Source organism: Myotis yumanensis, unplaced genomic scaffold, assembly GCF_028538775.1.
Source record: "Myotis yumanensis isolate MYYU_CA2020_CCGP unplaced genomic scaffold, mMyoYum1.0.hap1 SCAF_3, whole genome shotgun sequence".
Taxonomy (NCBI): domain Eukaryota; kingdom Metazoa; phylum Chordata; class Mammalia; order Chiroptera; family Vespertilionidae; genus Myotis; species Myotis yumanensis.
The window spans coordinates 207,023,079-207,299,668 of record NW_027223754.1 but is presented as its reverse complement, the minus strand read 5'-3'; the positions used below and the strand labels follow the sequence as shown (position 1 = coordinate 207,299,668).

The 276,590-nt window shown below is 56.1% G+C and overlaps 11 protein-coding genes across 28 annotated transcripts in view; 7 read left to right on the top strand and 4 right to left on the bottom strand.

The window, feature by feature from the left end:
* Positions 1-523, top strand: part of RAC2 (Rac family small GTPase 2) — a 12,755-nt gene extending 12,232 nt beyond the window's left edge. The window contains exon 7 of the mRNA XM_070411063.1: positions 435-523. The gene's annotated coding sequence lies outside the window, so the exon portion shown is untranslated. The remainder of the gene's footprint in view (positions 1-434) is intronic.
* Positions 524-11,047: 10,524 nt separating this feature from the next.
* Positions 11,048-18,535, top strand: SSTR3 (somatostatin receptor 3). Of its 4 annotated transcripts, none has more exons than XM_070411061.1 (3): positions 11,048-11,681; positions 11,900-12,038; positions 16,202-18,535. In XM_070411061.1, the coding sequence occupies exon 3, from the start codon at positions 16,237-16,239 to the stop codon at positions 17,509-17,511; it is 1,275 nt and encodes a 424-aa protein (XP_070267162.1). In that variant the 5' UTR covers positions 11,048-11,681; positions 11,900-12,038; positions 16,202-16,236; the 3' UTR covers positions 17,512-18,535. The 4 variants fall into 4 exon arrangements, with proteins under 4 accessions (XP_070267162.1, XP_070267160.1, XP_070267161.1 ...); XM_070411059.1 differs by having other exon boundaries at positions 11,875-12,038; XM_070411060.1 differs by having other exon boundaries at positions 11,875-12,042.
* Positions 18,536-28,450: 9,915 nt separating this feature from the next.
* C1QTNF6 (C1q and TNF related 6) lies at positions 28,451-34,200 on the top strand. The gene is given in 4 exon segments (XM_070407989.1): positions 28,451-28,582; positions 30,494-30,616; positions 30,618-30,753; positions 32,133-34,200. Coding segments are annotated over 3 exon segments (801 nt in total). The 5' UTR covers positions 28,451-28,582; positions 30,494-30,499; the 3' UTR covers positions 32,681-34,200.
* Positions 34,201-60,301: 26,101 nt separating this feature from the next.
* Positions 60,302-78,580, top strand: IL2RB (interleukin 2 receptor subunit beta). Of its 2 annotated transcripts, XM_070407987.1 has the most exons (10): positions 60,302-60,392; positions 63,001-63,121; positions 63,553-63,667; positions 64,396-64,474; positions 67,312-67,417; positions 68,769-68,917; positions 70,045-70,240; positions 70,763-70,859; positions 72,177-72,261; positions 75,478-78,580. In XM_070407987.1, exons 2-10 carry the CDS (start codon positions 63,034-63,036, stop codon positions 76,243-76,245), a joined length of 1,683 nt encoding a protein of 560 aa, XP_070264088.1. In that variant the 5' UTR covers positions 60,302-60,392; positions 63,001-63,033; the 3' UTR covers positions 76,246-78,580. The 2 variants fall into 2 exon arrangements, with proteins under 2 accessions (XP_070264088.1, XP_070264089.1); XM_070407988.1 differs by lacking the exon at positions 63,001-63,121.
* Positions 78,581-88,775: 10,195 nt separating this feature from the next.
* TMPRSS6 (transmembrane serine protease 6) lies at positions 88,776-122,394 on the top strand. Of its 2 annotated transcripts, none has more exons than XM_070407985.1 (18): positions 88,776-88,956; positions 92,346-92,542; positions 96,377-96,510; positions 97,625-97,692; positions 98,279-98,463; positions 98,678-98,719; positions 102,623-102,827; positions 105,586-105,722; positions 106,719-106,831; positions 107,144-107,253; positions 113,744-113,889; positions 114,267-114,365; positions 115,264-115,377; positions 116,631-116,747; positions 117,039-117,207; positions 118,943-119,214; positions 120,958-121,094; positions 121,647-122,394. In XM_070407985.1, the coding sequence occupies exons 2-18, from the start codon at positions 92,347-92,349 to the stop codon at positions 121,803-121,805; spliced, it is 2,403 nt and encodes an 800-aa protein (XP_070264086.1). In that variant the 5' UTR covers positions 88,776-88,956; position 92,346; the 3' UTR covers positions 121,806-122,394. The 2 variants fall into 2 exon arrangements, with proteins under 2 accessions (XP_070264086.1, XP_070264087.1); XM_070407986.1 differs by having other exon boundaries at positions 88,776-89,109.
* Positions 122,395-123,061: 667 nt separating this feature from the next.
* KCTD17 (potassium channel tetramerization domain containing 17) lies at positions 123,062-133,839 on the bottom strand. Of its 6 annotated transcripts, XM_070411053.1 has the most exons (8): positions 133,594-133,838; positions 132,422-132,530; positions 130,249-130,340; positions 128,986-129,081; positions 126,656-126,781; positions 125,351-125,444; positions 124,657-124,740; positions 123,062-123,785 (listed from the first exon to the last, which is right to left on the bottom strand). In XM_070411053.1, the coding sequence occupies exons 1-8, from the start codon at positions 133,801-133,803 to the stop codon at positions 123,448-123,450; spliced, it is 1,149 nt and encodes a 382-aa protein (XP_070267154.1). In that variant the 5' UTR covers positions 133,804-133,838; the 3' UTR covers positions 123,062-123,447. The 6 variants fall into 6 exon arrangements, 5 of the variants coding, with proteins under 5 accessions (XP_070267154.1, XP_070267156.1, XP_070267158.1 ...); XM_070411055.1 differs by lacking the exon at positions 124,657-124,740; XR_011470866.1 differs by lacking the exon at positions 125,351-125,444 and having other exon boundaries at positions 123,698-123,785; positions 133,594-133,839.
* Positions 133,840-142,164: 8,325 nt separating this feature from the next.
* MPST (mercaptopyruvate sulfurtransferase) lies at positions 142,165-152,236 on the bottom strand. Its single transcript, XM_070411052.1, has 3 exons — positions 152,149-152,236; positions 147,056-147,698; positions 142,165-142,761 (listed from the first exon to the last, which is right to left on the bottom strand). Exons 1-3 carry the CDS (start codon positions 152,182-152,184, stop codon positions 142,463-142,465), a joined length of 978 nt encoding a protein of 325 aa, XP_070267153.1. The 5' UTR covers positions 152,185-152,236; the 3' UTR covers positions 142,165-142,462.
* A 343-nt stretch (positions 152,237-152,579) lies between these two features.
* On the top strand, positions 152,580-159,215 carry TST (thiosulfate sulfurtransferase). Its single transcript, XM_070411051.1, has 3 exons — positions 152,580-152,616; positions 153,267-153,882; positions 158,758-159,215. Exons 2-3 carry the CDS (start codon positions 153,288-153,290, stop codon positions 159,054-159,056), a joined length of 894 nt encoding a protein of 297 aa, XP_070267152.1. The 5' UTR covers positions 152,580-152,616; positions 153,267-153,287; the 3' UTR covers positions 159,057-159,215.
* Positions 159,216-161,551: 2,336 nt separating this feature from the next.
* Positions 161,552-174,336, top strand: CIMIP4 (ciliary microtubule inner protein 4). 2 transcript variants are annotated; one of them, XM_070407983.1, is made up of 7 exons: positions 161,552-161,624; positions 161,697-161,785; positions 165,705-165,749; positions 167,204-167,649; positions 169,648-169,792; positions 173,873-173,983; positions 174,169-174,336. In XM_070407983.1, exons 3-7 carry the CDS (start codon positions 165,728-165,730, stop codon positions 174,258-174,260), a joined length of 816 nt encoding a protein of 271 aa, XP_070264084.1. In that variant the 5' UTR covers positions 161,552-161,624; positions 161,697-161,785; positions 165,705-165,727; the 3' UTR covers positions 174,261-174,336. The 2 variants fall into 2 exon arrangements, with proteins under 2 accessions (XP_070264084.1, XP_070264085.1); XM_070407984.1 differs by having other exon boundaries at positions 161,697-161,798.
* Positions 174,337-191,086: 16,750 nt separating this feature from the next.
* On the bottom strand, positions 191,087-229,101 carry CSF2RB (colony stimulating factor 2 receptor subunit beta). 7 transcript variants are annotated; one of them, XM_070411045.1, is made up of 16 exons: positions 220,579-220,650; positions 213,558-213,654; positions 210,722-210,900; positions 206,878-207,124; positions 205,098-205,221; positions 201,918-202,108; positions 200,048-200,199; positions 199,796-199,964; positions 199,158-199,293; positions 198,857-199,011; positions 198,151-198,287; positions 196,847-197,006; positions 196,256-196,346; positions 195,977-196,034; positions 195,105-195,208; positions 191,087-194,475 (listed from the first exon to the last, which is right to left on the bottom strand). In XM_070411045.1, exons 4-16 carry the CDS (start codon positions 206,951-206,953, stop codon positions 193,320-193,322), a joined length of 2,709 nt encoding a protein of 902 aa, XP_070267146.1. In that variant the 5' UTR covers positions 206,954-207,124; positions 210,722-210,900; positions 213,558-213,654; positions 220,579-220,650; the 3' UTR covers positions 191,087-193,319. The 7 variants fall into 7 exon arrangements, with proteins under 7 accessions (XP_070267146.1, XP_070267147.1, XP_070267148.1 ...); XM_070411046.1 differs by lacking the exon at positions 220,579-220,650 and adding an exon at positions 217,092-217,153 and having other exon boundaries at positions 210,722-210,759; positions 213,558-213,657; XM_070411047.1 differs by lacking the exon at positions 220,579-220,650 and adding an exon at positions 217,092-217,125 and having other exon boundaries at positions 210,722-210,759.
* A 10,426-nt stretch (positions 229,102-239,527) lies between these two features.
* Positions 239,528-257,109, bottom strand: NCF4 (neutrophil cytosolic factor 4). Its single transcript, XM_070407982.1, has 10 exons — positions 256,962-257,109; positions 251,534-251,618; positions 251,011-251,164; positions 248,725-248,795; positions 245,733-245,860; positions 244,677-244,734; positions 243,906-244,004; positions 241,576-241,706; positions 241,251-241,316; positions 239,528-239,834 (listed from the first exon to the last, which is right to left on the bottom strand). The coding sequence occupies exons 1-10, from the start codon at positions 256,991-256,993 to the stop codon at positions 239,639-239,641; spliced, it is 1,020 nt and encodes a 339-aa protein (XP_070264083.1). The 5' UTR covers positions 256,994-257,109; the 3' UTR covers positions 239,528-239,638.
* Between the last annotated feature and the right edge of the window lie 19,481 nt (positions 257,110-276,590).

Below are 276,590 nucleotides of genomic sequence, written 5' to 3'. Positions count from 1 at the left end.
CCATTTGCCTGAGCCAGTGCAGCTCAGTGAGCCGGGTTCCCAGAGGGAAGGCCCAAGGTATGAGAAGAGGCCAGGCACCCTGAGCCAAGGCCTGGGTGTCACTGAGCGCCCCCCTCTGCCCTCCCAGCAGGAGGCCGGGGAAGAGAAGGGTTAGAGACACCTCAGCCCCTGCCCGCCAGGGGAGCCCAGTCCAGCCAGGGAGAACCGACCCCCACATCTGGGGGGGAGGCAGGGAAGACAGAGCTGTGAGACGATTGGGGCAGAAGAAGCACGGGGAGGACCGGTGTGGGGGAAGAGCAGGGCGGGCCGTCCTGGCGGGCGGACAACCTTGACCAGAAGCTGGAAGGTGGGAATGAGCTGTGAGCCCGGGAAGCTGCGAGCTGGCTGTAGATCCCGCTTGTCCCCACATTCTCACCCTGCCTGTCTCCCTCCAGGTGTCCCAGTCTTCCCAGCAGATGGTTCCGACCCTCCAGTTCCCCCACCCAGAACCCGATGGCACCCCGGCTGGCCACGCTGTCCCCTTCCTGTGGCGCTTCCTAGCACGTGCTCAGAGCTTGGTTGATGGTCTTCTCTGTGCTGGAGGCCCCTGAGGGTCCGAAGGTGTGAATCCATAGGTGCTGTGTCCCGATCCCCGCATGCTCCTGCCTCCCCAGGGGCTGGAGGGGAGCCCCAGGACCCAATAAGCCCTCTCCCCCCCCACTGCATTACTGTGGAATGTCCCCGGCCACATACGGCAGTGTGTACCCATTTACCCCAGCCCTGCCCGACCCCTGAATCTCCTTTGGAAACTTTGGGCCAGATGGTTGCCGGTCACCACTTGTATGCCTCCAGGGACGGGCCTCTCACTCCCCTTGAGGCATCCACTCCAGTATTGCTGGTCTTGCTTGTTTGAAAGTTCTTCTGCTGCGCTCATATGAGTGTCTCAGGAGTGTGTCCCTCTGGTCTTAATGCTCCTTTTGGGACAACAGAAAACAATCAGATTTCCCAGAAGTCTGTGGGCGCTGCCCAGCCAGCCTGAAGTCGGGGTGCAGCTGGCTCCTGCCGCCCTCGTCTTTCTGCTCCACTCGGGATCCTGAGCTGCCTCAGACCCTGCTCGCCAGGACCTTTGCTATTGCAAACAGAAAACCCGATTCCACCTGCTTAAGTAGAAAATAAATTTACTGATTCCAGTTTGGAAATATCATGTCTTCAGGTGCAGCGTGATCGAGGGGGCTCAGATGGCGTTATTGGCGCTCACTTTCCTGGACCCCTTTGCCTGGCCTTCCGCTGTCTGGTTCATTCCCAGGAAGGCGACTCCCAGGGCTTCCTCCTTCCAGGTTCAAGTTCAGCAAAAAAGAGCAAGTGCTTGCCCCAGGCGAAGTTCCAATGAAGATGAACTCTGATTGGACCAGCTTAGGTCTTGGGTCCCATTTCAACCAGTCATATTTGGTAGGGAGCTGCTGGGCTCTGCTGGGCCGGGCCACACCCCCAGGGTGGAGGGGTGGGTCCCTACATGGAGACGGAGAGCCTTGCGGGGAATTTGGAAACATGGGTGTCAGGCAGCTGGAAACTCGCAGCCTCTCCTACTGGGGGTCACAGGAAGGTGTCCAAGGGCATAAAGAAGCAATGCCAGTCCCCGCAGGCACTAAGCAAAGGGGAGTTTCTTGAAAGGAGAGCTGGCGCTGTTGGAAGGATCGAGAAGTTCATCCATAAAGTGGGCAGTGCCCGGTATGGAGTCAGTCACCTTAGTCTTTGCCAAGTTACAAATGCCAGACTTCCCACTCCTGTGGACAATTACACATCTTTATCTAAACTTCCCCGACTCATTCAGCACAGTGAGCACTCACTCTGGGCCAGGTGCTGTTCTAGGTTTAGGGTGGGGTGCGGGGGCGGGGACAGGTCTAGTTTCGGGGATCCAGGAGTGCACAGGAGCTCCTGACCTAGTTAGCTGGCATCCAGAGAGGCTAACAGAAAGGAATAAAAAAAGAGGCAGAAAACTCCGCCCCTGACAGCTCAGAGTCCCCAAGTCCCAGCCCCGTGAACTGCTTTGAGTTTCTATTTTCTTCTCCCCAGAGCCCCAGCCACCCACGCTGTCCCCCAAGTCCTGACGTTCTAGGCAGGACCCTCTCACTCCCCTGCCTCCCCGAGCCTCGCCCTCTTGAAAGGAAGTGAGTGCAGGGGGAAACCCCCGCCTTCATGAGTTTCAGCTCAGACGAGTTTATGTTTTTAAAGTTCTCGTATGAAACAAAAATCTCACAGTAAAACCAACACTCGATGCAAACAGATGTGGTGGGTCGAGCCCCCACCCGGATCTTCAATGTTTCAAAGCCCGGAGGTGCCTCCTCTCCTGAGGCCAGAGTCTGACGGAGGGGCGGGGGTCTCCTTCTGCTTCCTGCTCTTCCTGGGGCCCCGGAGGCCTGGCCACACCCCAGCTCCCTCTCTCCTCCTGCACTCACACCTCCAAGGGCAGACTGGACTCTCACATCCGCAAAGCCACATCCCCCCCCAGCCTTTGCACAGCGGATCTGGTCCCCTTTCCTCGAACAATTTCCTCGGCTCCTCGAACTTCCCTGCATGCCTACCCCAGTGGACATGTCACTGCTTTATTCCAATGACGTCAGTAGAATTTATCTGTTCATTGTCGGTCTCATCTGGCACCTATTAGCTCACTTAACCCTCCTCCTCGCCTTCTGAGGTGGGGACTAGCAGCTCTTGTTCTACAGAGAAGGACATGGGTGCACAGGAGGGCACAGGAATTAGGGCTCAACTCATTAAGACACTGTTTCCCGCTCTCTGCCACGGCACCCTCCTCCTTGCTATCAGAATCCTAGTTCTGTGCAGAGCAGCAAGGTATCTAACCCCAGACAAAAATACTTGTTTTCCCAGCCTGCTTTGCAGCTGGGGTTCCAAGATCACACCGTTCTGGCCAACAAGACATAAGTGAAAGTCAGCTGGAGAGGTAGCATCTGTGATGTTTTTGTCCCCCCCCCCCCCCCCCCCCGCCCCCCAAATGCCCTTTGTTCTGCCCTCTTTCCTGCCTTGAACCCGGATGTGATGTCTGGAGCTGCAGCAGCCATCTTACAAACCTGAAGCCAGCAGCATGAACATACCCACTCACAGGCTAAGAATAGAGGAGCAGAATGAGAGAGAGAGAAAAAAGCCTGGATCCTCGACAACTTTGATGGGCAGCTGAACCAATGCCAACGACCGCTTTATTACGGCAACAAAATGAAAATGAAACCACCTGTTTGTTTCCTCGCCGCTGGCCAGGCCTACTGTTAGCTGGCGGCATTTGTAACTGAGGCCTCAGGGCTTCTAGCCCCTTGCTCTTCCCACTGTCTCAGGTGCCCAGCACTCACTGTTCATGGGGCGAGTCACTTGTTTTTGCTCTGCAAATTGGCTGAGGATGGCGGGAGGGGGCGGAGGGGGGGGGATGGGCCCTTTAGGTAGGAAAGAGAAACCTGTTTTGAAACAGGAAGAACTGCTGGTTGTGGGCAGAAGCTGTCAACACGGTGATGCTCACTCATTCGACAGCAACCACCCCCACCCCCAAGCACCAGCCACCCAGTCCCATGCGATCATTGCCTGGTGGGCAGGGAGCCCCGGCCAACAAGACTCCTTCACTTGGGGCTCTCCGTCACAGCCCGGCTTCTTCCAAAGCAGAGGCCCAGGGGTGCCTCTGGACCCTCTCACGCCCTCACCCCAGCATTCACTGTCACCAACTCTGGCCAGGTCTGCCTCCCCATGTCTGCTAAGCCCCGCTCCTTACCTGGCCCACTGCCAGCCCCTGCTCTGGGCCTTGCATCTCTTCCCTGGACCGTCGTTACAGCCTTTCATCAGCATCCCAGCCTCCACTGTCGACTTATACTCAGACCTCCACCTGGCAACCTGGGGGGTTTCCTCATTTACAAACATGATTTTGCTTCTCAGATGCCTTCAAAGATGCTTATACAGCACTGATTCATTCAATCAAGTAATCATTCAGCAAATAGTTATTGAGCTGTGTGCCAAACACAGGGTTTGAGGGCAGGTCAAGTGAGGGCCTGCTCTTAGGAGCTTAGAGCCCAGTGGGGAGCTGCCGAATCTTCAGAGAGCTCAGGAAATATCCCTTTTACTTGAATGGTTCACCTTGACCCTAGCAAGTACCTGGTAGATGCTGGATACACAGTAAGCCCAGCTTTCCAGCCATCAAGGCACCAGTCACGGCATGAGCCATCTTGGATGTACCAGCCCAGTTGAGTCCCCGGATGACTGTAGCCCCAGACAATATCATATGGAACAGAAGAGCCACCCCGCTGAGCCCAGCCAACCACAGAATCATGGGAGATGATGAAATGGTATACTGAAACAATTTTCAACCTTTAAAAAGTATTTTTATAGATTTTGAGAGGGGAAGGGAGAAGGAGAGAGAGATAAACATTGATGTGAGAGTGAAACATCAATCAGCTGCCTCCTGCATGCCTCCTGCATGCCTCCTACTGGGGATCAAGCCTACAACACAGTCACATGCCCAGATTGGCAAGCCTTCGGTGCACAGGACGATGTCCAACCAACTGGACGACATGGGCCAGGGACAATTCTCATTTTTTTTTCAACAATAATTTTTACCGACTTTTCAGAGGCCAAGTCCCTGCTATCTTTTTAAAAAATTTTTTATAAAAATTTATTTGAGCCAAAAATAAGATATGCCTCAAAGTAAAATCTCAACAGATTGAGAAAAATTGTCCCTGCTGTCCTTTCCTCTCATTGTTTACCTCTCCTCCCTCCCCTCTCCACTCTCCCATCACAAGAAATGCAAAGTATGTCTTTTTTTTTTTTTAAATCTTTATTGTTCAGATTATTACATTTGTTTCTCTTTTTTCCCCCCATAACTCCCCTCCTTCCAGCTCCCACCCCACCCTCCACCCTCACTCCCCACCCACTGAGTTCCTCCATAGGTGCATGATTTTTGTCCAGTCACTTCCCACATCTCCCACACCCCTTTTCCCCCAAGAATAGTCAGTCCATTCCCTTTCTATGTCCCTGATTCATTATAGTCACCAGTTCATTCTGTACATCAGGTTATTTATTCACTTGATTCTTAGATTCATTTGTTGATAGATGCATATTTGTTGTTCATAATTTGTATCTTTACCTTTTTCTTCTTCTTCCTCTTCTTAAAGGATACCTTTCAGCATTTCATATAATACTGGTCTTATCTGTGAAGCTCTTTATCTGACCTTCAATTCTGAATGATAGCTTTGCTGGATAAAGTAATCTTGGTTGTAGGTTCTTGGTATTCAGCACTTTGAATATTTCTTGCCATTCCCTTCTGGCCTGCAAAGTTTCTGTTGAGAAATCAGCTGACAGTCGTATGGGTATTCCCTTGTAGGTAATTGAGCCTCTTTCTCTTGCTGCTTTTAAGATTTTCTCTTTGTCTTTTGCTCTTGGCATTTTAATTATGATGTGTCTTGGTGTGGTCCTCTTTGGATTCCTTTTGTTTGGGGTTCTCTGCGCTTCTTGAACCTGTAAGTCCATTTCTTTCTCCAGGTGGGGGAAGTTTTCTGCCATTATTTCTTGAAATAGGTTTTCAATATCTTGCTGTCTCTCATCTTCTGGCACTCCAATGACTCTGCTATTAGTCCGCTTAAAGCTGTCCCAGAGGCTCCTTACACTATCTTCACACTTTCGGATTCTTTTTTCATTTTGCTTTTCCAATTGGGTGTTTTTTGTCGAATCTTTGTTTTGCTTCTTGTGCTCCTCTGGTCTGCTATTGGGTATAATATTCTTTATTTCAGTCCGTGTATGCTTACTTTCTAATTTCTTTATCGTAGCATCGAGGGTCTCATTAGTTTTCGTGAGGCTCTGCACAAATTTATGGCAAGCCCTCAAAATTGCGATTCTTAGCTCCATATCCTCCATTTCTGTCATGTTTTTTTGTCTCCGCATCTTTTATGCTTTCTTGGTGCACCCCCTTGTGGTCTCTGTGCGCAGTCTTGTTCTAGCCAAGCCTTAATTGTTGTAGTTAACACTAGAGGGATTTGACCACCAGGCCGACTGGCTGTGGAAATCAGCTGTGGGAAAACTTCAGTCCTCAGGGGAGGCGCTAGTCCAGCCTTTGCCTGAGGCGATCGGCAAATGGCTGTGCGCAGGGTTTGGGCGGGGCGGGCTCAACAGGGCGGGGGGAGGGAGCAGCTATGGCCGCTCTCAGTCCGTCCCCAGGGGCTCTGCCTCTCTGTCCCAGCAATCGCTGCAAACCTCGGAGGGGCCGTAGCCAGACAGTCCCGCTTCTCCCGTTTGAGTCTGGGTCCCTAGAGACTCGCCCGGATCTGTAGCCCAGAGTCTGAGACTCGCTCCTGATTGAAAACGACAATCGCGCCCTCAGCCGCCAGCCCGCTTTGTGCGCGCACCCTCACCACCGCACCGCCGTACCTTTAAATTTTCCACACTGCGCCTCCGCTGAGCATCGGAATGCTGTTGTTTTTGCTTCTAGTTGAAGAGACTCTCCTCAGCCAGCCTTCCCGTGGTTCTGGTTGATGTCCGCTCCGACTTTTAGTTGTATTTTTTTTTTTAATAGATATTAGCTGATTGCTTCTTTTTTTTTTTTTTAAATATATTTTATTGATTTTTTTACAGAGAGGAAGGGAGAGAGATAGAGAGTCAGAAACATCGATGAAGAGAAACATCGATCAGCTGCCTCCTGCACATCTCCTACTGGAGATGTGCCCGCAACCCAGGTACATGCCCTTGACCGGAATCGAACCTGGGACCCTTCAGTCCACAGGCCGACGCTCTATCCACTGAGCCAAACCGGTTTCGGCTAGTTGTATTTTTGAAGTGGTTGTCCACGGCGGCAGTCTCCGGTGTTTACCTATGCCGCCATCTTTGATTCCTATCTGCAAAGTATGTCTTTACCCTATCCTTCCACGCCTCTAGGGTCACCTGACTGCATCCAGGCCTTGTGGGCTATGGGAAGTAGGACAGGGTGGGCTCTGGGGAGGGAGGCAAAGGTCTAGGATGGTTCTAGAAGACGTCTGAAGGCCTCGAGGAAGGTGGAACGATGAGCAGCCATCTGTATAACCGGAAGCTCAAGTCAACTCAGTTCCCATGTACTAACCGTGTGCTCTGGGGCAGGAGCTGGAAGTGAAGAGCAGGGTGAGACCCGGCCTTCTGCTCCCCGGGGGTTCCGAGGCCAGTGGGAGGGACGGACGTGTAAATCAACACCCGGCCTGTGGTTGGGTTCACATACCACAGCCGCTCACTCTATACCGAAAGGAAGGGACTCAGGACTCAGGTGCCAGCGGAGAGAGATTTTTGTTTCCTGCACTTGGCTGAAGAGCAGCCACGACAAGGAGAACACAAAACAGAAACACAAACTCTCATCTTCAAAGAAAGCAGGAGACACCTGGGACCCCAACCCACAGCACAGGCAGGAGAGCAGGTGGAAGGGTGGTAAATGATTTAACAGCCCGGACAGGCAAGCCTAAATGCCCGCTGTTCCCTGGGGGCGGGGCGGGGCTGGAGGACGGGCGGAGCCTGAAGAGATGCAAACCAACTGGCCTGGCAGAACCCCAGGAGGCTCCCAAGAAGGGGCCCAGACACCACAGATGGCGAAGTCTGTTTCAGGAGCCGTTGGACTCCAGGGCTTCCCCTCTGCACTGTGCAGCCAGGCGACCATCCTTCTCTAAACCCGGGCGGGGAGATTCCAGCCAGAGACTTCTGGACCCAAGGCCACTGGCTACTGGCTACTGGGCATGTGGGGGTGAGACCCCAGGCTGCTTCCTGGGGGTGGAGGGTGGTAGATTTGATGGTGCTTAGCAGGTAATCTCACTCCCATCCCCCCCCCCGCCCCCCCCCCCCAGGCCGTGAGTGTAATTCCCACTCCACTGATGCAACCTGGCCCAGGTGACTTGCTTTTGGCCAATGGGTGGTTAGCATAGGCCTCACTAGGAGAGACCTGAGTGTGTTTTGCCCTTGAGCTTGCTCTTGTGCTGGCAAGAGAACATGCCTGGTAAGCCTGCTGCTCGGAGTGTGAAAGAAACGGCGGCTGTAGAGGGGGTTAAGTGATTCCATCCTTGAAGCACCCTATGCCGTAGCTTTGAAGATGAGGGACTGAGGCTCAGAGAGGTTAAGGCACAGATCCAAGATCACACAGCTAGGAAATGATGAAGCTGAGATTCAACCCCAGCAGGACCCCGCAGGGACTGATGAACCCCGGGACACCTTAGTGGGGACTCCAGTGACAAAGCCCCAGGAGGTGGGCTGGGAAGGTGTTTGGGCTCAACTTGGCTTATTGGAGAGGACAGACCCAGCATCTGCAGCTGAGGCCCCGCCCTGCTCTGTGGTTGGCTCTGGCCTAGGCTCTTTGTTGGGGAGGAAGTGGGGAGGAGCAGGTTCTGCCCTGGCTCTCAGGGTGGGAGGAGCCTGGGCCCCAGCTCCTGGGAAACCACCTGTCTGATGGTGGAGGCACACTTGTTGGACTTGGGGGAGCCCTTCAGTCTGAGGGAGAGACGTGGCCCTAGCTTGAGAGGGCCCGGGTGTGATGAAAAGACACATACAGCATCGTCCTATCTTGGGGAGGCAGGCCAGACAGCCCCTCCAGGTTACCACGGACATGAGGTGACAGGTCCAGGCCTCACACTCCAGGACCTCAATGCCAGGCAGGGCAGGGCCACCCCATGTCTCCCAGACACCCAGCGGCACCTGCTCCCCAGAGCTCACAGCTGCACTTCCTCCTTCTGCCCCTCCCGTCCCAGGGGAAGGGCTGGTCAGGGTCATTTCTGCCGCGAAGGCCGTGGGTGGGAGTGGGTGTTTGACTCAGGTCCCACCTGTCCCCAGCTGGGTGCTCGCGACTCCTCACCGCTCTCCGGCCTCCAGCAGCCGCTCAGCACAGTCTCCCTCCTCCTGCCACCCGGCCCACTCCCCCTCGACAGCTAGCTACCCTCTTGTCCTCCTTAAACAGGCAGCACATGCCTACTGGCCAGGCCAGTGCCAGGCCTGGGGACACAGTGCGGACCTCACAGTCTCCCCTTCCGAGCTCACAGCCCTGCACGGAGAACACTGCCCCACAGCTGAGTCTTGAGCTCAGATTAGTAGAGGCTTGTGGAGGGGGCGTGGCTCTGGGAAGTCTGGGGGCGGGGCTCTGGGAAGCCGGGGGTGTGGTTCTGGGCTGTCTGGGAGCGGGGCCTGGCTAACCCAGGGCCTGGAAGGCTCCTGGAGGAGGCCACCTGCAGGAGGACTTCCTTCACTTCACACAAGGGGTGGGGTGAGAGTGTCCCGCCACAGCTCGGAGACCTTGCCCTTCCCTCTGCCTGAAGGCTCTTCCCTGGACATTTGCTTAGTCTCTCTCACCTCTCCAGAAGCCCTCTGAGCTCTCCTGTCTAATGAATGAATGAGAGACTGGCCGACTTCATAAATGAATGAATAAGGCTGGAGGTGCCTGGAGCTCAGGCTGGGGGAGGGATCTGTAGATGAGAAGACCGGGGGAGGGGCGGGACAGGCGGCAAGATTGGGGTAGTATAAAGCCTGGTGGGCGATGAGAAGCCACGGAGGCCTTGGGCAGGGGAGGGGCAGTGCCGTGGAACCCCTCCCTCACCCCCAGAGCTGCCTCAGAGCCCACTTACTCCTCACCAACTTGTCTGGGCAGAAGAGTGAGGACTGCAGGAAGGTCTGTCCCTGGTCCTACTGTGTGCTGCAGCAGCCAGGATGGCACCCCTGGAAGAACCAGATTCCTGGCTCTCTGAGGGCCTACTACACACCAGCCTTACAATCAAGTGGGTCCAGCTCTGTCTTTAAGGAATGGGGCCCAGACAGTGCCTGGCACACAGTAGGTATTCAACAGCCTTTCTCCTGTTACCCCCTTGCCCTTCTGAGAAGGGGGCAGGCTGCTCGGTGGCAAGGTGCTCGAGAGCACACCTTTGGTGCGAGGCTTTGGCTTCTCCTGTGTGATCTAGGTAGACGGCTTCCCCTCTCTGAGCTTCAGCCTCCTTACCTGTAAACCGATGCACTAATGCTGCTTACCGTGGCGGGTGTGGTGGCGAGAGGTAGGATAACGGGCCTGAAGCAGCCCACGACTAATAAAAATTGCCGTCATTACTAACAGACCCTTAGCGTTTGTGATGCTCACGTTGAAAGAGGATCTTAGGACTGATCTAGTCTCACCTCCCCACGATCCCAATGAGGAAACTGAGGCCTGGAGACGGGACGACTCACTCATGGTCCCTGGCAAGTCAGCACAAGCTGGGCACGGTGTCCTGGGGCAGCCAAGCCTGTGCGCAGGCCCCGGGCAGAGCACCTGAGAGCCAGGGGCCAAGTCCGCCCCCGCCTGCTGCCGGGTCGCCTGCCAGCTAAGAATAGATTTCACCGTGACCACTGCCAACCGATTTGATGGTGGGAAATACTACCTTTGAATTTCAATTAAGCCAAATAGTATTTCCCCCCAAAGAATTCTGCTCTTCTCAGCGGTAGACCTGCATCACAAATCATCGTCCTTAATCATTACGATTAGATTTTGAGTTTTGTCAATGTACGAAGAGTGGACATTTGTTTTCGAAGCTTTGCGTTGCCTCCTGGGCCCCAGAGCCTGCAGCATTTATTCTGGCCCCTGTCCTCCCACACCTCGCCCTGCCCGGCCCTCCAGACTCAGCCAGGCTGGGGACTGACGATCCCCGCCTGGCCTTCCTCCGTGTCCCGTGTCCAGCCTGTGGCCGGGAACAGGACTCCCATTCCAATGCTCACCCCACGCTGTCAGCCCTCCCGGTGGCACTGCCACACCCACCTGGCCTCGGGACCCAGCGTCACCCTAGGGGCCATGTGCCCTGGTGGCCTGGGGTGGGGGCCCCTGGCCCCTGGCTCTCAGCCCCCAGCTTCCCTGTGTACCACCCTCTTCTCTCCACACCCTGCAGGAGCCAAGGCCAGCGTGGGTGGCTGAAATCTCCCCGGTAACAGGCCTCCCCCTCCTGCCAGCCTCCTCCCCTAACCTGCCGTCCCTCCTCCCTCACCCTGCACCTGCTCTCTGGCCCCTGGGCCCCTCCCCCCAGCCCTTCCCACACCCCCCCTCCTGCTCCCTCCTTCCCTGGCTCTCCATGTCACCATCTGTGGCACAATCCTTCTCTGTCACTCTCTCTGCCACCCCCTCCTTCCCCTTCCTCCTTCCCCGCTCTCTATCCCTGCCTCTCTCCGCATCTCTCCCTCTCTTCCCTTCTCTCGCTCTCTTTCCTCCTCCTTTTATTCTCCCTGTCCGCATTTCTCATCACTCCCCCTCATTCTGGCTTTCCACCCACTCACTGTCCTCTCTCTCTCTCCCTCTCTCTCCACCTCCGACCGGCCCCCCTTCCCTCTATCTCTCTTGGCTCCTATCGTCCCCTGCTCCCCATTTCTCTTCTTTCCTTGGAGGCTTCTCTCTCCATCCCCACCCCAGGCTCCTGCGTGCAGACCCCATCTGCGTCCCTGCCCTCCAGGACACGTCCCGGAGATGAGGGGGGACGCACCACGCACCAGTGGGAAGTCAGGGCTGGAGACCAGATGGAAGAGGCTCTGTGGGCAGACGTGGCCACCGCGGGCCTAGGAGGGGGCCCGAGCCGCAAGCAGTCTGGAAGGGGGCACTGTGCGGGGACCCCGGCTAAGGGGTGCTCTGGGGGCAGCTGGGGACTGTGCAAGGAGAAGGGACAACACAATGATAACCAGCTTGGCAGCAAGGAGGGGATCCCTCACCCCACGGGCAGGTAAGGAGGCTGGGGCTGGGGGGGGGTCCCCGAGGGTGGGGTCCTGGAGCTCCCCCTCTGCCCAGCATACATTTGGGAGGCTGGGGCTGGCGGCTGGAGAGGGTGGGAGGCCTAGGGGGCAAAGGGGCTTTCCTGTGAACTCTGGGTGGGCTGTGGGGTGGGGGGCCATTCATCTTGGAATTTTGCACCACAGCTCTCAGATCTGGGAATCACTGCAGGGCAGTGTCGGAGCTGGAAGCAGCCAGATGCATCGTGCTGCGTGGCCTCCTCCGCTCACCCGCTGGCTTCCCTGAGCCCCCTGTCTGTGCCGGGCACCGTGCTCTGCACGCTCCCGTGTAATCGCAGCCACCCCGGGAGGTGGGTACGCTTGTCTTCATTTAACAGGAGGAAACTGAGGCCCAGAGGAAGGAAGTGACTTGCCCAAGGTCACACAACTCGGGCATGTGGGGCATGTTCCTGGGGTCAGATGCCAGGCCTGGGGTGGGAGTGTTCAGTGGGCAGTGACCCGGGGCCTCCTGGGGGAAGGCCCGGGGCAGCAGAGGGCAAACAGAACACAGCTGGCCCGGGGCCAGCAGCCTGCATGGTCCGGGCTGGCCCAGTCCCTGCTTCCTTTAAGCCCGAGGCCACCAGGGCCAGGGGGTGCTGATGGTTTCTGAGTAGACAGAACTGAGTTTGAATTCTGACCTCCCGCTCACCAGCTGAGTGACCTTGTGCAACTTGCTGAACCTCTCTGAGCCTCAACTTCCTCTTCTCTGAACACCCTCCCCCGCGGGCCCTGGGAGGGTTTCATAATGTGAGTTCGAGGCCTCTGCCCAGGAGCAAGGCCCCACCTCGCTCAGAGCTCCACTCGCCGAGCGTCTTGGTCTAGTCCTGTCTTCTGATGTTCTGGGTGCTGTGCTAGGTGCGCAGGATCCCTGCACCCAAGAGCCAGCGCCCTAGAGGGGCAGGGGGTGGGGGACAGACAAATGCCGAACCGATGGGGCATCTGGAATCCCGCCGTCCTGAATTGTGTGGGGCTCAGGGCCGCCACCCGCCCTCTCTGGGCTTCCGTCCCCCTGAACAATCCTCTGAGGGGTCCACCCCCAGCTTTCAGGCAAATGGTGCCAAGATAAACCAGACAGGGAAGAGCCTCCTCCCGGGATGAACTGGATCATGCACAGGACTCCGGCTCCTTAAAGAAAAGGCGGCACCTAAATTGCAGGTCTGGCTGACGCCCCCGGAAAGCTGTTCTTTCCCTGCTTTTGGCGCCCTGGCCCCTTGAACTTGGCCAGGGGAGGTGGGTCCAGATTAAGGTGGAGGCAGGGCATCTCGTCAGGGGGCCGGGGCTCTGGGAGGAGCTGGGCCTAGTGGCTCCCCTGTATCCTGCCAGGACCCTGTGCGTTAGCACGTGTGCTGTGTGGGTGGGTGCACATGTGTGTGACCGGCGAGAGGGAGGCTGTCCTCAGAGCTCACCCCCAGGCCTCCCTGGGGGCATCTGTCACTGCAGCCTGGCAATCAGGTCTGCCCGGCTCACTGCTCCTCTCCTGGGAGCCCAGCACCCCTCCCTCTTCCATCGCTGGGCTGGACTGGCCGCCTGGCGGGGAGGCTGTAACGAGGATCTGCGACAGGGAGGCAAGGGGGATGGGTGGGTGACGCAGGGCTCCCGGAGGAGGCCAGGGCTCAGGTCCCAGATTCCACGGTCCTGGGTCTCAGGAGGGCTGGCTCGGGTACTTGGAACGCTAACATTCTCTGGTTCAAGGCCACGGATCTAAAAGCCCATGACCACAACTCAGTTCTAAGAATCTACAATTCTATTTCTAGGCCTCCAAGAGTCTAGGGATTTGGGTCTATGGTCCTACTAGTTCCAGGTCCTGAGGAGCCGAGAGAGCTCTGAACAGGCCGGTGGGAGAGCTGGAAGCCAGCTGGGCGGCCTGACCCACTGTGGCACCAGGCAAGTGCCTTCCCCGGGCCTGGCCTCAGTCTGCCAGCCTGTGAAGTGGGTCCTCCCAGCTCTGCCTCTTCACAGCTCTGTGACCAGAGTGTGTGGACTCACTTTGCTCCCGGTCTGCATGTTGGGAATGGCAGACACAATGCCTACCATGGGATGTAGCACGTCACCTGCTTAGCCGGGAACCTGGCAGTCGGGCTCAGTGACAAGGAGCTGGCCACACTGCTAGGACCCCATGAGCCACTGCCCAGAGCCCCTTCCTTAGAGATGCAGTCCCAGGCCCAGGGGAGCGATGAGGGCCTGGGGCGATGAGGACAGGGAGGGGGTGCTCTGAGCCCAGCCAGCCTGGGGTCCCCTCAGGGGGAGCCACGGCCAAGGGGTGCTTTGCCATTCTCGGCATCGCCCTGCCTGGCCCTCAGAACCCTCAGAAGCGCCAGATCATCAGGCAGGGCACCCAGGCGTGCTCACCCACCCAGCGATGCTTGCTCCAAGTTGGGGCACCTCCCCTTTCCCGGAGCTTTGCATCAGGAAAGGGGGTCCTGACAGGGCAATGCAAACCCCCAGTGTTGGATTGGCAGGAAGATATTGGATCGTGGAAGGGTCATTAGGAAGCAGGGGGAGGTCCAGGCCCAGAGGAGGCTGTAGCTTCCACCTGGTCTCTATCTGGGCCTCCTGGGAGCCAGGAAGTCCTGCTGAGGGAGGCTAGCAAATCCGGGGGTGGGGGCCTTTCCCGGGGGCCTGGGTCTCCATTCTCAGCAATGCATCCTCCCTCCACGTTAAGATCTGGACTTCCAGCCTCTGAAACTGTGAGAAGTAAAAACAACCAAATTTTGCCAAAACCGGTTTGGCTCAGTGGATAGAGCGTCGGCCTGCGGACTGAAGGGTCCCAGGTTCGATTCCGGTCAAGGGCATGTACCTGGGGTTGCGGGCACATCCCCAGTAGGAGATGTGCAGGAGGCAGCTGATCGATGTTTCTCTCTCATCGATGTTTCTAACTCTCTATCTCTCTCCCTTCCTCTCTGTAAAAAATCAATAAAATATATTTTAAAAAAAAAAACAACCAAATTTTACTGGAAGTCCCTCTGGTTCTCTGATTGGTTTGGATGGTGCCTCAAACAGGGATGCAGAGCTCAGGCTGGTGTGAACGGGACAGCTGGGAGACGGGAAAGGTTCAGAGCTGAGTGAGAGCGACTCCACACGTAAGGAGAGTCGAGTCCAGCAGGGGATCCAGGAGGAGTTCCAGCTCCTCATCACACATGGGAGGTGTGACAAGAAGGGTACTAACACAGTACGTGGGAATGCTGGTTCCCACCATGCTGAGGGACGTGCTCCTACTGATGCTTCAAAACCCATCCTGAAATGCCCTCGTCTCAGGGAGGCCTGGCTTGCCAAGGCTGGGGGAGGCAGCTGAGTGAGAGCGCGTTGGCGACCGCTGCTCTAGTGTGTTTTGAATTTCTCTACAAGCCTCCCTCTGGGGGAGAAGGGGCCCCAGAGAGCCCCCCTCCCCAGGTTCACAGCCAGTCATCCTGGGCAGGGTCTTTGCACGTGGGCTGGGGCAGGCAGAGAAGGTCCCCAAGGGCTCTGACTCCCAGGGGAGGGGTACTCCTGAGCCTGTGGTTCTTAATCTGATGAAAGCTCTGGGCATTCAAAGTTTTCGGGGTTCATGGATCCTCTGAAGTTCATCTGGAGACCCAAGTTCAAGGTTAAGGAACCGTGACATGCAGCAGTGTTTTCAAATGTGAGGGCTGAGCCCTGTTGGTGGGTGTCCCAGTCCATTTGCGCTCCTACAACAGACTACCATAGATTGGGGGACAGACGTATAAACAACCAAAATTTACTTCTCTCAGTTCCAGAGGCTGGAAGTCCAAGATCAGGGTGCTGGCAGATTGGGTGTCTGGTGAGGGCCTGCTTCCTGGTTCATAGATGGCCATCTTTTTGCTGTGTCCTCACCTGGTGGAAGGGGAAAGGGAAAGGGAGCCTCATAAGGGCACTAATCCCCTTCATGAGGGCTCCACCCTCATGACATAATCAGCTCCCAACACCATCACACTGGGGGTTAGGATTTATTGCTTTGGTGGGAGACACATTGTCTATAGCAGTGGGTGATCCACGCGGGGCTCCGCAGACTGGGACCATCTTATGTAGAAAGGGCAGGAGTTGCTTTATGAAACAATATGACTCCATTGGTTGCTATGTAAAATGTACTGGCATTGAAAATATGTGGAAAGCACCGGTGTAAAGGAAAGGGCCTATGTTGTCATCGGCTGATTGAATGATCCATTGATTCCTTATTGAACATTTGTGTAGCACTCGCCCTGTGCACAGGCGAGGGGACACAGGCCAGCGCTGGTCCCTGCCCTTTAGGGCCAGGCAAGCCAGCGCCCCTCACCACAGCTACGGTGGTGCAGGGAGGTCACTCTCTCTCTCTGAGACTCAGTCTCCTCCTCTGAGAAGTGGGGATACCTTGCTGGCCTGTGCAGTGATGAGCTGGTGCGTGTCACTCTGGCCGAGCACAAGTTCAGTGTGAGGAGGGAGGGGCAGCTGGGAGGAAGCCATCTTCCGCCATGACCTGGCTGTGTCCTCCCTCCTCCAGGCCGATAGCGGACTGCTGACCGCCCTCCCTCAGCCATGGACCCCCTTGGCTATCCTTCACCGGTGCCCGCCACCTCGGAACCTGAGAACGCCTCGGCCTGGCTCCTGGACGCCACCCTGGGAAACGTGTCCGTGGCCCCGAGCGCGGCCGGCCTGGCCGTCAGGGGCGTCCTCATCCCACTGGTCTACCTGGTGGTGTGCGTGGTGGGCCTGCTGGGCAACTCCCTGGTCATCTACGTGGTCCTGCGGCACACGGCCAGCCCGTCGGTCACCAACGTCTACATCCTCAACCTGGCGCTGGCCGACGAGCTCTTCATGCTGGGGCTGCCCTTCCTGGCCGCCCAGAACGCCCTGTCCTACTGGCCCTTCGGCTCCCTCATGTGCCGCCTGGTCATGGCTGTGGACGGCATCAACCAGTTCACCAGCATCTTCTGCCTCACGGTCATGAGCGTGGACCGCTACCTGGCGGTGGTGCACCCCACCCGCTCGGCCCGCTGGCGCACCGCCCCCGTGGCGCGCGCCGTCAGCGCGGCCGTCTGGGTGGCCTCGGCCGTGGTGGTGCTGCCCGTGGTGGTCTTCTCGGGGGTGCCCCGGGGCATGAGCACCTGCCACATGCAGTGGCCCGAGCCCGCGGCGGCCTGGCGCGCCGGCTTCATCATCTACACGGCCGCGCTGGGCTTCTTCGGGCCCCTCCTGGTCATCTGCCTCTGCTACCTGCTCATCGTGGTCAAGATGCGCTCGGCGGGACGGCGGGTGTGGGCGCCCTCGTGCCAGCGGCGGCGGCGCTCCGAGCGCAGGGTCACGCGCATGGTGGTGGCCGTGGTGGCGCTCTTCGTCCTCTGCTGGATGCCCTTCTACGTGCTCAATATCATCAACGTGGTGTGCCCGCTGCCCGAGGAGCCCGCCTTCTTCGGCCTCTACTTCCTGGTGGTGGCGCTGCCCTATGCCAACAGCTGCGCCAACCCCATCCTCTATGGCTTCCTCTCCTACCGCTTCAAGCAGGGCTTCCGCCGGGTCCTGCTTCGGCCTTCCCGCCGGGTGCGAAGCCAGGAGCCCCCAGCCGGACCTCCGGAGAAGACAGAGGAGGAGGAGGAGGAGGAGGACGAGGATGGAGAGGAGGGTGGGGAGAAGGGGGCCGGGAAGCAGGGGGAAGCGAAGGAGATGAATGGCAGGGTCAGCCAGATCACACAGCCGGGCACCAGCAGGCAGGCGCTGCCTCCCAGCTGTGTGCCCCACAAGGAGCAGCAGTCCCTGCCCCAGGAGCCTTCCGCGGGGGAGAGGCCGGGCGCCTTGCACATCAGCTGTCTGTAGGGCCGGTGGAGGGCCAGAGCGGCCCAAGCACAGAGCACAGGCCGTGGGTGCGCCTCGGGCCTGCCACCCCAGGTGCCAGGGGCCGGTGATGGGCTGTTCAGATCCCACTGCTGCTGAGACTCGCTGTGTGACCTCCGACAGGTCACTTGCCCTCTCTGGGCCTCGTGTTCTCCTCTGTGACTCAGGGATGGGAGTCATCGGTCTAGACAAGCGCTGCCGGATGAGAAGGCTGGAGGGACCTGACCGCTGGGCTGACCCTCCTGAGGGGGGCCCAGGTTAAGAGGAGGGGTGCAGACTGGCCATCCCCTTCGGAGACAGAGCATCCAGGTGGGTTGGCCTGAGTCTGGATCCTCAGAGGATAAACCAAGGCCTGGGTTTCCTGGGCTCAGAGTCAGGTTCATAGGAGAGGGGCTGGGGCCCAGGTTCACAGGGAGCTGGACCAGCACCCCCCCAGCCCCCCAGTAGAAGAAAATCTTGCCCCGTGGGGGGCGGGTGTGAGGCTGCTCAGGCCCACACCAGCTCTCCCCTGTTGCTGCAAGGCCTTGAGACAGCCCTTCTCTCTGGCTGCAGGCCTCACCTGCTGAGCAACCCAGTAACCTCCAGGCCCTCTTGCCAGACGGTCGGGCCAGGACTCCTGTGATCCTGGACTTGAGAAGAAGCAGATTTTCCAAGAAGCTCGTTAAGTCCAGCTGCAGGGTCCCTTGCTGCTTGGGCCCTCTGAGTCCCTGAGCCTAATTTTGTACTTGGAATTTTGTATCGCTTTTCTTAAAGAGGGACCCCACATGCATAAGCTTAGGCCACCCAAAGCCTAGCTCGGGCCCTGCTGAGGGCAGCCCACGAATCCCCAAAGCAGCTCACTTTGTGTTCGGAGCCTGGAGGGGGGAGTGGGGTGTCTCTGGGTCTGAGAGCTCACAGGAGAAGCAACCCTGTGCTTCCCCTCTCACTGACCAAGGCAGGGGCCCCACCAGGCAGACTGGCACGGAAGGGCAGAGGGTAAGACAGTGAGTGCTGAGAGGAGGAGGAGGATGAGGAGGAGGGGAGGGCAGGAGGGAGGAGGAGGAGGGAAGGAGGATAGATCTGTTCCATGACCTTGGAGCTGTCCTTGGCCCCTCTGGACTGAGCTCAGTTGCTGCATCAGTGAAACTGAGTTGCCTGGCTCAACAGTCCCAAGAAAGTGATGCCATCAGGTGGGAGAGCAAATGCTCTGAAAGGCACAGGGCCAGCCCCTTGAGGCCGCTCAGTGCTGGGAAGAGGGGCTGGTAGACCGGAGCAGGCCTCTCGCCCTCTGAATTCCCCGGGCTGCAGGCTGGAAAGGCCCAGGGAAGACAAGACAAGACAAAAAAGTGGGACCACAGGGCCCTCCCTGGTTTGGCTCAGTGGATAGAGTGTCGGCTCATGGGCGGAAGGGTCCTGGGTTCGATTCCTGTCAAGGGCACATACCTCCATCTGGCCCTGGTCAGGGCACATGCGGGAGGCAACCAGTCGATGTGTCTCTCTCATGTTGCTGTTTCTCTCTCTCCATCTCACCCCTCCCTTCCACTCTCTCTAAAAATCAATGGAAAAATATCCTCGGGTGAGGATTAGCCACAACAACAAAGGTGAGACGACAGGGAGAGACCACTGCCCAAGGCTGGCCTGGACCGGCCTGGACTCCCTCCCCCAGGTGACCCCTGAGAGCCACAGTGAGACCGGCCCCGGGGAGGGTGGTACCTCTGGCTAAATCCCCCAAACCCTCCACCTGCAGAGGCAAGGGGCCCTCAGGGAAAGCACACGGACCACAACTTGGGGGACCCACATCTTCAACTCACCTCAGATCCTGGCCAGCCGCGACCTCTCCGGGCCTCAGTTTCCCCATCATAAAATGGAGGTGGCTGTCCCAGCTTGCCTGCCTCCTTGGGTTTGGGGAGGACAATAAGTCACACCAGGTAAACTGCCACACACACTGTAAGGGGGGGGTGACCCCTTCTCCCTCACCTCTCTGTATCTGGGCCTTGGGGGTGAGGACACAACGAAGGTGGACTTGGGGGTCAGAGGCTCAGGGAGATGGGGCCTGGAGGAGTGTTTCACCACCTTAGGGGACCCAGGGGTCCAAGTGCAGAGGCCGCCCCACCTTCCTGATTCCTGGGGCAGGGAAGCCTGTTCTTCAAGGGTGGCTGGGAGGCCCCTTAGAGAAATTCTTTGCTGCTTCTGCCCCTAGCTCTCGCTCGTCAATAAAGATGGTGACACATGACAACAGCCATGACCAGGGTCGATTCCTTTGCCAGGTGCTGTGTGTCTAGATCAATGCGTGCGCGCGCGCATGTGTGTATGTGTGTGTGTGTGTGTGTGTGTGTGTGTGTGTCTAGATCGTGTGCATGTGTGTGTGGGTGTGTGTATGGGCGTCCATCTCTATCAGGATCCTCCCTGAATCCATCTCTCAGCTCTGTGTGCCCAGGCCTCCAGGGGACGTGGAAGATGCCTCTGATAAGCCTCAGCCTGTCATCTTACAGATCTTGATGCAAAAGCAGCAGTTATGCTTTCTTCCTGTATCCAAATCTCAAATCTCATGGAAGGAAGCTGATTGGTCCCAACTAGGGCACATGGTGGCCTCTTGGGCCAATAACCAAAGACAAGGTGACAGAGTGCCAGGTGTGATGATTGGCCAGGTGTGGGTCATGTGACCATCCTCCCAGCCAGAGAGAAGGTAGGACTCTGTGATGAACAGTCTGGCTGACCAATGGCATGGGAGTTGGGTGCGGGGACAGTCTACAATGGCAAAGGGAGGCTAGCCAGGAGTATCAATAGCAGGCTGGGTGGGGTGGTTGGGGGATATAAGCACAGTTCAGGTGCATAGTAGGTGCTCAGGACATCTCAGCTGTATCCGTGAGGGTCCAGGGCTGTGTGGGAGTGGTGCCCAGGCCAGGACTCTTCCCCCCTCACCCCCCACCCCCCACCCAACATGCTTAATCCCACAGCCCTGGAGCCTCCCCACTACACGTGTGTCACTGCCTGTGCACGCGTATGTGCATGTCTGTGTCAGGGTGTCCTGCTAGCCTTGCCACTCCAGGCAGGGACTGTTCCTGGTGCATCTGTGTTTCCAGGGCCTGGCAGCACCATGGGCCCGTCATGTGAGCATTTAGAATAAATGAATGAGGAAGGAGAATTCCATTTCACAGCTCCCAGGGGAAACTTTCACATGATGACGTTGGCCTCCTTGGGATTTGTACAACAGGGTGACCCTGAATAAAGGGGGAAGTGGGGGGCAGCGGGAGGAAAGAGCTTGTATGGGATTTGGGGCTGGAATCTGTGGGTTATGGGAGCTGCGAGGACTCCTGGGTGAGGGGAGGCTCTGGGGTTGTGAGGCTGAGCGCACAGCAAGGGTGGTGATGACTCGCCCTGCAGACATCCAACTTGCTCAAACCCAGCCCTTCCCTTGAACTTGTCTCTCAGAGGTGGTTGCCAGGCAACAGCCCATGGCCACCATGCTCTGGACCAGGACTTCATGCGTCAGCCTCAGCCTGACAGGCGAGGGGCTGGGGTCGTAGGCCCTGCAGTAGGGAAGGCCCCAGGGCCTCAGGCCCTCCTCACCTACAAGGGGGCGAGAGACAGAGGCCACTGTCCCTTGGGAAGGTGACAGCCTGGGCTCCGCAGGACTCCAGACACGGAAGAAAGCACTCTCAAAGTGTGAGAACCACAGCTGTGCTGTGAGTGGCTCCCCCTGGAGTTGTGCAAGGCCACGGTCCGGCCAAGGTCTCGGGGGCTCCCCTGTCACTGGCAGGCCCTGCTGAGGCTCACCGTGAGGCCACGGGAAGGCTGGGAGGGAAATGCACCCCCTCAAAGTCATGAGACCCAAAGTCAGGGGGCTGGGCCCTAGGCCCACTCTGCCACGAACCTATTGCGTGACTTCAGGCCATTCCCTTCTCCTCTCTGGGCATAGTTCCTTGAGTTCACACCGATTTTTACTGACACTGGGCTGGGGGTACAGTGGAGGAAAAGAGATCCTGTGCTTGTGCCCTTGGCACTCACCGGCGGCCACACAAGTCACTGTGTCACTATGCAGTGGGGAGGGCAGTGAAGTTTGTTCTGGGGGAGCAACATTGTGGGAGGGTCAGTGGTGGGGGCTGCACTGGGGGCAGAGGGCTGAGCATGAGTGTGCCAGGCAGAGGGACCTGCCTGTGCTAAGGCCTGGACACTGGGGGATGCAGGAATGAAAGGCAGAGGCAGGGTCCCAGTTCAGGGATAGAGATTGTGTCGGACAGGACCTCCTAGAACAGCGGTTCTCAACCTGTGGGTCGAGACCCCTTTGGCGGTCGAACGACCCTTTCACAGGGGTCGCCAAAGACCATCCTGCATATCAGATATTTACATGACGATTCATAACAGTAGCAACATTACAGTTATGAAGTAGCAACGAAAATAATTTTATGGTTGGGTCACAACATGAGGAACTGTATTTAAGGGGCCAGAAGGCTGAGAACCACTGTCCTAGAAGGATAATTCCTGTTGTGGGTTCAATTGGTGCTCCTGTCCCCGCAATTCATCTATTGAAGTTCTGACCTCCAGTTGGGCCCCTGCTCCAACATGACCGGTGTTCCTAAGGTTTGGACACAGGCCTTCGCACAGGGGACAAGCCGAGGCCCACCAAAGGTTGCCTGCAAGCCACTGGGAGCTGGGAGAGAGGCCTGGAACAGCCCCCAGAAAGGAGCGACCCTGCCTGACACCTTGACCTTGACCTCCAGCCTTCAGAACTGAGAGAAGAGAAATGACTGTTGCATTGTTACGGCAGCCCTAGCAAACTAATCGAATTCCCCACCTGCAAAGCAGAGACAACAGCACCCGCTCCTGGCTCTCAGGGGGACCGATGGACTAACTTGTGCATTCTTTCATTCAACAAGAGTTTATCGGGCAGCTGCCAAATAAACAAGCTGAAAGCAGAGAAATATAAGGCCTGTCTTTTGGGAACCAGGATCAGAGAGAAAGAGACAGCTCTTTTTTAAAATATATTTTTATTGATTCCGAGAGGAAGGCAGGGAGAGGAAGAGATAGAAATATCAATGATGAGAGAGAACGGTTGATCGGCTGCCAAAGAGACAATTGTCAATCCCTCCCACCCGCCTCACTCTGGAATTGCCTGGGTTTGAATCCCAGCTCATCCATTCACTGCCTGTTTGACCTTGAGCCCGTTCATGAAGCTTTCTGTGCCTCGGTTGCCTCTTCTCTGAGATGAGGATAAGAGCACATGTCGCTATTGTTAGGAGCTTTAAATGGGTTAATATTCACAAGCAGCTTCAAACAGTGCCTGGTGCATTGTAGCTGCTCTGTGTGTGTTAAATAAACGTGAGAAGTGCTTTAAGCAGAAGCAAGAACCCATGCATGGGTGGGGTGGACGTCTCCTCAGGAGGGGTATGGCCAGCTGAGTGTGAAGAGGGAACTGGAGTTTGTGCACAGGGAAGGAGGCGTGGGAGACAGTCAAGGTGCTGAGAACAGCTCTGATATCCATTTTATAGCTGAAGACAGTGAGGCCTGCATAGGCCAGGTGACTTGCCCAGTGGCAGCACCAGAGGTAGGAGCAAGAACCCTGTTTTCCTAGCCCCCAGTCCAGTGTCTATAGTTTTTTAAAACTACAATAATGAGGGCTGGGGTATCAGGAGTGATGTTGGGAGTGGAGAGAGCTCTGAAGCCACTGGTGCCAGCTCCTTGGTGGCCATTGGGCAGTGGCAGACAATGCTCTCAGGCATGACCGGCAGCCCAGGCCCCACAGGGCCTCAGTCGCCGCCTACAGGTCCAGCCCCTCCCCAGTAAGCCCTGCAGCCTTGGCAGGCCAGGGCCGTGTGCACACAGGGGCGAAGGACTGGCACACACTCATGTGTGTGTGCGCGAGCGTTGAGGGCCAGACCAGCCTTCACTTTTTCACGGGCTCAAAGAAAGTGCCTGAGCCACACTTGGCATTCTCCAGGGTCCCAGACACCTCAGGTCTTGGCGCAGGCCCCGGGGGACACAGCCTGTAGGCAGGCAGGAGCCCATGCCCTCCATGGCCATCTTGTTAAAGGGGGAAATGAGGCCTGCAGTGGGACATGGCCTCTTGGTGCTGCGCTCTGCTCTAATGACCAGGAAATATGTCAATATTTGCACATGGGAACTGCTGGTCCTGTCGCACTGGGTCAACATGCCCAGCGCCTGTTTGTTTTTTTTATTTGTGAGAGGAGGGTTGAATCTGAGCTCTGGCCTTCTGTCTGCTCTTCACACCGGGCAGGTCTCTCCTCTCCAGCCACAATAAATGGCAGCAATTACAAGAGGAACAAAGAAAACACAATGCCCATTACAGTGGCACGTGAGTTCTCAGCCACACAATCAGGTTCGAACTCCAGCGCTACTACTTCTTAGCTATGCGTGCCTTTGCGTTAGCCTGGGAACCTCTTGGAGCCTCAGTTTCCTCATCCATAAAGTGGGCTCCATACCCCCATCGCACAGAACTGTTGCAGGCCCCGCGGAGGCCAGCGCTGTGCTCTGTGGCCCGCAGGGGGCGCCAGGGACCTCCATCTCGCCTCTGGGGGCCCGACGCCGCTCGGCTCGGCCAGACTCGGTTTCATTCGTCCCCAATCGGATCCTTTCGGTCAGACTCGGCAATCTTCGGCCATCCTCGGCAACACTCGGCGATGCTGGGCTGTGCTCGGCCAGCTCGGCCCTGTTCGGGTCTGTTCGGCTCCTCTCCGCGCAGGACACAACAAAGGCCCCGCCCCAGCGCGGCGGTTCCGCCCTCACCCCTGCGCGTCCCGGTTCCCCCGTGCAGGCCCGGAGGCCGGAGCTGGGCCGCATCTCGGCGGTCTCGCCGGCGGTGTCCACGCAGCCGGGTCGGGCTTAGCTGAGCCCTGGAAGGTGCGGAGCGAGGCTGCGGCCAGCGGCGGTCTTTTCCCAGGACTGGAGGACGGAGTGGGCGGCGATGGAAGGGCCTGGGGTCGGGGAGTCACTCCCCTTAGTTCTGCCCAGGGAGCCGGCCATTTGCGTGGGGAGGGAGCCAGCTGCCGCACCTGTTTCCCTGAGCCTCAGTTTCCCCCTCTGACAATTAACAGGGTCCGGAGGGCCTGGGACGGCGTGGGCCTCTTGGGGACTCAGTTTCCTCCTCTGTAAAGTGGGGCAGTTCGCCCAATTCGGGTTAGCACCTGTGGAACCAGTCCTGGGTTGCAGAAAGCCCAGGATGGAGAAACTGAGCCCAGAGAGTGAAGTCACCCAGTTAGTCAAAGGCGGGGGCGAGGGAGCCTGCCGATGGGACAGGGAGGTTCCCATCGGGCCTCTGCCCGCCTTGCGGGAGTGGGTTTGGAAGAACAAGGGAGGGAATGGGCACCCCAGCCAGCCCTGCGCGTCTCAATGGGCTCTTCCTCCCCCTCTCCCTCCCCCCTCGCCCTCAGCTCCCTAAGAAGGTGATGGGCCGGGTGGGATGGGAGCATCCCTGGCCCGCAGGCGCAACCCGATCTCTCGGGTTTCCAGTTGGTGGCGCTCACGGCTTCCTTTGTTTAGTCTCTGAAGTGGTTCCTGCCCTTGAACAGTTGGATCAGTGACTGGCCAGTCCCCACGCCCCTGGCTGGCCCCAGGAATCATCTGGGTCTGGCTCACTTTTCTGACAGGCACACGGTTCCCAGGGCTTTGCAAGCACCTGTTCAGTGTCACTGTGTTATACCTTCTCCCAGCCCGTGGCTGGGGGTGGGTTCTGAGGGTCTGCCTCTGTGCTTCACTTTCTCATCTGTGCACATCAGGAGAATGGGCCCAGCCCCTCGTCACACTCAGAGTGTAACCGAGGAGCAGCCCCGAGGGGCGGCCAGGATAGCGTGCCCCCGGCGGGTGTCCCACCAGGCTGCTCAGGTGGCCTTGGCTCCCTCATGTCCCTCATGCCCAGAGACACCGAGGCTTGGAGGGAGGAAGGCATGCCCAAGGTCTCACACGGAGAAGGCAGGCGGTGGAGCTGAGACCCACCCAGGCTTGTCTGCCCCGGGGCTGCAGCTCTGTCTTCAAGCTGCCCGGCCTGCTGGGGGACTAAGGGATGGTGCACAAATGGAGGGGTTTCAGGCAAGCTGGGAGGAGAGCCAGACTCAGTTCAAGGGAGTGGAGGACAGATATTAAAGTGTAATATTTTGAGTCCTGCTCTCTAATCTGCACTGCCCCCAGCCAGCTGCCCTGCACCCAGGGGGACAGGGGGCTGTTTTCCGGGGCATTGATGTGACTGGGGGCCAAAGGACCTGGCCGAGAACCTGGCGCGTCAAGTGCCTTCCCAGGGCTCAGCCTCCTCACCTGTTAAGTGGGATGAGCAGCCGTCCCCGCAGAAGGGCGGTTGAGTGGGCACAGAGCACAGCGCTGGCCACATAAGAGGCCCTGACAAAACCATTCCTGTGTCCCCCTCCTGCTCCCTTCCCCCTTTCTCAGAGGCGAGGCTTTTTAAACCAAAACCCAGCTGTCTCCCCTTCCAGTGCTGCTGACTCAGCGCTTTTCCTGGCAGCAGCTGCGGGAGTGGGGAGGGTGGGAGGTGACTCCCTGGCTCCGTCCCTCTGCAGCCCTGGCTCTGTGCCCTGGGAGTGCTGCCGGGGGCAGGGCCACACGGAGGGCACAGCCAGTGTGGACCCGACCGGTTTCCCAGCAGCCATAGTCCTTTTGTCTGGGGCCCTGGGACCCCTAAATAGGCGTGGGGGGGCCCAGGTGGGCTTGGGAGGGAGAAGCAGCAGAGCTAGACGTTGGGAAAGTCTGGCTGTCGTCCCAGCTTGGACTCCTGCTGCTGTGTGACCTTGAGCTAGACCTGCCCTCCCTGGATCGCAGTGTCCCTGGGGAACATAAACGAATTGGATTAGATCATCTCTAAGCGTCCTTCAGGCCTGGACAGTCAGCTGTTGGTTATCTCCCAGAGAGGAAAACAGGCTCCGGTGAGAGCTGGTCGAGGCCACACAGCCCAGCGGTGTTCCGTCCTCCGCGCCTGGCTCACCTGCGAGTGGCGGTGGGTGGGTTTAGGGTCCCAAAGTCCAGACTTCAGTAAATCCCCCAAGATCTCTGCATGCCTGCGCCTCCTGAAGGTGATCATGTCACCCCTCTCCCGGCAAACCCTGAACGGCAGCCTTTGCCCACAGCCGTGCCCATGTGCCCTCGTGGGAACTCCAGTGGGATGGAGAGCACTTCCGCTCTGTAGGGTTGTGGTTCCTTTTCAGCAGCTGTGTGACCTGGGAGTCACATCAGCTCCTTTCCCAAGGCTGGGGCAGGGCTCCCTCAAATAATGGGTCTGAAGAGCCACTGGGTACCGAACGAAGCCCCTGCAAAGAAGAGGCCTGGACAGGCAGTAAGTACAGCACCAATGAAGAATGAGGTTGGCCGGCGTGGCTCAGTGGTTGAGCGTCGACCTGTGAACCAGGAGGTCACTGTTTGGTTCCCAGTCAGGGCACATGCCCAGGTCGTGGGCTCCATCCCCAGTATCTGGGACATGCAGGAAGCAGCCGATTGATGATTCTCTTTCATCATTGATGTTCTATCTCTCGCTCTCCCTTCCTTTCTGAAATCAATAAAAAACATTTTTTTAAAAAAATGTAGAATGTGAGGGTGCTGGGGAGTAAGGGACATGGACCCGCTCTGCACTGGGGTCTCTGGCTGCAGAGAATTGAGGCTGCAGCCTTTTTAAACCTCCCTCAGCCTAACCAGAAGGAAGCCGAGGCAGGACCCTGTGAACTGCTGGGGGGCATTTCCCCAGGGGCACTGGCTCGAGAAGACCAGGAGGATGAATCAATCATGGCAAAATTCTAGTTGGAGGAGGAGGAGGACTTTGGCACCCATTGGGATGGGGGTTTTGTCCGGCTGCCACCCTGATAGCCCAGCAGGTAATGCCTTCACTCAGCAAACCTCTCCTGTGCCTAGCAGGGAGGGGGCTGGCACTGGAGTTCTACAGACAGCTAGGGTGTCACCTATGAGTGGTGGTGGCACCAGAGTTGGAACTGAGGCTGCCGGGCTGGTGCCTGTGCCCTCTCCCCTTTTCAGCTTAAGCTGGGGGCCCCCAGTAGCAGGATTCCAGAGCTGCCTCCCCTCCCCAAGCAACTGGAGGGGCTCCTGACCCCCTCTCTCCCCACCGCAGTTTCTCTGCCAGCACATCAGGGGCCTCCGATTACCTCCTGGCTCGGACTTTTTGGGCCTCCGAATCCAACAAGACCCCACCAAAGAGTTAAGCAAAGGGAATCCAGAGCTCCCATTATCTGGGCAGAACCCAGCGGCTGGAGGGGAGGGAGCAGGGAGGAGGGGACGTGGGAAGCCAGCTCAGCCCTCTTCCTCCGCCCTCCCTCCCTCTCGCCCTGCCTCCATCCCTTACTCCCTCCCTCCTCGGCTTGGCCTGGGGGTCTGGGCCAGCAACCAGTTATTACTGCAGACATGGGCCAAGGAGCCAGAGGCTGACCCGAGGCCCGGGGTCTGTGAGCGCTGGGCGAGGCTGCGGGACGGAGGGTGAGTGATGGAGGTCCTGCATTTCCCACCCACGGCAGGGCCGCCCACCCCCAGAGGAGGCTGGGGTCAGAGCCTGGAATTCCTCTCCTCCCTCCTCCCTCGCTTCCTGGACACATCTCGGGCCCTGCACCATTCCTCTGACGCCCGCCAGGCCCTCCAGGCTCTCCCCTCCCCACCCCCTCCTGTGACTGAGGCCGTAGCCCCTGGTGAAGGGCTGCCCTCTGCTGCTCCTGGCTTGTGCCCACCCTGGTGGGCTGGGACGCACACCAAGTCTACTCTATGGGGCCTGGCCCTTCCCCCACCCCCAGGAGACCCCAGCTCCTGAGTGGAGGCAGCGGGGACCCCCTAGCCCCCCCCAGGGCACGGTCCCTCACACTCCCTGCCGGGCACCCTCCTCCATGGCCAGTCTGTGATCCGGGCTGTCACCATTGCTTTTGTTTAAGGCCACTTTGCTTCCTGCCGCCCAGGCCAGTTTGTGTCTCGGAGCCTTTGACTGCCATCTGGCTGGAGCCAGCAGATAGGTCCCCAAACGGGCCAGTCCCCTGGAGGAGCCCTGGTCTGCCCTGCCCTGTCCCGGGAAGAGGTCACGCCGGGCAGAAGAAGGAGCAGACTTTTTATTAAGAGTCTTTTGCAGGTCAGCCAACTTCGCTGCGCGTAAATCTCCCCAAACAACCCGGCGGCGGGGAGGTGGCCGTGCCATCTCCTTCTAAATGCCAAGGAGCAGGCACGCCAGCCGGTCCAGCCACTGGTCCCAGGTCTCCCAGCTTGTCAACGAGCCTGGGGTTTCACGTCTGACTCCAGGGCCTCACCGTGTCCCGTGAGGCCACATTCTGGCCAGGAAACAGGGGATTGTTGTTTTTCTCAAAACCACTGGGATGTGCATTTTACAAATAAAAGGTGAGGGTGAGCATCGTGGACAGAGAGGATGCTGATCTGTGTGGATTTGACCTGCCTTACAGAGCAGAACCAGGACACCGGGCCAGGGGGCCAGGGCTGGGGGCAGGAGCTGGGGAACGGACACCTCCAGGAGGGGGTGATGGCGGGGGAGGCTGCCCCGCATCCCCTCGCTTCTGCTGCTAGCCGGCCCTTGGGGCGGGGGGGGGGGGGGGGGGGGTGGGGGGGGGGGGGGCGGTGCTCAGGACAGGGCCTCTGCCCCTTTAAAACCTCGCTCTCACCGCAGTGCTCAGAGAGAGAGAGGGTGGCGTTTAAAACAATACCTACGGGTAGTAACCACAGAAAAATATTTTTGAATTGTACTAAATGTTAAAGGAGAACAAAAAGGAAATAAACAAAGAAACGCCAGAAGCGTAAAAACCAGCCTAGTTTCAAAAGCCGAGTTTCTGATGCTGCGATAACTCAGCACCAGCCCCCAAAGGCGGCGCCACCTCAAAGGCTCCTGCCCGGCTTCCTGCCCGCCCAGCCCCGGCCTCTCTCCCGCGCTGGTGTCCGGGCCATTTCCTGCCCCTCTCTAGGAACTCTGGATCCCTCTCTCTCGCCCGCCCGGGCCAAAGCAGGTCCTCACAAAGCCTGGACTTCTCGGAGCCTTTCAAGTTGCCAGGCTTCCTAGTCCTGCCCCTTCATTCCAATTGACCACCTTGGCAGCTTATTGGCAGGTCCACTGTGATTGACACAACCACTTTCCAATGATTTAACTCTTGCCCAAAGCTTCCCTGCAAGGATTCAGTGTAAGGTAGTGCAGGTGTTGACTGCACAGAGATGCCAGAGGAGGGGGGCTGGCACCAGCCCGTGCCACGGCGCCTAGTCTCTGTGGTGCCCTCTCTGCTGTGTCTAATGTGCCCCCCCCCCCCCCCCCCCCCCCCGCCCAGGAGCGCCCTGTCCCTTGCAGGAAGGCCCGTGCAGGCCAGCAGTGGCTGCAGCAGCGACTCCTCACTGCTCCACAGTAGAACCCCGTCCCCAGGCAGAACCCCGTGTGTTCTCTGATGGAAGTTGCTACCTGCCTGCTAGAACGAACGAACTTTCCTAGCTCCTTTGTCAGGACCTCGCGTTCATGCCCCAAACCATGGGCTCGGCCCCGAGTCCCCTCCCCTACAGAGTAAGCCTGCGGATCCTTTGCGTTTGTCCCAAGGGCCCTCTCACTTGTCAATGGCGAGAGAGCAAGCCAGAGGGGCGGGAGGAGGGTGGGGAGAGCATTTGACAGTCTCAGTGTTCTGGCCCAGGGGCAGCTGGGGCGCCTTCCTCACCCACCCCAGCTAAAGTCCCCCAGGAGCCGCCCCTGCTGGGCTGTGGCTATCTCTGGAGGGGCTTCCTCCTTCGGGGACCTTGCCTGGCAGCGCCTTCAGAGACGGGGATCCTTCCAGGACACTCAGCCTCCAGGCCCTGCCCTGGCCACAAGTCTCTGGGACCTTGGAGAACTGGCTTCTCTGCGTGGACCTCAGTGTTCTTGTCTGTTAAGTGGGGGCCCTGGCGTCCTTCCCCGAGTTATGTCCGGAACGCACTTGCTGTGGGAGGCAGCATGCATGCCGGGCACGGGCACAGCGGAGATGTGAAGTTAGATAGACTGTCTGTTCCTCCTCCCCCGCTCCAGGCCGCCATGGGGACAGCCGCCCTGGACCTCCTCTGGACAGTCCTCCTGCTCCCGCTTTTGGTGTTTGGGGTCCCCACCGAGGAGCACACCTCTGGGGAAGCCCTGGCCTCCGGTCCCCCCCGGGCGCTGCCGACGGTGCTGTGACTCTGAGGACCCCCTGGCCCCCACCTATGCTGCCGATGAGTCCGCAGCCTCTCCATCCTCCCTCCCGTACGTGTGGCCTGAGGTCAGGCCCTACATTAACATCACCATCCTGAAGGGTGAGTACCCGTACGTGGCTCAGGCTGGCCTGGCCTGGCCGGGGACATGGAGGGCATGGGGGGCGGTGGGGTCTCTTCCTGGGCCTGGGGAGGGGAGGTGGAGGAAACAGGAGAAACCAGGACAGACAGTTATTCCTGACCCTTTCGTTCACACATGAATTAAACACCTACTATGTGTCAGGACTCTTCTGAATTCTGGGGCTGGAGCATGAACAGATCAGAGATACCTACCACCATTGCACTTCCATTCTAGTGGGGGAGGCAGACAGCAATCAGCATACTACCCAAGTTAATGAGATACAATGTTTGATGGTGACAAATGTCATAGAGATGACAAGGTGGGGCAGGGTAAGGGGCATGGGGAGTGCAGGTCTGGGGGCAGCTTGCCTATCAAGCAGGATGGTCAGTTCTTACTGAGGGAGAAGCCACGTGTATCTGGGGAAGAGCATTCCAGGCAAAGCGAACAGCACGTTCAAAGGCCCTGGGGTGGGAGTGGGCCTGGGGTTTTAAGGCGCAGTGGCAAAGGGAAAGAACTGGGGCTGGAGATGAAGCAGGGCCCAGATCAGACTTGGCTTTCTCCTCTGAGTGAGATGGGGCGCAGGGGCAGGTTTGAGCGGAGGGAAGTAGTTGGGATCAGGTCCCTCAAGGCATAGGTGGCCACCTGCTTCTCGTGTTCAAGGTCAGCCTGGAACAAGAGCCGGGCAGAGGCATGTCTGCCTGGGGGTCAGGTGAGCTACTGCCAGACGCCCGGGCAGGTGGAGAGGGGCCAGGCAGTGCTAGGTGAACGGTCCTGCTTCGTGTTTGCGGAGTTTGCAGAGCACTTTCCCACGTGGCATTTGCTGAGGGCTCGCCTTTTCAACAGCCAAGACCCCAGCAAGGGCTGGGCACACAGTGGGGTAAAGCCAGCCAAGGGCTGCCTGGCTCCTACCAGGGGGGCTTCCCTGGGGTACTTTCCTTGGTTCCTTCTTTGGGTCAGAAGTGCAGAGTGCACCCTGCCACTTGCCCACCCATCCTGGAGCTTGGCTTCATGCAGTGTCCCCCTTCCCTGGTGGGGAGGGGGGCTGGGCCTGCCTTCCAGAGCCCTAGGGCGCGGGGATGGGCGGGTGTGGAGACAGACTGGAGGCGGAGCCCTGCTCTCCTGCTCCTGAGCTGTGCGACCCTGGGCGAGTCACTGAACCTCTCTGAGAGTGGAAATGGTCGGTATCTTCTCTAGAGGGACATTCAGGGAGGCCATGCCCGGCGGGCAGTAGGTGCTCCACAAATGCTGGTTCCTCTGGCCTCTCTTCTCCGGGCAGGAGCAGAGCCCTCCACAGTCAAGTGTAGGTGCCCCCTTCGTTTAGGCCCGGGGGCCTGCCCTGACTTCCCCCTTGTTCCCACAGGTGACAAAGGGGACCGGGGCCTGCTGGGCACACCGGGGAAGCTGGGCAAGGAGGGTCCCCGGGGAGAGCGAGGCCCCCAGGGCACCAAGGGTGACAAGGGGCAGGCGGGCAGCCCGGGCAGCCCGTGCCAGACTCGCTTCTCCGCCTTCTCCGTGGGCCGCAGAACGGCCCTGCACAGCAGCGAGGGCTTCCAGCCCCTGCCCTTCGACACGGTCTTCGTCAACCCGGACGGGCACTTCGACATGGCCGCCGGCCACTTCGTGGCCCCGTTGGGCGGCCTCTACTTCTTCAGCCTCAACGTGCACAGCTGGAACTTCAAGGAGACCTACGTGCACGTCATGCACAACGAGGAGGCGGCCGTCATCCTGTACGCGCAGCCCAGCGACCGCAGCATCATGCAGAGCCAGAGCGTGATGCTGGCCCTGGCGCCCGGCGACCGCGTCTGGGCGCGGCTCTTCAAGCGCGAACGGGAGAACGCCATCTACAGCGACGACGTGGACATCTACATCACCTTCAGCGGCCACCTCATCAAGCCCGAGGACGACTAGTGCCTCCAGCGGGGCGGCTCCCCAGCGGGGCGGGCCCACCCTCCGCGGGGCCTCAGTGTCCCCCTCTGCACAGTGGGCCCGCGGGGCCTGGCACTGCGGGTAGCCCTCCTCTTCCTTCCTTCCCTCCCTCCCAGGCTGTTCCTGCCGTCCCCTCTCTTGAACGTATTTTGAGAAGCCTTCTAACCTAAATAGTCTACAACCTGCCCAGCCTTTCAGACCAGCACTTCTCAAACTTGAACCTGCACAGGAATCGCCTGGAAACCGTTCGTGCTAAAACGCAGATTCGCTCAGGCAGGCGTGGAGTGGGCCCAGGACTCCGCATGTCCGGTCAGTTCATGGGCCACACTGCAGTAACCAGACTCTAGAACTTTCTTCCAAAACTTTCTGAACCCTCTGAACATTCTAGAATCATCACAACATCCTTAAACATTCTCACTTCTCTGGGCGGCCCCATCTTCCTCCCTCTCTCACTCTCGCCTGCACCCTCAACTTTGCAGCTGCTCGCTCTGTCATTCATCCAACCTCAGGAGAGTAACTCGGTGCGAGGCCCCGGGTAGGCTGGGGCGGGTCAGACGCAGACCCTGCGCTCGGTGGGCACGCAGCCCAGCCCGGGGGGGAAACAGAGGGTTCCGGGACCTGACCCAGAGAAACGCTGGTGCTCTTGTCACAGCAGTCTGGGCTCCGAGCACTCAGACACCGTGGCCCCTCATCACTGCGGTCCCCAAGGCTGGTGGGACAGGGCCCCCAAGATGGGGTGTTCCCGGCCTCCTCTCATTCCTGTCATCAAAGCAGCCCCCAGCCCCCTAGCTCCCCATACAGCTGTACGGGGACCTGCGAGGACTCCCGTCCTCCTCACAGCACCCTCCCTGTCCCCTCTGGGGCTCAGCCAGGACCGTGCTCAGCCCCCCCCCCCACCCCCCCGCCCCCCGTGCCTAGACACCTGGCCTTGGTTCTCCCGAGCTGTCTGTCCCCCGGTGCTGTCTGACCCTCCTTGTCCCCTCTTGCTGTCCCAGTGTCCCCACTCTCTGAGCGTTAAGGTGCTGAGACCCAGTCTCCCCTGGCCTGGTGCTGCCTTTGGAGATGCCAGGGCAGGGACACCAGGCTTTGGACCCTCAGCAGGTCTGAGGAACTGAAGCGGGTAACATTCAGGTCAGTCAGGGGGACCCTCCCTCCTCTGAGCCATGATGCCGAGAGAGGCCCAGGCCTCTCTCCTGGGAAGAATCAGACGCTAGTAAGGGACACCAGGCTTCCTGCCTCTTCTCCCCTCCCAGGTGGGGCAGCCTGGTGGCCCCCAGCCTTCCTCTCCCCCCCGTCCAGGTGGCCTGACCCTCTCCCCTGGGAGGCGGCCTCCAGTCTTGGTGCTTACGCAGACTCTGGGGGTGGTCTCTGGTGCTCACTTACAGCCAAGGGGCCACGTGGTGGCTGTGTGGCTGGGGATGGCAGCAGAGCCTGACTGTGCGCAGGCCCGGGCACAGCCACTCCCAGCCACCTGCCCCTCCCCCCTTGTCCAGTGTGATTAAAGGTGCGTGTCTTCTTGGCAGTTCAGCCTGGTTCTTTCTGCTCAACGCTCTTGGGAGACCCAGGGGACCCATATTCAGGGAGACTGAGGCTCCCCACCCGCAAAGAACCCAGCCCCTTGCTCACTCAGGCAGCCGGTCTGTTCTGAGGTTAGCGGGACCGCCTCAGAGTCTGCTGTGCGACACCCTGGCTGTGGCCTCGGGAGGTCCCACTCCCCTGAGCCTCAGTTTCCTTGTCTGTGAAATGGGGATGATGATAAGCTACCTCATGAGGCGCCATCAGGACTAGAAGAGAGGTTGCCTGGTGAGCGAGCACCGAGTTCATCCTCTGAACCACTCCTATTGAGCACCTATTGTATGTGGGGTGCCCCACTAGGCACAGAGGCTGCAGGGAGGAGCATGCCCAGCCCTTCCCTTGGAGAACACCGATGGAGTCTGTTCTGGTCAGTGCTGAATGAGCCCAGGCCCTCACCTGGGGGTTTGGTCTCGTGTTTTATGTTTAATACTAGAGGCCTGGTGCACAAAATTTGTGCACAGGGTGGGGGGGCAGTGGTCCCTCAGCCAGGCCTGCCCCCTCTTGCATTCCAGGAGCACTTGGGGGATGGGGAGCAGGCCTAAGCCAGCAATCAGACATCCTTAGCATTGCCACGAAAGCAGGAGAGGCTCCTGCCACTGCCACTGTGCTCGCCAGCTGTGAGCCCGGCTTGGCTTCTGATTGAGCGGCGTTCCCCGGTGGGAGCACACTGACCACCAGGGGACAGCTCCTGCGTGTGCGTCATAGTGACCAGTCGTTCAGTCATTTGGTCACTTAGGCCTTTATATATATAGATTGACGAGAGAGCTGTTGGGTGTTCGCTGGAGGAAACCACACATCACGAGGACAGTGGCTGACTTTCTACGCCAGAAAGTGGCTCCTCACGATGTATTTAAAGTCGTCCACGTGGACTCCTCTTGCCGAGCTGAGTGGGGCACCCTGCACTGTGTGGGTGGCTGTCGCTGTGTTTGGTGGCTTCTGGGCAGCATGCGGAAGAACATTCTATAAAGGATGAACCACCAAACTGCCCAGGACCGGCAGGCGGGGGGTGGTTTGCCGGTCGCCGAGGCAGCAAAGCTTCAGAAACTTCTTGCCGAGCAGGGGAATTGCAGTTTGTCCTGTGCAAACGAGGGCCAAAGGCCCTGGCATTTCCAAGCTCCGAGATGGGCTGTGTCACCCGATCCGATGCAAGCACTTCCTCCATCCCCAGATCAGAGGCGGTCCCTGGACTGTCTGTTCTGGACTGTCTGGTCCGGTTCCCCCCATGGGATCCCAGGTCCTGCCCTGGTGGCAGGGCCTCGATGGGTGTGCAGAGCCCCTAGTGCAGTGGTTCTCAACCTGTGGGTCGCGACCCCTTTGGCAGTCGAACGACCCTTTCACAGGGGTCGCCTAAGACCATCCTGCATATCAGATATTTACATGACGATTCATAACAGTAGCAACATTGCAGTTATGAAGTAGCAACGAAAATAATTTTATGGTTGAGTCACAACATGAGGAACTGTATTTAAAGGGCCAGAAGGTTGAGAACCGCTGCCCTAGAGCTTTGTGATGGAGATTCCCCCATAGGCAAGGTTTGGACGGGGCCTGGCAAGTGCCCTGGGAAACTGGACCTGCTCCCAGGTCTGTGGGGACGGCGTCCCCTGGGAGCTGCACTGCTTAGTCCTGCCGACTCCCGCGAGCTGGCGAATTGCCCGCATAACCACATCCCCACCCTGGCGCCATCCCTTCAATGACGCAAATGACATTCTTTCTCTGAAATGTTAGGCAACAAGAAAGGGAAGGCTGAGGAGGGCCGGCAGGAGAATGGGAGTCAGGGGACCTCGTCTTGCTGCCCCATAGTTAGCCCATTGGTCCTAATTGGGGTTCTGAAAACACAGTCATGAATACAGCCCCAAACACCCGCACGGCTTCCATGGGGCAAAAGAGAACACAGTTCAATCCGAGGCAACACATAGGCTGGTGATGGGTCCAGAGAGGCCAGACGAGTGGCCCTGCCCCCTCCACGCCTCGAGTCAACCGGCTTGGCCATTGCTTGGTTGGGTGGGCTGGGGCAAATGCAGAAACTGTGGAGGGGGCCAGAGGAGTCGGACAGTTATCTGAGTGGAAATGGGCAGAGCTGGTGTTGCGTCCTGGTGGCTGTGGCCGGGATGGGTGGGCTAGACCTGCCACGTGGGGATCCGGGAAAGAGAGGGGAATTCTGAAGAGGTTAGTCAGGGGAAGCTGCTTAGTGGAGGGGACACTTAAGCAGGGCCTTGGAGCCCTGGCTGGTTTGGCTCAGTGGATAGAGCGTCGGCCTGCGGGCTGAAGGGTCCCAGGTTCGATTCTGGTCAAGGGCACATGCCCAGGTTGCGGGCTCAATCCCCGGTGGGGGGCGTGCAGGAGGCAGCCGATCAATGATTCTCATCATTGATGTTTCTATCTCTCTCTCCCTCTCCCTTCCTCTCTGAAATCAGTAAAAATATATTTAAAAAATTAAGAAAAGAAAAGAAGGGCCTTGGAAGGTGAATGAGGGTTTGCAAGGCACACGTTATGGGGACAGGAAACGGGGGGGATGAATGACTGGAGGCGGGACCGTCTATGTTCCGGACAGTGGGAAAGACCATATGCTAGAGAAATGTTTGGGAAGGCGGGGTGGGGGAGGAGACGGGATTGGAGACTGGACAGGTAGGGGCCAGTGCGAAAGGCCCTAAATGTCAGGCTAAGTCTGGGCTTGACCTCCCAGGTGCTGGGGAGCAGCTGAGGGATCTGAGCAGCGCAGTCACTGGCTAGAGCTGGCGTCAGAGGCAGGTCACTGGTGGAGCATGGATTGCAGAGGGAGGGGCTGGAGGCAGTTAGGGGGCTGTGCCGTGGTCTAGGGGAGGACCCGGGACAATGCCTGGAAACGAGTGAATTGTGACCGTCATCGGGGGGAGAGGGCTGTGTAAAGGAGGCAGGAGGCTTCCTAGCAGAGGGGTGGGAAGAGGGAGGAGGCAGGGTCCCGCTCCGGCAAAGGGTCTACCGGGCGGTGCTGGTCCTCCGGGAGGGCAGGCCCGGGGCAGGAGGTGGGCTCGGATGGACTGGAGGCGTGGAGGGTGCTGGGTAACTTGTCTGGCCTCTCCGGACCCATCACTGTCCTTATCTGTTGCGTCAGACTTAAAATGTGTGCTCCTGTGCCCCCCTGACGCCTTTGGGGGGACTTGAGGCTCTATCTGTGACTGTATTTTCAGAACCCCAAGTTAGACCTACGGACTAACCCTGGGGCAGAAAACGTGAAATTACTGCGGGTTGTTCTGGAAAATATGAAGTACATGCGCCAGGGGCTTGAAACATGTTCAGAGAAGCTCAAATTTCAGCGTGTGGGCTCTGGAGCCAGCCCAGGGCCTTCTGATCCACACAGCTCCTGGCTCAGAACAGACATCACTTCCCGTGTGTGCGACCTGGGCTTGTCACTTCCTCCCTGCGAGGCTCGGTTTTGTCCAGAGCGGGGTGTCTAGTGCGTGCTTGGTGGTGGCACATGACGGGTGTGGGGTGAACGGCTCGCGCTGCGGCAGAGGAGCAGCGGGAAGCGAGATCAGGGTTGACATCATGCACCGCTCTCTTCGGCTCCCCTCCCCCTGCCAGCGCCGCGGGCTCCTCCCAGTAGCCACATGCTGCCACGTGTGCATCTGGAGGACGGGAAAACGTAGGCAGACATGCCACACGACCAGAAACAGATGGCAAGAACATTATGGGAGGGGCCAAGCAGGGAGAGCCGGGCCTGCGAGCCAGAGAGGAAGAAGGGATTTCCATGACACGAGTCAAGAGTGAGCAGGGCCAAGGCCCCATGGCTGGGCGCCCCTGGCCGGCACACCCAGCAGGTCGGGAGGCTGGGTGGCCAGGAAACACCGGGGGGTGGGGCAGGGGCAGGAGAGGGGGTGAAGTTGCAGCCTGGGGGTGGTGGTGTGGGCTGGAGGAGGTAGTAATTGGGGCCCAGGAAGAAGCGGGGGACCCTCTGCAGGGGAGCAGCAGGGTGAGGGCAGGGTTGCGGGCCCACCTTCAGCTGGCTGACGGCCTCTCAGCACTGGAGGTAATGAGTCGACGTCACAAACTCAGCCACACACGAACTAGAACTTGTCTTATGTCTCCACGGCTAAACTTAATTTCCATCAGGCACTTCCTTCCTGCCAAAGTCGAAGAAACGAGCTTTGGCCAGCTGGGGTGGCACTGCATGCTCTCAGGGCCGCTGCTGACTTTGTCCATGTCCCATCCCGTCTGCTCCAGGCTCCTGGCTCCGCCCACACGCCAGCCTCCGGGGCCCTCAGGCCTCGGGGGGCATCCAGGTCCTCTCTGCACAGGCGCTTACAGATTCTGTCCCTCATCCTCCTGGACACACCATGTGGCCATTTCTTCCGCGGGGTGTCAGCTGCCTCCCTGGGGTTTTGCCTGGGGAGAGAGGATGGCCCCTCAGGATCTCAGATGCCCTAAACCTGCTGGGGTCTTCTCTGCACCCTCTTTACCAGGCTCATCTGGGGTGCTCGGGCAGGGATCTGCAGCTCTACTGTGGCATTCCTTGCTTCCCTCTGCACCACCCCCAGGGCCATCTTGAGTGTCTGGGAAGAGGGGACTGTGTATGTACTCAGCACATCCTCTCCCAGAGCTTTGGCTGGGCACACAGGCTCTCTCTCTCTCTCCTAATATATTTTTATTGATTTCAGAGAGGAAGGGAGAGAGAGAGAGAGAGAGAGAGAGAGAGAGAGAGAGATGGAAGCATCAGAGATGACAGAGGATCATTGATTGGTTGCCTCCTGCACGCCCCCTACTGGGGATTGAACCACAACCCAGGCATGTGTCCCGAGTGGGAATCGAACCAATGACCTCCTGTTCATGGGTTGCCGTTCAACCACTGAGGCACCCTGGCTGGGCCAGGCTCTCTCTTCCTTATTTTGAAACTTAAAAACCTGGAGAAGACTCCCTTCCTCCCTCAGCCTTTTGCTACATATCCCTTCTGTGTTGCTTAGGATGCTTTTGGGCACAGGGAGCACATGTCCCAAGCAGCATGAAGGAAAGTGACCCTGCAGCCCACGGCAGGGCAGTTCCGGACCGGTCACTGTGGCCCAGCAGCGACGCTGAGGACCGGGTCTGCCTGGATCCCACCCGGCACACTAACTGCACCAGCCTGGCTCTCAGGGCAGCTGCCCTCGGGCCGCAGGTGGCAGCCACAGGATGGCTGCTGGGGTGCAGCCCCAGCAGGTCCAGGGGTCCCCAAAGGTGTGGACGGAGTCGGCGAAGAAGGAATGACACGAAGACAGCTTTCAGTTGATCAGCAGCCTAGTCAGGACCTCTAGCCAGGATCTCCAGCCAAAGTTCTGGTTAGGAACTCCAGCCAAGCTCTGGTTAGGATCTGATGAGGATCTGATGAGGATCTGATGTTTATTGTCTTGTTACATCCGTATTTATACCAGCCGATTTTAATCCTGTCAATTTCTATTACAAAGGTTAGGGCATTTCTTATCTCCATTCCAGGGAGTAAAGATTATGTAGCTTAACTACCCACCTGGCACTTAATTAAGGGGTTGTATCCCCTCCCTAACCTCAGGGAAAAATCCCCACCTGGGGAAACAACCTTTCTCAGAGAGGTGACCTTGGTTAAAACACATGGCGCTAAGGAGAGCAAACATATTAAGAACAATATGCTATATATGCCAGGTCCCTTGAAACATATGCTGTGCAGATGTTTCTTTCCTGCAGCGACTGTGTCAAGCAGCAAGGATGGACCGGCTTCCAGCAGATGGCGGCCCCGAGACTCTGTCCTGGCCCAGGAGTCACATCAGGCATGAGGAGGGCCAGCAAGAGAAGAATCAGATTCTTTTCCGCAGCAGCTTCTCCTCACTTTTCATTGGCCTGAACCGCTCACGTGACCACACCACCCATACCCCAACCTCTGGGAAGGAGAACAGGATTATGGGAAGCAAGGTTTACTCTTGAACCTCCGGGGTCTGGGCTGAACCTCCAAGCAAGGTGAGAGAGGTCACGGGGGGCGGGGTTAAGAGTGCAGCGGGCTCAGTTTGCATGGGAGTCCTTTGGCCTGCTAGCAGATGTGGCTGTCTGACTCAGCCACCCTATCTTGGTTCTAGGAAGCCTTCCCCAGCTTGAAGGGTGACGTTGGCACCCAGTCACAGGGCCCTGCCCATTGCTTCTGGGGGCCCAGGGGCTATAGCAGCACCCACGTCACCACCACCACCACCACCACCACCACCACCGGAGCCCTCGCCAACCCTCCCGGGCAGAGTTGAGCTTCCCCGTGTTCACCTGAGGCTGCTGGGCTCAGATCTAACTGGTCGCTGACCTCTCCCTGCCTCAGTTTCCTCACTTGGGAAAAGGGGACTGTTGTGAGAATGAAAGGAGTATATGTAAAAGAGTGGCACACAGTAGGCTCGCTATAAGTGTTACGTATTATTATAAGGCGGACAGTTAATTGTACTCATGTTGGAGGAAAACCGTGAAGTGCAGAGAAACTGGGTCATTTCCTTCTCGTGTCATGTGTCCATTCATTCACCGAGTACGGACTGACCATCTGTCACGGGCTCCGCACGGGGACGAAGCAGTGACAAAACGCCCACAGGGCCCTGCCCTCCTGTGGCCTGGAGTCTAGCGGGAAACACACGCTATGCAGATCATCCCACCTGGACTTCAGATCCGGGGGAGAGCGCTCAGGCATCCTGGGAGACGCTAATCTGGTAAATGGGGGTGGGGGCAGTCAGGGAAGGCCCCTCTGAGGAAGAGGTGGTTCCGCTGAGGCCCAGAGGGTGAATGGGGGAAACGGCACTGGGTGGAGGGATCAGCATAGGCAAAGGCCTGGACGTAGGGACCTGCCCAGCACTTCCCAGGAACTGAACGAAGGGCCAGGAGGCAGGAAGGAGCCAGGCTCGCAGGACCTGGGGTTTGGGGCCTAGCCCATGGGCAGCACCTGAAGGAGTTCCAGGTCTTTGGGTCAGAGGTCGGCCCAGGATCCAAACCCAGGCCTTTCTGATGAGCATCCGCACCTGAGCTGTTACGTCTCAGAGGACGGCTGGAGGCTGCTACGCCTCCTCAAGCTCTCCTGGTTGTTCTCGTGATAGGGCAGGGCTCTTACGGGAGTCTTTGGGGAGCTCGTGCCCTTGGACCTTGACACCCACAGCCACTGGGGTGCTGGAGCCACAGGCACCAGCAGGTGAGAGCCGATGGCTGCGTGCATCTGTCCCCAACTCCAGGTTCAGGAAGTTAGCTTGAAATTGGCCGCGGTGGCAGTATTTACACCATAGTAATTGGCCAATGTTACAATTTTAATTTTTATAAAACAAGGCTTTTATGAGAAAGTAAGCCCTCCCGTGATGAAAGGAGGTTCCCCAGTGCATTCACCCCCATCCTGAAAACCAGTCACAGGGGACTGGAGACCCCGGGGCCTCTCACTCATTGGGAAGCTTAGGTGGGGCGGGGCCTCCTGAAGGAGGTACTTTGGGTGTGGTCCCCAGGCTCAGTGACCTCCTCTTTCCCTGACACCCCCTCATCCAACCACCATCCCACACCCCACCCAGGGCGCATCTCTCTACGTTACCCTGCCCCCTGGTGGCCAGGGTGGTTGATGGCGCCAAGGGAGGCCCCAACTCCAGGGGAGCCAGCCTGAGTCCTGCTCCTGGGATTTGGGAAGCAGAACCACAATATCCGCAGACTGGGTGAATAGAGTCCTAGAATCTGGGGTGGTTAAGGGATGTGTGGGAGGCCTTCCCTGTATGCTCCAGCTAAGCAAGGCCTGGGTTGTTGTTTTGTCCACTGAATGTGTTTCATTGAACTGGGCCCACTCTATGTCTCTCTCTCTCTTTTAAAAATACAATATTTTTATAAATTTTAAAATTTTATTACATCTAATTCTTTTTTAAAAAATTCTTTATTGTTGAAAGTATTACATATGTCTCCTTTTCCCCCCATAGACCTATCCCCCTGCTCCCACCCCTAGCACAGGCCCTCACCCTGCTATTGTCTGTGTCCATTGGTTATGCTTATATGTATGCATACAAGTCCTTTGATTGATCTCTTATTCCCACCCTCCCCTACCTTCCCCCTGAGGTTGGACGGTCTGTTTGATGCTTCTACGTCTCTGGATCTATATTTGTTCATCAGTTTATGTTGTTCATTATATTCCACAAATGAGTGAGATCATGTGATACTTATCTTTCTCCGACCGGCTTATTTCACTTAGCATAATGCTCTCCAGGTCCATACATGCTGTTGCAAATGGTAAAAGTTCTTTCTCTTTTACAGCAGGGTAGTATTCCATTATGTAATGTACCACAGGTTTTTAACCCACTCATCTGCTGATGGGCACTTAAGCTGTTTAGCTGTTGTAAATTGTGCTGCTATGAACATAGGGGTGCATATATTCTTTCTTATTGGTGTTTCTGATTTCTTGGGATATATTCCTCAAAGTTATATATTTTTTAATTGATTTTAGAGAGGAAGGGAGAGGGAGAGAGGGATAGAAACCTCAATGATGAGAGAAAATAATTGATCGGCTGCCTCCTGCATGTCCCCTACTGGGGATCGAGCCCACAACCCAGGCTTGTTCCCTGACTGGGAATTGAACCGTGACCTCTTGGTACATCGGTCAATGCTCAATCACTGAGCCACACTGGCTGGGCCACTCTATATCTCATTATAACCACACTTCTAAAGACAGATTGCCTATATAGTTTGAAAATTTATTTTTTCTGTCTTGTTATTTAGATAAAACCCTAAAAGGGTTAGAATTAAATGGCTTGTATTTACTCTTACACTTGATACCAGGACTATTCGGAAAATGCGGCCACTGGTCATGGTACTGACATGCTCCCTTTGTTATAATCACTTGCATTTGTCCTGCCCCCAGGCTAAGAAGCTCCCTTGAATTAGGCAGATTTCAAGTTCCACACGTCCCCGAAACTCCCACAGTGCCCAGCACGGTGCTGCCAGCAGGAACTCAGTAAATCCCTGTGGCATTAATGAAAAAATGAATAGATATCTCCTCACCCTAATAATAAGGACTTCCTTCCTTCCTTCCTTCCTTCCTTCCTTCCTTCCTTCCTTCCTTCTTCCTTCCTTCCTTCCTTCCTTCCTTCCTTCCTTCCTTCCTTCCTTCCTTCCTTCCTTTGTTGAATCCATTCAATCTTCCATCCATCCATCCTTCCTTCCTTCCTTCCATCCATCCATCCATCCATCCTTCCACCTTTCCATCCATCCATCCATCCTTCCATCCATCCATCCATCCATCCTTCCTTCCATCCATCCATCCACCACCCATCCATCCTTCCATTCTTCCATCCATCCATCCATCCATCCATCCAATCATCCTTTCAGCAAATACAGTTTGAGCACCTACCCTGAGCCACACGTGGCTTTAGGTGCCAGAGATGCCATGGGACTCCAGGGACTTGACTTGTGTCCTCAAGGAGCCCAGTCCAGCCAGGAAGGCAGACACAAAGCAAATCTACTGCCAATGCCCAGCCAATTACAAGTGAGCAGGCGCTGGGGGAAAGGGCAGGCGCTTGCACTGAGCAGGCCCACGTGGGGTCTAGATGGGGCGGGGCTGACCGGAGAAGGCCTCTCTGAGAGAGTGACCACAGGCTGAGGTGGCAGCATAGGAGAGGGCCCAGGCCGGGGAGAGCCTAGAGCCTTTGAGACACTACCAGGCAGCCAGGGGCAGGGACGGCAGCCTGGGTCTCTCAGGGCGGGCAGGTGATGTCGTGTGATAAGTGCAGTAAGAACCCTGTGAGGGACATGCTATTAGGTGATTTTCAAGAGGCCAGTGGTTTGGGCCAAGGGCATGGCAATGGTACTTGGGAGGCAGCGTGATGGATGGATAAAGGGGAGGGAGGACAGAGAATGTGGGTCAGGGCTGGGGGTGCAGGACTGTGAGTCCTCAGCACTCCAGGGCAGTTGAGGCTGGAGGTAGGGGTGGATGCCATCACCAGAGCTAAGGGACCAGAGGGCTGGGGCCTGGGGCTGCCCCAAGAACCCTAGCGGTCAGGGCCAGGAGAAGGGGGTAAACCTGCACCTGCTAAAGGAAGATGAGGAACCACCTGTGTTAAGTTCCCTGCTTTGTCTGGATGTTAAGTGGGGTGAAGGGCTCTGGGAGGCTGGAGGCCAGGGTTCGAGCCTCACCCTGCTGTGTGACCTGAGGCTGACAGCTACACCCCTCTGATCTCAGACTCATTGTCTGTGCAGAGAAGGGACGGACTTGACCCAGATCCCTTGCAGGTCACTCGTCTTGCCTTTCTTTTTCCTTGGGCTCCCCTCATGCTTTCTTCCTGGAACCCAGGGTCCTACCTTCTTTCCCCTCTTGTCACCCGGGCCCCTGGGACTCCCAGGGAGGAAGGAGGTACTGTCCAGTTCGGGCGGCTCTCCTTGCCTTGGCCTCATCTCCCTCCCACAGAACAGGCTCTGTGTAGAGGCAGCGGAGAAGCAAGCACCGCCCTCTGCTGGCAGCTTCTGGACCCACATGTCACTGTGCCTTGTGGCGTTTTATTTAGCTCAAGTATTCTTAAGGCAATTGTTGAGCATCTTTTGCATGTAATATCCTGAGGCGGCTTGAAGGAGGTGAGCGGTGTGAAAGGGGGAAGGAATCCCGTATGTGGTGCTCAGAGCTCCACCGAATCAGCCGAACTTGTCCGTGTCCTGGTGTCCTCATCTGTACCGTGGAATCAGGGCATCGCGCCTGGAGTGCGTGTCAGCTCGCTCCCGGCCCAGACTCCATTTATAACACGCGCTCAATGCCGTCAGAGGAGTGGCCATCGGAGGGGCACACTGCTGTGTGTGGGGGCGCACCAGCCTTGGGGTTCCTCCAGGCAGGGAGGGGCCGGGTGCAGAGGGACCCTTCCAGTGCTGTCCCTGAAGAGCCGTGGAGGGTCCTCCAGGTGGGGAGACCCTGGCGGCATTTCCAGGAGCAGGGCTGCGAAGGCCCAGGGCCGTGGGGGCTCGCCCTTGGGCGTGTGAGGTGTCTCTCACTCCTCGGGTAGCAGCTGGGCTGCTGTAGCTCCGTGGCTCGGGTTTGCCGGAAGGAGCCACAGGGACAGGTGTGCTGGGACAAACACACCGCGTGGACACCAGAGCTGGGACGGCTCCTCCTCTGGGAGGGAATGTTAGGGAGTCTGGGCCCTGGGAGTGGGCATCGGATGAAGGTTGGACTCAGTGTATTTAAAGCTCCAGGCATCTGCTTAAGCCACACGGGCCTTTTATGTCTGTGTCCACCGCTGCCTCTGCCCCCTGGTGCAAGCTGGTCTGACCCTTGGCCTGTGTTAGCCGTTATGTGTGCTTCAAGGCCTGACTCAAAGCCTCCTCCTCCACGAAGCCTACTCTGATAGGCAGCTGCCCGGGGGTGTCTGGACACCTGACACAAGCTCTAGCTGTTGTTGCTGCACTTACCCTGCTCCCCATCTCCTCCACCAGGCCCTGGGCCCCTGAGGCTGGGGTGAGTCTGGGGCGGTTTTTTAGCCGCCATAACTCTCAGCCCAGAGCTGAGATGACACAGATACTTGACCAAAGCGCCATGCTGACCGCTACTGATGCCTGGGGAAGCGTGATTCACTCTCCCTGGAGAGGCGGGGCTCAAAGCCATGGTGGGAGGACAGAGAAGGTTCTGGAAGGCCAGAGCCTCATAGCCAGCAGTGCCTCCTGTCCTTCCAAACTCAGCAGCAGCCCAGCAGTTAGGAGCATGTCTCCTGGACCCCGGCGGTCTGGGTGCGAGTCCCAGCCCTGGCACTTACACCTGAGCGGCCTCAGGCAAGATACCTCAGCGCTCTGCACCTCAGTTTCTTCATCTGTAAAACGGGTACTAAGAGCACCTACTCAAAAGCATTGCTGCCAGGACTAAATGAGTAAACACGAGGCTTCCCAGCTGTCCTCGTGCGCACAGATCACCTGCTGATCGTGTTAAGATGCAAGTTCCGCAGCTGAGATACCACCCACCTGCCCAGCTCCCAGGGCCGCCGCTGCTGCTGGGCCTTCGCGTGGCATATCGGGAGTTTACACGTCTGTGGTGCTTAGCACAGGGCCTGGTGCGCAGCGAGGGCTGGGGAAGTGTTGCTAGCTGCCATCTCTTGGGGAAGACTATGGCTTCTAGAACTTCCTGCCTTCCCATCCTTCAGGGCGCATTGCTCTCTGGAGGCTTGGTGATGCTGTAGCGTCTGATGTCTGTGAGGTGGGCTGTCGGCACCTCCTCGGGGGTCTGTGTTCTGGGCCCCGTGGAGGGCAGGTGGAGGGCGATTTGGGGAGAGCTGAGAAGGAAACAGGAAGAGGGCTGGTGGCAAGGGGTGGCTCACAAGCCCCCTCATAGCAAGTGTCCGGACTTGCTATGGTGTGAGCTTCACAGCCTAAACCACACACCTCACAGCTCCCCCGCCCCCTCCGCTCTTGCCGCCCCCTGCTTCCTGCAGGAGGCACAGGTGACTTCAGCCAGGGTGCCTGCGGGCTTCTGGGCTGGAACCACAGGCCTGAACCACATCCTCCGGTCGAAATGCCCTGTCCCCCTCCAGCCGCCGTGCACTGGTCAGGCCTGCACCTCAGCTCGGCCTTTGCAAGCTCCCTCCTCCTGCACACCCCGCTGCATGCCCCCCTGCATACACACCCCCTGCACACACACCCCCTGCATACCCCCCTACACACACCCCCTGCATGCCCCCCTGCACACACCCCCTGCACACACACCCTGCATACCCCCCTACACACACACCCTGCGCACCCCCCTACACACACACCCTGCATACCCCCCTACACACACCCGCTGCACGCCCCCCTGCACACACTCCCTGCACACACACCCTGCATACCCCCCTGCACACCCCCTGCACACCCCCCTACACACACACCTTGCAAACCTCCCCTACACACACCCCCTGCACACACACACCCTGCATACCCCCCTACACACACCCCCTGCACGCCCCCCCTGCGCACCCCCCTGCACACCCCCCTACACACACCCCCTGCACGCCCCCCCTGCACACACACCCTGCACACACTCCCTGCACACACACCCTGCACACCCCCCTACACACACACCCTGCACACCCCCCTACACACACCCCCTGCACGCCCCCCCTGCACACACTCCCTGCACACACACCCTGCACACACACCCTGCACACCCCCCTACACACACACCCTGCACACCCCCCTACACACACCCCCTGCGCACCCCCCTACACACACCCCTACACACACCCCCTGCACACACCCCCTGCGCACCCCCCTACACACACACCCTGCATACCCCCCTGCACACACCCCCTGCACGCCCCCCCTGCACACACACCCTGCACACCCCCCTACACACACCCCCTGCACGCCCCCCCTGCACACACTCCCTGCACACACACCCTGCACACCCCCCTACACACACCCTGCATACCCCCCTACACACCCCCCCTGCACACACACCCTGCACACCCCCCTACACACACCCCCTGCACACACACCCTGCACACCCCCCTACACACACCCTGCATACCCCCCTACACACCCCCCTTGCACACACACCCTGCACACCCCCCTACACACACCCCCTGCACACACACCCTGCACACCCCCCTACACACACCCTGCATACCCCCCTACACACCCCCCCTGCACACACACCCTGCACACCCCCCCTACACACACCCCCTGCACACACACCCTGCATACCCCCTACACACCCCCCCTGCACACACCCCCTCTGCACACTGTGCCACGGTCTGTCTTCCACCTCCCAGGCCTGTTTGAGGGGCCCCACATGCGACTATGGGAATGGTCTGGGAGCACACATCGCCTCCTCCGTCAGGAGTGGCCTGGGCCTCAGGCAGGGGCACCGGGTGCGCCCCAGCTCCAGTTGGAGGTCATTTCCTGGAGCAGCTGGGCCCCGAGGAGTCAGCAGACCCAGTGTCCCTCCACTTCGCCCCACGGGAGTGACGCAGCGCCCCTGGGACGCTTCCCCCTGCTGCTTTCAGGTTGGCTCATGAGCTCCAGGAGGCCCGGGAAATCAAGGTCACTGGGTCAGGCCTCACGTTGGGGGTGGAGGTGAACTTCCCTCCTTCCCACTCAGGTGGCAGCCCTCCCTGCCTGGTTCTCTCCTGAACGGAGAGGGAGGGCCAGGCCTCCCCGTGCCAGGAGGGCTGAGGACAGCCCCCCTCCTTGAGGAAGGCGAGGTGCCCAGTTTGGTTCTTCTAATCAGAGGATGCTTTTCCTGGAGAACTTTCAGCATCATGGACCCAACCCCATCCTGCAGGGCTGGGGGGCCAGGTGCACAGGGGCGGCCTGGCACCTGGGGCTGTGGCCTCAGCCAGCCCGTGCCTGGGCCTCCAGACCTGGCCTCTGTTTCTAGTAGCAGCACCCATTTCTCTTTGGAGATCCCGTAAGAGGGGTGATCTTGGTCAAGCTTCAGTCAAAGCACCCCACCTTCTCCAGCCAGCAGGTGGGCGCCGGACCCCATCTCGGCCAATGAGACTGAATTCCGGAGGAAGACAGCAAGCAGCAGCTGGAGACTGGTGCCTGGGAGGGATCCTGGCAGCCAGGCCCTGGCAGCCGCTCTGGAGCCTGTGCCCTGAGGCCTGGTCTCCATCTGCCTCCAGAACCTGTGAACCAGGCCAGGTCCTAGCTACTTCCGTTTGGCTCAAGTTAGCCATAGCCTGTTCCGGGAGCCCCAGGACAGAGATTAATCACTGAAGGGAGGGGCATGCGGCCAGTGAGCTGGGGGGTGGGGGGTGGGGGGAACCACTGGGACCGAAACCCGGGTCTCCAGGCTTCTAGCCGGGCTCACGTCCCCCGGGAGGAGCCTCTGGCCCGGGAGGACCAGTGGGACTGAAACAAAGAAGGACCGAGGAGAAGAAATGAGTGTTCGCCTCTCTGGCCAGGTGTTGGGTGGGGGTGTTGGTGGTTGACTGTTGGGCAGAGTGTCAGGGAGCACCTAGGGCTGGGCAGGGGCTGGGTGGGAAGGGATCACCAGCCAGGCTCCCTGCAGGTTCACACAGGCCCTGCCCCTGCCCCTGCCCGGGACCCCTGGCCTGTGGTAGGAGCTCTGCACCAGGCATCGGGGAGGGGTCTGCCCTTCCCTCCCCAGGAGCCAGGATTCGGTAAGCAGACTGCAAGCTGACCCGGTTCAGACAAGCCCCGGTGGGTGTGCGGCTGTGCAGTGGGAGGACGCGCCCGGGCCGTGCCTAACTCACTCTGAAAGCGAAACCAGCCACCCACCGACACGAGGGCCTCGGCGAGGGCTGAGCTCTGGCAGCTTGTCTCTTGATGAACCAGCATCAGAGTGAAAGCCAGTCCTCAGTCTATTCCAGATCAGCCAGCCCGTGCCTGGGCCTCCAGACCTGGGGAGTCAGCCATTCAGCCTCGTCGCCAGCCAGGACGACACTCGGCCGTGACCCCCTTTACCGAGCACGCCCGGCAGCAGAAGGCGTCGTCTCGGATCCTCCTGTATTACCTGAGATCCGATGCTCACACCAGCGACAGGGCCCACGTGACTACCTTGTCCTGTTCCCAGGGCACCCACCGGGAGAAGGCGGTGGGGCAGGCACACTCTCTGGCCCCCCTCTCTGCCGTTCCCACCTCCCCATCACCCAGGCCGGGCCCCAGAGCTGAAGGGTAGGCTGGGGGCTGGCAACTAAAGATGACCTCAGGCTTTAATCTGGGTGTTCGGTGACTGTTGCTCCACTCTGGGCAAAGGCACCCGCGTCTGGTGGGAATTTCAACTGCAAACCGTAGCACCCGGCCTGACTGCTTTCACGAGGGAAGGAATTTACCCAGGATCCTCTGAAGTCGGGAAGCTCTGGCAGGCCTGGCACACCAGGCTCCGAGGGTGAGGGCCTGAGATGGGCTGTTCTGCCCCTGGTTCCCCCCCTACCCCGCCCCCCCAACCCTCCCCAGCCTCCTGGAATTCTTTGCCTCCTTGTCTGCATCGCTCCCTCGTTCCCAGGTCCGCAGCAGAGGCTTCTGATTGGGTGAGCCTGGCCACGTGCTCCCAGGGAGGCTGGGAAAGTCAAGGCTTTGCTTGTTGCTTGGGACACACAGAAGTAAAGAAGTAAACACCACACACACAGGAAAGGTTTGCGAAGCCGCCGTGCGACCACAGCGTGAGAGAACTATCCGGCCAGCAATGGAGAAGAAACACCCTGACCAGCGTCCTGCCTCCGCCCTGGCCCTCAGCTCGCCCCTCCCTCCGAAAGGGCTCCCTCCTTGCTACCGGGGGACCACGGGCCTAAGGTGGTGTTTTGCTGTGTGTTTACATGAAAATGTAAGGCCAGTATTTTCAGTGAGAGAATGACACACTTTTAAAAAATCTCGGCTTTCTGCTTTTCTTGAAAATTCAGGGTTTTCTGGGAGTATCGAGCCACTTCTCCAGTAGATGGAGTCTCCGGTGTGCCCGGTCCCCCTCCCCTCCCCCCGCCCGCCCACACTCCGATTCCTGCCCAGACTCACCCAAACCCTGACAGCCGTTGCTGTTGGGAGTCTGATTGTCCCCAGATGCCATTGGCCCTCGATGTCTTCACAGGGCAGTTGGGGTGGCCCTTGGGGGGTGCCCACAAACATCACGGGTCTTGGTGAAAGCATAGGAACAACGGCAAGGGAATCCTGCTTTAAAGGTGGTGGGGCACCCGTGTGAGCGCACAGGGCCACGGCTTCGGGCTGCAAATGCAGGCGCCAGGGGAATAGTGACGGGGCCCAGGCCGCCACGCTTCCCCAAGTGCGGCCAAAGGGGCTCTTCACGCCCGTCCCTGCCGCTGGCCGGCACATTCCGAAGCTTCCCCCTCGTGCTCAACTCCCCTCCCTCTGGCTCGCTTTGGCCCCTTCATCCCGGGGAGGAGACGTGGTCTTGGTGGCCTATTTCAGGATCTGCCAAAATACAGCTGCACCTCCTCTCAGGCCCACCGACTGAGACCCTTGGGTGGTGATGGGACTGACCTGCCCAGATGCCAAGAGTCAGGGCCCAAGGGGAGGTTCTATGGTCTCATTCTATGACGCAGGGCCAGACGGTACCCAGATCGGGCTCACCTGGCACCTACCCACTGCCTGAAGCTGGCATCGTCACTGATAAGGGGGCTCAGGGCCCCTGTTCTCTGGGGGTCCGTGGTCCCTGGCACTGAATTCAGGCTTCACTGGGGGTGTCATTATAGAGGGGGTGTGGGTTTCTGATCTCATTTACCTCTTTCCTCCAACTGAACACGAGGTAGGCCATGTGACAGCCAGACACAAGCACCACAGAGGGACATTTAAATGTTGTCTGATTTTAAAATAAAAATACAAAGAGAAAAACAGCAAGCAAGTCAGGTAGAGAGGAACTGCTCACAGACACTTGGCAAACATCACACGCCTCTCCTCGCTGTGACACCTCGACTGTTTCTGAGAAACATCACAGGTCTTGGTGAAACCTGCTGAAGAATAAAAAAGTTAAAAGATTCTTTTCTACCTGCTTCCCACAGGACGGGGGAAACGCGGCAGGCGCTGCAAAGGGTCTGGGAAGCCACCCTGATTGGCCCCCCAGAGGACCCTGGCTGGGCCGCGAGGACACGGGGACGGGGTTAGGTATCCGTGTGACTGTGGACAAAATGTTTCCCTCCCGGGCTGCCTGGGCCTCGGCCTGGTGACCCGGGGATGTTTTCAGGTTCCTTGGAGAGACTGCAGATGAGCAGGGGTGCTCGGAGGCCTGGTGTTTGGGGAGCCCCAAGGGCCCTCCGACTCCTACAAAGGGTCCTGCATTTTTAATTTTGATTTTGGTTCTCACTGTGTGTAGTCCCCTGAGGCACTGTGTTCCATGAGGCAAAGCTCACAGAGTACAGAGCTGGTTCAGGAGCGTCCATTCCACGCTGCCCCGGCCTCCAGCTCCCCTCCCTGGAGGAAAACCTCTCTCGAGGGAGTTCTTCCAGGGCTACTCAGGGCACACACATGCTAGTTCATGGACATGCTCCCATACACACCCTCACACATGCATGTTCACCCTCCACACGCACATACAGCACACATGCACCCACACCTTTGCAGACTCACATACCTAGACCCTCCCTCACACATGCATACACCCTCACACAAAAGCTCACCTTCACACCCATCACGCTCACACCTGCGTACTCAGACCTACTCACCCTTACACACATTGTACAAATGCACTGGGCACATCCACACACACAGTCAGTCTCACTCATGCACACACCCTCACAAACACCCCCACACTGCACAGCCCCTCACATTCACACCCTCACTCACACCCCCCTCATATTCATACCCTTCATGTTCACACCCCCACTCTCACACACCCTCACATCCACACCCTCACTCACACTCCCTCACGTTCACACCCTCACTCACATCCTCTCACGTTCACACCCTCACTCACATCCTCTCACATTCACACCCTCACTCACCTCCTCTCACGTTCACACCCTCACTCACAGCCCCTCACATTCACATCCTCACTCACACCCCCCTCATATTCATACCCTTCATGTTCACACCCCCACTCTCACACACCCTCACATCCACACCCTCACTCACACTCCCTCACGTTCACACCCTCACTCACATCCTCTCACGTTCACACCCTCACTCACATCCTCTCACATTCACACCCTCACTCACATCCTCTCACGTTCACACCCTCACTCACACCCCCTCAGTTCACACCCTCACTCACACCCCCTCACATTCACACCCCTTCACATTCACACCCCCCACTCTCATACACCCTCACATTCACACCCTCACTCACACACCCTCACTCTCACACACCCTCACATTCACACCCTCACTCACACACCCTCACTCTCACACACCCTCACATTCACATCCTCACTCACACCCTCACATTCACACTCTCACACCCCCTCACATTCACACCCTCACATTCACACCCTCACTCACACCCCTCACATTCACACCCTCACTCACACACCCCCTCACATTCACACCCTCACTCTCACACACCCTCAAATTCACACCCTCACTCACACACCCTCAAATTCACACCCTCACTCACACACCCTCACATTCACACCCTCACTCATACCCCCTCACACTCACACCTTCACTCACACCTGCCCCCTTTACTCCAGTAGGGAGTGGTGGTGGTGGTGCACCACACACTCTGTTCTGAACTTGGCTTTTGTCACTCCGCCATCCATGCCGGGTTGTTCCATGTCAGGAATGGAGAGCTGCCCCTCCTTTTGTTTTGTTTTTTATCACCACATGGATGATCCCTAATTTAATCTGCTTACCAGCTGTCCACCATGGATGCACATTTACTCATTTACTTACTTATTTTTTAAGGTCTAGACTTCTATTTTTTTATTTTTTAGTTAATCCTCACCTGAGGATATTTTTCCATTGATTTTTAGAGAGAGTGGAAAGGAGGGGGAGAGACAGAGAGAAGCATCGATATGAAAGAGACACATTGATTGGTTGCCTCCCACAGGCACCCTGGCCAGGGCTGGGGATCAAGCTGCAACCGGTAAGTGCCCTTGACTAGAATTGAACCCGGGACCCCTTCAGTCCATGGGTTGATGCTCTATCCACTGAGCCACACCGGCCAGGGCCAGGGATGCACATTTAGCTGCCGCCAGTCTTGCTGCTGTGTGAATTCCTGCACACACACTCCCTACACCGGCATGTGTTTCTCGCAGGTGGGTCTGCGTCGTGGTACAGGATCTCAGGCGTGTGCTGAGATGTCGATTGAGGCTGTCAAACTGCCTCGCTGAGCGGTGGCTCCACCGAGTGCACTCCAGCAAGGTGGCAAACCAGCCCACACTTCAAGTACATTATTCCCAGTGCTGTTTCGGCTTTTTCTGGAAACCTTAGAAGGCAGCAATTGGTGTTTTTAAAACCTGCAATACCTGACTATCTAGTCAGGGACCCTGACCTCTTTTCCCTTACGTTGTCAAACAGAAAAATGACAGCAGCCAACATAACAATACCGTCTGGTGTGAATGAATCCAAATTATACCTATTTCTTTGTTAGATAAACAAAAAAGGCACTTGTTGGTGTGCCACGGAATTTTAGTAGCTAGTTTACATGTGCCACGAGATGAAAAGGGTTGAAAACCGCTGCTTTTGAGTATAAGAGCTTTGGGGCCTTCGATTCTTTCTCTTTTCCTTTATTCCTTCCACCCCTGCATGTTGGCACCCTCTGTCCGTCGGAATTTTCTAGGCGCCGGATGCATCGCGCACGTCCTGCTCTCAGGAACTAGCGTAGACACGTGCACAGCAGGTCATGGGGAGATGCCATGCCAGGTGTGTGCGTGAGTCCCACCTGTCTGGGGGGCCGATCCGGGAAGGACTGGTTCTTGTTCATTCTCACCAGAGGATTTTCTTGCCATTGATTTGTAGAGAGAGTGGGAGGGAGAGGGAGACAGAGAAAGAAGCATTAGTGTGAGAGAGACACACCGATTGGTTGTCCCCTGTATGTGCCCCAACGAGGGCCCCGTCCTGCAACCTAAGTACCTGCCCTTGACCAGAATCGAACCCTGAACCTTTCCGTCCACAGGCAGGTGCTCTATCCACTTAGCCAAACCAGCTAGGGTGGAAGGATTGGTTTAAAGTGGGGGGTGAGTTAGCCTGGGAAGAGTGGGGTGGGAAGGAGGTGACCAACTTTGTTCTGGTTTTAGCGCTGGAAGTCCTGTGTCCCTGAAACCCGGTTGGACCCTGGGAGAGCGGACAGCTGGTCCGGAGCCGTCCTGGCAGGGAACTGGCTTTCTACGCGAGCAGCGTGGTTTGCATGACACACGAGATGCTTGGGGTGCTGATGTGGGAGAGGCCGATGAACCAGCCGCTCAGGGAGGAACACGGAAGAACACGGAAGAACACGGGTATTCAGGGCTGCAGCCTGGGAGGCCGGCGTGGAGGTGGCTCCTCCGCAAAGTGGAGATGGTGAGGGTGATGGCCCGGGGTGGGGGTGAGGGAGAGGAAGGGCCACAGAGGACGGCCACCGTCTGGCTTGGGGACTGGGGGGTGGAGTGTCCAATGAAGAGTGGGTGGCGCCTGGCTGGTGTGGCTCAGTGGTTGAGCTTTGACCTATGAATCAGGTTGGATGCCAAATCCTGTGTGGTGTGGCCACCTGGCCAGGGCGGGAGCTGTATCTGGTGCAGCGAAGCCTGGCTCTGTGCAGGTGGGGTCCCTCAGCTGAGGACTCAGCCACCTGCTGGCTTTCGAGAAGGCAGGTCATTGCCTGGGAGGGTGGAGTGCAAGGCGGGAGGGTGCGTGTGAGAGCGCCTGCTGGGTGAGACGCTGCCATCCAGGCTGAGCAGGGGGAGGGGCGGTGGCCCGGGAGACGCTGGGGGTCTTTGCAACAGCAGAGGATAGCGGTCCCTCTGAGCCTGTCTCCCTGGCTGTGCACTAGACTCCTGGCGAGGCCCATTTCCCAGCCTCCCTTGTAGCTGGGCGCTCATGTGGCCCGGGTAGCTAATGGGAGGTAAGAAGGGTTAGGGGGGACTTCGGGGAAGGGGCCTTCAGAGGCTGAGGCACGCCTCTCTCTGCTCCTTCCTCCACCTTCCAGCTGCACAAATGCAAGTGTGAGGGATGGGGCTTGAGCAGCCTCCTGGTCTAGGAAGAAGGAGAGGAGGTTGATTGATGATGCTTTCACCGAGAGACAGATTTAGCTCAGCGTCCCCATGACATCATAAAGGCCCTCCAGCCCTGGACTGCCTGCCTCTGGGCTTCTCTTATGTACGAGAGAAAGTAACTCCTCTCTGATTGTAGGCCACTTTATCTTCTCTCTTGACACCCACAGCTGGACCGCATCCTACCTGGGACATCCGTCCTGCTGTGGGTGGAAGAGGGTGGCGGCGGGAGGAGGGCGAGGTGGCAGTTTAAGGGGTCTGGGTTGGCACAAGTCAGACTGATGACAAGGTTCTGGTGTGGGCTGGGCCCGGGCACTGCTGTGGAGTCAGACGGAGGGTCCCTGGGAGACGATGGTGCGGGAATCTGGAGGCTGAGGCGTGGACCCTGACGTCTCCCGGGAGTTGCAGTGTGAGGAAGGGGTGGGGAGGGAGGTGCAGGGCTGAGGAGGGCACAGGGGTCTGGTGGCCTGGCTTGACCCCCAGAAGAGGCAGCCCTGTGATGGTCAGGGTGGACATGGAGCCAGAAGTCCCCGAGGCACCGATGAAAGTGGGGTCCCTGGTGGGGCTGGGTTCAGGGACGGTGGAGCGGCTGGGGCTGTGTCCACAGGAGCTGGGGTGCAGGGAAGTTGGTGCACAAAGGGCTGTAAGGACGCAGGCGGCGTGGCTGGTGCAGGTGGCGAGGAGGCGGGAGAGGCGGGAGAGTCAGATAAAGGAATAAAGGTGCCCTAGCCAGTTTGGCTCAGGGGTTAGGGGGTTGGCCCTCTAACTGGAGGGTCATGGGTTCGATTCAGGTCAAGGGCACGTGCCTGGGTTGCAGGTTTGATCCCCAAGTAGGGGGTGTGCAGGAGGCAGCCAATCAGTGATTCTCTCATCATAGATGTTTCTCTCTCCCTCTCCCTTCCTCTCTGAAATCAATAAAAACATATTTAAAAAAAATAGTAATGGAATGAAGGGTAGACGCACTTGGTGGTTTGGGTGCTGGGAGGGAGGAGGCTGTGTCTACCCCCAACCCCCGTGCCCCGAGCTCCTGAGACAAAAGTCTGGGCAGGCCTGGGTGGACTCTGTCAGGCCCCCGCCATCAGAGAAGCGTCTGGATTCCTCTGCGGGACCTTGGAGAGACCTGATGCTCTGCCAAACAGACCCCAGTTCTAGTCCTGGCTGTCGCACTCCAGCCGGATGACCTGTGAGCCTCGATTTCTTTGCCTGTAAAATGCGAAGGATGGGGCTGCTGTGTGAGAGCCCTCTGGGCAGGGATCCACATGTGAAAAGCGGGCAGGAGAGCTGGGCGTGTCTCCCACCTTCAACAAGGCCGAGCGGCAGGAGGGTCAGAGGTGACACAGAGGCCAAGATGAAGAGCGTAGATTTTATTATAAACGCACCGGGAATCCGGGAAGGTTTGTTGGGGGTGGTGTGGTGAAATGGCCTGCGTTGGTTTGGGAAAGATTGTTCTGGTGGCTGAGTGGAGAACAGAGGGGAGGGGAATCAGGAAGGGAAGGAGGGAGGCCAGTCAGGGGGCCACTGAGGACCTGGAGGAGGGGGGGGGATGGTGGCAGCTGCCACAGGAGTGGGAGCACTTGCTCTTCTCTGTGCACCTGCTCAGCACCGGGCCAGGGCCGGAGCCTGGCATGCCCTCTCACCCCTCAGCTGGGCACCTCTGTCCCAGGCAGTTGACACCGCCAGCTGCTGCGCCTCCACACCTCAGAGGCCCCACACAATAGGCGTCTATTTTTGATTCAGTGTGGACTGTCCAGCTTCACGTTGCTCCAGTGGATTCTCAACGGGGAGGTGGAAGCGGGAGACGAAGAGAAGGGTGGGGGGGTGGGGGAACCAGAGAGATTGGGAGATGGGGAGTCGGGGGGGATCAAAGGTGAGGGTGTCAGGCCTGGAAGGAAACGAAATCACTTCCACCCCATCCCACAGGTCAGACTCCGTTCATGGCCCCATCAACTGCAAGGGAGGCTGGGAGAAGGAGTCTAGCAGATGGCCAGCAGGGAGTGGGACACATACCTTCTCTCCGGCGTGCCCCTTCCTACATGGCCCCACAGCAGAGGTCCTGATGGGGGATGGGAGGACAGTGCCGTGTCGAGGTTCTCGAGGCTCCGTGTAGCCCCCGTGAGAGGTCCTGGCCTGAGCCCCTGGCAAAAGCAGACCCACTGGGCTGAGTGGGGCTGTCCCCTTCCCGGCTTTAGTGCAACAGCCTCATGTGACACCCCCACTCCCGCCCTCATCAGGGCCTCTGGCTGTTCCCTTCCCGCCCCTGGTTCTACTGTGGCTGCGTGCTGCTCACCGGGGCGGGGCTGTGCCAGTCACCTGCGGCTCCTCTGCACCCGGCTGGGCCACTGGACATCTGGTTGCGCAGCAAATGTTGGCTGGATGAAGGAAAGGAGGAAAGAAGGAAAGGGACAGGGGAGGGGACGAGCCTCAGGCAGCACACGCGGACAGGCCAACCCCTCCCGCGGACACCCTGTTGGCGGGGGTGCTCATTACACGCTGGGTTCATGGTTTTTGGCTTCGCCTGGGGATGATTTTTTTTCTTTATTTGTGTTTTTAAGTTTTTGGTTTTTTTTAAATCCTTACCTGAGGATATTTTCCCATTAGTTTTTAGAGAGAGTGGAAGGGAGGGAAGAAGGGGAGAGAGAGAGAGAGAAACATCGATGTGAGAGGGACACATCCATCGCTGCCTCCCACACATGCCCTGACCCGGGCCGGGGACTGAGCCTGCAACCCAGTACCTGCTCTTGACCAAGAATCAAACCCGTGACCTTTCGGTCTGCGGGCCGACACTCTAACCACTGAGCCAAATCGGCTAGGGCTGTTTTTAAGTTTTAACCGAATTCATGTACTTTGGGGCAGGAAATGCGTTATGCGGTATAAAAGGGTCTAGAGCAGCGGTTCTCAACCTGTGGGTCGCAACCCCTTTGGGGGGTCGAACGACCCTTTCACAGGGGTCGCCTAAGACCATCGGAAAACACATATATAATTACATATTGTTTTTGTGATTGATCACTATGCTTTAATTATGTTCAATTTATATCAATGAAATTGGGGGTCCCCACGACATGAGGAACTGTATTAAAGGGTCGCAGCATTAGGAAGGTTGAGAACCGCTGGTCTAGAGTGAGAAACAGCCCTTCTACCCCGCCCTCACCCGGCTTTCTTCCCCAGGAGAACTGGGGTTCCTGGACTCTTGAGAAGCTTCCAGAAATACGTGCTGGCCAGTTTTCTCATCTGTGTGGTGGCTGTGTGATCGCCCTCTATGGCAGCCAGAAGGCCTTGCTGAAGGGCTGGGGGAGGAACTGGCCTGTTTTGCAGCCTGCTCCCTGTGGTCAGGCAATGCTAGCCCTCCGGACACACCCGCAGGACCTGTGAGCCCTTCCTTTCACCCAGGAGGGCAGGGCCGCTGCGCTCCCAGCAGCGTGAATCAGTCTTCCTGGCCACACTGCCCAAGGGAGTCGGCCTCATTCTCCCTCCAGCTCTTTCATTCGCTTTCTTGTGTCTGTGCAGACAGATGTGCTGCTGACCTGCCCTCCCCGCCCACCTCCTGCTCCCCTAGTCCATTCTTTGAAAGAGACATCTGCTTAGGAGCAGGGCCATTACACTCAGGAGAAAGGGAGAGAGTAGAGCTGCTTCTTTAACATGTATGTATTTTTATTGTATTTATTAATTTGAGAGAGAGTGAGGGCATCAGTGTGTTGTTCCAGCTATTTGTGCCTTCGTTGGTCGAGTCTTGTATGCGCCATGACTGGGGATCGAACCCGTAACTTTAGCAAATTTGGACGATGCTCCAACCAACTGAGCTGCCCGGCTGGCCGGGGCCTGAGCTGCCTCTTTAGGACACTGGACACAGCTTCCCAGGGTCCTTGGGCCTGTGACACCCCACAGAAGTCAACACACACTTTTCTAAAGAGGGGTCCATATCCCCCCCAAAAAAAAATAGAGGGGGGGAAAGGTGAAGAACCATGACTTGAGAGGGAAAGGAAGGTTCTAGAATGTTCAATAAGTGGCCATCAAATGGTCCGCAAAGCCCCCCAACAGAGTGACCTCTGGATGCTAACGTGGGTGAGGGGCCGGGAGGCCGAGTGGAAAGGGGGGTGTCTGAGAGATGGGCTTGATGAGAGTGCGAATTTCAGGGGACGCCTAAGGGACACGTTTGTGTGCGGCCTGGGTGTTGGCGGGGGTGTGTGTGACCGGATGAGGGCGTCAAAGCCTTGAGGTGGGCTGTGTGGGATGGGGTGGGGGCGGTGGAGGCGGGGAAGCAGGGGCTCCTGTGTGTGGCACGGTGTGTGTCTATGCGAGAGGGTGCTGCCCGCCACAGCACCCCGCCTGCCAGCCCCGCCCCCGCGGAGGAGGAAGATCTTATCACCTTAGGTGCTTCAGGAGTTTCAGGCTTTCTCAGCAGCCTGATCTCCCCCTCCCCCCCGGCCCCCAGGCCTTGCCCCTCCAGCCTCTGGCAGGAAGTGGGCTGGCCCTGGGATTTCAGTCGCTGCCCCCATCAGTCTGCTATCTGAGTCGCCAGAGCCAGAGCCAGAGCCTGGCCCTGGGGAGATGGCTGTGGTCTCAGCCGCCAAGAGCAGCGGAGAGAGCTCGCCGCAGCCCCATGTCGCAGCCAGGTGAGGTGCCGCCTCGCCCTCGCTCGGTCGGGGCAGTCCCCAGGTACCGGTAGCTCCCTTGGGGTCCCTGCCACCCACCGCGGGGGCTCGAAGTAAAGGTCACGGGGAAGGGGCTCATACTGGCAAAGCCCACCCTATAGATCCCTGCTGAGGAGGCTTGTGGGGTGAGAGTCTGTGAAGTGGGGGTGCTGGGAGGTCTCGGGTTCGGGTCCGGATTGGTGCCTTCCTTGGCTGTGTAACCAGCAGGTTGGTGGTGTCCCCAGGCAATGCTGGGGAGATGGGGCTGCCTGGAGGGCACGCTCTCTCTCCCTTCTCCCGGAGCTGAGGCCTCCTGCCCTTAACTGTGTGTGGAGTCCGGTGGGGATGGGGCTGCTGGGGGACAGAGCCTTCCCTGGGGTGCCCTTCCTACACCCACAACCAGGATCCCACGCCTCCTGGGGAGATGCCCCAGAGGGAAACAGCAAGGTGAGCCCCGTGTGTGTGTGTGGGGGGGGGGGGGGGGGGTCAGAGGGTACAAGGTCAATGGGATCCATCTCTGGCTACTGAGGTCCTGCTTCGCCCTCTCCCAGCCCCCTCGGGCCCCCACATCCCACAGCCTCTGGCCCTTGGAGCCTCTACTGCCCCGACTGGGTCCCATCCTGGGCAAGAGGCTTCTGACTTGTGCCTCCGTCTCCTCATCTGAGAAAAGGAGTCATAATAGTAACGGCTCAGAGAGCTGCCGTGAGGGTAAATGAGGTCATATCTGCAAAGTGCTCACGGCAGTGCCGGGCACAGAGCGGCTGAGTATTAGTCACCCTCCTCATCCTCTTCCTCATCCTCCTGTCGTCATTGCCATCATTATCAGCATCTTCTGACTGGAATCAGATGAGCTGGGCTGGGGTCAGCCCCTTGGGCAGCTCTGCGTCAGCCTTGGCATCTACCAGCAGGCGACCTGACGCCCACCTCGCGGGGTGCTGGTGGCCCCATGAGTCAGTCGGGGAGCCGGTGAAGGGCGCGGGCGGATGTGTGGGAACCTGGACAGAGCAGTTTGGGCTCGGCATCTGCCTCGTCCTCCCTGAGGCCGGGACTCTTCCTCGCTCTGTGATCTTGAGCAGGTTTCTGAGCTGAGCCTCGGTTTCCTCTTCTGCAGGAGGGCGCAGCCTCAGAGCCGGCTAGGAGCCCCCCACAACCCCCCTGCAGCTCCCCTGCCCTGGCGCCCACCCTCTCCTGTCTGTCCTGGCTCTGTCCTTCCTCCCTGCCCTTTGCCTCCTGGGTATGCCGCTGCACCCTCCGGCGAGGGTGGGGGACTCCAGACCATGCCTCTCCTAGGCCAGGCTTGTCCTGCTGGCACCGTGGTTGGACACTGGCTTCCTGCACTCTCGCATGCCTTTGCCCCCCTCCTCTCACCTGGGGCTTTGTGCCAGGTCCTGTCCCGGGCACAGGCTGCCTGCTGACACCCTCCAGGGGCTGATGGCGCCTGTGCCCCGGGTCGTGATCTAGCGACTAAGGGGAACAGTGGGGCTTGCCGGGAGAGCCCTTTGGCTGGGCTCTGCACTCTTTGGGGTCCCAATCCCGTGCCCTGTAATATGTGGAGGCTCCAAAGAAAGAAGCACCCAACCCCACCCTGGGGAGCTCACCCTTTAGGGGGGACGGTGGGCCGTGCAGGGAGGAGCCATCGGTACCTCTCTGAGCTCCTTCCCGCATCAGGCCAGATGCCGGCAGCTGGTCTGTGCGGCCCCGTGCAGGGGGGCTGTCGGCCTTACCTCTGGGACCAGGGGCTGGGACAGGGGCTGGGCAGGGTGGAACGGCGTGAGAGAACAGGCCTGCGGATGGGGTGCGGGGATTGGATCCCAGCTCTGCCCCTTCTGTGCACGTGACCTTGGACGGGTTAATGACGTGGGGCCTTGGCTTCCTCATCTGTGTAAGGGGGTGATATAAGCGGCCCCTAAGCCCCTAGCGGCTCAGAGATGAGATGAGCCCGTGTACCAAGCCCCTGGCGAGCACGCGCGCTCAGCACACACGGGGTATTGTCATGAGGTGACGGTATGAGTTATTGATCCTCTGAACTGGCTCGGGGTGGGAGGGTAGACTCAGGGCAGTTACAGGAGGGGCCCTGCCTGGGATCGGAGCAGCCCGCCCTCACTCAGGCCCGAGTCTGCCTCTTATCAGCCGGTGGCCTTGGGTGACTTCACGTCTCTGTTCCTCAGCTTCCTCATCTGAAAACAGGGATAATGAGAGTATTTCCAATGCTCTTGCTGCTGCATTTAAAGTTTCAGCAGAGCCCGCCTCGACAAGTGGTGTCCGTGTGGTTAAGGGGGCAGCCGGGGAGGGAGGGGGTGGGCTCTAACCCAGCTGTGCTGGCCTCCCCGGTGGACGTGAGCACACCTTTCCCTTTCCTGGGCCTCAGTTTCCCCATTTTGAACAAGGGCTGGGCTTCCTCAGAAGCCCTTTCAGCAATGACAACGTGTGGGTCCCTGACTCTGACGGGATACGCATGGGTGGGGCAGAGGGACAGCAGGCGCAAAGGCCGTGAGGCTGGACCGGGCGGCGTGGTGGTGAGCGGACCTGCACACCCTGCGTGGGGCAGGGTGGGTGCTCACGGCGCTCTCTCCCCTCTTCTTCCCTCCAGGGCTCCCTTCCCTAGCCCCCGCCTGTGGATGTGATGGCGGCTCCTGCTCTGTCCTGGTGTCTGTCCCTCCTCGCCTTCCTCCTGCCCCTGGCCATCCCCCGGGCATCCACCGCGGAGAATGGTGAGGATCCTGGCATCCGGACAGCAGTGCTCTCCTTTCGGAAGGAGGCCAAGGCCCTTCTAGACGGTGGGCCCTGCTTCTTGGCAGAAGGGCCGCCATCAAGGGCAAGAGGAGGGAGAAGGAAGGCAGGAGCCATGGGGCCACCTTCTCCCTTCCCCCTTCCCCCTCTGTCCTGCCCCCGCTGCGCCCACATGCCTCTCTAAACCACAGCAAGACACTGGCATCTCATCCCCGTCCCACCTCAGCCTTGCAGCCTCCGGGGCTCAGTTTTGTCCTCTCTGAAATGGGCCACTAACCCCTTCTCAGCCCTCCAGTGTTGTTTAGCTTCTCATCTGGTAGCCTGAGGGCCCGGAGCGGGGATGGTGGGTGGACCCTGAGGGCGGGGCAGTGGGCCCCCTGCAGCCAGCACTCACACCTCCTCTTGCTGGCAGACACTTCCACGCTCACCTGCTTCTACAACTCGAGGGCCAACATCTCCTGTGTCTGGAGCCGGGATGGGGGCCTGCAGGCCACATCCTGCCACGTCCACGCCCAGCCTGACAGACGGTGAGTGGGGTCGCTGGCCAACCCGCAGACTCCCAGGACGGCGGGATCTTACAATCACTGACGCTTACACTCCGGAATCCTCACTGTCAGACTCCTAAATATCTGTGCCTTGAGAATCTTGGACGAATGGGCCCCACAGACTCTTGCTACCACAGGAGCCTGGAAAATTCAGGAGTCTGATATTTAGACTCCTGGGACCTGGGTGGGAGTGGGTGTGGGGGGATCCAGGCTGGTAATGAGCTGGACAGGGTAGACTCCGGCTTCTATCCTGAGGCTGGACTTGACTTTGGAGGAGAGGGGGAAGGAAAGGGGGCTCCCCAAGCTTCGGGAGGAGCCGGGGATTTGGGGAGAGCCCTATGGCAGCTGTGGGGACGAGACTTGGGAGTGGTGGGGGGCTTGGAGGGGGGCTGTGAAGGGATTGCAGGGTGCACACAGCCTGCTGACAGCAGCAGAGGCTCCTGTGGGTGGGGTCCGTGAGGCTGCCAAGGCCCCGCCAGGCCCCAGGGGAAGACTGCAGGTGTCCCGGACAGGCTGGTCTAGATCACGCTGACGGCTGTGGGCCGGCCGCAGAGGTGCTCATGGGGGGAGGGAGAGCAGATGCAGGAATTGGCACCCTGTGAGGTTGTCATAGAGCATCCGCGCAGACCAGCCTGGCTGCATGGGGGCCACCTCTCGGGCCGACGCTGGGGCCCCTCCCTTTCTTCTAAGCAGTTCCTTTGCCTTGAAAGGCCCTGGAACAAATCCTGTGAGCTGCTCCCAGCGGGCCCGGCATCCTGGTCCTGCAACCTGATCCTGGGATCCCCGGATGTGAGTATCTGTCGCTGAGGGGAGAGGACCAGGGGAAGGGTGGGTGCCAAGGGGTGTCCTTCCAGAGACGAGCTGGGGCCCAGCAAGCCCAGTGGCCAGCAAGCGTTGGTGGAGCGGGCTGCCCGGGGCTGGGCCGGGGAAGGAAGGAGGGCAGCGTCCGAAGGCCAGAACGCAGGCCGGACAGCGGGTGACGGGGCCAGGGGGCATGAGCTCACCGGCTGCCTCTGCTCCCGCTGTCTTCCCCATGCTGGCGGGTCCTCTGCACTCCCCCACTCCTCCTCAAGTGGGGGGAGCACCTCAGAAATGGTGATGCACATACCTGGCTCTTCCCGACGTCTCCCCCAGTGCAGGGGGGTGTGGGGTCAGGAGTGTGGGTTCCGGAGCCGGACGGTCTGGGCTCCGGCCCTGGCTCCGCTGTACACCAGCTGGGGGACGTTGGGTGGCTGCCACGCCCCAGTTTCCCCTTCCGTAAAACGGGAATGATCATGGGAATGACAGGGTTGGTCTGAGCGTAAAGCCCTCGGAACGCCACCCAGAGTAGAGCGCGCTCTTGACACGATCGTCCGTGGATCCTGAGCGAGTGGCAGAGCTGGGGTTGCACCCAGGCCTGTCAAGCCCCAGCCCGGACCTCTCACCGTGGCACTAGGCTGCCTCTGGAAGGACATGGGCTGTGCCCATGTGGGTGCGCATCAAATAATTGCCTGGCAAAGCCTCCTTGGCAGTGGCGGGCACCAGGGACACCCAGACCACATTTCCCAACCACCGCCAAGGCATATGCACTCCCAGGGGGCAGGAGAGGGCGGAGATGGGCTTGCAGTGTAGCGGATAAAGGCACAGCTCTGGACCCAGACTGCTGGGCCTGTCTCCACAAGCTCTGCTGGTAGCCTGGCCTCAGGTCCTGGTCCCCCCCAGCTGTGTGACTTTCCTAACTGTGTGGCCTCAGGCAAGTCCCTAGGCCTCTCTGCGCTTCAGTCTCCTCAACTGCAGGACGAGGATAGTAATAGTGCCTGTCTCCTGGATGCTGAGAAAATCAAATGAGATGACACACGCAAATGCTTAGGAGAGTGCCTGCCTCAGGCTGAGTACTCAGAATGCATTATTGGCATCTCCACCACAACAATAACCTATATATATAAAAGCCTAATATGCTAAGTGTCTGGCTGATAGGTCGATCTTTTCTTTGGTCGACCGCTCGACCAGGCGCTATGATGTGCACTGATCACCAGGGGGCAGATGCTCTGACTGGTAGGTTAGCTTGCTGCTGGGGTCCGCCGATTGGGCGAGGCAGGCTGGACACACCCTGGAGCCCTCCTGCAGTCCCTCCACCTGCAGGCCAACCTCCCTCAGTCTCTCTCCTGCCCGGCTAGCCCCGGTCGGCCCCAATTGCCCCGATTGGGACTGGGTGAGAAGGGCCAGACATGCCCTGGAGCCAACCTCCCATGGTCCCTCCCCGGCCTCTAAAATATTCCTCCTAATTAATTTCCTTTCAATGTGCACAAATTCATGCACCGGGCCTCTAGTAGTAATCCTATATTATAAAAGCCCAGCAACCCAATGGTGGAACAGCCAGAATGACCGGTTGACCAGTCACTATGACACACACTGACCACCAGGGTGCAGATGCTCAACACAGGAGCTGCCCCCTGGTGGTCAGTGCGCTACCACAGTGGGAGCGCTGCTCAGCTGACAGGGATGAGTGCTGCTCTCGCAGCAGGAGCAGCCGCTCAGAGGGCAATCCCCGCAGGCCCGCCCCCCCCCATACATGAATCCTGTGCACCGGGCTTCTAGTATAATGATAATACTAATGTTATCTGGGACAATCTGGCCCCCATAGAAGCTGGAAGAAGGCTAGAGCAGAGGGAGGAGTTCCCAGCTCTGGGAATTCTGATGATCAGGTTCAAGGTTCGCTCATAGTGGCCCTGCAGCAGGTCAGAGGGACTGTGCCTGGGTCCTGGGCATAAACTCAGCCCCCCCGGGCCCCAGAGCGCAGACCCTCAGGGTGCCTGCAGCAGGCTCCCTTCTGCAGGGCTGAGGGGCTGCCTCCACACAGGGAGGGAGGAGGCCGCCGTCCGCTGCTCACTCGGCAGCCCTCAGTCAGGCATGGCGGGTCAGGGCTCGGTCTCTGTGCAGCTGTGGACACAGAGCTTGGGTTTGAATCTGGGTTCCACGGCGGACCAGACCAGACCAGACCAGATGTGTGACCTTGGGAAATCCCTTAACCTACCTGAGCCTCGGTTTCTCACCTGCAGGAGGGGATGGATGCTTGAGAATGGGCCAGAGAAGTGGCTAAAGCACCTGAGCAGCGCCTGCCCACATGTGCTTAATGCCTGGCCATTTCCTTCCAGAAAAGTCAGGGCGGGGGTAGGAGGAGCCGGGGGAGGGGAGGCTTTCACACTCAAAGCCCTGCACCTGCCTGGGGACCCGTCCTGCTTGCCCACCTCTGGTGACCAGGGACTCCCTCCCTCTCTCCCAAGGCAGTTCCTTCGCTTTATAGCAGGGGTTGACACACCACTGTGGCCCCTGGGCCACAATCGGCCTGTTATCTGTTTTTGTAAATAAAGTTTTATTGGCACATAGCCACACCCATTCTCTTACATGTTGTGTATGAGAGTGGAGTAGTTATAGCAGAGACCATACGACCTGCAGAGCCCAAAGTACTCACTACCTGACCCTTGACAGAGAAGTTTGCCGACCGTAGACAGTGCGGGCGTGGGGTGGGGCTCCACCTGCATTGCCATCTTGGTCTCCCCTCCTGCTCCCCCCTCCCATGCCCTCATCCTGATGGCCTCCCCCCATGCCAGCTGCCCCGGCAATACCTCTGCCCCCTTGCCTTGCAGTCCCAGACACTGACCTCAGCAGACGTCGTGAGCATTAGGGTGATGTGCCTGGAGGGGGAGCGGTGGAGGAGGGTGATGACCCAGGACTTCAAGCCCTTTGACAACCGTGAGTGAGGGGTCCAGGGGCCCGTGGGGGTGGGCTCCTCCTCCCCTGTCTTCTCTCTTGGATCTCACTGTTCCAGTCTCTCTCTATTAACTTCCACACCCACATCCGACAAGTTCACTGCCCGCTGCCCTGGGATGAAGTCCCGGCTCCTTACCCCGGCATTCAAGGCCACTTGGGAATCCGCCTGGCTTCCCCTCCAGCATCCTCCCCTGTGGATAGGCCACACCAAAGGCCAGCTCTCTGAACTCACGTCTCCCATCCCTGCCTCTGAGCCCTTTCGCATGCTGGTCACATGGTCTGGAAGGCTCTTCCCACCTGGAAAATTCCCACTCACACTTCAAGGCTCAGTGAGGAGTCACCTCCTCCTGGAGGCCTTCCCAGACTCGCCCAGCCCTTTGTACCTCCCCTTTCGGGTGTTTATATCCTGGATCACCACTGCCTGACTATGGGTCTATCTCCCTCACTCAGCTGTGAGCTCCCTGAGGGCAGAGCTATCCCATCCCCGTGTGCAGTCTGAGTGCTCAGCACAGGTCCAATCTGGGTGGTGCTCGGGAAGTGTTTGTTGAATGCCTGAGTGCCTGGCCCCAACCCCAGCCCTTCCTGCCTCCCTCCAGACCTTGCAGGCTATCTCCAGGGAAGAGGTGAGCAGAGGGAGAGATCCAGGCAGCGTTCTAAATGCAGTGACTGAGTGTGGTCTGACTGGCAGGTCCTTGAACATGTTTGGCTCAGTTTCCTCATCTGTAAAATGGGGACAGTTACCTGCTGCACATGGTCATTGTAAGGAGTCTATGAGCCAAGGCTCAAACTGCTTGGCACACGCTCAATAAACATTCGCTTATTGTTGTTCGTGGAGTTCTACAAAGTCTCAGAATTATAGAACTTGGATCAATTTAACTTCAGAATCATAAAATCTTACAATCATAGCAGGTTAATGAGATAATTAAATTACATGAATGAGATGATCCATTTAAACCGCTTAGATCATTTCTGAGTGCAGAGAAAGGCTGCCCTGATTCATCCATTCAGAAGACAATTAAGCGCCTACTATGTGCCTGGTAAAAGTTCCAGGCACCAAAGACACATGAGAGAACAAGTCCCTGCCCTCAGCAGGCTCACAGTCTGGTAAGGGAGACAGAAAACGAAGAACCCAAAATAGGGATTTCATATGTCAGGTGGTGATAGTGCTCTGGAGAAAATGAAGCAGGTGAGGGGGGTAGGGAGGCGGGTGGCACCCAGGAGGGAGGGACGGTAGGTGCAGAGGTGAAGGTGGGAGCACGTGTCGGCTTTACCATCTCAGCGTCGTGATCCAGCATCCCCCAAGCCGGCTCTCACCTCCTTCCTCCCCCTCCAGTTCGCCTGATGGCCCCTGACTCCCTCCAAGTCACCCAGGAGGGGAGCCACACATGCAACATAACCTGGACCGTCCCCCAGTCCTCCCACTACCTTGAAAGACACCTGGAGTTTGAGGTCCGGACAAGGTCCCTGGACCACAGTTGGGAGGTGAGTACAGGGCCCAGCCCGACCTGCCCTGATTCCTATGCTGCTCACCCTGTCCCTCCTCCATCTCTGCAAAGGCAGGACGGCCCCAGGCAGCCCTGCCGCTCCTCTGCACTGCCTGCTCCCGCCTCTCCCCCGACAACCCAGGGCTCCAGCAGGTGGCAGATTCCAGGCTGGCACTAGGGAGGATTTATAAGCCAAGAGGCAGGCGCCTTCCCTCTGTGAGGTGTCAGAGGCCCTGGGACGCCACCTCTCCGCTCTTCAAATCCACAGGGGTCTGTGCTCAATCACTCACTCACTCCTTTATTCACTCACTCAGTCACTCAGCAAACATCTCCTGAATGCCTGCTATGTGTTGGATGCTGGGGAGAGAGTGGGGGCCAGACTGGCAAGCTTCCCACTCTCAGGAAACTCACATGTATGTGTGTATGTGTGTATGTGTGTATGTGTGTATGTGTGTATGTGTGTGGGGGGTGGGGGGGGTGGGGAGGCAGGCAGTCAGCAAACACGGAAACAGGAGACTGTGGAATATTGGTAAAAGTTATCAAGAAAATGACATGCGATAACACTTCTAGGAGGGACGGGTCCAGGAGAGGCTGCTCTGAGGACTGAGGGTCCAGAAGGAGCTGACCCTGCAGAGACCTGGGGAGGGTTTTCCGAACAGAGGAAGCAGCCGCTACAAAGGCAAACGCTGCCTGGGGAGGAAGGGTAGCGGGGAGGAGGGGCCGGGAAAAATAAAAAAGAGGATGCAGAGGTGGGAGAGGTCTGTGGACGCGGTGGTAGCAGGGCGACCAGCCTCCAGCCTGAGAGGTGGTGGGAGCTCAGACCTGGGGCAGGGAGGACAGGAGAGGAGGGGAAGGGTCCCCATAGGTCCTGGCGGTGGAACCAGTTGATGGACAGATGGCTTTGGATGGAGGGGATGAGTGAGAGGGAGGGGCTTAGGATGACCCCAGCAACTGGGTAGTCAGGGAGTCTTTGGGGAGGATGCGGTGGGAGTGGAGGAGGGAGGGTGGCGGAGGGGAGAAAGGAAGGCTTTCTCTGTTTTGCTCCGCCTCCTGGTCAGCCCTGTCACGGGAGGGGGAGTGGGCAGTGGGAGCCCCTTTGCGCTGACCGTCCTATCTCTGTCCCAGGAGGCCTCCCTGCTGACCCTCAAGCAGAACCAGCAATGGATCTTCCTGGAGACACTCGTTCCAGACACCGAGTATGAGCTTCAGGTGCGGGTCAGGGCCCAGCGAGGCAGCCTCCTGACCTGGAGCCCCTGGAGCCAGCCCCTGGCCTTCAGGACGCGGCCCGAAGACCAGCTCGTGGCCGGGAGGAGGCCTGAAGGTACGATGGAGTTGGACAGGAAGGGGTGTGGGTCTTGGATGGCGGGTGAGGGAGGCCTGGCGCTGAGGCTACAGTGCTCAGCTGCCATCATTAGCTTATTGATGTGACCCTGCAGTGTGAGCAGCGGGGGCATAACTGTGCCCATTTTACAGATGGGAACAGGGACTCGGGGAGGGCATGGGGCTGCTCAGAGCCCTGTGAGTTAGTGGGGAGGCCAGAGAGGCTCTTTTTGCTTTCTCCCTCCTGAAACCTCAGACTCCCGGTGTTTTCCAGGGTCAGGGTGGGCTGCTTTCACTTCTCAGCCTCAGTTTCCTCATCTGTAAAGTGGGTACCATGATACCGACGCAGGGCTGCTGGGATGAAGGCACACGATGCCCCATGTGGGCCTGGCTGGGCCAGCGGAGGCTGTGAAGGCCCAGGGGGCAGAGACTGGCCGTCCCTCAGCACAAGTTGGGAGTGATCTGGGTGAGGCGGGGTACCTCTCTAACCCCTCTCCCTGCTTCCCCTCCCACCCGCGGGCAGCCTCTTCACTGGGCCACATCCTCGTGGGCCTCTGCGGTGCCTTGGGCCTCCTCGTCGTCGTCTCCCTGCTGGTCAACTGCCAGTACCTCGGGCCGTGGTAAGAGCGCTGGCTTCCCCGTCTGTCCTGCGTGCTCCTGTGTGACACCCCTCCCCCCTGGCTAGGTCACACTCTGGGCTGAGCCCCTGCTCAGATGCCGCAGAGCTCCCTCTGCCTTGCCAGGAGTCTGCACTGCCGAACGCCGGGCCTTTCCCTGTGGTCCATCCCCAAAGACAGAACCAGCCTGATGGGAATTGGGGGGCAGGGAGAGTCCTCAGGGGGCGGGGTGGGGGACTGCCCGGAGCAATGCTCTCCAGGAGTCGTACGTGTGTGTGCGCACGCACGCCAGCTCTTGTGTGTGTCGGTCCTCGTGGCTCTGTCCGGGTCTGGGCATTCATTCATTTATTCCTTCACTTACTGAGTCCAGCTCAGGGCCGGGCAGGGCGCTGAGAGCTGGGACACAAGGGCTAGCCACGTGCACGCGGTCCCATCCTCCTGGAAGGAAGGTGGATACCCGTCAGTCACGCACATACATATATAACGACACCCTGTGGTGAGGACGGGAAGGAAGGTACTGGAAGCAGGGACGTCAGCTGGGAGGGGACACTTCCCCGAGGAAGCGATGACTCCCTTGAAATCTGAAGGAAGAGCTAAGGGGGTGGGGGCGGGCAATGGGGAGAGGAGAGCAAACAGCATGTGCAAAGGTCCTGGATGGGAAGGAGGCAGGAACGTTTCAGAAACAGCGCACAGAGGCGCGGTTGCCATGGATACCAGAAAGGGTAGGGGAGAGGGCTGGGCATGTGGGCAGCAGCCGGGCTCTCTGGGGTCTCGAGGCTGTGGCATCCACTTCCACACAGATGCCTCCCGGCCACTCAGACTGGAATTCGGCCCACACTCACCTCTCCCCACACCAGGCGGCCCTGGGCCAGGCACAACCCGGGCCACCAGCCCCGACACCCCCGACGAGGAGGCCCCCGATCTGGCCTCTGGCCTGACCCCCTCCCCTGGCCCACTCCGCTCCGGCCACCTGTGGCCTTGGCGGCTCTGGCTGTTTCCCACCCCCACCTCCTCTCCCGGGCCCCCTGTTCTTGGCCTCCTCAGTGTGCAGGGATGTGTTTGCAGGGTCGTGTTGCCGCACTTGGTTTGTATTTGTCTCGTTAGAATCTCAGCTCCTGGAGAGCAGGGACCTTCTCTGTCGGCCAGTCGTGTGTCCCCGCACCCAGCACCACGCCCCTTACTGGACATGCGATCGACATTGACTGAATGAATGATTGCGTGTAGAGTGGCTTGGGGCTCTGCCCTCAGAGCTGTGGGCTGATGGCAGGACAGGGGGCCCCTTCCCTTCTCACCTTCCTCCCCCCCTTCTCCCCTGTTCAGGTTCAAGAAGGTTCTGAAGTGTCACATCCCAGACCCCTCGCAGTTCTTTTCCCAGCTGAGCTCAGAGCACGGAGGAGATTTCCAGGTAGGAGTTCGGAGGTAGCGGGCAGAAGTGGGCAGCTGATGTGTGCCAGCCAGCACGTGGGCAGTGGTGCCCAAAGGCGGGGAGGTGGTTCCCACGCTGAATGGCACCTCCTGTTGGAGCCAGACTGCCTGGTTCTAATCCTGGCTCCACCACTTCCTGGCTGTGTGACCCTGGGCAAGTGATAGAACATCCCTGTGCCTCAGTTTCCTCATCTGTAAAATGGGGAGGAATAGAGTGTTACCATGTGTACGGCTCTGAGAGCATTGCCTGGCCCACAGCTAGACTTACTGGCACCAGCCTGTTGACTGAGCGGGTCTTGGCAAGCAGAGCATGGGCTGGAATTCAGTCCCACCCCACCACACCCCAAACCAGGTGCCCTTGGGCAGTGCAAACCTGAACCCCCATCCATGGCAGCCCTGACCAGGAGGCCCGCCACCTGCGTCTGTCCTAACTCCCTCCTGGTTCACTCTGCTCTGTGGGTACAAGTTCTCCCCACACCACAGAGCGCACACACCTGCTCTGTGCAGATAACACGCCCTCTGCCCCACAAAGAATCCCCGGGTGGGCTCCCTGGCTTCTCACAGATGCTCACAAGTCCTGTAGTCACCTCTAGCCACAAAACAGATTCATCTGGAAAGTGCTGGCCCACAGTCATACTCTGAACTCCATTCAAAGTTGTGGTCTCCTTCCCCTCCCGCCCCCCCAGTCCACACCCACTTCAGGAAGGAAGCTTCAGGGGGGAGGGGGAGGGGGTGGGCTGCCTCTACCACCCTACCCACCCCCTACCTCAGGCACCCTAGGTTGGGGGGAGGGGCTGAGGTGGGGGTGGAGGGAGGTCAGGAGGGGCTGGAAAGCCATCCCGGACCAGCTATCATGAGCTGGCGTTGGAGTGCTCTCTCAGGCTGGTCCAGGCCCCTTCTGGAATTCTTTGGAAAAGTCCCTAGGACTGGGATAGCTTACCTACAGTTCTCTCAATGTGGGGGAATGCAGCAATTGGAAATGCCTCCTTTAGTCCTAAAGGTAGTGAGCTCCCCATCAGCAAAGGTATGCAAGTGAGCCTTACCTATGTAGTAAAACATGGCTGAAGGGATTGCTACATTGGGCCTGCTTGGAGGCCGGACTCGGTGCACGCTCAGTCCTCCTCCAGCTTGAAGTCTCCCTGATTCAATGGCCTAGGCATTTGGAGATAAAGTGGGGTCGCTCCTAGAGAGCTGCAAACCACTCCATGCCCCCATGAGATCACCCCCAGTTACAGCGCCTGCCCCAGGCCTAGTGTGTGGAGGAGGCCCTGGAGACGCACAATGTGGCTGGGGGTCGGGAGGCCAAGAGGGACCCCACCCTCTGTCTGCGAGTGGGGGGCCTCCCCTCTTTCTCTCTATCGCAGGACCCCCAGCTGCAAGGCCACAGGCCCACTGCCCTGTCCAGGGACGGGACCTGGGCGTGCATGCGCGTGTGTGCATGGGCATGAAGGAGGACGGGGTTCCCCTGTGTCCCCCCAATGCGCGTCAGAGCATTGTGGATGGAGGCCCCGGCCCAGGAAGTGGCTGACCACACACCTCTGAGGGGCCCCGGGAGCCTGGCATGCCAGCACTGGCCACGGCCTGGCCTCTCCTGGCTGCACGCTCAGCGCTGCTGCCTCTGTGCACCCCGCCCAACCTGTGCCCTTTCCCACTCTCCTCGTTGGCCCTACAGTCTCTCTCTTACATCTTCCTCCGTAACACAAACTCCTGGCTTGGGGGAGGGAGTAGATTTTGTAGAGTGGTACGTGTGCGTGTGCGTGTGCGTGTGCGTGTGCGCGCGCGCGTGTGTGTGCGTGCGTGTGTGAATTGTGGATGCATGTGCATGTGCGCGTGTGTGTGAAGTGTGTATGTGTGTGAAGTGTGTGTGCATGAAGTGTGTGTGTGCATATGTGTGAAGCGTGTATTATATGTGCACATGTGCGTGCATGCGCGTGCGTGTGTGAAGCGTGTATGTGTGTGCATGTGTATGTGTGTGTGTGTGTGTGTGTGCGCATCTATATAACAGCCCACTGAGCTCCAGAAACTTGCTTTTGGGAGGGAGAAGCAGGACATTTCTCTACTGGTCCATTAATTCCTCTGAAATATATTGCTTGCCCCCACCCCCACCCTGGGGCCGTGTGCTGGGGGCACAGGCGTGCAGGGAGGGGCCTATCAGGCCTGGGCTCTGGGACCATGGTCCACCTGCGGAGGATCCCAGGACAGAGCTATTGGTTCTCAAGTGCACCTGGGGCCCCCCTCACACCACCCTGAGGGGACCCCCGCCCCCCACTGTGTAGTGTGGTTGTACCCTGTGCCTGCTGTTTCCACCTTCATTTTCCTTTTTAAATAAAATTTTTTTATTGGTTTCAGAGAGCAAGGGAGAGGGAGAGAGAGAGAGAAACATCAAGGATAAGAGAGAATCATTGACTAGCTGCCTCCTGCACACCCCACCCTGGGGATCAAGCCCGCAACCCAGGCATATGGCCTGACTGGGAATTGAACTGTGACCTCCTGGTTCTCAGGCCCACACTCAGCCACTGAGCCAGGCCGGCCAGGCCCCGCCTTCATTTCCTTACTTGACAGCAGGTCCCAGTGAGGCAGCAGGGAAGACCCAGCAAACTGCTGTGTAATTGGGGCTCCGAGAGTCAGGGACCTGCCCAGGTCACACAGCCAGTGAGAGCCGGGGCTGGACCAGGCCTCCCTGCTCCTGGCCAGGGCTCTGGACTCTGCAGCACCTGAGAAGCGCTCTGCTGGGCACGCTCCTCTCTGCGGAGGTGGGGCAGGTGGGAGGCCCGGGCACTGGGAGGGGGAAGCGAACTGGGGGGCTATTAGCTCCCCACCAGAGATACTCCCTGTGTGATCAGAGCCAGGGCGAGTCTGTAAGTGAACAGGATGTGCTCGCGGGCCCCTTCTGCCTCAGCATTGGCTGGTCGATTCACACACACGCTAGTCCCCACCCGACGCTGATGTTCCACCCTTCGCTGTGTCCTCGGTACCTAGGTGCCGCTAGGCTTATAGTAGGTGCTCAGTAAGTGGTCACTCATTGAGCCAGCACTGCCCCGGGTGCCTGCAGGGAGCCAAGAAGGCCTGATGGGCTGAGGAGCAAGCCAGTGGGCAGGCAGGTGGGGTAGGGGGCAGCCAAGGAGGGCTTCCCCGAGGGGCAGCCATGGCTGGCTTGTGGCATCCCACTCACCCCCTCTGGTCTGTCTCCTGGCAGAAGTGGCTCTCCTCGCCCTTCCCCTCGTCCTCCTTCAGCCCCAGCGGCCCGGCGCCCGAGATCTCCCCACTGGAGGTGCTGGACAGGGACGCCAAGGCCACACAGCTGCTCCTGCTGCGGCAGGACAAGGGGCCCTCGCCCTCTCTGGAGACCAGCGGCCACTCACTGACCAGCTGCTTCACCAACCAAGGCTACTTCTTCTTCCACCTCCCGGACGCGCTGGAGATCGAGGCCTGCCAGGTGTACTTCACCTATGACCCCTGCGCCGAGGAGCTGGACGAGGATGGGCCCGGAGCCCCCGAGGGGTCTCTCCTCCCATCCCTGCCACTTCCGCCAGGGGAGGATGATGCCTACTGCACCTTCCCCCCCAGGGATGACCTGCTGCTCTTCTCCCCCAGTCTCCTCAGTGGCCCGAGCACCCCAAACACTGCCCTGGGGGGCACTGGGGCTGGTGAAGAGAGGCTGCCGCCCTCCCTGCAGGAGGGAGTCCCCAAAGACTGGGCCCCCCAGCCCCTGGGGCCTCCCACCCCAGGAGCCACTGGCCTGGTGGGTTTCCAGTCGCCCCAGGAGAATGCAATGGGAGAAGCAGGAGAGGAGGGTGCTGGCCCTGGCCCTGGCCCTGGCCCTGGGGAGGGGTCCGGCCTTCCCTGTGCCAGCCCTCCTGGGCAATGCCAGGTCAGGGCCCCCACCTCCTGTCTGCCCCTGAACACTGATGTATACCTGTCCCTCCAAGAGCTCCAGGACCAGGACCCGGCCTACTTGGTGTAGACAGACGGCTGGGGCGCGCCAGGCCCCGTGGGGACTCTCTGTCTTCAAGGCTTGTCCACTGCTGAGCTCCTCAGTGTCCAGCTGCCCCTTGGACGCCTTCGCTCAGATAGCCCCGACCAGGCCCTGCACACTCAGCCATTCAGTCCCATACCTCAGCTGCTGCTCCCTGATCCTACTCACTGTCCCAGCCAGGAACTGCAGGGGACACTGACTCCCCCATCGGTCACGGGGTGTCCTGGACTTTACCTCTGAGGCATCGCTCCTCCCCAGCCGACAGCTGCTCCTCAAGGCGAGTGCTCCTGTCTCTGGGGGTCTGCACGGCCTCCTTTCCGGGCTTCCTGCCCCATCTCACTCCATCTCACCCCCTCTCACCCCCCCTCCACGGGGCAGCCAGAGCGCTCCCTCCAAAGCACACACAAGGCCACGCCGTCCCGGGGACCCCTCTGTCCTCAGCCCCTTTCCTGGCCTGGCCCTGGCCCTCCAGCATCACGTTGGCCGTTCCCTTCTGGAACCCTCTCAGCGGTCCTCCTGAGCCTCGGAGCTAACCTCATGCCCCCTCACCTTTGCACGTGCTGTTCTCTGTGCCTGGGGTGTCCTCTCCTATCTCATCGAGGTGACAGACGCCCCTTATCCTTCAAGCGTGGGTTCAGCTTCCCCGGAGGGAAACACCGCCTCCCTTCACAAGCCTTGAGTTTCGGCGCTGGAGTTGTCAGGGTCGCAGGGCGGCTGGATAAAGAGGCCTTGTCATTTCCCTTTGGGATCGCCGTGACCTCAGAAAGCTTGGCTACTGCATCTTTAAGGCTGCGGCCCAAGTATGGACAGAAATCTCCCAGTGAAGTGGACACCGGCTGGGTCCTTCCACGGAGCCATAAGGCAGGCTGCTGGAAAGAGACCCCTCCTGGTGGCAGTAGCCCACTCCTGGGTCCCGCCTCCTCCGCCCTCCGCTGCAGGGCTCTCTTCCGCAGCCCAGGGGCTGGCACACCTCCAAAAGGGCAGCTCCATTCACTGCACTTGACTCGGTGTGCTTGGCACCCCACCGTGTTCCCCATATGAATGGATGAACTGTCAGGTACCACCTTGCCTGGGCTTCCTGCACCCAGCTGCCTTCTTGCAGGGGGTGCCATCCACCTCACACCCTGGGCACCTTACCCTTCTGAGGTCAGGACTCAGAGAGGCGAAGCCCCCTGCCCACTGGGTCCAGCGTGCCCGCTCCAGGACTGCCCATCCCCTCCCATGGCAGTCCCCCCCCCCCCTACCTTCTTCTCAGGGCTCCTCACCACACCGTCACTTCCTTTCCCTCTGTCCCTTGTCCCTGGTGTTAGGTGGGAGGGAGCCCTGGTGCCTGCCACTGCAAGGCAGATGGTGACAAGATAACGGACCCTCCCTGGAATCCACAACAACCTCCACACAGACTCTGACTCCTTCCTGAAAACTGTGCCGACCCCTGCGGCGGGAACTCCCTCAGTTCATCTCAGTTCATCTCAGTTCATGCCCCCGCCCTCATTAAACACTTGAATTAAAAGAAACCCCCTTCCCTGTTGGCGCGAATCCACTGGCCCTGCCTTTGTGGTTCGAGGGTCGCCCAGGGACGCAGATTAAACCCTTTCTCCCTTCCTTCCTTCCTTCCTTCCTTCCTTCCTTCCTTCCTTCCTTCCTTCCTCTCTCTCTCTTTTCTTTTCCTTTCTTTCTTTCTTTCTTTCTTTCTTTCTTTCTTTCTTTCTTTCTTTCTTTCTTCTTTTCTTTCCTTCTTTCTCTCTCTCTCTCTCTCTCTCTCTCTCTCTCTCTCTCTCTCTCTCTCTCTCCCTCTCTCCCTCCCTCCCTCCCTCCCTCCCTCCCTTCTTTCCTTCCTTCCTTCCTTCCTTCCTGACTCGACTCTCTTTGTTTCCTGCACACTAACCTAACACCTGGAGCCAATCACATCTGTGATGTTTGTCACAACCTTCTTCCTTGACTTGGAGTCTTGCAAAGGCATGGACCTTGTTCTTGACAAGAGCAGGGAGAGCAGAGTGCCTGTATTTGTAGGTTCTGCTCCAAGCTGATTTGACATTTGACACAAGCCCACCCCTTGGGCAATTGGCAACCTATGATGTGCTTTAGGACAGAAGCTCTGTCCAATCATAGAGGCCGGACCTGCTCTGACCAATCATATTTCTCTCAGCCTTGGGCATTTGAACTCAGGGAGGGAGGGAGGCTCCTGGAACAGTCACACGGAGAAGAAAGCACTGGAAAAGATGAGCCCGCTCCTGACACAGACACCTACCTGCTGCTGAGGCGCTACCGGCCCTCACTCAGGATTCCTGTTTCCTGTGTGTCCAAAATAAACCCCTTGCCTGAAGTCGCCTGAGTCTTGAATTCTTACCATAGAACAGCTCAATTACCCGGCCGCCTCCTTCCCACCTCCTGCGTGGGACACCCTGTGTTCTGGGCGTCAGAGCCCTGCTCCTGCCTAGACCTTTGCCGTGTCCAGGGGCAAACTGGGGAACCGCTCTGCAAGCCCGTTTCCACTTGGCAGAGTTCTGGGGAGGTTACATGTCTCAGGCCTTGGTCATGTTAATATTTTTATTGATTTCGGAGAGGAAGGGAAAGGAAGAGAGATAGAAACATCAACGATGACAGGGAATCACTGATTGGCCGCCTCCGCACACCCCCCCCACTGGGGACCGAGCCTGCAATCCAGGCATGTGCCCTTGACCGGAATCAAACCTGGGACCCTTCAGTCCCCAGGCCGACGCTCTATCCACCGAGCCAAACCGGCCAGGGCTAGATATATTTTTAATGATCCGCGTGCACCATCTTTGTTTTTGTTTACTTAATGTTTTCTTTTTTTAAGTCAATTCACAGTTTGGGTTAAATACTTTTATTTAAAGGAAAATCTTTGTATTGCTTCTGGAAATGGGAAGCTGATATTCACTATAAATGAAAGGTAACCGTAAAAATTAAATGCAATAAAAATGTTTTAATCCATTGCCTGCTGGAAATCTGCTCAGTTGGCAAGGTTGAGGGTTTGATCCCCAGTCAGCGCACATACAAGAAGCAGCCAATGAATGCATAAATAAGTAGAACCACCAATTGATCTCTCTCTTGCTTTCTCTCTCTCTTAGATCAATAAATAAAAATTAAAAATAATAAAGGGGCGATTACTAGGTGTGGGTAAGCCGTTGGAGACATCCCGGCACCAAATAGCCTTCCTTCGTGAGGAAAAGAAAAAGGATTGTAGAGGAAATGTCTTTTTCACTAACAGGAGTCAGGTTTATCTTATCCTGCAGGGGTCCAGGTATCCCCTGACATGGTCTCATGACTTTTATGAATCTTGGCTGTACCACTGCCAGCTGCACTTCGTGACCTCCCTGAGACTGCGTTCCCTAATCTGCAAACTGCGGAACATGACACCCGCCTCACCGGGTCCTTTCCAGGCGAGGAGAGATGATGCTGGGAAGTATGTACAAAATTTGTATTTATTTTTCGTGCCCTTGACTGAAAAGTTGGGCCAGATCATGGATGTAATGTCTGGCACCCATAAACAGCACCCATGGCAGACATGGCGAGTGGATTGCACCCATGCACGGCAGACCTTGCTCACAGATCCTCGTCCTCCAGAGCCTGGGTGCCCCTTCAGCTTCTGTAGGCAGGTCCCGACTGATCACTGCTGGCACCTGGTGACATCTCTGGACCAGATAGGTCATCCCTCAGGTTCCTTACACAACAGAAGTTCTTGTTTTTCCAGACTCGGATTTTCCAGGCAGGAGGACAGGCTGAGAGGATGGCAGCGGAAAGCTGGGAGGGTCCTGTGAGCAGGTGGGCGCAGGGGACCCAGCTGTCCCCGCCGTTTCCCACGGGAGACCCGAGCTGGCAGTGAGCAGAGAGAGGGCCATCTGACAGCAGGTGGAGGTGGTCTGATGGTCCAGAGTGGATTAGCCTGTGGCCTCGGGAGCTGGAACAAGGACGGAGCCACTGGCAGGGGCAGGCGGAGGGAGTAAGGAAGACAGGCCTGCCCGGGTCAGATTGCAGGGCAGAGAAGCTGCACCAGCTGGGGACCAGGCGGCCGAAGGCCCGGGATCTGGGCTCCGTCAGGTGCAGAGCGGGAAGCAGGAGGCAGCCAGGGCAGATGGAGGGATAAGAGAAAAGGGAGGAAGGTGGGCGGGCCTTTCAGCCTCTCAGGTCTCCTATTTCTTGAGCTGTATGTGTTCCCTCAACTCCCCAAGCCCTCCCCCACCACCTCCACCACCACCACCTCCACCACCACCACACCTCCCGGCTCCCACTCCAAGCAACTTCCAGGGCCCACGGTTACCAAGAAAACTGTGGAAACAGACGGAGTCGAGGATGACAAACCTCCCACCGCCCTCTAATTATTGACATTCCAGATAACGCCAACAACAGTCAAGAAGCACTTTAAAAAGGAATGAGGAACTAATATTTATGTTTCAGACACGGTGCCAGGCGCTTCCCAAGCTCATCTCCCATCCCCGGGAAAGGACCCCGTGAGGCAGGTGTGGGGTTCCACAGCTTGCAGATTAGGAAACCGAGGCTCGGGGAGGTTACGAAGCGCAGCTGGTGCGGCCAAGGTTCAAACTCGGGTACGTGGGGCGCCAGAACTCTCGGTCCTTTGCATCTACAAGGCTGCACGGGCAGCAATTACATTAATGAAAAAAAGCAAAACCAAACATAACAAGCAAAATTCCATTCTAATCTTACTTGGCAACCAATTAAAAAAAACAGCCCGCATTCCACACATTCCATGATGGGGACTGCGGCTGAAGCCATCCCCACCTGTGACCTGGCAGCATCCACTCTCCGTCGGATCCCTGCTGGGTCTCGTCCTCAGCCACCTGTCCCTCTGACCCTCCACCTCTGAGCCCTGCCAGGGTGGTCTTGCTCTGGCTTGCGCCTGGCCATGCCACACCTGCTTAAGCCCCTGCTGACTCTCTGATATCTTCAGGACAATGGTTGAGCTCCTCAATGTCATAGTCCATGACTTGATGGGCCGCACCTGCTCTCGTGCCTCAGTCTCCCCATCTGTGAATGGGGTAGTCAAATTGGATGATTTCTTTTGTTGTTGTTTCTTTTCTTTTCTCTTTGCTTAAATTGGATGGTTTCTAAGTGCTCTCTTAGCCCTGATATTTTGTGGTTTCAGGTGCCACATGGAATGTGGCTTGTGGCCGGGACTACACGTATTTCACTTCCAGAGAGGAAGGCGAGGAGTGAGGGCCAGGGCCACAGCTGACTCATTTAGTAATCTTCACACCCAAACAATCTGCTCCCACACTCCTACACATCCCTCAGGGCCCCACTCTAGCATCTCCACTTCTGGGAGGCCCTCTGATTCGTCCCAAGTAGGGGTTGGTCACTGCCTCCTACTGTCACCTTCTGCATTCCCTCTCTTAAAACCCTGTGCTAGATCCTGGGGCTACAGGAGAGATAATAACAGTCATAGCAGAAGGTCAAACAGACCCATGAGCAGCAGCCTTTATTCAGCATGACCAGGCGTTGAGAAGACTCTGGAGGAGCCCTCGGAACCTGGAGAAGGAGGTGGAATGCTGATTGGGGCGTTAGTCAAAGGGGCTGGCCAGAGTTCAGCTGGTTTTGGAAATAGTTGGTTGAGGGTGGTCCTTGGAGGGCGGGGCGGGGGGGGGGCGTGGATTGTACTTGCAGATTAGCAGCCAGTGTGGCAATTTGAATTTTATCACCGACCAATGGGGGAGGCACAGCTGTGGGGACAAGGACCTGTACAAGGACCTGTGAGCGTCCCCGTGGCACGTGCTCAGGCCTCAGGAGCTGTGTTGACTGAGCCCTCAGTGAGCACCAGGCTCTGGTCCAAGCATGGTTTCTAATCACTGACGATGATGTCAGAGAGGAGGAGAGAGAAACCATTCTTACTCCATTACACACACGAGGAGGCTAAGGCACAGAGCGGTTGATGGCTCGTGCGAGGCAACACGGCTAGAACACGGTAGCGCAAGGATTTGAACCCGGGCATCTTCAGAACTCACTCGGCAAGTTCACAAACCTCTCGGCGCCCTCGCAAGACAAGAGTGACGGAGATTCTGAGTCTTGCGTCCCCGATGGAGACAGGCGGCCCGAGGGGATGGCGCCGTGTCCCAGGCCACACAGTGAGCCTAGGGGCCAGAGGGGAGGACCGGAGCCCTGAGCTCTCACCCTACATCCTACTATCCTATGGCCACTGCCACTGGGGGGACGAGGGGCGGATTGTTGATTGCACTTGAGCTCAGCACCAGTAGCCGCAGCCTGGCCCTGAGACGGCCTGGGACATCCCCTCCCTGGCTCGCTCAGTCATTTTCCATCACCACAGGTATGACACACGCACGCTCCAGCACAGCGCCGGGGAGGGGGCGGTGCTCGGGGCTGTGGGAAAGCGGGGCAGGAAGTGCTGAGTGGGGGGAGAGGCAGGGGGGTACCCCGTGTGCAATTCCAGGAAGCCAGGATGCAGAGGGGAGGGGGAGCTGGCGGGACCTGGTCTTCCATTCCTCTGTGCAGGTGCCTCACGGAGTCTGACGACTTCCCTGTCTGCAGAGTCCCCAGCTCCGTGGGGGCGGGACTGACAGGAAACTGAGTCACACCCTGCCTCTTGGAGGAAAGTTGACCTGAGCCTTTAAGGGAATGCCCGGCTTGGGAAGGCTCTGGAGAAGGCGCCTCGATTTGGGAGGAGCGTGGGACACTGTATGGGACTCTATAGCCAGAGGGCCCCGCACAGCTCGGCGGGTTTGGGATATACCGTGGGGCCTTGACTTACGAGTTTAATTCGTTCCGAGACCGAGCTCGTTAAGGAGCTCGTTAACTCAAATTACTCTATCAACTCAACGCAAAAAATCTGCTGAGAGACAGCTGGTATCTCAAAACACTCGTTAGTCGGGACACTCGTAAGTCAAGGCTCCTGCATTCACTCAACGTGCATTTATGGGACTGTTCGGTGCGGGTCACGGCGCTGGGTGCTAGGGAGCCAGTGGTGGGCACAACGCCCTCTGCCCGGGCCGGAGGCCCCGTGGTCCCCGTGGGGTGGCTGGTGCGCTGGCTAAAGCACTGGCTCTGGACCTGGATGCCCTCCTAGATCTGCTGGCCCCCACCTGTGACCTTGGGCGCGTGCCTGAACTTCCCTGTGCCTCAGTTTTCTCAGCTGTAAGAGGGGAAGTCCCAGGATGGAGGTGAGGATTAAAGATGCGAGTGTATGTAAAGTACTCGAAAGAGGTGAGACGGGCAGAGACAGGGCTGAGACCAGGGGAAGCCCAGGGTGAGGTGTGGAGGCAGCTGGCTCTCGGGCTTGTCTCAGGGATGTGCTCTGCTGTCTTGGTGATGCTGTCAGGGCGGGGCTGACCTGGAACCATGGCAGGCGGGGGTTCTATCGCCCTTCCCCCAACCCTTCCCTTCCCACCCTCTTGCTCCTCACTGTCTGCCTTCCTCAAGCACCTGGGTAAGTCTCAGGGTTGATAGTTTAAGGCGTGACTCTCGCAGTGGTCGGCAAACTGCAGCTCGCAAGCCACATGCGGCTCTTTGGCCCCTTGAGTGTGGCTCTTCCACAAAATACCGACTTCTGCGCATGGGCCTCGAAGTTTCAATCGCACTGTACGTGCGCGCCCGCACGTGGTATTTTGTGGAAGAGCCACAATCCAGGGGCCAAAGAGCCGCGTGTGGCTCGCGAGCCGCAGTTTGCCGACCACTGCCCTAGGGTATCTGGACACCCAAAGGGATGACTCTCTGTGGAGGGGATTCCAGGAGGCGTGGCTTGTGGACCCGGGGTGACCTGCCCTTTGGAAGAGCAGCCCAAGGCACTGTCAATAGCCAGCCTGCTCCTGTCCCTCTCACCCACCGGTAATGGGGTGGATTGTGTCCCCCCAAAGACATGGTCAAGTCCTAACTACCCCCCACCACCACCTAGGAATGTGGCCTTATATGGAAACAGGGTCTTTGCGGATATAAATATGATGAGGTCATAATCCGATAGGACCTATGACCAGTGTCTTTGTAAGAAGGGACGAGACACTGGGAAAGACACAGGGCAATGTGACAGCGGAGATGGATTGAAGTTAAGCTGCCGCAACCCACGGACGCCAAGGATTGCCAGCAACAGCAACACCACAGCCAGGAGGGGAGGACCCTTCCCTGGCGCCTTCGGAGAGAGCATAGCTCATCCCATCACAGGCAGGCGAGAGGGGCGGCAGCAGCTGGCTCCTGGCAGTGCTGGGTCCTGCTCACACCTTGACCTTGGACTTCCAGCCGCCAGAGCTGGGAGACCATGCAGTTCTGTGCATTAAGCCACCCTGTGGGCAGCACTTGGTTAGGGCCGACCGTCCCAGGAAACCAATGCGCTGCCTCGGCCCTCAAGGAGCTCAGTCCTCCCAGACCCCACCTGCCTAGACCATGTCGGCTGGGGTGCAAGGGCCCACGGAGCCTGCCCCTCCGCCTCCCCACAGCTCCTGCTCCTCCTGCAAGCCCTGTAGTCCCCCTGAGGGTTTCAGAGGGAGGCTGGGCCAGCAGGAACCTTCTCTGGGGTGGGCTGGAGTCTCGACCCCTCACCCGCAACAATGGCCTCCTTATGCTGAGGCTTGGCTGAGCCACAGGACAGGCTGGCTGGGAGGGCAGCTCTCCCGGGGCCTCCCACCCTGATCTCCCCGAGTGGTGCCATCACTCCCTCTACTGGATTGAACAGCGTCCCCCAAAACCGGAACCTGTGACTCTGACCGTATTTGGGCATAGGTTCTTTGCAGATGTAAGCGAGTTAAGGTGCGGTCCAATGGGAGAGGGTGGGACCTAAATCCAATAGGATCGGTGTCCTTATAAGAAGAGTGAAATTGGGCCCAGACACACGGGAAGACAGAGGCAGAGGTCGCAGTGAGGTTTCTACAGGCCAGGGACCCCGAGGATTGCTGGCAGCAACCAGAGCTAGGCGGAGGCGAGGAGGGTTCCTTCCTAGAGCCGAGAATGGACGCCCGGCAGCTGGTTTTGGCCTCAAGACCTGAGAGAGGATCCACTGTCTGAAGCCGCCCCATCGTGTTAACACTACTTGGAGTGCGGGAAACGAGTTAAGTTGGCTCGCGTGAATTGCGTGTACTCTGCGGGAGCCGTCTTTAACTCAGTTCATATAGATTTGCGGTGGAGTGCGGGAAACGTGTAAACTCGGGCCGATTGTAACTGCGTATTACCAAATATTTGTTTGTAATCCACCCTTTTGGTGGATGGAACAAAACCAAAAGACAGAGCCATCTTATATTTTGGCGGGAAATTCACCCGCACTCCAAGTGTTAATTCATTACCGCAGCCCAGGAAATGGACACACCTCCCAGCGAAGAGAACCGAACGGAGGCCCTTCCACCTGCAATGGGCGGTGGGACCTGGGGCAGGCCCCCTCCCCGCTCAGAACCTCAGTCTCCTCTGCGGCTGAGGGGGGACATGTAACTCCAAGCCTGGACGTGAGGCATCACCGTGAAGAGTCCAGCGTGGGTCCCGAGCTCAAAGCCTCTCTGTGCTCTCACCGAAGGAGCGGACAGTGACTGTTATCTGTTCACTCAGCCCGTGTTTGCTTGTCCCGTGTGCCAGGTACTGTTCTAGGCGGGGATCCAGCAGGGACAAGACAGGCGGGACTTTGTCTTCATGGCTCACAGTCTAGGGCCGGGGAGGGAGAGAGGACGGGGAAACAGCTTAGACTTGGCGCTGCCTGAAGGCGGTGAAAACTCGGCTGTCCTGGCGCATTAGCCTCTGGTGGACAGCTGTGAGCACCTACTGTGTGCAGGGCCTTGACATGGCATTTACTGAGGTTTATTCAGCATTATGTTCGTTTGCTGGGGCTCCATAAAAAGTACCACAGACAGAGTGGCTTCAACAACAGAAGTGTATTGTCTCACAGTCTAGAGAAGTCCAAGGTCAAGGTGTCGGCAGGGATAGTTCTTTCTGAAGGCTGTGAGGGAGAGGCTATGCCCCGCCTCTTCCCTACTTCCCGGTGGTTTGCTGGCCGTCTTTGGCGGCCCTTGGCTGGTAGACACATCACCCTGGTCTCTGCCTTCATCACGTGGCCTTCTCCCTGGGTCTACGTCCACCTCCACATTTTCCTTGTTTCTAAGGACACCAATCACTGGGTGAGGGGCCCATCCCCCTCCGGTTGCACCAACCCCATTTCCAAATAAGGCCACATCCGAAGGGATGAGAGGTTTGGGACTTCCACATACGAATTTGGGGGACACAGTTCAACACATCACAAGCATGTTTTTGTGCCTCCAGGGAAGCAGGCGGTCCCCGTCCAGATGGGAGGCACGGGGCTGAGGTCTGGCCTCCCTCTGAGTGCCAGCTCGTCTCTAGACTGTCCTGGGAAGGGGGATGCTGGGTGGCCAGCTGCTTGCTTTCCAAACCACGGGCTTTGTACAACGTCCCGCTCTGCTGGCAGAAGGCAGGCGTGTCTCCCTCATGCCCCTGTCCCCAGGGCCCAGCACAGGCCCGACTCCTTGCAGGCACTTGACAGGTTTGTGTAATTAAGAAAGGAGGCGTTGTGCGTTCACATTTCTCCAGGGCCTTGGATTCTGCACACTGCGGCTAAACAAGGCATTGACGAAAGGGCTGTTGTGGGCAGTGAATGAAATAACCCCTGGGGCGCTGGACGCAGCACCTGGCCCATAGCCAGTGGTCCTCACAGCGTCAGCCAGGACTGGGGTGGCCGTTATCATAAGGCTGCTGTGAGTGTGAGGGTCACAGCTGCCACCCCACCCCGACTCCCCCCAGACCTTAAAGAAAGAAAGGCAGCCGACCTTTCGTGAGGCCCCCGTATACTGGGCTGAGCACCTGTAATGTGTAGCCAGTTCCATCTTTCTGCCTTCAACTCCCCAACACCCCCGTCCACAGATGACGAGATGGCCGCCTGGGGAGGTCTTGCCAGGTCACCAACAGGTGGAGGGGCTGGGATGCTGACCATCTCCTCTCACTCTCCCACCGCTGGCTGGACCCTGTCACCTGCGTGCGGTGGGGACGCTGCGGCTGGCCTCCCAGCCTCACTGGCTGAGCCTCCAGGGCCCGGCGTTAGTGTGAAAGGCAGGCTCCCAGAGGACAGTGTGGCCCTCCTCTGTCTGTGTGGGAACATGCCCCCTGCTGTGGCGATAAGGGCACCCAGGCACCCAGCTGCCCTGCTGACAGCAGCCCTCTCTCAGCGCCAGGCGGCCCCCTGCCCAGGGCTCTCTGACCTCTTGGGAGGTGGCCCCTTGCTCATGCTGTCCAGTGCAGCCCCTCCCCCGCGCTGTGGCTGGTGGATCGATGGCTGGGTAGGTGACAAGTACAGAGGACGCTGATTGCGCAAGGTCTGCGTTTCAGACCATCCAGCTCTCCAGAGCTTATGCCCAGACCCCTCTGTGCACGACTCTCCCCCGTGACAGACACACCCCGGGACACGTGTGGACCCCAAATGCCCCTGACATTTGCACACAGCAGGCTCCTTACAGAGCACACGCAGGAGCATGCACATGGGTTGGGACACGTGTGAGGCAGCACACAGTAGGTGTTGCACAGGCAGCCTTCCTTAGCCTCACCTGAAACTCCTTGCACATGCTGACTAGCCAGACACACTGGGCACATGCACACCTCACCCCGCACAGCCCCCCCCCCCACACACACACACACTGGGACCCACGTGTCACGGCACATGGGGTCTCAGGTGTACAACTTCCTCTTTGGAACAAACACCGATCAGCCCATCCACACCCAGAAAACCCTGGCGCCCGCCCTGTGCGAGGAGCACGCGGGGTCAGACCCACCGCCTTCCGCAGCTTTGCCCGCTGGTGCTGCAACTCACACTTGTGAATGTCAATGTTCTACCTGTTGCCACACGTGGGATTTCCATGTTCTAGTAGTCACACTAAAGAATAGGAAGCCCAGCAGGGGAAATGAAGTTTAATGACATATTTTATTCAACCCAGCATTGTCAATAGGAGACCATTTCAACATGTAATCAACGTAAAAAGCTCCTTTCTGAGGTATTTTGCGTTTGGCGTTCGTACCACATCTTCGAGCCTGGTGTGCGTCTCCATCTCAGGTCAGCCTGGCCCGTCCCGGGTGCTCGAGAGCCACGTGGGGCCAGTGGCCACCCAAACGGGCAGCACAGCTCTATAGAACGAGGTAGAAATTCAAACAATTTCTCATTGAGCAGAAAATGGCACCAAACCCCACCCTGCACTCCACTCCCTTCTCTCCTGTCCTGGGAGCACGTGGGCCCCGCCTCCCTTTCTCTCTCTCGGGCCACTGGCTTTTCTGGTCTCACCTGTCCAGGTATGGAGACCCGTGGGAGCCCCTGAGTGCACCACACAGGCCCCTCGGCAGAGCCCCCAGTCCTTGCCACCCCCTTCATGCTCTAGGGGACCAGGGACTGTAACCAGGCAGGAATGTCACCAGGCAACAAGCCTCGGGAGACAGCTCAGGTCTCCTGCACCTGCCCGCCAGCCTCCAGGGTGCCCATGGGCGGGGCGGGCCGGGGCGGGCACTGCCTGTCTCCTGCCTCCGGACTGTTTACCTGAGCGCAGTCACAGTGCTGTCCTGAACCTAGCAGTAGGCCCATGGAGCCTGGGGCCACAGGCCACAGAGGACAAGGGCCAGACACCCCGGCCATGGCTCTGGGCCATTGATCCAGCGCTAGCTGGCCAGGTGGGGGCGGGGAGGCCTTGGCCTGGACAAACAGAGGCTGTGAGGTCTGCGTGCAGGCCCGGCACCCACTTGCCAATCCCAAAGGTAAGCGGGGGCCTCCAGGACAGGGGACCAGCTCTATGAGTGACCCGGGGACAGTGTCCATTCTGAGAGCTGGGCCTGGCTTCCTGAAATTTGAGCCGTCGGCCCTGCTCTGAGGCCAGGTCTGCAGGGCTTCATCGGCCAGGGAGTGACCAGGTGAGCGGACGGCGAGGGGTCCAAGGGCTGGGGCTGGGGCAGGATCAGGCGGAGCGAGGCCAGGCGTGTGGACAGCACGGGGCAGTGGAGGAGCTGCCGGTTCCCGGTGCCGGGAGGCCTGGGTTTAGGTGGGGCTGCTGGACTCTGGGACAGAGACAGGGCAGGGGAGAGGCCTGATTTGCCAGCTGAGCACCCCATCTTCACTCTGCTGGACTGGACAGGCTGCCTTCTCCATACCCAGGTACCCACCTGGCTGTACGATGTGGAAGACAGGCCCAGAGCCCACGCCACTAAACAAGGACCCTTAGCGCCCAGGCTCAGCGTTGAATGGAGCTGGCAGTGTGTGTGTGTGTGTGTGTGTGTGTGTACAAGTGTTTATGAACGGGAAGTGTGCATCTGTGAATCTGTCACAGGAGTGTGTGTGTGTACGTCTGTGTGTTTCCATCTGTGTACATCTGTGTGTAAGTTGTGTGTGTGTGTGTGTGTGTGTGTGTGTGTGGAAGGGACGCTCACCCACACCCCCACATTTGGGAACACGTGGTCACAGCAGCTCAGAGCAGGGAGTTACTCTAGGCCCAAAGGGCCTCCCTGGAAGGCCGTAGACCAGAATCCCAGCTCTGCCCTGCTCTGCTCTGCCCTGGCTCAGTGACCTGGAGGGAGCAATTTCACCTCTCCATGCCTCAGTTTCCCCACCCATTAAATAGAAACAACAAGGCAAGCATCCCTGGCTGCTGGAGGCCGAGGTGGACTGTGGCTTGCGGTGTTGCCTGGTACGGGGCTGGCACGCAGGAGGAGGTGCGGCTGGGCCCCCGTGAGTTCAGTCTCTGGTGGGCAGACTGAGGACCCTCAATGGTCAGAAGGGCAGGAGGGAGAGGAGCAGGTTGTCCAAGGTGGGCTCCAGGAACTCAGATCGGGGAGAAGCCTCAGGCCCCTGTGGCAATTGGGGTACACCCGGTCCCTCCTTCCTGAGCTCACTGTCAGTGGGACAGAGAGAATGCCCCCAAGCTGAACTAGTCATGGATGGGGGTGGCCCAGGACACTGCAGAGGGGCACCTGCCTCTCCTGGGCACTCTGGGAGAGCTTCCAGGAGGAGGTGAGCGCTGAGCTGAGGTGTGAGGGGCTGTGTAAGAGCTGGCCAGGCCAGGATGTGGGCAGCCCTGCAGAAGGAAGGGTGTGTGGGAAAGCTTTCTGTGTTCAAGAACCAACCCGCGCTCTGCTCTTCGCCTAGAGCTGGCGAGAGCCCTCGACCCGTCAGGTTTTTACCATATTTATTATTAGACTTGATAACCTCGAAGTCCAATGTCACTGAGGTGCAACAGGAAAAAGAAGTGGGGAGAAAGGAGGCGGGAGAAGTCGGCCCGGCCCCAGGAACACACAGCACCTTGGACTGCGTGGGAAGGAAGTGGGCTCTTAGTGTTCATTCATTCAACAGTTACGGAGTGCCGAGGTCTGCTCTTGGAGCAGGCACACAGCAGCGGGCAGAACAAAGCCCTGCTCCCTGCAGCTCACGGCCAGGGCGGAGACAAAGGACACAGAAGCATCTCATGCAATTTAGGTCCAAAGAAAGATGCCGCAGAGAGAGGGGGTGGTCGGGAAGGCCTCACCGATGAGGTAACAGTTGAGCAAAGACCTGAAGGAGGTGGAGGAGCAGGCCGTGAGACAAACCGAAGAAGAGTGTTCCTGGTGGTGGGAACAGCATGTGCAAAGGCCCCGAAGTGGTGTGTGCTTGGTATGTTGATGGTCTGGCAAGGAGCCGGGTGGGGCTGCAGCCGAGGGCGGGGGAGAATAGGAAGATGAGCGAGGGCCAAGTCACTAGGCCCCCAGGGCTGCGATACGGCGTTGGGCCTTGTTCTAGGTAGACAGGAGCCATGCGGGGCTTGTGAGCAGGGCACGTGGGGAAAAGGCCACGCTGGCCGTTGTGTGGCAGTTTGCTACTGAGGGCATCCAGACGACTAGCGATTGCTGGAGTCCAGGTGACAGGTGTTGTGGACCTGGGTGATGGTGGGAGCCGTGGAGGTACCAAGACAGGGTTGGGCTCTGGGAGCATTTGGAAGGTAGAGCCACAGCTTTTCTGACGGACCGGGCCTTGGAACAATGGGAAAGTCGTGGTGTCATAGGGAAAGACGGGAGCGGCGTGCTCCTCCTCTCAGCTGGCAGTTGTCGCCGTTGCCCCTCTCCTGCTGGGCTGTCAGGCACAAGAGGAGGAGAACTGAGTCATGGCTTGTTAATTAACAGCTCATCTGCGGGAAGCAGTCAGGAGTAGTGGCAGGAGCAGGGAGACACCTGGACGCGCCCCCCACGTACCCGCGGTGTGACTGTGTGACTTTGGGTGAATGGCTTAGCCTCTGGGGGCTTCAGTGTTTTCATCTGTAAAACGGGGTTCGTAGTTGGTGCTAGATATTCAATCACATTGGAGAAACGAGGCTGGGCCAGGAAAACCCCGGACTGAGTTATTGCTAAAACACTCCGGGTCTCAGCTTCCTCATCTGTCCAATGGGTGCAGAACCTTGAAAGGTGGTTGGGAGTGTAAGCGGAATAATCCGGGTAAAGCGTCCACACAGAGTGGCCCAGAGGAAGAAGAATGCATGGGGGACAATGGTCCCCCAATCCCTGGGTGACCAGAGGCTTAAATGAGGCGATGCCTGTGAAATGTCTCTTGTAGATACTAAGTGAATATTAGTTTTCATCTCCTTCTTCCACCCCTAGGAGAATTTGGGGCTGGTGGGGGAGACAAAAGGGACAGCACTCTGAAGGGTAGGTTGCTGGCCCAGCACAGCACTGGCCCACGGGCTTCCGGGGGAGGGCTCAGTGAATGACTGCGTTGGTATTTTGGGGAGCCCTGCTATGGAAAACCAGGAGGGAAGAAAAGCATCCCCCTGCATGAAGGTATGCGGGTGAGTTTTTTTGTACCCCAGGTTTGTATCCCACGTTACTCAGCTCCATCTGTGGGTACAGGCTCTGGGGGACTGGGTTCAGGCACTGAAACCTCCACCTGTCCTCTGACCACAGAGAGGCGGGTGCGGTGCAAAGGCGAGGGTTCCAGAGCCGGGCTGGTCCAGCTCTGCCTCGCGCCCTCTGGGTGAGCCGCTCAGTGCCCCTTGCGGTGCTGACTGCCTGGTGATCCGATCCTCCTCCTCCAAAGGGCAGGCTGCCCTCCTCTGTGCATCGCTGGCAGCCAGCAGAGGCTCCCTTGCGAATGCCAGGCCATTTTCAACCCGGGTCTGTTTCCCTGCCAGGATGCCCGTGGCTGAGGCCCCCCAGGCGGCTGGTGGGCAGGGCGACGGAGGAGATGGCGAGGAGGCAGAGCCGGAGGGGATGTTCAAGGCCTCCGAGAACGCCAAGAGAAAAGTCCGGGGCTACCTCCGCCTGGCGCCGCTGTGGCTGGCCCTGGTCGTGCTGGCTTCAGGGGGGTTCCTGCTCTGGTATTTTCTAGGTAAAGGCATGGGCCTGCCTGGGAGAGGCACCTGGGAAGAACTTGGGGGTGGTTGTGGGGGGCACAGCAGGACGGACCAGGATTCTAAGTCAGCAATACCTAGGCACTCCCCGCCGGCCAGCACTTCCTCTCTGTCTGCCTTCCTGCCCTGGGGGATGGAGTGTGGCTGCACCTACTGGTGATGTTCTAGGTCCTGGGACTCAGGCCAGGTGCCCCCTGTTCTCAGCAGCTGGGGAAGGGGTGCTCTCCCAGCACCCAGCTCTTGCAAACCAATAAACCAAAGGAGTATAAACATTGCCTCCCCTGCCTGCAGCCCTCTGGGGTTGCCCCTGGGGCTCTGAGCCAGCTGGCTCTGTGGGAGAAGGCCAAGAGGTGCCCATAGTTCCTGGCACCAATTAATGCCTCTGCTCACTTGAGCCCCATCTGGGAGCTCCTCTAGGGTAGGGACCCCAGCTCTGTCATCTCTGAGTCTCTAGGGACCATCATGAATGGGATGAAGGGAGGAGGGACACGGGACTCAGGCATCCGGGGGGCTGTGCACACACAGAGGGCTTTCATACCCCAGCTCAGGCACACGGGGATTTCAACACACAGAGCAGGTGGCTCAGAGCCTCGCCCAGGTTCTGAATTTTGGCCTCCCTCTCTGGTATCACAGCCCTGAATCAGTCCCCTGGAAGCAATTGGCCCATGTGTCCACTTTTTCATTCATTCATTCATTCATTCATTCAATAAACACTCTTGAGCACCTACTATGTCTTTTTCTAAAACTGATGAAGGCAGTACCTCATTCTTCCCACTCTTGGAGTGGCCATGGGAAATAATGAAAGAATCAAGTTAGATGGAGCCTGTGAAAATGCTCCATACATGCTGTAGAAGACTTCTTTCTTTCTTTCTTTCTTTCTTTCTTTCTTTCTTTCTTTCTTTCTTTCATCCTTTCTTTCATGTCTGAGCACCTCCTATACACCGGCTCTGTGCCAGGCTCTGAAGATAGCCTTGCCTCACCATAACGCATGGCATGTGCCAGGACGGAGTAAGCTGAGGGGGTGGGGAGCCATAGCAGGGACAAATGATCAGAGACTTCCCATTAAACATTCTGCAAAAGTTAGATCGTATTCTTACTGGCTAACTCTCATGGTGGAATTTCAGGCCCATTGAAAGGAACGAGGACCTGCCCTAGCCGGTTTGGCTCAGTAGATAGAGCATCAGCCTGCGGACCAAAAGACCCCGGGTTCGATTCCGGTCAAGGGCACGTACCTCAGTTGCAGGCTCCTCCCCAGCCCAGGCCCTGGTGTTTCTCTCACATCAACATTTCTGTCTGTCTTTCCCTCTCTCTTCCACTCTCTCTAAAGGATCAATGGAAAGATATCCTTGGGTGAGGATTAACAGGAAAATAAAGGAAAGGAACAGGGACCCACTTTGGAGCAGTCATGGGGAGATAAGCCTGGGCCCAGCCCCAGAGGGGGGCGAGGTGGTGGGAGCCTGGAACCAGCCTCGGGCAGACTCCGTTAGGAACCCAGGTCCGATGTGAATCTGCCTGCCGTGGCTCAGGGTGGAGGGCAATTCTGCTCAGAGCCGAGCAGCGCCAGCAGGGCGAGGATGCTGTGGGATGCCGCCACGGGCAGGAAGCCAGCACGGCTGCCGGGGCCTCCTCAGGCTGCAGGATAATTGGTCTTCAGGGTAAACCACAGAGCTCAGGTGAGGCCGGGAGCTCACCTGTCAGTTGTCTTCCTTTGCAGATGAGTCTACTTTCCCCTGGTTACGCTCCAGGAGTAAAGCACCCTCCTTCCCAAAGAGTGTGCTCCATGGGGCTGCATGCCCCCAAGTTTCAGCTAAAGCCAATTCCTGCTCCGCAAAGGGATTGGGGGTGGGGGCGGCGGGGGGGAGGAACTTGAGGAGAAGTTTGAGCCATTCCTCCCGCCCCGGCCAGCAGTGCTCCAAGAACTGGGCACAAGGTGAGGAGATGAATCAGAGCTGCGTCCTGCCCCGTCTGGAAGGGGAGATGGACCGCGTCCCAGGACACGGGAGTAGGATAAGCCCAAAGTGAGTGGCGTGCTGGCCCAGAAAGTGGCCCAGGAGGGGAGGGGGCGGGGACTGGCTTCCCAAGGCGGATGGGCCCGGGCCCTGATGTGGCCTGACTGTGTCTCCCCGGTCCTTCCCTCTCCTGCTGTCCTGGGTGATGGTTCTCTGCTTTCTTCTCAAACCACCTGCACCTCCACCCACTTTGCCACCTGTTTCAATGACAAAGTGGAAGGAGTCAGAAGAGAAGCCCCCTAGATACCCTCCCAGCAGCAGCTTCCTGCACTGCCCTTCTGCCCGTCCCCAAAGTGAACCATCCCTGCCTGTTCTAAAGCCTCCTGGCTCCCCAGCGGTGGCTGGGCCCCAGCAATGCTCCTTCTCAACTTGCCAGCATACCTGGTCGTCTCTAACTCCAAAATATAGCTGGCTCCTCCTACCTTACCCTCTCCGCCCGCAGCCTGGTCCAGGCTCCTTCGCCTCTTACCCAGATGGCTCTCACCTGGACCTCTCTCACCTGGACCACTTCCTGCAGCTGTCGCTGCTTCTGCCCTTGCCTCCTTAGAGCCTGTCCTCAACACAACAGCAAATCAAATCATCTAAGTTCTCTGCTCAAAATCCTCCCCGGCTCCTGTCTCACTCACTATAACCAAATCCTCACCCGCCTCATCTCCTGCTGCGTTTCCTTCACTCACTCTGCCATTCCTGCAGATGAGTTCCTGCCTCAGGGCCTTTGCACATGCTGGTCTAGGCGCCTGGAAGGCTCTTTCTACAGATTAATATCCACATGGCTGACATCATCACCTTCTTCTCTGGCTTCATGTTGCTGCCCCCCCGCCCCCGCCCTGGTTTCCACTTACATGTCTATCATGTTGTATAGTCTGTGCTGGGCTACAGGCTCTTTAGGACAGGGGTTTATTTTCTTTACTGTTATACTGGTATATTCCCAGGTGCTCCAGGCCAGTCTTGGCACATAGTAGGTCCTCCAAATAGTAGTTGAGTGAATGAATAAATGAATAGACAGAGATATAAACCCAGGACATTGGATCTATTCTCTTCACCTCAACCGAAAAGTCTTTGCAAAATGGAACTCTGATGGTGTCATCCCTGATTTTAAACCTTTCCTGGGGTCCCTTGTTCATCTGGTAAAGACAGAATCCTGCCAAGCTGATGTCACAGCCTCTTGCTGCCCCAATCTGACTGTTCCAGCCCAACAGGTCTTAGCCCTCTTCTTCCCATGGTCCCTCTGCCCCAGGGCCTTTGCACACACTCTACTTCCTTCTCTCTCTTCCTCCCCATTTACACTCCAGGCCTCCCATCTCACTGGAGGGTCACTCTGACCCAGGCCTGGTTTCTTGGTCATGTCCCCTCAATAGTGCCTTGTGCCTCTTCCTGAAGGCCCTTAACTAACCTCATGGGGAGACATATCTGCCTTTGTTCACTAGTGTCCCCCACATAGTAGGTGCCACCTGGACAACCTGGTGAGTGGGAGGATGAAGAGAGGTTGTAACCCATGAACTTGACCTGGGCCCGTGGGGTTTCCTGGCCTTGATGACATCATGTCCTCACTGCATCAGCCTTTGGGACACCACCCACCCACCTGTGGGCCTCCCTCCTCTCCGGCACCTTGGGACCAGTTTGTCCCTAAACGAACTTTGGATGGCGATGATGACAATGGCAAAGATGAGCATGAGGATGGGGCCTTGATGAGGAGGTCCAAGATGGTGGAGGCCGAGCTGAGGGTTCCGGGGGAGGAGGAGGCCTGGGGGAGGCAGAGCCATCCCTGCTGCGCGTGGTTAACCTCTGGTGTCTCCTGGGCAGGGTACCAAGCGGAGGCGACCGTCAGCCAGGTGTACTCTGGCAGCCTCCGTGTGCTCAACCGCCACTTCTCCCAGGACCTTGCCCACCGGGAGTCCAGTGCCTTCCGCAGCGAAACCGCCAAAGCCCAGGAGATGGTAGGGAAGGAACGTGGGGGCCAGAGGGAGAAGGAGGGGCCTGACCACGTCAAGCCCACTGGTCAGTCCATCTGGGGAGCAGAGGCCTGCTCCAGGCATGATGGGGGGGGCGGCGGTACAGGATGGTGGGCGAGTCAGTGGGCTCTGGCATCAAATGCACTTGGATTAAATCCTGGCTGTGCCACTTGAAGGAGCATGGCCTTGGGAAAGTCAGGGCAGTGCAAGGATGGTAGGGCCCCCCCGCACCTCCCGTCTAGGGCACTGGCTTCCTGCACTGGGGGGTCTCCCGCTGCCAGTACCTCTGCTCGGGCGGCAGGACCGCACCCTGCCCAGCAGGCAGGCCAGAGCGCAGAGGGGCTGTTCCCAGGAGCAGCGCTCAGCCATGGGAGGCAGAGCGGGTGGACAGGCATCCCAGCAACCCTGGCGCTGGTGGGGACAGTTATGAGGATGCCCTCCGTCTCCCAGAGCTCCCCTCAGACTAAGCCTCCATGGCCCACAGCTCTCCCCTGCTCCTTCCCAGCCCTGTGGGCTGGCCACCCCCCCAACTTCTAGTCTCTCTTCCCCCCGCCCCCCACTGCTGTTCCCCAGAATTACTTCCACATAAACCAGTTGCCTCATGCCCTTGACTCGACCTGCTTCTGGGAACCCACCCGAGGCTCTCTTTCCTCCTCTGTGAAGGGGTGATGACACTGCCTGTCCGCAGGGTGGCTGTGGGGTTCCTGCAGCCGGCACTGTAGTAGAACATGTGTGAACACCAGCCAGCTGGGCGCCGTGGCTGCTGGGGGCAGAGGGGGGGAGGGGGAGGAAAGGACTCAGGGGCCACGTGGGCTTCTCAGAGTTGAGTGACATCTGATGAGGGGCCAGAGGCCATTGGTGGCCTGATGGAGGCCAGAGCTGGTGGAAGCGGGAGGGGTAGTGCCTGAGGGCAGGGGAGGAAAAGTGGAAGGGGTGTGAGGTTTCCTGGTGTGGCCGCTGTGTGGCTGTGTGACCGCAGGCAAGACTGTACCCTGCAGGCTCCCTGTCAAGCTGGGCTGCCTGGGGGGGAAAGGGCATCTCAAGGTTGGAGGGACTTCCGCAGAGGTTCACCAGGGGCCATCGTTTCCCCTCCTTTTAGCTCAAGGCCCTCGTCACCAGCACCCGCCTGGGCGCTTACTACAACGCCAGCTCCGTCTACGCCTTTGGGTGAGTGCCTGGCCCCCTGACCCGCCCCTACTAGAACCTCGAACTCAAGGGGAGAGGAGTTGACTTCTGATGCCATGCCCTCCCTTTCTTAAATGGGGAAACCAAGGCGTGGAGAGGCAACTCGGCTTCCTGGGTGTGACCTTCCTTCATGCCTTGGTTTCCTCATCTGTAAAATGGGCACCGAGGTGGGGCAGGGATTAGACTGTGGCTACGATGTGTGATGTGTTCACCAAGGGCCTGGCAGTACTGGATGAGGCCACGGCGTGGGGGGGGGGGGGGGGGGGGGAGGCGGGGTGTCTGCGGAGGTGGCCCAGCTCTTCCACTCATGTCTGGTTCTGCCGCCTTCGACATGGTCCGTGGCCTCAGTTTCCCCACCTGCAGAATGGGGATGAGAGGAGCACCTGCCTCAGAGGCCGTGTCCGGGGTGGTTAGGGGGCTGCGCTGTGAAGGTGGAGAGCAATGCCTGGGGGGTAGTAAGCGCTCAGCACGTACAAGCCCCGGCTGGTGTTCCCCCTCCGGAGCAGGGGGCTGGCCGGGGGAGACCGCAGGCCCCGGCCCCAGCGCCTCTCACTTCTGCCCGCCTTAGGGAGGGACCGCTCACCTGCTTCTTCTGGTTCATCCTCCAAATCCCTGAGCACCGCCAGCCGATGCTGAGCCCCGACATGGTGCGGGCGCTGCTGGTGGAGGAGCTGCTGTCCGCGGCCAACGGCTCGGCCCCCGCTCCCTACAGGGCAGAGTACGAGGTGGACCCCGAGGGCCTGGTGATCCTGGGTCAGTACTGGGCAGGGAACGCTGACGGTCAGATGAGGTCCGGGAAGGCTGCCCTCAGAGCCCCGGGAGCCAGGACTGGGCCGGGGCCGGGGGAGGGTTGGCATGCAGGGGAACCTCAGCCAGGCTGCCTCTGACGGTCTCTTCTATTTTTATTTTCGTTTTATTGACTTATTATTTGTCTTCATTTATTTGTGTGTCCGTTTCCTTTTAACAGAAGCCAGCGTAAAAGACATACTTATGCTGAATTCCACGCTGGGTATGCTACTTCGCTTTTCCACGTTTGAGTTGGTGTTTTCTTGGCGTGGTCGAGTGTCAGGGGACCGCGTGGCTCCCTGGCGGGTGCAGGGGGACTGGCTTAGGGTCACCCCGGGGATGCCCCAGCGGGCTGGGTCCTGGGGCCGGTGGGGGAAGAGGAGGAGGAGGAGCATGTGTGAGCACACGTGTGTGTGTCTTGTACACAAGTGTGCATGTTTGGGGTGAGACTGTGACTCCACTTTTCTATCACTGAGTTCCGTTTGCCCACAAGCCACTGCTTGCACTGATGGTAGAAATAATCTTGGCAACTCAAGGTATGTCAGTCACTCGGGGCTTAACTCTTGGTCTCCTGGAGACATTTCTGCCGCATTCAGGGACGCTCCCTCCACCCCCTCCTTCCCTCTGGCAGCCGGCTGCTCCCCCTCGGCCCCGCCCTCCCACATTGCTCTCACCTCGCTTTTTCCCCAGAGGCTCCACCGTCCTCCTGCTGGGGTGCGCTCCATGTAGTCCACGGGACCCGCAGGTCTCAGAGGTGCAGCGCCCCATCTGCACTCTGGGCCCCGCGGTCCTGAGCCCAGGCCCCAACCCACTCTCCCCAGCGTTTCCCCCCAGAGCTGTGGGAGGCAGAGTCTAAGTCCTGGCTATACCTTCGCTGACCTTCCTCTCCTCCCATCCGGCTGGTCAAATGCTTACTTCCTTGGTGGATGGAGGTAATGGGGTCAAAGTACAGCTTTCAGAGCGTTAAAGTCATGATTCTCCTCCACAGATAGAGTGAGACAGGTCAGAGATTCATTTAGCTGATCTATCATTTATCATCTATCTATTATCTATATCTCTCTACCTCTCTATCATCTATTACTTGTCTATCATCTATCTATCATCTATTATCTATCATCTATCTTATCTATGTCTGTCTATCTATCTATCTGTCCATGACCTATCACCTATCTCTATCTCTCTATCACCTATTACTTGTCTATCATCTATTATCTATCATCTGTCTATCTTATCTATGTCTATCTATCTATCTATTGATCATTCTATCACCTATCACCTATCTCTACCTCTCTATCATCTGTTATTTGTCTATCATATATCTATAACCTATTAGCTGTCATCCTTTTACCCTATCTATCTACCTATTATCTAGGATCTGTCTATTCTATCCATCCGTCCATCCATCCATCTATGTATCTGACACTGCATTGGGACTTCCGTAGCTCGACCCCTTGGTCTGGGATGGGCCCTCCTGTTGCCCTTGCCCGTGGCCAGGTGTCCACGTGTCCCCAGGTTTCTGGCAGTCTCTTTGCAGTTTCCCTTATTTGGTTCCATGAATGCCTGGAGCCCCAGCCCCCTGGGAACACAGTCTAACGGGATGGAGATGACCATTGGAATCCTTTCAACAGGCTGTTTGAGCACTTCTTCCATGCAGGCCCCACGCCTGAGCTGGGGACCCCAGGTGGGCATGTCCTCACCCCTGCCCTCGGCGGAGCTCAGAGCCCCAGGAGGGAGACAGACTCACAGAGTCACACCACTGAAGGTGCCAGTGCCCGAGCAGAGGCCCCGGGCAGTGGACAGAGGGCATCGCTCTGCCCTGGGGATAGGGCCACCATCCAAACAGAGGACGGAACATGTCTCTGGAAGGAAGGGGAGCTGCTCCTGACTGGGGGGAGGGGTCCTGGAAGCCTTCATGGAGGAGGGGGCAGCAGGCCCCGGTAGGAACCTGTCAGGCTGGGAAGGGGCCAGGGCAGCTGGGCAGAGGGAGCCGTCCCGGCTGGGTGAGGAGAAGCGTAAGGCAGGCTCGTTGACTTTCTCCCAGGGACCAGAGGTACCAGGCTGCCTCAGGGTGTTTGGTTATCATCAGAGACCAGCACTTGCCTCTCCATGTAATTAGCCTCAAAACAATGGCAAAAGCAGAGCATCAGCTGGAGCAGATTTAAGGAAGACATACCTAGGAGCAGCCAGGTGCCCCTCCCCAGCTGCTGGCTGAGCAGGTGTCCAGGCCTGTCCCTTCCCTGGCAAATGTCAGAAGTCTCTCCGGGGGGAGGTCAGCTCCCCACTGGGGGCAGGATGGGAGGTCAGGACCGGGAGCCGAGCAGCAGGCAGCATAGCCGAGCAGAGCATTCACTGCATTGCCTTCTTGTCTGTCAGAGCCACTCAGAGAAGGAGGTGGGACAGGGACTATGCTGTGTCCGTTGACAGAACTCAGAGTGGCTTAGTGACTGGCCCAGGTCACACCGCCTAGGAAAGGTGGTGCTGGGGCTGGCGCGGAGAGGACTCCCTGCACACCAGGCTGCCTCCCCTCCCGCAGCTGGGCCTCGAGGCCACATCCCTTCTGCTTCCCGGCAGGTCACACAGCCTCCCTGCTTCACAGGCTCGCGATGAGGGTTAAACGCGATACGTATGCTCCGTGGGAGAGATTGGTTTGCTCCCTGCTGCTCCCTGATGCCTAAATCAAACACAGAGGAGGTTTCCAAGGAATGACTGAACGGTGTAGGTCAAGCATGTCAAACTCAAAGGCTAACGTGGGCCAAATCAACGAGGCATGCGGCCCGTGGGCCTCGAGTGTGACATGCTTGGTGTAGGTGGTTCTGCTGTGCAAACCCTAGCACCGCTTGCAAAACTCAGGACTACGCAGCCTCGGGCTGCGGTGCAGTGGGTGTGTCCGTGTGATGGAGGAGGTGTGAAGGGAGGGAAGCCAAAGAGACAGGCTACGTGGGAGCCTCCAGTGGAGCCAGCTGAAGGGTGGAAAGTCACAGGACTTTTGCTGCAGCTTCACCTTCGCCCTCTCCCCCACACCCACCCAAAGAACAGCCCCTACATGTATCGAGCACCTACTGTGTGCAAGGGACGCTGCTGAGCACTCAAGCGTGCATCACTCCTAAGCTTTGCGACCATCCTGCAAGATGGTGTCATTGTCCTCATTCTACCGAGAAGAAAACCAAGGCCCAGAGAAGACTGGGTAGATCGGGGGAACCCAGGTGTGTCCGTCCGGCTCTGTAAAATGGGGACAATGACAGAAGCTATTTCGTGGAGGCTTCGAATGAGGTGTGCAATGGCTCTCGTTCTCCTTGTTCGTTATCATTAGTGGGAGCCTGCTTCCTCTCCCCGGGGCTGCCCAGCCCCCCTGGCACCCACTCCCTGCTCTCCCCCTGAAATGAAACCCTCACCCGGTTCTCCACATACAGCCGCCTCGCTGGTCTCCAGCCTCCTCGGTGTGGCTCCCCGCGGCCAGCGGCCGGAGAGTCTGTGACCCCAGCCTGACTCTGCCCCTGCCCGCCTGGGCCTCACACTGTGACCCCCAGGACTCCCTTCTCAGAGGCCAGGCTGGAGCCCCCACCTCCTAAGCCAGTGGTCGGCAAACTCATTTGTCAACAGAGCCAAATATCAACAGTACAACGATTGAAATTTCTTTTGAGAGCCAAATTTTTTAAACTTAAACTATATAGGTAGGTACATTGTTATTAACTTAATTAGGGTACTTCTAAGGCTTAGGAAGAGCCACACTCAAGGGGCCAAAGAGCCGCATGTGGGCTCGCGAGCCGCAGTTTGCCGACCACGGTCCTAAGCTGTTACCGCTGGTCTTTGTTTCTGTCCACACTGTTCCTGGTGCTCCCAGCAGAGCCTGGGCCTTCCTCCACACTCGCCCAGCACGGAGAGGGAGCTCAGTGAGTGCTAAACGAATGAATGAATGAATGAATGAACCTACGGATGAACACGTGCATGAGGAGACAGAGATAAAGGCACAGGGAACAGAAAGATGGGACACAGCACCTCTGGGCTGGCCCCCATCCAGCTTCTCTTCCTGCCCCACCCCTGCCCCATGGGGACCTGCTGGGGCGGGCTCCCCAGGTCTCCTCCTGGCCACTAGAGGTCAGGGGGCCTGTGCCTTTCCCCCCTCCAGGCTGCTACCGCTACAGCTACGTGGGCCGGGGCCAGACCCTCCCGCTGAAGGGGCCCGACTACCTGGCCTCCAGCTGCCTGTGGCACCTGCAGGGCCCTGAGGACCTCATGCTCAAGCTCAGGCTCGAGTGGACGCTGGCCGACTGCCGGGACCGGCTGGCCATGTACGACGCGGCGGGGCCCCTGGAAAGGAGGCTCATTACCTCGTGAGTTCCTGGGGAGGTGGGGGGCGGGGGCGGAGATGGGGTGGGGACTGAGGAAGGAAGTGGTGTTGTAAGGTCAAAAGTCACACCGAGCGTTCTGAGACCAGGGGCTGTGTGACCTCAAGTTCACTATCAGGGAGGCAGCGAGGCCAGCCCAGAGGGAGGCGGGAGGGGAAGTTGGAAATGGCTGTGGTCTGTGGGTCCCCTTCCCCTGCCAGTTTCCCCATTTGTAGCAAAACAGTTGGAGTCTCTGCTCTCCACCCCGCCTTCCTAGATGACCCCTCAGGTCAGTTCTGGGAGGCCATGCGGCTTGTTAGAAGAATGCTTCTGAGTCTTCCAACTCCCACGCTGTTGCTTCCTTGCTGTGTGCCCTAAGGCAAGTCACCTTGCCTCTCTGAGCCTCAGTTTCCTCATCTGTGAAATGGGTGCACAATCGCGCTTACCTTGCAGGGCTATCGTGAGGGTTTAAATCAGCCCATCTGGGCCAAGATCCTCACATACAGTGATGCTGTCCGGTGGGGCAAAGGCACAGGGGCACTGAGTACCTGGAGCAAGTTCAACTTCAGCCCGTGGGAGCGGGGCACTAACTGTGCATCCCTGAGCCGAGGAGTGGGGCTGTGGGGCACACGCATGATGTGGTGCGCAGAGGTGACCAGGGCAGCCCTAGCCGGTTTGGCTCAGTGGATAGAGCGTCGGCCTATGGACTGTAGGGTCCTGGGTTCGGGCACATGCCCAGGTTGTGGGCTGGATCCCCAGTAAGGGGGTGTCCAGGAGGCAGCCGATGAATTATTCTCTCTCATCATTAATGTTTCTACCTCTCTCTCCCTCTCCCTTCCTCTCTGAAATCAATAAAAATATATTTTTAAAAAATACAGAAGTGATGAGGGCAGAAGTCAGGTAGTGGGGGATGGGAAGGCCAGAAAAGGGCTGGGAGTGGCCTCGGTCTCGGGGCGCCTGGTCACCTCCCCACAGGATGGAGGTGGGTGTTGGCCTATAAGGCTCAGGGCAGGTGGGGAAGACCTTGGGGCGCCAGGCTGCTGCCTTCTCTGTCCTGCTTCCAGGGGCGGCGGGGCCGGGGGTGGGGGGGGGCGGGGCGGGGGGGGGGGCGCTTGCTGTTCAGATCTGGGCAGTCCTGGAGGGTGAGCTGGGTGCGGCTTCCTCCCAGCTCCCAGGCCCCTCTGAGTCTCCAGGCTCCGAGGCGGCGGACCCCCACTTGCAGCGCCCCTGCTGGCGGGCTGCGGTGACCTCAGTCTGGGCGTGTGTGGGCTGGTTCCCGGAGGGCTCTGGGCAGGGCAGGGCGGCCAGGCCACATCTGACTTTCAGGACTTCCCCTGGGGCTTCTCCGAGTGCCCGCCCCCTCCCCTCCCCCCTGGCTGCTGGGCTAGCTCTGTCTCTACTGTGGCTCCTGGGCAGGTGGCTCACTCCACCTCTGGCCCAAGGAGAAGGTCTACAGTGACAGACAAGTTTGGGGGTCCCACACATGCGCCCGGAGCGTGCATGGGAACGTTAGTGGTGATGGAAGACAAAGCAGACCCTCGCCATTCTGGGCCTCCTGGCTCCTTTTCTTGGGTCCCACACCCCGGAGGCTGGAGGCGTTTTCCTTACAACAAGGCTCTGCTGCTAAGTCAACCAAAGGCAAGAGAAGACACCCCAACACTGAAAGGTGAAGCCCCCCTTAAGGGTGGCCTCCAGGTCTCTCTTGACCCTACACTCCTATCTCCCACTTTCTGGGGGAAATGAGCAGGTGAGGGCGAGGAGGGCGTGGTGTGTGGAGGGCGGGGGGGCTCCCAGCAGTGAGAGCAAACCAGGTGGGTAGAAGCAGGAGGGACGAGGACCTGGGGTGGCTGTGCCGTCTCCCTCCCTGGCGAGAGCCCCTCCCCGGGATCCTCCGGCCCCAGGACCCCCCTGGGCCCTGCCGTGGGACTCCTCACTCCTCTCTGGGCTTGAGGCTGTGTTTGGCTCTCACACACGCACTTGGGGTTCCCCTTTGGTTCCCCTCCCACCGGTCAAGTCCACGGCCAGCACATCCTGCACAGGCAGTGCCTTGCGGCTGGGTGGGGGCAGGCCCGATCTGGGAGGACGGTTAGCGGCTGCCTGGCAATTGGTCTCTGAATTAGCAATGGCTCGGGGGCTTCTGTCGGAGGCGAGGGGTAGTTTGACAAGGTTGGTAAGAGGTTGGCAGACCAAGGCACACCGACTGGGAGGGGACCCAGGCACTGTCCCAGGCAGTGCCCAGCGCGCCTTGCTCTCGGCTGCCCCACCTGCAGACCGAGCAGCTGACCTGAACAACCTCTGAGAGCTTTGGCAGGGCTGACATTCAGACCCCGGAGCGCCTAGAATTCTATGATCCCGTCATGTATTATGTGCACCCGGGCACCACACGCTGGGTGGCACCTGGGGTGCCCGGGGGCCATACTCCTGCCTCCTCTCTGTCCCAGCCCAGAGCAGGGAGTGGCAGCTGGAGGTCGTGGTTCCCACAGGTGCCAGCCTGGTCTTCCTGCAGGCACAGGCTGGACACTCAGAGGTTGTGGGCACTCGGAGGGCATAGAAAGGATTCTGTGGCATCACTGATGCAAAACTCTAGAAGTCGGAGCATCCTCCTGGCCTTTCTCACCTGAGAGGCTGGCCTGACCCTTACAGGGTCTCCAATCAGCCCCAGGTCCAGAGAGGGTCAGCGACTTGTCTGTGAACACACAGCAGGCTGGCTGCACAGCCGGGGGCCCTTCCCGGCTCACCCAGTCCACCTTTCTCCGTCCCCCAGGGTCTATGGCTGCAGCCGCCAGGAGCCGGTAGTGGAGGTGCTGGCGTCGGGCGCCGTCATGGCGGTGGTCTGGAAGAAGGGCCTGCACAGCTACTACGACCCCTTCGTGCTCTCCGTGCAGTCCGTGGCCTTCCAGGGTGAGGGCTCAGGGCCTGGAGGGTGGGGGGTGAAGGGGCAGACACTGAACCCCCAGGGCATGCCCTTCGCCCTCTTGGCTCTAGCTGGTGTGGGCTGAGGGAGAGGGAAGGTTCTGGAAGAGTCTCTGCTCTCCACCCCGCCTTCCTGCTCACAGCCCACCCCTCTTCGCTCCTCTATTCGAAGTCCATGCCCCTCGCCCCTCGTCTTCTCGTCACTCTCCCCAGAGACGCCGGCTCCCCTCTCATTCCTCCCTCCTCTCTCTCCTGCCTTCTGATGTTCTTTCCTGAGCGCATCGTCTGTCTACCTCCTCTCCTTCTCTCTCATCCTGGCTCAGTCTCCTCTCCCCGCCCTCCCCCAGCCCTCTTCCCTTGGCACCCACCTGGACAGTGGGGTCTGCGGGCCGCATGCCTCGTTTAGGAAGAGACAGGAAACGGATGGGGGTGTGGAGCCCTGTCAGGCCTTTAAACGAGGCATGCGGCCCACCAGCCGCGAGTTTGACATGCTTGCGCAGGGGTCCTCAAACTTTTTAAACAAGGGGCCAGTTCACTGTCCCTCAGACCGTTGGAGGGCTGGACTATAGTTTAAAAAAAAACTATGAACAAATTCCTATGCACACTGCACATATCTTATTTTGAAGTAAAAAAACAAAACGGGAACAAATACAATATTTGTATTTGCATGTGGCCCGCGGGCCGTAGTTTGAGGACCCCTGTGCTTGCGAGTAAACGGTCCAGTGCTGCACAGCGAGTGTCAGTGGCTAACGTCTGTTGAGCACGTACCACGTACCAGGCGGTCTGAGTGTTTTCTGCCTGTGTAATCCTCTCAACTACCCCAGGAGGTTTGGCCTGTTCTTGTCCCCATGTTACAGATGAGGTAGCTGAGGCCCAAGATCACACAGTCACACTCAACCACTGGGCTTTACCGTTTAGTGGCAGCGGGGAGGTGCGGTGGGGCGGGGCCGAGGGACCCCGTGTAACCACTGTTCTCCGGGCCAGACTGCGAGGTGAACTTGACCCTGGAGAGCCAGCTGGAGGCCCGGGGCGTCCTCAGCACACCGTACTTCCCCAGCTACTACTCGCCCAGCACCCACTGCTCCTGGCACCTCATGGTGAGCCCCGGCCCTGCCCGCCCACCTGCTGCCTGCCCAGAGCACCCTGAGGACCGCCGGGGCCCCTGCTGGGAGGGCCCCCCTGTCCTGCCTTGGCTGAAGCACCCCAGGCCGAGTCTGGGTCCAGATCCCTCCGGGAGGGGGCTGGCGGGGGTGGCCCCAGCAACGCCTGTTTGTTGAGTGACTGGCGGACGTCAGCCCTGGTCGGCGCTCTGTGTGGCAGCCTCTTTCTCTCTCTGTCATCCTAGAAGGTGGGGTCACCAGACCAGCCACAGCCCGCGGGCCCCCTGGTGACCAGCTCCTCTGTCACAGGTGCCCTCCCTCGACTACGGCCTGGCCCTCTGGTTTGATGCCTATGCACTGCGGAGGCAGAAATACGACCTGCCGTGCACCCAGGGCCAGTGGATGATCCAGAACCGGAGGTACACCCCTGGCACCCTGCCTCTCCCCACAGGTACCCCCCCTGGGAGCCGAGTCCCAGACCTCAGAGGAACAGCCTGGGAAAACAGTCCAGGCGGCTGCTCAGGCCTGTGGCCGCACCCCTTGCCCCAGCTCCTGCCCGGCCTCCCCTCCTGCCTCCCAAAGGTCTAACACATTTGCCATCAGGCACTCGGGGTGCTGACCCTGGTTCGGGTGAAGTGGTTTCATTTCTTTGGGTGCTGTCGCCCCTGCTGGGAGGGCTCCACTGTCCTGCCTCTTGTCCTTGTCTTTTTGCCTTGAGGTGGTGGGGAGGGACTTCAGGGTGCAGCCAGGTGGGGGGGTGAAGGGGGTGGGGGGGGGAGTGCGGAGGGGGAGGCCTGACAGGGCTCCGCACCCCCATCTGTTTCCGCTCTCTTCCTAAACCTCTCCCCTGCTCATGGAGGCCGCCTGGTTTCTGCCTGGAACTCTGAGGACACCCCCTTTCTAATCTGTAAAACTAGGGGGTAGGCCCCCGTGTTTTATTATTTATCCATCCGAGAGACGCGCCCTGTGTGTTGTGTTTATTAGTTCTTAGTGGGATGTTGCCGTGAAAAGAGCTTAGGTGTGAACACCAGGCAGCACAGGGTTCAAATCCCGGCTCCTCTCCTTCCCACTCGGCAAGGACTCGCCTCTCCCAGCCTCAGGTAACCCATCTGGGAAATGGGCACATCTCCACCCAGGGGAGACTAAGTGAGATCATGGACGGAGGACACTGCCTCTCCCCACAGGTACCCCCCTGGGTCCTGCAGGCTCAGAGAAAGCTCCAGAAGGCACCGACCCTGAGTTAATAACTGGTTGTTGACTGTGCCGGGCAGGCCCCTCGCTGAGGGGTTTAGGAGCCATTTCCTTCATCCTCCACAACCTGGTGAGGAAGCAAGTCCCTGTGCTGCCTTCATGGGCCACTGAGGACCCTGAGGCCCAGAGAGGCGGAGTCATCTCCCCAAAGTCACCCAGCTTGTGACTGGAGCAACCCGAGTGGAGCCAGGTGGCCTGCTCAGACCTATGTGTGGGTGTGCACACGTGTGCCCGTGTCCATGCATCCATGTGTGTATATGTGCACACGTAAGCGCTCATGCTTGTGCAGGCTCCTCCCGCAGAGCCTCTGAGCAGCCGTGCCAGCTGTTCACTCTCCTGGCCCAGGCATTTCCGACCCGTCCATGGGCATCCTGATGAGAGGACGGGCAGTTCCCACAGCTCTCGCCCGTTCCAAGAGCAGCCTGCAAAGTCCCATCTCCGCCTTCTCAGACCTTCGTTAGGGCCCAGGGTCCCCAGGTGGGGACTTGTGTCCCCCTGCCCCCGGGCTTCTGTCCACGAGTGAGTGTGGACGGGCAGGCAGAGGCGTACCTCCCGGCTGTGAGCGCGGACAGGCCGTTTCCTCTCGCTGTGATCTTTCTGATAATGATCACCCTGTGCAGATGCTGGGAAATTCTTTGAATGAGCATTTGTTGGAAAATCTGCTTGCGTGGGTGGTGGAGATGTGAGCGGCCCGGGGACGGGTGTAGGTTTCCAGGCCAGGTTTGCAGGAAGGGGCGGCACAGTCCTGGGCCCAGAGTGACCACGGATGGGGAGCACAGAGGGTAGGGCGGGGACAGGTGTCTTCTTCTTTTTTTAAAAAAAAAAATATATATTTTATTGATTTTTTTACAGAGAGGAAGGGAGAAGGATAGAGAGTTAGAAACATCGATGAGAGAGAAACATCGATCAGCCGCCTCCTGCACACTCCCTACTGGGGATGTGCCCGCAACCAAGGTACATGCCCTTGACAGGAATCGAACCCGGGACCCTTGAGTCCGCAGGCTGATGCTCTATCCACTGAGCCAAACCGGTTAGGGCTTGAGAGAGGTATCTTCTTATCCCTCGGGTGCCAGTGTCGTGAGGAGCACCTGGGTTCTCCACCGTCTGGGCGTCCTTGGGCCCCGTCACCTCACTCCTCTGAGCACTTTCTATCAACCTCTCCTCCCTCCCCCCCCCACTTTCTACCCAGCTGGTCCCGGTGCCCCCCTGACGCTGGCTGAGGCCTCATACCCTTGTGAGGGGCCTGGAGGCAGGGCAGGGAGGGGCCTTCTGAGATCCGCCAGCTGCTTGGTTTCGCAGAACCCCTCTGGCTGGGCGTCACGGCAGGAGGCTTCCCCCTTTCTGGGAACCTGCCTCCCCAGCTTCCTCCCTGTGATGTCACTGCTCCTGCCATCTGTCCAACAACATCTACCTCTCTCCTCCCGACGGGACAGGAGGCCTGCTGGGGCCCTGCTGGCCTGCGCTGGCTGTGGGGGGCCCTTCTGCTCCCCCGAGGCCCTGGCAGCCAGCACTGGCCATGGCCACTGAGGCCCCCTTGCCCCCCCCTACACACACACATACACACGCACTCACGCACACTGCCGAGTCAGCGCCTGCGCTGGTGCTGGCAGGAGGGGGCAGAGCCCCAGCTGGTCCCCAGATGAACTCACAGCCTGACAGCACCAGCAGCTGGCTTTCAAAGAAGTCATTTTCTCATTATTCCTTAGCACCCCCTACACGGGAGATAGTGTCCCCCTTTTACAGACGAAAACTGAAGCTGCTGAGGTTGAGCCATGTGCCAGGTCACAGCCGCTTCCTGTGGCAAAGTTGAGCCTGAAACAGCTCTGCAGCTCCAGGTCCAGGCTCTGGCCACTCAGATGCTGCTGCCCCCTTCTTCCTGCCTGCCTTCCCCGTCCTCCTTCCCGGCTAACCTGTGCTCCGGGAAGGGAATGCATCCTCCCTTCCTTCCTTCGTTCCTTCCTTCCTTCCTTCCTTCCTTCCTTCCTTCCTTCCTTCCTTCCTCCCCCCCCTTTCACCCACCTATCCATCCATCCACTCCACCCTTACTTTCTTCCACCTGCTCAGTCATTCATCTATCCATTTTTTTCCTTCCTTCTACCACACTGGCATCTATCCATCCATCTATCCATCCATCCATCCATCATCCATCCATCTATCCATCCATCCATCATCCATCCATCCATCCTTTCCATCCACTCATCATCCACCCACCCACCATTCTATCCACCCATCCAATCTTTCTTGAATTCCTCCCTGTGTGGAGTTGCTGATGTGTAAGATGATTGACAGGGTGCCTGCTTACCATCTGAGACAAGAAGGAAAAGCCCTCAAACCCAGGCAGCCCCCAGTGCAAACATGTGCCTTCCAACTGTGTGACTGAGATGAGAGGGGGGCTCCCCAGCCTTCAGACGTCTGGGCTCTTGGAGAGGGTACCCTGTGAGGCAGGAGGTGGCATCTGGTGGGTGGGGAGGAGCCTGGTGCTCCTTGGAGAGGCTGTGGGGGAGGAGGTGGCACCTGGTCGGTGGGGAGGAATTGGAGAGCTAGAGGTGCAAAGGGCCAGGCTGGTGCGTGGGCCGCTGAGGCAGGCCGCTTGGGGGGAGTGGACGGGTAGCAGGGCCACATGTGCCCCGCCCAACTCGGTGGCCTCAAAGGCCGGCCAGTGTTTCTGGGGCTTACTTTTACAGAGAAACAAGAATCTAAATTATGATGTGAAGTTATCTAGCGACTAGATTTGAAAAAACCAACAAACTAGCGCTTCACAGACTAAACTGATCATCTCTAAGTTGAATGACTCAGATTGAGTAATTGGTTGCAGCCTGTCTGGCCACCTAGGAACCAAGAGGCTGTTCAGGAATTCCGTCCTTCTCCCTCCCCCTACACCCCGGGTCTCCAGCGTGGGAGCCAAATGCTGCCCAGGTTGGGCAGGTTCCTGGGGTACCAGCTGAGCCACGAGCGGATTCTGGAGTTCTCTCTTGGGCTCCCGTGGGGGACACATCCTGTCCGCAGGTGCTGGCACCTGGAGAGACCGTGCAGCATCTAGACCAGTGATGGCGAACCTTTTGAGCTCGGCGTGTCAGCATTTTGAAAAACCCTAACTTAACTTGGTGCCGTGTCACATATAGAAATTTTTTGATATTTGCAACCATAGTAAAACAAAGACTTATATTTTTGATATTTATTTTATATATTTAAATGCCATTTAACAAAGAAAAATCAACCAAAAAAATGAGTTCGCGTGTCACCTCTGACATGCGTGTCATAGGTTCGCCATCACTGATCTAGACTGAACTGTTCCCACTCCCCTCACCCGGCTCCGGTGCCTCCGGTCTCCAGTCTCCTGAACTGTGTGTGGACAGCGACCCGTGTCCTTGAACCCTGAGAGGGTTAGAGATGCCCTTGACTCCTCACCCCTCCCTGCCCAGTGTTTCCCAGGCCCTGGCCCCTGTCCGCTCCCGGGGCAGTTCTCTGTGGATAACCATCTATGAGACATGTGTTTGTCCTCCTTAAAAAACGACAAAATCCCTTGGATTCCTTCGTTTTAAAAGGACAAGAAGGGCCAGGCTTGCTCGGGGGTGCCCCCTGGTGGTGCCTGACGCCAGTCTGGCCGCCCGCTGGGCTGTGGCAGTCAGAGGCAGAGAAGAGGTTCTCAAACTTTTCCACCTCAGGACGCCTTGACACTTTGTAAAATTATTGAGCACCCAGGAGAGTTTGTATACACGTTACATAATCTGTGTTTACAGTATTACAAATTACAACCGGGAGGAATCAACACATTTACCAATTGATTTAAAATCATGATAAACCCATTACATGTTAACTTACCTTATTTAAAAATTATATTTTCCAAACCAATAGCACTTGGTGAGAAAAAAAACACCACTTCACACTTTTGCAACTTCCTTTAATCACTGGATGACTAAACCACCCTGGATCCCACACTGGCTTCTGCATTTAATCGGTCACCGTATCACACACCATGCGGTCTCTGGAAAATTCCACTGTATTCTCCTGAGAGGGAGTGAGAACAGCAAATGGCATCTGAGCATTGCTATGAAAATCAGTTTTTCTCTGGACCCTCAGGGGTCCCCAGACCTCACTTTGAGAACTATTTGTTGAGGTGGGGACAAGAATATGGTCACTGTGGCCATGTAGGCAGGCTGCACCTTTGGCCAGGACTGTGGGGGGACACGGGGAACGTGAGGGCTCAGCCCCTGAAGCTGGCGTTGCTTCAAGACCCTCAGATCCCTGTACAGTGAGGCCTTGACACGAGCAGCCGCTGAGGAAGGGGTGGGATAGGCCCAGCTGTGCGCAGCTGCAGCCCCAGCCCCAGCCCCAGCCTCAGCCCCAGCCCCAGCCCAGCCCCAGCCCAGCCCCAGCCCAGCCCCAGCCCAGGCTTGGAGAGGTTACCGTAGCCCCCAAGCGCGTCCTCCCTGGCTCCTTGGTGAACTCACTGGGTGATGCACAGAAGTGCTTAGCGTGTTCTGGAAGTTCGGAGGAAGTGCCCGGTGCCTGGGAAGTGACCTGCTCAGTGGGATGTTCCCAGCATGCTTTGGGGCCTTCCCACCTGCTCTCTTGACTTCCCCCCACCTTCTCTGCTGGAGCACCTTTGCCCTCTCTGGACTGTTTCCACCTGGGTCTGGCTGTGCTCCCCTCACCTGTGAAGGCGTTCCTACTTGCTCTGCGAGGGGACCCCCTTCCCTGTGGGGCGCTCCCAGGAGCATCCCATCTGTTCCGTGAGGGTGTCCCACCTGGGAAGGCAGGGAGCCCCACACTTCTCTCCGGGGAGGGGACCGCTGCTCCGGGGTGTGGTTTCGTCCACTCCATGAAAGTGCACCCACTTGCTCTGTGAGGCGAGGGCCACCCCGGCTCCCTGTGGGTGAGCTCCCTGTGCCCCACTGTATGATGCCAGGGTTCCTACCTCTTCTCTGGGGAGAATGCTGCCTCTCCGGGGAGGTTCCGGGGAAACAAGAGCATCTTATTGGCAGGGAGGGGTGTGGAGGTGCTCCATGGCTGGGGGATGGTCCCCCGGGTGTGACCAGGCACAGAGAAGGGGCACCCCAACAGCACTGCGCTAGTGGCCCCGGAGCAGGACGGTCCCTCCCTCGTGCCCAGAGGGTCATGGGGGACCAGAGGGCTATGCAGGTGTCTCTGTGGGAGGGACAGTGCCTGAGCGGGAGCGGCTTCCTCCCCCAGCCCCCTCCCCCCCCCCCCCCCCCGCAACCCCCCAGCACAAGGCAGCTGCCCTCTCCTGTCCACAGAGGGGAATAGTTGGCGCTTCTTCTCGCAACACGCTGGAGCCCTTTTGTTAGATTTCAGCTCAACAGACCAAATGGCCCTTATTTCATAAGGGAGGAAAGTGAGGCTCCGAGAGGGACCCAGCTTGCTAGTCACGGGGACGGGAGTCCAGACTTGAGCTGCATCCTGCAGGCAGTGGGAGCCATTGCCGGTTGTGAGCAGGGATGTGACCTAGCCAGGCTGCTTTCTGAAGATGGTTCCGGGAGTGAGAGGCCACCCAAGGGGAAAATCAAGACAGAGGAGGGGGTGCAGCTCCCCCGTCCTCTCTGGCTGCCCTGTCCTTGCCCTGTCCGCACGGGGCCCAGGCTGCCCCTTCCTTTGGACAGACCCAAGGGGCCCTGAGTGTGTCTCTTGTCGCCCCAGGCTGTGTGGCCTGCGCACGCTGCAGCCCTACGCCGAGAGGATCCCCGTGGTGGCCAGCACCGGCATCACCATCAACTTCACCTCCCAGATCTCCCTCACCGGGCCCGGCGTGCAGGTGCACTACGGCCTGTACAACCAGTCGGATCGTGAGTACGAGCTGCTGGGGCGAGGCAGCCCCCCGCAGCCCCCCAGCCTCCTCCGGCCTCTGCCATCCCTGGGAGTGCCTAGGGGCTAGGCAAAGGGAGTGTGTGTGCATGTGTGCATGTGTGCATGTGAACATGTGTGTGTAGATGCATATGCAGCTTTGTGTGTGCCCGCGTGTGTAAGCAAAGCAGTCGCGTGTGTTCACAAGGTATATACACTCATACATACCTGTGTGTGTGTGCTGCATGTGTGAGACTGGACATGGACTCCACATGGACCATGTCCACAGCATGTGTACATGGGGGTGCAGTGAGGCTCACAGAGGCTGCATCTGCGCGTGTTTTCACGATGGCACACCCTAATGGCACCCTCCCCCCAGCGTGCCCTGGAGAGTTCCTCTGCTCTGTGAACGGACTCTGTGTGCCCGCCTGCGACGGGGTCAAGGACTGCCCCAGCGGCCTGGACGAGAGAAATTGCGGTGAGCAGTCGGCCTGTCACACCCCACCTCTCCCCTCGCCTTCTCTGCACCGGGCTGAGCCCACCCTTCTGAGTAGAGACCCCCACGTGCAGTTCCCGATATCAGCATCCCGGAAGTGGGGTGCCCTCTCTGTGCTGAGATGGAAGATGCGGGCACAGAGTGGGCAAGCCACCTCCCATGGGGCAGTGGTGGGGACAAACTGGGACCAGGTCTCCTGATTCCCAGCTCGGGGCTTCTCCCCGCCTGGCCATCACCCCCAGCCTCTGTCCCAGCAGCCAGCCGGGAAGGAACCGAGGTGGGCCCGGGAGGAGAGGCTGTTAAACAGGGGCAGGCAGACCCTGGGTGGCCCAGGGGGGAGCCGCCATCTCCCTCCCTTGAATGGGTTCTCACCCTCCACCTCAGGGGTTCAGACTGGAATTGCCAAGTCTAATTGGAGTTGCCCAGCCCTGCGGAAGAGCTCAGGGGCCTGGTGGTCTCCAAGCCTCTTGGAATAACACCTCTTCCTCTGATCCTGGGTTCCGATCTTCACCATCAGGGCAACCTGTTCTGGTCTGACCCCCCAGACCTCCCTCCTCTCTGTCCCATGAAAGGGAGAGACGCAGATGGAAGGACGTGTACCTTTATCTGGGGTGAACCTGTCTGGGTGCTGGGAAAGCCGCCTCATTTGTAACCAGAACATCTGGCTTCCACTTCTGGCTGAGCCAGCTGACCGTGGACACGTCACTTTACTCCTGTTTTCATCAATGAAATAGGGTCTCTCACCAGGCTGCTGTGAAACTCTAGCATAAAGGAGCTGGAGAGAGATTTGCCATTGTGAGGGGCAATCCATGTTCTACAGGCAAGGCAAAGCCCAGCCTGTCCCTCTGGCTCCCCCTATCGGCCCCCCGTGTCCCCACAGTTTGCAGAGCCACATTCCAGTGCCAAGAGGACAGCACGTGCATCCCCCTGTCCAGGGTCTGTGATGGGCAGCCGGACTGTCTCAACGGAAGTGATGAAGAGCAGTGCCAGGAAGGTAGGGTGGGGTGTGACCAGGCATCTAGAGGGAAACCAAAGAGTGGGTCTCAGCCAGACAGCCCAGCCCTTCTGCACGCTTCTTTGGCAACAGTTTCTGCTCTCTTGTCCAAATACTTACCAACCCATCTGTGTGTATGCCTACATGTCCACCCGTCCATCCATCCATCCATCCATCCATCTTCCAATCCCTCCAACCAGAACTTGAGTGTATATCCATCCATTTATCTGTCATCGGCCTACCCAACCACCTCCCTATCCACTGAACCACCAATCTACCCATTTATTTGTTTACCCAACTCTCTGTATGTCCATTGTCCCATCCTCCATCCGTGCACCCATCCACTGATCTCTCCAACTATCTGTCTATGCAGTGGTCTTTACATCCACTCAGTTATCCCTCCTTCTAGCTGTTTGTCACTCTCCCCACTGGACCATCAATCCACCCATTTGTTGGTCTTCCCAATCATCTCTCTGTGTCTATTGGTTTATCCATCCATCCATCCATCCATCCATCCATTCATCCATCCATCCATTCATCCATCCATCCATCCATCCATCCAACTGGCCAACCAACCCTTGCAGATTACCCAGTGACAGGTGAGGCAGAGGGAGGCAGTGGAAGTAAAAGACACCAGAGATATGACCCCTGCCCTCTGGGGACCATCTGTTGGTAGGAAGACATGATGGGTGGTTCTCTCTGCCCAAAGCCTTCTGGACACTATGTCCAGTAGCATGGGGAGAGCGGAGGGTGGGGAGCGCAGACGGGGGAGGCTTCCTAGAGGAGGCAGGCTTGGAACTGGGCTTTGAGGAGACGGGACATTCAAACAGGAGGCCAGGAGGCGGAGCAGTGAGGGGCAGGTGGGCGGCTGGGTGGGGCCAGGGCCGGAAGTCTGCTGGGCTGAGTGCAGAGCCCAGTCTGAAAGGGGAGGCGCAGTTCTACCTTTGGGCACCACACCGAAGTGGGGGGCATGGCCCTAGGGTCAGGGGCCCCGTCTGAGAGGGGAGACAGAGCCCTGCTCTCAACAGGACAGTCGGGCGGGGCGGGGCGGGGCGGGGCGGGGAGGAGGGCCACAGCCTGCCCTTAGGAGACACGGAGGGAGCCAGGGAGCCGCAGGGAACCTTCTTGGCTCACAACCCTTCAGCACTCACCTCCTGGCTCTTCCAGGCTTCGTCTCCCTGGGCCTCGATTGGAGGCTCGCTTGGGCTCGGGGACCCATCCTCTGTGCCCTGCCCCCACCCCCTCTATCCCAGGGGTGCCCTGCGGGACGTTCACCTTCCAGTGTGAGGACCGCAGCTGCGTGAAGAAGCCCAACCCGCAGTGTGACGGGCGGCCCGACTGCAGGGACGGCTCCGATGAGCAGCACTGTGGTGAGCCGCCCTGCCCTGCGGCCCCGGGCATGGACGGGTGGGGTGGGCAGAGGCCCTCTCCACCCACTGGGCCCTAGAGCGTGGGAGGGAGGGAGGTGCCCACATCCGAAGCAGGAGGGAAAGCTCACCACGTGTCCACCTGTCTCTCTCTCCCACCTCTGCCCCCTCACTCCATCTTTCATTCTTTCTCTGTGTCTCCCTTCGCTCTCCCTCCCCCTTCTCTGTCTCTCTCTGTCTCTGTGCCTCACTGGCCTCCCTCCTGCCCCTCCCTGTCCCCCTCCCCACCCCCAGACTGTGGCCTCCAGGGTCCCTCTGGCCGCATTGTGGGCGGGGCCGTGTCCTCAGAGGGTGAGTGGCCGTGGCAGGCCAGCCTCCAGGTTCGGGGCCGACACATCTGTGGGGGGGCCCTCATCGCCGACCGCTGGGTGATAACAGCTGCCCACTGCTTCCAGGAGGACAGGTGAGGGGGGCGTGGGGACGAGACCATGAGAGGGGGGCAGGGAAGGCCGTGCAAGGAGGCCCCGTGTCCCTACGCTCTAAGCACACAGAGCAAAGGCTGGTGAGGAGCCCCCAGATGGCTGTTTCCACACTTGGGTTCAGTCCTGGCTCCGCTGCAAACATGCTCTGTGGCCCTGGACAGGTGGCTCAACCTCTCTGTGCTGTCCTTTCGGTATCTGGTTTTGTTTTTTAAAATATATTTTTATTGATTTCAGAGAGGAAGGAAGAGGGAGAGAGAGAGAGAGACATCAATGATGAGAGAGAATCATTGATCGGCTGCCTCCTGCACACCCCTACCCGGGATCGAACCTGCAACCCAGGCATGTGCCCTGACCGGGAATATCCCCGTGACCTTCTGGTGCAAAGGTCGATGCTTGACCTCTGAGTCACACCGGTCAGGCTGGCATCTTGTTTTAAGTTGGGTCAGCCTTTCAGGCATTCACTCGCTCTTGCATCCACTCAGCAACGTGTGTTGTGCTCCTGTATGCGCCAGGGGCGGTGGCTGACACTGGGGTACAGCAGAGAGCAGACCCCTCTCCTCCAGGCGCGCCCCCAAGGGACATCTCACCCCGCCTCACAGACATCTTCCCCGAGTGCATGGTGCTGGCTTACCATGTCCCCCTTTCACCCCGGGCCTATCTTCTGGGTCCCCAGACCCCTCCCTCCCCACATGGCCAGCCCCGGACTCCTCTCCCCACAACCCCCTCTTCCGCCCTGGGGCTACTCAGTCCCCAACCAAGGACTTGGCAGCACAGGACGTCCCTCCTCCTCATGTCAGAGCCGGACAGAAGTCTCTCAGTGTTCTGGGCGAACCCTCACCACTGCCCATCCACACTGGGCCCCGCAGCCCACAGCCTGCTCCCTTCTGCCTCCTTGGCCCAGGTTCCCTGGGGACCCTTTCTGAGTGCAGTCCGGCCACCTTCCTTTTTCACTCCACCCCTGGCTCCCCTCTGCCCGAAAGGTAAAGGCTGACCTGGCCACTGACCTGGCCTCCAGGGGTCTGCGAGGCCCAGTCTGCGATCTCTCCACACTCCCTCCCTCCCCACCTGTCCCCCAGGGAGGACTGAGGAGCCTCAGGGGTTCCCAGCCGCGCCCATAAAGCACACAGATGAAAGGAGAGGCCCTTGTCAGGTGCCCAGCACTGTGTTTTGTTTTGTTTTATTGATTTCGGAGAGGAAGAGAGAGCTAGAAACATCAATGATGAGAGAGAATCATTGATCGGCTGCTTTCTGCATGCCCCCCCACTGGGGATGGAGCCCATAACCTGGGCATGTGCCCTGACCGGGAATCAAACCGTGACCTCCTGGTTCATAGGTCGACGCTCAACCACTGAGCCACGTCGGCCAGGCCCCAACACTGTGTTAATATTTTCACCTACAGTCTTACTACATTCCCCCCGAAAACCTGAGTAGAAGATGCTATTCCCATTTCACAGATAAGGAGACTGAGGCTTAGAGAGGCACACATACATCTAGGAACGGATGGAGCCGGGGCTGGAACCCAGGCAGGCGGGCTCCAGTGTGGACAGTGAACACTGCGCCAGCCTCCAGCTGCCTGGCCTCACAGAGCAGGAGGGGACGGGTGTGGGGACCATGTCCAGAGGCCGGGGTGGGGTTGGGGGGTGGGGGTGAAGCCGGCTACTCTAAGAAACTGGCACAGGAAAGGCCACTGCTGAGCGGACCCCGTCCCGCCCCCAGCATGGCCTCCCCGGCGCTGTGGACGGTGTTCCTGGGCAAGGTGTGGCAGAGCTCACGCTGGCCGGGCGAGGTGTCCTTCAAGGTGAGCCGCCTGCTCCTGCACCCGTACCACGAGGAGGACAGCCACGACTACGACGTGGCCCTGCTGCAGCTGGACCACCCCGTGGTGCACTCCTCCGCCATCCGCCCCGTCTGCCTGCCTGCGCGCTCCCACTTCTTTGAGCCGGGCCTGCACTGCTGGATCACGGGCTGGGGCGCCCTACGAGAGGGGGGTGAGCAGGCCTTCGGGGTGGGCCTCCCCCAGTGTCTAGCCTAGAGGGGGGCCGGGCAAGGGGCCCAGGGCTCCACCCCGGAGACCTGCAAGTCCCAGGAGTAAGCCCGGTTAGACTTCACAGAACAAAACAATCTTTTACTACCTGTGGGCTCCTGCCCTCCTGGCCCTTGCCTTCCTCCTGGAAGGGCATTTAAGGAGAACTGAGGTCATGGGAGGTTATCTTGGTTCTGTGTGGGGTTAAGGGGCAGGCCAGGGGCCCACAGCCCACAGGCAAGCTCAACCCTCTGCTCCTTGGAGTCGGGGTGGGAAGGTGGTGTGTGGGGGGGGCGGGGGGAAGGCAGGAGAGGCTTTTAAGGAAGGTTTGATTTTAGGGGAACATGATTTAATTTAATCCATGCAATAACCCTAGGGTGAGTAGTACGGCCCCATTTTATGGATGGGGAAACCGAGGCTCAGAGACATTTAGCTGTTGCCAAAGACACATAGGCAGAGAGGGCTGGAGCAGAGACTGGATCCCAGGACTGCCTGGCCCCAGAGCCCATGCTGTTCCTGCTACGGCCTCTCAGGCACAGGGGGTTGGAGAGGCACATACACATCTAGGAACGGATGGCGCTGGGGCTAGAACCCAGGCAGGTGGGTTCCCTTCCTGCCTAACCTGACTGGGCGGCTCTCCTAGAGGCCACCTCTCCGTTCTGTGAACCGGGCCTGGGCTGGCAGAACTCCAGCCAGGCCCTGTGCCCTCCATGGTGGTGGCTTCTAGAAGGTGTGCAGTGACTTACAATGTGGAGGCAGCACTGTCGGAATCATTCATAAATGAGGAAACAGGCTCGGTGAATGGTGACCTCCCCAGAGGCTGAGGGAGGGCAGTGGGAAAGCAAGGGCTGGCTTCCTTGCTCATCCATTCATTCGTCTGCATCCCACGACCCAGTGAGGAGCAGCCACGACATGCCACACATGGAGCTGGGCTGAGGGGTATGAAGATGGAGAGAGAGCATCCGCTGGGGAGACAGTGCTAAGAGCTGACCTGGGCGGGCAGGTGCAGGCAGCCCCGAGCAGGCGGCCAGGGGAGGCGGGCTAGGCTGAGGGAGGAGCGTGAGCTGGCAGGGCCCGGCGGAGGGAAAGGCACCCCCAGGAAGGCAGCACGGCAAGCGCCAGCGGGGAGTAGGCAGGGGAGCTGGGTGAGGACCTGTGGGCAGGACCTTGCCCTGTGCTTTAGACCCGCTGAGGGCACGGAGAGAAACACTGGTGGCCAGCCCTCCCCGGGAGAACAGGTGTCTGAGGGAGACCAGGCACAGTGCACGCTGGAGCCTCCTGGGTCCCGCACACAGCCCTCGAGCCCCGCGGAGAAGCGCTGGGTTGGACAGGGGCCGGGGCTGAGAGTTTTCGAGGGCGCGTGGGGGGGGGGGGGGGGTGGGAGGTCAGACGTGTGCTCTGGAGAATCCCTGGGGCTGTCCCAGAGCAGAGGGGAGGCGACATGGGGCTCAAGCAGGAGGCGGAAGGGGAGGAGGAGCAGCTGGAGAAGACACCGTCCAGACAGGCTCTGGGCAGGGGCTCTGTGCCCGTGGGCCACACAGGGGAGGAGCCCGAACAGAGTGACCATGAGGCGGAGGTGCAGGGGTGGGCAGGGCAGGAGAGGGGCTCCTGGGATGCCAAGGGAACAGTGGAAGGAAGGGCGGGGACTCCGGGGTGCCTTGGATCTTCTCACCTCTGCCCTCTGGCCTTGACCCCGCACACCGGGCAGGCCCCATCAGCAATGGCCTGCAGAAGGTGGACGTGCAGCTGATCACGCAGGACCTGTGCAGTGAGGCCTACCGCTACCAGGTGACGCCCCGCATGCTGTGTGCCGGCTATCACAAGGGCAAGAAGGACGCCTGCCAGGTGACTCCCGGGGCTGGGGGACACGGGTGGGGGGGGGGGGGGGTGACGTGCCCATCACCCAGGGTCTGGCCCTCTGCTCGCATCAGCTTGCCCCCGGCCAAGGTGGCGATGGCTGTCCCCACTTTACAGATGACAAAACTGAGGCTCAAGGAGGTTGAGGGACTTGCCCCAGGTTGTAGGCCACAGATCAGAAGAGACTGTGGTGGGCAGGCAGGTCTGAGGCTCGAACCCAGTTCTGCTCCTCGCCCACCGCAAGGCAGTTTGCCCGAGGTGACACAGGAGTGAGGACTAGGAGCCCCCAGGAGGAGGCAGGGGTGGACGGGGTGTGTGGACACACACACACACACACACACACACACATCCCTCCCCACCCCACCCCAGTTCCAGACCAGTCAGGACATGCTGGAGGCCAGGCCAAGGGCCCAGGGAAGCCAAGGCTTCAAGAGGGAATTCGGCCTTCTTGCTGTCACCCAGAAACCCCCAGCAGCCAGCACCTGCCCTGGAGCGGGCGCCCTGCCCTGATGTAGTCCTGTCTCTCCTCTCCCCTTTCAGGGCGACTCGGGTGGCCCACTGGTGTGCAGGGAGCCCAGTGGCCGCTGGTTCCTGGCGGGGCTGGTCAGCTGGGGCCTGGGCTGCGGCCGGCCCAACTACTTTGGCGTCTACACCCGCATCACAGGTGTGATTGGCTGGATCCAGCAGGTGCTGACCTGAGGAGCTGCCCCCTGCAGAGCTCAGGGCACCCATCAGGCGGGGAACAAGTATTCTGGGGCAGCAGGGCCCTGTGGGAGCCAGAGTGGCATCTTGTCCCCCAGCCTGCTCCCTGGCATCACCCCAGGGGGCACACGCAGGGAGAAGGGCCCGCAGCTGGTCAGTACTTTCCCAGGGTGCCGGGCATGGTCACCAGGCTCCCGATTCTCTCTCCCTGCCCTGTCCCCCCTAACTCGGGGGGCGGGGGGGACTGCTCCGCAGTGATGATGTGGCTTCCAGGTCCCAGAAGGAGTGTCTGAGCCCCCGCCCCCTTGCCCCCCCCCCCCTCCAGTGCAGTGGCTGCTTGGGAGCATCCACTCCAGAGAGCAGATTCCAGGCTGTGACACCCCAGCCTAACTTGAGAGGTGGGGGTGGGAGGTGCCCCTGAGGGGCCCTCAGAGCGGAGACCGCCAAGCAGGCCAGCTGCCACTGTGAGCCAAAGGGGGGTGGAGCCTGGGCCACACCCTCCCTGCCCCTGGGCCTCCACTGCCCACTCTCGGCTGGCCTGGCCTGGCGGTGAGCTCAGCTGCCTGGAATAAAATCTCTGACCCAAGGCCCTGTTTTGAGATTGAATGGGGCCCTAGGCACCGACCTCAGCAGGACTAGGGAGGGGAAGGAACTGGCCAGCTGGGGTGGGGCCGGTCCTGGCAGGGCAGGAAAGAGAAGCCAGAGTCTAGGCTCTAAGAGAAGACGGGACAGGTGCTGGGTGGTTCTGTTTCCTGGGACTTGGGGCAGAGGATAGAGCAACAGGGAGGGGTGGAGGCGACCAAAAGTTGTCATAGCAGGGAGCAGGGGTGTCCTAGGGGGTTGGGATGGAGCAGGGGAGGCCTCGAGCAGCAGCGTGAAGCCAGCCCCCAGAGGGTCATCTGGACTGTGGGCTGAGGCTGGGAAGTGGGAGGCCGGGAGCCGGGCAGGGAGCCAGGCAGGGAGCACCAGGTCTCCTGGCGCCCAGCTCCCTGCCCCTCAGCAACCTGCTGGCCTGGCCTGGTAGTCGCCTGGTCCAACCCCTTGTTTCAGACGAGGAAAAGGGGGCCCAGAGAGGGGTGGGCACCAGCAAGGCAAGACTGATGCCCTTGATGTCTGGGCCGAGGACCCCGCCATTGTGAGTCCCCTACCCCTCTGGGTCCCGGGTTTTAGGAAAAAGCCCACCTTGAGTTTAGCCCCAGCCCCCAAAAGGGACCCAGAGAAGGAGGGAGGCAGCCGGCCGCTGTTTCTTCAGATTTTATTACATGGTGATGCAGACACAGCTGAGAGGTACCCGCGGGGAGTCAGACAGGGGCCCTGACAGAGGGAGTGGCCCCTCTCCCGTCTCCCCAGGTCCGAAGTGGCCTCACTGCCCCTGCTGAGCCCCTGCCTCTGTCCACAGCAGTACAGAGGGCAGAGCGGTCCAGGGGAAGGCCGAGGGCTGCCCCCCCCCCCCCCCCCCCACCTACCCAACCTCATCTGGAGCTACAGTCCTTCCTCTCGAGGGAAGCGGGGAGGGGGCCGCCCTGGGTGGGGCACTCACTCCCTGAGGGAGGGCTTTCTGAGACCCTGCACCTCACAACAACCCTGTGAGGTAGGTGGGGGGAGAGTGGGCCCATTTGACAGACAGGGAGGCTAAGGCTCAAGGAGGTGATGTGACCGGGCCAGGAGGGATTGTATCCGCCATGCAGCTGGGGGTCTCGGGGGAAGGGACGTAGGGGCCTGGGAGGCACGGCTGGACAGCGCCACACTTTGGCCACAGGCAGGCGGCTCTGCCCAGGGGTGCCAGGGCCCGCCAGGGAGGCAGGGGTAGGTCACAGCCCCACAGGTGTAGGCAGAGGTGGCAGCGGGAAGAGCACTTCCTCCCCCTTGAACTGGGGGCCCACCCCGTGGTACAAAAATAAAGGACTTCAGATCGGAACCCCAAGTGCCTGGAGGTGATCTGGGGCCTCACATCCGGGTGCCTCTGGCTTGTAACAGCTAGAAAATAAGAGGGAAAGGCAGGGGGTGGGGGCGGGGCGGTCAGAACACCGGGAAAGGGATGGGGGGGCCGGTGAGGAGGGTGATGGGCGGGCAGGAGGAGGACAGAAAGGAGATTGAAATGGAGGGGGGGTAGGGAGAGAGGGAGAGAGAAAGAGGTAGGTGAGTCACAGGGTCCCTTCTGGGAGGAGGGAGGGGGCTGAGGTCCAGAGAAGGTGGATTCAGACAGAGCCCGGGAGGAGGGGAGGAGGAGGGGGCCCAGCTCCCCGGTCTGGGAGCCCCAAGCCCCATTCTGGGCTGGTGGTGGCTGCCTAGGAGGCCAGTTTCTGCTAAGACTCTGGCCAGGGGGTCAAGGCCAAGAGAGGCAGGTCAGAAAGCAGTCATCGCCCCCACTTTAGAGAAAGTGGCTGCCCGGAGTCACCGAGCAGGCAGACAAGACCGAGTCGGGGCTCTAAGTACGGGACCAGGGCTTTTTGTGCCGCACGCCGATCCCCGATCCCTGTACCGGCTCCGGCTGACTCCTCAGAGGCCGCGGGAACCCAAGTGTGGCCTGTCCTGCCTTCCCTGCAGAGACGGGGACCCAGGCCCCGAGGCGGTGAGGCAGGAGCTCGTGTGCAGGGGGAGGCCGGGGCATCTGGCTTGCATCCCCCTCTCCCCCCTGCCCAGCCTGCTCGGGCGCTGATGGGCAGATGGCACAGGGTCCACCCCTAGCTTCCTTCTTCTCTCTCAGCCTCATATCCAAGGCCAAGATCAGCTGAGAAACTTTGGCGAGGGGCGAAAAATCAGCCAGAAGTCTGGCCCAAGTCCAAGGAACAAGATCTGAGCACCCTCCTGGCTTCTGCCCTCCCTCCAGCTCCGCCAAGCTACAAACCGGGGGTGGCGCTCTGGGGGTGGGCGAGGGGCTGAGGCCCTCCCTGCACGCGCAGCCTCAGGCCTGAGGGGTGCAGACGGGAACCTGCAAGGAGGAAATGTGAGCAGTAGGCGAGGAGGTGAGGCGCTGGGGCCGGGTGGCCCAGGCTCAGAGGTGCCCAGTGGTGCTGGCAGGGCCAGAGGAGGTGCAGCTGCACCCCTCCTCCCCAGGCCAGGAGGTAGGAGCTGCCAGGAGGGATGCAGGAGGCGGCAGGCAGGATGCTCTGAGATGCAAGGCTGGGGCGCCTGGGTGGAGGGCGCAGGAGGCTGGGACCAGGGTGGCCCCGGGATGGAGGCGTGAGCAGGCAGAGAGGAAACCCGGACAGGGGCAGAGAGGGAAGAGGCAGGGTGCAGAGATCCAGGAGGAAGAAGAGGTGGATGAAGATGAGGCAGGACCTCCAGCGGGAAGCTGAGGAGGAGGAGGCGGTGGTGGGAGGGAGAAAAGGTTAGCGAGATCCTGAGATGACTGGGCTGCAAAGAGAAAGTGAGAGAAGGGATGGTTATGCAGGTGAGGTGCCAGGCAGGCGGCTGAGCTAACCCTGGCGGCCCGCCCCCCAGCAGCCCTCGGCCCCCCGGTTCTGCGCTGGCTCCAGCAGGGAGCGGGCGGGAGGCTCCGGCTTGTGTGAGCAATCATTCTCCTCGGGGGTTGGCTGCACCTTTCTCCTGTGTATCTGCCTCCACCTGCACCTGTTCCACCTCCACCTCCTCCTCCTCCTGCTGCTGCTCCTCCTCCAGCTGCTCCTCCGCGCTCTGTGGACCAGCCGGCGGACCCAGGGAAGAAAGAGTGGAGAACTAGCGAGGGGCCTGCGGGCGGCTGTCCCCACGGGCCCCGGCGAAGGGCGGGCAGTGGGCTAGATGGACCGGGAGAGGGAAGGGCTACAGCCAAGAAGCTGGGCATTTGCCAGTCCCCTGGGAAGCCTGGGAAGGGACGGGAGAAACCAGCACAGGAAGGGCCGGTCCGGCTGCTGGCATAGGGTGCAGGCTGGGCAGGGGGAGAAGGGGGCTGGAGAGGGAGTGCGCCTGGATGCGAGTGTGGCGGGGGTGTCCTTGAGGGACACCTGGGAAGGCTTCATTTCAGGAGAGCAGCCCGAGTTGAAATGAGGCCGGGGAAGACCCAGGGCGGACACCACCCAGTTCTGGGAGGCCAGCATCGGGCGCTGGCCCAGGGGCAGGAGCGGAAGGCTCACTGCGCCCCTGCAAGGCAGCACCAGCCACTGGCCGGAGCGGGGTGGTGGGCCAGGGAAGCCCCAGGCCAGGGAAGGCAGACAGACAGACAGGAAGCCAGGGTTCATACGTCTCCAAGGCACAGGGACAGACCCCGGAAGGAATGGCCTCCCTTGCTCCCCGCCCGGCTTGCTGCCTGTCCCACGGGCCCTACGGAAGGCGCCTGAGGCTTGTGACCAGCCGTGGGTCCAGGGTGGCAGCTGGGGCTGCCTCAGAGGCCAGGGTGTAATCACAGGCGCCTGGGAAAGGGGCGCGGCTAAGAGACTGGGCTTCCCCACCCCGGCCTGGGCCAGCTGGGGACTCTGACCTGCCCCTGGGAATAAACGGGCCATTAGGATCCCAGAAGCTCTAAGCTCGACGGCACCACAGAGATGACCTACCCCCCTCAATTCTCAGACAACACAAAGAAGGTGCCGAGGGGAGGGGACTTGGCCAAGATCGCACAGAGCGAGGCACATCAGGCCAGACGCCCGGCCCAGGGCACTCCCTCCCCCTTGTGGCCACCATTCAAGTGGCATCTACGTCACTCCTGCCGTGGCCTTGGGATGGTCCCATCTCACTGCTCCCCAGCCTGGGCCTGGGTGACCAGATGAGCAGACAGGACCGTGGGTGGCATGGGATGGATGGCGTGGACTATGAGGGGGGTTATGCCTGTGCAGCGGGAGGGAGGAAGAAGAAGCAGGGATGGCTACGTGGAGGGCAGGGGGGCAGGGAGGAAGCGGGGAGGCTGGGCTCACCTTGGTTTTGCGGCTGGACTCGGAGCTCAGCCCGTGGGGGGAGCTGTGGAGCTCCTTGGACACCACGCACAGGAACTCCGCCTGGTCCTCCCCGCTGTAGTTATAGGAGGAGCCGATGTTCACCAGCTACAGGGGGGCCACGGGGAGAGAGATGATCAGTCCAGCAGGGGGCAGTGCGGAGGGAGGAGGTGGGCATCGGCTTGTCAAGACACCAACGTGTGCCCTGGCCAGTGCGCCCAGCAGTTAGCGCGTCAGCCAGAGGACAGAAGGGTATCGGGTTCGATTCCAAGTCACAGGCAAGTACCTCGGGGACAGGTTCAACCCCCAGCCCCTGGTTGGGGCGCATGGGGAAGGCAACCAACGGATGTGTCTCTCTCACATCAATGTTTCTCTCTCTTTTCCCCTGTCCCCTCTCCCTCCCTTCCACACTCTCTAACAATCCATGGAAAAAATACCCACAGGTGAGGATTAAAAAAAAAAATACCAACTTGTGTCCTGATCTGGCTGTTCTGCTCAGACGCATCCCTGGGTTGCCAGGACTTGAGAGAGCAGCTCTAGGCTGCAAGTCCCGTCTCCGCCCCTCCCCCCCTGCGCCTCTGCTGTGCTTTCAGACCAGCCTCCCTGGCCGGGGCTGGGCCTGTCCCTGGAGGAAGGCCATGGCAGCACTGCTGCTCCTCCCGCAGCCCCACCCCGGCCCGGCCCAGGCCTAGCAGGCCGCTTCCTAAAAGCAGGCCTATCATGGGCAGGCTGCCCTCTGTGCCAGATGAGGCTGCCGCAGCCCTGGGACCAGGCGGGCATGAGGGGGCCCCACAGAATCTCCGGTTCACTCTTGGAAGCAGAGGTAGGACAGGTCGCCCACTGCTCAGGCCAGACCAGTCGCCCCCGACCTGCTGGCTCGGCCTCTGAGAACACATGCAATGGCCACAGACTCCCGTGGGTGCTCAAGGGCAGCCCTACACCCACCGGCCCCTCTGGCTGACAAAGGCCCTGCACCTGGCAGGCCTCCCTCAGCCCCAGGGACCCTCCTCCAGCAGCAGAGGAAGTGCCAGCCGATCCGCAGACGAGGCTTGGGGAGGGGGTGCCCTGCTGGAAGGCCCACAGCCAGGACGAGTGAACAGGAGTCAGAACCTGAGACCCCAAGGCCTCTCTGGGGTCTTACAGACTGAACTACGTCTAACGATTTGCATGACGCCCACTCCTTCCAATGGCTAGAGTCCCCCCGGCACGAGGGACCTCATCAGTGGTCCTTCTCCTCTCACGACAGCGCTACAGCACAGGTTAGGAAACCGAGGCGCAGGGTGGAGAGGCGGCTTGCTCCGGCACACCGCATGTCCCTGGTGAGGCCTAGATGTGAATCAGGCCTCTGGCTCCTGGAGGGGGCTCCTTCCTCCACACGGCCCGGCCCCCCAGGGAGCCCAGCCTTCTCCCTTCACAACCTCCACCAGGGAGCGTGCGTGTGGGTGTGGATACAGGGCTAGCCAAACCCTCCCCTTCCCTACGGGCCAACCTGACCCCGGGCTAGCACTGGCGGTCCCTCTGGAACCTGAGACAGGAGGACGTCTGCTTTGTGACCAGGCCGACACCACGTAGGATGACAAGTCCCTGCCGGGAAGCCTGCCTCGGGCCTGGGAGGAACGAGGGGTCACTATGAATTCCTCCGGCGCAGCCACTGCTGTGGGCTTCTCTTAACGTGCAGGCGACTGTGGCTGGGCATGTCGCTGGCCGGGACCCTGCAGCTGTGCGTATGGAACTGTTCCCGGAGGTGTTAGCCCCAGGAGGGCTCTGCTCACCTATGTGAACGGCAATCCTGCGCCTGAGCTGTCACTTGGGGGCCAGAGGCTCGCTCACACTACTGTGGGGACTAGTCCCCGGCTGCTGTGAGCACGGAGGGTGCCCAGAACTGCCCTGCAGCAGGTGGGCCTTCTACCCTCTCTCGTCCTGGTCCATCTGTGGCCAACGGTGGCCTTTCCTGGCTGTGTTTACTCTAAATATGTTTTTATTGATTTCGGACAGAGGAGGGAGAGGGAGAGATAGAAACATTAACGGTGAGAGAGAATCATGGATCGGCTGCCTCCCACACGCCCCCCACTGGGGATTGAGCCAGCAACCCCAGTGCCCTGACCGGGAATCAAACTATGACCTCCTGGTTCATGGGTTGACTCTCAACCACTGAGCCACGCCGGCTGGGCTGATCTTGTTTACTGTAACTTAAGAGGACCCCCTCGGGTGGGGCAGCAGCATGAGACCCAAGGCCAGGGCTACAGGAAGGGAGGGGCCTACTCTGCCCGGAGACTGGGAGGCCCTGGGCATGGCCCCCGCCCCCAGCCCACCTGCTCAAAGCGCCAGCCATCAGACATGGTGGAGACCATCTGCGTGAGCTCCTCCTCCTGGCACTGCAGCACACGGTACACGTGCTTGGGCGGGACCTGCGGGCAGAAGAAGGGCAAGGTGGAGGGCACCCAGGAGGGGGGTGAGCACCTGCCTTCCCCCGTCTCTTCTGTCCTCCCACACCACATACCCTAGAACAGTGGTTCTCCACCTTCTGGCCCTTTAAATACAGTTCTTCGTGTTGTGACCCAACCATAAAATGATTTTCATTGCTACTTCATAACTGTAATGTTGCTACTGTTATGAATCGTAATGTAAATATCTGATATGCAGGATGGTCTTAGGCGACCCCTGTGAAAGGGTGGTTCGACCGCCAAAGGGGTCGCGACCCACAGGTTGAGAAACGCTGCCCTAGAAGGAGAGAAGGAGGGAGTGGCAGGATGGGAAGATGGGAGCCATGTTCCGAGTGCTGACTATATGCCAGGCACTCGGCATTCGTGTTCTCGATCCTCCCAGACACTCTAGGAGTCAGGAATTTTCATGAAGGCTCAGAGAGGGTCAGTTACTTGCCCAAGGTCACCCAGCTGAAGAGTGGCAGAGCCGGAACTGTGATACAAGAGGGAAGGGACGGGCCTGGGGGACATTAGGGGCCCCTAATTGAGGCAGGCCCTCCAGGAGACACGGAGCCTTCCCTTCAATCTGGGCCTAGGAAAGGGTGCCTCGCTGCCTGTTCCCCACCTCTCCCTCTCCGCCAGGGCGGGCCGAGCATCTCGCAGCTCCCCCTACAGGCCGGCCACCGAGGCCCAGGGTCCACGCTCAGAAATGCCAGCTCCACAGCTGTGCTGTGCCGTGTCCGCCAGGGCACCGCCTGATCTCACGAAACAGACAATTGACTAACCCTGCCCTGTCCCCCAAAGGGCCCCCTGTCCCTCCACACTGACCCCGTTTTGCCTGAGGAAGGGAAGGGGTGGGCAATTCTCAGCATCTCTGTATCCCACCAGAGGAATCCGAGGTCTAGAGAGGGGCGTGCGTGGCCCAAGGTCACACAGTGACCAGATCCAGGCAGGGAAGGACAGTGTTTATCTCCCAGTCCGGGGCTTTGCTGGGCCGTCTGGGAGCTGGACAACTACCCTCCCTGACAGGCCCGATGGGACTCCCCAAGGCAAACACTGTCCCGCCTCCCCCAACCTTTCTCCCGCCTCCCTCTCCCCATCACCAGCTGCTCTGGCCACGGGTGCTGCCCTGCTGCTCCCCTGCTCCCTGACCTGTGTGACGGGGTAGTCCTTCTCCTCCATCCGGTCCTTGATGATGCGAATGAGCGGACCGATGTTGTAGAACTCGGCTTCCTCCAGGACCCCTGGCACAGACAAAGCCGTCCCCGGTCACTCCGCTGCTCCCATCCTTCCCGTGTCCCCTCCTCCTCCAAACCTACCTCCTGCTCCAGTCACACGAGGGTGACGAGCATCTCCTGAGTTCAGGGGTCAAGCAAGAGGGAACATCTCCTTCCTTGCATCCCACGCTCTGTGGAAGGGGCGAGATACTGCCACTCAGCAGCCGGCATCTCTGCGGGGCCGAGCCTGGTGACCGAGGGGTGCCTACCAGTCCCCTGATCCGGGGGCCGCTCTGGGCTGTCCAGGGGCAGCAGGCTGGCTGGGACTGGGCCCTAGCATGCCACAGTGCGAGGGGCCCTGGCTGAGCCCGTTCCATGATGCCCAGTGCCAGGCGCTAGGCTTGGCATTTTCCACGCTTTATTGTGGTTAGTTCTCAGAACTAGGACTGGCACTTCTATCGCCCCACAGAAGCAATGGGGAATCTGAGAGCCAGGAAGAGAAGCAGCTTGTCTAAGACCCCAGAGCCCCTCAGCGGCAGAGCCAAGATTCACACTCAAGCTCCGGACGTCAGGGCCCACTGTAAGTGCATGGTCACCGCTCATGTGCACATCCTTGTCCCCACTTCCCAGTCTGCAAAGCCCCTCCTGTGCTCACCACGGCCCTGGGGACACAGGGAAGCCGGCGTTATCGTCCCCATACCGTTAAGGGAACCAAGTCTTAGAGACGAAGTGGTCACCCCTCCAGTGGAGTGGAATGGCCCCCGGCCTCTGGACTCCCCTAAGCCCCTCAGGGCAGGGACCCCTCCGATGGTGTCCATGACCGGCCTCTGGGCTCCCTGCTGTCCCCGGTGCCCACACAGCACGGAACACAGAGTAGGCGGTCAGTGAGTGGCGCTGCATCAGAGCCCGCGTGGAGCCCTGCGGAGGACGGACAGCTAACATTGCGTCACTGGTCCTCTGGTGCCAGATGCTGCGCCGCGTGACACACTTGTTTTAGCTCCTTTCATCCTCGCAGCAGCTCAGCCAGGTGGGTGCTGCTGTCACCCCCAGTCACAGATGCGGCACGAAGGCACAAAAGGATAGGTGACTTTGCCAGTGTCACATGGCCGGGAAGTCTCCTCCCAGATTCCCCGAGGCCCACATGGGGCCCTCGCCCTGTCTGAAGGCGCTGGGAGTGGCTGAACAGGGAGAAAACCGGAACCTGTAAGCAGGTGTTGGCTGTGGCAGCTCTGAGTGTTTATTCCCCTCCCCCAAGGAGCCGCTCCTGGGCCCAGGCCACGCCCACGGTACCTGCTCCAGGAGGGGCTGCCTGGTAGCTGTGGGCCCTGCTGAGCCAGTGTCTAGGGGGTGGGAGTTGGGGGGGGGGGGGCTCTGATTTTGAAGTCCTGGCCCACTGGGGACGCGCTAGGGAGGAGGGTGGACTGTGCTAGACACCAACAGGCTATGCACATCAGGACGCATGGCATTCGCTGTTGCAAAACATGCTTTCACCAGTGCAGATCACCAGGTACACTTCATATACACGTGGAGGCTCAGAAAGGAGAAGTGACATGTCCAAGCTGGCCTGGCCGGGTCAGCTGACCCAGAGCCACACCCTGTGCCCCAACAAAGAGCTGACGTGGCACTGACTGTGCCAAGAGGCCACCCCCCAGGCACGGCTCCCCCGCCTCCACCCACTGCCAACACTGTGATGCAGATGTTGCCGAATTTGGGGCAGAGCTTCCCGCTCCACCCACCTGCTGACTGCAAGCCCTCACCAGGCATCGGAGATACTGGATCACCGTGTCCAGCTCCAGCCCGTTCACACCCAGACGACCGGGAGAAAGGGCATCCCTGCCCACAGTGAAGGCTGCCAGCCTCGCTGGCTCCCTCTGACCTCTGCCTGTGCATTCCTGTCACCTCCCCAGTGGCACCCAGTGGGAGCTCAGGCTGGTCAGCCCGGCAGAGCCCCTGGGACTCAGCCCTGGCATGAATGGGAAGAGGCAGAGCACAGGGGAAAGCAGATGTCGCTCCTGACGGGGAGGCATGGCTTTTGACCTCCACAGAAGGCCTGGCAGGCTGCAGAGGGCAGGGCTAGTAGGCCCGGCCGGCCCCCTGGACCAACTCACCCTCCTCGGCCATGTCCTTGTCCAGCACCAGCTTGCCATGGCGGAGGAAGTTCAGGATGGGCCCGAAGTAGGTGGGGTCACGGTCAATGAGGTAGGCCCCGGTCTCATCCTAGAGAGGTGAGGGGCACAGGCTATGGCAGGAGAAGAGTAAGGCCTCCCCTGCCCACCCCTCACTCAGGCCCAGTAAGGGGTTGCGGGGAGGGAAGGAGTGAGAGCCTCACTCCCCTCCCCCATAGCGAGGGGTCACTGTGAGCATCCAGTGAGGTCTCAGTGGCAGCCAACCCAAAGGAGGGCTCAGTGATTGTCCCTCTTGGAAGCTGTTCCCCTGAAGCCAGCCCTACACTGTCTCCAGTCATTCGGGGGGTTCGCACGTTTCCTGGGGAGCCACTATCTCACCGCACACCCTCAGCCTGCAGGGACGCAGGCGGGCAGCAGCACGACTCTACAGAGACCAAAGGGCATCCAGAGGTGAGGGGCTTGCCCAGGGTCACAGCATCAGATGGCCAGGAGATGGGGGAGGAAGGGCCCTTAGAGGTCGTCTCCAAGCAGCGTCCCTGGTCCCAGACAGGAGGCTGATCCTGGCGCAGGAAGGGTCCAACTCGGGTCACGCCAGCAGTTCACAGCAGAGCGAACGGACCCCCAGACCTGGTGCCTGCCGGGCAAGCTCCGCTCCCCGACGAAGCCCAGCTCCGAGGGCAGCCTGGGCCTCCTCCGCCCAGCTCCCCGCACACCAGGCCTCCCATTCCCCAAAAGGCAGGGAGAGGCAGCCGCCGGCACGCCTTCCCCCGGGAGAAAGTCCCGCTTGGGGAGGTCGGAAGGCCCTGCGTGTCTGCCTGTCCCCAAAGCTCCAAGGAGCGGGGAAAGCCGGCTCGGACCCACCGCCTCCTGGGGTGGGAGCCAGGGCAGCTCTCAGGAGCTCCAAATGGCCGTGCCTGGCGTGGTGCGTTTCCAAGGCAATGGGAACACTCCTCACTCGGATCCACTTCCTCCTCCCGCCTCCAGCCAGTTCTTCCCGCCTCCGGCTCTTAGGAAATAAAGCCGGCGGCTTCCCAGCCCGGCGGGCGTGCCAGGCCGGACAGCCCCGATCCCAGCAAGCTGACCCCCCCTCTTTCTCCCCCCCGCCCCCCCCCCCCCTCCGCTCTCCGGCCCACTCCGCCCACCCAGGGCCTCACCCGGTCCGACTGCAGCTCTTCCCCCTGGCACAGGCGGCTGAGGAAGGACTTCTGCTCCCGGCACAGCGTCTGCCGGGTGGTCAGGAACACGGTGCCCCCCACGTTGAGCCGCACCCACTTGCTCCAGCCGCCCGCAGCGCGGCTGCCCGCCCCCGCCGGCGGCGCAGCCTCCCCGGCCTCCATCCTCATTTCTGGCAGCGGCTTCTGCATCCTCCCGGCTCCCGAGGGTTGGAGGCGGGTAGGCACTGCGCGCGGGGCATGCCGGGAGCTGTAGTCCGCGCCGCCCGGAGCTGGGGCTCCCGGGGTGAGGGTCCCCGATACCAGCAATCTGCCCTCCCCCAGCCCTGCCCTACTTCGCCCTTCCTGGGAGACCCACAAACCGGGTCTCTTGAAGAAGCCCATTGGCCAAATGACTGTGTGTTTGGGGAAAGGTCAAGTTAGGGGTCACGACTGATAACCCCAAATCATCAATCCTCCCATTTGTTCTCCACATTATTGATTCCCCTTTGTCCACAGTGGGTATCAGGCAGCTGATAGATATGGGAAGAAATGTGTTCCTCCCAGAATCTCCATTCTATTCCCTGTATCGGTTTTCTAATATTCTTTCATTTTGCCTTTGAATGTGTGTATTGGGGAGCGGGGGGGGGGGGGGGGGGGGGGGCGGGGGGGGTGCGGGGGGGGGGAGGGAGGGGAGCCGGTTCTTTCCCCATGAGTTTTTTTAAACATATTTTTATTGATTTCAGAGAGGAAGGAAGAGAGATAGAAACATCAATGATGAGAATCATTGATCGGTTGCTTCTTGCACGCCCCCTACTGGGGATCCATCCCACAACCCGGGCATGTGCCCTGACCAAGAATTGAACTGGGACCTCCTGGTTCATAGGTCGCTGCTTAAAGTTGGTTGAGCACCCACTGTATTCCAGGTGCTTCATGTTATTCACTGAAGCTCTCAGCAGCCCTGTGAGGCTGTCATTACTGTACCCATTACACAGATGAGGGTTCCGGTGAGGTGACCTCCCTGACACTGCTGGTGACTGGCAGGCTGGCACGAACCCGCGTGGTTTCCAAGTGCATTTCCACCAGCAAGGCCCCTCTCCTGCTTCCCTGCCAGGGACTGTCAGCGCTCCCTGGGCAAGATGTCTAGGGAGGAAAAGTGGATAGGGCACCGGATCAAAGCCTGGAGAGCTGGGTTTCATCCTGACTTTGGTAGGATGAGGTATGAGGAGAGGGAAGGGGAGGGGTTGGTTGCGTGGATCCCCTTCTGAGCCAGCTAGCTCAGCGGTGGGACTGGCATTGTGGGTGCTGCAGGACGGGGGCAGCGGGGCAGCTCCTCATGCCACCTGGGACCAGGGAGGCACAAGGGCTGAAGAGGAAGTGTGCAGGAAGCCGCCCATTGTCTTCACTAGCAGAGAAGTGCAAACAAGGAGCCCGGAACGCTGGTGAACCTTGAATCCATGGCAAGGGCCAGAGCTATGCACCGATTGTCTAATCCTGACAATGGGGGCTCAAGCTATTTCCTGATCAAATAGTCTCAGAGTAAATCCTTCTAATATTTACTGACCTTTTAAGATAGTCTGTCTGTTACCGCAATTACCTGCCTGACTAAGGGCTAGATGTGTATCCAAAATTGAATAAAAGGTTGGCGAGACCTGGGCACCAGTGGAAGTCCTTGCCCTTGAGTTGGGCTTGCCCGCCTGGCCCCCAATATTTCCAAATTATTTCTCGTCTCGTCTCTCATTGGTGTTCAGCCCCTCCTCCAGATCCTGAACCCTGAACCACGCGGGAGGTGGGGGAACATCCACAGAGCGGTCCTCCTTAACTTCCTGTCCTTTTCCATGATGCAGAGCTGGTCTTAGGCGAAGGCAGAGGGCACGGAGGCTCCCTCATGGGTCCCAGTGTCACACACACAGGCCCCGCACACGAGGCAGCCTGGCCCTGTGCTGGGGAAAGGCTCTGTGTCACCACCCAAGGCTCTATTTTCTCCTTAAAGCAGTGGTTTTCAACCTTGGTCACCCATTAGAATCACCTGGGAATCTTTTTAAAATCCTGATTTCTGGGCCTGGTCCTCTGGAAATTCAGTTTCTTTGTTATGGGGTGGGGCCACAACGTTAGTAACAAAGAAACAGAATTCCTGGAGGATGAGGCCCAGAAATCAGGATTTTAAAAAGATTCCCAGGTGATTCTAATGTGCAGCCAAGGTTGAGAACCACTGCCTTAGAGCCTTTCCTCTTGGCAGAGACTAGGTCCCCGCTGCTGGGCTGTTTCCCAAGGACTCACCAGCGTGCTCTAGAGCAGGTACTCTCTGAGCCTCCGTTTCCCCTTTTGGAAATTGAACAGCATAGTAGTCCCAGAGCGAGGTTGTGAAGATTAAAGTGTTAAGTGTCTGTAAAGCACTTGGCACAGTCCCTGGTTTTAGTCCATTGAATGGATGGACCAACGAATGAATGAGTGAAGCGGGGTACAAACAGGTCTCGAAAGACCAGCAGCGCTCCTGGTGCTCGCTGAGCCCCCCACCGCTCTCAGCTGCAGCAGAGCTAGAGCAGGAAATGCTTTTTAAAATCAACTTAAAGTGTTGTAGGCAGGGAGTGACCTGGTCAGATTTGCAACTTAGATCATCTTGGGGCGGAGCCCAGTGCCAGGGCTCATGGCCATCCGACACAGGAGCTGCCCTGTGGACGGTGGCCCAGGGGGTGTCCGTGGAGGCTGAGCCAGCACCTTTGGTTTCAAAGCAGAGGGGGGAGCTTTACTGAGCCAGTCTCACCCCTCCTTTCTCAGAGCCCGCCCCCCCAATTCCTGGACACCAGTGACCCCTCGGCAACTATCTAAAATATTCCCACCCGAAGCAGCAACCCCACCGGTGAGGGTCTCGGCTAAGAACCAGGCGGCAGGACCCAAGGCCCGTAAATAGAGCTGACAGATGCCACCTCATCCTTGCCTGTGGCTGGGTTTTGTCTGGAGGAAGCCATGTTTAGGTGGCAGGGATTGGGGGGTGGGGCACACCCACTGCTGGAAAAGGACTCCTGGGCCCTTTCTCCCAGCAGCCATCGTGCAGTGCCATCCCTATTTGTTGAGCAAGTGCCAGACACTGAGACGCAGAGATGAAGAAAGTCATCAGGTGGCTCCTGGTGTAGAGGGGCCTCTGTTTGGGGCGGTGGGTGCCAGAGGCTTGGACAAAACTCAGAATCCCAGACAGTCCTGTTTGTAAGCACACACGGACATTCTTCAGCGCTGTTTGCGGTTCTTCCCCATTTAGAGGATAAAGGCAAACATTCCTTAGATGCTTTCTGGGGTAATGGCTATCCTGGAGGAGAGCCAAACTTCTGCTGGTTACACTGCCCCCTGCTGCCCCCTTCTGGGAAGAGCAGATGCTCTAATATTGCTCTGAATTCGGCTTGAAAGTAAGCCGAGAGAGAGGTGCTTACGGGACAAAGGATGCCAGCGCAGACTTTGTGGCTTGCTATCTGGGTGGCTTGGGAACATCACTTAACCTCTCTGAACTTCATTTCTAAGTTGGGAACGATAATAGCTCTAACCAGCCTCCTCCAGGGACCCCACTATTCCATGCAAGCGTCCCTCTGGCTCCCGCCGCTGTCATCCCACAGCTTGAAACAGGAATCACACAGAACCAGGATTCTACTACCCGTCCCCCTGGGCCTCTTGAGCCCCCACCCTGTTGCCAGAGAGTCTGCACCAAGTATTTTTGTGGATGATCTCTTTCCCAGCCCATGAGGCCCCAGAATCCAGGACACACAGGCCTAGCTCCACAAACGGCCTCCTTGAAACCCCTCTTATAACCGCACAATAGATGGGTCCGTGCTGCCAATTAAGCAGAAATAGGGTTGAATCAGATATGAACATTTATCCCAATACTGCTGGCAGCATGGGAGAGCAGCAGGTCACCCACAAACATCTGCTCTGCAGCCCCCCATAACCCAGCTACTTAGATAGGGTGGGACAAGGATTACATGGAGAAGTAGGGATTACAGGCACGGGGAAACAGGAGGCTGGTGGACTCCATTGTTTGGGCAACAAGGTTGTTCATCCTTCCATGATAATGGGCAGTTCTTGGATGAGAATGGACCACATTCCAAGGTTGACTCCCAGGTCCCGGGGGTGTACAACTCCCAGTCGGGTCAGAATGCCCTTTCTTTAACCAACACAAGGCAACCACGGTTTCCAGAGCATGGTTAATATTTCCCATAACCATAGCCAGTCCCCAATATTCTATTTTTGCCCCTAACACTCTCACTCAGTCTGCAGAGGAGGGAGGTATCTCCCCCCCCACCCCACACACACACACACAAGGCAGGGGAGGTAAAGTGCCACAGCACCCAACCCTGCTTCTAGAGAAAGCCTTGTCCGTCGCCCAGCTGCTCCTGCTGGCCTCGCTCACGTTTCTGCCGGGGGCAGGAGGTGTGTGGTCTCCTAAGTTTCTAAACTAGATCTTAACCACCGTGGCTGAAAGAGCTACTTCAGACGGCCCAGCACCTTGTTTTAGATTAGAACGTGGGTGCAGTTAGCAGCCCTGGCTGAAACTGAGTCAGAAAAACCTGTGTTTAAAAATAGCATTTTTGTTTTGAAGTAATTTCAGGCTTAGAGAAAAGTTGCAAACACATCCTGTTTTCCATCAGACTTATCTCAATAATTTTAGTATTCGTTGGTGATTCTTGCTACAAAAATTATGACGATGCAGATTGCCAAATTGTGATTTTTCTATTTCCAACATCCCTTCTGCATTTATTAGGTGGCGTTCTATTCTAAGGGAGATATTTCCTTCTGATTCATTCATTCATTCATTTATATCAGAATGGACTATTGGATTCTATGGGTTATAATCTGTTACTATTAATATGTCCCTCAGCTGAGGCCAGGAGGAGAACCATAAATAAGATGTTACCCAAAGGGCATTTGGGCCGGCACAGGGGCAGGAGTGGGAGGACAGGACATTCGTCACAGTAATAATTCATTGTCACCGTGCCGGGCTCTGTACTCAGTGCTCTGTGTGAATCTGATTCTAGGAGGCAGGTACCGGATTGTCCCCACGTCACAGATGAGGAAGTCCAGGCACCTGCCCACACCCAGAGCTGGGGAGCAGGAGGGCCCGATGCCTGCAGGGGCTGTGCTTTGAATCCTATCTCCCTGCTGTGTCTTCACATGGACTCACAGTCCAGGAATTCCTAAAGGGGCTGTCAGCCCTGGGCAGAGGGGCCTCTGAGCCCAGAGCCACCGGCTCCCCCTCTCCTGTTCTGTGTGGTGTGTCTCAGATACTCCTCCCTGCACCTGTCACCGTCTGTCAGCCACTCCTCCCCAGGCCAATTCCCCGAGGGTCTGCCTTCCTCCTCCATTGCCGCAGATCCTGGCCCGAGGCCTGTCCTTCAGGGTAGACTGAAATTGAGGGGTGGGACAGGCTGTGTCTGTGAGCGTCTGGGGCAGGATGGGCAGGGGACCGGGACCAAGGCAGTGGGAACAGAGGTGGAAATCCAGAGATCTCAGTGCTGACTGGCTGTGGACAAGGTGGGGGGGGGGGGGGGGGGGCGAGGGAGGAGGGAGTCTTGGGGAGCTGCCAGGTCTGGGCACAGGTGACCCTGCGTGGTGGCCGTGCACGCAGCCAGGGAACGTGGGCTGAGGAGCAGGCAGTGGACGCAGGGATCTGAGTCCAGCCAGAGGCTGCAGGCCCAGACTCCAGTCCCCAGCTCAAGACAGTGGTTAAGCCACTGGGAGGGGTGGCATCATCCAGAGAGGGTGGGCCCACCTAGGAGCAGGTGGAGACTCCGGGGGAGTCAGCGGGGCTGAGCTGAGGCCGTTGCAAGGACGCGAGCCCTGGGAAGGCACATGAGTCGGAGCCATTTGGTTCAGGGCGAACAGTCCCCGAAGGCATCACTGTGCATAGACAAACCCTTGGAGTTCCGGCGGCCTCTGGATACTGTGTTCCACGCCCTCACAGCTTCATTAATATGTTACAGATTTCGGTGCTTAAAATGATAAAGTGTCAGTTAACCTGAAAACTTCCTCTCCTGCAGAGGACCCTTCGCCAGGAGGTAAGGATGAGGCTCGCTCTGCTTCCATAGCTGGGTGAGTCCAGTAGGCGTGGCACCTTACATTGTTTTCAGCTTGACCCTCTGTGACATCACACCCACCCTGTGCCCCTCAGGGCTGAGTGTGCTCCCATGTTTCAGAGGAGACAACCGAGGCTCCCACCGGAAGGGTCTAGGAGGCAGACCTGGGGCCTTGTGCAGAGTGGACGCCAGTGTGGGGCAGGGGCTTCCTCAGGCCATGACCCCTCAAGGGAACGCTCCAGGGAATGGCCGTATTCCAGCACACCTGCTTAGACAAGGTTGGGAAACTTCCAACGGTCGACACAGAGCGGGTGCTCAGCAAATATTTGCCCAGTGGACAAAAATTTCATCATCGCTGTTATCTGGTGTTGCAAGTTCCTGCCTGTGGTGCACTGGGTGGACCGGAGGCCGGGCCTCCGCGGTGAGTGGCTCATTATTCCCAGAGTTCAGGCTTGCCAGAGGCAGGGGGAGCTCAGGGCCCCGGCTCAGTCAAGTTAAACCCAAGTTCTGAGAAGCCTGGAAGGCACGGCTCCACCTCCTCTCTCCCACCTCCTGGGCTTTGCTCCTGTGAACCTGTCCACACCCATTGAGGACCTTCCAGGAAGAAAATGCCCTGGCTCAGCCTGGGCACCTTGGGGGGGGGGGGGGGGGGGGGCGGGGAGGAGTGGGGGGGGGATGGGAAGGACCTAACCAAACTCCCTTGCTTGTATCCCACATCTCAAGGTGTCTCCCCGTGGAGCTGGGGAGACACTTGGCCATCATACATGAGCGTGTCATGCGTGTTTCCAAACCCCCAGTTACACTCCATTCTTCCCTGATCTTGAGATCTGGAAAACCACTGCAGGCAAGGCTCATTGGAGAGGCTCCTACCCTGAGAATTTTAACCAGTGAAATTCCTCTCTTGAACAAGCTGCGTGCCCTTAGGCAAATCACTCAACCTCTCTGAGCTTGCCTTCTGACTTGTGAAAGCGGTCATTTCCCCCTTCTCTCTGGAAATATGACCAGATGGGCCTGTTTTCCTCCCTGGCTGGGAAGCTTTTCCAGGCAGGAACACAGTTCTTACATTCCTTGCTCTTCCTCTCCCCCAGTGCCAGCGTACAGGAGGCACTCAGCATGCTGAATAAGCAAAAGTCTTTTAAAAACTAATAACTGTTGATGTTTACTCTGTGCCTGCACCAGTTTCTATGGCTCTCTCATTCAATCCCCATGTTGCTCTAAGAAGGTACTATTACTCCCATTTTAAAGATGAAGAAATCAAGGCTCAGAAATGTGTCCGAGGTCGGGCAGTTCTGCATGGGGTAGCGGCGACAGAAGCCAGATCAGAGCCTCACAAGTGTTTGCAGACAAACCTTGCTCCTTGAAGAGGCAGGGACATTCGTGGGAGAGAAAATGAGGCTTGTCTGAGACCAGCACAAAAGGAAGGTTTCTTGGCTACTAGTGTCGGCAGGGGAAGGGCTCCCTCCACAGAGATGCCTGTCTGCACTGCCCCTGACTGCTGTGGTCCGCCGTGCCCTCTGCTCCTACAGCGTGGTTCACCTGGGCATGTCTGGAGATGGTTTTGGTTGTCACAAGTGAGTGGGTCCACTGACATCTAGTGGGTAGAGGCCAGACATGCTCCCAAACACCCCACAGGCCCCAGGACGGCCCCAGGACCAAGGGTGATCCGGCCCAAATGTCATAGCGCGGAGGCTGAGCAACCCTGAGCTGGAAGGACGGGGCTCCTTGTCTGAAATCCCTTCTTCTAAAGCGCGTATTATTCCCATTTCACAGACGACGAAGCTGAGGCTCAGAGAGGTTGGACTTCCTTGGGAAAGTCACTGCCCGTTGGTGTTTTTTTTTCCTCCTTCTAGGGTTCCCCCCAATCCTGGCTGACACTGGCCCTTTGCTACTGACGTGCCTCGGGGGCTTGCAGTGGGGAGGGTGACCCAGGTTCTGATGGGAAGCCTTGGGGCTTTCTCAAACCCCTCTGTCCACCTGGGCACAGAAGACAGACAGAGGGAGGAGGACAGAGTGGCTCCCCTTGGGGAGCCTCGGGGACGAGGTTCTCCGTGGGCAGAAAGGATGGACCCCGGTCTGCCCACCCCCTGGCAGCTCCAGAGACTAGCCTCCACGTGTGGACACTCAGAGTCTAAAATTAGATTCTCCTCCAATTTAGCCAAACTCAGCCATTCTCCAGTGCATCCCGAGGGGCCGGGGCGGGCCTCCTGGTCACCTCTGGACCCCTCTCTATCAGGAAACGAGAGGCACTGCCCAGCCCTGGGGCTCTGAGTGGGACCTCAGACATCTCACGGCAGGATTCACCTTAAATAGCGCAGGAGCCGGAAGGGAGGGCCCCAGCATTAGGGGGTGGAGGGCGGTTTGTTGGGGGCATTTGGCTACAGGGGTGAAAGGGCTCTTGGCCCCAGCACCTCTCAGGGGCAGGGGCAGGGAGCCCAAGACCCTCGGGCTCCATGGAGCTCCCTCTGCTGGGCATGCTGGGAACCTTGCTCCTTGGGAAACTGAGGCAGCCCCGGAGTTAGAAGCACTTAGCACACGGCTGTTTTATTTCCTCAAAAGTGAAACAGAAGGGAGGTGGGGCCCAGCTCAGCACCGTGTGGGTGGCTCCCCTTCCCCTGTGCCCACCACCACCTCCTCCACCATCTCTCCTGGGAGCCCACAAGTCAAAAGAACTCCTGGCCTCTGGGACGTCACCCTCTGTGCCACCTGAGTTGGAGGAAGAAATGCTCTTCTGATGAAAACAGCTTGAGAACAACCAGGCTGGGCACAGCTGGTGGCCGGCGTCACCGGAGCTTCCTGTGTCACACCCGCCCATCTCAGCGGGTCTTCCCCCGGCCCTCGGAGATGACCTCCTCGGGCTGGGCCCGCATGTACCACTCCACCCAGGAGCCGTCGTAGATGGCCACGTCGGGCTTGCCGCAGAGGTAGGCCCCCAGTGCCACATGGCAGGCTGTGACGCCGGAGCCACACGTGGCCACCAGAGGCTGGGACAGGTCCACCTTCTTGTCCTGGAACATGCGGCGGATCTCCTCGGGCGTCTTCTCCAGGCCCTCCTTGGTCATGAAGTCTGTGAAGGGGATATTCACGGTGCCGGGGATGTGGCCAGGTTCGATGCCTGCAGTAGGAGGGAACAGATACCAGGGCGCTGTGAATGGCCTCTGCGGCACTGAGAGCCCCCACGCGGCCATGGCACTAACTCCCCGATGGGCATCACCTCACGTGGCCCACACAACTGGAGACCCAGGTGCGACTGACGGGCATTCCCACTTCACAGGTAGAGATGCTGAGGTTCAGTACTGCCCAAGGTCGTGCCTCCAGCAAACTGCTGGCGGGAATCTGAACCCAAGACTCAGAGCCCTCCAGAGCCACACTCGCCCAGGTTTCCTGATGACTGACTGTGCGCCCCGGGGCAACTATGTGCCCTGAGGCAATGGAGCTAAACAAGACCTCTGCCTCTAGGACAGTGGTCGGCAAACTCATTAGTCAACAGAGCCAAATATCAACAGTATGATTGACATTTCTTTTGAGAGCCAAATTTTTTAAACTTAAACTATATAGGGGCAGGAGTACATTGTTATTAACTTAATTAGGGTGCTCCTAAGCTGGCCTTTGCTAAAAACGTCCTCAATCTGATTGAGGTACGTTAGCTGAGGTCGACCCCTTCCAACTCTCCCATCCACACTCGTCTTATATACTTGTTTCGTCTATCTCCTTTCATTCATCCTCTCTATATGTCCAAACCATCTCAACATACCTTTCTTAATCCTCGACACTACACCTTCTTTCACTCCACAACGTTCCCTAAAATTAACTTAATAAACTTTACTTAAAGTTTTAAGTCAACTTCACACTGTACGTGCGCACCCGCACGTGGTATTTTGTGGAAAAGCCACACTCAAGGGGCCAAAGAGCCGCATGTGGCTCGAGAGCCGCGGTTTGCCGACCACTGCTCTAGGACAGGGAGTACCTGCAGCCAAGGAGTTTTGATCCAGCAGAGCAGACAAGCAACAGCTGAATAATTACAAGTATGATGAATGTTGCCAAAAGGCCCTCCTGCAGGGGCACACCATATAAGATGATAACAGCTCTTTTCCTCCCTGGCCGCTTGAAGATAAACCGTTATCATGAATGACACGGTAACTATCTGGACCATGAAGTTCATGACCAACAGACTACTTCAGCACTTCAGCGGAAGCAAGTGGTCATTGATGTCCTTCACCTGGGAAGGCAACAGGACCCAAGACAGAAATTCGGGGAAAACTAGCCACAATGTAACAGACCACACCTGATGCCGCCTTTGTGTTTGGATTCAGAACCCACTTGGGTGGTGGCAAGAGCACTGGCTTCAGCATGATTTATGATTCCTTGGATTACGCAGAGAAAAACGAATCCAAACACAGACTTGCAAGACACGGCCTATATGAGAAGAGGAAGACCTCAAGAAAACAGAGAAAGGAACGCAAGAGCAGAATGAAGACAGTCAGGGACTGCAAAGGCCAATGTTGGCGCTGGCAGAAGGAAGGAGTGAAGATTCTTTGGTGACTTTATCTGTGGTGGTTGTGCAGGTTTTTCATGAGAGGATTAATAAACTATAAACTTTAAAAAAAAAAGATGACAACAGCTGGCGTCACTGAACGCTCACTTTGTGCCCAGCACCGTTCTGAGCCCCTCAGCTCCTTTAATCCTCCCCAAAACTCTGTGGGAAAGAAATTACTACCCTCTCTTTTGTAGAGGAGGAGACTGAAGCACAGAGAATAACTTGCCCAAGTTAGTAGGGGCAGAGGCCCAGAGCCTGTGCACTAACCATCAGGCAGCACTGCCTGGGAGGGGTGGTCAGAGAAGCTTCTCTGAGAAGTCCCTGAAGGGTGGGTAGGATTCAGCCAGGTAGAGGAGTCTGGGCTGTGGGAACAGAAGGAATCCCACGGAGAAGCGCTCCTAGGGGACAGGGAATAGCATGGTGCTTAGAGGGGTTAAAGGTCATCATGGCAAAAGCACAGACAGTGGGGAGGCTGAGGCCCAAGGGGAAACCGAGGCGGGTGGGAACATCTGAGCAGGCCTGGTTGAAGTCTTAGAGCTCTGACATGACCGCCAGGGGGAGATCAGACTCCCATTTCCAAAAGATCATGATTGTAGCAGGAAGAACAGGGGCAAGGCTAGAGGACCATTCATTTAGGGAGTCATTCCTGCACCCACATCTCCAAAAACTTCCCCAGGGCGCCCAACACACGGTTCACTGTCACCACTGGTCATTTTGTTCTCCCCACCCGCTATGAGGCAGGTGTTACTAATATTCCCATTTTCACACCAAGCACCGAGATTTGCAACAAAATAAACCGTAACGGGCACTGGCTCGAATCTCAGCCACTTGGACTCTAGGGTGGCTTCTGCCTCAGTTTACCCCCTGCAGTGGAGTGACACTGCTCCAGGGAGCTGCTGGCCCAAGTCACTATCTCTTCTCAGGGCCATATGGAGAGCCAGCATTGCAGCCCCTAGTGAGGTTGGAGCGGGCCAGGCATCTCCACTAACAGATGCAGAAACTGGGCTCAGTCAGGGACATGACATAGAGGCGAACTCGGAGCCAGAGAAGCACAGCAAGCTGCCGACCCCGGCTGGCTCCTGTCAGAGCAGTGCTGTCCCTGCGCCTTGAACCCCACCAAGCAAAGCAGGCTTCGCTTCGCTGCGGGACCACGTGGCCAATTCTAGGCGCACTTGGCCAGGGTCTCGGGCTGTGGAATGGGAATGTTGGGGACAGGGAAATTCTGCACGGGTTTAGCGCTGAGCTGCTCACTGACATTAAAGGTACAGGCTCCAGGAGTGAGCTCCTGGCTGGGCTGCTTCCTGACACCTATCAGCCGGGGTCACCCTTGACAACAGGCCTGCTGGGTGTACCTCATCTCCCGTTTCACGGACGAGCAAGCATGACTGAGGTGAGTATGAAGCACCCGGGTAAAGAGCCACAACCGGATAAGCACGTTAACTATATCACTTCCCATTTCCTGCGTGCATCCCTGTCTGCCAACACGGAGCTGCCGTGTGACATTTGACCCTGACCCCATCCTTGAAGTTCCGCATTCTGCTACCGCTTTACACAGGCAGAGACTACAGGTCAGAGATGAGGCGACCTGCCAGGTGTCCTACCAGTGCAATCCGGGGCCGGGCTCTGTCACACGGCCAGGTCTGGCCCTGGCTCGCTGTCCTACGTTGCTTCACTCCCCGACCCCCGCCTCCACTCCCCGGGGGCTGAGCTAAAGGACCCAGCAGTGTCAAGGTGGCATTCTTCTTAGGCTGAACCTATATGGGTTTGTCAATGGTTGGATAGCAGCAGTTTATATGGTTTGACCTATTGTCAACACTGCTCTGCAGGGTTGTACGTGGCAGGGACTTTCTGAATTTAATACTCTCAGGCCTCGACTCTGTGCCAGGTACTGGGTGAGCTCCAGGCTGCACCGGAGACAAGCATGTCCTTGCCCTCAGGCCATCCCAAACTGCTGGGATAGGGTGAGCCCAACTGCTCTGCTGGCTTGGGGAAGCCTCCCCACCCCCCATCCGAGGGCCTGGGGGTGCCATTCAGGAGAGCGCCCCAGAGCAAGTGGCAAGTTCCTCACCCCCTCCCTGGCGCAGGCACAAGAGAGATGGCTGGGGAGTTACTGGCCGCTCCTGGACATTAAATTACAGGCTCAGGAGTTCACCTCCCGACACCTGCAGCCAGGTCGCCAGCTCCGGCTCCATTTCCTCTGCTCTACAGTGACAGCCGACACCCTGAGGGATCACGAACAAGCTCACACCCAGTGGCCGCTGACTCACCTGCTCTGTGGAGACCCCTCCCTGCTTCATATGGGCTCCCCTGCAGGCTCCTTGCCTGGAGAATGGAGCTCCACCCAGAAGACCCTGCCCCAACCCATGCCAGCAGCCACTAACTATTCAGTTTCTGCCCCAAACTGGGCAGCAACCTCTATTTAGTGCCCCCTCTCCTGCCCTCTGCCAGCCCTGTCCCCTGGGGGGCTGTGTATTGGGGTCGGGGCTCAGCCTCCTCTTCCCCAATTCCATCACCCTCAGAGATGGCCTAGACCTGAGTAGGCCCCATTTCTTTGGGGCTTTTCCCAGACTGGGCCTGCCCACCGCCCCTCCTATTCCGCAGTGACCCCTACATCCATAGAATTGGGGGGAGGCTGTTTGGGTTCTCACATATATACACCCTGGGTTCCCAACAAACCTGGGGGAGTCATTGCCCCAAGCATCGCTGTCTCCAGTTGAGGAATAAAGTCAGTGGGGCTCCCAGAGTGAGTGACTAGAAACCAAATCTTGGGCCCCCACCCCATGCGGGCCCTTTAAAGGCAAGGGCAGCGCCCAGGGGGCCCCTGATCACTCTCCCCGGGGGACCGCCCAGCCCCTGCGGCCAGTCCCGTTACCTTCTCGGGGCTCCGGCTCAGTGCCCTGGAAGCGGCCGGCGGCTCGGGCGTCCACCACCTGGAAGCGCCGGGACTCCAGGTTCTCCTTGATGTCCTCGTACGTCTTGACAAAGGTGGGGTCCAGTGTGGCCCGGAACTCGGCGGACGCGGGGCGGCTCTTGCCCGAGCTCAGCGGGAGGCCCTGGCGCAGCCAGTTGCGGAGGCCGCCGTCCAGCAGGGACACGGTGCGGTGGCCAAACACGCGGAACATCCACCAGACGCGCGGCGCCGCGTACAGGCCCTGGTCGCTGGCGTCGTAAACCACCACGTGGGTGTCGGCGCCCACGCCCAGGTGGCCCACGTACTCCGCGAAGTGTGCGGCGCTGGGCAGCATGTGGTCGTAGGGCGAGGTGCGGTCGCTGCACTGGTCGATGTCAAAAAAGGCGGCCCCCGGGATGTGCCGCTCTTCGAACTCGCGGCGCGCGTCGCGACCCAGCTTGGGCAGGTACCAGGAGGCGTCGAGCAGCTGCAGGGGCTGCACCTGCGGCGGCTGCCCGGCGCGCACGGCCCGCAGCGCCTCCGCCACCCACTGCGCGGACACCAGCGCGCGGAAGAGCTGCTGCGAGGCCATGGCGGCGGCGGCTGAGACACCAGGGCTGCGGGCCTGGGAAACAGAGAGGAAGTCAGGAGGGAATCTAGGAAGGGCCGGCCCCAGGGCAGGAAACGCCCCGTGCCTCTGAGGCTGGGCCTGGGGCAGGGGCTGGAGCTGGGGCTGGGCCAGGAGGGGAGGTGGAGCCGGCGGAGGGCAGAGTCCAGGGACCTCAGAAAATCGGCTGCGGTGAACCCAGGTGCAGACTCGGGTCACCGCGGCTTTCCTTCCCCTCCCCCGCCAGGATATACTGTATAACCGGCACAGTGCCGACCACGACCCCTAGAAAGGGCCAGGAGGGCCCCTCACTGCTGCTTGCTGCGTGGGGTGGGGTGGGGGGTTGGCGGGGGGCCCATTGGGAGAGGGCCCAAGCAGGGGCAAAAGCCTTAGGCCCTCCCGAAGATGCACCCAGCAAGGAAGGTCTCCGGTGAAACTCATTCATTCAGCATTTACACAAGCAGCCTAATAGGAAGAGTAGCTGGAACCCACCGGGTCCGGCTGTGTGGACCATTTCATCCTCACAACACCTTAGAGCAGCGGTTCTCAACCTTGGCTGCACATTAGAATCACCTGGGAATCTTTTTAAAATCCTGATTTCTGGGCCTCATCCTCCGGAAATTCAGTTTCTTTGTTATGGGGTGGGGCCACAACATTAGTAACAAAGAAACAGAATTTCCGGAGGATGAGGCCCAGAAATCAGGATTTTAAAAAGATTCCCGGGTGATTCTAATGTGCAGCCAAGGTTGAGAACCGCACGGTTCTCAACCTGTGGGTCGCGACCCCTTTGGCGGTTGAACGACCCTTTCACAGGGGTCTCCTAAGACCATCCTGCATATCTGATATTTACATTACGATTCATAACAGTAGCAACATGACAGTTATGAAGTAGCAACGAAAATAATTTTATGGTTGGATCACAACATGAGGAACTGTATTTAAAGGGCCAGAAGGTTGAGAACCACTGCTCTAGATCAGGGGTGAGGAACCTTTTTTTCTGCCAAGGCCCATTTGGATAATTATAACATCATTCGAGGGCCATACAAAGTTATCACCTTAAAGATCAGCCTCCTATAGTGGTCAAACATTTCAGTAACTCGCCCCTAACGCCTTGGCAGGGCCAGACCAAACGATTTCTCGGGCCTTATAAGGGCCCGCAGGCTGGATGTTCCCCACCCTGCTCTAGATGATTGGTTGAGTGAGCGCCCTCAAGAGGTTTGGTATTATTCTGTTTCACAGAGGGGGCCACTGAGGTCAGAGAAGTGCACTAACTTGAGAAGCAGTGACCAGGCTGCACGCTAGGCAGTCTGACCCCGGAACCCAGGCCTCACTGACGCGCACCGAGCAGGCTCCCCGAGCCCAGCACAGTCAGATTTCGCCCCGTGAGCCTGAGCTTTCTCTCTGGGTCTTCTTGTAGCAGCAACAGCGACTTAGCACCTCCCTCCCTCTCCCCTCCACTTCCCTGCGAGCCAGCAGCGGCCCACTGTCATAGCAGCCCACAGTCTTCCAAAGCCGAGATGCTCCCACTGCGCGCCGCCCCTGTGCGCGCAGCCCCTAGCTCACCAGAGGCCTTTGTGCAGGTCAGAGAAAGGCGCCCCTTTTGCAAGGCCTCCAGGTCAAGCCCCTCAGCCGTGCACTCCCTGAGCAGGGCACAACCTTTACACCCACCCCAGGCAGTCCTGCCACTTCTGGGTAGAGAAAAAGAGTTTGCAGGAGGGCGCTTTGGGCCAGGCTACAGTCTAAGCCAGGGGTGGGCAAACTTTTTGACTCGAGGGCCACAATGGGTTCTTAAACTGGACCGGAGGGCCGGAACAAAAGCATGGATGGGGTGTTTGTGTGAACTAATATAAATTCAAAGTAAACATCATTACATAAAAGGGTACGGTCTTTTTTTTTTTTTTTAGTTTTATTCATTTCAAACGGGCGGAATCCGGCCCGCGGGGCCGTAGTTTGCCCACGGCTGGTCTAAGCACTGCAGCAGGTCAGGGGCAGCCTCAGGAGGTGAAGCCAGATTTCAACTCCTGCGGCTGGACTTCTTCCCCAGCCGTAGGCCAATGATGCCCAGACCTAATGAGCGTACAGTGCCTACCTTATGCCCAGCCCCCACCCACAGTCTGGCTGCAGGCTGACTTTTAGGCGCCACTTTGCCCACAGGCCCTGAGCTGGATACAAAGAAACTCTTGACTTTGCCAGAGCCTGGAGGTAAAGGCAGACCACAGGCCTGCTTGAGATACAGTATAATTAAGGAAAGGCTGCATGAAGTTCAGTGGGAGCACAGAGGGGCCACTGGCTCCGCCTGCAGTTGGAGTAGAAGGGGCGGGAAGGCTTCCTGGAGGAGGGGGAAATCTAAACTGATTTGACCTTTTCAGGGGGCTTTGGTTAAGGGGTCATCCCAGAATCGGTGGTTTACACAGCTAGATGATGTTGAGGTTTACTTTGGGCCCCTTCTTCTTGAACCACAACAGCCCCTGCCCCCACCATTCTTGGGGCTCTTTGCCTCAAGGATACATTTAGAAAGAAAAGAACCATGGGTTGGGAGTCAGATTCACCCACTCTCACCTGAAAGCCAGTGCAAAGTTCACTCTGCAGCTTAACAGGTTATGTGAAGGTGGGCATGTTAGGCTCCCTGGCCTGTTGCCGTGTCCTATGAAGGGCTTTCCAAACCTCACCTCTTTTAGCAAAGATTAAACAATGAACGTAGAAGGCAGTGTCGATGCACTGTATATGGCTGGCATTAATAATTATTCAAAACGGCTTAATAAAAATACCATTTCTTTTTTCAAAGTTACTCTCATAGGTGGCCTTTTTAAAAATATATATTTTTATTAATTTCAGAGAGGAAGGGAGAGGAGAGAGAGATGGAAACATCAATGATGACAGAGAATCACTGATTAACTGCCTTCTGCATGCCCCTGTCTGGGGATTGAGCCCGAAACCTGAAAATGTGCCCTGACGGGGAATCAAACCCTGACATCCTGGTTCATAGGGCAATGCTCAACCACCGAGCCGTGCCGGCTGGGCTCATAGGAGGCCTTTGAACAGACAGCCACAAATCTAGAATCAGAATTTCAGGATTGGGTGGGACCTCAGGCCCGCCCCACCCTGCTTGCTGGCTTGGCAGTTCTTAAAAAACAAACTGGGAGGTAGAAGGTCTGGGAGAGCAGGCTGCCTGTGTCACTGAAGGGCGGGATCAGGCTCCCGCGTGCTTGGCCGGCCTGCACCAGTGTAGTTGGGGCTGCTCTGGGCGGGAAGGGCTCCAGGACGTACAGGTCAGCCCCAGGCCCATCGCAGGAGCAGAAACAACGGCACTAGGGGGAGTGTGAGCCCCAGGCTGCCATTGGGTGGGCCCTGGAATAGCAGGGCTCCCATCAGACTGGCATTCAAGGACTCCTCTAGCCTTGTCCTTCCTGGGACCCCAACTCAAAGCACAAAGTTCAGAGGATTCACTGGGCAAATGCTCATGAAAGTGCGGCTTTTTGCAACTTCCCGAGAGAGTATAATTATTTCAGAATAAAACAAACTTTTTAAAGGGGATGAGAAAAGCATTCCAGGTATATGTAACCGCATATGCAAAGGGCAGCGAGGCCCCACCAGTATTAGGTTTTCAGAAATTATGCCAACTGGTTGTTAAAAATTAAAGTATATAAGCTTACAATTAAATGGAAAAACAAAGGCAATTACTGGTACAGTGGGGCCTTGACTTATGAGTTTAATTCGTTCCAAGACCGAGCTCATTAAGGAGCTCATTAAGGTGCTCGTTAACTCAAATTACTCTATCAACTCAATGCAAAAAATGGGCGGAGAGACAGCTGGTATCTCAAAAAACTCGTTAGTCGGGACACTCTTAAGTCAAGGCCCCACTGTATATTTAAAAGTATAAGGCCTGGAGATTGGCCAGGTAAGCAAAGGCAGCCGGTGCCACGTGGGCTCCGGATCTAACACAGCCTGGCCTCAACGCAGTGCCCCGGGGCAGCCAGCCCAGCTTCTCTCTGGGCTCTTTAAATAAGTTCTGGCCTTCGCAGCAGGGCTGTTGTGGGAACTAAGTAACACCAGGCCCCCGCCCCGCCCCCCCCCCCCCAAAGTTCCTCACTACACGGGCCCTGATGGAAGTTACTTTCATTTCACGCCCGCAAGTTCCTTGCTAGTTTCTCCTCCTGCCAGCTCCGGGTCGGTTGGCCTCTCCCTAGCTTATCTGTCAGGTTTTATTAGTCCCTCCTCCCTCCCTCCGGTCGCTTCTGGTGGCACCAGGTGTCCCCCTCCCCCACGCAGGGCGACTCACTCCGTCCCCACCCTGCAGGGCGCCCCAAACTGCTGCAGACAGCCAACCATTATTAGGGCAAACCCACGAGAGCGCCTTCCCTCCCAGACTGCAGCCCCTCCTCCGCTCAGGCCCCGCAGGGCCCCCCGCCCGGTGCACCCCAAAGATCGGCCTCCCCCTAGAAATCAAACGCGACATCGCAGAAGTTACCCGGGTTTCGGGCTCTTGGGTTCCCCGCTCGGCCATAGGCCCCGCCGCAGGGTGCCCCCTCCCCGCGCCCGCAGCCGTCCCCTCCTCCCGACACCAACCTGCAGCCAGCCAGAGGGAGGAGACTGGGCACAGCCCACCACGCTGGCCACTCGGAGCCGCCTATGCCCGCGCCTTCCATCGCCTGGGCCCGGGGGACGCCTGCGCCGCCGAGTCTCACCCCGCGTCACTCCGATGCCACCCGCCGTGCCCAGCGGGTTTCGGGGGGATCTGAGATCCGCTGCGCGCGGGGTGGCGGGCAGGGCGGGCGCCGCTGGGCGGCAGGCCTCGCGGGGCCGGGGCGAGTGGCGCGCGTCCCCCCCGTGCGCGGCGGCGCGATGGTGCAGGCCGGCTGGGGAGGTGCCGGCCAGGGGTTTGAACCGAGAACTTCTCCCCGGGCAGGGGCGGGAGCCAGGGCGGCGGCGAGGGCGCGTAAGTGCGGCGGGTGAGGGCGGCGACCTGCGCTCGGGCCGCTCGGGATCAAGCCGCCGGTTAGGTCCCCGTGGCGGGGGCGGGCGCGATGCCCCCGGAACCCCTAACCCAACGGGGCAGAGGGTACCGGACCGGGGCTGGACTCGGGCATCCTGGGGGCGGGCTAGCCCCGGCTGCCCAGAAACCGCAGGCAGGGTTTCGAGACCCGAGGCGCGGCGGGTTAGGGGGGCGGGGAGAGTGCGGGGCTCCGGCGAACCCTCCCCCACGAGCGCACGCCCCTGCCCTCACTGGAAAGGGGGCGCTCAGCCCACGATGCCATCTTCCCCCATCCTGGGCATCTTTTCACCGTTCTTCTCAGCAAGGTCCTGAGGGCAAGTATTGTAGCTTCTAGGGCCAGCTCCCCGCCCCCCCCCCGCAACCCCCCAGCCCTCCGAAGCTCTTGCCCTCCCCCCTTCCGTGAGGGGGACCCCGGGGCGGGGAGGCTCTCCTTGGGGAATCTGCCGACCGGCCCCAATGCACGCCCCAGCCCCCGGGTGGCTGTAAACACCCCACCCTGGAGGGTTCCGAGGGGAAAAAGCTCCTCCCAGGCCCCACCGCGCTGAACACAGGGTCCTCACGCCCGTCTCTTTCCCGGTTCCCACCCGCGCCAGGTGACGCGCTGAGCAGAGACCATGGTTCAGCAGGTGCTCTACCGGGCGCTGGTCTCCACCAGGTGGCTGGCGGAGTCCGTCCGGGCTGGAAAGCTGGGGCCTAACCTGAGGGTGCTGGACGGGTCCTGGTACTCGCCTGGCACCCGGGACGCCCGCAAGGAGTACCTGGAGTGCCATGTGCCGGGCGCCTCCTTCTTTGATATAGAGGAGTGCAAGGACAAGTCGTCACCCTACGAGATGATGCTGCCCAGCGAGGCGGGCTTCGCCGACTACGTGGGCCACCTGGGCATCAGCAATGACACACACGTGGTGGTCTACGATGGTGACCACCTGGGCAGCTTCTACGCGCCTCGGGTTTGGTGGATGTTCCGTGTGTTTGGCCACCGCACAGTGTCGGTGCTCAATGGTGGCTTCCGGAACTGGCTGAAGGAGGGCCACCCGGTGACCTCTGAGCCCTCCCGCCCAGAGCCCGCAGTCTTCAAAGCCACACTGGACCGCTCCCTGCTCAAGACCTACGAGCAGGTGCTGGAGAACCTTGAATCTAAGAGGTTCCAGCTGGTGGATTCACGGGCCCAAGGGCGGTACCTGGGCACTGAGCCAGAGCCAGATGCCGTAGGTAGGTGTCCCAGTGGGTGGGATGGTCCCTGGAGAATAATGCCGGGTGGAAGGGTGGGGAATAAGGATGCCTGGGACCCTCTGCAGGTTTTGCCCTCGGTACCTGCTGTGCAGGCCTCAGTTTTTCCATCTGTAAAATGAGAGGACGGAGCCAAACCTAAAGGCTTTTTCCGCTGTGATGCATGCAGACCTCCAGAGGCGGTCCCATAGTCCTGTGCTGACAGGCACCTAGCATCTGTACAGGGTGGCATCAGCAGAGGTGACAGGTGACATATCCATCCACGTCCACACCAGGCACTAGCTCCCCACATGCCCGAAGGCGTGTCCGTGAGCCAACCCATGAATCACTGTACAGAGGCCTCTCTGTTCCTCAGAAACCCTTGTAGACATCAGCAATGTCCTTCCCCCCGCACCACCCCCTCCCGCTCTCCCAGGCCCCCTGACCTTTCCAGACAGCTGCAGCCTGTCCGCAGAGCTACAGCAGCACCTGCATTTCATGCTGAGCACTCGACATCGCATTATCTCGTCCCACAAGGCGTCATGTCCCCATCTGAGAGGGGAGGAAACGGAGATGCCAGGATATGAAGTTACTCGCTCAGTTACGTGGCAGAGTCAAGATCTGAATCCAGTGCTGCCTTGCTTCAAACCAGCCATTGAAACCAGCATGCATGGCTGTTTTGCCCACCCTCACCTTGCAGGGTCAGGAGGGAACCCCCTCCCTAGGCATCAGCAGGGAGATGGCACATGCGTGCTCCCTCTGCTGTGGGAGGTTCTATACTGCAGGGGGTGAGGGTAGTCTCAGGAGAGGAGCTGCAGAGTTCTAGAGCCCCCTAACAGACCTCAGAGGTCTTGCCATCACCCCTGCTGGCGTCCTGGACCTCCATGCTCTTGGGGCCTCTCATGGCCCAGGTGGCCTGAGCCTTCAGGGTGGCTGGCACCTCCTGGGGCAGTGGCTCTGCCCTTGGTCAGGGTGCCTCTGCAGAATCTAACTCCTGCGCAACATGTTGCCTAACTTGTTGAAAAGTGTCTCTTCCTGTCTGTGCCTGGAGGAAGAGAACTCAGAAAGCTGTTTCCAGCATTCTCTGAGCTGGAGGGCCTGAAAGGTCACCTCCTCAGGCAGAAGGGAGACCGAGGTGCCCGGAGGGAGGGCAGGGGTCAAGGCCACAAGGCTGGTTAGTGGATGAGCCAGGAGAACGCAGCGTTCTGCGTTCCTATCATGGGTGTTTTCCAGGCCCTGTGTTTTCCTTGCCCAGCTTGCTCTCTTAAGGTCCAGAGTTGAAGATTCAAGTTCATTTGGCACCTTCTAGAGACTCCTGGCACGGAGCTCCTGCAGCCCCCTCATGGCCTTGGTTCAAGATGCCTTCTCTCCTTTGGACTTAAGCTGCCCGGGATGGGGCGGGGGGGGGGGGGGGGGGGGGGCGCGGGTAGCTTGTGGAGTTGTTCCCTAGCTGCTTCCCAGCTTGCCCCGAAGCACTGTGAGAATAAGCGAAGGGAGCGTTTAGAGCTGCCAGAGCCAGTGTCCTCACTCCCATTTTAGAGATGGGGAGACTGAGGCACAGAGAGGCGAAACCGCCTGCTGCATGTGACGCCTCTTGGAAGTCTGGACTTTTCAAGCCCTGCCCCCTGCCCTGTGGCCCTACTCCCACCTCCTAGAGTTCCCATCTGGACCCTGGGGAGCGTGGGTCTTAGTTGAGGTCAGGAACGTGGAGGAGCCTCATTCTAATCTCGCAGCTTCTCTGGGTTCCTTTATTGTAAAACGAGAAGAGTAATGCCAGCCCTGCCCACCTGGGGGTGTATTCGTTTGAAAGCAGCAGTGGCTGGGAGGGTGTTTTGAGAAGGGTGAGGAACTGCAGGCCAGGGCTGTCTAGAGAGGCATGGAGGATGTAGCCCTTTCCTCCCTTACTTTCTAAGTGGCTTTGCTGGCCTTCCTCCCAGACAAGGCCTTTTGGGGACACAAAGGCACACGAGGCTCTGCTGAATTCATGGTCGCCAACTTGGGGTGGGTCAGGGAGGCAGCACGTGGGCTTGGCAGTCCGGATGTAACGCCCAGGGGGATGTGGGTGGTGGGCCCTGGGCAACCCTGGAAGGAGTGTCCCCAGGCCTCAGAAACCAAACAGCCACTTCTTGCAAAACCTAGGCAGGCAACGCCCCCTCTGGCCTAGGTTTTGTGCCCCCCAGTACCTTTGGTTCTGTTTGTAAGGGGAGAAAAGTGAGAGGCAGACACCCGAGTTTCTATGGGGGTGTGGCCCTTGCATGTGACCTTGAGCAAGTCCCTTCACCTTTGAACCCTAATGAAAGGGACACTGCTTACCTTATAGGGGGAGGGGGGAATCAGGTGGGAGCTGAGCCAGCTCTGTCTTTATAAACCCATTCTCTTTCCCTCCCGCCCCCCCTACCCCCCCGCCCGGGGTGGGGCAAGGCTGAAGAGGGAGCATATTGACCTAGTGAGCACTGTATTTGCAGAGCCTTTATATACGCACAGCCACCCTGCACAGGGAGGCGGGTGGGGGTTGGAATTGGTCCCACTTTGCAGGTGGGAGCAGAGACCTCTCTAAGGAGGCGGAGTGGCCAAGACTTGACCCCGGTCTGCAGGCATCACAGTGGGGCTGTTTCCCGGACCACTGCGTGTCAGCAAACAGACGGGAGGCAAGGCCCAGCTCTGCGCTGTGGCTACCAGATCCTGTGGCCCCTCTGCCTCTCTCTCTCTCTCTCTCTGTCTCTTTCCCTTGAAAGTCTGGGGCTGGGGTGAGGAGGGGTGGGCCGGAGGGTGCTAAGATGCCTCCCAGTGGCCTGGGTTGGGGGCTACCTACTGGAGCTCCTTGCACTGAATTCCTTAGTGCCATGGTCGGCAAACTGTGGCTCTTTGGCCCCTTGAGTGTGGCTCTTCCACAAAGTATCACGTGTGGGTACGCACGTACAGTGCGATTGAAACTTCATGGTCCATGCGCAGAAGTCGGTATTTTGTGGAAGAGCCACACTCAAGGGGCCAAAGAGCTGCATGTGGCTCGCGAGCCACGGTTTGCCGACCACTGCCTTAGTGCCTTTAGGAAGAAAGCAAGAAAGAGCCAAACAGGGTTTCCTTGCCTTGAAAACCCACATCTACCAGCCCCCTCTCCCGGAAGGCTCAGGTGGTCAAAGAACACGGACCTGACTTCACACACCTGTGCTGTGTGTCCTGGGGTAAGTTCCCTCACCTCTCTGAGCCTGGACTCCCCATTAGGGCCAAGAAGATAAGGTTCTTGAGGTAGCCCCTTGTTTGGGGGCTCAAGGCCAGAGGTTGTGAGCATGAAGGTTGGGAAAGCTGAGCCTGCAGCTGGAGTTGGATCTGGACGAAGAGCAGCAGGAGCTTCTGGGCCATCACAGTTGATTGTTCTCCAAGGGGCTCTGGGCTATGTTCACCCTTCCCCCCTCTGCACGCACACACGCAGGCACGCACGCGTGGGCAGGGCAGGACAGGCAGTTCCTGCTCATTTAAGTTCCTCAGACACACCCCGAGCCCCTGCTGGCAGAGATGAAAAGGGCCCCATCCTCTGACTTCTTCACTCCCAAGAGGTGCCTCTTATGTAATCGGAGGAAAACAATGAAGCTGTTTCAGAGGGAAAAATCAGCATTCAGAACTCAGCAGACGCTTGTGCTTTTAAATGCACTAAATCCAGCCCACTGTGTGGATGCTGGACGTTTTAAAGTTGGTTTCTTGGCAAAGAGCACCCTCCAAGCCAACAGATGAAATATTTCTCACTGGTAGGGTCAGCGCCACCCAACCTCAGATTAAAGTTGCCAGACAAAAAGATGAAAACAAAGGTGAAATCAGCACAGGGAGAAATTGCTGTAATTTTATAAGTTGGGCCTCTATTTAATCAAAGGAACTCTTGAGTTGTGCCAGCCAATTTTGGAATCCTCTTTGATCTTGGGTGAGAGGAATGGGACGTTGTTGGCATGACCACACCTACTGTGTGCCCGGGGTCGTTAGGGTGGGTGGTGAAGTGGTGGGAGCGACAGCATCTGAGGGTGGGTGGCAGCCTCAGTAGTCAGTACTGCTGTCCTTACAACAGCCCTGACACACCTGACTCCACACGTGACCCATGGGGAAACTGAGGCTCAGAGAAGTGAGGTCACTTGCTTAAGGTCACCTTGCTGGTGTCAGAGCTGGGATTTGAACTTGTTGAAAACCAGGTCATATGCTACTTCCACAACCGTGTACTTAACGGGAAAACCCAGTGACTGCGATCCTGGGTCTGCCTTTACCTCTCTGTGTGCCCTTAGGAAGCTGTTTTATTAGCCAACATCAGTACAATCACCTGTAAAATGGAGTCATGTTAAGATTAATGAATTCTGAGGGTGCCTGTTTAACATCTATCGTCCTTGCTAGTCCATACTCCCAGAGAGCGGAGCTGAGTCCCTTTCACCTCTGTGTTCTCAGCAGTTGACACAGCACACAGCATTCACATTATCATTTCATTTGGTCTTCTCAACAGCCCTATGAGATGGGGCTGGACCACTGAGCCCATTTTACAGATGAGAAAACTGAGGTTCAGAAAAGTGATACGACTTACCCGAGGTAAAGGTTAGCAAGTGGCAGAGCTGAGACTCATTCCCTGTCCTCTCAGGCAGGTCTGATTTTGGAAATTCCTACCTCAAGGCAGGTTTTCGGAGAGAGGGCACTTTGTCTTAAGTCAGGAGCATTGAGTGTAGGTAGGGCCTACAGTCAATGCTCAGAGAAAAATATAGGTGAGCTCAGAGAAGGGCAAAGACTTTGTTTATTTGCGAAACACCCTATCCTTATAGCCTCGAATGGTTTTGGCCTCCAGGCCCCACTTGCCCCCACCCCCACGCCTTCCTAACCCTGCCCTTCCCTTTGTCCTCTGCTCCTGCCCAGGACTGGATTCGGGCCACATCCGAGGTTCGGTCAACATGCCGTTCATGGACTTCCTGACGGAGGATGGCTTCGAGAAGAGCCCAGAGATGCTCCGAGCCATGTTCGAGGCCAAGGAGGTGGACCTCGCCAAGCCCCTCATCGCCACCTGCCGCAAGGGTGTCACCGCCTGCCACATCGCCCTGGCCGCCTACCTCTGCGGCAAGCCCGACGTGGCCATCTATGACGGCTCCTGGTTCGAGTGGTTCCACCGGGCCCCGCCAGAGACCCGCGTGTCCCAGGCGAAGGACGGGAAGGCCTGAGCAGGAAGCTTGTCCGCTCGCCCAGAGCTCAGCCGGTTGGTGACTGGCATGACCTGCATGCAGCTGGTTCATAGCTCCCGCCTAGGAGATCTTAGAGTCGCGGGCAAAGCCCCCCCCCCCCCCCAACACTGGAATAAATGTGGCTTTTTCTGCGTGCCATGTCTGCCTGCCTCTGCCTGGCTTCCAGCCTTGTCCCGCACGCCCCATATTTCCATCTCCAGTCGATGCCTTAGAACCACCAAGGAAAGACCACCTGCCAGCTAGGGAAGCCACTTTATTCCTTAGTTTTGGCAAAGGAGGCTGCCTGTTGTCCCACGTCAGGTGGGGCATGCTGGGCCCTACCTGGAAGGGGCACCAGGAAGCCAGAGAGAAGTGAAGCCACAGCTGGCCAGGCACCAGCCCCTGCTCTAGGCCCAGCCCTCTGGGTGTGTGTGTGGGGGGCGGGGGCAGCTAGCCTTCCGAATGACTGTTGAAAGAGGAGTCACACAACACAGGCCCTGGGGCCCCAGAAGAGGCGATGCTCAGAACAGGCCACGGGAAGGTGGCCTCCACCTTGGGTGACCTTCCAGCTCAGAATAAGACCCTCCGTCCCTGGGACGGGAGCGCGGGCAGGTGAACCAGGAGCTGCGGTGGAAGAAAGCCACCGAGCAGACGACCCAGGTGGCTGCATCTCCAGTTTCCTAGCAACAGGCTCTGTAAACCCTCCTTTGGGGATATAAGGTGACTCCAGGCCCCACCATCTGGGGGTTCCCTGCTGCCCGCTGTCCAGCTTGGAAAGAAGTTCTACTGCAGGCAAAATGCTACCCCACAGCATCACATGCTACAGAGAAATTGTCCATGAAAGGAAGAGTCAATCCATGTGCAGACTCCATTGTTTTCTATTGAGAACTTGCCACCCCAGCCTGTAGTAGCCACCCCCCTGCCCAGTCAGCAGCCACCCACATCCAGGCAAGACCCTCCACCAGCAAAAGGATTATGACTTGCTAAAGGCTCAGGTGATGGTTAGCAATTTTTAGCAATAATGTATTTTAAGTTAAGAGGTGTTTTTTAGACATAACGCTATTGCACACATAATAGACTGTAGCGTAAACATAACTTTCATATGCACTGGGAAGCCCAAAAAATGTGTGTGACTTGCTTTATCGTGATATTCGCTTTATTATGGTGATCTGTAACCAGCCCCACAATATCTCTGAGGTTTGCCTGTATGTTTACGCACCTATAGGCAGTTAATTCAGGGGACAAGAGCAAAAACAGGAATCCCGTGAGGAGGCAAGTGTGCTAACCCAGGCAAGAGGTGGTGGTGGTTTGGACCAGGGTCGGGGCAGCTGAGGAGGAGGATAAAGGGGTCTGAGTCCGGTGTACTCTGAAGGACTTGCTGATGGGTCGCTTACGGGGTTAGCTTAAGGTTATAGGTGACATCCCTCTCTGCTAGGCAATGTTCTAGGCACATCACAGAACGTCCAGTCCTCACTCTTACCCTTGGAGGTGGGTTATATGTTTCACATGTGAGGAAAGTCCATCTAAAGAACATGGACAGCCAGGCTGGCGTGGCTCAGGGGTTGAGTGTCAACCTATGATCCCCAGTGTGGGGCGTGCAGGAGGCAGCCAACCAATGATTCTCTCTCATCATTGATGTTTCTATCTATCTCTTCCTCTCCCTTCCTCTCTGAAATCAATAATATATATATCTATATCTATCTATCTATCTATCTATCTATCTATCTATCTATCTATCTATATTAAAAGAACATGGACAAAGCCACTCTTTCTAAAAAGTGGCAAGCCCAGACTCTGGGACCCTAAGTTGAACTTGCGTGCTCTCTGCCTCCTGGGGAGACCCTGAAAGGCTGGACACATGGGAGGTGTCCCTTATACCCCCACCCCTGCTGAGTAGCAGCGAGACAGAACGGAGCCTCTGGCACCAACTGCGCAAGTCACAGCCTCATGTAATCTTCTGAAGCCCTTATGTTTCAAGAGGAGGAGAGTAGACTCACTGTCCCAGCCCTGCCCTAATTTTACTCCTTGGTTCCTGATCCCTTCACGTCCAGCTCAGACAGTTAGTGCATCTTTCCCTCCCCTCCCCTCTCCCCTGGACCTACATTTATGCCCATAAACACATCCATGCCTTTCATACTTGAGTCCCTTCTAAACGGTTGAACTCCTCTACATCTTTCAAAATCCAGCTCACACAGCCCTTCTGTGAGCCCAGACTTCTTTCCCTGGATAGAACTAATCAGTCTCTGCTTAATCCTGTGTGATCCCCAAACTTCCTTCCCACACCATGGTCCCCAACCTGGCGCATGGTGGGTGCTCAGGGGATATTTCGTCCCTCAGTACTGGCTTTCCATGGCCTCTGTCCTCTAGGGTTGGCCTATCTGCCCTCTGAGGTAACAGAGCCCTGTGTATAGTGGTCGCCATGGAGACTCCAATGAACAGCAGGGCAGGGCCGCTCCCTAGCAACCACCCATTGGTTTCAGCAGCTGCGCAGTGCAGATCTTCACTCCTGGGCTTCAGCACACACCAGAGCGGTTCACGTGTTTTCTGACGTTATAACAGAGTGGAAAGGTCAGACAGGCACCTGCCAGGTGGGCTGGGGGTCTGTCATGACCCAGATTTCATCTTCCTTCTCCCATTCAGAGTTGCTTGTGAGTGAAGACTGCCCAGCCTGCAACTGGACCTTCTCTCCCTCCCTTCTTCACCAACATCTCTTGGGACCTTCTCTTCAGGTCAGAACCTGCAGTGAGTCACACAGCTGTGGACTGGGGGTGCCATTGGGGCAGATGGGACGCTGCTCTGGGCACTCGGCTGGGTGGCTGGGGATGGGGAGTGAGGACAAGAGCAGAAAACTCCCTTGAAGGACATAGAAGATGTGGGCTTGTTTTCAACACCACCTGGGTGAGGTCCTATTTCTTTCCTGAGCCCCAGTTTCTCCATCTGTGACAGAAGGTGAGTTAACACTTCCTCTGAACACCTCACCGAGTTCAATCTACTAGACTGCATAACAAATCGCCCAACACTTAGTGGCTTAAGACCACAATATTCTCCCAGTTTCTGTGGGCCAGGAGTACAGGTGCAGCTTCAATGGGTCCTTGGTCTCAGGGTCTCTCACAGGCTGTGATTAAGCTGTTGGCTGGGGCTTCAGTCTCATCTCAAGGCTCAACTAAAGAAGGACCCCTTTCCAAAGTCCCTCACATGGTAGGAGATTGAACTGAGAACCTCAGTTCCTCATGCGCTGTTGGCCACCCTCCGTTTCCTGCCCTGCGGGCCTCTCCAGAGGGCAGCTTATCACACAGAAGCTGCTTTCGTCAGAGTGACGGAGCCAAGAAGAGCCAGAGAGTGTCAACAAAGCAGTCACAGTCTTTTATCATCTCATCTCGGAAGTGGCATCCCATCACTTTTGTCATATTCTATTTGGTAGGAGTACATCAGTAAGTCCAGCCCACAGACGGAGTGGTTAGTGGCATTAATACCAAGGAATAGGGGACACTGGAGCCATGTCAACTGCCCCGTCCCACTCTCCATGATATACGTCCCTTCCTCACGCCATAAACGTTCATCCCCTCCCAAGATCTCCAAACATCTCATCTCAGTGCATCTCATCTCCTTAATGTCTAGAATCTGTTTCTATAAATCAGGCCCAGGTGTGGATGAGGCTCTTCAGGTGTTGTTTCTTTTCTTTTTCTAAAACAAGACATGCTAATACAGTAGTCTTCAGGGTCTCAAACTCTCTACCTGCAGGTCACAGATGCGTTTGATGGGGCATGTGTTTTACTTTTATTCAGAGAGAGGAAGGGAGAGGGAGAGAGAGATAGAAACATCAATGATGAGAGAGAATCATCAATCAGCTGTCTCCTGCACGCCCTCCAACCTGGGATCAAGCCCACAACCCTGGCATGTGCCCTGACTGGAAATTGAACTATGACATCTTGGTTCATGGGTCCGTTGCTCAACCACTGAGCCACACCAGTCGGGCAGGAGCTGTTTCTTGAGTTCAGTCCTGCATCAGTAGGTCTGTGAAACAGTTATTTGCCCTGAACACACCTGGCATAGAATGGTGTGGTAGGCAGAGGATAAGAGCTGCAGACATTCCTCTTCAAATAGGAGGAAAATGGAAACACGGAGTCACTGATCCATAGCAGTTCTGAAATCCAGTCAGGCAAATGTTGGACTCTCTTTATTAGGTTTCAAGGCATGGAAATAATTCTCCATGGCTCTCAGCTCTGCCCTATGGACCTTTGCTTCCACTCTCTAAGTTACCCTTAAAAAAAAAAAAAGAGGTAGTGTGTGTTGGCAGCTGAGTGGCTTTTTCAGACCATTTCTGTCAGTAGAATTAGGAAGTCCACTGGTTTCTCTTATTTTGTCCTGTCTCTGTCCCTTTCACTCCACACTGACAGTATTTTTGCCTAGTTTTCCCAAAAACTATGACATTGGCACTCCTGCTGAGAGAGAGCACCCTTAAGCTTCCTAGAGGCCCTATTATTTCATGAAGAGCATCTGCGAGGCATATTTTTATCTCTGTGAAGGGCCCATTGTGTGACTGAATAATACTCTGATTCTTTCATCTTTCGAAGGTTTTAACTAAAGGTTGTACAGTCACCCTCTTGGTTAAATTTTTCCTGACAGCACTCTGAAACCTTTCCTTTCTTTTTTTAAAAAAATTCTATTTTATTGTTGACAGTATTACAGATGTCTCCCATTTTAGCATCTTTGGGCATTTGGAGAGGATGAGAATTTTCAAACTATTAAGTCCTGCCTCGTTTTCCTTTAACAGTTCTTTCTTCAATCGTTCTCTTTCCTCTCACCGTCCACTATGCGCAGCAAGAAGAAACCAGGAGGCCCCGCCCGTGCTTTGTTTGGCAATCTCCTTTGTTAGATCACCCCGCTCATTAGTCACGGGCCCTGCCTCCCACAGAACTGCTGAGGGGTGCCCCTAAGTTTTTGTCACTACACAACAAGGTTCTAATGACATGCCCCTCACTCCCTTTTGTGCCTTCAGCGGCAGCATCCTCCAAGCCCAGGCTTCTACGACGAGCCCGTTTAACACGATTTAGGCCTTGTCTCTCATGTTCCTCAACATCCTTCCAGGCTCCACCTACTGCTTGGTTCCAAAGCCACTCCCACATATTTAGGTATTTGTAACAGCAGCACCCCATCCCTGGTACCAAAATATTAGTTTAGCTATTGTTGCATAATAAATCACCACAAAGCTCAGCAGCATAAAACCATATGTTTAAAAAAAAACCCAAACAGACAGATTATTACCTCACAGTTTCTCAGGGGCAGGATCCTGGGTGTGGCGTGGCTGGGTCCTCTGGCTCTGCGTGTCCCACAGGCTGTAATTAACGTGTCAGCTGGGCTGTGTTCTCATATCAAGGCTCAACTGGGGAAGGACCGCTCAGGTGGCAGGATTCGATGAGTTACTTATTGAATCCTGCTGGACTACAGGTCTCCATTCCTTCCGGGCTGTTGGCCAGAGGTCCCTCTGTTCCTTACACCTGAGCCTCTCCATAGGGCAGCTCAAAACACGGCAGCTGCTTCCGTCAGAGCAGGCAAGCCAAGAAGAGCCGGAGAAAGAGTGCGAACGAGACGAAAGCCGCTGGTCTAATTTGGAAGCGACATTCCCTCATTTCCGTCATATTCTTTTGATCTGAAGCAAGTTGCTAGGCCCAGTCCACATTTAAGGGGGGCGTTTTGCACACTGTGTGAATATGGGGGGGAGAGAATGGGGATGTTGGGATCGTTGGCAGTTACCTCAGAACCTGCACAATCACCAAACAATTAAGTAAAAAAATAATAAGGTGTTTTTCTTAGTGGTTTTTCAAGATGATAAAATTAATCCAGTTCTTAAACTGCTCTGAGCTTGCCAGCAGAACAACTTGCTGGGTGACCTAAGACAAGACACTCTCCTCCTCTGGGCCGCAGTGTCTTTATCAATAAAATGAAGCAGTTAAATTAGCTTATCTCAACGATCCCTTCCAGCTGGACTAAACAGCTGTTATATAATAAATTGCTTTATTTAAAATTCATGAAAACCTCTAAAAAACGTGATAAAGTAAGAGAATATGGATTAGAAAAAGATCACCTCGGAAAACGGAACACAAACCTAAAAGGTGCAGAGGCTTTTGAAGATGCCGGAGCCGACCCCCCAGTTCGGCCCGGAGGCCTGTCTTGGGAGGAAAGACACCAGAGTGGGGTCCTGCTCTGGCTCCCCTCCACGTTGGCCAAGGTGGTTCCCTTCGCGGGAGCTTGAATGACCAGCTGGAAAAATGGACAAATAGTCACCAGCATGGGGAACCTGGGGCAGCACCCCAGAGCCAGGGGAGTGTTGGGTGGTGCAGATGGGGGAGGAGGAGGAGGAGGAGGAGCCTAGGTCTCAGGCTGCCAGAGAAAGGCCTTGGGGGGACCAGGGCTTCTAGAAAGAGCAGAGCCCGCAGGGGCCGGGGGGGGGGGGGGGGGGGCAGGCCCAGTGCCGGGGCGGTGGGTGGATGGGGCAGGGGACCCCTGAGTGCCAGGGAGCACTGGAAGCAGCGGCATGGAGCAGCCTCTGGTTGGGGGCTGGGCACATGGCCACGGGTCTCCCTGTTCCGCTCTCACGAAGCCTCTGTGACATCTGAGATGACTGACAGGTTGTTTCTTTGTCTACAGGATTAAGTTTGGAATAAGAATCCATGGAGCTGAGCCATCGAGCAGGTAGGACGGGCCGAGCAGGGATGCACTGACCAAGGACACTAAGCGCAAACCCAGGGCTTTGAGAGGAGCTCCCCAGGGGCAGCAGGGACCACCCCTTCCTCTCCCTCGGTCTTGCTCTGGCCTCCAGACCCTCTCTGGGGCCCTGGCCTCCTTGGGCATTCCTTGAAGACAGAAGGAAAAAAAAAGAGAAGGGATATCCCTGCACCAGGCCTCAATCTCCCCGTGAGCAGGAGGAGGGGCCACGGTTGCCGGGTGGGTGCTGAGTGCTCTCTGTCTCCACTCCTTTCCAGAAGTGTCACCACCCCCATCCTGGAAGCCTTGGTTTCCCCGGAGGTGCCCCTGGCTGAGCTGCCTGCTCCTTGGGGATGGGAGAGGAGGGGAGGGGAGGCGGCTGGCCTCCTCTTAGACTTGAGTGTAGTATTACTCGGGGTCTGAGGCCCCCACAGCCACCTACTCGTCCCCTCACTCACGAGGGACTCCACCTACTTCTGACGCACAGGGCTCTCTGGTGGGTGCTGGGGGGCGTCCAGGACTGACTCACCGTGGATCCCACCTTCATGACTGCCCCCCACCAGGAGGAGAAACAAGAGGGTTTGGAGCTCACAGGGATGGAGAAAGGGAAACCCAGGATGAGAAACCCGGGCGGTGGGGAGGTTGGCGGAGCATGCTGGGGACAGAGTTGTGAAGTTGAGAGGAGGGAGCTGGTCCCGCAGGTTGGCAGCTTGGGGTGGCTGAGGCTGCAGTGAGAGGAATGGAAGAATTCTGATTTAAAGAGGAGGGGAGGAGGGGCGCTTCTAGGTGGCAGAACCAGGCTGGGCAAATGCTGGGAGGTGGGACATCCCAGGTTGTCATGGAGATGGGAGAAGAGGATGAAGAGGAGACATCACAGGCTGGGAGCAGGAGACCCCTGGGACTGGGAGTCAGAGCAGGAATGGGGAGGGGAGGAGGGAGGTGAGAGGTGCAGTGTGAGCAGGGTGGGGGGGGGGGCGAGGGTGACACTAGATTGGGCTGAGAGCACCCGATTAGCCCAGAGAACAGAGGAGGGAAGTGCGGGTTGGGGAGCAGCTCAGAATGGGGAACAAAGACCGGGGCCCAGACCCAGCTCTGGTCCATGCCAGCCGCCAGCCGTGGGACTTGGCCAAGCCAAGTAATGCCCTGTGCCAGCTGCCAGGGCTGCAGCCCCCATGGTCAAAATCCACGTGGGATGACCTTGTCCTGTAGGAGGCTGGCAGCTGAACGACCTTCTCTCTTAGTCTCTTTCCACATTTCTCACCCATGCTCCTGGCTCCCTGACCTCTCTGTTCCTGCCCCTTTTTCTGCTCTGGGGCTCTGGGGCTGTCTGTGCCCCTTCCCTGGCCCCACTGGTGTCTCCCATCCTGCCTCCCACTCTGCCTTTGTCTGCTGTCTCCTTATCTCTCTCTCTCCCACCCTCCTTCCCTCTTTCCTCTTTTCAGGTACAACCACTTTGACTAGGGCCCATCTGAATAGCAAGGAAGGCCAGCAGGACACGGACCCCAGGAGAACTGCCCACAGCCCCGTGGAGACCTCCAAGTTCAAGTGCCAGACCCCAGTCTCCCCGCAGGCCTCCCTGAACCAAGAAGGGAGCCCCCGAGGCAGCCCCCAGGGGCAGGCCTACCCGGAGGGGAAACGGTCTCCAAGCTCAGCCGTCAGCAAGGACTCCCCTGGGATGGAGTCACGGCCTGGTTCCATGAAGAAGGGGGACAACAGAGTCTCCCCAAGGGAGAGCAGGGTCACTTTCCAAGAGGGGGCTCAGCCATGCGAAGGGCTGAAGGAAGGCCCCAACTCCGGGGCCGAGGGCCAGAAGAGCAGCGTCATCCCTGACAACATTCGCCACAAGTTTGGGACCGACGTGGTGGACCAGCTGGTCTCCGAGGAGCAGGTGCCAGCACAGGGCCCAGGAGGCCCAGGGCGGCAGGAGGGTGGTTCAGGGAGACTTATAACGAGACCCCACAGGAGCCTACTCTTGAGAACAGAGTTCCTGTAATGATGTCACCAGGAAGCAGTGTTTACTGAGCACTTACTATGTGCCAGGCCCTGTGCACTGTGTAAGTGCTTTACATCTAACAACTCAGAAAGCTCCCATTATCCTCATCTTAAGGGGAAGGGGCCCCAGGCTCAGGCAGGGCTAGGAAAGATCATCAAACGTACCCAGCTGTGCGGGATGAGCGCCCGCAATGGGCCAGCAGATTCTGGAGCCCAAGTCCTCAGTGACGCTGCAGTAATAAGTCTTAGGTTTGAATTAGAGACTTTTAACTCACACGGATCCAAAGGGGACAGCACTGGGTAGACAGCTCTGATCGGGAATCAGGAGACTTGGGCTTGAGTCCCAGCTCTGCCAGGAGTGCTGGGTGGCTTTGAATAAGTTCCTTCCCCTCTCTGGGCTTTAGTCGCTACACCTGTAAAGTGAAGCAGTTGGACTGGATCCCGCTGGCAAATACCTGGCGTGCATCCCACAGCGTTCCTGGTCTGCGTGCATGGCAGACATCATTAATCAATGCTGGCACCAATTCTCCCCCCCCCCCCCGCCCAATCCCCACCCCTACACACACACACACACACCGTTTGGGGGAGTTATTACTGACCCATTGAAAGTTGAGATAAAATTCATCTGCCATTTTCTGGCCAGACACTAAGGGCTTTTCCTGCTTTGGCATTCTGAGACATTTTCGAAGCCACCTTCTCAACACGCCTAGCAACTACATTGTGCGGTGGGCTGGGCAGGAGCTGTTGCTGCTTTTTAAAAATTTAATAAATTTTTATTGATTTCAAAGAGAGGAAGGGTGAGGGAGAGAGAAACATCAATGATGAGAGAGAATCCTTGATCGGCTGCCTCCTGCACGCCCCCTACTGGGGATCAAGCTCACACCTGGGCAAGTGCCCTGACTGGGATTCGAACCATGACCTCCTGGTTCATGGGTTGACACGCAAGCATTAAGCCACACCGGCCTGGCTATTGCTTCCTTTTTAACAGATGGTAAAACCAAGGCTAAGCCAAAATCGGTTTGGCTCAGTGGATAGAGCGTCGGCCTGCGGACTGAAAGGTCCCAGGTTCGATTCCGGTCAAGGGCATATACCTTGGTTGCGGGCTCGATCCCCAGTAGGAGGTGTGCAGGAGGCAGCTGGTCGATGTTTCTCTCTCATCGATGTTTCTAACTCTCTATCCCTCTCCCTTCCTCTCTGTAAAAAAATCAATAAAAATATATTTAAAAACAAAACAAAACAAAACAAAAAAACCAAGGCTCAAAAAGTTCTATGATCTGCCCAGGGCCATACTGAGCTAATGGAAGATCCAGACTCACCAGGCTGTGGGCCCGGTCCCCTTGCATCTTATGGAGCAGTGAGCCTACCCCTGTGGCTGAATTGGGACTCAAATCCAGGCTTCCTGGCTCCTAGGCCTGGGCTCGACCTTTCTGGGCCTCAGTTTCCAGTTTGGTACAAGGCAGGGTTGGCTTCAGAGGAGCCTCCTAGAGCTGCCTAGAGTGATGCCTCGATCCCAGGAGGCCAGCCAGGCTCGGTCCCCAGCAGTGTGGGCAGCGAGTCCCCATCCTGAGCCCCTGCTTCCTCATTTCTAAAACAGCAGGAGAAATGTCACCTTAGAGACCTCTCCCCACGAGGCACACAGTCAGTGCTCAGCGCAGGAAGAGGTTTATGGTCACCGTCATCTCTGATGTCCCCGCCCGCCCGGGTGGGAGGTGGGGTGGATGAGAGGGAGGAGGGGTCTTCAGCATCAGCTCCCCAGCCCTGGGGGTTGGTTGAGGGCTGCAGGCTAAGCGGGGAGCAGGCGTGGTGAGGGCAGGGTCAGGGGAGTTAAAGGGGAAATAGAGAAGCTGGACCTGCTTCTCTATCCCGTGTCTCCTCTCCGTCCCTCCCTGCTCAGGCTCGAAATGCCATTGGTGAGGCCGTCGAGGGCCAGAAGAGGGCAAGCTCATGGCCCAACAGGCGCCAGAGTCCCGCGGAAATCGCCTCCATCTTCTCAGACTACTACGATCTAGGCTATAACATGCGGTCAAACTTGTTTCAAGGTCAGGTCAAAGGGCAAGGGTGGGGGCCGTGAACACCCACGATCCCCAAGGGGCAGGGAAGGCCTCTGGGATGTCTACCCCTTCCCGGGCCTCCATGGACCCGACCCTAGGACACATCCCAGGGGTATCATTCCCGGCCGCCATGGCCTGCTCTTTGCCAGCCGTCCAGGGCCCGGGCAAGCCTCCCCTGGGCAAGCTCACAACCATCCCAGTTGGCTGTCAGCTCCTCCCTCCCCCAAGCACCTCTAGCGTCCTAAACTGCCAAGACCCAGGCACCCCCGGCCTGGGCATCTTTGGTCGCAGTGACACCAGGTTTCTGGTTCAAAGCTCAGCTCAGCAACGTGCTGGGTGTGGCCTCACGTAGGATCTTTAACCTCTCTGAGCCTCCGCCATCACCTTCTTGGTCCGATGGGGACAACAGGGTAACGTGGCCTCACTGGGTGGGCAGGACTCCGAAGGCGCTTGGCGTGTGACAGGCAGTGAGTGCTCAGTAGCTGGCAGGCTGGTGTTTTTCCTTCCCGGACCTGGTGGTGGCGCTGCCCGGGGAAATGGGTCAGCCCTGGGCCGTTCGGTACAAGGGTGCTGCTGGCTCCCTTTCACAGACAGGCCAGAAACAGTTTGCCAGGACCTCTCAGCGGTAGGAAGTGCATCTGAAGCTCAAATCCAGGTGTTTCTGCTGCCTCTGAGCCCCAGAGTCTTCCCTGAGCCTGGGTCCCCTCCCTCCCTATGACTCTGAGCCCAAGCATTTACTGAACTGCTCCGATGGGGTCCATAGCCAGCACTCGGGCTTCTGGCTGCCCCCACGGCCCAGTTCTGCCTCAGTCCAAAACGTCAAGTTTTTCTGGCCCTCTCCCCCCTCCTGCCTCGCTCCAGGCCCTCTCCCTGTCCCGGGAGCCGGCACAGCTCCTCACCTGGCTCAGATCCCCGTTACCCGAGGAACCAGACAGCCACGGCAACTTTCCGGGTTTTCCTTGGAGCTTGGAGAAGGGGTGGTGCTGGGGGAGGGGAGAGGGAAGACAGCTCAGATTGTCCTGTGTTCTGGGCCTCAGCAGTCAGCCTTCCACGGGTCCCTTTAACAAGCATCACCCACCCAGTACTTCTTTTTAAAAAAAATATATATTTTATTGATTTTTACAGAGAGGAAGGGAGAGGGATAGAGAGTTAGAAACATTGATGAGAGAGAAACATCCATCAGCTGCCTCCTGCACAGCCCCTATTGGGGATGTGCCCGCAACCGAGGTACCTGCCCTTGGCCGGAATCGAACCTGGGACCCTTCAGTCTGCAGGCCGACGCTCTATCCACTGAGCCAAACTGGTCAGGGCCACCCAGTACTTCTTATATGCAACCTCATACAGGAACGTCTACAGAACTGTCAGAGAATAGTGTAAAGAAAGTCTGTGTACCCATCATCCCGTCTGAGCAAAACACCAGTGTGTGTCGTAGTAGCAGCTCCTAAGATTCGATTGTGAAATCTTCCTGGACTGACTGAGGGGTAGCACAGTGCCGTCTTACCACTGGCCGTGGTAGGCCTTTTACTCCAGGAATTGGCAAGTGCCGCGAATTCGGGTGTCACCCTTAGCACACAGCTGTCAGGGTGCTGCCCCCGGCACCCTCTCCATCTCCACCCTCCAGGTTGGCCTCTGCCCTTGCTGTTCCAGGTGGGCGAGGCCCCTGTGGCTGGAAGGAGTGAGGGGAGGATATGGGGGGGGCGGGGAGGCCATGGAAGGTCTTCTGTCTCAGTGAGAGGGAAGCCAGGAGGGTCTGTAAGCTGGAGAAGGGCCCTGTCTGACTGAGGTGAAAGGATTGTTCTGATTGCTGTGCTGAGACGTGGGGAGCTGGAGGGAAACAGAGAGCAGTGAGGAGGTGGCTGCAAAAGTCCCGCTGGGACAGAGGGTGGCGGCTGGTCGGGCAGCAGGCTGGTGTGCGGCTCTACCCTGGAGGGCACCCCTGTGCGATGGTGGCCCAGGGAGCCTCCGGGGAAGGTCTGGTGTGGTGGGACTCTGGGCATTTGTGTGAGGTGGAGCGGGCAGCACAGGCTGATGAATGGATTTGGGGTGAAGGGCAGGTTGACGGAAACCCTATGGCCTGCTGAGTCACGACGGTAGGATTTTCTATAATCTCCTAACGATATTTAGTTTTGCGGTTCACAGTTAAGCCTTTAACCACCTGGAGTTGATCTCTGTGTTTAGTGTGAAGCAGGGAGTCATGTTTAATGCCTCCTTTGTGTGGATTACCTGTTGCCTCAGGCCCTCTGACTGAACAGTCCCGCCTGTCCCCCCAGCGACCTGCAGTGCGATGGCCGGCGCCCATCGGGTTTCCTAAGAGCCCGGATCATCTTCCAGGCTCTCTCTTCTGCCCCTTGGTCTAATGTTACACTTTTTATTCCCAAGGTATTATTAGTAGCCTGATATCGGGTTGGGTAATCTCCCCTCCCCCATCCCTGTACCACCACCAGCAGTAGTGTCTCGGCTATCCTAGGTCATTTACTCTTTCATACACATTCTAGAATCAGATTGCCAGTTTCCACGAAAAGCTCTGTTGAGCTTTTGTTGCAAGTACCTTGAATCTACAGCTCAGTTTAGGGGCCGATGTCAGTGCTATGAGAATGAGTTTTCCAACTCATGAATACGGTATTCAGATCCATCCATTCAAACCTTCCTTCAATATCTGTCAATAACATTTTCTAATTTTTTAATCTATAAAGATTATGCAGCTTTAGTTAGATTTATTTAGACGAGCATTTTTTTTTTTTTTTTTTTTTTTTGCTGTTTATTACAAATGGTATCTTTTTTAAGTCACCTTCTCTAACTTTCCTGCTTAGATGCACAGAGGTACTTTTAATTTCTGTGCACTAATCTTATATCCAGAAGCCTTACGCAGCTCACCTAGAAATTCTAGTAATTCGCTTATAGATTCTTTGGGGCTTCTTTTTAGTAATAACCACGGCTACGTTTATGCATAGCATGTGGCATGTGCCAGGCACTGCTTTATGTTAAATGCATTTTCAGTTGTACAAGAACTCTATAGAGTGAGTACTATATTCCCTCCGCCCCCTTTTTTTAAGATAGAAAAAAATGAGGCGTGGAAAGCTAGACAACTTGCCGAAGGCCACGTCGCTAGGCATGGTCACCGCTGGGATCTGAGCGGGCAGCCGGGGACCGAGTTTACATCTTTCACCGCCAGGCTCGTCCTGCCTGTCTGCCGTCTGTGCTGGTTTATTTCAAAACAAATCCCAGGCCTCTTATTATTCATTGAATTTTAAATGATTGTATGTGTCATTTCTGAATTTCCATTTGCTTCTTTTGCTAACCTGTTCTTTCCGGCTACTTTCTTATTCTTTGCTTAGACTTTTATTCCCTCTCATGACTCCAAACATTAAGTAGACTGATTTTGTATTCTGGGGCTGGTTATTCAAATATCCTTGCTATCTTTTGGGATTTGATCCCCCGTTTGATGTTCCTGCTGACTCCTTTTCGCGGTACCTTATTTCCTCGTGTGCGTTTTAACTTTCCACATAGAGATACATTTTGTGAAAATACAGGGGTAAATCGCCACATGCCATAGGCTTCGATCAATTTCCAATAATGTAATCTTCCCCATGCAAGATCATTTTCCTCCTTTAAATAGAGGAAGAGACCAAAGGTCTGAGAGGTTAAAAACGTGTCTGAGGCCACACTGTCCATAAATGATGGAGCTGGGGCTTGAACCCAGGCCTGCCATCCTCTGCCTTACCCTCCCCACTCCCCTCTCCTCCCACAATCCACCCTCTAGGCCAGTGGTCGGCAAACTCATTAGTCAACAGAGCCAAACATCAACAGTACAACGATTGAAATTTCTTTTGAGAGCCGAATTTTTTAAACTTAAACTATATAGGTAGGTACGTTGTTATTAACTTAATTAGGGTACTCCTAAGGCTTAGGAAGAGCCACACTCAAGGGGCCAAAGAGCCGCATGTGGCTTGCGAGAGGCAGTTTGCCGACCACGGCTCTAGGGGGAAACTCACACCCCAGGTATGAACCCCAGAGCACCCGACCCGCGTTGACTTGTGGCTTCTGGGGTTTCTTCCTGGGGTTCCACAGGGGCCTCCGAGGAGATGAAGAGCCTCATGAAGGCCTCCTACACCCCCGATGTGATTGAGAAATCCGTGAGGGACATCGAGCACTGGCATGGCAGGAAGACGGACGACCTGGGTATGTGGGTGCTGGGGGGATGGGCTGGCCTCAGGGTGCAGAGAGAAACCCGATCAGCAGAGGGAGCTCTGGGTGCAGTGGTGGGCCTGGAAGAGTGTGGGCCACCACGGGACCTGGGCCCTCGGCCCGCCCCGCCCCCCCCCCCCCCCCAGGTGACCCATGCTGGTTCCTGCCCTGTTCTGCAGGTCGGTGGCACCGGAAAAACGCCATGAACATGAACTTGCAGAAAGCACTGGAGGAGAAGTACGGAGAAAAGAGCAAGGCCTCCAAGTACTAGACGCGACCCAAAGCGGCGCCCTCGACTCAAGAGCAAGTGCTAACGATAAAGCTAACAATAAAGACAAAGGCACAAGTCTAAACCCTTCTTCCCCTCTTTGGTGACTCTCTTCATGTTGGGGTTGGGGCCGATGTGCGATGCTGGAGAGACCAACCGAGGGAGGACAGAAGCCCTGAGGGCCCCAGTTCTCCCCCAGACTGCTGCCTAGACACACACACACACACACACACACACACACACCCCACAATTCCAGGAAAGGATGTGAGAGCGGAGGGGGACTCTGTCTCCAGGCCAGTGTGCCCGGTTCTCCCTCATGGCCTGTGTGGAGGGGTCCTACCACGGACACTGGTGGATGGATCTTACCTTCTATGCCTTCCCTGTTATTTCCAGACACCCATTCCTCCCCTATGTGCCCAAGGACTTCAGAGGAATTGGCCACATCCCCCTTCAATCCAGGGGTAGTTTTGATTGGTCTCATGGTAATTCTGACCCCTTCCCCTACACCTACAAAATGATTGGTTTAGAAGTGGGCACCTGACCTCCGTGCATCTCGACTGGAATCGAACCCAGGAAGGAAGGTTGTGTGTGTGTGTGTGACCTTCTGGGAGATTCTTTTCTCTCCTAGGAGAGCTGGGGAGCGTCGCTCTCTCATGTGGTACTGAGTGAGAAACACTCCGCCCGACTGCTCCTGGCAGACACAATCCAGGTCCCGTGTAATCTTGGTCCTCCAGGGACCTCACTGAGCTGCTCCATCCCCCTGGCCGGCGGCCACCCACCTCTGGACTTCTGGTAATGTGAGCCTGGGCATCGGTTTAGAGAGCGAACCTTATTACCCTTCGCTGCTAAAGGGTCCCTGGTAGCAACAGGGCAGGGACCTGGGAATGGGGAATCCGTCTGCAGAAGGCTGATGTGGAAGAAGCTGGCTCTGAGGCTCATGCATCCATCTGACGAACATGAACCTACCCTCTCTGCCCAGCCCTGACCAGTGAACTGGGGCCCCAGGGAAGAGGACCCCAGAGAAGGGGCTTCAGGCTAGACAGCCATGTCTACCTGCAGCGTATTACCTGCTGGGTCTCCAAGCCAGCAGCACCCCTTCCCCCCAGATCACTGACTTGCTCTCACGGAGCATGCTCTGCTCATGGGTTATTTGCTGTGTGTTTCAAACCACCCCAAAGCCTAGTGGCTTAAAAGAACAGCAATCATTTATTGCTCATGATTGTGCAATGTGGGCGGGGCTCAGGTGTGCTTGCTTTCGGCGGCATGTGCCGCCTGCTGTGAAGATGGCTGCTGCTCTCCTACCAGGCGTCTCCGCTGGGATGAGCTCCGCAGCTGGGGCTGGCTGGCATCCCTGTCCCTGTGGCGGGCTTGGGCTTCTTCCTGGCACGGTGACTGGGTTCCCTGAAGGAGCCTTCCCAGGGGACAAGAGTCAATGTGCAAGAGCTCATCACGCCTTGCACTGGCTTGTTAATGCGCCTGTGGCCTAAAGGTCAGGTGGTTAAGCCCAGGCTTGTAGTGGGGGGAGACAGCCCTAGAGTATTCCTCGGGCAGGACTGGGTGCCTGGGGACCGCCGCAGTAACAGTCTGCCACCGGGGCGATCAAACCAGATCACCTCCAGGAGAGGGGGCTGCCCTTCTTCCCGCAGACAGAAGGACTCCTCTAAGGTCGATGGGAGCAGGATGCTGAACGGGAGGTGAATTTGGCTTGACTTAATGTGTATTGAAGACCTATTTATGTGCAAGGTGCCGAGTTCAGCTCAACTTCCTCGCCGAGTACCTAATTTCTGCAAGACACTCTTCTTGTGCTGGAAAAACCAGCGTTTACTGAGTAGCTACTCATCACATATGGCAACTGAAAAAGATGAGCCATGTGAGCCCCACGTCCTGCGTGGTTCAGGGTTCGGGATCTGGAGAAGGGCCGCGCGCAAATGACAGAGATGAGACAAGAAATAATAATTTGGAAATATTGGGGGCCAGGCGGGAAGCCCAGTGCAAGGGAAAGGACTTCCACTGGTGCTCAGGCCTTGCCAATCTTTTATTCAATTTTGGATACACATCTAGCCCTTAGGCAGGTAATTGCGGTGACAGACTATCTTAAAGGTCAGTAAATATTAGGAGGATTTACTCTGAGACTATTTGGTCAGGAAATTGCTTGAGCCCCCATTGTCCGGACTAAACAATCGGTGCATAGCTCTGGCCCTTGCCATGGGTTCAAGGTTCACCAGCGTTCCGGGCTCCTTGTTTACACTTCTCTGCTAGTGAAGACAATGGGCGGCTTCCCACAGAGCCACCAGAGTATTGTAGCCAAACCAGACCCCGTACTGTTTGGATGTAGAAATCATAATATGCCAAGTGTACACACACGATCTTTTCTCGTCCTTACGCCAGTCCTCAAAGCTATTACCACCCTCTCTATGAAGATGAGAAAACGGAGGCTTGGAGAGGCCATGTAAACCGCCCAAGATTCGACCAATAGGAAACTGGGATGGAAAATCCAGGAATTTCTGAGCAAAGCCATTTTCTACACCACCAGGCAATCATACAGTCAGGGCAACAAATAGCCCTAGCCGGTTTGGCTCAGTGGATAGAGCGTCAGCCTGTGGACTGACGGGTCCTGGGTTCGATTCCAGTCAAGGGCACATGCCCGTGTTGTGGGCTCGATCCCCAGTAGGGGGCATGCAGGAGGCAGCCGATCAAAGATTTTCTCTCATCATGGGTGTTTCTCTCTTTCTCTCCCTCTCCCTTCCTCTCTGAAATCAATAAAAATATATTTAAAAAATACATACAGAGCTCCACAAACACTTGGCCCTGTGAGGCACTGTGGGGGACAGCGATGCGAATCCACTGCAGTCCTTGTCCTCAAGGACCGGACAGTCTGCAGAAGACGGATGTGGAAGAAGCTGGCTCTGAGGCCCATCCATCCATCTGATGAACATGCACCTACCCACTCTGCCCAGCCCTGACCAATGAACTGGGAGCCCTGAGATGAATAAGACACAGTACCGGTCCTCTGTGTGCCCAGAGTCTGGTGGGGCGGTATGTCAGTAAACACAGGCTCGAAAGTTTTACATACGAGCGAGAAATGCATACGGGGCCAGTGGAAGCACAGAGGACCTGGGATGGGACAGGGGCTAGTAGCCATGGAGGGCCTCATAGAGGAGGTGGCTGTTGAGCTGAGTCTTGGGACATGAGGAGGCACATTCAGACAGACTGGGAGAGGCATGGCATTCCAGAGAGAGGGCGCAGTGTGAATGAGCCCAGCATGTGCACGTCGGGAGCTGTGGGGGCAGGAGCGTTGTTAGGGCTCCAAGGTGGGGCACAGAGGTCAGGTGGGAAACGTAGAAAGAGAATCCGGGCTTGGAGGGGCCCGTGTGTGCCCCGTGAGGGTCTCAGATGTGAGACCCGGCCTCTCCCCCAGGAGCTGACAGTCTGGCTGGAACACAAAGGGTTAGTGACTACAGAAGAAGCCACAGGGAAGAGTTGAAAAGCTGCTCAAAAGCCCCAATAATCGGAGAGCGCAAATTAAAACAATCAATCTGTTGGGTTGGCACGCCATTAAAATGCAAGTGTAGGTGAGAAGGAGGGAAATGGGAACTCGCTTACCCTCGGTGAGTTACGAGCGCAGAACAGCAAGGAAGGATTTAGCAAAATTGCAATGATATCTCAGAACTTAATATTCCATGTCCGTGTGGCCTAGAGACACGCAAACGCCATACGCGCCAGGAGCCCCGTGCCAAGGAGCCACTGCAGCTCTGTTCGTCATCGCAGAGCAACGCGCATGCCTGTGAGCAGGGCAGTGGACAGTGGGGAGGAATGGACCACATATACACACGCCAGCACGGGAAGAGCTCGCAATATATCAGAGTGGGCGAAACGGCAGTCTGCAGAATGAGGCCCCCGGTATGCACAACCTTTGAAAGGCACACACCCAGCCCTCCATCACTCCTGGATGCAGTTACGTGAGTATGGAGGTGGATTGGAAGGACGCTGCAGACATTCAACTTCACATTATAGTGAGTTGAGCCCTTTTCAGACATCACTCCGCTTCCTGTAACTGGAAGAGAGCCGCCGAAGCGCCCTCCACGGGAGCTCCAGGGCTGGGAAGGGGGCCAAGGAACTGGACGCCGGGAGCGGGGCAATGCCAGTGCTGACACACGTGAACAAATGCTACCAGTGTCACCCCTGTGCCTCAGTGAGAGATTTCGTCTCACAACATTAAGCGGAACCCTTTTAAATTAAGCCTCGAATATGTTGGAGCTGTAATCTTGGCAGAATAAAACATGCAGAGATTTTAAAAACCTCAGTAAGGTCTTTTCTCTCTGACGCTGTTTCCAACGGCGTTCCTTGTTCATGCTCCTGAGGGCCCTAGATGGGGGGATTTGTAGCGATTCTTACGTTTCAAGGAGCTACAGGGTCCAGATCTTAAGAAGCATGAATTCACAGAGAGGAGACGTCATTCGCCCTTCAGTTCATGCAGGGCCTCCTATGCTCATAGTGACTCAGAAATGGCTTCCTAATTTCTATAATATCCAAGCACCACTTGAGGGAGAATCCCCCAGTTGACATGCACCACGCGGTGGTCTTCCTACTCCAGCTCGCCCCCTGGTGGCAGTGCAGGCTTAGGTCTCTCAATTGCAGGCCGAGTGCTTAGGTCTCATAGATCCATGCAAAGGAAGGAGCCTAGAGACCATTTAGTTACATCTTTCTAACCATGCCTTTCCTGCCCCCATCCCTAGCTCCATTTCATAGATGAGGAAACTGAGGCCCAGTTAGATTTATGTCTAACCTGGAAGTAAGCAGTCCTTGTTGGCCAGGTTTGCAAATCCAAACTGTCAGGGATGGTGCAGGGTGGCAGGCAAAGTCTTCTCTTTTCTCGTTCTCCCTCCAGGAGTCACGGTGTCTGTGGTTAACAGGAGCGAGCAGGAGCTGCAGCAAATGCAGAGGAAATGCAGGTTTGTGGTCAAGAGGCCACAGGAGACCCTGCAGCCCTAGGTGGCTCCCTAGCTGGGCTCAGCCCCTGGGCAAGGCCATCCCACTTGTAAAAGCCTGTTTCTCATGGACAGCAGGGCCAGCAACTCCCTCCCCAGAGATCCCCGTGAGAAAAGCCTGAGAAAATGTGCATCCGGGGCCTGGCACAGCGTATGCCTCTCTTACAGGTGTGTAGCAAGTGCTATTCTTTCCCGTTCTTCAGGCCCAGGTTCCCCAACTATGTGTTTCAAGGAACACTGGCACATGTGAACAGGAACTGTTAGGGTAAGAACATCCAAACCTGAAAAGAATTTTTATAAGTGTTTATTTGAGCCAAACAGACCACGATCGCTGGGAAGCAAGAGCTCAAATGCTCTGGAATATGAGTTTTTTAGAGGTTTTTTTTTAGTTAGAATTAATGAGAGAATGGATGTAAGAAAGATTACACAAGGGTGGGAGAAAGCAAGGTCCAGGATGGCCAGCAGATAGTGTGTTCCCCAGAGGAGCTTAAGCCTTAGAGGTGTCTGGAGACGAGCATTACCTCTGGCATGTCGGAGTGCATTGACCTAGATGCCCAAGAACAATGACAGGGCTTGCTTAAGGCAAAAATAATCCTTTTATTTTTTTAAAATATATTTTTATTGATTTCAGAGAGGTAGGGAGAGGGAGAGAGAGATAGAAACATCAATGATGAGAGAGAATCATTGATCGGCTGCCTCCCTCCTGCACACCCCCTACTGGGGATCAAGATTGCAACCCAGGGCATGTGCGCTGACCAGGACTCAAACCGTGACCTCCTGGATCAAAGGCTGACATGCAACCACTGAGCCACACTGGCCGGGCAAAAATAATAAGCCTTTTATTAAAGAAGTTATATGCCTGGGGTGTAAGTACCCAGCATGACCTGCCCAGTCAGGACTCTGTGATCAGATCACCCTGTGAGGCTACTTCCTCTCACTGGACTTGTCAGTTTTATTGCAGAACCCCTTTTTGGTCCACAGCTGCTATGTGAAAAATTCTCCCATTGTCAAATGAATTTGCGTCATGCTGTTTGAATAACAATAAACAGATTTATTTTGTGCAAGACTTGTCAGAACCTGAAATATGCTAATATTCATGGTGTCTCTCCTACTTATTGCATACAGCGTTCACTGTTCCCCACTGTGCCTGGCAGAGACAAAGCAAGCCACTAATAGCTGTGACAATAACAATGATTTTATTAACATTGCAGGTTCAGAAGCCTGGCAAGTCACCCTGAAAAGAGTAGACTTCTTTTGTGGGGGGAGGCGGGGATTGGGGAGGGTGGTGAATGGATTGACATGTAAACTAGGATGCTCATTATCAAGGCCCATGGAGAACTGTCTGCCCAAGGGCCTGGCCAGCGCCTCCATCTGGCCAACCCTGCAGGCATCCCACCTGGGGAGCAGGTAAGTAATCCGAAGGCCTGAGCCTGTGCACAGAACAAGGTGGGTGGGTTTCATGGCTGGTACTGCACAAATCAGGCTGAGGGCTATCCCAGCCTCCTGCTCACTGCCATGTGCTGCTAGCTTACCTGGTTTACAAGCAAGAGGTTGACCTGCCCCCAGCAATAATGGCCAGTGGTAATCTCTTTCCAGGGGGCTGCTATTTACTGAGCACCTACTATGTGCTGCTATTTACTGAGCACCTAGTATGTGCTGGGTACTTGGCATCATGGGGGTGACAGGGAAGTAGTCCTTGTGCTCAGAGGGGCCCCAGGCTAGGGTGTGATAATGTAGGGTGAGCATAGACAAGCGTAACACAAGGGAGTGAGAGGGTCAGGAAAGGGCGGGGGGGAAGGGAGGTGGTGTGTTTGCTGTGGTGGTGGAGGGGGGCTGGGCCTCCCGGGTGGGAACTTAGGAGCTGGGATTTGGGGTGAACATGGCTGGGGCCCTGGAGCAGGTCAGGGTCCTGGTGTAGACTGGTGGAGTAGAACGTTCCAGACCGGAGGGAGGGACATTTGTGACTGCCGGCCTTTCGGAGGTCAGAGTGATGAGTTCCACAGCTGCTGGCTCTGCAGCTGGCTCCACCGGCACATCCCCTCAGGCGCCTCTAAGCCTCAAGCCCCCCGGGGGATAGGTTCTTCCTTCCATTTACCTTAACCCCGGACTCTGAAGGCATTTTCCCAGGTTTTGTTTTGCTTGCGGTCAGGTCTGTTTACCCCTTGGCCCAGGGTAACGCCCCACTCTCCAGGCTCCCTGCAAATGTTTACCACAGAACAGCTGAGTCACTGTAGCTGGACGGTACTTCCTCAGACTGAAGAGGCTTGGAGCACAGGGTGACCCCATTACGAATAACGGCTAGGGTCTGGCTGGTGTGGCTCAGTGATTGAGCCCCGACCCATGAACCAAGAGGTCCCTGGTTCTATTCCTGGTCAGGGCACATGCCTGGGTTGTGGGCTTGATCCCCAGTGGGGGAAGGTGGGGAGGGTGGCGTTCAAGAGGCAGCCAATCAATGTCTCTCTCTCATCGATGCTTCTAGCTCTATCCTTCTTCCTTCTTTTCTCTCTAAAATCAACAAAAAATTTCTTTTAAAAGAATAACAGCTAGCATGGAGGCAGCTGTAGGCATGAACTCAGTCACAACATCCCGGCCAGGTGCGTGCCTGTATTATCCCCAATTTACACACCCAGACACCGAAGCACAGAGAGGCCCAATGACTTGTTCAAGGTCACACAGCCAGTAAGCGCAGAGCTGGGATTTGAACGTCACGGCCTACCTCTGAAGCCCAGGCCCTTAACCAGTAGGTGAGTTTGCTCTGAGGACGTGTGAACTACGGTTTTCTCAGGAATTAGTGTGGAGAGGGCGAGGCTTCTAGAGTATTTGTACAGTCCAGAGGAGGAAGCCCACACAGAGGTGGTTATGTCCTTAAATTCCTCCTGGTAACAAAAGGCCAGTGATCTTTCCAAGCCCGTGAAGGAGGCGGACACGCTGCAGAGCATCTGATCTGGGTGAGAGCCAGGCAGCGTCCGCAGGAAAATTAACCGGGCGATGTGGACAGGCGGCCATGCGTGCAGGGCACCTGGGACTTCGGGCCTGAGGCCATGACACCACGTGCTCCCTCCCTACAGGGGAACATGAGGGCAAAGGCTGGAAGGTCTTTAGAGACCACCCCCCCGAGTCCCCTTATTAACAAATGGGGAAACTGAGGCACGCGGCAGTGAGTGAAGTGGTGCCCGCTCAGCAACCTCTAACTTGGCTCGCAGTGGGCAGGGATGAAACTCAGGTCTCAGGATTCTCCCTCTGGATGCGGCTCAGCTGCCAATCAGCTGTGACATCCAGGGGTGTGTGTGGGGAGGGGTGGGGGGGTTACAGAAGCTGGCAGGTCAGAGAACCTCGCTCACAGGAGGCTGGGAGGTTAACTGCCAGGGTCCCCGAGTCCGCAGCAGCGCCTGGCACAGACTAGTGCTTGATAAATGCTGCCCAGCCGTATTGTCTCCCACCCACACTTGCTCCCCAGAAATCACTTAAAAAGGAAGAAGCAAAGAGGGGGGTGGGTGGAGAAATGCTTTCAGTCGGGATGCAGGAAAGCTGAGAGGGGAGATGGGGGACATCAGGGGGTCAGAAACCAGACCCCAGGGCGCCCCCCCCCCCCCCCCCCCCCCCCCCGTCGGAGTCTGGGCGAGGCATTGCCTTCAGGAGACACACATTCCCCACCACCCAGCCGCCTCCTCCCCGGCAGCTGCTGAGCAGAGAGACATTGAAAACTGCTCCTCCAGGCAGTCCGGGGCCAGAGCCTGTGGACAGATGGGGTCCCGCCTTAGAGGGCTCCCCGGAGCCGGGTTCCCTAGCGCAGACCCCGCTGGGACCTCGGCGAGGACTCACATGGGAGCCCTCAGGAGGAGATGATGCTGGGGAGTGGATGAAGGAGGAAGGAAGGAAGCCAGTAAGATGTACTTTGTTAAGTAAATTACCACTAAGGCCACTGGAAGGAACTTAATTGCCCCGGGAACGCTGGGCAGCAGTGTGGAGCCTGGGCCTCAGAACCTTCCCACCCCGGGGGCCCGGGGTGGCGCTGCTCCTGGGGTGCCTGCTGCCAGGCAACCCCGGCCTTTGGAGCGCTGCTCCAGCCGCTGAGGGTGTCCCTGCGGGAGGCGAGGCCGTGCAGAGGCCGTGCAGGCGGCAGGGGAAGCAGGGCCAACGCCCTGACCTTAAAGGACGCAGGGGTGTGGGGTCAAAGGTGCACAGAGCAGACATGGGTAAAGCGGTGAGAACAGACTTCCTTCCCTCGCTCCCAGGGCGGGTGGGAGCTGAGGCCTTTCCGTCTGCCCAGAGGTGCCTGGTGGGTTTTTTGTTGTTGTTTGTTTTTTCAATCCTCACCCGAGGATATTTTTTCATTGCTTTTTAGAGAGAGTTTAAGAGAGAGGGAAAGACAGAGAGGAACATCGATGTGAGAGAAACACATCGATGGGCTGCCTCCTGCATGGCCCTGACCAGAACCCGGGCCGGGGAGGAGCCTGCAACTAAAACGAGGTACATGCCCTTGACCGAATCGAACCCGGGACCCTTTGGCTCCCAGGCTGACGCTCTAGCCGAATGTGACTGGGTGTTTGAAAGGGAGAATGAGGGTGAGGAGCAGGAGGAGAGAGCGGGGCTGGAGGGAAACTTCCGACGGGTGGGTCAGTGTGGATGTGAGGAGGCGGCGCTGTCTGCTGGCCGGCTGACATGGAGGTTGGGAGTCTGTCCTCCCACAGAGACTGGGGGACAGAGGTCTGTCCCTCCTGATGGAGGCATTTCGGAGGGATGGCTTTCCTTCAGGGCCTTGAGGACTACACTCTCTTTCTAGTGGGCGCTCTCAGAAGGGGAGCAGGGACCTGTGGGCACGTCTGGGCTAGGACAGCGGACACCTGTCCTGGCAGCTCAGGCTCTCAGCTGGCACATCAGGGGGGCCTGGGGCATCTGGGGACAGCCTGATGCTGCTGGAAGCCCCACCAGAGCTCGGTCAGGTCTCAGTGTGGGGTTTGGACAGGGTCCCTATGGGCCCCGAGGTCGCAGTCTCGGTGGGCAGGGCCTGGCCTGGCTGCACCTGTGGCAGGTCGTGTGGGAGAAGCCAACAGCTTTGCCATCCCCGCTGGGGCCCGAATCAGAGCCCTGAGGCTCGCCAGCCCCGGAACACAGAAACCTGCTCTCTCTTCCTCTCTCACATGCGCACACACTCACACACACTCACACTCACACACACACACACACACACACACACACACACTGCAGAGACATACACATGGTCACTTAAGCAAATGTGTAGCCACACAGGCACCGATGGGTGCGCGTCCACACAGCGCACCCACACAAACATACGTGTTAGTACACAACACATGCCCGGCATACAAAAGCATGACTAGCATGCACACCTCCAAACACAGGGTGCAAGCGGGGACAGCTTCCTGGTGTGTAGGCCCTTCAGTTGCACAAGCCCCACGCTCTGAAGGGCCCCACACTTGGTTCTCTGCTCTCCTGTCGTGGTTTTGCAATGCTTAATACTAGTCATTTTTGAACAGATGCACACACACAGTCGTCCCTATCTCATTAGGTCTTGTTCTTTCCTCCCGTCTTTCTTGGATGCTCCCTCGAAGCTCCACCCTCAGCCCTGAAACCCATGGCTGAAAACTGCAGCTCCAGGGGCTGCCTCTTCAAATAGGAGGTGAAGTAATGTCTGGTGCCGACCTCTAGGTGGCAGCACCAACCCGAGCCAAGCCTCAGCGGAGCAGGGAAAGGATGTGGATGGAGAATAGGGCACCCTCATGCTCTGTTGGTAGGAAGGTGAATGGGTGCAGCCACTATGGAAAACAGTATGGAGGTTCCTCAGAAAATAAAAAATAGAACTACTATATGGTCCGCCAAGCCCACTTCTGGGTATATATCTAAAGGAAATGAAATCAGGATCTCAAAGAGATCATTGCACTCCCATATTCATTGCAGCATTATTGGTAATAGCAAAGACAGGGAAACAACCTAAGTATTCATCAATGGAAGAATGGATAAAGAAAATTATGTAATAGATATGTACACACACACACATGTAAAACAGAATATTATTCAAATATTATTCGTTCAGATAAAGAAGAAAATCCTGCCATTGTGACATCATGGATGAACCTGGAGGAATTATGCGAAGTGGAATAAGCCAGGCACAGAAGGACAAATATTGTATCATCTCACTTATATGTGGAATCTAAACAATTCAGACTCATAGAAACAGAGTAGAATGGTGGTTGCTTATGAGCTGGGCGGGCAGGAGAAATGGGGAGATGCTGGTCAAAGGTGCAAACTTCCAGTTATAAGATGAATAAGTTCTGGGGATCTAATGTGTAGCATGGTGACTAATACTATACTTGACATTTGCTAGGAGAGTAGCTCTCAAGTGCTCTCACCACAAAAAAGCAACCATGTGAGGTGAAGGATGTGTTCATCAACCTGATAGTGGTGAACATTTCAGTGTGTACTTACATTAAATCATTACATTGCATGCCTTAAAAACTCACGTTAGCCTGGCTGGTGTGGATAGTGGTTGAGCGTCGACCCATGAACCAGGAGGTCTCTGTTTGATTCCGAGTTAGGGCACATGCAGGGCTTCAGGCTCAATCCCCAGTAGGGGGCGTGCAGGAGGCAGCCAATGGATGATTTTCTCATCATTGATGTTTCTATCCCTTTCTCCTTCTCCCTTCCTCTCTCTGAAATCAATAAAAAAATTTAAAAATCTCACGTTATACAACCTAATAAATATGTACCATTTTTATTTGTCAATCATCTATAATAATAAAAGCGTATATGCTAATTAGACCAGACGAAGCTGGGGCTGCGAGGGAAGCCCGGGTCCCGGGTGCCAGAGGGAAGCCGGTGCCGTCAGCCGGGGAAGGAAGACCCACTCTTGCACGAATTTCGTGCATTGGGCTTCTAGTATCTCAGTAAAGCTGGGGGGGAATACAGATAACTTGATGTGATGAGACAAGGTCTGTTGAGATAGAGAAGCCTGGCTCCCATCAGTCATCTGGGGACAAGAAACCACACTGCAGTGCAGACAACAGCTGCTGAGACAGAAATATTAGCAAGGAGCAGGCCGCGTGTCCGCTCAGAGGGGACCGTTGCTAGTATCTGTGATGCTGTGCGAGCACTTGGTGACTGATGAACTCGCTGGATCTCTCAGGTGTGATCACCCACCCTGTGGCCTCGGTAGGGACGCAGGGGAAGGTGTAATGTACTGTTGGACGGCAAGAGAAACAGCACGCTTGACTGCGGGGCCATCCCCATCACTCCTTACTCTCTGGTTCACATGTGTCATTTTCTATCAAATAAACCCCATGCCACAGAGACCTTTGGAAATAGGATCATTCCTGCTTCGTGGGGAGAGGAACGCCGGCTCCTTGGAGGGCTCTGCAGTGGAAAGACAAGTATCACATGATCTCACTCCTATGTGGCATCTAATGAACAAAATAAACAGATGGACAAAATAGATCCAGAGACATAGAAGCACGGAACAGACTGTCGAACCTCAGAGGGAAGGCGGGGGAGGTGGGTGGGTGGGGATAGATCAACCAAGGAACTTGTATATCTATATGCATAACCCATGGTCACTGACAATAGGGTGGTGAAGGCCTGGGGCGGAAGGGGGGGCAAGAGTGGGCTGGAAGAGGTCAATGCAGGGAGAAAGGGGGCATATGGAATACTTTCCACAATCAAGATTTTTTTAAAAAAGAAGAAAACCTCGTAGTGGTTTTCCTTTGCAAACGATTGACAGATTGGAATTTTATCCCCTTTTAACAACTGTTTTATTGTTAAATACAGTCCGCGTACCCCAAATCACAGGAAACATGTTTAGCTTAAGTTATTAGAAGGTGATGATCCTTGTAATTGCCTCCCCAGGACAAGAAATAGAACCGAGCCAGCCCCGCAGAGCCCCCCACATGCTGCTCCCAGTCAAACCCAGCCCCCAAACCAGGATCCCCACTTCTAAAGCAGCACCCAGTGGGCCTCTCTGGACACTATACCATAGTTTTACCTTTTTTTAAACCTAGAGGGACCTTTATTTTTAAACCTGGAGACTCTTTTTTCTCCTTGCAATGCGCTTGTTTATGTACCTTTTATGCTAAAATTGAATCAGTCAGTTGAAGTATAAACCCTATTTATTAGTTCAAGAGTAAAATGCTGCACCAACTAATGATCGTGAAAGCTATTCATTTTCTGAAGAAAAACAATAATTGAGTCTTAAACAGTCGAATCAGGAAATAGGCTGATGGTTAATATAAACATTAAGATGTATTTGCTGATAATTTCAGGGAGAATATAGACAGTTTGAGCTTATAAAATTCCAATAGCAATGCAGGCAGAAAATGGAGATTGAGTTAAAATCCTAATCTCTGTGGACTTAGAGCCTCCCATTCCTCACAGGGGAGCAGGATCCCACTAAGAATTCTGTTTCCGTTTGTAGACGCTTAATTCCTTTTAGGCCATAGCGCCTTCAAGAAAAGGTCTCGCTTGAGAATTGTTCGCATCTTGTGAGAATACATTAGAAGCAACATGTCAGTTTGGCCATGTCCAACTTTCACACAGTCCAAAACTCAGATCCATGGTAAGTCAGTGTTGAGGCTGACATGATGAAGACGATGAAGCGGAATGCAGATAAACAAGGCACCCCACACGCATTTTGATCTTATTATTCAAACCTCAAAACAACAGACTTTACAAGAGCGCCTCAGGAAGGCCATGCCTCATCGTTCCGAGCCCTTGGAGGCCAACATTTAAACCAAATGCTGTAGAAGTGACTGCTGTCGACGGACAACCGTTTTCAGAAGTTGAGGATGAAGGCTTTGGGGGGCTGCCTGAGCCATCCACCCTGAGTACAGAGTTTTATCTAGAAACATATTGGCCGCAGCCTTTACCTGAATGATCTTCGACGGTGCCCTGAGAGATGAGGGATGTCGTCCGAGGCGCTGGTTGAATCGGCGTGTTTACCAAGCATCACTGGGGAGCAGGAGAGGAGGCCCGGGAGCGATCGCACCGACAGGGCTGAGAGATTGTTATGATTACCCGGAAAAATGCCAGCATGGAAAGCTTGGAGACTCACATTTATAATAATAAAGCTGCATTATTCCCCCTTTTTTCCCCCTAATCCTTACTTCAGGATATTTTTTCCATTGATCTAGAAAGAGTGTATGGGAGGGAGGTGGGGGGCGGGGGAGAGAGAGAAACATTGATGTGAGAGACACACCGATTTGCTGCCTGTGCACCCACTCCTATCCAAGGCCAGGGATCGAAACTGCAACCCAGGCATGTGCCCTTGACCAGGAATTGAAACTGTGGCTCTTCGGTCCATGGACTGACACTCTAACCACTCAGCAAACCAGCCACGGGGGCATTATTCCATTATTATTCCATTCCTGGTGGGTAATGTTTCAGGTTTATGATTGGATCCCAGAAGTTTGTTTGAGGACATGGATGGCTGACTCAGGCTCCTGAGGGCCCTGGGCTCTGCTCCTGGGGGTGTGGGCAGAACAGAGCGGGATGGAGGGTCCCCAGGCCTGCAGGTGTTGGGTGTGGGGCACAGGCTGGCAAATGTCATCTGTTAGCCACACGTCACAGATGAGGAGACCTCAAAGCGATGTGGGTCTCCCTTCGACCAGGGGCCGGTCCCCTAAGTCCCCTCCAGGCAGCCCTGCCCCTCCTGCTGCCAGCAGCCACGCCCTGAGCCCGAGGGAGCCCCGGGCCCATGTGACCCCAGTCTCCCCGCCCCCCGAGGGGTCCCTGGTCCTGCAGCAGGTGGGCGATTATCGCCTCCCCTCAGCTTTGGAGATGCTGCAGCCACTTTGGAAGTCAGCTTGGCCGTTTCTGACAAACTAAACACACTCTTCCCATGTGAGCCAGCACGCACGCACCTCGGTGTTTACCTACAGCGCTGAACCATGTGCACATGAAAACCTGCACGTAGATGCTGACAGCAGCTTTATTCGTTTTGCCCAAACTTGGACGCAGCCAAGATATCCTTCAGGAGGTGAATGGACGTGAAAGACTCGGGCCCGCTCGGCTCCCCTCCCAGGAAGGACCAGCCGCTCAGCTGCACAGCCTCCAGCTCTGGCTCCTTCCCTCTCTCAGGGCCCCCAACCGGTGACGGACACCACGAGGGCCCCTGGGCCGGCCATTCCTGCCCAATGGGGGCCCTTCTACAGGCAACGTTTGCTCCAGAGTTCTCCGAGGCTGGCAGGTGCTCCGCCAGGCTTGGGAGTCTGATGGCTCTGCCTGCCCAGCTTTGCTTCCTCCCCAGCATGTCCTTTGCATGTCTACTTCCATCTCAGAGACAGCTTCCTGGAGGTCTCCAGCCGGGACAATTCCTTCATTGCCACCTGCTACGTGCACCGCTCTGGGCTGTGCTCTCAGGGAGCTGTGGTCCTACACAGTAGGTCTCTTGGGACTTCAATGAATGAGAACCTGCACCCATTACACTTGGCTCCCAGAGAAATACACACATTTCACGGTCACCTCTGTCTCAATGTCCCCCCTCCACCGTATCAGCTTGGTTTGTGGGTTTTCCTGCCTTGTCCAGCAACACGAATCATCTGGCCTCTATGTGTGGTGAGAGACCTTGCTTTCAAGGGCAGGCTCTCAACCCTGGGGGCCAGGGTTCAAATCCTGACTCGCTACCTTCTGGCTGGTTGACCTGGGACAAGTCATGTAACCTCTCTGTGCCTTGGTTTCCTCCCTTAGGAGTTCCCTCACGTGGGACAGAGACAGTGTCTGCCTCAGAGGGCTGTGGGGGTTAAGCGAGCTGATCCCACTAAATTGCCTGGGCCAGTGATTGGCAAACTCATTAGTCAGCAGAGCCAAATATCAACAGTACAACGATTGAAATTTCTTTTGAGGGCCAAATTTTTTAAACTTAAACTGTATAGGTAGGTACATTGTTATTAACTTAATTAGGATGCTCCTAAGCTGGCCTTTGCTAAAAACGTCCTCATTTTATCATAATAAAGCCACCAACACAAAATAATTACAATTCTTAAATTGATGACAAAAATACCTGTAGGATTTGCAGCTGGTTGGAAAAATACAGGTAACTTTATGCTTCGAGTAGGTACTTTTGTCACCCGGGCGCGATTTGCGGATGCAACTAGCATTAACCACTGCACATGAGACTGCTGACTGACTGGCTCACTTAACTTGTGCATGAATCACGCGCGCCTCCCCCGCTGCATACCCCTCAGCCCACCTGCGCCCGACCGACTGACCGACTGACACCTCCCACTTCTTCTAACGCCACTTCTTCAAAATAGACTCGCCCAGGCCAAAAACCAACTTCTGTGCATGGGCCATGAAATCTCAATCGCACTATACATGCGCGCCCACACGTGGTATTTTGTGGAAGAGCCACACTCAAGGGGCCAAAGAGCCACATGTGGCTTGCGAGCCGCGGTTTGCCGACCACTGGCCTGGGCTGTGCCTGCCGGAAACACGCTCTCAACAATCCTCAGCTATGCTTATGGGGAACTCAGTCTCATAACTTAGTTCTTCCCTCTCATGAGAGAGCACACACGGGATCCCAGTTATATTTGAATTTCAGAAAACAATGGGTAATTTTTTTAGCGTATGTCCTTTATTACCCTGCCCCCCCCCCCCCCACACACACACACCCATTGTCTTTTCCCTCACTCCCTCCTGGCTGCCCCAGGAGCTCCCCCTGCTCCTCACCCTCTGGGCACAGCATTTCTATGCTCGGGGTTACACTACCCCAGACTCACCTAGTGCCCCAAAGACCGGAGAGCCTCCTGCTTAACAGAATTCATGCCTCTTACTGCAGCTGAGGTTTCAAGCAGCACCCATCCCCGCCTGCTCCCACACAGCTACACACATTTAGGGTTTGGTTTTAGAATAAGAAAGACTTTATTGCAGTTTCTTTCAGTTAACAGTGTCTGAACATTTTGGAATGAATAGCTTGGACTTCTTTCTAATACACATAGGTCCACCTCATTCATTTTAAACACAGGTTTGTACTTTAAATGCACAAAAATTGTTGTTATTCATTTCACTCTTGGTGAATACTTCAGTTGCTTATAATTTTCTTTGGCCACAGACATTGCTGCAATGAATAAGGATTAGTGAACAAAAATGCCAAGAATATTTGTTCTGAAATGTATTGAAACATATTACAAAGTTAGCAAGAACCACCAAAAAGGCAGGGCGCCATGGAGAGAACAATGTAATAAATGGAAAGCCTAGAAATTAAGTACATGCGGGGCCTTTCTGTATGGTAAGAGCAGCCTTTCGGACTTGTGGACAGAGAACAGGTGACTCATCGAATAATGCAAAACCACCTGGCCACTCCCGGCGGGGCAGCCTACGGCTGGCCTCCACTTCTCACGCGTACGTCCCCAAATCATTACAATTTCACATGAGAAGCTTGAAACGCAAAAAGAACGAGAAACAAGTCAACCCATCAGGACAAAAGCACTTTTGAAGTGGGAAGGCCTTCGTAAATTTCACACAAACACCGGAGTGTTGTTGGTGGGCGTTCCCCGAGAAACCGCTCTGTGGACACCCACAGCCCCGTCTACACAATTAAAAGACAAACCACAAACGAGGGGGGGAAACTGGCACCATTCGTGAAAGACCATATAAATAGATTCAAAAACTCCATCAGAAAACGCTGAGCACCCGAAAGAACAAAGTCCTTAATGGCCTTATTCCAGTAAAAAAAATACAAAAAAAAAAAAAATACTGAGGCCCACAATATAAAAATACGTGCAAACTTGAAAGTTAGGAAATAATGCAAATTAAAACAATTTAATGCTATTACTTTTGCAGAGCAGGAAGGCAAAGATTTAAAAGAACCATCATCCCCTCCTAGGCCCGGACATAGGCCCAAAGCCCTCAGACTTAGCTGGTGGTAGTTGGAGTCGAAGGTTTTCCTGGAGAAGAGGCAGCCGGGCGATTTGGTCTATAAGCCCTAGAGCAGTGATGGCGAACCTATGACATGCGTGTCAGAGGTGACACGCGAACTCATTTTTTTGGTTGATTTTTCTTTGTTAAATGGCATTTAAATATATAAAATAAATATCAAAAATATAAGTCTTTGTTTCCTATGGTTGAAAATATCAAAAAATTTCTATATGTGACACGGCACCAGAGTGAAGTTAGGGTTTTTCAAAATGCTGATACGCCGAGCTCAAAAGGGTCGCCATCTCTGCCCTAGAGCGCACGTGCCCTTCAATCATTTCCTTTGTTGAGCCTTCTCTCCCACTTCCCGCAGTAGATGTGGGTTCCGGACTCCCCTCTGGGTGCAGGAAGATCGCCAGGAACCTGCACCTCACACCCTCAGGGCAGCGGCCGTCCCCGGTGCAGGCCTTGTGCCCCGACACCTCCCAGTCGCCTTTGTGACCCCACCAGGCTTCCAGGAGCTCAGCACAGCTCTTCCCTTGCACACCCCTCACCACGGCCATTTCTTGGGGTGACTGTAGAGACTGGTGCTTTGTCACCACATCTGGGGCCACGGGGCCCGACAAAGGCAGGCCCAGTCCTGCGCTGCTCCTCCAAGTTTTCAACCCTCAGGGCCCCCGCCCTGAGCCCCGCCTCCCGCCTCCCACCGCCTGCACCCCGGGCTGGAACCTTGAGCTCCTGACTCTCTGGACCAGGCTACAGACACAGGTCCCACAACACAGCCAGACACGGCGGCATCAGCATAGGCTGTGACTGCGACGTGGCATCTCAGGACAGGCCGCGCTGGGACCTCGAACTCGCTCTAATAATAAATCAGGGAAAAGAGAAAGTAGGAACGAGCCCAAGCAGGGAAACCTTGTAACAGAGAAAACGAGGGCAAATGGAACGAGAACGGATGGAACATTCTAAAAATTCAGAACCTAAAAGTCTGTGAACTTGAAGGAAAAGTGTGTGTGTGTGTGTGTGTGTAAGAGAGACAGAGAAGCTTGGCCTTGCTCAAGGTCAAGGGAGAAGATAGGCAGTTCTCGCGTTTTCCTGGCCCCTTCTCCTTGGCTTTGCAGAAATGAGTGTGGAAAACACAGAGGCTGGTGGGAGAAAGGCAGGGCAGGAAGGAAGGCAACCCTCTCCTCCCACGTGACCCCAGGCCCACAGGGTCTCAGCACACCTCCCCAGGCCTGCTGACATCCCATGTGGGCAGCGACAGGTAGTCCTGCTGCTTCAGGGCTTTGAAGAGCTGAATGGCGGGCACCTGGGGAATGGCCGGACAGGAAGGCTTCTTGGCCGGGAAGCCCTGGTCCAGGTCCCTGATCTCAGGACAGGGTCCAGGAGAAGAGGACTTACTCTGGGGGGACAAGGGGCCAGACCCCACGCCGGGGAGGAAGCAATAGTCACCCACCTGCTGCAGGACCAGGAGCCCCTCGGGGTGCGGGGAGACTGGGGTCACATCGACCCGGGGTTCCCTTGGGCTCAGGACGTGGCCGCTGGCTGCAGGAGGGGCAGGGCTGCCCAGAGGGGATTTAGGGGACTGGCCCATGGTGGAAGGGAGCTCCACATAGCTGTCAATCACTGATTTCACAGGGGCGGGACCTTCCAGGGGCCCACATGCCAGTCGGGGATAGAGGCTGTGGTTCTGCTCTGAGGGGCGGCCTGGAGGAGGGACCCGGGAGGCAGATGGTGCCTCTGTGGGTAAGGCGAGTGCCAGGTCTGCGGTGGTGACATAACCAGAGGCCACGATGCTGTCCGCAGGTTCCCCGGACACAGGAGACACAGCTGTGGGGCTGTCCTTCAGGCCCTGACCACACACAGGCAGCCCAGGAGCCTGAGGGACAGGGCCCGCCCCAGTCTCCATGGAGGGGCTCCCCTCCGCCCCCCCGCAGGGTCTCCTCTCCACACCCCTGGCCTGGCCCTGTCCCATCACCTGGGCCAGCGGGACCAGCTGCACCTGCTCCCCTTGGGGCAGGCACAGGTACTCCAGGGACCCTGGGGGCAGAGGCTTCTGGCTCCCACCCATCTGCGGGGCCTCCTCCTGGCCCAGAAGGTCCGGCAGGGAGCGGCTGTGGGGCGGCCCCAGGTAGGGGCCGTTGAAGTGGAAGCCGGAACCCTGGCTCTCAGGGCTGCTCGAGGGGGCCGACAGGCAGGGCGCGGGGCTTGGGGGCAGCTCCGCGGGCAGGTCTGAGGCTGCCGGAGTCGTGTAAGGCTCAGATGGTGAGTCGTGGGCATTTTTAGGGTCCTCCATGGTGAGAGGGGCATTTTTAGGGTCCTCCACGGTGAGAGGTGACACCTCGCTGTGCATGCGGTCTTCAGGGAACACCCTGTGGGGAGAGCAGGTGTGAGATGTTGGGACACCCTGGGCAGACACCTCAGCTCATACAGGAGGGGCTGGGGGGGGGGGGGTGGTGCTGGGGCCAGCAGGGCTCACGGAGAACACAGAGGGGGCGAGGCGCGGTAGACGGGGACCCCAGAGCAGGGAACCGGCCGTGCTCCACCTCCCTGTGGGCCTGGCCCTCCAGCCTCCGCGCTCTTGCTGAAGGTCCTCTCCCAGATGTGTCCCTCTCACCCTCTGCTCCTGGCCGGGCCCAGCCTCAGGGCCCAGGCCGATGCCCATGCTGTCATTCCCTCAGTCCTCACCCGCAGCCTGCAGTGCCCTGTCCTGGGGGTTAGCAGTGCTGGCGGCTCAGGTGCTGACCCCAGGAGGCCGAGGCAGTGCGGGCTGTCCCCAGGCACAGAGAGGTCACCTGTCAAACCTGAGCTCTGGCTCTTGCTAAGCTGGGAACCAGGAAGTTCTCCAGCTGTCCCACTGGGATGCTTCTTGCTCAGTGCCAACCGCCTCCTTCTGCCTCTCCACCCTGAGCCACAGGTGACAGGCCACCTCCTCTGACCTCCCCTGTGCACGATGGGGCCACCCTCCCGCCTCCCAGGGATCCCAGGCCCAGGCACTCACCCCTCCAGCCCAGGGAAGAGGCTGCCCCATGGCCCCTTGTGTGCGGGGCTCCTGCTGGTGAGGGCCGACACGCCGCCTGGGGGCCAGCGCCCCGCACTCACGTCCTGGAAGAGAGGGCGTTTGTGCCTGTGGGTGTGGGACTGCGGGCTGGTGTTGGAGGGAGGGCTGTGGGGGCGGCAGGGGATTCAGTGAGTCCCCGGAAAAGGGGGGTAGCTCAGCATGGTCAGGACCAGGCACAGCCTCTGACACCAGGAGGGGAGGCCAGAGAGGGGCTGGGACTTCCTGGGGTCCTCCACCCCAGCACTGAGGACAGGGACCCTGCTCTGGTGAGCCTGCTTATTGGGCTGTGGCTGCCTCCATACTCACCCCCTAGTCTTCCCACACTGGCCTCGAGACCCTCCCCACCCTCGTTCCCTCTGCGGTCCCCTCGGCCTCCTGTGATGCGCCCAGCCTCATGGCCCCCCCCTCCTCAGTCCTTCGTGGAGAGTCCCTGTCTCATCCCCACCTGCCTTCTGCCTACAGTGACCTTTCCCCTGGGCCACCCGGATCCTGCTGTCCTGTCCTGGGAGAGCCTTCCTGCCTCCCACCGCCCTCTTCCCGAGCCCAGCTGTGCACTCCTGGCATCCCCACCCTCAACCCTCTCCTCCCCCACGGGGCCCCTGACGGCAGGGCCCCTGTGACTGCGAGGCCGGGGGTCTTCAGGGATGAACTCACAGGTGCGGGCCTTGCTCTCAGAGCCTCCCAGCCCCTCCCCTGGCCACCTGTGTCCCACTCTCCACCCCCCCAGGAAGGGGAGGAGGACATGGGCACGGGGACATGGGCACAGGGCAGAGGAGCCTTTCCCACCACAGCCGCCCTGCCGCAGGTCCTACCTGGAACAGTTGGCTCTTACTGGGGTTGGGGATTTTCTCCTCCCACTTGTGGGTCAACCTGGAAAGACAGCAGGGAGGTGACAGCCACCTGAGACCTTGGCAGCTGCCCATGCTCAGATACAGGGGGGAAACTGAGGCCCCAGGAGAGGGTGAGATTTGCCCAGGAACCCCCAGGGAGTGGGTGGCGGAGTAGGGACTGGAGGGATCCGCTGTGGGATCCCTGTGGCCCCCCTAGGATCCTGGGTACGCCCACCCCCACTCCTCACGGAGTCCCCTTACCTGTACCCGTATGTGCCACAGAAACGCAGGGCCAGGAGTAAGGCCAGGGTGGTGAAGACTAGGACGAGGGCCAGGCCCCACGTGGGCAGCACTTCCGGCAGCCAGGAGAGAAAAGGAGCATTAGCACCCGGGAGGGAAAAGCTGGAGGCTCAGGAAAAAAGTGAGGCCGAGTGAAAGTAGCAGGGAGATGGGGAAGATAAGAACTCAGACCCAAACCTTCCCAGCTCAGACCTCTGCCCGGAGGCCCTGATGTTTGTGGGTGGTAACTAGAATTTTGTGCTGAGTGGTCACTGGTTAGTGGCGGACACAAAGGCTAATGAAGCCATGGGTCATATTAACAGAGGACTAAGGTCCCATGTGAGGGAGGCATGATGATGAGACCTGCTCCTCTCTGCTCTCAAGGCCTCATCCGCGGTCTGTGCTGTACAGCAGGCGTCATTTTTCAATGACTAGTGTCCCCTGGGAGGACAGGATGCTGGGGTGGGTGCAGTCACACCTGTGTCTACATCGCCCCTAACCCTCACCCCAGCTGGGCTGTAGCGGGAAGGGAGGGTGTGTGTGTGGCTGGGGGGGGGGGGGGGGGAGACATACCCCACTCAGTGTCCCAGGAGCTCTCCTCGCTCCACTCGCTCCAGATCCCGCTGTAGCCTTTGTAGGGCTTGACCCTCACTCTCGCCTGGTACCTGGTGGAGGACTCCAGCGGCGGCAGCGACAGGACGCGCGTGTTCTGGAGGGGCTCTGTCTTGCTCTCCTGCGGGGGCAGGTGTGTCAGCAAGGTGGCTGAGGCGGAGGCAACTTCCGGGGATCATGTAGGCACAGCTGCAAACCCCTCCCAGCCCGGGTCTCTGCTACCCGCCAGCCCCCACCCCTCGCTGTGGTTGCATCCTCAGGTCTGAGGCAGGACTGCTCCCACCAAGGAGTGGTCCCTCCTTTAGACCCAGAGAGAGAGAGAGAGAGAGAGAGAGAGGACTCTGGGTGGGACCCGGGACCACACCTCTTGCAATGCATCCCTGTGACATTGAGGCCCAGAAACCCTAAGGCAGTGATGGTGAACCTTTTGAGCTCGGCGTGTCAGCATTTTGAAAAACCCTAACTTAACTCTGGTGCCGTGTCACATATAGAAATTTTTTTATATTTGCAACCATAGTAAAAAAAATATTTGTATTTTTGATATTTATTTTATATATTTAAATGCCATTTCACAAAGAAAAATCAACCAAAAAATGAGTTCGCGTGTCACATCTGACACGCGTGTCATCACTGCCCTAAGGGGTCACCCAGGCCCATCCTCATCTTAAGACCCCTGGTCCTCCCAGCTCCCCGGGGCAGCCTGGACCCCAATTATGGCCTCTCGGGAATGCAGCAGGGTGACTGGACTCTGAGCTCTGAGTCGGGGGTTCAGGTGCCTGGGGCCTAATCCCAGACCCACCCCCTCCTGGCCTCGGTTTCTCCATTTCCAGCCCGCAGGTCTGGGACTGGCTCCGAGGTTTCTGGTCTGGCCTCTGTGGAGCCCCAGGTTCTGCACACGGACCCAGGGCTGCCTGGGGGTGGGGACCTGGACGGAGCCTTGGGCTGGGGCCCTGCCTGCTTCACCGGGAGCGGCTCTGCTCTGGGTGGCTGCACAGCTATGTCCGGAGGAGGTTCCTCTGCAGAAGGGTCCCCTCTGTGGCTTTTGAAAACCCTTCATCCAGCACCTCTCTGCCCTCCCTGCCCTGCCGTCTAGGTTGCCTTCAGGGTCACAGGTGTTAATTTTGACCTCGTCACTTCATCTCCCTGAGCCTCAGGGTTGTGATCACCAGGTCCCTGTGGCTTCCTCAGACTGGTCACCTGCAGGTGGCGCCTTCCAGGTAGTGTCTCACACGCCTCCCCCCAGCAGGCCCCTCCGGGCCCCTCACCTCCCAGGAGGCTGTGTCTTTCTTGTACTGGACCTCGAAGGTGTACTCTATGTGATTATAGAACATCTTCACTTCCCAGCGCAAAATGTAGCCGTCTCTGCCCTTGGTCACGTTGAGCGTCGGGGGCGCCATCTGGACTGGAGGGAGGAAACTTTTAGGGAACATTCTTCTTAGCATCCCTCCCCTGGAACATTTCCTGCCTTCCATGCTGGTCACAGGTGCTGTCTTCAGCGGCCCCAGCACCCCAGGTCCCGCCCATCTCGGGCTCTCTGCACCCCCATTTCACCACGTCATCCGATTGGACCTGAGCGGCCCTGTTCTTGACCGAGGCTGAGATTCACTTGTTTTGTATCGAGGTGACGCCAAGCGTGGGTTACTCATCGCATTTCAGTAAAAATAAAATCACTATCATGGGTTCTAGTCTAGAGCCGGGACTGTTCCGGGCACTAACGGACATGCTCGCTCTGCACGAAGTACCATCCACGTGTCACAGACAGAGAAAGTGAGCTCAGACAATTAGGCTCTTGTCAAGGTCAGGCAGCTAGCAAGGGGCAGAGGCCAAGGTTGCAACCTGGCCGATCCCCAGACGGGACATAGGAACCCTGAGTTTACATGGTTTATACAAGGAGACACAGCTGCCCCAACCCCCCCACTCCACCCCCCCCCCCCCCCCCCCCCCGGTCCCCGAAGGCTGGGGCAAACTCACTGTTTTCCGAGCTCTTTATAAACTTCTCTTCCTGCTTTGGCCGAACAGAGACGATGTACTGGCTGTGGTTCCCGGGGTCGGCCACGGGCACCCGGCAGAGGTGGTGGACAAAGGGGCCACTGGCTTCCTTCAGCACCGGGGAACACTCCTGCTCCCTGAGGGTGATGCAGAGGTGAGGGCAGGAGGGGAAAGGGGCCACGATGGGATGAGACCTCGGGGTGAGCTGGGCCACTGCTGGGCACCCAGAGGCAGGAGGGCAAGGCCTAGAGGAGGGGAGGGGACAGAGGAAGGGGACACTCACCCCTCGTTGGGGCTGGGCTTGTAGAAGAGGGTGAAGGAGACAGAGTGGGTCACCTCGGACCTCACTTCCCAGGAGCAGCTGAGCACGGTGTCCCCATCGAAGAAGCACTGGAGGTTCTGGGGCTGGGCCTTGTCCCCTGGGACAGAGACACCCCCTGCTCGTTCCCTCCTTCATTCCTTCCTGGCTCTCAGTGGCTGCCCACCGTGGGACTCGCCACAGAGAGAACCTGGGCTTTGGGGCCCAGACGGGGGTTAAATCTCAGTCTGACCCTGCCAGCCGTGTGGCCACAGGTCAGAGTGAATCCTGTGACCCCCATGCCCCCCGGGAATGGGGACAGCGTCTAGTTTCAGGGTTTGGGGACGGAACAAGAATGGTGGTGTCTGCACATGGGTCAGCTCTCAGGGAAGCACAGCTGCTCAGAGCGCTGGGGGGAGGATGGAGGGCAAGGGACCACCTTTGTAATGGTTGCTGGGCAGAAAGTGTGCAGACCCTGGGGAGCTACATGGGCGGGTGGGCCAGGGAAGACACTCTAACACGTGGCACAGAGGTTGGTGGCCCCCGGACTCCTGTGCGGACCTGTAATGAGCCGCCCTCCCACAGAGGGGCGCCGCCCCCACCCGACTCCCTTAGCTCCTTACCTGGCTGGGAGTCCCAGCGAACCTCTGGGCTCCAGTGGCTGGGCCGGCCCGAGAATCTCGAGTCAGAGCCCAGCCGGGTGCGCACTCGGGCCTCGTAGGTGCTGCTGGGAATGAGGTGCCTGGGCCCCAGGTGGGCCTGCGGGGCGGTGGAGTGGAGGCTGGAGGCATTCTGCCGGGAGAGAGGGGCTGCTGGAGCAGGCACCGCTGGGCCGGGTCCCTGTGGCCTCCGGGCCGAGCCACTGAGGTCCCTACCTCCCAGGAGTCCTGAAGCCGCTTGTAGACAACCTCGAACTCCAGGTTGGACAGCCACGGGCTCTGGGAACCCCCGGGGGCCACACTCCAGGTCAGCAGGAACCCGTCCCCATCAGCACTGACGTGGAGGTCCCTGGGCGCGGGCGGCTGCACTGAGGGAGAGGGAGTTGAGGTCTATAAGGGGCTGGAGGACTGTGGGCGGGAAGGGCCTGCAGGTCTGTGTGTGGACAGCTGGGGTTCCAGGAGGAGCACAGCCCCCTACTCCCCAGCTCACTGACCTTGGACCCCCATCCTCTGTGGCCTGCAGGCCCTTCATCTGCCAAACCGTGGGATTCAGTGTGACCGTGAATGAAGGCCGTGCAGATAGCCGTGCACATATAGCACGCGCTCCGTACAAGGTGCTGGCAACGAATCTCTAAATCAGTGGTCCTCAACCTTCTGGCCCTTTAAATACAGTTCCTCATGTTGTGACCCAACCAGAACATTATTTTCGTGGCTACCTCATAACTGTAATGTTGCTACTGTTATGAATCGTCATGTAAATATCTGATATGCAGGATGGTCTTAGGCGACCCCTGTGAAAGGGTCGTTCGACCGCCAAAGGGGTCGCGACCCACAGGTTGAGAACCGCTGCTCTGAATGCAGCCTCCCTCAGTCCCCAGGCCCCCACTGCCCAGGACGTAGCCTGCGTGGCACCCCTGACCCAGCAGAGGGCGCTGTGGCTCATGTTACTCTGTGTTGTCCACCTGCCAACGTCCTGCACCTCTTAGGGTCCAGCATAGAAGTCTCCTCCTCTAGAACCTTCTTGGATCCCCTCCCCCAGGCAGAATCTTGGCTCCTTTTCCACCCCACCTAGCCATTTGTACAGTGCTTACCCTGGGGGGCTTATGTGTTCCCACATCTGCCTCCCCGAGTGATCAAGGAGCTCGTGGGGTGGCAGGGTTGGGTCCTGGTCCCCTTCCCTCTCCCCGGGGCCTGCGATACAGTGGTTCAGTGGATTTGGGGAACAAAGTGAATGAATCAATGAACGAGTACATGTCGGCAACCTTCAGATGCTTTTCATGAAATCCTTCCATCAACCACCAGCAAGCATAGCCCTGCTGGGAGCCACAGGGCTGGGCGAGAGGTTCGTTAGTGAACGGCCTGGCTCCCGCCCTCCTGAAACTTCTGTGTCTGAGCGCCCGGGGACGACCTCCAAGCACAAAGAGTCCAGTAAGAGCAGACAGGGTACAAACGTTCTGTGCTGGGCACGGACCATGGCGTGCCAGAGCAGGTCAGAGCTGCCCTTCGGGACACCGTCAGCCCAGACTGGCAGAGACGGGCACCTCTTTCCCACTCATGGATTTTTAGAGAGAGTGGAAGGAAGGGGGGGAGAGAGACAGAGAGAGAAACATCGATGTGAGAGAGACACATCGGCTGGTTACCTCCTGCACACTCCCCGACTTGGGGCCGGGGATCGAGCCTGCAACCGAGGTACATGCCCTTGACTGGAATCGAACCTGGGGCCCTTTGGCCCGAGGGCTGACACTCTATGCACTGAGCCAAACCAACTAGGGCTAACCTGGTACGTTTTTATGTGAATCATCAGAACGGTTCTTCAGAAGGGAAACCTTCAGCGCTGGAAGGCAGTGAACAAAACACCCTGGCAGGCGGTGGGGGTGCCTTTAGCCAGGGGATCCTCACCTTGCACCTGCCCCAACACCTCCATCATAAGGAGACATCCTCTTCGCTCAAGAGACCAAATCCAACCCCAGGCCAATGTCTCCATCCCTTGAAGACTCACTCCCCAGCCCACCCTCTGCAGTATGGCCACTCCCTGGGCCCACTGTCCACACTGGGGGCCACCCCCAGCCAGGGACCCCGAGCTCACCATGCTGGGCCAGGATGACAGTGAGCTGGGTGCCCAGAGGCCTGTCGGGTTGGAACGAGAAGCTGTCCTTGTCCGCTGTGACGAACAGCTTGCAGGGAATGACACATTTCCTGGGCACACAGCGGGGAGGGGGGCAGTCTGACCAGGGCATGTCGTCACTGAGATCACAGGACACTGGCTCTGGGGGGGACCTGCCAGGAGAGGACACAGGTCAGTCTAGAATGAAGAAGCGCTCACTCGCAACATTATTGGGTGGTTTCCATATGCGAAGCTTTGCCCAGGGCCGGGGGTTGGGGTGGGGTGGGGGCTGGCAGTGAACAGAACACACCCCAATCCCTTTCCACGGAGCCGACATCCTGCTGGAGGGAGACAGACATGAAACATCTGAATGAAATAAATCACGTGTCAAACGGGGAAAACTTTATGTAGACAAATGCAGCAGGAAAGGGTGACGAGGAGGCCAGAAGGTCTGGGGTGGGGGATGCCATTGGAAATAGGGGAGACAGGGAAGGCCTCCTGGGAAAGGTGACATTTGAGCAGAAACTTGGAGGAGGTGGGGGAGGAGTCATGCAAATTCCGGGGGGAAGGGAATTTCAGGTACTTGCAAGTGCACAGGCCCTGGGGCAGGCTCAGCTTTGTAGTGTTGTAGGACTAGGCAGTTAGACATTATGCATAGAGCATGTGAGGTTGGGAGGTCTAGGAGGCTAATTGAGTGAGGTGACAGGAGGCCAACGCTTAAAAGGAATTTGGATTTCACTGTAAGTGGGAAGAATTAGAGAGCTATGTGCAAAGGCGTGATATACTGTGACATATGCTTTGAAAGAATTCCTCTGGCTGCTGGGTTGTGGACAGATTGGTTTAAGGGGGCTGGAGGGTAGGGGGGCATTATTGGAAGCAGAAGGACCATGCCAAGAGACAGGAAATGGATTGAACCAGGTAGCGATGTTAATGTAACGTTGGCCAGATTCGTGTTCTATTTTAAGATAAAGTCGACAGCATTTGCTGATGGATTAGATGCTCTGATGGGGAAGGAAAGGTGGTAAAGAGATGAAAACAACAACACAACCCTCCCCGGTGTTTGGTTTGAGCCACAAGGAGCCCCTGTTTAGTGAAGAGAGATGGCAAGACTGGAGCGGAGGGTCTTCTGGGGGCAGAGCAGGAATTTGGTTTAGGATGTTTGGGGTTGAAGACACCTATTTTCTTTCTTTTTTTGTTTTTTTTTTTTTTTAGAGATATTCCTTTCATTCTTTCTTTTTAAATATATTTTTTATTGATTTCAGAGAGGAAGGGAGAAGGAGAGATAGAAACATCAATGATGAGAGAGAATCATGGATCAGTTGCCTCCTGCATGCCCCACACTGGGGATCGAGCCTGCAACCCGGGCACGTGCCCTTGACCGGAATCGAACCCAGGACCCTTCAGTCCACAGGCTGACACTCTATCCACTGAGCCAAACTGGCTAGGGCGAGATATTCCTTTCTTTTTAAAATATTTTAAAATTGATTTGAGAGAGAGAGGACAGGAGAGGTATAGGGAGATAGAAACATAGATGAGAGAGAAACATTGATCAGCTGCCTCCTGCACGCCCCTTATTGAGGATCGAGCCCGAAACATGGGCATGTGCCCTGACTGGGAATCGAACTGGTGACCTCTTGGTTCATGGGCTGATGCTCACCCCCTGAGCCACACCAGTTGGGTGACACTTATTTTCTAAGGGACGATGTGGAGAGGCGAGTGCCCCGGTTGGGTTTCAGCTTCGGAGGAGGTCTGGGCTGGGAGCGCAGTGAGAGCCCGGAGCCTGAGGCTGGACCTCTGCCACTGGGTCACGATATGAGTGGAGGACTGAGCCCTGGGGCACCTCACTCTTCAAGTTCAAAACCAAAAAGGAACCAGATGACGAGACAGGAAAGGATGGGCCAGGGAGACACAGGGCAAGAGGTGAGCCTGGTGGCCAGAAACCAGGAGCAAAAGTGCTTTAGGAGGACCCTGTGGTCGGTCCAAGTCGGGGGTGCCCGGGGTCAGGGAGGGCGAGGCTCAGACTGACCACTGGACTTCGCAGCCACGAGGGCTTTGCTGACTCCAGCAGGAGCAGGTGACCTGGTGGGGGCAGCAGACTCCTGGGGGAGTCGTTTCCGGAGAGAATAACTGGAAAGACACGTGGCATGCTGGGTCTGGACCGCTCTAGAGGAGGGTTGTTACAAAGGAGGCAGAGGGTGGGCCCCGGCGGGAGGAGAGGGGGGCAGGGGGCACCCTGGAGCTGCACCCCTTCTTGGCATCTGTCAGTGGGGCTCAGTGGTGGTAAATGATCCCAGGGGAGGGCCCATCTATGGCTCAGGAGCTTGGAGACCTTGAGTGGTAAGACCAGATGAGACCCCGGCTGCTCAATCTCTGGAGGAAGTCACGGCAGGCGACCCAGGGAGGCGGCGCGTGTGGCCGGGCAGCGAGAGCACAGAGGGGCTGGGGCTTCTCTCCGTGGAGTCTGGTGTCTCAGTGGGGAGGGAGCAGGTCACAGCCAAGGGCGGGGGGTGCAGTGGTATTGAGGAGGGGAGAGCGAGAAATACAGGGGTTCTCGGGAGAGACATGGGCACCTACGCCTCCCAGGGCGGCCTTGAACCCTGTGACCCCAGCTGTTTAATTCTCTCTGTTGCTATGAGTTGGACCCTCACCAAACCCCAGCATGGCGCCAGGCATCTCCCCGAATGGCACATGCCCCAGACACCGTGTCAGAGAAAGGACAAGCTCCTCCAACTGGAGGTTTCAGGGCCCTGGGGACAGCTGGGGCCCAGCCTCTCGGGCCAACACAGATGCTGGCCTCCCTGGGAGGGGTGAGCCACCTCAGCTCCACAGCCTCGGTTCCGCATCTGTGAACCGGGTGGGCATTTTATCCCCGCTACGCCCACCTCTCAAATCGAACGAGTGCGGGCGATTTTGTTAAATTGTGATGAAATAAGAGAAGATTATCACCAGCAACAGCAACATTAACACACATGCTCTTCCCGGAAACCCTGGCGTCAGATACCAGCTCCTGGGCCTGGCGGTCACCCGATGAGCAGCAGCTCCTGGGCAGGGGCCTCCCTCCTCAGTCCTCTGTCCTCTGTCCTCTGTCCAGCCCCCACCTGGCACGGCCTCACACAGCAGCCCCTCCCTGCCCTCCGGCCCCTGGGCCCCAGAGTCACTCACTCGTTCAGCCTGCGGTAGAGGGTCAGGTTGAGGAGCCGCTGGGCGTCCTGGGTGTCCGCCCACCTGCAGGTGATGTGGCTGGTGTAGTCGTTATGGCAGCGCAGGGTCTGCAGCGGGACAGTCCCTGACCCGGGAGATGCAAAAAGGGGTCACACCTCTCCCCTCCAGGTGCCCCTTGTCACCATCCCTCCCAGCCCCTCCTGGGTGCCCAGCACTGGGTAAGGGTCACCCAGAATCCTCTAGAGCAGCGGTTCTCAACCTGTGGGTCGCCAACCTGTGGGTTGCGACCCCTTTGGGGGATTGAACGACCCTTTCACAGGGGTCGCCAAGACCATCGGAAAACACATATATAATTACATTTTGTTTTTGTGATTCATCACTATGCTTTAATTATGTTCAATTTGTCACAATGAAAATACATCCTGCATATCAGATATTTACATGACGATTCATAACAGTAGCAAAATTACAGTTATGAAGTAGCAACGAAAATAATTTCATGGTTGGGGGTCACCACAACATGAGGAACTGTATTAAAGGGTCGCGGCATTAGGAAGGTTGAGAACCACTGCCTTAATGGATCCCCACTTCCCTGGGGCCCTCGGCCTGGGGGTCTCTTCCTGCTCTGGCTCCAGCAGCTAGGATGCTCCTGAGGAGCATGAAACCTGCTCCCTGAGCGCTCCCAGAGAACTTGGTGTCTGGTCACCATGGTAACCACACCCCCTTTTCCAACCATCAGGCCCAGCAGCTGAGCAAGGACATGGGCAGGGTGTCCCAGAGCAGGGCTCTGGCCCGCTGCCTCTTAGGAGTGGTTTGTGCCTCTCCTCCCAGGTTGCACCGAGGGCTCCAGGGGCAGGGCCTGTGCCTGATACACGTCCCTGTCCTGGGGTGGCAGGGACCTGGTTCCAGGAGAAGGACACAGCAGGGGCTAGAAATGGCTGTGAATCAACTAGGATATTGTGTCTCTATCCAGACAGGAGGGTCTGCAACCAGCACCCTCACAGCTGTGGAGCCTCCGTCCCTGCCCAGGGCCCCAGACCTCTGTCTGGCATCCAGGAGCCTCTAGAGCAGCGGTTCTCAACCTTCCTGATGCCGCGACCCTTTAATACAGTTCCTCATGTTGTGGTGACCCCCAACCATAAAATTATTTTCGTTGCTACTTCATAGCTGTAATTTTACTACTGTTATGAATCGTCATGTAAATATCTGATATGCAGGATGTATTTTCATTGTGACAAATTGAACATAATTAAAGCATAGTGATTAATCACAAAAACAATATGTAATTATATATGTGTTTTCCGATGGTCTTAGGCGACCCCTGTGAAAGGGTCGTTCAACCCCCCAAAGGGGTCGCGACCCACAGGTTGGCGACCCGCAGGTTGAGAACCGCTGCATTAAGGCCACTGTCAGAGGAGCGGAGTGGGGGTGGGGATGGGGGTAGGAGTGGGGGAGAGAAGGGGCAGAGAAAGGCTGGAAGGGCCGGCCTGGAGGTCAGAGGCCTTGAATGCCACGCTGAGAAATGCGAGCAGAGAAAGGACACAGCAGAGATGGTCTTTACAGGGGCCTGAGAGCGCTGAGCGGGAGTGTGGGAGGGGCCAAGAGGCACCTGGGAACATTAGGGAGAGAGAAGACATGAGGGAAGGGAGGGAAGGGAGGCCGGAGCCCTTGGGGTCTGGAGCTTCCTGGGGAATAGGTGGTGGACAGCTTCACCCAAGGGTCCCAGCAATGGGAGGGGGCTGGGGAGAGGAGAGAAAGGGGAGGGAGCTGTCGGGCTCACCTGGGACCCCTGCCATGCTGGGCTCCTGGCTCAGAGCCAGCAGGGCCATGGGGAGCAGCCACCGGGTCAGCGCCATCTCCTGGTCAGCTCTGGGCGAGCAGGGCCGGCAGGGTGGGCACAGGTCTGGGCCAGAGCGGGTCCTCACTGGCCTGGAACCCTGTGTCTCTCCCCAGTTGGGGGCCAGGCCAGACCCATGTCATCCGCTTGCTCTTGTGAATCTTCCCTGCAGGCTCTGCCTTCTCCGGGCCTGTGGAGGAAACGTCACCTGGGAGCTGTCCTCCCAGGCCTGCGTCCCCAGGCACTCGGCCCACTTTTGGGGTGAACCCGAGAGTGGCCCTGATGCATGGGCTTCAGCCTGGCACCTCAGACAGTCCCGTCCCCTTAGCCTCAGTGTCCCCCGGTTTGACCTCGAGGGAGATGCTCTAAAGGCCTCTGAAGACGTGGGTCGGGCACCCCGGGCAGGGCCCTGGTGATGGGAAAACAGGAGATGGAGGCCTGGATTTGCCCCGAGGTCCCCGTGGGCTGCTGACCTACATCTGCTTGGCGGAGTCACTGGGTGTTGGGGACACAGTGTTCTCCCCTGGGTGTGATCACGTGTACACTCACTCACACACTCGGGGCCTGGTGCTCTCCCCACCTCTGCCCTGGTTCCTGGCATTCCTCCCACACCACCCTCTGAACACCAAACACCGAACACGGTTCTGCTTTCTCAGCAGGAGGCTGGGGATTTCCTCTTTCATCCCTAGGAAGAGAGTCTGAAACCACACACACACACACACACACACACACACACACACACACACACACACGATATATCAGTGGACACAGACCAGACAAAGTGTTTTACCCAAGGATGTGCTATATGACAAAGGAGAAGTCATGAGTCAACAGGCAGTGATAAGAAATAACAAAAAGAACAGGAATAAGAAAAAGTGCTAAGATAATTGAATAACAACAGAAAATGCATCAGATAAATCCCTATCTCACACCATTCCCCAAATATCAGGCTACTTTACAATTTAAATGGAAGAAGTCAAAGCCTATTAAACTTGCAGACCATAGAAGTGAATACCTTTACACTATTCCAGCTTAAAAACAGTGGAAGAAATCAGAGAGATGAAGGCTGACAGATAGAAATACATAAAAGCAACATCTATATTTTATAAAAATAACCAGACCACGAAGCAAAGGACAAAAGGCAAAAGAGAAATGTTTGCAGCAATATTATGAGGAACAGAAGACTATCTTTACAGTGGAAATGTTTAAAACAGATTAATGTTATCAACGAACACAAGTATAAAATTCACAGACACGCAGAAAATTCATATCGGTGGCGGGCATAAACCACTGAGCGTGAGCCAGGCACAGATCAGGGCTTCACAGGTATGAATGCATCACTGTGTAGTTACTACTAGAATCCCCACTTCACAGATGAGGAAGCAGGTAAGATGGTCCAGGATTGCAGCCAGTAAAGGCCAGGCTGGGACTGAAGCCAACAGCAGGCGGGCACCGGAGTCTGTGCTTTTTTTTTTTTTAATATATTTTATTGATTTTTTACAGAGAGGAAGGGAGAGGGATAGAGTGTTAGAAACATCAACGATAGAGAAACATCAATCAGCTGCCTCCTGCACACCCCCCACTGGGGATGTGCCCGCAACCAAGGTACATGCCCTTGACCGGAATCGAACCTGGGACCCTTGAGTCCGCAGGCTGATGCTCTATCCACTGAGCCAAGCCGTTCAGGGCCGGAGTCTGTGCTCTTAACCGCTACCCCTATTGCGGTGTATTTCCAATCATCGGTATCATATGTGTCTACCGTGAGGTATACTGACCCAGCAGACATTTCTACAAACATGCATAAAAACAAAACATCTGATTATTGAGTTTAATATTATTATCTTGTATTTTTTTTTTCATCTATACAGGAATCATTAAAAACCACAAGAGATATTCCTTTCATTCTTTCTTTTTAAAGAAAAATATGTTTTTAAACAAGGATATGTTTTTACTGTACTAAGTCTTATTGATTTATTTTCTTGCCACCGATTCCAGTATTGCATGCTTTCTTTCTTTCTTGGACTCTTTTTTTCTTTTCTGAAATACATCATAGAGTGACTTTTTTTTTTTGTCAGAAAAGATCTAAAAAGCTTTTTTTGTCATTACATTTCCAAAAAGTTGTGTGTGTTTTTTTTCCCTTGAACTTTTTAAAAAGATATATATTTTATTGATTTTTTTACAGAGAGGAAGGGAGAGGGATAGAGAGTTAGAAACATCGATGCGAGAGAAACATCAATCAGCCGCCTCCTGCACACTCCCCACCGGGGATGTGCCGTGCCCACAACCAAGGTACATGCCCTTGACCGGAATCAAACCTGGGATCCTTCAGTCCGCAGGCTGACGCTCTATCCACTGAGCCAAACTGGTTAGGGCCTTGAACTTTTTTTTATCCTCACCCAAGGATATGTTTGGAGAGAGAAAGGGAAAGAGAAAGAGAAAGAGAGAGAGAAAGATCTATTGGTTGCTTTCCGTGAATCTGACTGAGGATTGAACCTGCAACCTAAGTATGTGCCCTGACTGGGAATAGAACCCACAAAGTTTTGGTTTACTGGATGACGCTCCTGCCAACTGAGACAGCTGGCCAGGGCCAAAACAAAACGAAAACTTCTTGCTTAGCACCCTGGGGGAGATTTGAGAAATCATAGCCATTTAAAAGAATAGACTGCTGTGATACAATAAATAAACAGAGATCTTGGAATTTGATGGTAAAAAAAAAAAAATTCATAATTAAAAAAAAACAAACCCTCAGTAATGGGCCAAATTACTGAATGAACACTATAAACAACCATGTTATGATGGTATATACCGAAGACGGAGCGAATGGGCAAGGAGAGGGAAAGGCTGGGAGAAAAGCTGAGGCCTGGAGAAGAAGTCCAGGAGTTCCAACATCTGGAAGCAGAGGACAGAGACCTGCACGCAGGTGTGGCAGCCAGTGGCAGCCAGCGAGCGGTCCCCTTCCTCCTCAGGAACAGATGTGCAGGTTTTATCTGGACCTTTTGCTGCACAGAATAAAAGGCTATATGTCCCACCATCTCCTATCATTAGGTGTGGTCATGTGACTAAGTCTTATCCAAGGAGATGTGAGTGGAAACATTGGATGCGCTATCCATAAAGGCTGTTTAGCCATAGCCAGTTTGGCTCAGTGGACAGAGTGTCGGCCTGCAGGCTGAAGGGTCCCAGGTTCGATTCTGGTCAAGGCCACATGCCCAGGGTTGTGGGCTCGATTCCCAGTAGGGGGAGTGCAGGAGGCAACTGATCAATGATTCTCTCTCATCATTGATATTTCTATCTCGCTCTCCCTTTCCCTTCTTCTCTGAAATCAGTAAAAAAAAAATATTTTTAAAAAGGCTGGAGAGATTAAAAATTGCGGCAGAGTAAGTGGATGCTGCACGGACATGCTCCCAGGTCCAAACTGGAATTACAATTGAAATACAGAAAAACTTCCTGAATAATCAATGGAAGACTCACTAGAGAGAACCCTGATACCCGAGGACTGAAAGTGGAGGTGGCATAGAGACTGGTAGGAGGGGCGGAAATGTGAAAGGGCTGGCCGGGCCCCCACAGACAGCAGCTGAAGTTCTGGGAAGATATCTCAGCTGCAGGGGGTTTGCCACTGAGAACTCTGGGGTCTAATCCCCATGTGGGCCCCCCCACAGAGAGCACCAGAACCCACATAACATCTGGCTGTGAAAAGCAGCGGGGTTGCTGTCTGCCAGAAAGAGACAGCTGGAAATGCAGGCCCCCTCTTAAAGGGCCAACACACAAAATCCCCTGTGCAGCCACTCACCTTGTGCTCCGGCAGAGGGAGGGCAGAGTGGACTGGAGCTGTGTGAACAGAAACCAGGATCGGGGGTTCAGGAGTTAGAGCTCAGAAGGCAGACATCCCGGTTTCCTGTGCTGAGTCATTCCCTCATGCTGCAGAGGTCATCTTTCTTATGTAGGCATTCCCTTTACAGGCGACCTTGCCTGGGGGAAAGACAACTGGTTCACCCTATAGGGAAACACCTTGCCCCACGGTGCAGAGTTGCTGAAGCCCAATAAGAGACCAAGCATGACAATTAGCCTCCAGGCAGAAACAACTGCCCCACCCTGTTGAAAACAACTCTTGCAACACCTGAGGTCGATATCCTGAGGGCAATTTAAGACAGAATCCTACCAGTCTGTAGACAAAGGCAATCTCTGGAGGCTTCGAGTCTTTGCCTGATCTAATCAGTCAGAAACAGCATTGGACACTGTCCTGCACTAGAGACTGAGAGGTGTAGCAGATCTACCTAATACATGGTCACAAACCCAAACTGGCAGCCAAAATGAGGAGACAAAGAAACAACCCCAAATGAAAGAACAAGAGAATTCTCCAGAAGCAGAGATAAATGAAATGGAGATAAGAAATTTATCTGATAAAGAGTTCTGAGTAATGATGGTAAAGATGCTCAACAGCATGAGCAGAGATATAGTAACTGAAAACAGAAGTAAAGAATGACATAGCACAAATAAAGAACACTTTGAAAGGAATACACAGCAGATTAGGGAAAGCTGAGGATTGAATCAGTGAATTAGAAGACATGGTTGAAAAAAAATCACTGAATCAAAGAACCAGGAAGAAAAACAATTAAAAAACAGGAGGACAGCTTAAGGGAGCAGTGGGACAACGTGAAATGTAACAATATTTGAATAGCAGGTGTGCCAGAAGAGGCAGAAAGGGAGAAAGGAATAGAGAAGGTGTTTGAAGAAATAATGGCAGAAAACTTCTCTAACCTGGTAAAGGAAACAGTGACACAAGTTCAGGAGGCACAGAGAACCCCAAGCAAGAAGAACCCAAACAGGCCCATGCCCAGACACAACATAATTAAAATGCCAAAAATTAAAGACGAGGAGAGAATCTTAAAGGCAGCAAGAGAAAAGAAAACTGTTACCTACAAAGGAGCTCCCATAAGCCTGACACCTGATTTCTCATCAGAAACTCTACAGGCCAGAAGGGAACAGCATATGTACTCAAGGTAATGGAAAGCAAGGATCTGAGACCAAGATTACTATATCCAGCAAGGCTTTCATTCAAAATAGACGGTCAAATAAAGAGCTTCCCAGACAAAAAACAACAACAACAACAACAAAAAACCCCAAAAAACCATGGCTAACGGAGTATATCACCACCAAGCCAGCATTTCAAGAAATGCTAAAGGGAGTGCTGTAATGAGAAGAAGATACAGAGAGAAACCTAGACATACAGAATTAAAATGGCTATAAATAAGTACCTATCAATAATAACCTTAAATGTAAATGGATTAAATGCTCCAATCAAAGGCATAGGGTAGTTGAATGGATATAAAAACATGACCCAACTATATGCTGTCTACAAGAGAACCACCTGAGAATAAAAGACACACACAGGATGAGAGTGAAGGGATGGAAAAAATTTTTCCATGCAAATGGAAAAAAAAAAAAAAAGCTGGAGTAGCAATACTCATATCCGACAAAATAGACTTCAAAATGAAGGCCATCACAAGAGACAACAAAGGTCACTACATAATTCTAAAGGGATCAATCCAACAAGAGGACATAACCCTGGTAAACATATTTGCACCCAACATAGGAGCACCTAAATATATATATATTTTAAAAGTCTGTTTAAAGGGAGTTGGCTCTTGCAGCCATTTTGGACCATGTGGCTTGAGGATGAGAGCCACATGCCACAGCAAGAGGGAAACCTGGATTCCTCTTTTCCCTGTGGAGCAACCATTCAGCCTGAGATTGCTCGCTTCTAGACATCGTTTATGTGAGGGAAAAACAAACATCTGTGTTGTTAGACACTGTTGTTTGGGGATTTTCCATGTGCACCCACATGGGTACAGTTAGAAATAGAAGTAAACTTTCCCTACCTGGTTTGGCTCAGTGGCTAGACCATCAGCCTTTGGGCTGAAAGGTCCTGGGTTCGATTCTGGCCAACAACACATGCCCAGGTTGCAGGCTCAATCCCCAGTGGGGGGCGTGCAGGAGGCAGCCAATCAATGATTCTCTCTCATCATTGATGTTTCTCTCTCTCCTTCTCCTTCCTCTCTGAAATCAATAAAAATATGTGTAAAAAAAAAAGAAATAGAAGAAAACTTCACAGGATTTTGAAGGAGACAACAGTTCACTAAGTGAAGAGCGAGATTAATTTTCATAGTGCCTACTCAGTCACAAACGAGTGAACTTTCAGTCACCCAAGAATGAAAGGGGAATCCTAGCAGCTTCCAGAAGGAAAGAAACAAACGGGTTACTTTTAATGCAGCAAGGGCCAGATTGGTGACTCCAAACTCCACATACACAGGGATGTCTTGAAAATATGGAGAGAAAATAGTTTAAACCTAGAATCATAAACAATCAAGCTTACTTTGAAGTTCAAGGGCAAAAACCACAACATTTTGGAAATGTGAGGACACAAAAAATCTTTTTAGACATTTCCTGGGGTTGTATTTCAGAAAAAAGAAAAAGTCCAAGAAAGAAAGAAAGCATGTGATACTGGAATCAGTGGTGAGAGAATAAACCAGTAAGACTTACAGTTAAGTCAAGAATTGCTCCTGTACAGAGTGAAAATGAATGAATACAAGATAGCAATGTTAAATTCAATAATCAGATAATTTTACCGGAGTTGGCTGTGAGGTTGAGGTGGACAGTGGAGAAGTGAAAGTTTGCTGAGGGTCTCGTCTTGTTTTGCAAGAGCATCTATATGTTAATTTCCACCTGCTGATGGAAAATAAAGGTTAAATATATGTGTTAAAAACCTAAGGGTTAAAATTCACTAAGAGTGAGAGGTAACCACGGGGGCAGGAGGGTGACAGAGAGGAGAAGGAGAAGGAGGAGGGCGAGGGAGAAAGGATAAGAGAAAAACCAAACCTTCTCACTCTAAACACACACCCAAATTCCCAAACTCTTGAAGAAATGTCATGGTAGGAAAAAAACCTGAAAATGAAAAACACGCACCCAAATTCACTGCAGACAACAACGATTTTAGAGGACAGTCTGACACAGGTGTTTAAAGAAAGACTGAATCGTGGTCACGCAGGGATTATTCCAGAAATGGACAGAGAGCCATTGAGAAATCTATTCATGATTAAAAGAAACAGATGAACAGATTAAAGGTTGGAAGAGGGTAAGTTTATCTTGATAGATGCTTCGAAATATTTGATAGTACAAAAGCCATTCCTGAGTAAACAAACAAATAAATAAACCTCAGTAAATGAGGAGATGGAGGGAGGTTGAATATATCTCTGGTATCAACTAGGACCCCATGCAACATTCAAGGCAAAGGGTCCGTTGGAGCCCTCCTGGTCAGTCTCCCAACTTAATCTCTAAGTTCAGTGGAATCTACATCAAAATTTCAAAAACGTTTCAGAAGGATTTAAAAAATTATATATTTTTATTGATTTCAGAGAGAGGAAGGGAGAAGGAGAGAAACATCAATGAGAGAGAATCATTGATCAGCTGCCTCCTGCACAACCCCTACCTGAAATCGAGCCTGCAATCCGGGCATGTGCCCTGACCAGGAATTGAACCGTGACCTCCTGGTCCATGGGTCGACACTCAACCACTGAGCCACACTGGCTGGGCTCAAAAGGATTTTTAATGGGCTTGACAAACTGATTCTAAATACAACAAACCAAAGATGAGAGACTTGCTCTATTTACTATAAAAGTAATGAGAGATATAGCAGACAGATGGAACAGAAAACATTAAGGAAAATAAGCAAGTAGGAATTTGGGGAGCAATAAAGGCATTCCAAATCACTGAGGCCAGGATGGGCTGCACTCACATAATTAATGATATTGCCACAATTAGCTGATGATTCTTCAAGTTAGATTATTGCTTTCCATATTACCCTCCCCTCTAAAGTCTAGGTGGATCAAAGATCTACAAATCAAAGCTAAAATGATAAAAGCATCACAAATATTCCTTTAATCTTGGAGGTTGAACAAGGCATCCAATCCAGAAAGCATTAAGTGCAAAATAATGACAGATTTGAGTTAGAAGCAGTTCATACATTTTTATATGAAACAACAAGATCCCTTAAACGTGGTGAAGAAAATACACAAGCGATGATCTGGAAGAATGTCTTTTTAACGTACAGGAATAAATTGTTAATACACATAATGAATGGCTCTCTCCTAGAGCGAAGAGGTATAAGGCAAAGAACCCATCAGAAAACGGACAAAAGACATTTCCATGTCCATCACCGACGGCCGTCATTGGCGAAGACACACAACTTCACCCATAATCAGAGGAAAACATCCAAGCAGGAACCAGGTAATTTTCATCTATTCCATTGGACCCAATTAAACAATTCTTTTTCTAAAGCAGTGGTTCTCAACCTTCCTAATGCCGCGACCCTTTAATACAGTTCCTCATGTTGTGGTGACCCCCAATTTCATTGTTACAAATTGAACATAATTAAAGCATAGTGATTAATCACAAAAACAACACGTAATTATATATGTGTTTTCCGATGGTCTTAGGCAACCCCTGTGAAAGGGTCGTTCGACCCCCAAAGGGGTCACGACCCACAGGTTGAGAACCGCTGTTCTACAGAGAAATCGGCCTTTTCATGCGTGACCGTGCAGGTAGATATTAATTTTGCTACTTGGAGGATGATCTGAAAATATTTGAATAAATTTTTAAACACGCAATCTCTTGCCCAGCCATTCGGCTTCCAGGAATCGGGGCTGCAGGAACACGCTCACAGGTGTGGAAAAATCAGAAGCGACCTTCGTGTCCCTCAATAGGGTTAACTGTGACGTGGCCGTACTGATAAAGGCCACGTACTTCTTAGGATTAATACATGAGTTAAATCTACGTGTATATTGTGGAAACTTGCTAAAACTTATTAGGCGAGAAAATAATTCAGAACAATATGTACGTAAAAATCCCATTTATGGACAAAGAAAAACTAAATACTTACATTAAGCTTAAAAGTGTTCGGGAGGGTACATGTGGTGAAGAGGGCAGGGCGTGGGACTAGGGGATAGAGATGTTGACACTGCCTTCTATGCCGCATAATTCTGGGCTCTTCTAATTTTTCATAGAGCAGATACCCATGAATCTACTTGATTCATATTAAATATGCTGACTAAGTCATGAACTGTCCTGGTGAACACAGTGCAACATCAGTGAAACTGATGAATAAGAAGAGCAACCGAGAGCTACTAGGAAAGGTCTTACTCATTATCAAACTGTTAAGACAGTAGGAAGGGTGACGGGCAGAGGAAATTAGAACCTGGTTACGCAGAATGTCACAGGGCTCGGAAGAGGAGAAATCAGACAGAGGCAGCTGTCACCCAAGGCTGTCGGGGGAGGCCCCACAGGCTCAGACCTAGTTCGGACCCCTAGACACACCTGCCCTCCCATCCTCAGGGCAATTGCATGCACCTGCACCTACCTTCATACACCTGCACCTACCTTCATACACCTGCACATACATGCCGGCACCCCGGAACCCCACACAGACAACACACTTGGGGCCAGAATGCACACACATCCCTGAGTCCAAACCCAGCTAAGTGACAGCAGCTCAGGGCAGTGTGGCAGCCAAAGAATTCTTTGAGGGAGAAAAATATGTCTGTGGGGAAGGGACTGGACCCTTCTCATTTACGAAGAAAAACTATATACTTACATTAAGCTTAGTAAGTATCATGTAAAGTAGCTTCCTCCCAAGCCCTGGACCTCTCTGAATCCTCCCTCTTCTTCTCTCCGAATCCTCCCCCTCCTTCCTCCTCTCTCTCCCCCCACCCCTGCTCCTTCCATTCCAGAGGTGAGAACACAGAAGCAGGGAGCAGGGAATGGATGTTCCCACAGCCTCCAACACCCACTGACACCTTAGTAAACAAAGCAAAGATGACAGAACACAGTGTCTGACGCCCAGGCCTGAGCTCTCATCGCCCGGAGATAACGCCCTGTTTCCAGGACAGCGAGGCCCACCGTCCCCCCGTCCCTCACACGGCCCACCAGCTGCCCGAGGAGTCTGGGCTCAGGTCTTTCCAAGAGGCCAAGCCTCAACCCCCCCAAATCCCCAGAGCACGACTGCCCATGAGCACCCCCAGCTCTCCCTGTCCCTTCCATCCCAGTCTCCCCACCCTTCCCTGCTCCCCGCCCCACCTGTCGGCCTGCCCCCTCAAGCCAGGTCATACCTCTTTGTGGGGGGACACACACCAACCTTCTGCTGGAGGCTCCAGGGGGCTGTGAGCCTGTCACGCTTCCTATTTATGCTGACGTCGTTGTTAGGAAACCGAGAAGCAGAAAGAGGAAGCGATGCCCAGCCCGTTTCTGCGCAAGTGGCCCCCCACAAGATTGAAACTTCTTGGAACTGCGAGAGCCGGGACGTCGACTTTCATTCCTGGCCTCACTGATTTAGCCAATGTGCCCTCCATCCCCCTTTGTCTCCTACAAACTTCTGCACATCCTCTGACCTTCAGCTCCAGGCCAAGTTCCTCCATGTAGCCTCCCCTGATGCCGCACAGGGGTGCGGGGGGTGGGGGGGGGCTGCAATCCCCAGAGCAGTGGAGCGCCCAGAGCAGAGCACGCGGGCTGTGGACTCCGCTGGCCTCCCACCTCCACTCCTGCTCGGGGTCCCTGCGGGTAACTGAGCCAGGTCTCAGGACCCCCGTCTGTTACTGACAAGCATCTAAAACCTCCAAGGGCCACTGAGACAACCAATGAGATGCTGATGGCGAGACGTGAGCTCAGACCTGGCCACAGGGACCCCCAAGGGTTGGTCGGTATGACTTGGACCCCTACCCCCGCCAGGTGTCCTTTTGTCTTGCGCCTGCCCACACTGTCCCACAGTCCTCAGTGTTCATGGCTGTCTTTCCCCAACACTGTCTTAGGTGTGGCTCGCACTTCTCTCCCCAGCACCCAGCACACTCCCAGGCACCGAGGGGCCCTCAGTGACTACTGCCGGAAGCCAGTTCCAGCATCATAATTGCAAGAGTTTCATCAAAAGGTTGGTGGAACTTGGGGACTGAACAAGGGCTGAGTCACATATGTTGTCGCCTGTTGGGAATGGCGAAAGGCATTTCCCCAAATCTGAAAAGGGGTGATTGCTTGCTGCCAGTCAGCTCAGGGCATCTTAATCTACATGTCATTGCCTCCTACTGGCCAAACACCTGAACAGCCGCAGGCAAATTCTTCCAATCTGACAATGGATTCTGTACCTACCCCTACCCTTTGAAGTGTACATCTCCACCTCGCCTTAGGACAATTTGTGTTAATAAATAGCAAGGGGTCCTGAGATAGGAAAACTTAGTTCCTTTAACTAAGTCTTCTCTGACTCCCTAATGCAGCCGTGGGCAAACTATGGCCCGAGGGCCGGAGGCCCGTTTGAAATGAATAAAACTAAAAAAAAAAAAAAAAAAAAAAAAAAAAAGACCTTATCATTTTATGTAATGATGTTTACTTTGAATTTATATTAGTTCACACAAACACTCCATCCATGCTTTTGTTCCGGCCCTCCGGTCCAGTTTAAGAACCCATTGTGGCCCTCGAGTCAAAAAGTTTGCCCACCCCTGCCCTAATGCCTTTCAAAATTATGCTTCGTCTCTGGACTCTTTATTAAGTTACACACAGCCCTTCTCCAAATTTGCTGAACCCTTCTAGATGCCGGAACAAGAACCCCGGCAACTACAGGTGGAATGAATGAAAGACTCCTGGGCATGGCAGGGCGGGGGTTCAGGCAAACGGAGTGAGGCCCCCCCTTGGGTACAAAATGGAAGGGGGCACCCCAACACTCAGTAAGCAAGATACAGCATGTTTCAAGGCACTATTCAAGGCACTATTCACTGTGAAAAGTCCAAATTCATTCAAGAAATTCAAAATAAACAAAATATGACATTGTAAGTCAAGCCCAGCTCAGTAACAGGGCCCTGCCAAGCCGTAGTCGGAGGCAGAAGGAGAAGCAGAGGCAGAGTGGAGAGGAGGAGGCCTCCCAGGGAGGGGGGCAGGGGGCAGGGACAGGACACTGGCAAGAAGGTCCAGGAACCTGTAACAAAGCCCCTGGACTCTGGCCTTTTCCTGCCAGGAAGGGCAAGCCTGGCCGGGGGCAGGAATGCCCTCCCAGGCGGAGGAAGCGGAGTGGTGGCTGCAGGGCCGAGTTCTCTCTGGGGACTTTGGCTGGAGTGAAATTCCTCTGTGTGGAGGGGCTCGCAGGGGTCTGTCCAGGGCTGAGAGGTGGGAGTTGAAGTGACGTCAGGGCCTGGCTGCTCTCCTCGGTTTTCCCACCAGCCCACCCTCCCTGTGCGCCTCTGTGTGCTGGGCAGGCTGAGGGCTGGGGACCCCAGCAGGGGCCACACCCAGGCCTGGTCAGTGAGAGCCCCGTTTGGGGAGAGAGGCCCTTCTGGAGGTCAAGGTGATCCCGCTGTCATTAGCTAGTTATTCACCGTAGGAAAGGAGCAGAGGGAGAAGGCAGGCACTGTACGCAGGGCCGCTTCAGGCAGCTTCACCAGGGGCTGCTGCTTTGTGCTCCCTGCAGATGGGGGGGGGGGGGGGGGGGGGGGGAGTGCCTGGACAAGGGGAAGGCGGGCCCATGCGCAGTGAGTCCTCCGGGGAACATAGGCAAGGTCTTTGCCTGTCAGTCTCACCTGGGAACAGAGATCACTGGCCAGGTCGCTGGGCTCTCCAGGTTGCCCGGGATTTCTGCTGCCAGGAGCTTGGGGAGCTCCATCTCGTTGCCCCAAAGAAAGGTCTAACCCCCCTGCCTCCTACAGAGGGCAAGAGACCCCCGTGAGGAGTCAGGCTCCCATCGGCCTGGCGGGGAGCTGCCCTCCACACCAGCCTCCTGCACGCGCTCCGGGCTCCGGGCTCCGGGCTCCAGCTCTGGGCTCCGGGCAGGCTCTGAGGGCCTGGAGCTCACATGTTTTCATGCCAAGACCTCTGTCTTCCTCAGGTGCCTCTGAGAAGGCCTCCTTATTGGGGAAGAAACAGAAAAACACCTGTGCTCTCTGCTGACTCAGTAGCCAGTACTTTTCCACTCCTATTCCTCTCCTCTCCTCTCCACTCACCCCTTATTCTCACCCCCTCTCCTCACCCCCTCCTCTCCCCTCTCCCCTCACCCCTTCTTCTCACCCCCTCCTCTCTCCCCCTCCACTCACCCCTCCCCTCACCCTCTCCACTCACCCCTCCCCTCACCCTCTTCTCTCACCCTCCCGGGCCCCAGGGAGCCTTTTGTTCTGGTTCCCTCAACAGTGAGAGGATCAATCTGACCCTCCATGGCACCCACTCCATGGAGAAGAGTGGAAAAGTGGGGATTGGGGGCGTTCTTGGGTTTTACACTCTTGCTGCTACCATCACCACAAGTGATGACGGCTTAACTCTTCCCGTTTGGGGCTTGTTGCTGTTCCTGGCTTCTCCCACACCTGGCAGTCATCCCCCTCCCAGCCCAGGTGAGCTCCTGACAGGCAGTCGGACCCCTCCCCCAGGTGGCTCAGCTGCACCTCAGCTCCGGGCGCCCCCAGCCCCACGTGACGGGGACTCAGCAGTGAGGTGGCCTGGAAATAGACTAAGAGAATCTAACACTGTTCAACTTTGAAAAATAAAGTTGCCGATGATATACAAACAAGCCAGCCAGCGACAGCAAGAACAAGTCAGAAAAAAATAAAACAAGAAAAGCTTAATCATGCTCACGAGGGTGCCTTTGATGTGGGTGTGCAATCCCACAGGGGATCTGGGGCTGTGGTTACTCAGTGCGGTTCTGACGAGGTGGGGGGCGGGGGGTGGGGGCGGGGGCACGAACCCTGCTCTTCTCAGCTCTGTGATTCCTGGCCAGCTCCTTCACAGTCATGGAGCCCAGCTGTTCTCTGCCGGGACAGGAAGTTTGGCTCATGGAATATTTTAAAAAGTTCTCTACTGGCCCCAACCCGCTTGGCTCAGTGGATAGAACGTCGGCCTACAGACTGAAGGGACCCGGGTTGCAGGCTCACAGGAGGCAACCAATCAATATGTCCCTCTCACATCCATGTTTCTCTCTCTCCGCCTCTTCCCCTCCCTTCCACTCTCTCTAAAAATCAATGGAAGCTATACCCTCGGTTGCTCTACTGCATCTGCCTTTAAATGGTTTAAATTTTCCTACTCTAACGTACATGTATACAATCTTAAGTGTGCAGGGCAGTGAGTATATATAAATCTATGCAACCACGCAACCACCACCAGGTCCAATGCAGAACATTCCAGGCTCCAGCGGCCTCCTTCGCTCCCCCTCACGGTCACTCTCTCCCAAAGTTCATCACTATTCTGATTTTCCTCACTATAAATTAGTTGTGCCTATTTTTAAATTGTTTTAAAATATACATAACATAAAATATGCCATTTTTACCATTTTTAAAAATGATTTTTTAAAGAGAGAGCAAAGGAGAGGGAGAAAGAGAAAAACGTGGATCAGCACTGGGAATCGAACCGGCAAACTTTCGGTGCGGGGACAACGCCCAACCAAATGGCCAGGGCCGCTTTCACCATTTTAACGCACACAGCTCAGAGGCATTAAGCACATGCACGCTCTTGTACACCGTCACCACCATCCATCTCCAGAACTTTTTCATCATTTCCAACTGAAACTCTCTCCCCATGAAGCAGTAATTCCCCATCCCCTCTCCCTCCCCCCGCCCCCGCCCCCCCCCCCCCCCCCCCCCCCCCCGTCCCCGTCCCAGGCACCCATCATTCTACTTTGCCACCGTGATGTTGACTGCGCTAGGTACCCGCAGCCTCGGTATGTGCCCTGACTGGGAATCAAACCCACCACCTTTTGGTGCATGAGATGACGCTCCAACCCACTAAGCCACCCGGCCAGGGTCGGGTGATGATCTTCTGGAGCAAGGTGGTGACAGAGTGCTCCGGTGACCACTCAGGGTCACTGTTGCACAGCCCAGGAGGCACCATTTAGAATCCCATCAGGCACCCTGTGAGTGGTGCCCCTGCCATTGTCGCAACAAGGGTGCCTGTGAGGAAGGGCTGGTGCTGAGCCGGGTGCAGGGCAGGGCGGTCCAATGAGAAGCTCTGGGAGACATGATAAGGCCTGGCTAGGGGTTGGCAGAAGGGACAGGTGGACAGCTGCAGAAGCCTGAGTCATTTTCAGAGGACAGTTAACACAAGTTCAGGTCTAAGAGCAGGTGGGAAGGGCAGGTGGGCCGACATCCTGAGTGTAAACTGTTTCTAGAAAGACCTTCGGAAAAGGGCTGTCTGTGTTGAGGAGATAATGAACTGAGGTTTGGGTAGTTGCACTTGCTCAAGAAAGAAGAGGAAGTTCACTTAGATATCATAACATTAAAAAAATATATGATGGTAGATCAAGCATGTCAAACTCGCAGCCGGTGGGCCCCATAAATGAGGCATGCGGCCAGCCGGCTGCGAGTCTGACATGCTTGTTGTAGATAAATTCCCAGACATGACCCAGCAAAGGGACTCATTCCTCATCCAAAGGGGACGCCTGGGAGAGTCTGTGGCTTTGGAGATGGTGCAGGGAGGCCTCCTGTGTGCTCCTGAGGTCATCCTTGGTGCCTTTACATTCCTGTTTGATCCAATCCCACTGTCCACTCCATTCAACGCAACGACAGTCTCGTCCAGCCCACAGGTGTTCATTGAGCATCTACAACTCCTCAGCATCAGCGATAAGAAATAAATGGCATGGCCCCTACTCCTGACTGGGAGCAAAAATGCAGGCAACTACGCAGAACAGGGAAGATGCTACAAGGGAGGTTCTGCAGGTCACGGAGGGAGGGCAAGCAGGAGAGTCTGCTAGAACAGCCCCAAAACCGGGTGGCTCAAGGCGACGGAAGTGTACTGTCTCACAGTTCTGGAGACTAGAAGTCCAGGATCAAGCTGTGAGCCAGCCAGTTCGCTGAGGGCTGGAGGAGAGAATCCTTCCGGCCTCTTCCAGCTCCGGTGGTTGCAGGCGATCCTTGCCGTTCCATGGCTTATAGATGCCTCACTCCATCACAGGGCCGACTTCTCTGTGAGTCCTCACATCTTCCACCCTCGGTGCGCGTCTCTGTGTCCTACTTTCCCTTCTATAAAGACCCCAGTCCTATTGGGTGAGGGCCTACCCTAATAACCTCATTTGTACTTGAGTATCTCTGTAATGACCCTATTTCCAGGTAAGGTCACATCTTACCTACTGGGGGTTAGAACTTCAACATACCCGGGGGGGGCGGGGGTGCCTACAATTCAAGCCCATAATATGGGTGTCAGAGCAGGTGGGCTACATGCAGGTGGGTGAGCAATGAAGTCAACACTGGGGACGAGAGTCTGGCTTCTCACAGCCAAGAGGAGAGGCGCCGAGACATGTGGAGGAAGCTGGAATGATGCCTGGATTGGAATTGGGAGTGTTATGATTTTCAATAAATATAGGCGCACCTACGTGTGGTCATTCATTCATTCATTCATTCATCCATCTCCCGGCTCTGTCCACGGAGAAGGTCTGAGCATAGTGACACCCCAGCAGCAGTGAGCTCCTTGGAGAAATGCCCAAGTCCAAGGCTGGGCAGGAGAAGTCCAGGATAAGACGGGAGCATGTTATGATGTCTGATCCCCAGGGAGGCCTTAGGGGGTGGTGGGGACATGTCCAAAGGGTAGGGGGCCGTCCCCAGAACGAAGAGGATGCTGGGTGGGACTTTGGTGGTGACAGTAGGAAGACTGAAGAGTGAGTAGACATGTTTAAAGGATATAATCACAGGATCCGGTGATGACATTATCATGTAACCCTACAGAGCCCAGAGGGATAGCCACCAGGTGTTTCTTTGTGCGGCTGGGAGGGAGGTGGAAGGACAGGGGCAGGTCTGGGAGGGGCTAGAGGACGCCTCCAAGAGCAGCTGCTATGGGCCGGCTGCTGAGCCCTGCCCGTGGAAAATGTGCTTTCAGGGTTTGCGGAAGGAATTGGTTTCCCAGGTGGGGGAGCTGCTCTGACATCCCAGAGTGGGAGAACTTGTGGTTTGAGGCCTCAGGATTCCACCTCCATCATCGGGCCGTCTCATGGCCTCGCCTTGGACCGCTAGCTCTCCCAAGGCCAGAAAAGTGCCCCAAACACGTCTCCTACTGGCAGGGGCATCCTGAGCCGAAAATGGAGAGCCGTACAGGAGGTTCTCATGAGTGTGCCAAGGTGGTGAGGGAGAGACCAGGAACCGAACTGTGATTTGGAGTCATGAGGAAGAAAAGAGCGGTCCGCGTGCCACCCGTGCAGAAGGATGTGACAGATAAACAAGAGCTCTGGTGTGAGGAGTCGCAGGAAAATCCCTGCCCCCCACACCGCTCGCCTGAGAGGTGGGGCTGAGTCCCAGGGTCTCCTTAGGAGAGTTCAGAGCTAAGAGACCTCGGGATTACTATTGGCGGGAGGCAGGCCCCCAAGGAGAGCGGTGCCCCCACCCCAGGCTGGTTAGAGTGACTGGAAAGGCAGGTTTGTTCTGAGGAGCAATCTGTCAACACACCTGAGGGCTGGGGCCCAGGAGCGCCAGGGGCCAGGCTGGGAAGCCAGCTGGGCGGGGAGGGGGCCAGAACAAGGCAGGCCTTCACCTGCAGCTTTAAACATCTTTTTAGGACTTCATATTTTTATAGCAAAATTGAGAGGAAAGTACAGAGAATTCTCATATACCCCGTCCCCCCACACGTGCACAGCCTCCCCCACTACCAGCTTCCCCGACCAGAGGGAACATTGGTTACAATTGAGGAACCCACACTGACACATCATCACCCAGAGCCCACAGGTTCCATGAGGGTTCACGCCGGGTGGTGTATGTACTATAGTTTGGACACATGTGTGATGGCATGTATCCACCATGAGAGCACCACACAGAACAGGCTCACTCCCCTAAAAATCCTCTGTGCTCCTCATCATCCCTCCCCCAAACCCTGGCACCCACTGATCTTTTACTGTCTCCCTAGTTTTGTCTTCTCCAGAATGTCACGCAGTTGGAATCATACAGCAGGTAGCCCTTTCAGACTGGCTTTGTTCACGTCGTCAGATGCATTTAAGGTTTCTCCGTTCCTTTCCATGGCTCGATAGCTCATTTCTTTTTAGCACTGAATAATGTTCCATTGTCTGAATGTCCCACAGTTTGTCCATTCTCCTACGGACGGGCATCTTGGTTGCTCCCAATATTGGCGTCTATAAATGGAGCTGCTGGAAACATCCGTGGGCAGGGTTTTGTGCGGATGCATGTTTTCAGCTCCGTTGGAAGAAACCACCGAACTGTCTCCCAGAGTGGCTGCACCACTTTGCGTCCCCACCAGCAAGGGACGAGCATTCCTGTTGCCGCACATCCTCATCCTCTGGTGTTACCAGTGTTCTGGATGTTGGCCATTCTCCTAGGCCTGTGTAGTGGTATCTCACTGTTGTTTTAATCTGCATCTCCCTGATAACTTATGATGTGGAGAATCTTTTCGTATGTTTATTTGCCATCTTCTTTGGTGATATGCCAAGGTCTTTGGCTGATTTTTTAATCAGGTTGTTTCTTTTTCATTTATTTTTTCAGTCTTCTCTGTATCGTTCCCATTTTAGTGTATGTACTGCTGAAGCCAGCACAGGTTGTTTATTTTCTTATTGTTGAGTTTTAAGAGTTCTTTGAATATTTTGGATAATAGTGCTTTATCAGATGTGTCTTTTTGCAAATATTTTTCTCACACTCCGTGGCTTGTCTTCTTACTTTCCTGACACTGACTTTTGTAGAGCAGAAGTTTTTAACTTCAATGAAGACCAGCTTATCCATTTTGTCTTTCACGGACCGTGCCTTTGGTGTTGAATGCAAACAATTATCACTGTACCTAAAATCATCTAGGTTTTCTCCTATGTTACCTTCTAGGAACTTTTTAGTTTTTCATTTTATATTTAGATCTATGGTCTACCTTGAGTTAATTTTTGTGAAGTGTCTAAATTCGTGTGTGTGTGTGTGTGTGTATGTGTGTGTGTGTGTGTGTGTGTTTGTTTATGTGGATGTCCAGTTATTCCAACCCCATTTGTTGCAAAGACTGACTTTGTTCCATGGTATTGCCTTTGTTCTCTTGTCAAAGTTCAGTTGACTATATTTATGGAGATCTATTTCTGGGATTCTGTCCGCTGACCTAGTTGTCTATTCTTTCACCAATATCCCACTGTCTTTAAAAATTGCTGTAGCTTTACAGTAACTCAAAGTCGGGTAGCATCAGCCCTCCAACTTCGTTCCTCTCCTTCAATATTCTGTTCTCCATCTTAACTTTGCTTCTCCATGTTAGCTTTGTATCAGTTTGTTGCTATCCACAAAATAACTTCCTAGGACTTTTATTGGGGTTGTGTTGGATCTATAGATCAAATTGGGAAGAACTGACATCATGGCAATACTGAGTCTTCCTGTCCATGGATATGGACTATCTCTCCATTTATTTTGTCCTTCTTTGATTGTATTCTTCAGAGTTTTATGATTTTTCTCATATAAATCTTATACATATTTTGTTAGATTTATATATAAGCATTTCATTTGGGGGGTAATGTAAATGTTATTGTGTTTTTTAATTTGAAATTCTACTTGTTCATTGCTGGTATAGAGGAAAGAATTGACTTTTGTATATTAACCTTGTATTTTGCAACCTTGCTGTAATCACTCATTATTTCCAGGAGATTTTTTTTTTATCAAGTCTTTCAGATTTTCTCCATAGATGATCATGCCATCTGCAAACAAAACCAATTTTATTTATTCCTTCCCAATATGTATACCTTTTATTTATTTTCTTATCTTATTGCATCAGCGAAAATGTCCAGTACGATCCTGAAAAGCAGTGGCGATCTCACCTTGTACCTAACCTTAGTGTGAAGGCTTCAAGTCCCTCATCATTGGTATAATATGGATTGGTATAGGTTTTTGTAGATAATCTTTATCAAGTTGAGGATCACCTGGGAGAGTCTCAGAGCTGAGGGGCAGCGGTGACGCTGTGCATCCCTCCTGTCTTGGGTCAGGGCTAGTACTAGCGTTGCGGATGAATCCGAATCTCCAGCTGGGGAGTGAGGGGGCAGGGGCTGAGCCATGGGGAAGGAGGACATGAAGACATCACGGATGGGAAGCATCTTGGGGAGCGGCCTGGACAGATTCTGTGAGTAGGACTCAAGGCACGGAGTTGCCTCTGACCAAAGGTGTCCTGAGGGCAGAGCTGCCGATGGAGCAGCCAGGAGACCTGGGTGTGGAGAGCTGTGCTCAGAGAGGGCCCTGCACGGTCACAAGGAGCCTGGGGCACAGGCTCTGGTTGGAGAAGCTGACAGAGATGGGAGGGAGCTTAAGGACCACACGGCCCCTATCCCCATGCTGGAAACCCCACCCCCACCCCACTTGGCAGGACCTGTCCTGGATTCAGGGAGTGCTCGGGCTCTGTTCCTAGTTTCAAGCATGCCTTCCCTGAGGCCTGCCTCAGATCCTGCTTCTCTCTAGACGGGCCTTTCAGTCAGATCGCTATCTCTAGACTGTCCTCGCTCCGCGTGTTGCATAATTTCTTCCTTTGAATTGATCGTCTCTTGAGTACAGCAGAGGAAGTGGTAAGCATGTGTCCGGGGGAGATTAGTATGGGAGCGGGGAGACAGCTGGCTGGACGCCTGTGGTCTCTCGCCCCGCCCCGCCTCAGGTGATGGGCAGGGGGAGATTGGGCTGTGGCGAGGAGGCATTTGAGGACACTGAGTAGATTCTGAGTGCATGGGGTCATCCCCTCTGGGGTCCAAGGCCGTCAGGGCCTCTCCCATCTGGGTGCTGGCCCAGGGACCTGACCCCCCACCCCTGTTTCTTCCCTTCAGACTGGCCGATGGGGTGGCCTTCGATGCCCTGGATTCTCTTGTAGGCTCTCCGCATCCCCTGCTTCTCTTCAAGGGGCCGCTCCCTCTGCAGCCTCAGGGGTTCCTGCTCCTCAACACTCCTTAAGGCAGGATGCCTGGGAGCTGCCACAAGCCCATCCCACATCCTCAGGGCCGTTGTTTTCCTACTTATTACAAAGCAAAACTCGAGGGGATAAGCAGTGTGGTTAATTGAGGGAAGTAAAAAAGTTCTGGAATTTCCATGGACCGTACTCCGCACCAAATGGTCGTGGTGCTCAGAGATGCTAACCTGGTTCTGAGGCCTTAAGGGAGCCCGTCTGTCCTTTTATTTTGAGGAGAAGGAACCCCAGCCACCCTCAATGCTCCCTGAGAGAGCAGCCTGAGGAGGCCTTCATGCCCCACAGACACTGAGTGGGAGAGAGGGCAGCTGTGCAGCAGCCCCAGGCCAGACAGAACTGGTTACCATCTTCCCCAAGGGACCATGAGGGTGGGCCAGCAGGTCGACGCCCTGGCCCACCCGGTCACTGCCAGAGTCCATGCTCCCCAGGCTCCCCCGTGACCCAGAACTTCACAGCCAGGCCCCTGGTCCCATCTCTCACCGTCCCAAACCCCTCCCCATGCTCGTGGGGACTCCTGGGACTCAGGGACAGCTCGCTCTCTTAGCCTCGGCTCTGACTGTTCCTTTCATTCTTGTTAAGGTTGAACTGCACCCCTGCCCCCAAATGCCTGTGTTGAAGTCCTAACCCCCAGTCCCCCAGAATGCAACCTCTTATTTAAAGTCTTTACAGAGGTAGTGAAGTTCAAATGACGTCATCAGGGTTCAAAGAGGTCAAAATGGGCCCTTAATCCAACGTAGCTGGTGACAGAGTTGAGTTCAGAGCCTGTTTCTGTCCACAGCACTACAGCCAACCGGTGAAGCACATGGACACTGATTTCCAGTCTTAACTGTTTCCCAAGTCATTGGGTTCCCTGATGACTTTTATTAACTCACTAAAGGCCAGGTGCATGAAATTCGTGTAAGAGGGGTGGGGGGGTGGGGGGGGGTGGTCCCTCAGGCCTGCCTGCAACAATGCCAGAGTTCCTCGCCCTGGCCTCTGGCCAGAGGTCCCTCTCCTCCCTCCATGCAGCTGGGGTGCAGAAGCTGGGCTCACATTGCTGGGATGACGCCGTCAGCGTCCCGCCCCAGCTGCTATGGGCACCACCATCTTTGTCTCGGAGTGATGGTTAATTTGCATATTACTCTTTTATTAGATAGGATGGGGGTTCTAGGGATCCAGTTGCCCAGATTTCTGAGGTTAAGAGACTTTAGGGTCTCGGGAGCTAATGTTGCTATTCAAATGCCCCACTTTCTAAGCAGAAAAGACACAAACTCACCAAACATCCCGCCTGGCGTTATTTGGGTCCAAGTGTGCATAGTTGAAATGCCAAACGGGTGAACGCATCCATCTGCCTTACAGGAAACCTACTGAATTCCCGTAAAGCCTGGGAGGAAGAGACCATTTGTAAATGTCCACTAACAGTAAGAACTGTCAGCAGTTCCTGGATGACTTCGTGAGGGGGTGGGGGAGGCAACGTCTCCTCGAAGGAACTGTTATTGGAAGGATCGGGTGGGGTGGGGGTGGGGTGGGAGGTGTCTGGGATTCCCTCCAGGCTCCAGCAGCCTCCTCCGCTCCCTTCCCTGCTGCGCCAGGGTCTCCAGCTCCAATGCCCACAGTCCCTTGTGAAGCTCAGAGATGAGCCTGCATTTACTGGGTGAGCATTGTGTGTCAGGAAGTGGGCAAGATAGATATCTTTATTTTCACAAAACCCTGTGACAAAGGAAGGTGACGTTATCATTAGCCCATTTGACACCTGAGGAGACTGGGTCTCTTACGCAAGTTACCCAGCTAGGAAGCGCTGGAGAACCCATGTTTCCATCCGGGGGCCAGACGGCCGCCCCTGCTTCCCCTCCTCACAGCAGCCCCCAGGTCCTCTCCCTCCACCCTCCCATGCCCACTTATACCCGCCCTTCTGTCCCTTAGTCCCATTCCTCCTCGGTCCCAAAGGCAGACGACCTTCCAAACCAAAGCTATTTAAGGGCTTGTTGTACTTACTTGTGGGGAAATAGAACATTTACCAGAATTTCACAGGTGGAAAGTCCCGAAGTTTTCAGCCAGGGAAGACAGCTCCAAGCACCTCCCCACAACAGTCTAGATTCCATCCCCTGCCTCCCTTTCCAAGGCCCGGCTCACCGATCCACAACCTCGTCCTGCCCTTTTCTCAGGAAAGCCCCACTTCCATCACATTCAGCTGCCAAGAGTGGAGAAAACACACTGAGGTCACTTTCACTGATCGCCTGGTGCATTCTTGGCACAACAAAGAGTAGAAGTCACTCCCTCTCAGAGCCGCTGGCATCATCCGTTCTTGGCAGAGGAGGGACCGGTCACCCGTCACTCCTGCTGTGCCCCTTCTGGAACCAGGAGAGAAAGAGTTGATCAGTGTCACTGTCCAAAAGTAAGTGTGGTCACCGAACACAGGGAGGGAACGAGAGAATGCTCTACCCCAGGGGTTCACAACCTGTGGGTCGAGACCCCTTTGGCGGTCGAACGACCCTTTCACAGGGGTCGCCTAAGACCATCCTGCATATCAGATATTTACATGATGATTCATAACAGTAGCAACATTACGGTTATGAAGTAGCAACGAAAATAATTTTATGGTTGGGTCACAACATGAGGAACTGTATTTAAAGGGCCAGAAGGTTGAGAACCACTGATCTAACAGAACAGATCAAAACAAGTTATTCCCCCCAAAATGAAGGCAAAGTCCTGAAAACTGGAGAATATGAATCCCCCGTGGAAGCCAACTTTTAAACTTAATCTCTATTAAATCTTTAATGTCACAGTGGAGACATAGAAAAGAGTGTGTGTAACAGGTGTGTAACATAACAAACAACTATTTCTAAACATCTTGGGTGCCTTCACGTGCGTGTCACCACTGTGTTACAGTCAATGAATGGACCGACTGTTCCCTGGACAAGTGTTTTGGCTGTTTACATTGTGGAGGGCTCCTGTGAAAGAGAGCTGCCGTGAATATTCGTGCTTATGTCTCAGGAGTTCATTGTTGGGTCATAAAATACGTGAAGGTTCAACTTCACAAAACAATGGGAAATGGTTTTTTAAAGAGATTGAATTAATTTACATTCCTCTTATTCTTTTCATATGTTTCTTGGCCATTTATTATTTTCCTCTTCAACGAAATACTTGCTCCTGTCTTTTGCTCATTTTGAATATCATGGTCTGTGTATTTCTTATTGATATGTGGGAATTCTTTATATATTCTGGATACTGGTCTTTTGTCAGTTATATGTCTTTCAAATATCTACTAGTTCTTGGCTTATCTTTCCCTTGTATCTTTTCATGAATAGAACTTCTTAAGTTTAATGTAGTCACATTTATTAATATCTGTTTTTTTTGTTTATTTTGTTTAAGAAATCCTTCCCTACCTCAAGATTAGGTAAATAGTAGGCTATATATCTCCTGCTTTTCCTTCTTCTGGCTGAAGACATCTAAGATTGCCTTTTGGAATGGTTTGAATCGGGGATCTAGTCTCATTTGTTTTGTGTTCTCTACAGTGGAGCAATTTGCCCAAACACCATTTTTTAAAATTTTCTTCTTCTTTTCCCCCCACTGATCTGTAAACCTACCTCTCTCACATGTCAAATACCACGAATATCAAATATGCACTGTACTTCTGGATTCTCTCTTCTGCTCTATTGCAAAATTGTCAGTCCCTGAGCCAATAACAGCTTTCACTCCCATTGCTGTACTTTTGTGTAGTTTTTAGAGTCCTATTTTAATTTGAATAACTTTATAATAGTTTTATTTTCAATTAAATTATTGGGGTGACGTTGGTTAATAAGATTATATAGGTTTCAAGTATACAAGTCTATGATACATCATCTGTATAATGCATTGTGGGCCCACCACCCAAAGTCAAATCTTTTTCTGTCACCATATATTTGACCCCCTTTACCCTACTTCCATAGCTCTATAACGTCTTACTATCCTGAGAGTATGCCCCATTACTTTTTTCTTCTTCAAGGGTATGTTGACTCTTCTGAGTCCTTTTCTCTTCAATATCTATAATAATAAAAGCCTAATATGCTAATTAGACCGGGCATCCTTCCAGACGTCCTTCCTTCGGGACAAAACCACAGCAGGCAGGGGCTGAGGCAGAGGTGGCCGCCGCAAGGCCCTTACACAAATTTCGTGCATCAGGCCTCTAGTAAATTTTATAATTACTTTATGAAACTCTAAACAAACCAACAAAAACAAAACAATATTGGAGTGTTTTTCTAATTGCATTAAACCCATAGATAGCTGTGGTTCAATGGGAAAACAAATATCTTTCTATGTTAGTTTCCTATCCATGAACATGGGGTGTCTTTTCATTTATTTTGGTCTTCTTTAATCTTTCAGTTGAATTTATAATTCTATGCATACAGGTCTTGTACACCTTTAGTTAGATTTATTCATGTTGTAAAATTCTTTTCAAATTGTTTACTGCTGGAAAGGCAATCAACCTCTAGCATTAATGTCAAGTAGTTAAACTCGGTTAACTAGCTAAACTCTATGATCACGTCTAACGATTTGCCCGTACATTCTATTGGGTTGTCTATGTAGGTAATTATATCAACTATGAACACTGACAGATATACTGTCACTTCCAATCCTTATGCGTTAATTTCTTTCTATTGCCCCATTGACCTTGTTAGGACCTCCAGTGTTGAAGAGCTGGGCAATAATGGGCATTCTTGCCTTCTTGCTTTTTAAAGGAATTGCTATTAATATTCTAATATTTTCCTATTAAGAATGATGTTTGCTGTAGGTTTTCTTGAAGACAGTCTTCATCAGTTTGAGGAAGTCTCTCTATTCCCAGTATACTAAGAGTTGTGTGTGTGTGTGTGTGTGTGTGTGTGTAGGCATGCATGTGTGATTTAAGTATGACTATATTTTTAATTGTTTCAATTTCCTTTTCCCACATCTGTTGGGATGACAATATAGTTTTTCTCCTTTAATGCCTTATGTGGTGGTGAATATTTGTAGATGTTTAAAAGCTAAACCTCCCTCGTATGCCAGGTTTAAACCCAATGTAGGCATTTGGATTTTTTTGTTGTTGTTTTTTACCCTGGACTTAATTGGCTAAAGTGTTCTTCTATATCCATACATGTGATTGGCTCATACTTTTCACTACTTGTGCTATCTTTGCTTGAGCTCCAAGATTATTCCAGCTGCATGGAAGAGTTGGGAAGGGAAGTGTTTTGTCTTTTGTATTCTGGAAGGTTTTTGTTTGTTTTGTTTTGGTAATATGAGCATGCTCTGTCCTTGAACGTTTGGTAGAATTTGACAAAACCTCTATATGCCTGATGAAACCCAATCATTCTGTTTCATTTATTTAACTGTTAAAGGAAAATTTAGGCTCTAGTTCTCTTAATTTTTTTTTACCAAGTATATGCTTTCTCTAAAATATTCAGCTTTTGATAGACTTCTCTTAATTTTGTTTAAATTTCTATTTTATCTGGAATCATGCTTCTTTTCATTCCTAATACTGTTTTTCCCCTTTCTTTTTTATCATTAGTCTTGTCATAGTCTTTTTAAAGACCCCGTCTGGTCTTATTCATCTTTTTCTCTTGCATTTGTTGTTGACATTGAGTTCTGTGCTTACCTTCCTACTCTCCTTGAGGTAATTCTATTATTTCTTTTCTTAGCTTCTGCTATTGGAAGCTTAACCTGTTAATTTCCAGCTATTTTTCTTTTTCTGCACTTTGTGTATTGTTATACTTTACAATTAAAAATGTTTTTTTTAATCCTCACCAACTTAGAAATTTAAAAACACTGCTAAGTAACTGATAGCTCAAAGAAGGTGATTATAATTGAATTTAAAGACAACACTGATGATAGAATGACAAGGGGACATATAAAAACTTGTGGGATGTAGCAAAGTCCCAGTTTTAAAAATTAGAGCCATTTGGGGCTCCTTGGGCCACTGAACCGGCAGGCAGAGAAGGAGTCACTGACTGACTGGGGTCGGGGGCCGTCAGGGGGAGAGTAAGTCGTTGCTACACAAAAGAGGGAATGTCTGGAACGACAGTGACTTGTGTGGGTGCCTCAGTATTTTCTGATCCCCGAGACCTGGTCAATGGAACTCTGAGGCAACCCAATTAAGACAAGAATTCTAGTAACTCAGAGCCCATAAGAATGAAGCCTTGGCTCATCCCACCAAATAAAGAGCCCTATTTGTCCACCGCCCTGGCAGAGAGTAAGGGAACATGACATGAATGGTGAGAGGAAGGAGCTTGAGCTATCGATTTCAGATTTGTGACCAGCATGGGATGCAGGGACTGTAACAACCATGTGTATATTATTTAAACCATCACCCTCCCACTATTTTACATAAAAAGTACCCGAGACAGCTAACATTTAGGTTTCAGTTTGGAGAATGGATTGATATTGTGTTGTATGTTATTGTAGCTAATGAGACTTCCCATGTTCACTGCCCAGGGAACATGGGATTTTCATTTGGATGAAGGACAAGAGAGGATGATGGTGAGGACAGAATGAGCAGACTGTGCCAGATGTCTCCATTTGCCCATTCCTACCTAGTCTATGCTCTACTCCACCCGGCTCTGCCCTAGGAAGCTGACCTGCATGGATTATAATAGCCGAGTCCTCGGACTTCCAGTTAGGTCTGGCAATGGGGAAAGCCTCCTCCAGAGATCAGAGGGAGGAAGGAGGAGGTGGATGGGGTATTTATTTATTTATTTATTTATATATTTATTTCTCTGGTTCTCCCCTTGCAGGGTTACTTTGGGTCAACTCTATCCACAAAGCAAAGGTCAGAGGAGACCAGTTGGCCTTCTCTATACAACTCTCTGCTTCCTGGTTTTGTAAACACTTCTCTTTATTCCTATGTGCCCAGGAATGTAACAGGTCCACAGTCCTATCTCTGGAATATTGAACTATATTTTGTTGTTTTCCTGCACAAAGCCTATCGTTGTAAGTAGCTCCCTTATTAAACTATCCTTGAATTATACTGATTTGAGGATGCCACAATTTTCCTATTGGAGTTTGAGTATGAGTCAGGAACAGGATTCTCAAATAAATGAAGAAGTCATGTTGCAATTGACTTTTTTTTTTTTTTTAATGGTTTCTTCCCATTAGCTTAGATTTCTACCTAAGGAGTCTATTTCTAACTAGGTAATTTGCCATTTACCTTCTACTCACTAGTAATTGAAAATTCTTCAAGGCCATTAGTTAATTGATCACAAATAGATCACATATTATCAATGAGAATATTTTCATCTGTGTGCAGGACATCACTGTTATCAGGATTACCCGTCAGCTCTTATCTGCACTTACACGACTTCAACAACTTCCCCATCACGCAAAGAATGAATGATCGATGAATCACAGAGTTCAACGTTTTTCTGCTATCAGCTCCTCTAACTTATTTGCCCTTTTGGCTGATAAACATTTTGTGCAAGAATAAGGTTTGACATCATCATCTCTTCATTAGTTGCCAAAAAGTCTTCAAAGCCCCTATGGGCAGGTTCATTTTTCAACCATCATCGTAGACAGAGTCTGTGCCAACCCCTTGAGAAGGTTGATTGGTCAGCATCATTCCAAACGTTGGCGACTGTGGAAATGACATTCTGAAGACTGAGCTTTTTCGGGAGTCATGGAATCCTGTGCCCTGTGATTGTAGCAAGCACACAGTCTGAAACAAGTGTTTATCCTTGCTCCACAGTTATGTGTACTCAGGCTGTAATACACATATCCCACTGGGGAGAAATAAAAGCTGAAATCCTGCTTTGCACATGAAGTTCAGGAAGGAGGTGACATAGCAATTTTCCAGGAATGATAATATCTTATAACTGGTATGTATTTTTCAGTCTGGAATGCCCACAGTGAGTCTGCACCAGTGATATAAAATGGCTATTAACTGGTCAGAGAGCATTTCCCGGGTTACTCAGGCTGTCTTGTTTGCATAACAATAGACAGTAAATTGCAAACGCCCTTCAAGGATGGCGAATGTTGGCTTGTTCCGGGTGGTTCCACACCTATCCTGTGTGTACCTGCAGCACTTGGCCCACCAAGAACAGTCAGCAGGGTAGAGCCGGTTGGTGGGCCGTATCAGCCATCTGCAGAGCAGAATTATTCCCACAGCTGATTGTTCATGTCAAAGTTTTCACCAGATAATATCATCGCAAACCCACTGATGCAATTTTCAGCAGCCTCTGCCTGAGGCTAAAACCAACAGCAGTTAGCATATTAATGCAAAAAGACCCATTGGAAGGCCGATGGACTTTGATATTCAGCAGGGCTGAAAATCAGCATAATATTGCCCTGCTGTGGGCTCCATGGCTCAAGGCAATTCCCTAACTCAGTGGTCGGCAAACTGCGGCTTGCGAGCCACGTGAGGCTCTTTGGCCCCTTGAGTGTGGCCATGAAGTTTCGATCGCACTGTACGTGCACGCCCGCACGTGGTATTTTGTAGAAGAGCCACACTCAAGGGGCCGCAGTTTGCTGACCACTGCCCTAACCTGATAATCCTTTTACTGTTTACCAAACTTTACCTTGATATGCCTGTATGTATTGCTAAAGGGCAAATGTGTACTCAAGTGATTAAAAGCAGACGAACCCAGTTTCGGTGTACTCTTCATGAAAGAGACACCCCTGGTCCCCAATCGTATAGCAATTTCATTTGTGCATTGGCCCCTCCTTCAGATCCTGAACCCCCACCACAAAAGGTTGCAGCAGCCTCATTATCAGCAAAATCTTTTTCACCTCCGATGTTGGCATTGTCTTATTTCAATTATACAAAAAGCAAAAAATTATTCTCCAAAAGCAACAACAACGAAAGTGTGCAAGTGTGGCTGGTAAGGCTAACTATTCAGCTCAGGGTCAAGAACTGGCTCTAACTGAGTTTTGGTGCCAAGTTTACACAAAAATAGACTGGGAATCTCATAGGCTCCCCCACCCCCACCAAGCTGTCTTTTGCTTAGTAGTTGGCAGAAATATCTTTTTCTGTGCCTTTACTTTCAGTGTTTCCATGTCTTTAGAGTTTATGTGTCTCTCATGTGTATGACACTTACATGGACTTGTGTTTTTTAAATTCAATCTGGCATTATTTGGTGCATTGAGTCTACATGTGTTTACATTACCAAAATTATTGATATACTAGTAGCCCTGCGCACGAATCTGTGCACTTGTAGCTCACTGCCCCGCCCTCCTGTAGCTCTCCGCTGCTTGTAGATTGGTTGTGATGTTACAGCGTCCTGGCTAATTTGCATATTCTTCTATCATTATAATATTAGATTTGTACTTACTTTTACCAACTAATCTTTTGAATCCTACTTCTTTTTTCTTCTCTCAACTCTTTTTAATTGATTTCTTTTTTCTTATCAATTCTTATTTAAATATTAAGAAATACATATGTTCTGTTTCTATTCTTTTCATGATTTTTATTGAATTTTACCGTGCACATTTAATTTGGCAAAGTCTAATAGCCAATTCTGCTTATGAACAGCATAAACACCTTAGAATACTGTTGCATCTGTGGTGGGTCTGCCAGGCAGGCAGTCAAAAAATAGAAGGTGCACATGAAGTGAGAGAAGCAAAGACAACTGGAACCTGCAGGTCTGAGCTGGAACCACAAGGACAGACTGTAAGTAACCATGTCAGTTTCTCACCACCCCCAAGGCTCCAGTGGAGGTGACCTGCAGAAGAAACTGGTGCCCTTTGCTGTGAAGCTAAACACATAACTGGCCCAAGAGAAGTAGAAACCACAAGAGCTGGGACCTGATATCAGGATTTTACTGAGAAATCTGCTAGTCTTATAAGGCTCTTCTTTTGCAGTGATGTCAACTTCATCTGAGAGCTCTGAAGATCTTCTCTTTGACTTTTGTGTTCTGAAGTTTTAGAATGTGAACCATCAGATAAGCAACAATGTGCATGAACTGAAATAGCATCTCTTATCTGAACTAAAAAGAAGTTGGCTGCTGCTTCACAATTGCCTTCTAAATCTGTTACAAAATGTCTCTGATCACCCATGCTATCTGGATCCATACAGGAAAGAAAATTCTTGGAAATCTAGTTCAGCCAGGCTAAGTCAACACAATACAAATCCACCGCAATGCTTACCATTGTCTTTATCCTTTGTTCTTACATCTCAGACTATTCTTCAAGGACCACATTCCTTCTTCTTGAAGAATGTGCTTTAAAGATACTTTTAGTTCAGGTATCTTGGTGGCAAGTTCTCAGTTTCTATCTGTACATATCTTTGTTTCACCCTCACTAATGAAAGATGATATAGTTCTTGATTGAGAGTTACTTTGGCTCCAAAATTTGAAACTATAATAATATTGACCCTGGCTTCCATGGATGCTGTTGAGAAAGCTGCTTACGATTTTAATTGTTATTTTTGTAGTGATCTCAACTTTTTCTAACTGCTTTTAATATCTTCTCTTTGACTGTGGTGTTTTGTAGTTTTAAAACATTGTAGCCAGCCTTGCACCCCTTTTTATTTGTCCTGCATACCCAGGCATGCCTCTTGTATCCATTGATTTAAGTTTTTCATCACTTTTGAAATATTATATCTGCCATCTATTTAATGTTGCTTCTTCTTTGCTCTCTATATTTTCTCATTCTGAGATTTTGATTTTTAAATACTCTCATTCTGTTGTTTGTATCTCTTAACTTAATTTTCATATTCTCCAACTACCTGTTTCTCTGTGTTATATTTTGGGTAATTTCTTTGGTTTTATCTTCCAATTCGCCAGTTTTTTCATCACCTGTGTGTAATTTACTATCTAACTCATTCACTGAGCTTGCTGTTTCAACAGATTTACACACACACACTTAAAACTATACATATGTATATGTATAGTTATATATATGCATATATATGTACATATGTATACATATATACATCACACATATACATATATATACACGTATACATATTCCATCTTTCTTTCATAAATTTGCCTGATCATTCTCTTTAGCTTGTTCATTGTTATGATTTTATTCTTTATTTCTTTAAACATTTTAGTCATGTAGTTCAATAATCCATAATCCCTGGGACCCTAAAGCTATTGTTTGTTATCACTACCTATTTTCCTATTTTATATATATATTTCAGAGAGGAAGGGAGAGGGAGAGATAGAAACATCAATGATGAGAGAGAATCATTGGTCGGCTGCCTCCTGCACATCCCCCACTGGGGATAGAGCCTGCAACCTGGGCATGTGCCCTTGACCGGAATCGAACCCAGGACCCTCCCGTCTCACTGCCCATTTTCATTCACAGAGATTTGCTGATCTTTGACAACGAGTCTTTTGCTTCATCTCAATTTGAGTGACTCCCGTCATCCCAAACTGGGGACACTTTACCCCAGGAGGGACTCTTTTCTGCTTCTGCTTGGACTCCGTGATGCCACTCTCTCAGGATCACCTCATCCCTCATCCCCAAGGCCTTGACCTCCCAACAAGAGGCCCTGGTCCAGCCTCCCCACCTCATGCCCCCCCCTACCCCCCCCCCCCCCCAGGACTCAGTATTCTACCAGCAGCATTGCCTGTGCATTTCAGGACAATCTCGAAATGGGGGCCAAGTGGATTCTGGCCCCAGCTCTGACTATGGTGGGCAGCGGGGAGATTGGGGGGTCACTGGAGAACCCCACCACTTCTTGCAAGGCTCATAGTTCTTTGAAGAGTGTGTCTTATCTAGGGCCTACTTGTCCTGCAGCAGTTGGAGCTGTCCATGAATCTGGCCAAGCAACACGTTAGAAGCCAAACCACTGGATTTATGTGAGCAGACGTGGCAAGGTCTGTTTAATTTTTCTTAAAGGGCAGTTTCGTCAGGTGTCCCCTCCCTGCCCGGGGACACCATCAGCTCAGGGGACTGTGTTGTAGACCTTGTAGTCATCCTCCTGGGTGATGTGCAGCTTCCAGGGGAAGAGGCGCTTCTGGGAGGGGAGCGCTCGGGCCTGCTTCACCATGAGCCGCACATCCTCGTCTGAGAGCAGCCGAACCAGGTCCCCGTCAGCGTCCCGGTAATTCAAGCTGATGTCCTCCCTCTGGAACTCCTGCCTGGGTGGGAAAGATCAGGGTGGATGACGGGGCCAGCAGCCCTAGGCCTGAGCGTGGGGGCTGAGAGTGAGGCCACGGGAATTTTAGGGCCTGGTCCTGAAAGTCAGAAGAAGTCGGAGCTTGACACAGGCCTTATCGCCTGAGGGGTCCAACCTCCCACTGTACAGATAGGGAAACTGAGGCCCACGGGGGAGGGGGGAGACTTTCCCATTAAATTAGTGGCACAGCCTGATATGTCTTGTGTATAAATGTGTTGAACACCTAAGACCTGTCATGCGGAAGAGGAGTGGGGTTGGCAGGTACATAGAAGAGCAGAATAAAGCCCAAGAGGCACCCGTGTGAAGCGGCTGAGGACTGGGACGATCTGATGGGTACAGGGGGGTGGGCGCTCTGACTGACTGGTCCAAGTATAAAGCGACCTAACCTGCTGTGGGTGATTTGACACGATGGGTCAAAAGCCTAATTGACTGGCAAACACCTTGATCCCCAAATTCCACTCCTAGAAAATCATCCTAAGGAAATAATCAGGCAAGTCACCAAAAATGCGATCACAACATTATGTCTGGTGGTGAAAAGGTGGAGGATAACCTAAGAGGCCTGAAAACAGCGGTTCTCAACCTGTGGGTCGCGACCCCTTTGGGGGTCGAACGGCCCTTTCACAGGGGTCGCTTAAGACCATCGGAAAACACATATATAATTACATATTGTTTTTGTGATTCATCACTATGCTTTAATGATGTTCAATTTGTAACAATGAAATTGGGGGTCACCACAACGTGAGGAACTGTATTAAAGGGCCGCGGCATTAGGAAGGTTGAGAACCACTGCCTTAAAAGAAGGGGGTGGCCACAGTAATTAATACTGTGTAGCCAATTCTTTATGTGGGGGCAGGATGGGGTGTGTGCTGGAGAAATCTGAGTGTACATCAAATAATGAGAGGAGTGAAAATGTGAGGTGATTTCACTAGCTTATACCTTTCTGTGATTTTTGACCTTTTTTTTTTTTTTTTTTTTAAATAATGAACAGATATGACTTTTATAGCCAGGAAGGTAGCAAGGCGATTTCCGTTCTGTAAAGTAACTGCCCCAACTGATCTGGATCTTGGGAGACGGTAGTTCCCTGATGGTGCAGGATCCAAGTTCAAGGTTTTCACCTGAAGAGACTTTAGCTCCAGCTGCAAAGCCACACTCAGAAACTGTGTGACCTCATCCAAGCCCCTTTGCCTTTCTGCAGCCCCCCACACATCTCTGACACGGGGAGCTGACACCCAACCTGCAGGGCTGAGCTGTGCTTAAAACAAGAAGGCAAAATAGATGCAGATAGCACCAAAGGCATTGTGTGTCCCCTTCTGATCCCTCCTCCAGGGTATGTGACCCGTCCTCCCCCCACCCACCCCGCCCCTGCCATGCCCCTCACCTCATGAGCTTCAGCAGGTCCCTGAAGAGCGGAGTGCTACTGATGTCTTCCTCTACCGCGATGTCCCTGAGGGGGCAACCGGCATCGGTGAGAGGCACTGGACCCGACGGGGACCTGGGGATGAGGCTGGCCAGGCCACGATGGGCCCTGACGTCCTGCTATGGCTTATCCGGAGGACAGTCAGGGCCACTGCAGCTTGAAGTGTGTGCAAGGGGGTGGGGGTGACATAGTGTCTGATGTGGGTCTCACTCTCCAGTATGTGATGGGGAGGGGGGAGTGGGGACGGGCAAGGAGTGTGGACCAGGCCCTCCCCCAGGCCACGCACTTGATGGTGCTGATGGTGTCCTCATAGTAATAGCAGCGCAGCCAGTTGGTGGGGTCGTCTTCCTCGGGGAAGTCCTTGAGGATCTTCACGAAGGACCGTGGGAAGATGCCTGTGGCTCCCCGGACAGTGCCCTGAGGAGGAAGAAAAAGGCCGCCTTGTCTGCGTGAGGAAAGGCAGCAGGGCCACGCCTCGGGGCCCCCAGCTCCTTCGTCATGACCAGCAAAGGGGACGCAGTTTGGGTTCCCTTCTGGAGAGGGAGGAGAAGTGACCGAGGTCACCGAGCTGTACATCTAAGAAGAGCTTCCTTTGAGAATAGGTCGAGATCTGGATTTATCTGAAAGTCTGCTGTCATCTTTCATCCATTCATCCATTCACTCACTCGTTCATTCACAGATTCCCTGAGCACCAGCTACATGGCTGAGACTCCGGCACTCAGAGTGGACGACAGTCCTGGCCTTCCCTCACAGAACGCCCCCTATAATGGAAACTGACACGTGCAGGTAAATAGTGAACTTCGTGTAGAATCAGGTGTTAACGTGGAAGACAGAACAGGGAGGGAGAAGGAGGGGTGACTCCCACGCATTCATTCATTCATTCATTCATCCCACAGATCCCACCGAACACCCACGTGAGACGCAACAGCCAGCGTCTCCCTCTCCAGCCCTGGCTCCCGCCTAAGCTTCCCCAAGACCCAGCCACTGCCTATGCTTTGCACACGTGTCCTCCTGGCCCTCCCAACCCCGGGGGAGACATGGTTGATGTCCATTTTACAGGCGGAGAAGGGGAAGCTCCACATAATCTCCTCACTTGTCCCCGAATCTCCCAGAAGTTAGCCAGCACTGATGCTAAGAACTCTCCCGAAAACAGGAAGGCCACACGCATTCCCTGCTTCCGGAGTGTGGCCCAGCCGTACCCCTCGGGCAGCTGTCAGAGCTGAGGAACGTCTAACTCAGAATTCCAGGATGGGGGAGGGGGGAGGGGGCAGGGGTGGGGGTTAGGATCAAAACCGCCAAGACTGATGGTTCTGCTCCTCTGCAGCCGGAATGCCGGGGCCCCTCCCCTGCCCTCCATGCTCCCCTCGGCGCCTGTCCCGCATCAGCCTTCAGACACCATCGCCCAGGAGCCCTGAGACAAAGGAATCTTACTTAAGAATAACAGGACCGGCCCGGCTGGTGTGGCTCAGTGGTTGAGCGTCAACCTAGGAACCAGGAGGTCACGGTTCGATTCCTGGTCAGGGCACATGCCAGGTTTCGGGCTCAATCCCCGGAGGAAGTGTGCAAGAGGCAGCCGATCAATGATTCTCTCTCATCATTGATGTTTCTATCTCCCTCTCCTCCCCTTCTCTCTGAAATCAATAAAAACATGTTAAACAGAAAAAAACAAAACAAAAAAAGAACAGGACCTAACATAAAAGGCTGCCACTGGGCCAGCGCCTCCCACCCGGTGATCTCCCACCTCCACTGAGAGTCACCGTGAGCCCTGGTAGGGGCCGCACTTGGGTTCGCTGTGCGTGGGGACAAAGCTATGACCAGGACAGGCCCTGACTCCAGAGTGCCGGTAACTCTCTCAGCAGCCCTGGCCCCGGCGGGCGCCGCACACGCAGGCTCTCTATGGACCAAGCCCTGAACAGCTACGCCTCGTTGAACATTTCCAGGAACCTGTGAAGAAACTGCCAGCATTGCTCCAGCTCACAGAAAAGGAAGCCACGGGGTTGAGCAAGTTTCCCAAGGTCACAAAGCCGCTTAAAACAGGGCAAGGACGTGACACCAGGCAGGCGGCTCCTGAGCGCGAGGCCTCCACTGCTATCTTTTCTTGCCACCGGAAGCGACAGTCATGTTCCCCAGGTTACAGACCAGTGCGTCTCAACAGGGGAGGGGGGGGTGTCCCCCGGGGGCAAATGTCTGGAGACACATTTGATTGTTGCAACTGGAGCCTTGCGAGCGGCATCCAGTGGATAGAAACCAAGGCTGTTGCTAAAGATCCTACAGTGCACAGGCCGGCTCCACAACAAAGTACTAACCGGCCCAATGTCAATACCGCCGTCAATACCGCCGTGGCTGAGGAACCCCGTGACAGACCAAGAAGTTAAACCCTGTAGGTCAACAGAGTGGCCTCAAGCAACCGTTTCTTGGGGGCAGGCAGACTTAAGGCAGGGGTAGGCTCCACGGTCACCTGTCTCCCCAGGGGCTAGATTCCCCCCTGCCCAGGTCCATCCTCAAACTGCATCTTCCCTGGGGACTTCCTTGACCTCCTATCATTCTCTGATCCTCTCACTAGACCCAAAGCAATCTTACCTCCACCCTCACCTCCACCCTCACCTCCACCCTCACCTCCAGCCAGTCTTTGTTGATGCGACTGAGAAGGAAGATCACATCTCCAGCTTTGAAATTCAGCTCCAGCTTGCTGTTCCCCGTGAAGTCAAACAGGGCCTGGGGAGAAGAGTGGAGGAAGGCAGGAGGAAAGAAACGGGCACTGAGCTCCTATTAAAGTGCTTGCTTGGTGTCCCATTTAACAGGCGAGGAAGCTGAGGCTCAGAGCATGAGTGACTTGTTCGAGGCCACTCCGCTAGTTACCAGAGCAGCTGGGATTAGAACCCAGGTCTCCCGGACTCCAGAGTAGGTGCTCCTTCCACAGGTGTGGTGAGCACGGAAGGGAAGGAGCCAGTCTCCCTGGATCCAGCACCTTCCCTGCCCCCCAGGTCTGTGTGGGCTCCAGCGCCCCCAGAACCCACAGGCACTGACCGCACTGGCTCTGAGACGCACGTGTTTATGTGTGTGTCCTCAGGGAGTCATGTTCTCCTGGAGGACAGGGCCTTGTCATCTCTGCGGCGTTAGTCCCCAGCAGGGCTGGCCCAGGGGGGGCCGGGAAAGCTTGCTGAATGAGTGGTTGGACACTCTCTATTCTGCCTCTGTGTGCTCATTGCGTCCCCTCCTCACAGCTGAGCTGGGGGCCTTGGTGACCAGTGACCAAGGCAGAGGCCGGGGCCTTTTCTCCCGGCAGGACCCAGCCCCACCCTACACACAAGCCAACGCCCAGCAGGAGGGGCTCCCGCTGAGGGTGGAGCTGCCCAGAGGCGAAGTGGGGGGCAGGCCCGCAGGTACCTCTGCTCGCGGAGCTGCCAAGCGGTCTAAGCCGGCGCCTTGCGGGGACTCGCTCTTGCTGTGGAGAGAGAAGAGGGGCTGTCAGCCCTCCTGGTTCTCTGGGCCCAGCTCTGCTTCTGTGCCAGAGGCAGGTACAATGGCTCCTGCGGGCCATCACTCACCCCCCCCCCCCTCCCTTCTTGCTGCCCCTGGAGGAGAGATTGGACCTCTTTGTGGACCAGGAAGCAGAGGCTGAGAAAGGAGGTGGGGGTGAGAGTGGGAACACAGCCACTTAGAGCCCTAACTTGCCAGACATCTCACATTTGCCTTTCTTCTACTCCCCAACCTCGACAGTTACGTTATTATTCTAACTAGAGGCCCGGTGCATGAAATTCGTGCACTTGGGGAGGGTGGTCCCTCAGCCCAGCCTGCGCCCTTTTGCAGTCTGGGGGCCCTCAGACATCCTTAGTGCTGCCATGGAGGCAGGAGAGGCTCCCGCCACTGCCGCTGCTCTTGCCAGCGTGAGTCGGCTTCTGGCTGAGCAGTGCTTCCCCTGTGGGAATGCACTGACCACCGGGGGCAGCTCCTGCACTGAAAACCTGCCCCCTGGTGGTCAGTGCGCATCATAGCAACCAGTTGTTCCACCGTTTGGTGGATTTGCATATTAGCCTTTTATTATATAGGATGCTTCACCGAGGACACGGGCGTGGGGAGGGGACACGCCCTGCTCCAGGGCCCAGGGATGGGATTCAGCCTGTGCCCGTCTGGGGAGGTAGCTGGGCACTGAGGACACTCCCAGGTACTGGCTGGAGGCAGGAGGGAGGAGCCGGGGCGGGGGGGGGGGGGGGGGTCGGGGGAGGGTTGCACTCAGAAGTGCCTCCCCTGGCATCCTCAGCAGCAGCAGCCTCGCCATGGGAAACCCAGCCTGTTCAGTGGCTGATTTTCAGAGATTATTTTCTGCAGGACAGAACTGGTCTCGGTTTCTTCCCTGCCTCCAGGGAAAAGAGGGAGGCAGAGCCTCTGGTTAGGAGGAAGTGGCCCTGGGCTCTGGCCCTAGGAGTGCGGGATGTCACTTACACCTTCCGGGTGCGTGGGCGGAGCCTGCGGAGCGCCTGGGGCACCTGCTCCGAGTCGTAGGGCGACTGATAGAAGAAGATGCGGACGTCCTCGTCCATCAGCACCCAGATGGGCAGGCTGAGGAGGCTCTGTGTTTGGGCAAGAGGTTGGGAGACGGGAGGGTGGTCATCAGCAAGGCGTGCGCACCCCAGCCCCACGGCTCCATCCCTCCACCCACACTGCACCCCCTCTTCTCTGCCTGGTAACAGAAAAGAGGGAGATGTTAACCATTTCAATGGGCTCAGGGGACATTTCACAAAGAAGAGTTTGTTTGGAAAAGACCTCCAGGCAGGACAGTGCAGGTGATGCCAGGTCACAGGACACGGCGGTGGCTGCCCAGGCTCTGCGCTGAGAGCCCCACCGTGTGACCTCACTCCGCCTTACCGTCACCCGGGAGTGAGAGCCAGAAAGGTGCAGGGACCTGCCTGAGGCCATACAGCTTAGCAAGTGCCCAAGGGGGGGGGGAGCACTCAGGGCCATCTGCCACCAACGCCCATCCCTTAGCTCAAAATGAGACAATTGGCGGGAGGGGGAGCAATCCCCCAAATGATCCCAAATAACAACAGTTGGTGATATTATGGCCTAAAAAACACTTCCTATACTTTATCGCATACCACAATTGGGGAAACTGAGGTGCGGAGAGGGACAGTGCCTGGCCCAGCTGGCAGAGCTAGGAAGTGGTGGGGTCAGGACTCTCACTCGATCTGAGGCTGGGAGCACCACCACGATGCACACCATGAGGCATGAGGACTCAGGACCTGGCACGGTCACCCTCAGCCGCACACCGCACAGGCCCCCAGGAGCTCTGTGCTTAGCTCTGGGTGCTGAACCCCCACAGATGCGCAGAACCCAGACCTCCTCAGAGAATCTCATTGAGGCAGCGGGAGGAGGGGGGCGGGGGGTCAGGAACCCCATCCCTGAGGAACTGGGAGCACAGAGCCTGAGGAAGACACAGCTGTCCCAGAGGAGGGCTGGGGGGCAGCCCAGAGTTGGGTCTGAGCACACAGACACTGAGCCAGGCTGCACCCAGGATCCAATCCCGGCTCGGCCGCTCACCAGCGGGGTGACTCTGGGCCTCCATGTGGACAAGGTGATAACATGGGGGTGATAACAGTATTTACATTAATGGGGGTGATACCAGATAACATTAGTAATATGGGGGTGATTCCAGTATCTCCCTCCTGGGATTGTGTAAGGATCAAATAAAAGGATTACCCCACAGAACCCCACCCGGCATCTAGCAAGTGACCCGTCCAAGTGACATCTCACCAATGTTGCTGTTATTTTCATTGTGACACAGCACAGCGGGTAAGAGCACAACTAGAGTCTCAGAGATGTCAGTTCAAATCCCATCCCTCCTACCTCCCTGCATGTGACACTGAGTGAGTGACTACCTCTCTGTGCCTCCCTCCCTCATTTTAAAATAAGGTTAATAGTATCTAATGCACAACTCACTGAGGGAAGCAAATAAGCCCACTCATCTTTCTGCCGGATGCATACCAAGAGCCCCCTGTCGCTAGTCACAGTGCTCACATAGTTCCAGGCATTGTCACCATCACGTGACCCACATTCTCCATCAGGAGACCAGTGTGGGGAGGGACCCAGGTTCTCCTAAGAGCTGTCCAAGAGTGGGACGAGCAGCCTGGGTCAGGGGAGAGTGGTAGTGAGCTTCCCATCTCCGCAAGTGTGCAAGCACAGGATGGGGTCACCCCAGCAGAGCTTCCTGCACTGACTGAGCTCTGGGCTTCGAGGAATCAAACTGGACACCGCGAGGCAGCGATGGGGTCCTCCAGGCTGCTGGCTGCAGAGACCAGGTGTGGGATGCAGACTCCCAGCTCTGCAGCCTCTTCCCCTCCCTCAGAACACACCCTCCTCTCCCAGGTCTTTGAACGGAGGGTGGGCCTTCCAGCCACCCGGGAGGAGCAGCTGCCACAGCGCCCCCTGGAGGGGAGATGCCTCCACTGCTGGTTCCCTAGCCACCAGAGAGGGCAGGTGGGCCATCTACCCCTCACTCCACCGGGAGTCATGACCTCAGTTTCCCAAGCACCTTCGTGTCCTTTTCTCAACGGATCCCCATGCCACCCCTAGGAGACCTGGAGGCGCTGCCGCATTTCATAAGAGGGAAACCCAGGGCCCAGGGAGGATGGGCAACTCACCCCAAATCTCCGAGACAGTTGACGTCCGAGCAAAGACTAAAGCGACACTAGCTCAGTGCTCTTCAGCCGAGAAAGTGGAGGAGGAGGGTGAGCGTGCCTCTGGGCTATGTGGACGCTTCCTTCTCTAGTTTCCTGCAGCTGCCATCCCGCATGGCTTGTATGCCTCCAGTGACAGCGTGCTCACTACCACACGAGGAACATGGTCCCTCTCTTGCCTAGCTCTGTTCCATGAAAGGCCTTCCCACACCAGCCTGGTCTCTGCCTTTAAGAGGCCCCTTCCCCTGCCTGCCCATCTCCCAGGGATGCCAACCTTGTATAGGTTGGGGAATAAACAAGGGCACCCAGCCAAGGCCCACGAATGACACTAACAGCAGCCTGGGCCCTGGCAAGGGGGCCTTCCTCCCATTCGCACAAAGATGCCATGTGAGGGAGCTGGGGCCCTGGTCCCTCGTGCCCTGGGGTGTAGGCCAAGCCTCTTGGTGACTTCATGACCCACCTGCCCATTTTCCACTGGGCAGTGAGCACCTCGGAAGCAGGCAGCGGCCCCCATCACCTCGGTATCAGAACGCCCGGCACAGACACTGTGTTTGTCAGTTCAAAGTGTGGCTCCTTGTACGTCTCCATTGCTCCGGCGCCATCCCCATCCCCTGGAGCCCTGAGGGCCAGGCCTTTAAGGATTGGAGATGTGGCTCATCAGAGCCAGAGAACCAGTCCCACTTCCCAAAGCTGTGCTCAGAGATGGCACCTGGGCCCCACCCACCCCTCCCAGGTGCCAGGGTGCGTGGCCCCACCGTTACCTTCATGTAAGCGTTCAGGGCAGGTATCCGCATCTCGGCGATCTCCTGCTTCACACCCATGTAGACTTTGGCTGAGGAGAGATGAAGAGCGGTGGGTCCTGGGGGCCCAGCCCAAGCACCTGGTCTCTGGGCTCCTCCCCACGGGCCGAGGTCCTTCCCCTCATCTTTCCAGGCGCGGAAGTGGCCGCTCTGTACCACCCCACCGTCCAACGCGCGTTCTCCGAGTCACAGGATCACCGGCTGATACTTAGCTTGTGTTAATTGTGTATGTGTTACCTGGCTGCCCCCACCACACACACACACACACACACACACACACACACACACACACACACGCTCACGGCCGTGTCCCATCACCTAGGAGAGGGGCCCTCATCTCTGCTGCACATCTAGCCGCCCGTCAGAAACCTCACTGTGCTGGACTCACCCCAGAGCCATTGGGTCAGAATCCCTGGGGCAGGGGCCCGGGCATTAGGAATTTTACATCTCAAGTGACTTCCAATATGCCGCCAAGATTAAGGACCACCCGTCTAGAATGTTCCCCAAATCAGCACATATTTGCTGAGCGGATGAATGAATCCTTCTTCAAAGGCGAGACCGAGTGTCTGGGGGGAGAGGGACACAGACGCTGGCCGACCGGGGACCAACGTCCTCCCAGGAGCTGCAGGCGGGGCCGTAGGGCCCCCTCTCAGGGGGGGCCTGGCCCAGAAGGGAGCCCTGGGTCTAAAGGAGACCCTGGAGGAGCAGCGGTGAGGCAGGAAGGAACTGGAAGACGCTGGGGCCACGGAAGTTTGGAGAGAGCTTCCTGGAAGAGGAGGCAAGACCATAAAGACGAGGCCTGAGGAGAGGTGTCCGTGTCCACCGACGTCAGAGTGAACCGGCCGCAGCCAGCATCCGAGGGGAACTCAGTGGAGCAGGAAGAGCTGAGGCCGAGGCGGTGGGCTGAGCAGCGGGTGGGCCATGGAAAGGGGAGGCAGCGCGCGAGGATTTATTGTAAAAGGAAGAAGAGCCCTGACCGGTTTGGCTCAGTGGATAGAGCATCGGCCTGCGGGCTCAGGGGTCCCAGCTTCGATTCCGGCCAAGGGCATGTACCTTGGTTGAGGGCACATCCCCGGTGGGGAGTGTGCAGGAGGCGGCTGAACGATGTTTCTCTCTCATCGATGTTTCTGACTCTCTGTCCCTCTCCCTTACCTCTCTGTGAAAAATCAATAAAATATATTAAAAAAAAAAAAAAAGGAAGAAGAGATCCTTGAGGGGTTTGGGATCAAGGAGGCTGTTGCAAGAACGCTCACTCACGGCTCCTGTTTGTGTAGAGATTGAAGAGGTGAGCCCGTGTGGGAGCTCGGTGGAGCCGAGACGTAAAGAAGGTGAGGGCACAGGCAGACAGGCTGCCTGGGGAGACCCTCCGGGAGCAGGAGGGACCCCGCCTTCCTCTGCAGCCAGAGCGGGGAAGAGGCAGGAGCAAGCAAGTCCAACTCCCAAGGAGGAAAGAGAAGCCCGAGTCCCTGGGGTTGGCTGCAGCCACTCCGGGAGCTGGTGGGGAGGAACCTCGGGCATTTGTAGACAGAGAGGAAGCGGGAGCCAGTAGGGGTGGGTTTGCGCTCGAAGAAGGAAAGGGCCCAGAGGGCTGTCTTTGGGGGAGAGACGCTTGTGTGTGGCCTGCAGGGCGTGCAGGGTCCCCAGGACCACGTGGGTGGGGATTTCTCTTGCAGGGCTCGACGGGGCAGGAACTGAGAAGTCGGAGGTTTGGGCCCATCCAAGGTGCAAGCTAGGCTCGAGGTGGGGAGGAAGGCAGGGGGCGAGGGGCGAGGGGCTGTCCAGAAGCAGAGCCGTGCTGCCCACAGCCTCTCAGCAGAGCAGCGAAGGAGGGGGCTCCGTGGGTCCTGGGGGAGCCTGGACTTCGCAGGCAGGAGGCAGTTCTCATGGAGGGGCCAGAGCGAGGGCTGCAAGATGAGTCTGCATGCTTAACGAGGGAGACACACAAGGCCTGACGCATGCGCTCCACGCCATGGCACGGTTGCTGGGGGTGGGGAGTGGGGGGTGGCGGGGGGTGGGTGGGGACTGAAGCGTGAAGGTCCTCAGTGCATAGAAGTCAGGGGCTCTGAGGCTGGAGCCAGAGGGCAGTGTGCCTGCCAGGGGCGGGCGTGGATCAGTGCCTGCTTCCACGTGGGCCAGCACAGGACACCGAGCAGTGTCCGCACAGCTGGGAGGGGGCAGGTGGACATGGCTTTGTCCTCGGCCAGGGGCCAGCTCTGCCCGCAGCAGGCCTGGGAGCGGCCGGCCTACCTGGGAGGGCGGGCAGGTTGCAGGTGAGGGGGCTGGTCTTGCTCTCGGGCCCGTACCGCTCCTCCAGCTTGCTCTGCAAGGTGTGGAACTGGCGGTAGCGGCGGTAGATGAGGTACTTGGATCCCCCTTTTGTCTTCACCTCGATGACGAAAACCTAGGACAGAGGCCAGGGGGTAGGACCTCGGAGGCCAGGGGCAGGGGAGGGGGCGGCTCCGGGCTCCCAGGGTTACAGCAAGGTTTCTCAACCTCAGGAGGACATTGGGCCAAATGATTCTGGGTCGTGGGCCGTCCTGTGCACGGCGGCGTGTGGGGCAGCATCCCGGCCTCCACCCCTGGGTGCCAGTAGCCCCCCCACCCCACGTGGTAACAATAAAAATGCCTGAGGGTGTCGACTGCCACATGCCCCCCGAGGGCAGAACCGCCCTGCCGAGGACCGCTGGGTGGAAGGTAAGAGACGGGAGAGGTAAGGTTCAGAGGGCAGAGGTCAGAGGTCAGAGGGTGAGGGTCCAGGGGTCTCTCTTACAAAGTGGCTGGTGAAGCCCCTCTTCTCCTCGATGTCAGCGATGTTGGCTGAGATGGCCACGTCGTCGGGAAGCTGCTCGAAGTCACTGAGGAGGAAAAGGAGCCTGTCAGCGGCCCGATCTGTTCAGGGGCCACTGGGTGTGAGGCAGCGGGCAAAGCAAGCCCGGTGAGTCCGCACTCCTCGCTCAACACCTGTTCCCGGCAGGGCCACCATGGCACCCCTCCCAGCCAGGCCCCACGGCATCCCTCCCAGGCCAGGCCCCATGACACCCTCTCCCAGCCAGGCCCCACGGCACCCCCTCCCGGGCCAGGCCCCATGGCACCCCCTCCCAGGCCAGGCCCCAGACACCCACTTCGGGCCAGGCCCCCATGGCACTCCTTACAGGGCCAGGTCCCCCGACACCCCCCTCCCGGGCCAGGCCCAATGGCACCCCCTCCTGGCTGAGCCACCATGACACCCCCTCCCGGCCGAGCCACCACGCAGACCAGACCTCGGGGGTGAGGGCCTCTGGAGATGGGACATGTACCCACGGCCGAGTTAAAATCTAACAAATCACTTTGCAGTTACCTGACCCACCCAGGACCAGCCCATCAAGCACCTCCCGTATCCGATCCTGTTCTCGGCCCCAGTTCACAGTGGTGAGCAGAGGAGCACATGCCCCAGAGAGAGAAGGGCTTGTTATGCCCAGGTTGGGGAAACGTCACAGAGGAGGGGACATTTGAGCTGGGTCTACACAGACCTGGAATCCACCAGGCAGAGGGAACAGCATATGCTAAGGTTCTGAGGCCTGAGGATTGGGCCCAGGTCAACTGTGGCTGGAGTCCGATGTCAGCAGGGCTGAGCAGGCAGCTGAGGCCAGGCCGAGGAGGGTCTCCAGTGCCGAGCTGAGGGAGTTCTACAGGCGATAGGGAGCCAGCACGGCTTCGAAAGAGAGTGAAAACAGTATGATCTGGCTTTGGGAGGCCGACTCAGGCAGCCGTGTGGAGACAGGAGATCAGAGACTGGAAGGGACAGGGCACCACTGGGAGGCTCTGAAGTGCCCTGACTGGGAGGTGATGTGACAGCGGGGACAGGAGGGAAGGACAGAAACAGGAGATACCACTCTTGGCCGACAGACACGGTTTCATTTGTTGTATCCCTTGTTCCTCACTACTGACCAGGTTCCAGTTTTGTTCAAGGTGGTGATATGCCCAGCTCCAAGGTGACAGGTCATGATTGGGCTGAGCCAAACGTACAGATCTCATTCCTGTCTGCCAGACTCTCTTGCAGCTAGGAGCAGCCCTGTGACTAGTTTTGGCCAATGAGACCTCAGAGGGACTCTGTGGCAGGGGCCTGTTGGAGAGCGTTTGCTTTCCTGACCCAGAGAGAGGGGCAAGGCCGGCATGGTCTCCTCCTTTCTCCCTCCGGCCTGCCTTGAAGGCAGGTGTGACATCTGGACCTGCAGCAGCTACATTGCATCTACGAGGCAAAAACATGAGGGATGCCAACAGGATCTCGGAGATGCTGGTCCTGGAGTCACTGAGCCGCAGAACCAGCTGCGAACCTCTGTGCTTCTTGTTATTCAAGAAATAAATAAGTAACCCCCCGTTTGTTTCAGCTGCTATCCGGTTTCTCTGTTCTCTGCAGCCTTCTGCATTTCCAGTGGACACACCACCCATTTGCCCGTCATTCCTGAGTTGTGACCAGCAGGGCTTGGGGACAGATGAAAGAAACAGCAGTGTCAAGGGTGACACCCACATGTCACCCATATCCTGACCAGGATGGTGGGAGGGGAGCAGCGTTGATGGACTCCGTTTCGGGCATGCTCATTTGAGAGGCCTCTTGGCACCCAGCTCAGGGTCCAGCAAGAGCTGGTGTGTGGCTCTGGAGCCGGGCTGGGGGCATCTCCGCTGCCGAGGGAGAGGCGAGGACCTCGGCGACTGTGGCTAAGACCCTCAGCGAAGAGCAGTGCGCAGGGGGAGGGGCTGAGAGGAACAGGGGGAGGGAGAGCAGCCAGCCAGCGGAGGCGTGGACAGATGAGGAAACTAGAAGCAATTGTGACTCTGCTATGGTAGCAATTGGGAAACAAGGGAGGAGCCGGGGGCAGGGGCTGCACCTCCGAAGCCTCAGAGCTGACCAGGACTTCAGGTGAAATGATTTCAAAGTCTGCACACCCAGGCCCAGCCGCTGCTGGGTCCCAGGCGCCTGGGCTGCTTGGCATCTCAGGCTACCTCAGGACGGGGACGCAGGAGGCTGCCATGGGGCAGAGTGTGTGTGTGTGGGGGGGTGTCTCAGGGGGGCAGTGGGCGGGCAGAGGAAATCCCCTCCACTCCCAGAGCCACTTGTGGCCACTGGCAGCCTCCCCACTCACTTTCCACACATGCCCTGTGGTGACACCCTTGGGAGAAACTTCCTCCTCCGCACGCTCCCCTGAGGCTGTGCCTCTTGTGGGTATTTCATCGCAGTGGCCTGGGGTGGGCAGGAAGGAACCGGAGGGGTGAAAACGGCCCCGAGCAGGGAATTGGGCAGGTTGGGCAAGCGTAACCACAGCTGACTATTTCCTGAGCCCCCTCCAGGCGCTCTTCTAAGACAGGGTCCCCTTGCTACAGACAAGGAAACTGAGGCACAGAGAGGCTGACAAGCTTGCCCAGGAGGCAGGGCTGTCCCTGGTTTGAAGATGAACTCAGATCAATCCCAGCCCTGCCCAGCCTCAGGCTCCCCATCTGAGGTAATAATAGGAGCCAACCCCTGGAGGTGCCCTCCGCAACTCGGAGGGTTCTGAGCACATCGGACCGGCCTGGGTCTCACAATGACAGAATCCCATGGGCAGAGGTGCAGCCGGAGCCTGGCCATTAGTCCGTCCCTCAGAGAATCAGTGTGCGGCAGGCAGGCAGCCGCTTCTAGGAGGCGGGTCCCGCCCATCAGGAGAAAAGCAGGGCGCGGTGCAAGGATGAGGGCCCATGGGCCTGAGGGCTAAGGAGGAATTCTTCCCGGAAGCCTCTTTGGCCAGCAGGAAAAGAAAGAGAAACTGACCACAGGGTGGCAGGTAGGGGGAACTCTGAGAGCCAAAGGCCCTCGCCCTGCGAGCGGGCAAGTTCAAGGATCCGCAGTCGGGGGAGGGGGGTCTTCTGAGTGCATCTGAGCACAGAGCTGGCGGGAGAAGCAATGAGAGAGGACGCCGGTGCGGCCGGCAGGGCCCACTGCCGAAGGGCCCATGTGTCTTGCCCCAGGTGGTGGGGGTGAAGGAGACGCCATGACGGGAGGGCATCAGCCCATCTGTGCATACCCAGGGCAGGAGAGCACAGACAGAAGAGGGAGACCCGAACCCCAGTACCCTCGGACTCCTCTCTGTGCTCTGGCTCCTCCTCCCTCTGTAAAATGGGGATCATAAGTGCACATACATCACAGGAGGGTCAGGAGGCCCCACTAGAGAACCCCCATGAGAGCAGGGACCTTGCCCACTCTGCATCCCTAGTGCTCAGAACTGCGGTGGGCGCACAGTAGGTGCTCAACAAGGGCCACTATCTGTGTCTGTGCTTGAGCAAGTCCTCCGGTGGGCGGGGTGGGGATGGTCTGACTGCCTGCTGAGCAGAGCCAGGAAGCTGCCAGGGTGGGGGGTGAGGGTGCAGCAAACCCAACTGGATGTGCCCCTAAAATAACCATTCCCCTGGAGACCTCAGTCAGGACCCCTCAGAACTGAAGTCACGTGAGAGCCCCCTCGGCCCAGGATGCTCAGGGCTCATACACACGCGTGCTGTTCATGCAAAGTCCACTCGGGAGCCTGGACAGGTGAGGCCGAAGGTTGGAAAGACCCTTGGGCGGCAGTTAGTTTAAGTTTTGTGGTTCCTGCACACAGTAGGTGCTCAAAACACGTTTGTTGGAACTAAACTCACTGCCCTCGCTTAGCCCTTTCCATCTTCGGGCAGCTCGGGTCTTAGAGAGTCCCGCTGGGGGACCCTGACGCCCGCCCATTGGACCCTCTGCCTTGCCCTCAAGCAGAATGCCCGCGGGTCCCACTCTCAAACAATGCCTCGGGGCAGGGTAGCCAGTGGCTCCGGAGCTGGGGTGGCACCATCCTCTCGGAGGGCCACGGGCAGCTGAACAGGGCAGGGAGCCATGTCTCTGACCCACGTACCCTGAGGAATGGGAAGTGCCACCGCCTCCAACAGCAGCTGTTTCCTGAAGGCTCGAGTGTGCGTGTCAGGCCCAGTCTCCAAGGAGAACTTGTGGGGAAGAGGGGCTGGGGTCTGGGGGGTGACCTCACCCCAGCGCCCAGACCAGCTCTGTGGCTCACCAAGGCCGTTGTTGGTCTGCCCTGTAAACACCGGCTTCTCCTGCCCCGCCCTCGGCACACAGCAGACAAGCCTTCCTCCCACCATCCAAACCCGGAGACCGCCCCCCCAGGTTCCATTTCCGGCCTGATGCCCCCACGGCCCTTTGCTGCCCACTGCAGCCCACACCATCCGGGCTCATCTCCGGCGACCCTCAGAGTCACCTCCTCAGAATCTGCAGGCTCTTTTTCTGATGTCACCTGCTGTTCCAGGAGGACAGGAGCCAAGCCCAGGGTCCTCAGATCCCCCACAGTTTGGATCACAGGCCGGAAACATTCAGAAAATGCTGCTACAGGTGAACCCAAGCGCTGGCGAGGCTGTGCTCTAAGCCCAGGCCTTGCCACTGACCCCCTGTGCCCCAAGTAAGTTCTCTATCCTCCTTGAGCCTCCATTTTCTCATCTGTACAATGACAGGACTGGACCAGAAGGACCTGAGAACATTTTCCAACTCAAAGGTCCACTCATTCATTCATTCATTCAGCATAGCTCGTACCAGCATTGTTCTACTTTCTAGGGATACAGCAGTGACCAAAAGAGACAAATACCGCACCCTCGTCAAACTCGCTTCTAAAGGGGGAGCCAGTGGTCAAGAAAACAAATGAGTTCGAATAGCATTGGAGTAATATGAAGACGGTACAGAAAAAGAAAGCAGGGCAAGGGGTCAAAGAACAGTGATGGGGCAGTCAGGGAAGGCTTCTGGGAGGAGGTGACATTTGCGCCAAGCCCTGGATAAAGAGGGAGAACAAGCCAGATTCTGTGCTCTGTTTGAATAAAAGATGAAAAGCCATTCCTGACCACAGTGTGGAGCAGTGAGCCCAGCCTGGGAGACAGATCACCTGAGTCCCCATCCGGACCCTGCCACCCACTCCCGTGTGACTCTGGGGAAGTCACTGCTCATCTCTGAGCCTCAAGTCTTCATCTGTGCTTGAGGGAGGTGAAACCGCAGCCCAGTTTCCTTAAAATAGTTCCAAGACTCTACATTTCTGAGTATTTAGGTTCTGACTCAACTCCGCCTCTCAGCTTTTGCTATTATTAAGGGGCTGCAGGAAGCCGACCTCTGTCGCCGGGCCTGCTGGGAACAGTGAGGAGGCCCAGCGAGGGCAGCACCCTGCACTCACCTCTCAGCCCGCAGCTGCTGGGCCACGGCCATGGCCGTCAGGGGTCCAGGAGAGTGGGAGACGGAGGGTCTCGCCCAGCCAGGCCCAGACTGAGTTCGCCTTTCACTTCCCTCCAGCCGCCCTGCATCTGGGCTGTGGTCCCAGGAGTCCCAGGGAGCCGCCCGTGGGGAGGCCCCACCCCCGCGTCTCTCAGCGCTAGCACAGGCCCCTCCTTCAGGCTCTGGGTCTGGCCAGTGGCCCATGCTTCCTCTTCCCCACCTCCCAGCTGCGCTGATTTGGGGAAACGCACACCCCCAGATGCCAGGTTTCCGGGAGGCCACTGATTTGGGGCCTTGGGAACTTCCTCGAGGCCAGTTCTTGCTGCCAGGCCTCAGGTGGGCATCAGAGAGCCCCACTCCGTCAGAGACAGGGTCTCGGTGCTGGCTTAGCCCCCACGGGCCCTTGTGACCTTGGGGAGCACTCCTCCTCCTCGGCCTCATCAAAACAAACCCACGCACCCAAGTGATTCCCTGGGCCTGGGGTGCTGGCCTCTACCACGCCCGCCATCCCTCAAGCCCCGCTCAAATGCCACCTCCTTCAGGAAGCCCCCCCTGGTTTCCCCAACAGAGTTAGTGCTCACGGGCCCCTCTGTCATACTAGACTGTGGAGGTTGGTTTATGTTTCTGTCTTCCTCTGCCCCTGGAGCTCCGGGCTATAGTTCCTCATCCCTAGAGCCTCAGGCCTACGCAGGCCTGGCACGGCCCATCCTCTGCAGGGCTGCCACCCAGAGTGAGCCCCTGACGCACACCCGATCACACCCTTCCCTGCTGGGACCCTTCAGCTGCTCACCCTGCACTAGGAGTCCACACTCCCAGCCCTGCTCCCTCTGCAGCGCTGAAGGTCCCGCTGGCTTCGCTGGCCCCTCTCCCAGCCGTCTCCTTCCCACACCGGCCTCCATTCCCTTTCGAGAAGTCTCCAAGATGCCTGCCCCTCAGGGCCGCCGTGCATGCTGTTCCGCTGCTGGAACGCCCTTCCCTGCTCCTTTAAGGCTCGATTTGGAAGTCGCCTCTTTAGCGAGGCCTTCCCCACCCCTCACCCTGAATGAAGAGCCTCCCTGTGACGTTCCCTCCCAGATCCCGGTCCTTCCACTTCAGAGCAGCTGGAACCCGCTGTCGTTTCGTATTTGTCTGCACGCTTATATGTTTAATGACTGCCCGCCGGCTCGCCCAGTGTCCGCACAGGGCAAACGCTCCACGACGTTCTGAAGGGAGCTCGCCGAGAAGGCCACGGCCACACCCGCGGCCCCAGCCTGTCACACCCACTCACACTCAGGCCGCACGGCAGGTGCGCAGCAGGACCGTGAGAGGATGCCGGCGAGGACGCGGACCTGCCTGGGCGCCCGTGGATCACAGAAGGGGCCCTTCTGACTCTTGCTGCCTTCGGACCCCAGGACCGAGACAGGGGTGTCCAGGGTCAACGCCGGCGGGTGGAGCCTGGAGCCGGGGTCTCCCTCTGCGGGCCCTTTGTCATTTCCCGGACAAAGGGCCTGAGGACAGGCGCCACCTCGGGACCTGAGGACTGTCTGGCTCCAAGAATGGAGAGCAGCTGGCAGCCTCAGGCCTTTGTCTGCACCTCATCTCCACTCCGCCCAGGCACCCCAAGGGACCTGCTGCCCCAAATAGAGTCAGGGCAGAGCAGAGTGCCCGGAGGAAGTGTGCTCTGGGCCCAGCCCTGCAGGCCCGAATGAAGAGCAGTCCCTCTCCTCCCTGGGCCGGCCAGGGCCCAGGGCTCTGGAACCAGGTCCTTATGGACACCTTGGGAGGTAAGGGCAGAGCTGGGCAGAGACAGAGGAGAGGACCCGAAAGGAGAAGAAGGGAGAGAGATGCTCAACCAAGTATGTACTGAGCAGGGCACGTGGAATACAGAGATAAATCAAGATGGCAGGGTAAACACAAGGTGACATTTTCCATCCTCCTCCAGCCACATAAAATACGCGGCATAATATATTTTTAAGTATTTTAAACATACAGCATCTGGCTCATAAGCAAATATATATATATATATATATATATATATATATATATATATAAATAAAATTCAGGCTCTAAGAGAGGAGGAAACTATACCAGTGAGAGGCTGCTGCCCCACACCCCATGGGAAAACCAAGGCTCTTGGAGTCAAGATTTCAATGCTAATCTGAGTCTGGGTCCAGGCGATGGTCCTGGCGTTGGTAGGAAGCTCAGCTGAGCTCCCAGTAGGAAGCCGGGTGTCAGAACCGATTAGAGCAGTGATGACGAACCTTTTGAGCTCGGCGTGTCAGCATTTTGAAAAACCCTAACTTAACTCTGGTGTCGTGTCACATGTAGAAATTTTTTTTGATATTTGCAATCATAGGAAAACAAAGATTTACATTTTTGATATTTATTTTATATATTTAAATGCCATTTAACAAAGAAAAATCAACCAAAAGAATGAGTTCGCGTGTCAGAGGTGTCATAGGTTCGCCATCACTGGATTAGAGGGACAGAATCTCTCCACCATCAGCCTGGGTTGCTGCAGGAATTGAGGTGCTCTCTCCCAGCCATGGGCAGATTGAGGATTAGAGACACCAGGTCAGAGCGTCGGGCCTGAAACATGCACGCGTGTGAGCCCCGGATCTGAGCTCTCCGCTCGGTGTAGAACTCCAAAGCTGAGAGAGATATCACACAGCCTGGAGCCCACGAGCCTGCGCGGGCACGCAACCCCAAGTTACCCACCACGCGGAGAACACCTACGCGGTGAGCCCGGCTTGTAGACTCAACGTGCGAAATAAAGAGTTCACACCTGAAGAGCTAGAAATGATACCGACAACGACTCCAGCTCAGTCACTGTTGTCTCAGGCTGCCAGTCTGGAGGAGGAGGCAACCCAACGAGCAGTAACAGGCAGGGTTGAGTGTGGCAGATGCAGCAGTTAAGTACCCAGAGGTGTAAGCGCCTCCCATGGCCAGGGACACGGAGGCGCTAGTTCAAAGTGGGGTCAGGATGACAGGAAGCGACACCACATTTTGCAAGCAAGTGTGATCCAGCCTGGCATGTGGTTGTGTGTATTATCCTATGTGTATAGTTGTGAACGTGTATTGTTGTACATAAATGTCAACGTAGGAAACATCCAAATCTGTGGGGAGTTTTTATAGTTTATTTGAGCCAAACTGCTGACAATCTCTAGGAAGCAACATCTCAAAAGACTGAGAAAATGCCCATGGCAGTTTTGCAGCTTACTTTGTACACTAGGATAACAGGGGAAGGCGTAAGGGGTTACGTGAAATCCATGGGTGATAGATTAGGGAGGTGGGAGGAAGCAAAGGGGGAAATCGCTGGCATTGGATAAAAAGTAAAATGGAGAGACATATACCTCTGTTACAGTGGCGGGTACACGGCAGCTAATAATTAACATTAACAGCACACAGAGATGGTATTTGGGGAACAAAAAAACAATAAGGGGTCCTGTGGCCTGTGCTCTGAGGGGTGGAAAAGGAGATTACTCTGACATTTCAAAGGTATGTTATCCTGCCCTAGCTGGTTTGGTTCAGTGGATAGAGCGTCAGCCTGCGGACTGAAGGGTCCCGGGTTCAAATCCAGTCAAGGGCACATGCCTGGGTTGCGGGCTTGATCCCCAGTAGGGGGTGTGCAGGAGGCAGCTGATGAATGATTCTCTCTCATCATTGATGTTTCTATCTCTCTTTCCCTCTCCCTTCCTCTCTGAAATCAATAAAAATATATAAAAAACAAAGTTATGTGATCTTAGATGCGAAAAGACAGCAGACAGGCTCACTTAAGGTCAAGATGGACCTTTGTGAGGGAAGCTACTATGGGCCTAGGGTGTGACTCCCATTAGGAACTGGTTTGTTCGGACCATGCTATGTGGTTACTTCCACACTCTGAGTTTGTAGGTCCCACCATGTAGGCCTGCCCTGAGCCTGTTGGGGTCAGTATGGGGCCCCTTTTTGTCCACAGTAACATACAAATGAAGACATACAACTGTGTGGGCAAGTGTGGGTGTGTGTCCAGTGGTGACTGTGAGTGTGAGAGGACATTTCGATGCTCAAGTCTCAGTGGGTGCACAGTGAGCATAAACATGAGTACGTTTATGCCACGTGAACTGGTGTAACCACACAACCAAGGGGTCCGGGCTGCCTGGCACTACTGGAGCCAGCTCAGCAAGACAGGGTGGAATCACATGAGTGTTTGTTCCAATGCTGCCGGCAGGGTGGGAGAGCAGCAGGCCACCCACAACATGTGCTCTGACTCTCCCCATAAGCCAGCTGCTTACATTGGGCAGAAGGACAAAGACTACATGGGGAAGTAGGCAAAAGGGTAAGCCAAATGGGCAGTTCACAGCCAATGCAGGCTGAGATTGGCAAAGGCCTGCGTGCACGCAAAGGCTGGGGGTCCTCAAAGGGCTGGCGATTCTGGTTTCTGTGACAAGGCTGTTCATCTCTCCATGATAATAGGCAGCTCCCAGATGCAGAGGATGGGCTGCATGTCCAGGTGAGCTCCCAGGTCCCACATGCAACTCCCAGCCAGCTTAGAATGTGCCTCCTTTAATCAGAACAAAACAATCAGACTTAAGAGCTCATGATGAATATTTCTTGCAATTATGGCTGGTCCCAGTATTTTATTTCTGCCCTTATCACTTGGACAAGCTCATAAGTCCTTCCGATGCCATGTTTACTCATCTGTGAAACAGGCTTACCAAATGGGGCTGTAGTGACAATTCATAAGGAAAGTGCATGAAAAGTGCACGGACACATGGAGTTTCTTATTCTTGTTTACAGTGTCACTGTGTGTGCGTGTGCATGTGTGCGTGTGTGCGTGTGTGTGCGTTTGCGCGCGCGTGTGTGTGCTGGGTAGGGCACGCCCTCAAGTTCATCTTCCCAGGCTTCTCTAAGTCTTGCCTTCGCCTTGACCCCAGGAAGCCTCCCATGGCCCTGACTCAGCCACACTGGGGCTGCCCCCTAAGTGTGCGGAGGAGGTTGTCCAGGGGAAGGCCCAGGGCCTTCCCCCACCCCACCTCATCCCTTCTCTCCCTCCCCTCTGTCCCCTCCGTGGTTCTGCTGAATTGGGTATTTCTCTGGCTCCTCATACACAGAACACCGCTGCTAATTTTATGCCCGGGCTCTGAGACGGTGTAATTTGAGGCCAGACACTCAGTCAGCAGTGGGCTCCCATCCTGCTGCTGCTGCGGTTCCCATGTCTCCCCCTCCCCCACCCTCACCCCCACCCGGGAGGAGGAGACGACTCTTCACACCTTCCCTTGAGCAGCAGGAAATGCCTGAAGTGACCTCTCCACCTCAGAACATCACCTCCAGCCTCCCAGCCTGTGAGTAAACAAACAGTCACTGAGTGGGCAGCCCCAGCCCAGGCCCTCAAGCGGGTGTATATATACCTTTTGTTTTAGGAGACGCATCCCGGGCCCACCCTCCTGCTAGTTGCTTTGAGAGCTCACCAAAGCTAACAACTCAGAGATTTTCAGCAAAGATTTTAAGCAGCGGGTTAGGAAGCAGAAAACTGCTAAGGGCCATGGGAAGCAAGTGACAGTCAAGTGACGTTCTGACAGTGACGAGGGGATGGAATGCTGAAAAAAGGCTCAAAGACTCCAAAACAAACACCAGGGCCTTTCAGAGAAGGAAGTGGCCACTTCATGAAGTTTACCAATGTCCATTCACAATCATGACTCCGGGATACGGATACGGTTCCACGTGCTCAGCCCAGACCTGGGGGACACCCAGAGCCTGAATGAGGTCTGGACGTAAAATTCACAGCATGCGCGCTGGGTGCTGGGACGCAAGATGAAGCCAGCGCTCGGGTTAGAGAAACCCCCCTCCAGTAGCCAGTGGTCAGGCCTAGAGCCCCAGCTGCGAGAAATGGAGCGTGGTGACCGGTGACCCAGGACAGTCAGGGCTTGGGGGAAGGGGAACGTTTTCTGCGGGCCGGGGAGCTCATTATGGGGACTCAGCAGATGCGGCTGCTGAATCAGCAGCTCTCCTGGGTGGGGGGGGGGGGGGGGCGTGGTGAGGTGGGAAGGAAAATCCCACATTAGACTACTAACAAGATTCCGGAAGATCCCTGCGCACTGAATTCCCCCAATTCACCTGACCCACATGTGTCTCCCTTCATAATTTATGAAGGGAGCTTCACTGGACAGCCTCCCTGAGCCTTAAATAGCCAGCTCTGGCAGCACCCCTTCTCCTGGAGCAGCATTTGAAAACAGGCAGGAGGGGGGCTGCTAGACAGCAAGCTCGCTGAGGGCAGAGGGTTCTGCCCTTCTCTAGGAGGCCCCAACACAGGGCAGAGCTGGTGGGGAACCCGGGTGCCCTGGCTCGTGTATCTTCTCTGACCATCAGTCTCCTTGCTTGCTTCATAGGATTACTGCATTATTCATGTGTTCAAAATATATTGAGCACCTACTACGTGCCAGACACCTACTATGCGCCTGGCTCCAGGCACATTGTTCTTGTGATGCATGCCTTCTGGGGGTGTGTGGAATAAGACAATGAATGTCAAGTGCTTAGTACAATGCCTGACACACAGAAGGCGGTCAGTAAGTTATAGATGTTAATGTCATTATTATCGATGATCATTTCCTTGGTATGGCTGGTCTTGTATTGGTCTGTCTCCTCCTGCACAATTTGTTCCTCTTTGTCTTAAAACTTATCGCCTTCAATTCTAATTTCCCCTCTATATTTGCCATCCACTCTAAATGCACTTGACTTGTAGAAACAACTCTGCACTTAATCAGCATGTTGACGGGAAACGACCACCAGGGGGCGCAACAACTCAGCAGCCCCGTTTCCACTCTGCGGCGCCACCTAGAGGAAGAACGTCATAGCCGCAATAGAAGGACTAGTCCAAGGGTCAAATTGTGAGCTAGCCTGGCAAAGCGCTGCCCGCTGGATCACACTGCCCTCTCCAGATGACCCCATCGGTCAGCTCTGATCAGACAGAATCTGAGCAAGATCCGGAATCACCTCTCCATTGATTAGAAATATGATAACGGCCAAAAGCACTGAGTTTACTGTCTAACCTCCCGCCCACTGTGAAACTGCAGAAGTAGATGAGTTAGCATTTGCAAAGCCCTTAGAACAGTGGTTCTCAACCTGTGGGTCGCGACCCCTTTGGGGGTCGAACGACCCTTTCACAGAAGTCGCCTAAGACCATCGGAAAACACATATATAATTACATATTGTTTTTGTGATTAATCACTATGCTTTAATTATGTTCATCTGTAACAATGAAATTGGGGGTCACCACAACGTGAGGAACTGCACTAAAGGGTCGCGTCATTAGGAAGGTTGAGAACCACTGCGTTAGAACCATGCCTGGCCCAAAGTCCTGCTTGTACATGTTGGCTCTGATTACTGCTACTTCGTCCACACGCCAGCCCCATAACATAGGTCATATTTTTATCCTTGGTCTTACTTTTATCCCTGGAGATAAGGAAACAGGCTCTGTGGGGTTAGGAGGCTGGACCCAAATTTCTTAGAGAATGAGGGCAAAGTTAGGTTTTGACCTCAAATCTGGTTGACTCCCAAACTCACACAGTTAATAACTGTGCTATATACTGGCCCTCACTCATTCATTGATTCATTCCACAAGCGTTCATTTAGTATGCACTCTGCACAGGTATAAAGGATACAGAGATGAGTATAGCATAACTGCTCCTCTCAATGAGCTCACGCTCTCGTTGAAGTACACATATAAACATGCATGCATGTGTGCACACACGTATGCACATGCACATACGCAGACAGCACACAATGCATTCAAATGCATATGTGCACAGGCATACACATGTGCACACATGCATGCACGCACATGTGTGCACTCATAAACACATACACATGCACACAGAATAACAATTTTGGGGAAAACAAGGAGATACATGTGAAGAATCCAATTCCCATGAGTCCGTGCGCAGCACTGTCTCAGCCCCCAGGGTGTTGCAGACACAAATGTCTCCAGGGGCCTCGCAGGCATCCTCTCTGCTTCAGGTGGAGCTGGGGTGAATGGCAAGCGGGGGGGGGGGGGGGGGGGTGTGTGGGGGAGGTAGGCTGTGCTCAGGGTCTGCCTCTCCGCACCGTCACCTTCTGGCACAGAACTCTAAGGACGCCAAGAATTGTGCATTTGAACCTGGCCTTCCAGGTCGTCACGAAGCACGCTGTCAAGGCGGGAGGATAGAACTTGTCCTGTGAGCAGCTCATTGGCTCTCTCTACAGCGTCTGCACTTACCCATGTGCGTGGGCCTCCATCTGTACCGTTGCCCCAGGTCCTGCAGTGCTGGGGTCAAGGAGCCGGGCGGAGGGACTGGAAACCCTCCGTAATCCCCTGGATTTCATTCAAAGAGGAAAGAGACCCCGTTAGAGGGTTAAAATAAAGAGCCATGTAATCTGATTAACGATGTACAAGATCCCCTCGCTGCTCAGCCTGTGGCTCACAGGAGGTTGCACTGGACGTAAGTCACTAAGGGGCCCCTCCTCGCTGCATTCTCACTGGGTGTTTAGAAGCGCCGTATCGAAGAATGATGGACGAGCCGCAACACTCACCCACTTAAAGTTGCACAGCTTGTGGGGTCTGACACGATGTAACCACCCCATCGCCGTATAGGACAGAGCCGTTATCCTGAGATCCCTCCTGCTCTTTCCAGCCAATCTCCCCCCTTCCCCACCCCCGGCCTGCCAACCGCCCATCTGCCTTCTATCATTCTGTCCTGTCGTTTCTGAAATGCATACAAATGGGCTCATGGAGCATGTGGTCTTTGTGTCTGGTTTTCTCCCATCGTCTAAGACGGGTGACATTCATCAGTGCTGATGTGCACATCAGTAACTTATTTCTATGGCCAAGTGGGACTCTGTTGTATGGATATATCGCACTTGGCTCATCCAGGCACAAACTGATGGGCACTAGGGTTGTTTGCAGTGTGGGGTTTATTAAAACAAAGCGGCTGCAAACATTCTAGCACGCCGGCTGGTGTGGGCATGCGTTCTCATCTATTGTGGGTAGATATCGAACGGTGGGGTGCTGGCCTGTACGGTAGGTGCATAATTCACGTTATAAGAAAACTTTTCCGAAGTGGCTGTACCATTTTGCCTTCCCACCAGTCAGGGCATCGGGAGGCAGGTGTTTGAAGGTTCCGGGTCCGCACTGGCTCAGAGACAGTGACTCCAGATCTGCAAAGATGGGGGTGGGGGGGGGCAAATGCAGTCATAGCCTCTGGGCTGGTCATTTAAACTCTCTCCTCTCAGCTCCAAATCTACCCACTATGCTCAGCTTTCCAGCACTGGGTTTGGGTCTCAAACCACATTTCTGCTTTGCCGGCTACTCAATTAGTCTCCGCCAATAGGGGCACTAGAGGGAGACTGGAGGACTCAGAGGAGGAAGGCATTTGCCCTTTATATTTGCTCATTGTGCCCAACAGCGCTGCCCTGGAAGCCACCGTTGGTCCCAGTAACAATGGATTCTAGTTTCTAGTTTTTTCCACCTTCCTGGCTCCCTCAGAAGTCTGAAGTTCTGAGTCCTGGCTCCCTGAGGGCCCGTCTCCAAACTCTAAGGCACCAGTACCAGCTGGGCAACATCATCTCACCAGCTCCCTCCTCCAATCTTCTAGGTTCTGACATCCCCCCCCCCCTTTTTCTTCTGTCCCCATGGCCATCGGAAGCTGTTCCCAACCCTGGTTACATCAGTGCCCCCGTTTTGCGCTTTCAGTCTTTTGAGATCTGTTCAGCCAATCCCTGTATTCAATTCTCTCTGCTAACGTAACGTGGGTGCTTTCATTTCCCCACATCCAGCCAGCCCAGCAGGCCCCAAGTCTAGCTTCTAGCTAGCAGTGGTTCTCAACCTTCTGGCCCTTTAAATACAGTTCCTCATGTTGTGACCCAACCATAAAATTATTTTCGTTGCTACTTCATAACTGTCATGTTGCTCCTGTTATGAATCGTCATGTAAGTATCTGATATGCAGGATGGTCTTAGGCGACCCCTGTGAAAGGGTCATTCGACCGCCAAAGGGGTCGCAACCCACAGGTTGAGAACCGCTGAGCTGCTAGTGTCCCGTGGAAGGATGGGCCCTCAGACAACTCACCCAACCTCTCTGACCATCAGTGTCTTTGTTAGCAAAGGGCCCCAGATAAAGCCTGATACAACCGAGGGCTCAATAAATATTTGAGGGAGGAAGTGGGGAAAGGAGGCATTTTGTATTAGTTTGTGGCACCTGCTCAGGGAATGCAAATTCCTCCCCTTCCTCACTCTGTGCTTTTGCTCTTCTTGGCCAGGGACTGCTAAAATCCCCTAGAACCCATGATCCCCTTCTTCCTCTGGGGATAAAGTCCCTGAGTCGTGGCTGGACTTACGGCCACCCAGCTCAAGGTAGCTACACGTGACCATGTGGCCAAGTGCGGGCCAACGGGATGGAAGCGGAAACTGGAGGCATAACTTCCGGGGTGTGCCCTCAAAGGGACAAGGTGTATCCTCCCTGTCCCTTCTCCTCCTCCTTCTGCTGGAGACGCTGAGGATGGAGGACAGGGGAGCGACAATGCAGAGGGAGCTTGGGTCTGTGACTCACACCCGGACAGCTGATGTCCAGACTGTTCATAGAAAGAAAGAAATTTCTTTTATGCTCAAGCCACTGACGTTGTGACCTTTGTTACAGCGGCTGCCCTGAGTCCTATTTCTTGCACTCGAGCCGGGGCTGGGAACATTTTTTGTCAAGAGCCAGGCGGGAAACATGTTGGGCTTTTCAGGGAATTGTTGTGGGTCATCACTGCTGATTCCGCTCTCAGCCTGAACGCAGCTGTAAATAGTAAATCACTGAGTGGGCTGCGGCTGTCTCCCAATAAAACTTTATTTACAAAAACAGGCAGCAGCTGTGGCCCTTGGCCCTGCAGCAAAGTTAAGAACCAAGAATCTCCTGGTCACAATTCAGAGATTTCGGATGAAAACAGCTCAGGAAGGCGAACCCGGCAGATGAGGCCGAGCAGCCGCCCAAGAGCTTGACTCCACCCTCACCCAAGGGTCACCCCCTCCCTAGGGACCTACCTCCATTTCTTGGTGCTTCTGCGACGGCACGGCCTTAAAAAGCCTCTGTCCCAGGAAAGGAGGGCTCCTCTGGCTGCACTGGCACAGCCGGGACCTGTTAGAACTTGACCCTCTCCAAGGCACACAGGGCAGGGGGCAGGGGCAGAGGGGGTGTGACCAACAGAAGAGCTGTGGCTCCAGGCTGAGCAGTGTTGGCACCGGGTTCTATTAAAAAATCAGTGCCGCCCACAAATAGTTACTGAAAAGGGACGCCAGCCTTCCCTTCTCGTGGGCCCCTCCCTCTGCACACTCTGAGCTGCTCCAGTCGCAGCCCCACCCCCACCCCCACGCCTGACCCTTCCCCTGTAGATGGACCCGGCCTCTCTGCGTGCATTCTCCCCACTGGCATTCCGCCTCTGTCATCCGATGGCTCTCCTTCATCCTTTGGTTCTGCATCGTCTAAGATCCAAAGCCGGCCAAAGACTTTCCTCGAAGGCTGGGGGGCGAGTCTCTCCGTGTCTCCCAACCTCCATCAGAGCATCTTCCAGACTTTCCACCCCCTCCTGCTAAGGGTCATGTGCCGTGAGCACATTCAGGCCAAACAGGGGCATTCATCTATGAATCTCCATTCATCTATGAATCTCCAGTGTCCAAAGCAGGACCAACAAGAGTTTGTGAGGCGGAGGGGAGGGGAGGGGGAGAGGAAGGACATGAAGGGGCACAGCAGGTGGGCTTCCTGGGCCAGGCTGGGCCCTGGGACATAGTGAAACTGGACAAACAAGGGGTCCACGCTGCCTAGCACCACTGGAGCCAGTTCAGCAGAGATGGGGTTGAATCATATATGAGCGTTTGTTCCAATGCTGCCAGCAGGATGGGAGAGCAGCAGGTTACCCACAAAAATGTGCTGTGCCTCTCCCCATAAGCCAGCTGCTTATATTGGGCAGAAGGACAAAGATGACTCAGGAAAGTAGACAAAAGGGTAGCCAAATGGGCAGTTCACAGCCAATGCAGGCTGAGATTGGCAAAGGCCTGCGTGCACGCAAAGGCTGGGGGTCCTCAAAGGGCTGCCGATTCTGGTTTCTGCAACAAGGCTGTTCATCTCTCCATGATAATAGGCAGCTCCCTGATGAGGAGCATGGGCTGCATGTCCAGGTGAGCTCCCAGGTCCCACGTGCAACTCCCAGCCAGCTTAGAATGTGCCTCCTTTAATCAGAACAAAACAACCACAAGTAACAGAGCATGATTAATATCTCACACATATATCTTACAGTATTCTGCTTCTGCCCCTCTCACTAGTGCACGCCCTCTGGCCCGCGGCCTCTGCCTCTGCATTAAGGGAAGAGCTTTCTCTCCCAGCCCACAAAGTGCAGCAACTGCCCGCGGTGCCCCGCCGCCCGGAACTGCACACCCAGGAACTGGGCAGCTTTGCAACAGGAGTTCCTGGAAATTCTGTAACTGCCCCTCCACCCCCTCACCTTTGGCAATCTGCTCCCACCCCCACGGCCCTGAGACCTCCTGGAGGGTTATCAGTGGCCTTCAGGGTGCTACCCCGCCCGGGACCTCACCTGGTGGCCCCTTCTCCGGCCCTGGCTCTGCCGCCTGCCCACGGTGCTCACTCAGTCCAGCCCCTCACATACCACTGGCTCCACCATCTCCCATGCATCTGTGTCCTCAGCCCCCTCCCAGCCCCACGGGCTCTCTGTGGCTTCCTCGGCTCCCCCACCTCCATTACCATTGCGCACCGAAGGGCACCCATCTCTCCTTGGAGTGCCAGGCCCATGCCCAGCGGCCCCCGGGACACCCCACCGAATGCCCCCAGCTCCTAGCAGCTGGCAGGCCCACTCTCTCCACAGAGGCTCTTCCTTATTCCTCTGTCTCCACCAGTCACCGGAGCCAGAATCCTACGGGTCCCCGTGGCCTTCCTGTCCTCTGGTAGCTGCTATGCGCGCAGTCCATCAGGAATGGATTTGACCTCTGAGGCCCTCTAACCGCCCCCTCTCTCTATCCCTACAGCCTGGTCTGCATTCAGACTCCCCTACTCTCTTCCTGAGCGGTTTCAGCAGCTGCCTAACCGGCCTTCCTGTCCCACCTGCGCCTGCAGCCTTTCACCCAGGGGGGGCCTTTCCTAAGCGTAACTCCCTCTCAGGTTTCCAAGCCTCTGGCTCCTCGGAGACCAAGTCCAGATGGTTCTCAGTTAAGCCGGGCTGCAGCCTGACTCCGGCTCATTCCTCTCCTCTCCCAGCCCAACCCCAAACAGATGAGATGAGGGAGAAGGGCCCGATCGCCCTGTTCCTCGGCAGCCACGCGTGGGCCCTGCGTGTCCCGTGTGGGGCACGGTCCCCCCAAACCACATGTACAGACTTACATGGGAGGGTGCGAGGTATAGGCCTGACCGAGGGGTCCTCCCCGGCTTTCTGTCCCGATGCACGGCCTTCCCGTCCAGCTCTTCTCCCCACCCAGTGGCTCTGACTGCACCTGTCGCTGTTTTAATTGATTTGTCAACGTTTGAATAAAAGGTGCAAGTACTTAGTTCACAACAAGAATGAAGAGTATGAAAAGCCCTGCCCTCCCTTCCCTACCCCCAAAGGAACCACTTCAACCCAGTCCATTATTTCCTCTAACTGCCGCTGTATTTCTAAAAACGAAGCTTATATTTCTATTTTTAATTGATTAGTTTTCAGATACAGGTTCCCTCGTGTGGTCCATGAGCACTCATCATTCTTGCGTGGGTGTTCATACACACTCAATACTCCCCCCTCTTCCCATCCTCCCAAAATATTTATAGCGCAACTTTTATTTAAAACAATAATCCTTGGATAGAAGCCCATGACCCTCTCTATCTGTTATTTATGTATAAATGTGTTTCACAATTAAGTTTTTCCTCTGGAGCAACTTTTGTTTTTCTATGAGTTAGTAATTGCTTTGAATTTTTACTTGCCAGAATGTCCCAAATATATATTTTTAATTCTTTGCAGAAGCTCCCTCATGTTACTAAGTGTATCACCTACTTGCCAAATCTACTTTCCCCTCAAAGCTCTCTGCAGTGGTTTAAGAAAGATTAGTCCTAACTGTTCTAACCAGCTGTTGGCTTAGCCTCCCCGTGGCTTCCTGCAGCTTTTCTCCGTCGTTCTGGATGCCGTGTGTGCTCTTGTTGTTGCCCTCCTTCCTGTTTCTGGAGCACAGCCTCTGATATCGCTCAAAGAATGCCTGCTTCAGAGGTTAATGCCCGAGTGCTTGCCTGCCTGAGAAGGGTCTTGACTTCACCCTCCCACCTGATTGAGTTTAGCTGTTATGGATTTATTTGTTGAAAATCATTTGACCTCCGCATATCAAAGGCAGTTTTGCACGGCTTTCTAGTATCCTGTGCAGATCCTGAGAAAAACAAAAATTCTGGCTCCATTCTTATTTTTGTGTCGTTGGAAGCTTCCGGGACCTTTACACTGGTCTTCCTGGTCAGGAGGCTCTTTGGACCGTTCAGAACGCACACGTCTGACTCATGCCTGTGCTCTGTCCCTGTCCACGGCCATGCTGGTGGCCTTGGTGGCCAGAGATGTACCCTCTGCCCATCTCCAGAGAATAAACCTCCTGTAGGAGGTTCAAGGGCGAGACCTTGGCTCTCAACTCACCCCGTCATCCTTCCCACCTGCTTCCCTGAAGCCCTGGGCCTGGTCGGGGTTCTGAAGCCTTGTTTTCGTCGCACTGTTTGTCACCTCCTCACATGTTCCGGTTTCTTCTGCTTTTCTACATATGTTACCCGCATTCCACACAAATCCCCTTCCAACGTGTGTTCAGCTGTCGTCTGTTGCTGCCCCTTCTAGTTCCTTTGTCCCTGTGGGATTTTACCTTTTATGTCTTTTCTCTGTAATGTCAGTGACTTCTCAGGAGGAAGGAGAAATTACTTTTTCTACAAAGTGGTTTATTGCGCTCTCTCTCTCTCTCTCTCTCTCTGTGTGTGTGTGTGTGTGTGTGTGTGTGTGCAAGTGTCTTCCATCCAGATGTGCTCAGGAGGCTCACAAAAATTAACCTAGGTATTTTTCTAGCTACGAAGTCATCATCCTGCAGGAATAAAGCATAACAGGCACTTCTTGTTTTTTTTTAATTGGCAACGTGTATTCTTTTTTCTTTTCTTTATATTATTCCCCTCATTTCATAGAGGAGGAATGATTTGCCCCAGATCACAGAGCTGGGACTTGAGTTCTGTTCTTATTTCAGAGTGTGGCTGCTTCCCCAGGCCACGTGGCCCGGCGCCCGGAGCGCCACCTGGTGGAGAACACAGGTGCAGGGCCGTGCGCTGACCAGGTGCTTCACCTGGCTCACTGGGCACAAGGCAACGGAGACTCAGAGCTGCCGGAGTGACACAGTACGCGTCCTCACAAGGTTGTCCAGTCGTAACGCTGACCTCAACCATTTCCTGCTCCCCTTGCAGACATGTCTAACTTGGTTACAAATTCACAGATGGTTTCCCGATGGACCCCACACGCTAACGCCTGGGATGCCATGGAGAACACGAGGCAGCGGACACACAGGAGAGGGTTTGCCCTCTGGAGCCATCATCCTCCGTGGCCCGTGGGGACCCCGAGACCCGCAGAGGCCAGATGCCCTGGGCAAGGTGCCAGGCTCCCATCAGCCGGAGAGCTGCCACTCGTCACCACCTGGACAACTGTTATTTGTTAACCTGGTTACTAACCTGGTGTCTCAGAGGCTCATCCAATTTGCAAACCTATTTGGCTGCAGGTCTCCGGTGGTGAGTTGTTATTTTGTATGCACCCTGCTGTGTAGTGTGTGCTGGGAGAGATGAGGAGCGCAGGCTGGGAGCTCCCTGACCCCGGCCTGAGTGTGGGGGGTGGGAGGACTCAACCTTTCAGCTAGAGAACCAGGCCAGATGGGTGTCCACAGTGCCATGTGGGGAGGAAGCCTTTCCAAGCCCCGTGGACAAACTCTGAAAAACAGAACAAAACAAAAAAACGGGTCACCTGAACCCCGTGCAGGCTTCAAAATAAAAGCCTCCAAGTAGTGATGGGCCGGAGGTGGTCGGCAGGGAAACAGACAAGACCTGGGGACGCCCGGGGGGGGGGGGGGGGGGTGCAAATGCTGGGCAACCTCAGACAAGTCCCAGTTTTTACCTCTATTTCCTCAATCATAAAGTGCCTTTGTGCAGACCTCATGGCATAAGAGAACAATGGCTTGAGCTAAGGAATGCAAGTGCCTGGCACACAGCAGCCTCCTGGTGGTTCTTTCTTTTCCCCTCTTTCTCACTGCCTCGTCCTGGTCCCTCCTCTGCTCCTGGTCTTCCTTCCCATCCTCTTCCTCTAGCATCATCATCACCATCACCACCACCACCACCAGCATTTACTGGTCCCCTCCTACTTAGCTGCTGTCTTAAATACTTTACATGCATTATTTTATTTACTCTGCACAATCCTATAAAGTAACATTGTTGTCCATATTTTATGGATAAAAAGCCCAAGTCTCAGAGAAGTAAAATCACTTGCCTAAAGTCACAATACAAAATAGGAACCATTCCTCCCACTTGTACAAATGGAAACTCGGGGTCCAAAGCAGTGGAATGACTTACCCAAAGCCGGCCCCCATTTAACCAATAGCAGAGCCGCTCGGACGCCGTCTCCGGACCACATGTGGAACTGGCCTGCTGACTCCCACTGCAGGCTTCTCCATCGTTTTATATTACCCTGGAGGCCCGGTGCACAGATTCGTGCACTGGTGGGGTCCCTTGGCCTGACCTGCACCCTCTCACAACCTGGCACCCCTTGGGGGATGTCAGACTGCTGGTTTTGGCCTGATCCCCGCAGGCCAGGCCAAGGGACCCCACCAATGCACAAATCTGTGCACTGGGCCTTTAGTATGAGATTCATCAGTCTGTTCCATGTTTCCATGCCTGTGCTTTGAGTGTCTGCCCCCTGGTGGTCAGTGCATCTCATAGCACTAGTCAAAAGGTCAAACAGTTGCTTAGGCTTTTATATATATAGATGTAATTAGGGCCTTTTTTTAAATTCAGAAAATAAAAATGGGTTAATCATCTTGTGACCCCTATTATCCCCACAAAACAAAAATGAATGATGTTCATAGTAAAAAAAAAAAAAATAAACTCACAGTATATTTCATTGTTAGTCCATAGGGGTCTCCCATGGATGGAAAGTTAAATTGTTTATAGTTTACTTTGCTATTACCCAAAGTTTGGAGATAGACATTCATTTGGGAGAATAGTTATAAGTATCCACAGGGTAATTACCTAGTGGTGGAATTTCTGGGTCAAGGGCTTGTGCCTTTTGAATTTACATAGAAATCACCATTTCCCTCCTGAAGGAAAACTTACATCTCCTCCCCTCATTGCATTGCTGGACACGATTAGACTTTAAGCCGTTTGCCCATCTGACAGGCAGAAAGCAAAGCGTTTCATTTTGATTTGTTTCCTTGACGGGGACGAGGCTGAGCAGATTTGTCCGCGTTTATGGGCCACTTGTGTTCCTGTTCCTTTCACCCTCTGTTAGGCCCTGGGCCCGTTTTGCTACTGGATTCTTCGTCCTTTTCTCGTCGATGAGGAGAAACTGGCCCCTTTTCTGTTGTGTGGACTGCAATGTTTTCTTCCACATTTTATTGCTTGCTTTTGACCTTGTCGATGGCATTTCTTGCCTCGCTTAAGTTTTACATTTTCCTTCACTCGCATTTGTCAATCTGTTTACTTGTGCTTTCTGGGCAGCCCTGTGCTTTCACACCACCCCTCTCCTTGTCAGCAGGTAGGAGGTGTTGCTCTGGGTTGCTGGGTGAATGGGTGACTGGGTGACTGGCCCCGTCCCTGAGTCCCCCTCTGACACCCCAAATGGAGATGCTGCCCCCTCGGAAGGTCAGCGGTCCTGGGGCCAGGAGAGGGCTGCTGCCTCCCGTCACCGCCAACTTCAGGATGTGCCCGAGTTGCCTCCCCTCCGACAGCAGCTCCTTCCCATCTTACGTGTTTCTTAATCCCCAACGAAATAGACCAGCTCTTGCTTGCAGCCAAGACATCAGCTAAATTAGACTTGAGTCCTGGGTGCACCGCGGGCGGCGGCCAGGGGAGGCCTCTCCCACAAGCGAGAGTTGTGCAGAGACCTAGCTGAAGTGCTGGAGGGCCACACGGAGTCCGGGGGTCTGGTGAGAACATGCAGGGGGTGTCGCAGGACCAGGGGCTGGGAGAGCCCTGAGCCTGTGGTGAAGGAGGAGGGCGGAGGGAGGTGAAGGCAGAGGGAGGGCGGCGAGACACCCAGAGCCGTCGGCATGGTCATGGGAGGACCTGGGGTTTCCTTCCGTGTGTGATGGGGAGTCATGGAGGGTTGAGAATTGGGAGTAAAGATCTAATTTCCATTTTACTGGGTTCGGTTTGCATCAGCCCGCCCCCCCCCCCCCACCCCCCGAGGGCACCTGCACACAGGAAAGGCTACCCGTAGGTTCCTGCGAAGGAGGCCTGACTGGGAGCGCCACGCCAGCCCTGATGGCTGTGCTGCTGGCACCTGCCACAACTCCCGTTCCATCACGGGATGTGCATGAGACCCTCCCGGCTCGGGGCACAGTCACATGCAGCAAGGTGCACCTGGCCCAAACCTGCAACCCTCTCACCCGAGGGAGGAGCCCTCCCTCCCACACAGAGACGGGGGCGCAACAAGAGCTTCACGGGCAAGCCCAGCTCGGACCCTTCATCCCAGGGCCGGGCTCCAGCTGCTAGGCCCGGCCTCTTAGGACAGGATTGGAGTGGCCAGGGGTGACTGGCCTTTGCAAACACAACAGACTGGGTTTGGCCCGCGGTGCTGCAGGCTCCAGAGTTGGACTGGCCAGTGCACCCAGAGCTGAGCCAAATGTGCAGCCCTGTGCCAGCTTGTGAGGCTGCAGGAGGAGCAATTACACAGCATGTGGCACACCTGGCGGGGAGCTCCCTCCTGGCTCCCTCTCCAGTCATAGGGCCCGGGAGACCAGCGGACCCCCCTGGGAGGGGGCAGCTGAGACAGGAGTGTCCGGACCGGCCCAGGAAGAGCCTGACCATGGTCTGCTTATTTGACATCAACCACACACACACACACACACACACACACACACGCACACACACACAGTCTGCTCCATTTCTGCAGAGGGCAGGCCCCCAGGCCCCAGTATCACCCCCATCATTGTTAAGTTCACCCTTAAACTGCCCCTGGACCACCAGACTGCACCCATGTAGCCATGACCAAGCTTCACTCCACCGGACTTTCATTGAAGCTACAGAGCAGGGTGTGTCCCTAAAAATGCCTCCAATACATTGGAGGTAGACGTTCTATGCCAGTCAGAGAAATTGTGGCCTTTGCGGGGGAAACCGCCGAAGCTTTGTGTGTCTGGGTCCGACCCCCGGAGCCCCTGGACACGTCCGATGTGCCAGTGCAGCCTGAGGTTCCATTCCAAGGGGAGCCCAACCACAGCGGCTTTTAAGATGGCCTCTCACCTTCCTGCACAAACCTTCCTCCAAACACAGCTCAGCTTTGCAAAGAGACGGGCACCCGCTGCCATTGCCACTGTGCGTTCGCTCTTTCTTAGCTCCTGGGAGGGTGGCAAACAGGAGCAAACCCCTCAGGACCTGGAGTGA

Bases quoted from the DNA above. Each gene is read 5' to 3' on its own strand.
- SSTR3 (XM_070411062.1), top strand. From the start codon at position 16,237: ATGGACCCCCTTGGCTATCCTTCACCGGTGCCCGCCACCTCGGAACCT.
- IL2RB (XM_070407987.1), top strand. From the start codon at position 63,034: ATGGCGGCTCCTGCTCTGTCCTGGTGTCTGTCCCTCCTCGCCTTCCTC. The intron at 63,668-64,395 runs GTGAGTGGGGTC...TTGCCTTGAAAG, and splicing joins CACGCCCAGCCTGACAGACG to GCCCTGGAACAAATCCTGTG. The intron at 70,241-70,762 runs GTACGATGGAGT...ACCCGCGGGCAG, and splicing joins GGCCGGGAGGAGGCCTGAAG to CCTCTTCACTGGGCCACATC.
- TMPRSS6 (XM_070407985.1), top strand. From the start codon at position 92,347: ATGCCCGTGGCTGAGGCCCCCCAGGCGGCTGGTGGGCAGGGCGACGGA. The intron at 96,511-97,624 runs GTAGGGAAGGAA...CCCTCCTTTTAG, and splicing joins CCGCCAAAGCCCAGGAGATG to CTCAAGGCCCTCGTCACCAG. The intron at 113,890-114,266 runs GTGAGTACGAGC...CCCTCCCCCCAG, and splicing joins CCTGTACAACCAGTCGGATC to CGTGCCCTGGAGAGTTCCTC.
- KCTD17 (XM_070411053.1), bottom strand. From the start codon at position 133,803: ATGCAGAAGCCGCTGCCAGAAATGAGGATGGAGGCCGGGGAGGCTGCG. The intron at 130,341-132,421 runs GTGAGTTGGTCC...TGTCTGTGCCAG, and splicing joins CAAGGACATGGCCGAGGAGG to GGGTCCTGGAGGAAGCCGAG. The intron at 125,445-126,655 runs GTGAGCCCAGCC...GCTGGTCCACAG, and splicing joins AGTCCAGCCGCAAAACCAAG to AGCGCGGAGGAGCAGCTGGA.
- MPST (XM_070411052.1), bottom strand. From the start codon at position 152,184: ATGGCCGAGCGGGGAACCCAAGAGCCCGAAACCCGG. The intron at 147,699-152,148 runs GTAACTTCTGCG...TCTGTTTCCCAG, and splicing joins CCCAAGAGCCCGAAACCCGG to GCCCGCAGCCCTGGTGTCTC. The intron at 142,762-147,055 runs GTAACGGGACTG...CTCCTACTGCAG, and splicing joins TGAGCCGGAGCCCCGAGAAG to GCATCGAACCTGGCCACATC.
- TST (XM_070411051.1), top strand. From the start codon at position 153,288: ATGGTTCAGCAGGTGCTCTACCGGGCGCTGGTCTCCACCAGGTGGCTG. The intron at 153,883-158,757 runs GTAGGTGTCCCA...GCTCCTGCCCAG, and splicing joins GCCAGAGCCAGATGCCGTAG to GACTGGATTCGGGCCACATC.
- CIMIP4 (XM_070407983.1), top strand. From the start codon at position 165,728: ATGGAGCTGAGCCATCGAGCAG. The intron at 165,750-167,203 runs GTAGGACGGGCC...TCCTCTTTTCAG, and splicing joins GGAGCTGAGCCATCGAGCAG to GTACAACCACTTTGACTAGG. The intron at 173,984-174,168 runs GTATGTGGGTGC...CCTGTTCTGCAG, and splicing joins CAGGAAGACGGACGACCTGG to GTCGGTGGCACCGGAAAAAC.
- CSF2RB (XM_070411050.1), bottom strand. From the start codon at position 206,953: ATGGCGCTGACCCGGTGGCTGCTCCCCATGGCCCTGCTGGCTCTGAGC. The intron at 200,200-201,917 runs GTGAGCTCGGGG...CCTCTCCCTCAG, and splicing joins TGTCATCCTGGCCCAGCATG to TGCAGCCGCCCGCGCCCAGG. The intron at 196,347-196,846 runs GTATGTCTCCCC...GGCTGCCGGAAG, and splicing joins CTCCTGGGACACTGAGTGGG to TGCTGCCCACGTGGGGCCTG.
- NCF4 (XM_070407982.1), bottom strand. From the start codon at position 256,993: ATGGCCGTGGCCCAGCAGCTGCGGGCTGAGAG. The intron at 241,707-243,905 runs GTGAGGGTGGAG...CTTCCTCCTCAG, and splicing joins TCAACAAAGACTGGCTGGAG to GGCACTGTCCGGGGAGCCAC. The intron at 241,317-241,575 runs GTGCGTGGCCTG...TTGCCCCCTCAG, and splicing joins GACACCATCAGCACCATCAA to GGACATCGCGGTAGAGGAAG.